Source organism: Lepisosteus oculatus, chromosome 1 (genome assembly GCF_040954835.1).
Source record: "Lepisosteus oculatus isolate fLepOcu1 chromosome 1, fLepOcu1.hap2, whole genome shotgun sequence".
Lineage (NCBI taxonomy): Eukaryota > Metazoa > Chordata > Actinopteri > Semionotiformes > Lepisosteidae > Lepisosteus > Lepisosteus oculatus.
This window is the reverse complement of record NC_090696.1, coordinates 76531959-76770454: the sequence shown is the minus strand read 5'-3', so window position 1 is coordinate 76770454 and position 238496 is coordinate 76531959. Positions and strand designations below refer to the sequence as shown.

At 42.7% G+C, this 238496-nt stretch overlaps 10 protein-coding genes and 1 long non-coding RNA gene across 37 annotated transcripts; 5 read left to right on the top strand and 6 right to left on the bottom strand.

Moving 5' to 3' along the window:
* Positions 1-576: 576 nt before the first annotated feature.
* cnot7 (CCR4-NOT transcription complex, subunit 7) lies at positions 577-15067 on the bottom strand. 6 transcript variants are annotated; one of them, XM_069193436.1, is made up of 7 exons: positions 14013-15063; positions 13376-13585; positions 7943-8136; positions 5107-5268; positions 4147-4291; positions 2696-2806; positions 577-2137 (listed from the first exon to the last, which is right to left on the bottom strand). In XM_069193436.1, exons 2-7 carry the CDS (start codon positions 13490-13492, stop codon positions 2006-2008), a joined length of 861 nt encoding a protein of 286 aa, XP_069049537.1. In that variant the 5' UTR covers positions 13493-13585; positions 14013-15063; the 3' UTR covers positions 577-2005. The 6 variants fall into 6 exon arrangements, with proteins under 6 accessions (XP_069049537.1, XP_015201217.1, XP_006630178.1 ...); XM_015345731.2 differs by having other exon boundaries at positions 14859-15063; XM_006630115.3 differs by having other exon boundaries at positions 14914-15063.
* Positions 15068-15101: 34 nt separating this feature from the next.
* On the top strand, positions 15102-23836 carry vps37a (VPS37A subunit of ESCRT-I). Its single transcript, XM_006630114.3, has 12 exons — positions 15102-15699; positions 16322-16396; positions 16626-16743; positions 17490-17590; positions 18852-19059; positions 20126-20196; positions 20550-20677; positions 20773-20831; positions 21388-21456; positions 22167-22310; positions 22560-22662; positions 23530-23836. Exons 1-11 carry the CDS (start codon positions 15590-15592, stop codon positions 22638-22640), a joined length of 1164 nt encoding a protein of 387 aa, XP_006630177.1. The 5' UTR covers positions 15102-15589; the 3' UTR covers positions 22641-22662; positions 23530-23836.
* An 803-nt stretch (positions 23837-24639) lies between these two features.
* LOC102684319 (myotubularin-related protein 7) lies at positions 24640-43183 on the bottom strand. The gene is made up of 14 exons (XM_006629980.3): positions 42936-43183; positions 41408-41530; positions 39350-39512; positions 38084-38241; positions 37303-37431; positions 34184-34318; positions 33350-33482; positions 30934-31043; positions 30332-30457; positions 29875-29924; positions 29189-29389; positions 28350-28484; positions 27940-28066; positions 24640-26769 (listed from the first exon to the last, which is right to left on the bottom strand). The coding sequence occupies exons 1-14, from the start codon at positions 42960-42962 to the stop codon at positions 26431-26433; spliced, it is 1956 nt and encodes a 651-aa protein (XP_006630043.3). The 5' UTR covers positions 42963-43183; the 3' UTR covers positions 24640-26430.
* A 6548-nt stretch (positions 43184-49731) lies between these two features.
* Positions 49732-90117, top strand: slc7a2 (solute carrier family 7 member 2). 4 transcript variants are annotated; one of them, XM_015345915.2, is made up of 12 exons: positions 49732-49878; positions 67503-67887; positions 70215-70370; positions 73311-73476; positions 74117-74253; positions 75237-75459; positions 77439-77578; positions 79625-79727; positions 82139-82350; positions 82942-83108; positions 84907-85015; positions 85643-90117. In XM_015345915.2, the coding sequence occupies exons 2-12, from the start codon at positions 67518-67520 to the stop codon at positions 85822-85824; spliced, it is 1965 nt and encodes a 654-aa protein (XP_015201401.2). In that variant the 5' UTR covers positions 49732-49878; positions 67503-67517; the 3' UTR covers positions 85825-90117. The 4 variants fall into 4 exon arrangements, with proteins under 4 accessions (XP_015201401.2, XP_006630176.2, XP_015201403.2 ...); XM_006630113.3 differs by lacking the exon at positions 77439-77578 and adding an exon at positions 78077-78213 and having other exon boundaries at positions 49733-49878; XM_015345917.2 differs by lacking the exon at positions 49732-49878 and adding an exon at positions 49924-49981.
* A 1876-nt stretch (positions 90118-91993) lies between these two features.
* On the top strand, positions 91994-99617 carry pdgfrl (platelet-derived growth factor receptor-like). Its single transcript, XM_006630112.3, has 6 exons — positions 91994-92257; positions 94092-94347; positions 95386-95537; positions 96174-96467; positions 97192-97328; positions 98402-99617. Exons 1-6 carry the CDS (start codon positions 92203-92205, stop codon positions 98588-98590), a joined length of 1083 nt encoding a protein of 360 aa, XP_006630175.1. The 5' UTR covers positions 91994-92202; the 3' UTR covers positions 98591-99617.
* A 132-nt stretch (positions 99618-99749) lies between these two features.
* On the bottom strand, positions 99750-171209 carry LOC102684121 (microtubule associated scaffold protein 1). 6 transcript variants are annotated; one of them, XM_015345668.2, is made up of 16 exons: positions 163239-163352; positions 161928-162021; positions 150738-153041; positions 146231-146435; positions 143006-143197; positions 139400-139549; positions 136818-136925; positions 123629-123846; positions 115853-115919; positions 110494-110708; positions 109261-109366; positions 108708-108781; positions 107388-107483; positions 105198-105314; positions 104524-104621; positions 99750-102974 (listed from the first exon to the last, which is right to left on the bottom strand). In XM_015345668.2, the coding sequence occupies exons 3-16, from the start codon at positions 152784-152786 to the stop codon at positions 102758-102760; spliced, it is 3912 nt and encodes a 1303-aa protein (XP_015201154.2). In that variant the 5' UTR covers positions 152787-153041; positions 161928-162021; positions 163239-163352; the 3' UTR covers positions 99750-102757. The 6 variants fall into 6 exon arrangements, with proteins under 6 accessions (XP_015201154.2, XP_015201156.2, XP_015201157.2 ...); XM_015345670.2 differs by lacking the exons at positions 161928-162021; positions 163239-163352 and adding an exon at positions 171147-171209; XM_015345671.2 differs by lacking the exons at positions 161928-162021; positions 163239-163352 and adding an exon at positions 171000-171018.
* LOC138241037 (uncharacterized) lies at positions 143145-162080 on the top strand. The gene is made up of 2 exons (XR_011190246.1): positions 143145-143224; positions 161455-162080. It is a non-coding gene; the product is annotated as an uncharacterized lncRNA (long non-coding RNA).
* Positions 171210-176049: 4840 nt separating the features above from the next.
* fgl1 (fibrinogen-like 1) lies at positions 176050-185096 on the bottom strand. The gene is given in 9 exon segments (XM_069193390.1): positions 176050-176453; positions 177023-177127; positions 177129-177202; positions 178731-178819; positions 180331-180428; positions 180652-180811; positions 182148-182313; positions 184015-184335; positions 184941-185096. Coding segments are annotated over 8 exon segments (912 nt in total). The 5' UTR covers positions 184075-184335; positions 184941-185096; the 3' UTR covers positions 176050-176293.
* Positions 185097-185870: 774 nt separating this feature from the next.
* Positions 185871-217632, top strand: pcm1 (pericentriolar material 1). 12 transcript variants are annotated; one of them, XM_069193370.1, is made up of 41 exons: positions 185871-186100; positions 188087-188214; positions 189628-189870; positions 190078-190347; positions 193592-193762; positions 194258-194374; positions 194782-194949; positions 195563-195740; positions 196915-197024; positions 197813-198026; positions 198505-198700; positions 199033-199224; positions 199375-199526; positions 199854-200086; positions 200897-201030; positions 201201-201330; positions 202317-202454; positions 203339-203511; positions 203822-204019; positions 204613-204838; positions 206026-206171; positions 206343-206524; positions 207161-207338; positions 207729-208081; positions 208608-208766; positions 209315-209371; positions 209798-209970; positions 210472-210603; positions 211353-211488; positions 211595-211729; positions 211855-211982; positions 212678-212812; positions 212955-213152; positions 213406-213459; positions 214217-214367; positions 214502-214722; positions 215119-215191; positions 215542-215774; positions 216228-216320; positions 216570-216693; positions 216879-217632. In XM_069193370.1, exons 2-41 carry the CDS (start codon positions 188110-188112, stop codon positions 216902-216904), a joined length of 6435 nt encoding a protein of 2144 aa, XP_069049471.1. In that variant the 5' UTR covers positions 185871-186100; positions 188087-188109; the 3' UTR covers positions 216905-217632. The 12 variants fall into 12 exon arrangements, with proteins under 12 accessions (XP_069049471.1, XP_069049462.1, XP_069049453.1 ...); XM_069193361.1 differs by having other exon boundaries at positions 195563-195842; positions 204616-204838; XM_069193352.1 differs by having other exon boundaries at positions 195563-195842.
* A 1078-nt stretch (positions 217633-218710) lies between these two features.
* On the bottom strand, positions 218711-226009 carry LOC102693609 (acid ceramidase). Of its 2 annotated transcripts, XM_069193346.1 has the most exons (15): positions 225864-226009; positions 225386-225432; positions 225028-225118; positions 224576-224662; positions 224171-224249; positions 223997-224071; positions 222593-222638; positions 221920-222064; positions 221534-221588; positions 221085-221166; positions 220611-220742; positions 220303-220426; positions 219533-219589; positions 219167-219286; positions 218711-219123 (listed from the first exon to the last, which is right to left on the bottom strand). In XM_069193346.1, exons 1-14 carry the CDS (start codon positions 225939-225941, stop codon positions 219197-219199), a joined length of 1188 nt encoding a protein of 395 aa, XP_069049447.1. In that variant the 5' UTR covers positions 225942-226009; the 3' UTR covers positions 218711-219123; positions 219167-219196. The 2 variants fall into 2 exon arrangements, with proteins under 2 accessions (XP_069049447.1, XP_069049445.1); XM_069193344.1 differs by having other exon boundaries at positions 218711-219286.
* Positions 226010-228453: 2444 nt separating this feature from the next.
* frg1 (FSHD region gene 1) lies at positions 228454-237452 on the bottom strand. Of its 2 annotated transcripts, XM_006629978.3 has the most exons (9): positions 237336-237452; positions 236046-236110; positions 235733-235855; positions 233169-233226; positions 232839-232953; positions 231430-231534; positions 230954-231045; positions 229297-229407; positions 228454-229043 (listed from the first exon to the last, which is right to left on the bottom strand). In XM_006629978.3, the coding sequence occupies exons 1-9, from the start codon at positions 237395-237397 to the stop codon at positions 229007-229009; spliced, it is 768 nt and encodes a 255-aa protein (XP_006630041.1). In that variant the 5' UTR covers positions 237398-237452; the 3' UTR covers positions 228454-229006. The 2 variants fall into 2 exon arrangements, with proteins under 2 accessions (XP_006630041.1, XP_015200841.2); XM_015345355.2 differs by lacking the exons at positions 235733-235855; positions 236046-236110; positions 237336-237452 and adding an exon at positions 233344-235701.
* Between the last annotated feature and the right edge of the window lie 1044 nt (positions 237453-238496).

The window sequence follows — 238496 nt, the reverse complement described above, 5'->3', positions numbered from 1 at the left end:
CCCCTGGAGCAGTTGGGATTAAGGGCCTTGCTCAGGGCAAAACGGAGTAGGATTCCTCTGCCAGCCGCGGGATTTGAACCGGCAACCTTCCAGTCACAGGCGCAGATCCTTAGCCCCAGAGCCACCGCTCCGCATCATATGTTATGATGGACCATATAATATAACTGACTAAATTTGTATACGGGGGGGTATTTTAATAGAACAACTCAGTTGAGGTACCTCGCTCAAGGGTGCAACAGTAAGTAATGTCTCACCTGGGATTTGAACGCACAAGCTTCCAGTTACCAGATCAGAATCCTCAAGGCTGCTCCACACTGCCATGCTGGTGGTCACAATCTGGACCCCTTCCCAGAACTGAAATGCCTGTTTTATGTGTATTACTGTACGATTTAGATTTTTTTATGACGGATGAATCTTTAGGAATCTGAGCATAAATGAAGTGCACTAGGTTAACATTTCCCAAACTAGATGCTTAAAGCGGAAATGAACATCCTCGCGTCTTTTAATCTAAGACCTTTCCAGGTGTAAAAAAGCATACAAGCAATGGAAAGCTACTTAAAAAACATTTCCCATATGTAAGAAAATTCAGAAGCCTTTATTTACAAAAGCCTTAAAAACAAACACCCTTTTATCTTGCATAATTTGTTTTTCTCCTCTTTAAAAGGGATCATTTACACGGCAGTAACAAAAAAAAAAAGAAGCAAAAATAATGTTATTTCTCATGGTTTCCAAGGTCCTCCATATCAGTATGAACTTTTTCTGGATATTCATGAAGTGTACTCATGCAATTCACATCTTCAGGCAACCTTAAGCTACTATGAAACAACAGCCTATTATCAGCGACTGTACAAATGCTGTTGATACACATCAGCATTTCTAAGCAACATAGATATATTGCAAAGCCATACTGGGAGAAAAACAGCACAAACCTCTGTGCTTCGGTTAACCAGCATTAAAGGTGAACAATAATCCCGAGGAAACGGTATGCGTGAGTTGGTTAAGATTTGCGATAAGAAGCACTGTTTCCTTAACAAGTAAAAGTATCAGCTTTTTTTTTTAGTAAAACACTACCAAACCTACATGTCACATTTTTTAAAAACGGAAAGAAATTCAGATGATACAGAATTTCACAGCCGCCCAATTATAATTTTATCTGTGACAAGCTTACATCGTGACCGAATTGAGTTCAAACAGTAAAACTGGTGCCAACTTAACGTGTGGGGTAAAATCAGTGAGACTGACCTCATCGATGATATGCAGCGGTGTCTTTGTGCGCGTGTCTCTGAACGATGGACTGTGCCAAAAATGAACCACACTCATAAGTTACTTATTAAAAGAGAAAGAGTGAGTGTCCAAGTGACTGCTGGCATCTTTGGTGTTGAAGCTGGTAAACAATCAACACCCTGATGTAATAGCACAAAAAGTAAAAAAAAAAAAGACATTTAAAATGCAGCTTTGTATTAAGGCTGAATTGTGTAAGAAACAGCTTTGAGAGTTTTTTTTTAACCTTAAAATAAAAAATGAAAGTGGGAAATGTAACTCAAGGACATCTCCATTTACTCCACATTAACAAACATGTTTTAATGTGGAATGCAGGGCAAACTATAGATCCTTGTATTAAATTTTCGTTATACAAGGATGAAATAACCAATGTCTGTTATTTTTATACATATATAAAATTAGTCATCTGGAGCAAATTCTAAAGTGCAAATTACTACGGTATAGATTTCTGAAATGAAGAATTTCTGAGGTTGCCATCACTGCAGGAAGCCTTTCCCCGACAATACGTCACAGTCTCTCACGAGAGCTGCGCCGAAGACCACCAACCTCTCCTCCGCTGCCAGCTCTTGAATTTCCCCACAAGCCAGCGGACTCGAGGATCGCACACATTGACAGAAGAAAGAACACCAAGCGACAGAATGAAGGCCTTGTTCGAACCCCTCGGGTGTGTAAAATCCAGGAACCGTCCCGCGCGGCTCTGGAGCTGGAGCGAGACGCAGGCGCGTCACGGCTGCTGTTTGTTGGCCTCTTCCTCGTAGGCGTTGCCCGTGCCGTTCTGAACGTAGGAGGAGCCCGAGCCGAGGCCGTACAAGTGGCCGCAGTACTTGGCGTCGTCGATGTGATCCTCAAAGAACATCTGGAACGGCGAAGAAAGAGACTCTTTTCAGAGCTGGTAGGGGGGAGGTGTGTGGTGGGAAAGGAGGGTGAAAAAAATGAGACCTATAAAACTGTTTTAAAGTTTTAAATATGGGACTAAGGTGCAAAAATACAGGCCCTTAGTCTCAGTTTAGTCAATGAGGAATTTACCCTGCTGGGCTCCTGGTACATCCGTCTGTCTGAGATGTGATGGTGGAGTGAGTGTACGAGCTATGTGTCTGGGATTTATCGACTGAATCAGACCATCTAGGACAGAAGTTCAGGAAAACCCCAGATTAAGAGCCACCGAAAAGAAAACCTCTTCTGATCCAGCTGCACTATCAAGCCGAATGGCTTTGTTTCCCGAACCTCACGCCAGCAGGGGACTTCAGCCCATCTACTCTCACTCGGTGTGTTAATAGCAATAACAGCTCCGGCTGCTAACACGCAGACGCGTGAACCTGCTTTTGCAAGCACACACGCACACTTTCCTGCACTCCAACTGAACTTTCGTGACAGCCGAAGAGACCAGAAGACGCGACCTGTTTTTCCCCCTCACCTCTCGCATTTTGAAGAAGGCCATGCCCGTCAGCAGGGAGTCCGAACCAGCCTGGTGCTGGGGACCGATTCTTTCCAGCTCCAGCTGTTCAGCTACTTCCTGCAGGCCTCCCTGCGAGAGTCCAAGAGACCAGGAGACTGTAACCACACCAGGCTGAATCCACCAGGGGCAGTGAATGCAATACCCAAATGAGGAAATATAAATGTATCCTGTGCAGATCTTTTCTCATTATCTGAACTGGCTGTAATTACTGTGTGCGCCTACTCTGTGGTAAAACCTTTTAAATCTGCGTCCTCCTCTGATGGCATTCCCTTTCTCCCACCGCCCCCCTCTGACATCTCTGTGTGGTAACTGGCCAAAATCAGTCATTCAAGAAAACGACAAAAGCGCGAACGCTGCATGGCTTTGTTCGCAGGACACACTTCAAGCGGTCATCACAAAGCCGCTTCCAGAAAATACGGGACTGTGGTATCATGGTCATTTTGGGCATGATCCCCTTCATCGTGTCATAGTGAAGCCTGAGCGGACCTAGCAGAAGATACTGTCGGGCTGTACACAAGGGTACAAACGTAGACTGCACCGGTTAAAAGAATATTAGAGAAAAGAAAGAATACTAGAAGAACGCTACTGGGTAAAGCTGAACGAGTGGACATTCCAATACACTTGTTGTACATGGCAAATAAAGAAATCTGGAAACTGGAATCAACCGAATAAATGAGCTAAATGACGACAGCTGGTATTAACTCTTTTTCATCGGGGCCAGACCAACCACACCCAGAGGAGTCGCTAAGGATTGCTAAACAACACAAAGCAGCACTCCAGAAACAGGAAGCAGCGGATGGTGGTGTGACACTGCAGCATCACCCCAGACAATGTTCCCCAAGAAATGTGAACATGACGTGGAGGAGACCAAGCCGGAGCTTCACGATCTTACAATGGATACAGGGAAATAATATCTTTGATGTTGAAACCAAACATCCGAGTAACTACCTCCTTCTACGTAAATCCAACACCTGGCAGCGCAACACCGACCGGACAGACCCTGAACTGCAAGCTGTAATATACGGGAGGTTTGCTCCCTGTACCCGCCTTAACATACGCAAAACCCAGAAATCCTCTGGGCCCTCCAAGTGCAGAGCACCATAGAGTAGAGGATTTTATTGCAAATGTATATGTACACTGGAATGCTTATTCGCGCCGATCTCGTGTGCCATACGCAGTACAACAGACAACACCACTCAATGTAGACGCTACATTACAAGCACAATAAATAATAACAACCGGAACAATTAATATATAGCACTGAAAGAAAAACATGGCAAACCATGCAGAAAGTGCATTAGTGCATCATGTCTGAGGCACTGAGGTTAGCAGTTAAGGATGTGCACTGTGGAAGGGTAGAAATGCACCCATAGACTAAAACATTTGCTTAGAAAAATCTAAAAAATCACCTTCAGATTTTTGCAGCTCTTCATGAGGTACTTAACATCATAAATGATTGGAAAAAACAAACGGAGAATCTCAAAGAAGTCCACTTCTTCTTCTGGCAGGTTGGCATTGGATAAAATTTTGATAAGGTATCCAAAGTCATAGCCACTGCAAATAACAAAAAATAAGAAATAATTCATAAAAGTCAGGAGACATAAAAAATAAATTAGGACTAAAACTTAATGCACAGTAATATAAAATATCTTCCTTTTGTGGCATCGTAGAAAAAAATAATTGTCACGTAAATAAATCATAAAAAGAAAACCAGCCTCCATTCATGATACAGACCATCGATGTTCAGTCTGATCTTACAAAACATTTTAATGAGATAGATCGTTGAGGTCCAGAATCATAAACTGAGTAGCAAAGGTTTGGTAATCAGATTGTACTGCATTTGCAGACTATTCTTCAGTACAAAACGGTCAGAAGACCTGCAACAATGGAAATCGATCATATGTCAATTGCTATCTTTTTTGGATCCTGACCCATTTTTGACCAATACTTTCTTTTCACAATCTGTAAAGAAAGAAAGACTCATGCCAGTTTAAGGTCCCGTACAGAAACGTGGAAAAATACACAATTTAGAACTGACAGTTGCAGAACACGTGATGCTTGGAGGCTTTAACATCAAGTCAGACGCCTTATTAGATAAGACCAGGATCAAACGCTCTTGTCCTGTTCCAGTTATAATGGGCTCTGTAGCCATGAAGAAGAAAGGCACTGAAAGACCTGTACAAAAAACGTTAAAAAATGAAAAAAAACTTCAGCAATTTAAAGCTTAAGAACGCTGGAGTGCCCTGTCAATTAAGCTGACCTGACATTGCAGTGACTTGGAAGCTGGTTCTGTTACAGCCTCTGTTCCCCAGCTCAGTTAAACACGAATATCTATAACCTGTGTGCAGCAGTACACTACACAAACTTACCTGTGGAAAGAAAGCCATTTCACTCCTTCACACAACACAACTCCAGAGGTCATAAGCAGTTCTGCAAAATACAGCGTTTCAATCCCCTCATCTTCATGCTTTTTAAACTGGATACCTGATGTTGTTAACAGTTCTATGGAGTCCTGCGCATACATGTCTTCCCTAGCAGAGGAAAAACAAAGCGTGGACAATTGAGACTGTTACAACGCACACATTTTAGAAATTACACAGGTTCTCACACTAAGCCTTTCAGAGATGTTAAGTTCTTTTAGTGATCATTTTCTAAGTCTGATATCACTAAGCTTCTGTAAAATTACAAAATGACAGAGGTGTAACTAAACCTTAAGTCTTTAAACTTCTAATTGCTCACTATCCTGATTTTGGCACACTGTAAAGGACAACAGGGTAAGAAAGCGGTCTTCTGTCTGCCTATAAAGAGAATGGCTGCTTTTCAGTTCAGGCTACAGGCTACTATACAGTTGACTTTACAAGACTCGTGGTTAATAATAATTAGAAGACAAAATAAAGTACAGCTCTGAATACTAGGAGAAAAGGAAGTTACTTCAGTAAAGATGATACAAAGCAAGGTATTTAATATAAAATATATTCACTGCAAACCTCTCCTTCACAAACCTTACAAGGACAGAGCTACAAACTTACAATCATCAGTATTTGTATTTCTGCATCAGGAGATCAGGTTTAAATGTTTCAAGCTCACAGTCATGAGCAAGTACAACTTTTGCCACTTTGACCTAATTGTAACGTAAATACAGCATCCCAAGGCAGAAGCGTCTCTGTGTGGGAGAAACACCGACCCTGAACTACCTGTCTCGAGATACACAACGTTGAGGAGGATACAGTTTTACGCATTAAGCATGAAATTCTTAAAAGGCAAGTACACAAGACCCAGGTCACTACCAGTACAAGTAATACATGAAGCAGTACTCAGGAGACAACACTGCATTCACACTGATTCAGAATGAAGAGGGTCAACCACCTGGTGAGGACTCCTCAGACTCACACTGACCTCTGGCACTGGATACGAGACTCACTGGTCAATTTCACTTCCTCGTGGTTTAGTTAAAACTTTATTTCCACTAGCTCATTTTTAAAAACTCTGCCAAGGAACACTCAAAGGTGGGTGCCAGTGTTTGCTTTTGCTTTAATAAATGCTGTGATTTGAAATCTAAGGGGGACACCTACTTGGACTGACTGGACTCGTCAGCTATGAAATAGACTTGCTGGCTAAAATACGAGGTTGTAAAGGACAACTGGAACAGCTAGAACAGTCTGAGAAGACTAAGCCACTGGGTTTAGGATTACAAACTGTCCCTACCCTCCTGATGGTGGGACAGCCTTCAGTTGAGGATGAGATGAGAGGAACAATGTGTGGTAAATAAACTGTATCAATCTGTTTCCACCGATTTCCCAAAGGACTGAGATCGCAGCCCGGCTGAGGTGCATATATACACGACTAGGGAGAAACAATATCAGTAACTCCCACCAATGAGATTACCTGGCTAAGTTCTTACATCAGAAGACCCCAACCTGCTTTTAGTCTCTTACGGGCGCAAAGGATAATGGGAATAAGCTGGAACTGGGCATCTCAAACTAAAAAAAGAAATTGAGACGAATATTAAAAAATCTAGAAAAAGAAATGCAGTTTTTTTTCCTCTTTTAAAAATGCCTTCTTAACATATCCCTCACCACAACATACTAATCTGTGTATTACCCACAGAACACAAGCATTTCATTGAAGGCTGTCTTAAAAAAGCTGAATTATTTGAACACATTTCGAACAATTATACTCATATATCATAACTATACAGGCAAATGATATCCCATCTGGGGAAACACCTGAACCTATTACTACACCTTTCAGTGAAATTATACTATTCATTAATTCCTAAACTGCTGACGAACACACAAAATTGCATCAGCCATTTTGAGTTGCTGAAGCGACTTTCAGTATTAAGATCATTAAGGCACAAACTGGAACTTGCTAGTTCTCAAAAAAAAAAAAAGAATTAACTCAGAACTCAACAACTATACAGAATATGCCTAATGTTATGTGCCCACTTGAAATGAAATATTCAGCTCTCACATATAGGATAGACTCATTCATTAATCCAAAAGTACAATTCATAAGTAATATAAATACATTTCTAACCTCTGAGAGTTCGCTATCCTCATCTGAGTGGGCATAAATTCCCCTTAATGAAACAATTATTCACAAAGGGTTTCAATCAGAAAGACTTGTGATATTGCTGTATGTGCAGCATCTTTTCACAAAACCATAAATGTGATTTGAAGTGGCTTCAATAGACCTCCTAGTTATAACAATAAATCTCTAATATCAATAAAGAATAGGTTAATAAGCTCAAAGAGCTCTGGTGAATCAGACACACTATCTGGAAGAACATAAAAAGTAATAAAACGTTGAGATTTCTCAACCCATGCACTTCCTTTTCTCCTAGCACTTGTGCCCCAGTTGATACAGTAAAAACTCTGGGCTAGCCAAAATAATTTAAACGTGTTAAATACCTGTTACAGTTGTAATTACAAAGGAACAACTAACAGCATTTCCATACATCATCCTTCAAAGTGGCCCAAAATCAGGATTTTAGCCAGATTTAATCTGTAACAGTGAATCCAGGTAACTATTCAACCTCTCTCCCCACCAAAAATAAATAAATAAACAAGCAAAAGAAAAACACAAAATTGTACCACCAGTTTGAATAATCATATTAACTGAAAAAAACAGAACTATTAAGCCTTAAAAGTAGCAGTCTTCACAACTAACATTGCAAAGGTGAAAGAACGTTTGTGCGCTTACGTAAGGTTAAACTTAAAATTGAACTGCCATGTCGATGTTCCTGGTGGGTATTCGCCTTGCTCATTCATGAAAGTCAGGCCTAGCTGGATGATCTTTAACAAATCTACATTACACCGCAGTAGCTGGTACTGGTAGTCTGCATTGCTTCTGAATTCTCCGATCGGCCTCGCCACTACGCCTGGAAACTCTGTGTCCTACAAAACAATGAAAAACAGCACATCTCCATGTAACTCATGTCTCATGAAAATGACAAAAAACAACATTTTTATGCACTGCTACTTGTGTGCAGACGCATTCACCTTATTTTCGCACGCAAAAGAAATCTTAAAACCGACAATGATGTGCTGCAGTGCCACTGGGTCACAGCTTGCTGTGTAACACATTCTGAAGAATGGGGGGGTCTGTCTCCCCAGTCCACAACATTTCAGCCAAACCCCGTTCTGCTCTTTTGGTTAAAAAGTAATTACCGCAAGAAATAAGAGTAAGGCTCGTTCACACATTCTGAGGAAACGAGCAGATCCCATTTCATTAACCTCGATTCCAACAGGAAAGACGGGTAGTTCTGTTACAGCGTACAGTATAAACCCAGCTAATGTTGGCAGTGCAGTTCACAATGCTGCTGTTAGCACATTGCAAGGAATTAACAACACAACATTACAGAAAAAGTCACTCACTGACTTGCTTTGTCTCTTACATTCATACAATTGCAGACAACTGCAGTCCTAATACAAGTGTTTAAACTAATGGGTAACTTTTATTTTGATGTAGTTCCCACACTGGAAATACTCCTGTTGGTGTTTATTCCTCATGGATCCAACTTTCCGTTTCCAGGTTGCTCCAGGAGTTCTCCCTCCAATTTTAAAATCGGAACCTTCCCCTACTGACTCACCCAGTGTAAGCGTTTTATTAATGTACCTTCTTATGCACTAAAGATTCAATGCTCAACATCCTGTAGATATTCTAAATACAACTTTATTTTTTAATCTAAAAAGAAAAAGCTCTTAATACATAACTTCTCTAATTTTTCTTAGTTTCCCCTCAGGATTTCACTTAATTTTCTGTAACTTCCTTTCCCTTACAACAATATTGACTTGAGACTGAAACTTCACATAACAGAAGAGCGTGCTGGTTACACATCATCATCATTAATAGTCAAATGACTGTCCTTTCAATACTCTACATTCAAGTATAGCAATTATAAGTTTTGTGAGTGTTTATACAGGAACCACGAGACAAAATACTTGAGATTTTAATATATATAGAATATATATTCTAGTCACAGGAATAAATCAGTTTATTCTCAAAACCTTTATATGCTGGCTTCTCAGCTGCAGCCACTCCAATCTACCACACAGTTGTCCTTCAACCAGTTTCATCATTAAATTGACAATCATCAGGATCAATACAGCAATTAAGGATCTGCTCATACCAAAGTACTGCAACGGATGAGACTGAAAGGGGTGCAAGCTGAGGAGCCCTTTATATGGCAGATGCTGTGAATCTTACTGCAAAAACTGTGAAAATCCTGTTTATATATTCAGGGATCTTGTGAAATCCCCAAATTCACGTTCTTACCTATAACATATGTACAGTGCAGTCCGTCAGTATTTGGACAGTGACATAATTTTTGCTGTTTTGGCTCTGTACTCCAGCACATGGGATTTGAAATGAAACAATGGCTATGAGGTTAAAGTGCAGAATGTCAGCTTTAATTCGAGGGTATTTACGTCTATATTAAGTGAACCTTATAGGAATCACAGCCCTTTTTATACATAGCCCCCCCATTTCAGGGGACCAAAAGTAATCGGATAATTGGCTGCTCAGTTGTTTCTTGGCCAGCTGTGTGTCACTGCATCGTTAGTTCATGCACGAGAGAGCTAACAAAAGGTCTTGTGTTGATTCTAGATGTGCATTTGCATCTGGAGTCTGTTGCTGTTGTCTCTCAACATGAGGACCAAAGACATGTCAGTGCCAGTAAAGCGGGCCATCATGAGGCAGAAAAATGATAATAAATCAATCAGAGACATAGCCAAAATATTAGGTGTGTCAAAATCAACTGTTTGGTACATTGTTAAGAAGCAAGAATGCACTGGTGAGCTTAAAAATAGCAAACAACCTGGCAGACCACGGAAGACCACAGTAGTGGATGACCGAAGAAGACTTTCAATCGTGAAGAAAAACCCCTTTTCGACCGTTGAACAGATCAGGAACACCCTCCAGGATGCAGGCATAGATGTGCCAAAGACTACCATAAAGAGTACACCAGCATAACCTCAGAGGGTTCACCACAGGATGCAAACCACTCGTAAGAAAGGCCAGTTTGCCAAAAAGTACATAAAAAAGCCACAAGTTTTGGGACAAAGCCTTATGGACAGATGAGACGAAGATGAACCTGTACCAGAGTGATGGAAAGAGAAAAGTATGGAGAGAAAATGGAACTGCTCAGGATCCAAAGCATACCGCCTCATCTGTGAAACATGGTGGAGGTAGTGTCCTGGATTGGACATGTGTGGCTGCCAGTGGACCTGGCTCACTTGTCTTTCTTGATGATGTGACTGCAGACGGCAGCAGCAGGATGAATTCTGAAGCGTAGAGAAGCATCTTATCTGGTCAGATACAACCAAATGCTTCAAACCTCACTGGACGGCGCTTCACCTTGCAGCAGGACAATGACCCCAAACATACACCAAAGCAACTATGGAGTTTTATAGGGCCAAAAAGTGGAATGTTCTTGACTGGCCAAGTCAATCACCTGAACTGAACCCCACTGAGCAAGCATTTCACTTACTGAAGACAAAGAAAGCATAAAGCCCCCAAAACTGAAAATGGCTGAATTACAGGCCTGGCAGAGCATCAGCAGGAAAGATGTCAGTCTGGTGATGTCTATGGGATGCAGACTCCAGGAAGTCATCAATTGCAAAGGATTTGCAACCAAGTACTAAACATGGCAATTTTATTTAAGATTACGTTAATGTGTCCAATTACTTTTGGTCCCCTGAAATGGGGGGACTATATATAAAAAGGGCTGTGATTCCTATAAGGTTCACCCAATATAGACGGAAATACCCTCGAATTAAAGCTGACATTCTGCACTTTAACCTCATAGTCATTGTTTCATTTCAAATCCAATGTGCTAGAGCACAGAGCCAAAACAAAAATTATATGTCTGTCCAAATACTTATGGACTACACTGCACAAAGACTGTACGGACGTGGAATTATCTGACTAAAATGAAAACCTACATGCACTGTTAAACATGACTCTGCTTCTCACCTATTTCTATCTATTCTATGTTTTATCTGCTTCTTATTTGTTTCAATCTATACTGTGTTCTATCAAAGTAATATTTGTTAATCTTCACATTATTAAAGGTTTTAAGCAAATTAGCTTTAAAGTGCAATTAAAAAAGATTCAAGGGGAAATATTTGCTGTAGAAAATCACTAGAATTACAATTTGCCTGCACACTTTTTTAAAAGATTTGGCTGCTGTGTGACCCATAGACTTTGATTCTTTATGTAATACAGTACACCATACACTGCTTCTCAGAGTTTATCTCATGTGACCGACTGCACAGGAAAATCAATTCTATACCAAAGCCTTCTGGTGTTATCTACAATTTTCTAATCTATTTTGATTAATGGAACTTCAGGCAATCCTCTTACTTCAGACATAATGGTTTATTTAAACTTAACAAATATCGTGGCTCTGGCCACTTGGAATACAATTCCACTGGTTATGGGTCTCCTATACTGATATTACAACACTGGTTTAAAAATTAAGGTTTGCAGAGAAAATATAATTTTACAAAAATACTTTGAAACATATAAAATAACAAGTTAATTTAAACAGAACTTTAAAAAGTAATAATCAAAGCATTAACTAGTACTTAAACAATTTACAGTGTTTAGTTTGTGTTTGTGTAAATCACTCGAAGAAAAGCTAGGTTTACATTATGTTTCAAATCATACGTCTGAATAGCACTGAATACTACTGTGTACTGTATTGTGCACCAAGTGTCAAATTAGCTATTTGATGTAAGCAAATGAGTTTAAGTGATTTTCAACGGCTTTCCGATTAGAAAAGTGTGTCCACTAAACACAGAACAGACTCAATGGAAGGTTTCACCAACGAGACGGTGTCTCAGATTCAGGCAGGCTGTGTACCGTGAACAATCCCAAGGGGGGTAGTGTCCATCGGATATTCCAAGCATTTGAAAAAGACTAAAAAGAAGGACTGTAATTCTCCCGGAAAGAATATCTCAATTGGTGTTTAACTCAGTGAAGCCTGATGGAGTCATCAATAACACATAGGAGAGGTCTATCAACAGTAACAATGTCCTCTCGTACATGGTACATTAAACAGTCCTTACCTGCACTGTAGGGCAGAATCAGATTGTGATGCTGCCTTCTGTGGAAACTCTGCACTCAATATTCCCATGACAATATGAAACACAAAGATACCCTTGCTATTAAGCAGGGTTTGCCATCTCTGCTCCTCAGGGTCCAGAATCCAGAGGGTTTTCAATCTCTTAAAAACGTTTAAGGCTGTGAAGAAGGTACAAATTGGTCTAGTTAAGCCTAAATTAGATTTAACACACCTTCCAGGTGTGGGGCTGTTTATAACTTCCAGACACGCAGAGCACCTGCTGGATTCTGGACTCTGGGGATTTGTAAACCCTGTTGCAAAGTATTGTTAAAATGCATCATATTGATGTACAGAAGCTTTGAGTCTCACTCCTTTCAATCAGCAAGAAAAATGTCACTCTAAATATTCACTATCAGAGTAACCAAACCGTTTTTACTTATGCCGTTTCTTACATGTGTATACAGCCATGTGCAGTTTTATCACAACACTTGGAAATTTCTCATTTATTTACTTTTGTAGAAATATTTTATTTTTTTTCCCCACACATGGTTCATTTTTTCAAAACCATTACATATTACATATTCTTAACTAAGTGCATGTTTTACCATCTATTGGAGTTGTGTCTGGATTCACCATCTTCTCAGATATTTAAACTTTACACCATTCTTCCCAGATGGAGCAGCACAGCGATCATACTGTAAAATGTATAGTTATCCACCTATCTTGTGAATATGGTCTCCAAACTTCAGAAACCACTTACATATTTACAAATGTATGACACTATTCTCACCTCATCTTGTAGTTTTTAAGAAAATTAGAAGATTTTTTAAAATTGTGTTTTAACCATTTAATTAGCTGCTTTTCACCGCCTCACAGATGCATACTTTATGTAACAGTCATTTCTGGTCCCCACTGCTCTCCAGCCATAGAGCTTCGGAGAAATGCTGGGAACACTGCCTAGCACAGATCACCACCTTGCTCTCTGACTGGTAAAAGCTTTGTCTTTCTGAAAATGAGCACTGCAGGACTGACAAATTTGAAGACAGCAATAATATTCATCAGCTTACCATTGCAATGTAGTTATATTTGCGTATCACTTGGCGGATTCTCTTCAGCTCCTCATCCAGGTTGGAAGCCCACACCTCACAGATTCTTTGGCTATGGTCTACAGTTGCTGCTGGCATAATGCCACTTTTAGATGCAAGGCATCGAACGCAACAAAACTTGCTGGTAGGGACAATTTCATAGAAATTTGGGTCCTGTTCCTTTTATTTGACCTAAAATTCAAACAAATGCAATGAGTACTGCAATGCCGGAAAGAACATTTGAGGTATAATTCATTTGACAAGTTTTAATTAATGATTGTAGACAACAAATGCACTCACAAATATTGGTCTCTGGCTCAAGGTTAATCTTCATGACCAGAGTCTATATAATACCTATCAGTAGTCTATGGTACCACTGAATTCTGCAAATCCTACTCTTTTGATTTCTGTTTTTAGAAAAAGAAAATGTCACACAAACAGCTATGAGTAATCAACAAGGCCTGCATAGACTATCTCTGAAACCCAAAGATGTAAAAGTACAAAGGTGAAGTAAAATATAATTAAGCAAAAAATACTTAGGGCTATAGGTACAGTTATTTGTAAGCATGTTTAATAAATATGTACTATTTGAATTGATTTGTTGAAAAAGTCCACTTACACAGGACTGATCATTCAGTAAAGTTGCCGACAAGGATGATAATCAGTTGGGTAGTGATCAATCAAAAAACACACGTCTGCTGGAGCTGTCTCTAATACTGAATTACCCACAGACGATAGCTGAAGCTGAACGGTAAGCATCAGTCCCCATCTTCCAAATCCCATCTCTTTTCAAGACGCATGAACGATGTCAATGTATTTTGCACCGTGACTCAACAGTGTCTGAACGATGCGGTTTGTGCTGCTTTCTTCCATGCTGTAACTTAGAAGGCAAGGACTCCAAAAATAAGATAAGCCCAGTATTTAACAGTTCTCCCCTAAGTATCACACTCACAGGCCTGTCAGTTTTTATAAATGTGGGGGTGGGAGGGGGGGGGGTAGAGTATCGCACTGCCCAAAAATAAGAAACTGCAGCTGCAGCTACAAAAATGAATCGCTCAAATGGAGACACGATGTTATTGCAACCTAATAATTCACGAACCCAAGCACCTTCCCAGTTATGTTCAGTCGTCAATTTTATTTCCAGTGTCTATGTGCGCTGTAAGTTACATGGCTTGAAGCTCACACGACGCGCAATCGCTAACACTCAACATCGCTACTGTACGTCTCTGGTAGTGTTGTTGACATGACGCCATGATCCCTGCTACCACAACGTGAACGGCTTTTCTACGTGAGCAGGCTCATAACAGAAACATATAGAATAAAGAAGGGGACGAGTCAGCTACACGTGATATATGTATGTTAAAAGACTCCTCTGAGCTTTGTGAAAGCCCTTATAAGTTGTACTCGCCCCGATGCGGGGCTCGTGTTAGCAGTTGCAAATTGGCTATTCTGAACTTGAACTTACCTCTTGTCACATCTAGTCACATGGAAGCTACATTTTTCCAATAATAAATAATTACCTTGATTAGAAAGGACCGGGGCTTGGAATCTAACTTTTTTTAACAGTTTTATTTTAAGAAAGACCGAAAACGACATACAGCCTCCACCTCCGAACTTCCCATCACAACCCCACACGCGAACCCGTGACGTCATCAACTTGCGCGTCCTGACCTTTCCACCCGGAGGCAGAGGGGTCGAAATGGTTTTGAGGCTTATTATTTCTTTTTAATTTTAGAAAATAATCATTTCAACGCCGGATAAAAAAAAAGAGAGGGGCGTATTTAAGGTGGCGCCAAACCGGTCTCTACTGTGTTGTCGAATATTTTAACAGCCCTTGCGGAAAACACGTGATGACGTATGGCACAGTCAACACAACCGCAGCACTGCCTGCAAGCTCGGGGCTAGTGTTCTTCCTAATTTTTGTTTTTTTGTAGCGTATGTGGTTTTCAGTGGGCTTTGCGCTGGGGTGACAGTGCGAAACTGAGAAACATGCTTTCGCAGGCGACGTAGATTGAGCGACCATCCTCGCGTTTAGACATGTTCAAGCTCAAGACGTGCGTTTAAGTCCGGTGCGGTTTGACTTTTTGTTGTTGTTGTTGTCGGGGCTTGCCGTCGCAGTCCCTGCCGTATCTCCAGTTTCGACTGTTGAGCGACTAAGTAGCCGTCGAGTTCAGCTCCTGCCCCGATTAAAGGAGGATGAACTGGATTTTCCCCTTGTCCAAGGGATCTGGACCGCTTCCACCTCTGAACAGTTTACAGCAGCAGAGGCAGAGGCAAATCGAGTCGCTCAAAGCTGCCCACTCCAAGTAAGTACTTCCATCTTTTCCCACACGTGTCTCGTCTTTTTCCTGCTGGCCCCAGATTAAAGTCTTGGACTGTTTGTGACCCTAAGAGGCAAAGCTAAAAAACAAAGGCACTTTACATGCCGGCTGATGTCTCAGGGCAGTAAGCGGTTGATGACGGTGCTAAAAAAACATTTACCGGTACTGGGCGATGGGATGAGTATGACGTTAATATGGAAATTCCCTGAACTCAGTAGTCTGGCTCGGCCGAATGCTCAAAAGTGGCACTTCTTCAAAGTCAGACCATTGCATGGTGAAAGGCCGGTCGTTACACGGATCCTGTGTAACTGGTCGAAAGGTGAATGAGGGGTGAAGGAATTGTGATTTGCCGCGGACTGACGTGGACATCTTTTGACTTTCGTTTCTCACGTGAAAGTGAAATTATGAAAAAACAAATGTTCGAAGAGGGGTTGGGGCACTTGAGAAACAGCCGAATAAAAATGAGTTAAAACCTCAAAATTCTAAACACGACACGCTGCGTTATTTTTTTATCTCCGTTTTTAACATTTAAAATAGCCTTCCTGTATGTTTAAAATATCCGTTGGTTATCTTCTGAACGTGAAGGTATATTCAATTCTCCCTACAGCCTAGCAGAGATCCAGAAAGATGTGGAATACAGAATACCCTTCACAGTCAACAACACAACTATCAGCCTTAACATGTAAGTACACAGGGCACCTCTGATGTGGCTGTACAGGGGATTTGTCTGGGGGGGTGGGTTCGTACCTTTCGGCAAACGGTTCTTCTAGAACTGCACAGCTTTCTTGAGATATCAGCTGTGAACATGGCGTTTCGTGGGAACATTGCCTCAGAGAAAGAGCTCATTTGCTGTAACTGTGGTCATTGTGTGTCTTTCCCACGTCAGCGTTGGCTAATGTGTATCTCTGCAGTTTGCTTCCACCCCAGTTTCCCCAAGAGAAGCCGACTGTCAGTGTTTTCCCCTGTGTGAGGCATCACCTGGTAGACAGCCAAAATGGCACAATCATAACCAGCCCCCTCATAACCAATGTAAGTACAGCGATAATTACTTCGATATCAGAGCTGCTGTGAATGCTGAGCCCTGCTTCACATGATTACAGCATGGCTTAATATGGAGTGTCTGCTTTGATCAGTCTGTTCTATTGCTTGTTATATTAAGGCCATGAGGAGTATATATGTGTTGTAGGCTTCTTGAGTTCACGCAGTAAAAAGGATAATTGGGGACAAGATAGAAAAACAAACTACTTTTATTTTCTTTTTAAAAACTCTATCGACTACAGTGTGTACGCACATATATGGGGACCAGCTTTAGGGTGGTAACCCGTTAACAGAAGACTACACACTCACTAAGCTACACAGGACACTTAAACTAATATAACACTGTTTACAGAAGCAGTGTCAGCTGCTGGTCATCTTGCTGACCCCCAGACTAACCCCCGGCTACAACTCCCAGCCTGCTTCGCGGTACCCTGAGTGCCTAGGTGCGCTTCCTCCTCACCACCGGGCGAGGGCGCTACAAGATATATATATTTTTTAACGGATAATCTACTTTTGTTTTCCAGTACATAGCCATTAGGTTTAGAAATAGATTTACGGTTTTCATGGAAGAGGCACACAGCTGATGTTGATAACACTCAGACTTGCCAGGTTGCAGGATTTTAATTTAGCGATTTGGTGAAAAGGAAACCTCAGGACTCAGCAACCCTGGCAAAACAGATCATACAGCAGCTCCAAGTGGACGTTGCTTGATTTTATTTTTCTGTTTTTTTTCTCAGTTTGGAATGCACTCAGATCTGGGTAAAGTCATACAGAGCCTCTTGGATGAGTTTTGGAAGAATCCGCCTGCCCTGGCATCTGGTTCTGCCAGTTTTCCCTTGTGAGTAATAAAGTGAAAAACAGTTTTCAATCTTATGATCTGTTATGATGCTGTCAAAGTGTTACTAGCTGTGCTGTCAGTGACATAGGGAGTGAAGGTTCTTTGAGGATGACATCAGTGCGGTGTTATTTTATCTTATTTTACCTTTGCGCTTTGAACGTGTTGCTGTTTTGTAACTGACTGAGCACAGTACACATTTTAAGGAAAACCTTTCCTTGAAAATTCCAAAATTACTGAAGCAGGTAAAGAGCTGAATAGTAGGTTATAAACTTTACAAAAAAACGTCAAAACAGGCAGAGTTGTTTATTAGAGACCAGATATTGTTCACAATATTTTCCTATTGCCAGCTCTGTTTCCATGCAGTTGCACCTCTGTAAATTATTAAAAGCAATTGTTCATTTTGTTTATATGTTTCTTAGACTTATCTCATTTGCATGGTGACTAAAGAGCTCTGGGTTTATTTCATAGTTGGATTTTTACCCATGAGGTGTGCTATGAAGCTCAGGCAGTTGTTCTGGAGGAGGCGTTAGAATAAATGCTAGTTTATCCAGGTTGGCTGATTAAAAGGTGCTATTTTTTAATGTTTTTGGTTATGGTTTATATTTTCTTATTCCCTCTGTGCTGGAATAAAGCATACATTTCATTTGTAATCTTGCATGTCTGCAGACTCTTGACATACAGTACGGTTTGTGGATAGGGCTGTACATCCTCTAATGGTCACATGTAATTTCTTTCACAAAACTTTCTTTACTTGCATTAATTCATCCAGACTTTACATCTTTAAAAATATTTGTAGTCTTTAATTAAAGTATTTATCTGTCAATAACCTTTCGAAATCGTATATCTTTGACGTGAATCTTAAATTAGATTAAATTAGTCTTGTGTTTCAGAAAATTAAAAATAAAAAAAGTTCTCATCTTCCCTTTAAGGTGTCAAAGATTAAAAACATTAATATTAATCAGCATGTATGAATGCACAAAGGAGTTATATGAAAAACCAGGTATATCTGCACTTTTAAAATGCACCACATTAAAATGGTCAGTTTTGTCACTTTAAGACAAAGAGTTTATGGCAAAATGATTTTTGTTTCCATGTTCGTTTCTTTTTTGCGTTCCGGGTTCAGTTCTAGGCGACCCAGTTCCTCGCTGGTGGGAGTGCAGGGTGTCTGGGAGCCGCCCCTGCATTCTCCCGCAGCGCAGGTGCTGGTGTTCCCAGTGCGCCGCTGTCGTAACGCAGCGCTCGTTTCTCTCCGTCGTTCCAGCCTCTACAACAAGCCCTCCGGAATGGCGCCCTACCCTCCCCAGGGCTTTCACTTCATGCCCGCGTTCCCTCCCCAGGACGCCCCTCGGGTGCCGGGCGCGGACTCTGTCCCCGCGCTGCCCCCAGCGTTCGGCACCCCCAGGCCCGCGGCGCCCGCCTACGGCCTCATCGCCGACCTGCCCCTGCCCGTCCCCACAGCCGACTCACAGGTGCGCAAAGAATATTATAATTATTATTATTATTAATTCATAGTTCCTGATGCTTACGTAGTGCTTTTCTGGACGCTCCACTTAACGAGCTTCACAGGTCATGGGGATCCCCTCCACCTCCACCACCTGGATGATATGACAGCATCCAGAGTGTGCCAGTCCACTCCCCACACACCAGCTCTGTCGGGAGGAGAGCAGAGTGATGAAGCCAGTTCAGAGATGGGGATTATTAGGAGGCCATGACTGGTAAAGGCCAGGGGGAAATTTGGCCAAGACACCAGGGGTAACACCCCTACTCTTTTCGAGAAATGCCCTGGGGTTTTTATTGACCACAGAGAGTCAGGACCTCAGTTTTCTGAAGGACTGCACCTTTTTAAAGTATATTGTGCCCGTCACTGTACTGGACCCACACAGGCCATGGAGTGAGCGATCCCCTGCTGGCCCCTCCAATACCTCTTCTAGCAGCTGCCTTAGCTTTCCCAGGAGGTCTCCCATCCAGGTGCTGGCCAGGCTCACTCCTGCTGAGCTCCAGTGGGGCTGCCAGCTGGGAGCTGCTGGGGCACGTAGCTGATGCCCGCAGGGCTCACGTTAGACCGCAGCCCGTGCCTCTCAGTCGTGACACTTCTCTCTTCCCTGTCCGTCCCGTACATGTGACATGCTCTGTGTTCCCCCGCCACATTGACTCTGAAAGTCACACATAAAGACCCATACTGCATTTGTAAGGTTATGTCTCTGGTTTGGCCAGGATGTAAGTTTGCCCGGCCCTAGACTGTGCACTTGAGAATTTATGATCTACCTCTGGAGAGCCTGCAGTTAATGTACTGGGACACAGGCATTCCTTCATGCGCAGGTCAGATCAGTGCAATGTCACCTTGTCTGTTTGGAGACTCTGCCACCTGTGATTTTAGCTGGTTTGGTTAAGCGCCCTATGTATTGGAACACAAATTTCTGAAATGTAGAGCAGCAGGTATTATTTTTCCCCCGGAGCGTAGATGTTACGACAATGTGTTTTTACCAGCTGTTGGTGAAAACACTTTTCCTGTTGGAATTATTTGCTGCATTTCAGGCAGGACTGAATGGCCACACTTACAAGATGCCTGAAATTCCTGAAACATTTCCAGAGTTGACCGAGTTGAGGTAAATCTTCAGTGTGGAATTGCAACTTGTTTGGAATCATCTCGAGTGGTTGGTTGTTTTCTTAGTCTTTAATTCTTTAGTGAGATGGAAAAAAAACAATAACAGCAAAAATTAAGCTTAATAATTGCTAGGCTTCCATACAAGTAGTTTAATTATTGGTTTGTAGATTTGCATGATTCCAGATGTAGTTTGTAACCACCCAGTTAAGTTTACAGAGAGAGAGTTATGGCATCAATCTGTTGGCAATATGTTTTTTCATGGAAGAGGATACCAGATTTGAGTACCGATGTGGCCAAAATGAATGCAGTTGAAGCTCGAATGAATGTTGTTTGTTTTTCCATTGTTCTGTGTAGCATAGCTCAGCTGAAAGACCTGAGCGATCAGGAGGACCTATTGCTGCAGCATTTCATACGCCTTCCCCAGCTGAAACAGGTCACTTCAGACAAGGACGATCTTGTCCAGAATATCATTGACATGGCAAGTACGTAGCATCACTGAGCCTGTGCAATGTCGCCGATGGCATGCACATGGCTGAGCTTTCTGATCTCAGAGTCCATTTATGTTTTCTTCATACAGAAAAGAATTTGCAGTTGGAGCCACAGTTGGAAGGGAAAAGGCAGGAAATGTTGTACAAAGTAAGTGTTCCACTAAATGATCATGTTTTGTGTCATGTGATGTTTTGTAAATTGACCTGCTTTTCTGTAGAAATGTTTGAAGGAACTTGTCACATCCAGAGGAAAAAGGGTGCTGGTTTGTTGCTTCACTGCTTGAAATGTAGCAAGAGAGACTGATCTAATGTTGCTCTTCTGTGTGTGTGGTGGCTTTGCTTGCAAAATGAGGGCGGTCCTGGAGGCTGGATTCTTCTGGGTGAAATATGTTGTTTAAATTGAACGTGGAAGGAACAGTGCAGGACAGATGTTTCTGAAGCCGATTTATACTAGTCTGTGTCATAGCACTTTCTTCCAGTTCCCAGTTTGACTTTATTATCAGGCTAAAATAGATCCATTTATCCAAGAAATATATTGGTCCTCATTTCTGTAACTGGGTGTTTTACTGAAGGGACCTGAGTGAAGTACCATGCTCCAGTGTACAAGGGCAGTGCCTCATGGCCTCCCAGCTGCAGTCCTGACCTCTGTGCCACAGAGTGTGGAGCTCTGGGTCCGCTGACTTCTGCTTGCCTCTTGTTTTCAGTATGAACTGTTGAACCAGCTGAAATCTGCCTTTGAGACAAAGATGCAGAGGCAACATGAACTGAGCGAGGTAAGGATCCTCTGACATTTCAGTGTGCGCACTTGTGTGAGCACCCCCTCCTGGTGGAGGGTTGAGGAGCTCTTCGTATTGTTCATTGCACTGTATTAAAGTCCTGCCCAGTTTGGGGCTTAAGGCTGGGAGGCGTGAATGTGCTGGGGTGCGCAGGTCTCTTATATGGACTAGACAGGGACCCTGGAATGAGTGGTTGTCTTTTGGGAGGTGGGAGAAAAGTCAAGCCAGTAACGCCTAAGGATGATGCTAGTAGGAGTTGCCTGTTTTTTTCTTTAATCGGATCACACAGACGCGCATTAATGTGTCACGTGGAGCAGATGTAACTTTCTGTTGGTCCGGAAACTTACCTGTTACCTTTTTGTTGTTTTGCACATTGCCTGTTGTTGTTTTTTTTTTTTTTTGCACATCGTCTGTTGTTGTTTTTTGCACACTGCCTGTTGTCTCTGTCTTTCTTTTGCTACACAATTGTATTGTCGTTGTTGTTGTTGTTGTTGTTTTTTCTCTTTGTACTACTTATGTCCGAGAGCTAGCTAAATAGCATTTCGTTATACCATATACCATGTATATGAGTGTAATGACAATAAACTTGAAACTTAGCGAGAGTATGGGAAAAGAAGGGAAGGTTTACGAAGCTCCCCGATCGATTCCGGGAGCTCCAGGCGTGGTTGTGCGGTTTAAAGGCTGGGCTTCACCCGTCTCGTCGGCAGAGCTGCAGCTTGAGCGCCCTGCAGGCCAGGCTGAAAGTCGCAGCTCACCAAGCGGAAGAGGAGTCGGAGGTCGTTGCCGAGGAGTTCCTTGAGGGCAAGACGGACATTGACGACTTCCTCACCAACTTCATGGAGAAACGGACTGTACGTAGCCGGACACAACGCCCTTTCCATTTGCTGTAGTTGTTCCATTGTTTTTAATGGACGGTTTGACACTTTGAGTCTTAAGTGAATTTTCTTATGGTTACCAAGTGGCTAAGCCTCGTTTTAAAGCTAATGAGTTTGCGGGGCAAACAGAAGTCGGACTCAGTCGGGGTCCGGCTTGCCGAGACTCTCTGTCGGACTACGTCTGTATACTATTATTTGATTCAAGCTTGTTCCTTTGGTCCACAGCTTTGTCACTGTAGAAGAGCCAAAGAGGAAAAGCTCCAGCAGTCAATAAACACCCACGGACAGTTTCATGCAGCACTTTAGGCTGTTTTTTTTCTTTTTCAAGGTAAACCGCTTATCATAAATACCAAACAAAAGCCCTCTGGCACTTGAAGGGTCACACACCTGTTTCCTGTATCCTTGTGTGGAAGGCTTGGAGTGCTGAGGTTTAAACTGCACTACTACTACTACTACATTTCAACTGCTTGTGTGTGCCTTTTGACTTTGTATGTATTATGAACCCCAAAACAATAAGGCAGATTCAAATCGTGCAGTGTTACCTTTCCTTGTAATTCTCGTCTGTTAGTCTGCAGGGTTCGGCGTTGATCGCTGTATTTTGTGTTCTCATTCAACTTCACTCTGGGAATGTAGGAAAGCCATCAACAGGATGCGTGTACTGTAGAATAATTCTTCAATATGGTTTGACGTTACAGTAAAAGGAGAATTCTGCTAGGTAGCAAAAAAAAATCTTTTACTTATTTTAAAAGTGTAGAAAATGATGAAAGTGACAATTTATGCAGGATCTGAAGATATTGAGAGATCGGTTTTAACAGTAGTGAGGAACACTATGCAAATACAGTTAAAGCTTTTTAAAGTGTTCGCTTTGGTAGTGGTTGTTTAATAATTTACATTATACTTTATTAATGCCTAACAATGCTTTAAATGGCAAAATATACACAATGTACACTGGACATTACTGTAGTAGACTCCATGAATTAGACTACATACCCATATATATATAAACTAAAGGAGTCTGATAACAAGCTGAATATACTTTACTTAATGTGTGTTTTAGCAGGAATTTACATAATTACTAAATTCTCAACGTGGAGACTTTATACTTTACTGACCAATGAAGAGATTAATTGACAACTCTAGTTTTAATCTAGTATTCAACTGTAGGAGTTCATGATGTCTTTTTTTTTTTTTTCAGGTCTTGACTTGTTGAACTACCAGCACAGCTCAGAGCAGGATGAAAAAGCACATCTTGTTTTCATAGAAATCCAGAACTGAAGATGCACCATGTTTTGTGTTATTAATTGTATCAGAACTAGAAAGAAATTGAACTAACCACACTGTCAAGCATTTTGCAGATCATAAAATTTACTTGAACTATGTTATTGCTGCCCTTGTACTTAAGAAAAATACTGTATTTAAATAATGTTAATAATAGACTTTATTATAATCAGATGTATTTTATGTTATTTAATTTGTTAAGTAATAAACCTTTAGATCATGCATTTCTTGCTCGTGCAGGCCTTTTTGTTGATGTCAGCAGTCCTCGCTGGAGCCGAGCCAGTTAACTCTTTTCCTCATGGTTTTGCTCGTGCTCTACAGCAGTTATTCTACAGGTACAGCAGAAAACTGTTTGGACGGCTGAGAGATGTGGTAAGCGGCCCACAGACCCAGGGATCTCTGGAGGAGCACGTGCGTATAAAGACCTGATGCAGATCATCTTTGTGGTCTGCAATTTCCCCGCCTTACAAATCCGCAATTTTAAGAGGATCAGCATCAGCTCACGTGACTGTAAAACAAAGTTGGGTGAAAAAGGAGATGAAGAGAGAGGAGGGAGCAAGTCTCAGTTACAACCCACTTTCTTCACCTGATGAGGCAACAATAAGGCATTTGGCCTTGCTGGATGTTGTCAGTCTGGTGGAGTGTACATACTCATACTCAAGGAGGTGTCAGAATGAAGTATCATTTAGACCAGGAAGGTCTGACTGCAGTCTTCAGTCTTCAGCAGCCCACTGTCCAGCTGAATGTAGAGGTCTTTTTAAATCACTGGCTTTTCAAGAACAAGAAAAGGTTTCAAATTTCTCCAGTTGAGCAAATGAGCACACTTAAGGGTCCCTGTGAAAGGCAAACCAAAAATCTTCTGGCCCTCCAGGACTGGAGCTGGGCAGTCCTGCTGTAGACCAATATCTGATCCTCCACTCAAGTCTGTTAGGTACTAACGCACTCACCCCCAGTTGTAACTGCAGATCTGTAACGAGTGAATTGCAAATGAAGCTTTTCTAAAAGAAATAAATGAGTGAAAATCAAGACATGCAACAGTTTATTTTATTTTGATTTGTGATAACTGGTACATCCCAACCAAAGGAAACTTTGATTCTACTTTTTTTTAATGAAATAAGAGTGTGGACGTTTTTCTTAGCAGTTAATTAAAAACGTTTCTCAGGTAAATGAGAGTTATACATTAATCCAAAGATGCCTACATCGTCTGCCAGACCTCTAATACTGTAAACTCAAGATCCATGAATCTAACCCAGGTCTAAATCAGTGATCACAAACAACCAGGGTAACGATTACTAACAGATAATATTTACACTTTGTACCGGATAGCAAGGACTTTGGCTCATAACCCATTTTTCTCATTGCAAGTGATTCTATTTTTAAAAAGGTCTTTATAAAGGTCACATTCAAAATTTCCAATTTCACAACCTGTAAAAGCATTATATTAGAAAGAATAAGACTTTCAAAATAATGTAAAATTTACATTCTACTAAACTTAAAAATACAAACTGTAAGTGGCTATATGCAGTCACATTTTCCAAGGAACAGATGAGTAGTACACAGGGGCATACATTATTCACAATTTATAAGATCAAGAATGACTGAAATTACTTTGGGGGTGAGCTGGATTTTAAACAAACCTTTTATTTGCTTTAATATTTGCACAATACAGTACATTATCAAAAGCATGTTTTACAGAAATAAAATGTTTCCACAATTCACAAATTAAAATGCATTTAAATATAACTTCAGAAGTTTCCTAGAGGAAATGTCATGAATTAATGATTAAAAACTCCTTATAAAAAGGTAGGCAGGTATAGCATTTTAAGAATAAATATCCAGACCTAAGCATAAAATTCCTAAGCAAAGGTCTAATAGTTCACAGTACACAACAAGAGATGATGAAGTGTTTATCTTTAGGCATTACCTACAGTACGTTTATTTATCATAAAAATAACATTTGCTTGGATTAAGAATCCCACTCTATGCCAATTCCTACAGGTATATGGTTAAAGCTTTTCTTTGAGACATATTCAAATTTGTTCTAGCTTTGTGATTTGTTAAGCACACCTGAGTTCTCACCTTGTTTATTCCAGTTAAAATTCCCCATATGTGGCTGAGCTTGCAATCCAAGATTCTTCAGACCACACATTCAACAAAAACACTGGATATTACAAGTGCTTTCGTTGTTTCCTGTTATTTTTGTCTCGCAAGGTTCTTGATTAATCCCTCGCTTGTCTCCTCAACTGCAACGGAGGCCCGCTTTGGAAACACACTGGCAAATCATGGTTGCATTTTCTCGCACCTTACCTTAAAAGCTTAAAAACGAGATTCCTATTGGCCCCCCCAAGTGAAAAACTGCCCATTTTCCAGATGTAGCCGCTTGAATCCTCATCGCCCCCTGTGGGGACTTGAGGATCCACAACTTACATTTAGTTAACCGTGTTCATAACTCAGGCAATGATGATGCTACAACCCGTTGCTCTCCCGGCCATTTACATGGGAAAACGAAAAAATATCCAAGCTTTTCAAATTTGAACACTTATCATAAATGCACCTGCACCTGATAAAAAAAACTGCTTAACTTACGCCTCACTGCGGTGCGTCACGCTGGCTGGAGATGGCTTCACACGGCATTGTCAGGTCAAAACCGCAGCTTCAGGTTTGGAAGAACCAGGGAAAAAAAATCATATTTACAGTTGCTGCATTACAGGGTTGGACAGGGGGATTCCATACTCTTAAAATTCACAATAAATGGGAAAACTCTCTGTACAGCAGCTGCCCAGTTCAGATCAAACCGGGCCCGCTGCGCCCTCCTCACTCAGGCGCTGGAGCAGGGGGCCTCGTCGGAGTCGGGGTCCCTCACGCTGTCCTCGCTGGGCAGGGAGTCCCCGCCGCTGGGGGAGCGGCAGCTCAGGTCGGCCACGCCCGACTCCTGGTCGCTGTTGGCCGACAGGTCGGGGTCCGAGCGCTTGAGGGCGCCCCCGGCGAGCGGCCGAGACGGGCTCCGCGAGGGGAACCCCCCCACGCCCCCGGTGTAGTCCTGCGGGGTGTTAGCCATGAGGTTGTCAGGCGGGGGGCCACCCCTTGCTGGACCCTCGTCCACCGGCTGGCCCGCTGCTCGGCTCTTCACCTGCTGCTTTTCCAGCTGTGCAATTTTCTAAAAATAAATCAGGAAGACCCATGGGTCACTACAGCGTTTACTAAGCGGGCAACCTCAGTGCACCAGCCTGCAGGACTATTCCTTGAAATGATCACTGCATGGTCACACAGAAAGGGACAGAAAACGACAGATGGACCGATCCTATGGCTCTGCACTTGTATGCTCCCAAGGTACTCTTAAGCAGAGTACTTCTCTCAGATTCCTTCACTCGATTGTCTCTTCAGATGAAAGTGTCTGTTAATAAGCTGAGGGCACAGTCTCACCTGAGGAAGACTTGTTTTTTGTTGCTAAAGCAGTTTTACTCACTCGTAAAGGTTCTGTGTACTGGGATGGTCCCCATTAGGGATGACGGTTCCCAGGTTTTGAGACCCCCACTCCAGCTGCTGAAGTTAGTCATTGTAATTATTTTTTAGTGCATTATAAAGATCCAATTAAACTATAATGTGGCTTTGACATGGACACCTCTTCAAGATTTTGTTTTTGTTGCCGGCAGTCATATCACCCTGCAGCTCACTACTGGCAGCCCACTGGAGCCCAGCAGTGTGAGCCTGGTCAGTACCTGGATGGGAGACTCCTGGGAAACACTGAGGCTGCTGCTGGAAGAGGTGTTAGTGGGGCCAGTAGAGGGTGCTCACCCTGCGGTCTGTGTGGGTCCTAATGACACAGTATAGTGACAGGGTGTTTATCAAAAAGAATAGGGGTGTTATCCCGGCATCCTGGCCAAATTTCCCCCTGACCTTTACCAATCATGGTCTCCTAATAACCCCCCTCTCTGAACTGGCCTCGTCACTCTGTCCTCCTCCACACTGAGAGCTGGTGTGTGGGGAGCGGACTGGTGCATCATCCAGGTGGGGCTGCACACTGCTGGTGGTGGAGGGGATCCCCATGACCTGTACAGCACTTTAAGTGGAGTGTCCAGAAAAGCTCTATCTGCGAGGTTCACCCGTTTATAAAGACCACTTTTTAGCTCTGAACTGCAATAATCGTTTTTAGAGAGGTGGGTGAATGAAGAAGCTCGACGGAGACACGGTAGATGCCGTTTCCATCAGAGCGGTCAAAACAGTGCCTCAGCAGGAAGAGCAGAGCTTCACCCCAGTCGCCCCACTCTGCCCTCTCCGCCACCTTCACCAAAGACATGACACCGCGAGCTGGAGTCCTCTCTCCTACCTCCTCGTGGAGCAGCAGCTCCTCCTCCAGCTGCTGCGTCTCCTCTTTCACAGCCATCAGGAAATCCAGCGCGGATTGTCGGGGGTGCATTCCCTTCTCAAAACGGTTGTACATCCCCCCCCAGAACCTGCCAAAGACATCAACAACACCCTCAAAACCGCCCTCGGCACTGCCCCTCGGACAGACTGGGAGGGAATGCACAGCAGAGGACCACAACCGCACTACATGAACAAAATATTTTTTTAAAAAATGCCTAAATTACAGCAGAATACTTTACATTGGATCATGGAATGCTACACATCTGGAAGGTTGTCGATGGAAAAGCGGATCTGGTAAATTTGCATTGTAAAATCCAATGTAAAGACTTCCTGAGCCAGAGGAGGCCGTTCTGCCCATTGAGCAGTACCCACTTGAAGCAGTAGGGAGAAGTATCTGGTCGCAGGACGCCCTGAGTCTGACTGTGGTCGGGTCTGTACAGGGGATTCATGTAATTTGCCCTGTTCTTCCACAGATGAGCCCAAAGAGAGTGTGTCCTCTCCCGGATTCTGCCAAGGAATGGAGAAAAGGAGTTATGTAAAGGCACTACATAAAATGAAGTTTGTTATTATTCTACTGGCTTCATAAAACAAACATATCCCGGTGAATATCACAATAATAAAGACAGTAAGGCGCAAGGAAAAAAGGAAAGATGAAGATCTACATCTGACAAAATTATTGGTTCAATTAGAGAGTATTTTTCACCTCTGTATATTATGCTGAATGAGATATATATATACAGTATCATTATGAAAAAATAGCATACTGATACTGGACTTCAGGAAATATCATATAACCCTTTTAAAATAAAACAGTGCGGCCAAAGTTGATGTCATGCTTGGACAGCGTTGGACCAAACATACGCTTTTCCAGCTCAGGGTGGCAGCGGGCAGGAACCTGACCCTGCGGTTAACTGGCACAAAACAGGGTTCCCAGGACACCAGTTCATCACAGTGTCACACCTACAGAAGACTTTCGTCTTCTTCTGCCGGTCTGAGACCAGCAGGGAGGCTGCTGACTGGGCAGTGGTCCAGAACCGAGGAGCAGACAACAAGATCTTGAGAAATCTTGCCACAGAAGAGCATATGCATTCAGGCTCAAATCTCGAGAGGTCTCTGGGACTCCGCCATTCCCCCGAAGCTCCACTACCTCTCTTGCCCCAGAACTGCCACACCTGCCAGCGGGGACCCGCCCACCCCCGTGCCCCACCCACCTCATGCCTCGCCTCTCCTTCTCACTGTTGCCCATGAAGTTGCCATACTGGCAGGAGTAGATGTGGCTGTGGACATGGACCAAGAGCCTCTCGTTGTACTCGAAGGCGCAGGGGAACCAGTCCAGGAGGTGCCAGACGCACTCGATGAACTGGTCGATGACAGGAGAAACCTCCTTGGGGTCCCCATCCAGATGGTTGTACCTACACGCGAGGAACGCGACGGGAAAGTCAACCAGCTCAGGACGGACAGAATATCCTTTTTTTCCCCAAAAGCATCTCAGTCATATTTCATTTCTACTTGCACTTCCGTCAAGGCTGAAGTGTACTGGACAAGCATGCACAGAGTATGGACTGCACCGCACCAAAAGCAATTCAGTCTTATTGGCTTGCAAAATCAATTTATTAACTAGATTTTCCTACCAGACTGAGCAGACAGTGTTGAAACACATTTAAACTGTACCCCTTAGAATAATTACTTAAATACTATGTGCAGATTTGAAACTTTTCGTTATCCTCAAACTTATACCTGTCTGTTTATTACCTTGAATACATTTTCTTATACAGAGAGGTAAAGACACTGAATTAATGTTATATAAACAAAGAAACTTTTGACATAAACTGTTAAAATATCTCAAAACGGGGTCCTGAGAAGAAACTAACAGAAAACAAGCAATCTTATGGCTCACCTGTGAGTACACTTGTGGCCAAACGATATCCAGTCTTTCTCAATAAGCACCTGAATACAAAGACAACAGGCAGCTTACAGCCAAACAGCAGCTCAGACCTATACAACAAATCCAGCATGTAATTGCATTCCAATAAGGTCTAGAGCCTCATTTTGTTCTTAAGAAGAATCCTGCTTTTTTGGAAGCTCACTATTAACAATAAAATTGCCAAATGAATGAAGCTCCAAAGGATTTAATAACTTGATGCGGCATCTTGGAACATAATCTCTGTACACATTCTAGTGCATCACAATCATACTGTACATATTTGAATAAATGTGTTTTCCAAAGTGTAATTTGAAATAAATATCAACTGAGCACTAAGCCAGATTTGGGACCGGTCAAAAAACCAGCGCAGCAGGTATCTACGGGCAGCGAGCCTGACAAGGACAAAGGGATCAGAGGCAGGGCTACACACCATGAAGCCCTTCATGGTCCTGTAGTAAGGGTCCAGGAGCAGACTGGCCACTGAGCACACCTGCGCGGTCCGGTCCCAGCCGTCCGAGCAGTGAACCAGAACGCTGACCGCCTCCTCGGCCACAGCCTGGGTTCACACAGACAACAGGGAGCGTTTTAGACTCAAATCACCTGCTACCCAGCCTGCGTTCTACAGTCATGCGAGAAAAAGGAACAAGGAAACCACCTAAAACTTAACTTCCATGTAACAGCATTTACAGTGATAGTCAGTACATCTTCAAATGTTTCATGCAAAATACCGGAAATACAAACTTTTTCTTGCACAGCATGTGATACATGCAGAACTTTGTATGGGGATATAAAACCATCCAGCTGGAAGACTGACACTGATCAAGAGTGCTTTTAAAATGGCATGGGTTAATATTAGGGACAACTGATCCTAACAGGAACACACTTGTCATTGGCTTTATTAAAATAAGAACGTGTACATGAATAAAATACTGCAGCATACTGAATAGAAAGAGGACAGGTCCACTGTACACTCCCGCAGAGTTTAAATTAAATTGTCTTTAAAAAAAAAAAGGACAAAACTGTCAGACTGACCTTTGCAATAAAGATCCCAGCATCCAGGATAGCCTTAATATGTTTCAGCCACCCAGAATTCTCAAGACCCCAGAGGAAATCGCCCATGGAAGGCGACTTGAACTCGCACGCTGCAGACAGCAGAATGAAACAGATTTCAGGGTTAAAACGCCACACAATAAGCTCACATGCACATAAAAATAAATAATGAAAATCACCAATAGGATTACAAATCACAAGGAATTTCAAAATATAAATTATTTCTACCATCGAAAGATGTTCCCCCCTCCCCATTTAAGAAGCATCAGGCCAGAGTATATTTCAATGTACTCTTTTGTACATTAACCAGTTGTATGCACTCCCCTATAACTGGTTGGTGAGTTGAGGCCTGTAGCCCAGACATCACCAGCTCAGCCCAGCACTACTTCACTAGCTGAGTGTGATCGTGATTTGGCTGGTGCTGTCTGACCATGCAACAACTCAAACTTGCAGTGCTTTCAGCGAGAACTCCACTGTTCCTTCTATAAATTCTAACTCTCCTATAAGGCACCTATAAAGGTGGGTTTCATTGTGTGTAAAACGGGGATTGACTCCGACACTCTTCAGTCTTTCCAAGACTGTATGACGTTTGAAGTGGTGACTAACAACTAGAAGGTGGTAAAAAATGAACTTGTATTTGAACAAAGAACAAACCTCACCACATATGTGACTAACAAACAGTGCATACTCAAGTAGTACAATTTTATTCTAGCTTGACTTGTACTGCATGTATAAAATTACAAGAAAATAAAAGTTGTTGAACTAGCAATATTTACATGAAAACAATTTTGGGATAAATTCTCCTTTTCTCCTAACTATACAGCTCAATCTGTGAAATACTATTGTAGTACATACAACAGAATACATGTAGTACATTGTGTCTGATTTAACACCCTCTGAAGAATGAGAAAACATCTAAACGGATAAAGATCTCTCCATGCCCATTGTTTCACATTTCACCTCCGACGGCCATAACCACTCTAATCTCTCCGTCTGTGTTCTCAAAGGCAGTTTTCCGAACTCATACATCAGAAAGACTAAAGAAACCAAAATTATCCTGCAGCTAGGATCACACCTTCCCTATTCTCTTAACAACAACTTTTCTTCTAAATTCTCTCTATTCATTGTAGGTTTAATTTCACACCTCTCTACACCTATCCTGACTTCACACCTCCTGATTGGCCTCTTTCTGTCCCCTGCTCCCGCCTCTCGCTCCTCCTCTCTCCCAGCCTTTGTTCTCCCACTACTTTACCTTTGCTTACTGTCCTGTCTTTCTCACACCTGAAGAAGGCTCCATGGCCGAAACACTGTTTTCTTTCTTCTTTTTTCACCATGGAATAAACCTATTACTTGTATCTAAACAGATATCTGCTCTTACTGAAAACAAATTTATTTATGGTCTCTTAAAACAGATATCCACTGTTAAAATTAATTTACTATAAGAAGAATGAAAATTAATATTTCAGGTCTTGACAATGTGTTTACTCTGCTGTGCGATATGAAGAATCAAATTTGAGGTTTTCCTGGACTGTACTTCACTGTATTAAAAAAGCCAGTATACCTCTAACAGATTCCAACAAGTACTTCACACGTTTTTACAAGCTCCTCATTTCAGGAAGATTCTTTAAATTTAAAGTACAATATTTCAAACAATTATCACAATTAAAAACAAATACCATAATCAACAATGCCAATTCAGGTCAAAGCAGTAGAACATTAAAATATAACAAATAACAAAAAACCTTTTTGCTCACACATCCCTGATCTTTGCTGGTGGATTCACACATGTCTAAGTAAACACTGAATCTTCTGCATCGTTTCTACCTTGCTGACATAAAAAAAAAACTTAAAGGGGCAACATCTGCCTCATCTGAAGACAACTCCGCACAGAGCCATGAACATCTGTATACTGTAGTTGTCCGACATGATGATTACAAACAGGCTGAATTTCAAGGAAAGGTCTAAAGGTCTAAGAGATAATCCAAGGATGTGAAGAAAAATCAGTTTATTGCATTGTTTCAGGCCAGCAGCTCCCCAATGCCTTGGACAGATTTCTGAACACACTAATTCTCACGCCCTCCGTTTCGCTTTATTGGGGAGTCACCAGACAGCTGCTCGCACTAATAGAAATAGCCTGGGAATGAGATCCAGATGGGATCTCGATTTGAGTTTTCAGCCATAAAACTTCACGATGTCACAGCGTAGCAGAGGAAGTGCCGCATACTGGCATTTAAGAAAGCAGCCTTCGGAACAAAAGTTTAATAAAATATTAATCGTCACTGGGAGCCAAAATAGGCATGCCTATGACGCGTTCGTTTGAGCAGAACAATGAAAGGCTGAGAGCAAGTTAAAACACAGAAGAATGATTTTCTCAGAGCAAGAAACCAAGAAAGATTACCCTCCAGCATTTTCTGCAAGCTGTTCCTCATGACATGAATGTTTTCTATACCGATAAACTGAAATTTGATGTTGGAATAGTTGTCTTCATTTTCATAGCCCTTTCCTGCAGCTCTGTTGGCCATTGCGTTAAGCTGAAAACAGAAAGAAATTATATTAATGGAGCTTTTTTTTTTTTAATTCTACTGAAGAGAACTGGTGTCCCAGCCTCTACAGCTATCATCAGTCACCCAGGTCTGCAAACTATTCACATTTCTCTCAACAAAGTCAACAGGAAGACCTAGGAGGGCTGTGAGGAGCTGTAGTTCCTGACCAGAGGGTTGCAGGTTCAAGCCCCATGTGAGAACAGTGCTACTCTACCCTCAAGCACAGCTCTGGCAAACCCAGCTGTATAAATGAGTATCAAAAAACGTAAGGCAAAAAATTAACTCTAACCACTGTAAACCGGTTAGATTAAAAGTGTCAGTGAGATAAATATATTTATTCAGTTTTAGAGATGAATGACTGGAACAAAATTCTTATAAATGCTTTTGTGAGTCTTGTAATGAATGCCATGGTGCCGGCCTCAATTGAAGGCCTTAATTTTATTCCCAAATCCACGATTCTCGGAATCAAAGGACGTGAAACCACACACACACATTTTACATGCTCTGGTTTAATTTCCAAAAACAAGCTTGCCAATCGACTGTTCAATAGGCCATGCTACTGCAGATGCCGAAATGCATATTGATTATCAGGCAATTTGCAAATAAAGACCCCATAACAATATTCCAGCATGGCATGCAAGGCGAAATGTGCATCGCCAACAGGGACGAGGCGCTCAGGAGGGACTGACCTTCGGTCTGGTGTCCACCACGTACATGAAGTCGCTGCCCGGGTTGGCCTTCAGGACGGCCTGCAGCAGCTGCTCGTCCTCCAGACAGCGTGCGCTGAAGCCCGCCAGGGGCTGGCTGCTTCTGCAGATGGAGGCCTGGGTTCGGAGACACGGGCGCAGTAGGGAAATCGCGCTGAGCGCAACGAGAAAAGAGGGTGACAAGCTCACCATGTCCCGCGTGTCACCGGATCTGACCCGCGGCGGGGACGCGCCCGTCGAGATTCGCCAACACCGTTTTACCAAAAAGAGTCAAATAATGAAAATTCGTCAGAGCGGAGATAGGACTATTTTTTCCCAGATCTCAGCCACCAGGTGGCAGGGTGCGCTCTCACGTGCCGGAGTAGAAACAAGACTGTAAAATCATTGTTTTCACTAAGGAGGATCTCCACAGTTAAAAGATTCTGAAAAACTCTGCAACATATAAAAAACTGCAATGACTTATTTTTAATATCTCTAAGTTAATTTTAATGATGAGTTCTCTGAAGTCACGGAACAAGGGCATTTCTGAACATTAAGTTCAGAAAACTCAGATGAGTGCTCGATACTCAAGTGTCTCTACAGAACTTTTTTTGTTTGCATTGTCTTCCTCACAATTTTCATCTTTCAACTTTTTCTGCCTTCCGTGTTGGGGGTAACTGGAAAAATGCAGCTGGTGAGATTTAAAGAGCGAGAGATATCCGGAGATATGAAGTTCTCTGCAAAGTGCTTACTGTCATTAAAGAGCTAAGCCTCAACTCTAGTAGTGCAAGGAAAGCTTACGAACATGGCTGTATTTTAGTAGTATATTACAGTAAGTAAAACACACGAAAAAAGTTTAAGAAAAAGTCTAATGAAAGCAATTCTTTAACAAAGTTTTAAAAAATATATACTTAATAGACTTTACATCAAGGGATTCCTTCATTTTAAAAATGCAGCAATTATAATTAAAGCACACTGGTTCGGATTTTGAGGGCCACAACAAATGATTACCAATTTCATGCACTGCCATTGAACTACATACGTCTGAACTAATAAAAAAAAAAGCTGTTGAAATACCAAATTATTACTGCTCCACTAATCATCAGACTACACACCTAGCTTTGCATTTTTGCCTTTACCATTAGTGGAGACATAAAAATACAAAGATATGTTGTTTTCCAAGACTTTCATTTATGCTGGATAAAAACAAAATGTCTTTTGGTTACTGAGGGGGAAAAAAAGGCCTTGCAAAATAAAAAAAAATAAAAAAATTATAGTAACAGAGAGAAAAAATAAGCAAATACATTTTCCCATTCTGTTTATGATATGATGATATCTTTCCCTTTAGGACTGACAGAGACTATTTTCTATACAGGACAAGAAACATGAGTAAGTGAAGGATTGGGAATAATATGTTAACAAATAAAATTTATTTTTAGGCGTAAATACAGAATATCTGATGACCTTTAGGACATTAACATCATGTTTCTTCCAACCACACTTCAGAATCACCTCTCAACACTCAAGTATTATTATGACACTTTTCATGGGAATTTGGCAGCAAGCCCCCCTAAGCGGAATTATATACATGTAGAGCTGTTTCACCTCGGTTTATCATTAATATGTAGTACAAAAAATATCCAAAACGAATAATTTATCATGTAAAACCCTTGATTCTGACAACCACTCCCTTGAAACCTCTAAAGAAGTCAAACACATTTCAAGCATCTGACATTCAAATGAAAGGACATGAACAATAAACATTATTAATCCGAGGGGAATTTCCAATTTTCCAGTCTCCATGAGAAGCTACGATTTTGCCAGCAAAACCTGGTCTTTTTCAATTCTACAGCACAAGATTTTCCAGCACACAGCTCGTGCTTTTGTACAATTTCCAGTACGAGGCTTTATCCTACTCCCTTATGAGTCTGATCGACCTGGTTCACCTTCACCTGTGCTTCTAGAAGACTCCTTTTTGATTGAGGACCTCCTATTAAAGAACGTTAATCTGCTGTTTCAATACAGATTACAATCCAGTAGATTAATGTCAAACACACTGCTTGGAACAATCATTTCCATTTCCCTGTGGGGAACTGTATTCGACACCGAGAACAGGAGTCACTTCTTTACACAAAGGGTGGTAGGAGTGTGGAATAAGATGCCCAGCTATGTTGTTGAAGCCAATAACCTGAGATTCTTGGAACAATTAGCTACTACCACAATGGGCTCGATGAATCCAATAGGCTCTTTTCGTCTGCATCCTCCATTATGTTCCTGTGCAATGAATATCTTCTGTGCGGGGTTAAGTCAAGAACATTGCATCAGAGTGCACATGCTTAGAAACAGCCTTTATCAGTCTGTAAATTGCTGAAGGGCATGCTAAGGTTCCAACCTTAGCTTACCACATTACAATACTTGGGAAGAGACTGGTGGATCTGAAGCAAGAGTCTGAAAGCCCACCACATTTTTTAAGTTGCAGAATGAATAAATACATGCTGGGCACCAACACAGAAGGTACAGAGAACAGACGGTCTAATTAACAAACCATGTGTTAACACCCGCAGTGTAGTTGGGTTGTGTGCTCTGTGCAACATCCCAGCACTTAATCAACACTGCGCCCGCTGTTCTCCGTGGGTTGATTCAAAATGTATCTATGCTGCTGCCTTTACAACTTCACCGGGTGAGACTGCGTTTCACTTTGGACTAAAGCAACTGCCAAATGAATAAATGTAAACGTAGATCCTGACATACTGGTTAATTACAACGTGCCAGATGAACGTGTAAAAAAAAATCAATCACTTTTTGAACCAGCTCAGAAAATTCTGAAGGCCTTAAGGATATTCAACCCACAAAAAGCGCATGAATTGGATGCGAAAGCCTCTTCATTCTTGTCTGGATTCTGACTGAAATTAAGACACGGGCTTAGTGGCTCAAGACACCACTAAGGTCTGTCACGGCTACTGAAGGACGCACTTCAGCCACGAATCCCCGTTACTCCAAAACCACCCGGCAAACGAAGAGGCCACAGTTTCCAAGTGAGAAACAAGACCGCAGCAGTGCGTCCTCAATTGCACACACGGATTTCAATAGCGGCGCGGGTCTGGAAGCAGGGGATAACTCACGGTGTTGTCCCGGCAGTAGTACGCCAGCGCTGGGAATCTCCCCCGGCTCCGGAACCGGGAGCTCCCCACTATGACGGCGGGAGTGGCCGACTTTGGTACATACAGCTCTGAGGGGTACGTGTCGCACACCTGAAGGGAAAAAAAAAAATACGCCTTCGTTTTCTCCATCGTTTTTCTTCCTGTTCTTCCCGGACAGCTCAGTCAATCGAGCACCAGATTTTCAAAGTCGACGGTTAACTATGGTGCGTCGCCGATGGCTCCGACGCGCACAACCCCCCTAAGTTCATGTCTACCCGAGAAGATAAAACAACATTTTTTCAAAACTGCGACACTCATTTTCTCACAGGCAAATATTCTCCAATAGCATCACAACGAAACCAAAAAGTGTGTTTCCACAGCTGTGGCACTGTTGTGTAATAAACCAATTAATTAATGAAACAGCACGGACCCCAATTAAAAGACACAGCACGTCAACATCATACATTTTTACCAGCAAAATCAGAACAAAACTCTCTAAACCGTATGGCACATGAAAAAGGACTAAAATTCAAACAGTGCATTTCAAATCCCCATCTGGCCGCTGAATATGTACGGTACATAAAAACAAAGATGTTCCCTGGTGACACAGCACACAAGATGCGGTCAATCGAATGAACTTGTTTTTTTACAGTAAAAACATAACAACAAAAGCCAAATCTTGCCACATATCAAACAGAAAGCCGAGATCGCGCCTGTTCCCCGTGTTGTGGACCTGGCACGCCACAGGCAGCGCAGCACTGACCCCGTAGTCGCGGTTCACACCGGTGGCCTGCCAGAGGGAATTCGGGACGCCCATGCGGGTGTATTCGGCCCTCAGGTCTATGAAACTCCACTCTTGCTCTCTCTCCTTTCTATCCACCTTAGGGTTGAACGAAAAGCAATATAACTCTTCATACTTCTCTGAAAGGAACAACAACAACAAAAAAAAAAAGAGTCAAGTTATTATGCGAACAAAGAAAACGGTTCACAGTCAAAGAAATCATCGAGGGCTCTTCTCTGGGGTCTTGGACACCGAACATACACTGCTCCCAAAACGCAGGTGAATGTGCAGCTCACATTACCAGAGAAATAACCCGGCCCAGATCTCTGCGAGTCACAGTTCGCACATTTGGAAGGGTGTGATGTCAAAACACTTTTCGGAGGACATCAGTACAGCTCTACTTCAATATCCAGGACCGTCCCTCTTCTGAAGGCGTCTATGGGAGACGCCAGGCAAGGGCGGAACAAGTTTGTGTCACTTACAATACTGAGTGTACTTGCCGGCATCTGCCACTTTTGCACGGTATATATTTGACCAACACTTGCTTTCCTGTGCTGAAGGTATGAATCCTTGCCTATTCTGATGTCGGTACCGATGTGTTGCTTCTTAGGCTCCAAGACACAATTCCCGGCCGGGCCTGACGCTGGTGATGCGATGCGCTCACTGGGATGTAGTCCTGGACGTCGGGAAAGTGCTGTGGAGTCGGTGACTGGTGACCGACCCAGGAGGGACTCAGTGGTGAGCTTCTACCTCTGGGGTCTCGAGGTTTATTTTTAGGTCTTTCAAGCATCTACGCTTTAAAGGGATGGGTGAAGGCCTCCAGTTAAGCCAGTAATGAGCTTGATAAGTGCGAGGCAGGACTGAAAACCTGCAGACACACCAGCCCCCTGAGCCCAGGACTGGTGAGCCCTGTTCTGGACTTGTCCCATTCTTGCACACCTACTTGGGGAACTTTTACGTACATTTCATGCAAAAAGCCCAGAGTGAAAATGCTGGGGCTACTCTAGCTTAGGTTGTCATGTGTTGGTGCCTTCGGCGTGTGCTCACTTGCATCCCCATTCCTTCATTCACTACTTTGAAATTCTGCTGTTAAGATCACAGCAACTCGCTTTTTTGTGAGTCACGCAGCAGTTTTACTCAAACCAAAAAAAATAGATCTCTGGTGAAATATTGTGGCAAGAGAGAGCATCACTTCAGAGAACGCGTCCTTCCCTTTGCCTTTTTGCCAGGGGCGTCGGTAGGCTTTACCTGGCCGCGACAGGCGCATTAAAGAGACGTACACGTCGTGGCAGTCCCTCTCCTGCGGCAGGATGAACTGGATGACCTGGAAGTTCTTGCAGCGGACGAGGAGGGGGCAGCCCGTTGCGGTTGTGGCCTGTTTCTCGATGGCACTCACCAGGCTGTGGAGCACCTACAGTACGAGCAGAGAATTGGAGCGATACATCCCACATCGAAGCCGAGGAGAACCGCACAGGAATGCGCACTACATTCATGTACGGGTGTTAATCCATTTCTAAATGTAAAACGTTTATTTGTGTATAACAGGTGATCGAAATATGACCATACTTAAATACCACCAATGGGACCTCAGATCATGGTGGTTTTTAAGAACTTCCACACAAACATGCTGTTGTCATCAAAGGCTTACCTGCCACAACAGAAATTTATAATTTCTCCAAAATATCTGAGAAGCAAATAAATATTAACGGAGTGACAGAAATCTGATCATAACCTATCTTTTGATTCATAACATGTTAGTAAAAAAAACTGAATCCTAACTACAGTCTTAACAGGGTTAGGCTGCTTGTTACAGTACAGTATATATGCATTATCAGTTAGTTTACTGTCTTTTGTTAAATGTAATTCTGCAACTCCTAAACTAAACATTTTTCCTAATAATCTGCACTCCATGCAGCAGTATACACAAGTGCTGTATACTGTTGTACTTTAATGTTATCTATAGTGGCATATTTACTCAAATATATTAATCTGGTCAGACAAGATTTCTCCTTTTTTCTGTGCACGTCTGTGTTGACTCTCTCTTGTGGTGCCGTTACAAGGCAGATAACCCATAATGAACTGCAATTTAACCGTTCTCTCGTTCAGTATCCCATTGAAATTTCAGCAATGAGTTTCTATCATACGCCGTGTTCACTGTTATCCAGTTAGTTTGCTCGGCTTGCAGTCCCGCAGTGTGTCATGTTATGTTTGCTGGAAGGCCTTTTTAAGTGGCTTCTTGATGTTAACTTTCTTTTCTTTTCCTACAAATGGACGGACACCACCCATCCTAAGTCATTTTTTTGTGTCCTTAAATGGTCCTTCCCCCATACTATGTTGGCTTCAATTACGCTGATATTAGCCATGCCCGAATGCAATCGACTCATTGGTTTTGTGCTCTATGGAATACCCGAATAAAATATTCATTATGTACATTTACCACTGCTCTTCAATCCATTACCCCCTCTTTGATGGTACAGGCCCTCCTTCAGTGCTCTATTATGGCCACAGCATTGTAAAAACTGGTCTGGATCGGTTTTAGTGTTGACGTAGCCTGCGGGGCCAGACCTGGGAGGAAGCTCGCTGTCTCTCTGGCACCAGCAGCTCCTTACAGACAGCTACTGTAGATGAGCCAACTATGCTAAAAGTCCCCCCTCCCGAAACGGGGGATTGAATTCAGTGCCGGGAAGCCGGCCGCTTGACGCAGGGGATTTGAAAGCTCTTAAGAAAGCGCGGGATCACTGCAACAGGCTTATTATGAGTTGTGAGCTACGTTACACTCCACCTCTCCCGACAACTAGTCCGCAGACTCAGCAGCTGATCCAGATCACCAAACCACTGCCGGGCATGGGGCCCGACCACAGCTTCAAACCAGGCACCGGTCCAGGCGAGTCGCACAGCTCAAACACACAAGGACGCAGTACATCAGGAGGCCCGGCGACACCGCCATAACAGACTCATTCTACACTATGCTCCTAACAGAACTGATTTCAGCAAGGACATTATGCCTTTGTCTTTCCTTCCAGCTGGATCTTCTGAATTGATTTGCCTTCTGCAGTGGGGAGCAGGGGTTTGGACTTGCCAGCGGGAAGGCTGTGAGCTCAAGTCTTAGGTGGGGCCCCTGTAGCCCTGAGCAAGGCGCTTCCTGTACGAATGTAGGCTGCTCTGGGCTAAAGCATCAGCTGAATAACGAGCAATTCACTGTAAACAACAACTCTAAGAAGCGCGCTGACATTTTCAGCGTTTCTCCAAGGCATCAGTCAGACGTCTGGCGCGCACTGCACTGTCAAAGTGAGCTCGAGTGCCTACCCAGGTCTCCCTGCGAGTCTCCGACACATTTTCCACAAAGATGACGTGAGTTGCGGTCAGGTAGAGTGTGCCCACCGCTGCTTTCCTGGAAGACACTCCGTCAATCAGACGGACGTTTTCAACCTGAAAAAAACCCAGGAGAAGACGAGTAGAAAATCCCAAATCCGTCTGAATCAGTTTGTTACTCCCACTGCAATCCGACGTCACCCCTCCAGTGCACAATTTTAATCAAAATACTGTATATATTCTGCAATTCCACAATTCAAAGCCTGACATTTGGCTTATGTTAACAATTTCAGAATAATATAAGCAAAAACATTTTTTTCCTTTCCAACAAAAATCTCAGAAGATTGTTCACTGCAGGCTTCTCAAGCAGTTTTATTACATTTTAAGAGCACAGAATAATAAAACAAAACAATACAGAAAATAGTGACTAAGAGAACACATTAATCAAATTAATAATTTCATTGTTAATTTAAACCTTTTTGACACACTGCCATGCTATACGCTTGTGGTAAATAAAAACCATTTTTGGACTATGGACAGTACATGACAGCACCATACACACAGCAGGTAATACTAATACCTCTTTATTAAGGGATGTTAGGAGAAACACAGAAGCGGTAAAGAATACCAAAACAAGTCAAAACGGAAAAATAAAACTATTCGTTTTTTGTTTTTTTTGTACGCATCGGGTACTGAACGTGATTTTAGTGAAGTGCCATCTTGCAACATCCCTTGTAATGTATTAATAAAATGGCTTCATCACACCCATTATTTAATCTCGCCTCCGTTGCTCTCCTTTATCAAAGTACTGTATGTGCGCTCTCTACAGTACATGAACATGCATGGCCCCAAGTTAAGCTTTGCCATGGAGCACAGTTGAAACGGCAGCGGACTGATACATCAGCTGCATCTTCCTCGCCGGTCGGCTGCTGATGCTGCTGAGCTCAGAAAGAGGAGGAGGAGGAGGAGGGAGGCTTCTGGGGGATCTAATTACTTTTACATTAACCTATCCCGAGTGAGGCCCTCACGGTGGAGGAGGAAAACATGACAAAATCCCAGGAAAGCAACCGACACGACGGGCCGCAACTCACCTGTATTAACGGCAAATTAAACCAAGACCCAACCGTGGGTACATTTTGACTTTAAAGACGCACATTCTAGCCATTTCCTTAAATTACTTAAATAAGGGCCATTACATTTCCCTTATTCATTATTCTGGTACAATACACAGAACTCAGTGTAGCATCTAGGCAATGAAGCGGTTATACAAGAGCACTGCAAACGCTGTTACAATATTCAATAACAAATGCTCAGCGATTCTTAGTCATTTCCATTCTGTCAAATACAAGCCAATACGTACTGTACTGCATGAATGGCCATGCCGCGTTATTGCACTTCAGCAAAATACACGAATTCTCTCTCGCACGCAAACGGGTGTGCACTGACAATTCATGATGAGCCACCACATCGATAATGATGATGGATCTTTTTTGCTGATCATCAGCACAAGAAAGTCCCTTACCTTCGGCGTTCTGATGTGCTCCATCATTACAAAAGGACCGTTCCCAGCACCTGCTAGTGCAGCGAAATTATTTTGGTCCCACACTCCTAAGTGTTCGCAGGGTTAGGTGCGTGTGTATGTCCATCTAATAAGTCCAATAAACATCTCACGTCACCCATACGTTTGTATGTTATTGAATTAAATCTGCCCCAGGTGCTACGGTCACGGTTTGTCTTCCTGCGGTTTGAGATTCACCCATCAGCCTCTAGGGCTTACCACGACAACATCACGGTCCTAAAGTCTGCCGATTAGTCTGGATAGTGCAGAAGCCTGGTTATCCCAGCCTGGCACCCTGTTCCTTCATATCCAGAAACACGAATAAAGGATAGTAAACGTTCATGAAACACGCACACATACAGTACATGCATACGTGCATAAAAAGCATTTTTATAATGGATCTTGTAAAATGCTCAGAATGATAAAGACAAGGAAGGTCACCTGGCTGAGCGACTGAACGACACTTGTGGTCAAGTACTACCAGATATTAGACGGATTAATAAAAAACAGTGCAAGCTATTTCTATGCACGTATGGTTAGTGAAAAGGAAGGATAATATAGAGAGAAGGTGCTCACTGTGCTGCATATTAGTGTATTGCTACAGCTGTGTCTCATGTTCAGGTAGGTAGCGAGCACTGGGCCTGAAACGACATGAGGTCAGTTAGACTGGACTCGGGTCAGAGCTGTGCTTGATCCTACAATGGCTCATCGTGAGCAGCCTCACATTACTTCGGATGCCCCGCGATGGCCCGATCTAAAGTGAAAACAAACAATTAAGCCTGTCTTGTTCTAAAAATATTAATTAGCGCCACATGTTGAAGTTAATGTCTTGAAAACTCAAAATCTTATAAGATAATTTAAAGGAAAAAGTGATAAAAACAAAGTGGGTTTGCAAGGGAGACAGTGGCTCTGAGGGCTGGTCTGTCTCTGTAATTTCCTGTGTTTTGCAGATGAGCAAAATGGTGTGAGAGTGACACAAATACACCATGGGCACTCCTTCGCGCCACACTGGACCGCAGAGTTCATCGGAGCCGTACCCTTCCTAAATGGAAAGAATCAATTATTCAGGGACCTGAAATTCCCAAGCGCTCTGGGTTGAGGAGTCAACGTCAGAGTCTGCAGGATGGTGGGCTTTCCTGGCCAGGAACACAGATGAGGGTCTCTATGGACTTATCCCCAAACGTGGTTGATTTCCATATTTGCTACTTGGTGCTATTGGAGGGTTTGACTTTGATTTCATCAAGGATGGGACTCCATCAACTCCAGCCCACAAGGGCCATTGATGCACTAGTTTTCAATCATTCTGTATTAGAAAAGTACAGATAGTTAAGGCCCATACTTCTCCATCCCTGTCCTACATACGGTTGTTACAGTTATAATCATTAAATTATGAAACAATAATTATTCCCACCTGTCTGTGCGTTACTCAGGTAATCCATGTACCAGATTCTCCTGACTGTGAAATGAGCTCATCCTCTTCGAGCTTCGCTAGTGTAACCAGATAGCACTGCTGTCTGGCGCAGAGTTCATTCCCTAAAAAGCTTGCGAGTTCCAAGATGGTTCTCATTTGGTGGCTTGTAGTCACCTGATCTCATCCAGCTACTGTTCGTCTCGAAGGGCCTTCAACAACACGGCTGGGTAGCTTGTTCCAGACTTCCACCACCATTGTATAAAGAAGTTCCTCCTGTCTTAATAGACCTGAATACTCTTATCCTTAGTTTCGTTCAATCACATTTTACAGTTGATTATGAAGAAGTCCACTGGCTAGACTTTGTCAGTTTCTTGAATATTTGAGTACTTGAATCAAGACCTCACATAGTCTTCCCTGTTCAAGACCAAAGAATTCAGTTCTTCTAACCTGTCAAGACGTCCAGAGACCATTAAGTCCTTAAGTCCTTAACCTTAAGCCCAGAAACCATTTCAATTATTTTTACAACACGATGAATAAATGTTCATTCAATGTTCATGTTGTAATGTACAACTGTAAATGTTCATTATAGAAAGATGTTTACAAATTTCGAAGTGAGCATGAAATCGTGAACTTTGTGAAAGTGCTGTAAGTCGCCATGTTGTCACACTCCCATGGGCTTTTCACAGGAGACAGCGAGAGTTCCCGAGAACTGTGACGTGATGCGGCCCTTCCTGCTCACTAGTCACTGTGAAGACTGATGCACTGTGATGTATGAGCAAACAAATAGGTAATGCAGCAGATATTTCACAGCAGAAATGTCCCAACGTGATCTGCATGCAGAGTTAACAAGTAGTATTTGTTGGCAAAACCATTTTGAAGTTGAGAGCAATATTTTTTATTGGATTAAAAGAGATGTGTCTACAATGTCGTAGGGCTGCTTTGTGTCACCAGTTCTGTTGCTTCGTTCTGAATCGCAGAACATGGATCTGTGCATACCTGGAAATCTTGTCTGTTTTGTGATGTGAATTGGAAGTTTTACAAGTTACTGTGAACGTTTTACTTTCATGGGGGTTGGAAATGCACAAATCGATGCTGATACTTTTTAACTCCGAAATATAAAAATAGCCTTGCAGTTCCCCTTTAAATCCCGATTATTCCTTTCTTCGACAAACCCAGACTCGTACACCTGTAGCATACGTATGTGGGGTGGTTCCTATACGTCTCGTAGGGCCTCGGAAAGCAGCAGAGCCTTGCCTGGGTGTTACCAGGATGGGAGGCCTCTCAGCAAAGCCAGGCTGACCAGTAGGTGGTGCCCTTCCCACAGGACCGGAATCCCTAAACCTGTTGTGTAGCAATGTGACTGGAAACAGTACCGTTGGAGGTGCTGTCCTGAGGATAAGATATTAAACTCCCAACAGCTCGTGGTCATGATACATCTCTTTCGTAAGAGCGAGGGTGTTAACCCCAGTGTGCTCTCTGACTTCCACTGCATAATCTAGCCTGCTGTTTTTCCCTTCTCTTACAGTATGTGGGGAGGGATCGGTGTTTTGTTTCTTCTGCAGTTTTGCTGCCGCGCCGCAAGGCTGCTGTTGGAGCTGCTCTTCAGTGGTGGGTGAAGTGGCTCCTCTCCTGTGGGTGAAGAACTTCGGGATCCAGTGTGCTGAGAAGCAAATCCAAGGGTTCCTGCTCATTTATCTTCTCCACCACCACCATCACTCTGCCTCTCTCAGACAACTGCTCTAGCGTCTCTCCTTCTTGGCCAGGCCCCACAACCGCTGCCTGGCACCAGGTGATGCCTTTCCCCCCTCTCTTTCTCTCTCCTGCCTCCTGCTGCCATTCCTCACCTGCAGCACCCCCCCCGTGGAGAGACCACCTCTCCCCCCAGCACCTACCTGCTCACACTCACCTGCCCAGACTGGACCTGAGTCTGTCCCGACACCCGCGCGGCTCTCGCTTACCGCCCGCTGCTGGAGCGTCTTCTTCCAACCTTCTGTTTTAACTCCAGTTGTCTTTCTCCCGCCAGATGTGACAATAATATCCCGCCACCCATGTCTTGCACTACTCATTCTGTACCTCACATGGTCCTGTGTTTCATACTTCAGGAGGTTCCAATGGAACAATAGCTTTGTTGTATTACTCTACCAAGGGTTGGGCTCTTACTGCTCTTCCGCTGAAGCATCTTTTCCTCATTTTCTTATATCTTTCTATTTTCTTTCATTTTTCTTGCTGTTTATTGAAATTATTTTCCTCTGGTGTTATTACCAGTTCTGTACCTGGTGCGGTATTCCTTATTTCACCAGGGTACGGTGGATTCGTTACTCTGCGCAACGCACTGTGTAACTGTGTAACACTGTGCGTTACTATTGCCTGGGTGATTGGAGAAATAATTATTTCATGCATGCCACTCTTATATATGAATTCCAGCTAAACAAAAAATGCATTTTTGGTTGGTAAAAGATTGTAATTAAAAAAAAAACTTTTGACACAGTACTGTACTCATTTTCACATTGTTTGAAACAGCAGAGGGCACACTTCAGCTTCTTTGTAATTTTCAGTTTTGCAATCCCCAGTTTTATCAACTGTTGCAATTAAAACTAATGACATGCCAATCTCCACAAGAGACAGTCAACCAGAAAAGGTTAAGTTCTGCATTTTAAGTGTAATATGTACAGTAACTGTGCTCAAAACCTGCAGCCCACTGAAACTCAGCAGGTGTGAGTCTGGCCAGTACCAGGAAGGGAGAGTCCTGGGAAAAACTAAGGTTGCTGCTGGAAGTGGTGTAAGTGGGGCCAGTAGGGGGTGCTCACCCTTAGGTCTGTGTGGGTTCTAATGCTCTAGTACAGTGATGGGAAAACTATACTGTAAGGAGGTGCTGTCCTTTAGATAAGACAGAACTCTCTGTGGTCATTAAAGATCCCAGGGTGTTTCTTGAAAAGAATACTATATAAGTGTAAGAATTATAATTATAAAATGAAATTGTGAAGCAATTCAAATAAGAATATGAATCAGATTCCTGAAGTTTCACAATTTGAAAAAGTTTATAATAGTTTGAATATTTTATAAAAATGCCAAGGCGTTCAATAAAGTCCTCACCTTAAACAATGAATGTAAAGCTGACAATTTAAACAAATATGTGTTAATGTTAACTACTGTAAATGTTCTTGTGATTTCACATATAAGACTATAAGGATTTGCATGGCTTCTGAATAAATGAGGAGATGGAATCTTTCCTAGAAAAAGACACTGTTCACACAAGCAGACTCAGATTTCTAAACTCACAGAACAGTGCGACCGGTTCCACCTCACTCCTCAAATGTCTCAAGAAATACAAGAAGGTGCCTCAAACACACAACCACGTCAAGCTACACAAACTAACAAAACACTGCATGAACATGATCAAAGGATTAATACGCTACAAAAGCCCAATTACCAAACTTCTAACTACCAAAGAGCCAGGTAGTCCACCTCCCATTAGAAACCTCTCTGATCTCCCTGTGTATCTAGTGGAACAGCAATGCTGTTAAACCAAAAGAAAAAGAAAACGATGAAAACAGGAATGAGTAATTGATCACAAACCAGAAGTAACAGCTACTTACAGCAGGGCTGTCCAGTCCTGGTCCTGGAGGACCAGTCTGTCTGATGGTTTTCACTCCAGCTCAGCTCTTAACGAGCTACACCTGCTGGTTACTGGCCCAATTTAACAGCTTCTTCTTTTCAAAAAGAGCTCTAGAAAACCTCCAATAAAGCCCCTCCAGAACCAGGACTGGACACCCCTAACCTACTGGATCCTGGTCTCTGATCATCAGGCCTATATGCAATTCAGAGAGCAGGCAGAAGTCCTCTTTACTGCCTCTAGTGCCCAGGGCCCTTATAATTACATTTGGCAGGGAACGCCTAATTGTGTTTTATGCATCTCTGATCAGACGAGTAGTGTATAATGGCCTGAGTGGAGTGGTGGCTCTGTGGATAAGGATCTGTACCCCTTCCTGGAAGGTTGCTGGTTCATATCCTGTGACCGGCAGAGGAATCCTACTCACTTGGGCCCCTGAGCAAGGCCCTTAACCCCAGCTGCTCAAGGGGTGCTGTATAAATGGCTGACCCTGTGCTCTGACCCTAAGCTTCTCTCTCTCCCTGCTTGTGTGTCTCATGGAGAGCAAGCTGCAGTATGTGTGAAGGCAAATTCCTAATGTAAGAAATTGTACTGTATATGGCCAATAAAGTGATCTGATCTTAAACTACTTGTTCTGACCTGAAGGGTAGAGAAAGGTGCGTGCTACAGTTTTTGTGATAATGCAAAGGAGCATTTGACCTATAAGAAGGACACCCTCTTCATCCGCCCCTGAGGCGCACCGCAGCCTGGGCGACTCGAGTTACAGCTGGTCTGCGCCAGAGGCCCTCAGATCACCAGCTCAGGGGGAGGCGTGGGAGAGACCGCCTAATAATACCCCTGCCCTTGAGAAGCGAGCGAGCCACCAGACTACCTGCTAGATATAAACCCCAATTATGTAATTGTTTGTCCAGGCTATTACGGAAACCCGCTTAATACGTCTTACCATAAACTGAGTACGAAACAGTTCCGAGCGTGAAAAGGTATAAGAACCAAACGTGTTTAGAACACATAACGTACAGTTCGGTCTGTCATTTGAAGTAAAATAAATCATTTTAAAGGCATTACGGTCTATTGCCGTTATGATGTTAATTGTAACAAAAAAAATGTAGTACCAGCAGAAATAACCACACACAAATATAATGCCAGATACTGCACTCATAAAGTTACTACAAATTCAGTGTTCTGGGGAGATTGTATTCTGATAAAATAACAAGTAATAGGTTTATTCCATGCTGAAAAAAAGAAGAAAGAGAACACAACGTTTCGGCCGTGGAGCCTTCTTCAGGTGTCAGGTGTCTTCTCCACGGCCGAAACGTTGTGTTCTCTTTCTTCTTTTTTTCAGCATGGAATAAACCTATTACTTGTTCCTTTGCAGCCTACGCATGCTGACGCAGCTACCCACCTGAACTTCTGATAAAATATATGTCTTACTCTTCGGGCGCATTACGAATCGTTTCCATTCTTTTAATCAATTACCTCTAGCTAAACTTTTTGCGGAATGTATGTTTTTTGTATTTAAATTTACATTGAATACCACACCATAGGAAAGTTTTGCTGCTGTCCGAGACTCAAAAAAAAAAGATGATTTTCAGGTTTAAAAAGGATCAGACATCGGGAAAGTTGCTTAAACTTGGCACAGCCATATGTAAAAGATAACCAGAGGCAGGTTCAGTTACTCCGAAACCTATCTCCTAGAGTTCAAACTAAATGTAGTGCAATACTGTACACGCCCATGCTTCTCAAACACTTATTGGTTTAAATGTCATGGATTGGGAAAAAGCCCTCTTTTTTAAAGGGATGGAACACGTGGTAATGTAGGAGGAATATTTCACCGCGCAGCAAATGAATGTTTTGAACAGACACTCCAACTTTGGATTCCGTACACGGTAAGAACTTTTTTTCTAACATAAAACACAGTCTTTTCTCTTCTCGCTTTTCAATGGCTCGACTCATGTTGCAGACGCATCGTGATCATTATTGTTATTTCAGGTTTGTACCGTTCCGCGATATACCACCCGTGTTCTAAAACATCATTCGAGTGCTTAGAATTAAAAACAAACAAACAAACACGGACATACCTGTTCTTTGCGTGACGAGACAAGATCAAAATTCCAGTGAAAATGTGTCACGTTTATTCCTGTGCTTCGCAAAGCGAAATGTTGAAACTCCTTATGTTTCGGAGGCTAACTGATGATCGCATATGTGTATCACTTTTATGCCCCTGTGTAGAAAATTATCTTCCATTGCTGTGCATAAACCCAGTTAAAAAAATGGACAGAAACTTTGAAGCCCTAGTATAATTCGTGTTCTAGTATTTGGAAGAATGTAACACAAATCTATTAAACAGATTTCTGTCAATTTGATATTAGTAATACCATATTCGTATTATGCGCAGAAAGGCGTTTAATGAAATTTATCTGGTCTGTTTAATTTAAGGGCTGTTCCTTTTCGCAGGCTGTGCACAGCCTTAAATGAACATTTTAAAGCTGTAGCCTCTGGTAAGACGTCTTACCTGTCTGCATGAATTTTCAAATGTTAAAAAGCATCGGTACTTCATTTTAAACATCTGCCAGCCTGTGTACGGCCGTTTTTGTTTTGCACAGGTAGAGACAGAGCAACGCTTGTTTCTTAGTTTTCTGATAAAACCAGTAACATTTGTTCATTAATGTGCTGATAATGTGTTGTAATAAAATCTACAACAGTTTGAATTGAAGACTCGGAAGTTGGAGTAGACACGTGCTTTCCTAGACACTTCCCAGGTGCTCTCTTGCTTATCGTTCACCTATATAGCAAAGAGAATAGTCTTATTACAAAACAGCTGATTTCCCATGCTTCTTAAGGGTTAGAATTATTTCAGAAAAACAACCGAATTATGGTCTTTCTTTGCCCAGCAATCTTTGGTCTGACCTGTCAAATCGAGCAAATGTTTTAGAACAGATGAAGATGTTCATTTAATTCCACACTATCTGTACATGAGGGGTGACCCAATGTCAGACAGTCAAAGGTGCTGTACAGTAGGTCCCCTGTCCATGGCATTTCTTAGAGAAGTTTAGTTAAAGATAAGAAACTATGACACTAACATACTGTATTTGTTGGCATGTTTTAAGCTGATCAGTGGTATAAATAGTTACAACACTTTCAAGCACTCTGGTGGCAATACTGTCTGCTTAGCTCTCAGGTCAACCCAGTGTTTGTGTGTGATAAAACACAGGAGCAAGTCTTGCTGACTGGGGTCTATGGAATCATAGTGGGTTAGAAAATCATATACTGTACAAGCAATAAAGGAAGAAAACCTTCAACATTTCCAGATCTAATTCCACTTCCGTTTCATGGTTGAGAGATTAATTAAACCTACTGTATATTTTACCCTTTTCTACAAATTGTAGATCAGTTTATGTTCCCTTAAAGTACAGGCTTAGGTAAGGGCATTAAAAAGCCATTGCATATCCTTTAAACCACAGGCTTTTTACCAAACAGTACTAAACAGGTGCCCTTTGGTTGCATTTGTATTTTATTGACTGTTTTGGTTGATTCCCTTGGATTGCAGACTTGCAGGTGATGTAAATCTCTGTGGACGTCCTGCACTTTGCTCAGAGATGTTAATCCTTGTTCGGTGACTTCAGTGTGAAGCCCTGGATATCTGTCCAGTAGTAGCAGTTGTCAGAACCTTATTACCTCCAAGGTTTGATCTCCAGGATGCAGTTCCATCGGAACATCGCACTGAAGATATTCCATCCATCCATCTTGTATCCAGTACAGGGTCACAGGGGCGGAGGAGCCCCTTCCTGGCAAGCAACAGCCACCAGGCAGGGTACAGCCTGGGCACAGGACGCACAAAGACACACTCACACCAGGGCCAATGTTCCCTGAAGACAATTAGCCTCCTAACAGGTTCTTAATGTTTCATTTGAAGAATTAAAAACACAAAACTATTGCTGCTCTTTCTAGGGCATCACAGGGAGTAGGTCTTGTGGCAAAGTCACTTGCTTTGTGTATTTAAATTGTGAAGTTCAGTGTGTTTCTATAAAAGGGAATGGAAAATATGAAGTTGTAGTTTTCATAAAGCACTCGGATATTGATTGTCAGCAATGGGAGTTTTTGTTAGTTTGGAGTACTTCCTTTTATGAATGACAAAATCCAGCCTTCTCCAGGAAAGTCATCTGCCAGAATAGTGTGATTATTCATTTGAATTCAATTTTGGGTACATTTTTCATTAGACTTGGGGAAGATATTTGGCCCAGCATGTGGATACATTTCCTCTAATTTTGATTAGATTTAACATTTTTTTTTGTTTTTTTTGGCTCACTGGATAACGTACCGTTAAATGGAGTCTATATGCAGGATTGAACGTAGAGTGCATTTTAAGATTTGTTGTCATATGGCAGTGCAAAATCAATCTTTATGTTTATCTTTCAAAGTCTTCTACACATAGTTTGGCAGGGTCGATAACCCTAAAAACATATCCTTTAAAAATCAATATATATCTTTTTTTATATTTCTAATGCGCTGAAGCCCAGCTGTGGGTTTATGTAAGTCAAACTCATACAATAAGAAGCCTTTTCCATGAACAGATTCGTAGTCCTCTTGGAATCCAACATGCAGGAGGCACCCAGCAGAAATAACCTGCGCTATCCTTTAGTTTTGTGTTTTTAGGGTGATACAGTACACCGTGTTTGTTTTCAGCACTCTCATGGAGCTGTTTGGACTGTGGATATATCAGAGGTACATCGTCAGAGAAAGTGTAAAAGGCCTGCCAGGCATCAGTGAGTAAATAATTTCTGCTTAGTTTAACTAAACATTTTTGTTCAGCAACAGATGGCCCCTCATTTGTTTTGAGAATCATCTGAAATGAGAGAAAAATAGGTATGAAAGATGTGCTGAGTCCGAGGCCTCAAACAGCGTGCTTGAAACAACAGCAGACTTCCTTTATCTCGTTTGACCATGCTCTTGACAGTTCAGAATAACAAATGCCAGGGGCCAGCCTGTTATTCAGTTTTGTAATCAGAGGCATTTATACAGGAGCGTTAAAACATGATAAAGTTGGAAATACGCTTTTAGTTTCTTTGTGGCAAACATTAACAAATAGATGTGTTTCATATTTGCTCAGCTCTCGTCAGTTCAGAGTAGTTTCTGGTCACTGAATCAGGAATACTCTTCCATATTTTATAGGTGGCGCTTTTCATATTCATCCCTTTGCTTTGCTAGAAGGGTTTGTATTAAGCCCTACCTTGGCAGACTTACCCCATTGGATTCAGATTAAGTAATCGTACGAATGTATGATGTGGTCCAAAGACATTCTCTATTGTGATCAACAAACTTTTCTGTAGCCACGGTGGTGTCCTCAGTGAGAACTCTTAAACAGTAAGACACAGCTACACTCTGAAAGAATAGTTTCAGTAAAAACCAACACAGCGGGGACCTGAAAATATCCAGGACTCATACACAAAACGAATCTTCTTCTCATACCTGCATTAACACCTTTTGTTCACGTTCTTTAAATGAGTCCTTCTAAATACAAGCAGCAGTTTTGTGTGTGAAACACGAACCCCAGCACCCGTATGCAGTTTGTCACACTACGGTGCCAAGATATGCCATTTTTTTTTCCAGTTGGTGACGTTGACATTTTTCCTCCCTTTTTTGTTTCCATCTTCCTTGTTTCCCACCCCTCCAGGACGCGCTAATGATCGCTGGTGCAGTCCACACACGGTGCACTTTCCTCAGGAGTCACGCGTTACGCACAGCTTGTTTTAATTGGGTGGGGATGTTCTAGCATGGCAGGCAGGCAACCTGCGGGGTTGTGGGTTCAAGCTCCTGCTGCAGACGTTGCTGTTCTAGCTTGAGGTTCTTTACCCCAGTTGCTCCAGTCCACCCAGCTGTGTAGGTGGGGACCAGCATTGCTGGGGGGATTAACCCCGTGTTGGTCAGCAATGTGCCGTCTAGTCTTCTTAACACTAGAGAAACCAGGATGAGTGCTGTCCGGGGAGCAGGAAGGGCTCTGGTATGTTACTTAACTTTTAATTTAATTTTATACATAAACCGTAGTTTATTTCATTGAGTATATATTGCACTTTAAATGAAAGTGACACAGTTACAGTGGACGTGCTTTTCTGACTGAGAACAGGAGGTTGGGGGTTTCAAACTACCCAGCCACGTCAGTGAAGCCGAATCTCTGGTGTCTTTCAAGAAGCAGCTGGAGGAGATTCTCAGCTCAACGCGCTACTATCTACCAAACAGGCAAGAAATGCAGGGCTGAAATGCCCATGAGAGGGGATCTGGAGTTAGAAGCTGTGACTTCAAGCTGAAAAGGTCAAGCTGACTGAGGACTGAAAAGCAATTCACCCTGTTTCTTAATTGCAGAGTTTTAGTGTTTTAACTGGGGAAACAGAACCCGTTCATCTTAAGTCCGACACAATTTCATGTAATCAAAAACTTCCTAAAAACAAAAGACCTACAGTATGACTAGGGTCTATATTCCACATGCTGCCCTTCTGATGTTATGTGACGTTGTGATGTAATGTTCTGTCATGTTATGAGCACTTGATCGATGGTCATCTGTCATCACTGCACCTCCCATAGTGTCGTGATAAGCAATGGGACAGGGCAGGATTCCAAGGACAGTGTATAAAATGTGCAAAATATTATGCATACAAATTGAATTCTAAAAAAATTGTGGACAGTCTCAAAAACGAATAAGAAATAAGAAATGCAATCTGTTTTTTAACACTTTATTTAATACAGTAGGACTGCACCTGCTGTTTTAAAAAGCTTTAAGATAAAACCTAGAAAAGACAGTGTTGTCATCAGCACAATCTTAAAGGGTAAACATTTTTTTCCTGCTTAATGTGCTGAACAGCATAAAAAGAAAGTTCACAGCGACGGCAGTATCTTGCCAATGTTACCCATGCGGGACATTTGGGTTAATAGTTGGGAGCTGTTTCAGAATTTGTTTACAATCACTGAGTGGTCAGAATTTGTTTGAGGACGTCCTTGAGTGAAACATCTGCATTCGCTGTCACTTGTTGATCGTATGAGTTTCTTCTGCTTGACAAAGCAGGCGTAACAGCCTCGATGCACCTGTAGACTCTGAGCACCTGCAATAATCCCACGCAATGTACATCATTTAGAAGCTTCACGTTATTCATATTTTACATCCGTTAAAAAATGAGAGAATATTATCTGTCACTTTTTTTGCAACTGTAGTTTTAAATAATTTCATATATATTTGCTTGTAAGCCCTAAATCAGCACAACGGAATTCTTCTGAAATACCGGTGAAGTGGGAACTACATTTAAAGCTGAGAACAGAAGGCACGTTTTTAGGGTTGTTTAGGGTTGGGACAAGCAGCCTATCCATGTTGTTGAAGTCAAAGCCCGGGCATCTGTCAAGAAACGGCTGGTTGAGATGCTCAGATTAGTTAGATCCTACTAATGAAATGATCTACACATATCCAATGGCCTCCTCTCATTTGTAACCTGGTTTATGTACCTAAAAGGTCAGGTCTGTCTCAAAATTTATTTTGCTTTATTTGTTGCACTTAATCTACTGAAAAATTGCTTTCATAAACTGAAGAATTCATGTTTATGATGTTCGGTTGAAATTGCATATTGACAGAATTGGGGTTTCTTGTAGTTTTGATATTTGACAATATTAATGTTGTTAAAGGTCATTTACATACTGCTTTCTGCCAGGGTATTTCATACGTAAACTAAAAAACAGCCAGAGGTTTTGAAGATTTTATTGTTTAAGGGTTGGAAATTACCTACTGTAGCTAAGCCCATAGGTGAATTACTACCAGGAAGCGTGAAGCATCACAATTTCATACCAATTCTTCTCTGTGAACAGATCTGAAGAGTAACTAAGTCATCGGCACATCAGCTTGTGGAGTTTCTGAAAGAATTCAAGTGCAAGTTAGACATGACATTGAACAAGTTTAACTCCCCAGTAGCCCTTGGCCACTATGATGATTTTCCTTTATGGATCACTGTTGTGCATCCATTGTGTTTCAGTGAACTTGAGACCTGTTAGCACCTAGGATTTTTTTAATCCTTTATTTAACCCGAAATTTCGATTGAGTGCCAATTCTCATTTGCAGTGACGAACAGGAGAGGACCCAGCAGACCATGGAGTGAAGCAGTTTGGGTGGAGGGTCCTTCTTGTTACGGGTTAGTAGTGAGGACTCTATGCAGAAAACCAGGGCAATCTCCAGAAGCGTAGTCGGTAGAAAAATCCGAGGTCCGAAAACCGAGGGTAGACAAGCCAGTGCAAAAGTACAAAACCAGAAGTGATGCCGTGAGGAAGCCGAGAGTCGAAACCAGAGCGAGAATCAAAGTACCAAAACCAAAACACCAGGAGACGTGGTCGAAAAACAAACAAGGATCAGGAAGCCAAAAAACCAAGTAGAAAGTAATTGCAAGAATAGGAGTAGCTCTAGCCAGGAAGAGCCCTAAGACTGAGCGCAGGGGAGACTGTGAAGCAGCACTCAATAAGCTGGGATGAATTGGCTAATTGGGGACTGTGTTGGAATTCAAGGTGGAATGCCGAGTCCTCCAGGGGCGTGGCGTAACACTTCTCAAGGGTACATCTGCATTTGCCCACCTTGTGGCCCAGAATCCTGGCCTCTGAAGAGATGATGATGATGATGATGATGAAGAGACTGGTGCGGAAACGCTCCCTGCAGAGCTGAGAACTCGCTGTTAATGAGGCGTGACTGTGCAGTCTGGGAGCCAGTCCTTCCTGCAAGATTTTTAATACCTTCACAATTTGCTTGCGGCTCCTCCGGCAAAGGCAGCGTGTTTGGACGGTAGGGTGAGTCTCGCAATCTAGATACCAAGGCTCAAGGCAGGCCTGTGCCATGGGGATTGAATAACAAGCCCACTTCCTGAGACTGGGCACTCCCGAGCTGGGACATCTTAAACAATCTTAAATAAGGAACAGAGTCATCTGGGGTAGCATTGCCTCCATGGATTGTTCCTTTCGTGGATTAAATGAAACATTCTGAATCCGATAATGAGAGTAAACAGTATTTGTCGTAAATCAAAAAGTTGCATGAGTTGTTATTTTTAATAAAATGAGCATTTGAAGGGATGATGAGCTGGCACCAAGGGTATAATAGGAAATAAAATGTTGTGTGGAGTGGGCTTATAAGTAAATGAAAAAAAAATATTAAGATTTAATTAATCCACATTGAACTTTTGAGCTTGTACCATTTCGGGAACTTGTACTTGAGGAGGGAGAGGGGGCTATCGTAAAAAGAAACATTTTCTGGATCTTCTGTCTGAGTGCTATTTATGCTCCTGTAATTTGCCTGCTTTCTTGGGAGTGTAAAATCCTGATTTTTGTCAGGTTAGAGATTAAACCAGCAAACAATCTGCAGCATACATCAAGAACGCCGTGATCGCCTGGCCTGTAATATTTTGTTAAAGCTTGTGCCTCAGAACCATCACCCGAACAACATGTGCACCACAGTTTCCGTGCAGTGCCAGGTGTACACGCAAGGGAAAGATCTTTTCCACGCCTCGTGGTTCGTTTCTTCTGAGACGTTGTGAATGTGCAAATGTGTTAAATTGTTAAAGCCACTACACTGCTGACGCAGTTATGGGTCACGTCCTCGTCGGGCCGAGGTGGGTCGAGTCTCTGCCCACTCCTGCTTGCCACAGACCGAAGGGCTTAGACTGGGTGTGTGACGTTAACAGAACCAGCGCCTCCAGCACTCTCTTCGGCCCGGACGGCTGGACAGACCAGCAGCTACACAATGATCCAAATAGGTACTGTGATACGCAGCCATCAGTCAATACCTATGTTGGACAACATTATTGTATGAATGATGCTGTATCAGTGATGAAGCCGAGCAGGATGTCAGTGGTGTGCTGGGGTTATGATGAAAATGGAGAAGGTCTAGCAGTGACGTAATTTGCTGCAGTGAAGTGCTGCGTTGTTCACTGCTGTTTCAGTAACTTGCCCAGTTCTTCAGCACAGTACAGCAGTACTTTATTTCGTCACCAATGAGTTCACTCCACTACACACTGAACTTGGATCACTAACTGAAGAGTGAATCAGCATGTGCCATTTCCCTGTCTTAAGACAGTGTTTCCTAAGGAGGTGTCCGGGGGCAAATGTGTTATTGCATGTGATAATATGAGTTTGTGGATTAGCTGCAATTGAACATTTCCCTCTTTGGAGGATGAACAGGTATTTATGTGTGTCCCTTGTCTTCCACAAAGATGGACAACTAGATTGCCTAAGTATGACAGCGATTATAGTTGGGATAAAGCTGAACATGTAATTTTCCCTGATTCACAGGATATTATTTTACAGTTTTATTTTGTCTTTGGAATCATGTATTTTTACAAATACTGGTCTTTAGATGTTGTATAGTTTGTTTAAAGTAGGTAAACAAAGGCTGTTTCACAATACATGGAGTTGTTCTTTATAGCAAATTGGCTCATGTTCTTGGAACTAATATGTCTGGATGTTAAATTTATACAAGCTTTGCTAAAGCTGATTGAAGTCTAGACTTCTAATCTAGGAAGGACCATAACTGCGATTGTTCTAAAGAGCTGCTTTTAAAGTGGCATTGAGTGTTATGGCTGCATTTAGGTTGTGTGATTTGCTTTTACAGTGTCTTGCTGATAATATCGCTGTTGAGCTCTGGTTTGTTTTGCACCATAAAGCATGAGAGATTTACTGGGGCTTCTTTGAAGCCAAGGATGCCTTTGATTATTTACCATGAATTGACTGGAGTTGACAAGCAGTTTTCTGAGTGTATTTACTGGAGTCAAAATTTAAAACAGTATATACATTATATATCATTCCAGGTAATCCAGTTTTCTAATACAGCAACTAAGAAGTGCATCCTACTGTATATTGTATAGAATGTTTCATCTTAGTGTTTGTTTTAAGGTCATCATTTTACATTTTCTGATTGATAGTCAAGAGGTGGAGTGCCCCAAAGTTTTAGATAGATAGATACTTTATTGATCCCATGACGGAAATTGCAGAATTGCAAATTTAAAACTAGAAGATGCATGTTAAAATATTCAAATGGTTGTCAGTGGGATTTTCGTGTTGCATAACTTGAAAGTTACTTAGTAACCTCAGTGTCTTTAGGTGTGTACCTTTAAAAATAGGTGTGTTTCCTATTACTGGGGTAAAATCCCTCTTTCTGCAGTTGAGCATGTAAGGGCTTCTCCGATCTTCTAATAGATAAGGAGTTTCACAAGAACCCTCAGGCTGTGTTGGTTTATGTTTCTCTTTTAATATCCTGTGCTTCATAGTGCTTTGCATGTATGTTCCAGGGATTTTGTCCTGATATTTCATAACAACATTTTACCAGTGTTATGGCTTGTATACATTAAGCCTTTGTAAGTATTTGTGATAAAAAGAGAGCTCCCTTTCAAAGAGCTCAGTCTGGTAACATGAGACCAGATCACATTTATGTTATTCAGTGACTGATTGGAATGAAGGAATTTTATCATTGCACTGGATGTTGAGGTATAAATCACAGTGCAGAGCCGAATGCCATTTTATTTTAAAATGTGGAATTGCTTCCCATTCATTATATGACCACCCAAACTGGAAATGCTAGTTGTCAAAGACAGGCTTGCTGCTCGAGAAGACTCCTGCACTCCTCCAGCGTGCCCAGACATCAGATCCATTCATCTCTCAACATGCTGCAATCTCCACACGCCTTACTGGCAGAGGTGAGAGTGACTTCTGCTCTGAGCGGCTTGTTATTTCCATCCCTGCTCTCCGCCAGAAAAGTCAGCTGGAGAGAAACTTGAGGGATGTTGGCTGTCTCAGACGGAGTTGTGAACAGGCTGCTTAATCACACCACAGCGACTGTGACGCAGGCGGCCGGCATTACAGGTTGCGAGAGCCGGCTTACCAGCGCGGTGACGTCACCGCCCTTCCCTGTGAATAGCAGGGGCCGCAGCGGTCGGGCTGAGGGGAGATCTCCCTTTAGCTCAGCCGGCTGGGTCCCTGTTGAGTGACTCCGGAGGCCCGGGTTCGAGTCCCCATTGGTGGGGGGGCTGACCTGAGGCGGCAGCGGCGAGGGCGCATACCCACGTGAGCCTGAGGGCGCTACTCAACATACCGCCCGGGAAGTGTGGTTGCTTACGCTTGCACTGGAGTGCATGAAGGGTGGCAGCTGCATCCCGGCGGCGCTGTTCTTCAATCCCTTGCGACTCCGCTCATGATACCGGCTCCCCAAACCCCGCCGGCTGTCGCCGTTGTCCGAGGACGCTGCGCCAGCCAAGCCAGGCAACAGTGGGTTCGCCTGAAGCTCCGGAAAGCTTGTAACTGGATGCAGAGATGAGCGGGGGAACTTGAAAGCCACAAGAATCGGTGGCTTCTGACCCATGACTGTGATGAGCTGAGATGCAGTGGTCCAGCTTTAGGGGCCCTGGGTACTGGCGCCATTTCTCCTCCGCGTACAGAGCAGTGGTGTGTGTGGGAGAGCGCGGAGCTGTGGTGTGCCTGTGTCTTCCCCAACCAGTGCGTCAAGCTTGCAGGTTCTCCAGACATCACAGGCTCACTCTTCTGCCAACAACAGGGAGGACCCTGGTCCGCGGTTCCCTGCCCTACCCAGGTCGTGCTCTGCTGATTTTGTGCCTTCCTGCTCAGTCCTTGTCAGCTAGTGTCATGGCCTAGACTCGACCTGGTGACACCTGGGCACCCATTGCTGGCTGTGAGCCACTTGAGAGCCAAGCGTGTTTCTGGACACACTGTTGTGTGTTGCAGTTATATTGTTACAGTATTTCGTACGCTTCAGTTACCCACATTGTTTCACAAAATCCCCCCCCCATGTTCTATAAGCACTTCCTCAAATTTCTTTTTCTTACTAATTAACTTTTCTCTTGAAGGTTCCCCCCTGACTTCACTGGTAGGCAGTGTGGGTCACTGCGTATATTTCTCGCTGTCTCAATCAGGCAAGACAAACACAGCTCTATCTGTTCATTCGGCTTCTTTGTTTAACTTAAGTAAAACTGCTGAGACCAGCTGCACATATTCTGTTGCTGTTTGTGAAGCTCCGTCGGCTCCAGCCGAGACCTCTCTGTCCTGTCAGCACATTTCCTACTAGTTTATTACAGACCTGAAATTTTAGGAATAACCTTTAAGTGTGCTTTGATGGTTTAGTAAAACATTCCCCTTTTGATTAATGATTTGACAAGCACCAACACAGAAGCACAAAATGAAAATGTTTTGGTTCGTTAAATTAAGGGAATAAACATGCTTAATAGCTCCAGCATTTATCCATTTAATTGCTAAATTCAGTTGCTTAAGTTGTGCAATATTACTAATGGTCATGCATAAAGTTTCAGTCTCTGAAGAGAAAACCTATGAGGATAATTTACTAGTAATAAAGCACTAGAATAGATAGCACAGAATTCATGCTTCTGTTTGATTTATTAAGCAGATTTATTAAGTTTTGAATTTGTCTTGTTCAATGAAACTACATTTCTTGTTCTGATTGTTTTTCTTGTTGTGGTTAATAATGTCTTGCACCCTTCAGAAAAGTCCCACATGTTGCACCTTTAAATAGGAAATTAATTTTTACATTCAGGGACACTGCCACATGATGTAATCTTCAGAAAATTAACATTAAAGCAGATTCTGTTTGTATAAGTTAGATGTTATCCCAGTGATCACTTGTGCATTCCAAAGCATTCCCCTTTGTCTGTTTCATGTCAGTTTTTCAGTTCTGCTTCCAGCTGAACTATGATTCAGGGTATAATTATACTGGTTTAGTACAGATGTCAGTGGGTTGAGCAAAAGGCTTGAATGCCACTATACTTGAGGAGAAAGCAGAAGTAAATACCTCTCTCTTATGCAGGCTGCAGAGCGGCCTGAGGCCATAGGACACAGGTTTGAACTATGTGGAAGTGCATCTAAAGCTGAGAACAGGAGGCTCTTCTTTACACAGAGGGTTGTGGGAGTATGGGACAAGCTACCCAGCCATTTTGCTGAAGTACCCAGCAAAAAAGAAAAACAGCTGGATGAGATCCTTGGATCAATTAACTGCAAACTAGCAAAGGGGCTGAATGACCGCCTCTCGTTTGCAACCTTCCTTCTGTTCAATCAGTTTAACAAATAAACAGACTCATGGAATATCGGAAACCCGTGGCGGTAAAGTAATCTGAAAGCCTATTAAGTAGCGCGAAAATATTGCAAAGCCATAATGGCCTTCCTTCTGTTACTGTGTCCTCTGTCCAAGTTCCAAACCAGACTTCGGTTCCCGGGACGGCTCCGCGTTTCACACGGACCTGCTGCCAAAATCCGCTGCACGTCTTTCTGCGCGTCGGCATTCGTCCTTTGAAGTGCACCGTCGCGACGCTGGGAGCCACTGCGTTTGTCAGGCCTCCGAAGGCTGCTGTCCAGCTTCATTCTTTCTTACACAGCGGCAGCCTGGGGTCCTGCCAAACGCATTTACCCAGAAGAAAAGCGTGTTGAAAACCATTTCAATGTGGAGTCTCATGCCTAAAACCTCTTCCCTACTGGGGGTAGTGCTGTTAGGAAGGGGCGAAGGCTTAAGGTATCAAAAATTGCTTAACTATAAGGAGAATCGGAATTGATACTCTTTAGCAATTTCGCAGCACCAGGAAGCCCCTTTTCTATCTAAAACGTGAAGGATATGGTGCCCCAGAGCAAGAATTTGGAACTTTGCTGTTCTCTCTATAACTTGTCTCCGTATTTGAGGGCTGGTCATAATAGAATTAAAAGCCACTGGGCATAAAATCAAATGTTTCTGTCAAAGTTGTGACTGTGAATCCCAGTGCTTGTTCTTGGTGTATGAAATGCAAAACTCAGTTCCTAGTTCACTGTAAAGCTTGCGGTAGCATCTTTTACTTCGACATTTTGCACTCCTAGGCCCCGTCTCGCAGTGATTTAAGAAGAAATTCACAAATATTCCAAAGTCACAGATGGCTTGGTTTCTGCATATTTCATTCCATGTTGTCCGAAGTGTTGTGTAACAATTGTAGCAATGGTATCAGAATTTGGGATTGTCAGTTTTGCCGGGTGTCCCTGGTGCCATCAGCTGCTTCTGCTGTTAGATTAACTTCAGTCTGGACCAGCTGTAGGAAGCTGTGAGTAGAGATGCAGTTTGTGAGCAGCCACTGGATTGCATTAATTTCTTGTCTTTAAACCAGGGCCTTCAGTCAAAGTAATTATTGAAACATAACTTCAACACCTCAAGGTTTTCATCAGAAGACAGGGTAGAGTGTATTCCTACTTGAAATACATTACCTGTATCTTGCCAGTAAAAAGCTTAAGACAGTTTATTTTTGTGTGTGAAGAATGCTACAGTTTAAGAAGTGCAGGGAGCAGACATGACTTTTTTTTATACTCCATCTTGCTTTGTCGTACAGTTTCAGTGACCAGCTGTGTGGAGACCAGAGAAGATTAAACAACCGTGATGCTATTTAATACACAAGGCTATATGTTTTTATTAGGAACAAGTAAAGGTTTATTCCCTGCTGAAAAGAAAGAAAAGAAACACAGCGTTTCAGCTGTGGAGCCTTCTTCGGGTGTGACACATGAAGAAGGCTCCGCAGTCGAAACGTTTCTTTTCTTCTCTTTTCAACGTGGAATAAACCTTGACTTTTTTCCGTGCAGCCTACACATATTGATGCAGCTACCTATGTGAACTATATTTTATTACCTTGTTTTCTAGTTTCTGTAATTTTTTTGAGTGTGTATTTTTTTTTTCAAATTGAAATATTAGGATTGTGAATGTTTTAAAAGTTCTGTACAATAGGACACCTCTACAGTACACCGAACCTAAGAAACTGACATAGAATATTGTGTACAACAATACATATCTTCTAATTATATGTCCAGTATATTGTTAAACTCTTGTTATAGATTTTATTATGTTACATACTGTACTGTTGAAAATGTATTTCAAGGGGAGTAATTTCCTCTTTTGTCTCATTTTATCGTTCTAGATCCAAACCATTAAGGTAATATGTTCCTTTACATATGCATTGATTATCAAAATATGTTGACAGACCCAATGAGCCCTAAACATTTAGTTTGTTTCCCCTAGCGTCATTTCAGAGAAACTGGTGACGGTGTTTTCTTGCTGTCAGAATGCATCGGATCAGCCCCTTGCCTCCCGTGCTCTGTTTGCATGATTCTCCTGCCTAATGGAATATTGTGCAATGTGAATCTGCTCACTTACTCCCTTCTCGGCTCCTCCACCCTCACTCTGCCAATCGGCTCTGGTGCTTTTAGCTGCACAAGATAAACAATAGTGCCTGCTCCAGTGTTTGTCAAAGCCAGTTGCCTAACCATTTGTCAGTGGTGAGCAAGCATTTAGCGTCTGGGGCTGTCTCATGTGCATCTGCGTTTGAGGTCCGCAGGCGACATTCGCCGGGCCCGGGTGTGATTGGCTGTCGCGTGAGGGGCCCACCGTGAGCGGAGAGCCGAGTCTTTCTGGCGCGGCACCGCCCCCCACCGGCGGGGTCCGCGGCGCGGGCAGTCAGAGGACGGCTCCCCGGCAGGGCCACAGCTGCGAAGGCATGCTGGTCACGGCCAGGTCCTGAGGCCAGCGGCAGAACATGATCAGAGAGCAGAGAGAGCTGGGAAGGCCAAGGGAGGCTTAAAAATAGCCCTCCTGGGGTGCAGAGTGTCAGGGGAAAGCATGTGAGTGGAAGACTAAGGAGTTGAACTTGAGCCATTTTTAGTTCGACTGCGTCCAGGACAGTCTGCACGGCCGTTGCTCTGTGCTGTGTGTTGGGCACGCTCTTCCACGTCAGTTCAGCCAGCGCCTGCCAGACGCTCTGATGGCTGACTAGCACGGCTACTTTGCAAAAAGGGAAAACGTGAACATATTTGCATTCAGGCATACAGTATATAATTTTCTGTGAACCAGCTGAATTGGTAAGTGCTGTCTGTTTTCTTACTTCTGCGTTAGAATGCACAGTTATTTGGAAACAGGTCATGTGTAATGTGTGTGCTGCAATCTTTCAATGTGTATAAAACAGATTACAAATGTATTTTTTGAAAAGCGTTGCATAGAATTCAAGTTACTAATTTACTATAAGATGCATCTGTAAAGGCCGTACTTGAGTGAGGAAAAAAATACTTATAACTTTCACAAACACTACATACAAAATCCTTTACAATTTTGCAGATGACATTTCTGGCACATAATTATTCATACTGCTTGATAATAAGACAGTTTTGGCTGAAAGTTTCAGTTTCCAGGTGGAGAGAAGTCAGGTGAAAATGATGAAAGAGACTAGTAAGGACTTGAGCAAAAAAGAATGTAACAGTGGCTCTGGAATGTGTATGTAAATTTTTATTTTTCCATGGTTTTTATGCCAATTATTTTATTGAGCTGAGTAGTTTTTATGAAAGAGGTGTGACAGTGTTTGTTAGCCTCATTACCAATCTAAGATGATCGGATTGATATGTATTTTACTCTGGAAAGACCTCCTTTCCTATTGCTGGCTAATTTACTTAATAGTAAAGTAAAACATTTCTAAAATTCACCATTGAAAACAATAGAAGAGTTTTTGCAGAAGATCGTAGACTTTTGTTTGAAGTCCCAGGATTGCCAGTTTCAGATATGCATTTAAAAGGTTTTGAACATCGAAGTTTAAAGCATGTTACTTGTTTAACATGTTTCTGAAAATCTTTGTACAAAAATTAAAGGAAATGTGCATTCCTGTAAACTACCATTCATGCTTAAGCTTTTTGTAGCTGGATGTGTGAAAGCAAAGCATTGAAAGGAAATTTCTTATACAAAATATAGGCCAACTACACCAATGTAGGGACTCTGACTTTCAAAATGAAATTTGTTTGGTGGTATTTGATTGTGAAATACTGTATAAGTTTTTACATGTTACAGTATTGGAATAATCAATTCTAATGAAATCAAGGTCCTGAATCTCCCTCTAACACACTTGTGCCAGTATCCAGAAACAGTTTGGCTTGAGTTTAATGCCTTTCTGAAGCGATTGAAGAATGTAGAAAAGCATCAGCCCCTGGGGAGAGAATCCCAAGGGCAGAGACAGTCCGAGTTGGCTTGAGGCAGCGAGTGATTGTGGGCCCGAGCCCAGGAAAGTTACAGGCAGGAGAAAGTGGCCTTTGGACTGGACCTGCCAAGTCCTCTCTGGGCCGGGAGCCTTTGAGAGCTGAGAACCGCTCATCTTCCACTGCCCTCTCGGACCATTCCTCCCGAAAATCTGTATTTAGCTCACATTGTTATGGTAATGAAGGCTTCTGTTGGAGACTTAATTGTATTTTTCCAGGGTTAATAATTAGACTCCACCTACAATACGTGAGCACAAGTACAGGAAAGATGTCGCTGTTCTTGAAATTTAATCAATATGCACGTTTCGCTTTGCTGAGTATAAATGAAGTGTGGGACAATTGCCAGAGTGATCTTTGTCGAAATTACACACTTCTGTGTGATAAAAGTCTGTCTTAGTGCATCTGGATACAGTCCGTGTTCTTTAATTCTGTCTGGTTACTTTTTTTCATTGCATAGTGTTTTTCAAATTATATACATAAAATGCACGAAGTCGAAAAGGACAGATAAAATCAGTTACCCCTTAAATATGACAGCAGTGTTAATGGTTTAGCCACACTGCCTACTCTTTGCAAGCTCTGAGGTTCAAGTGAAAGCTGTAGAAAAGCTGGAACACTTTCGCCTGTCTGAACAAAACGTGTACTTAAGCAGCCGTTTTGATATGTGATGTGTATTAACTGGGTGAATCTGAAGAATTGTGATTGACCAGGCTTGCGGACTGGAAGGAGGAATGAGGTTTCCTATTGAAATACCAGCCATGTGTTAGAGGTTAAAGCAGACAGTGGTTGTGAAGGTTTTACACTGCAGCCCAATTGCTTTCAGTGCTGCAGCTCCTCCCCTCCCTGTTAAAATAACAGCACTTAGAAAAACTTACGCCTACGGTGAGCTCATATCTGACTGAGGCCATCGCTATTGTCATATATATTGTGAAAAAAGAACCTGTTAGGTCACTTGCCATGTTACCTATAGAACTCTTTTTGCATGTTGTTGAAAATTTGTGAATCTAAATACTGGCAGGAAAATGATGTCTTTTGTATTGCAGAAGAACACAGTCCTTCCAGATGGAACGAAAGAACATTTAGAATGTAGATCAACCCGTAGAAGCTAAAGCACAATAAAAGGTTTCTAGCCTGTTGTCGAGGCTTTTCTTATTGAGCGTGCCTCCACAATGTGTCCTGCATGATCTGAACAATGCAGAGTTCTGAACGGCGGTGTTCAGTGACTCAACAGTTGTCGAGCCGCACATGTTTCCTTAGCACGTTAAGTTTTTACAATGTCGGCAAGTTACAGTATGTTTTCGGCTCAACGCTGCCTTTTCAGTCAGCGTTTGGTTGTTTTGTTGTCTGTCAGTCACTGACCATGACAGCAACTGGAATTTGCTCTGGAAAGGTGAACAGGGCCTCTGCTTCCCAGGCCTGGCCGTGACGGTGCCCGCCCTGTAACCGGAATCTGGGCGGTTTTCCTCCCCAGAGCCGTGCCGCGAAGATGTGTGGCCGCGTGCTGACGCTACTGCGGTGCCTGATGCGGAGGAAGGCGGTGAACGCGGACAGCCCGGAGGACTCGAAGCTGTGCCGCTGCCTGTCCACCCTGGACCTGGTCGCCCTGGGCGTGGGCAGCACGCTGGGGGCGGGGGTGTACGTGCTGGCCGGGGAGGTGGCCAAGGGAGACGCGGGGCCCAGCATCGTCCTGTCCTTCCTGATCGCCGCGCTGGCGTCGGTCATGGCGGGCCTGTGCTACGCTGAGTTCGGGGCCCGCGTGCCGAGGACCGGCTCCGCCTACCTCTACAGCTACGTCACGGTCGGAGAGCTGTGGGCCTTCATCACCGGCTGGAACCTCATCCTGTCCTATGTGATAGGTGAGCACAAGACCAGGGCCTCGCGACTCGACCGCTTCTTCAAAAACTGTTTGGCGTAGGCGGTGTAACGAACAGTTCTTTCCGGACCCTATGCGGACGACACAATCCGAAGAAGTGGGGAAACACTGGGGAAACGTCATGCAGGAATACGGGGCTGAAGACAGGGGGGCGTGTCCAAGGTGCGCTGGTGCACGGGGGAGGCGTGGCCGAGGCGAACAATCCCAGAGAGTAATCCTTAGAGGGTATCCAAAACACAAGGGTAAGTCCAAAACCAGGAGATCCATCAAAACTAGGAATTAAAACCAGAAACTGGGTCGGAACCGGCGGACAGGGAACGGGAACGGGAACAGAGATGAAAACCTTAACGGGACCAGGCACTTCCAGATCCCGGACTCGCACGGCACGATTAGATGCAGAGCCAGGATGAGCGTCAGCACCTGGCTTATAAGGCGGGCTGGGAATAGGAATCAGGTGCACAGAATAAAGTCTTAAGTGAAAGGGCTGGAGCACCCTTAAGGAGGGGGGACTATAATCGTGACAGGCGGCTGTTGAAACATCTTCACCGTCTTATTACTCCGAGAGCGTAGTTCAGCTGGGAGTTTAGGATGCCTTCATAGGTCATCACCAAGGGCTCTAGTCCTGCTCAGGAGAATTCTTCCCGAACTCTGTTACCAAATGGCTTTGTAAAAGTTATGCTCAGGAACATGTTGTTTTAAAAGCTGGTGATAAACATGTGAAACTTTCGTGAGAGGTCCTTTAAAGCGAGCCGCTTTTGTTCACCGGATCCTCTGTGGTCGTGAAAAAACAATGGGAAAATCATCGTTTCTGCATCGTGGCCTGAGTGTCACGAGGATTAAAAAAAAAGTGAATTTAAGAGAGTTCACACAGTGCATAAGCAGTCATCTGGGAAAAAGATAAATTTGGCCTTCCTGAGTGTATGGATTGAAAACAGCTGCCAGAGCAGCAAAGCATGATTTTAATCTCTTGTCTCTCTTGTCTAAAATCTTTCGAAAGATGGGGAAATCGGAAGGGTACTATAAATAAGAAAAACATTTTTTGGTTTCTTGTATTTGGTGCTTCTGCTGAATAAATACCCTTAATCGTCTGCTTTATTGTGATTAAATCACAGGGACATACAGCAGGATCCGCAGTAGGCTGTCACATGCAGCACGTTGCCCAGAATATCAAACAAGAAGCTGTACAAGCTTCAGTCATGAAGTCGTTTTTACTGTTGTAGTGATTTAAAGTTCTTCAGGAAGGGGATTATGCTGGGATTTAGGAGGGTTGCATGCCTTGCTTGTCCAAAAAAGGGCTATAAAAATAGACTTCTTGAGGATTGACTTTTACCCAATGGGAAAAAAGTACTATTTTATGCATATACAGTATATAAAAGCCTAATAATACTGTAAGCTCCCCTACAATGCTAATCAAGTTTTGAGTATAAAATACTGCTAAGCTCACACATGACCAAAATCAAAAAGTTGCTTCATTACATTGATATAGAGTGTAAATAATGCTTCAGAATATTTTTTGTTATTTGCACCTGTTAAAATTACGATTTCACTTTTACTTACTCTCACAAAAATGCGATCTATCGTTGCAGTTTTCCTTTCCTCACAATACCAACACGGGGGATGGGGTGGCCAAGACGCAACGTTTACTGATGATCGCATCCTTTTAATAATAATTAATTATAATAATTGCTTACACTTATATAGCGCTTTTCTGGACACTCCACTCAAAGCGCTTTACAGGTAATGGGGACCCCCTCCACCACCACCAATGTGCAGCATCCACCTGGATGATGCGACGGCAGCCATAGTGCGCCAGAACGCTCACCACACATCAGCTATCAGTGGGGAGGACAGCAGAGTAATGTAGCCAATTCATAGAGGGGGATTATTAGGAGGCCATGATTGGTAAGGGCCAATTGGAAATTTGGCCAGGAAGCCGGGGTTACACCCCTACTCTTTTCGAGAAACACCCTGGGATTTTTAATGACCACAGAGAGTCAGGACCTCGGTTTTACGTCTCATCCGAAGGATGGCACCTGTTTACAGTATAGTGTCCCCGTCACTATACTGGGGCATTAGGACCCACATGGACCACAGGGTGAGCGCCCCCCGCTGGCCCCACTAACACCTCTTCCAGCAGCAATCTTAGTTTTTCCCAGGAGGTCTCCCATCCAGGTACTGACCAGGCTCACACCTGCTGGGCTTCAGTGGGTTGCCAGTTGTGAGTTGCAGGGTGATATGGCTGCTTTTGCATTAATAGCAATAAGGGTGAGAAAACCATGTTAGAACGTAGCTTCTTTTTTTTTTCCACAGGAACCTCTAGCGTAGCGAGAGCTTGGAGTGGCACTTTTGACGAACTTCTAGGCAAACGTATTGGACAGTTCTTCAGTAGCTACTTCCACATGAACTCACCCGGCTTGGCTGAGTACCCAGACTTCTTTGCAGTCTGCCTCATACTGTTGCTCTCGGGTAAGAGAACGTTCTTTCCCGCTCAGTCGTTCCGCATCTGTCTTAAGAGAATATCGGTCTTTCCCATTGAGAGTTGCTCTGCATCGGCCTGAAGAGAACATTGTTCTTTTGCACTGACGGGCATTCTTTTTATTCTTTTTTCTTTTTTCCAGATGTTTGGTTTACCCTAATGAAAACAGTCCTAATCTCATAGCTATAAACAACGACAGATATTGTAAACCCTAATCTCTCGTTGCTTCTGTGCGGGATGCAGTCAAAGGGGTCTAGGCTCAAGAAAAGAGCGGAGATGTGACACAAGAAGAAAAAAGAATCTTAGCCGTTTTTTTGGGAAAGTGAGATAACGAACTGGTTGTCTCACGTGCTGGTAAAAATTAAAGTGAGCGACAGAGTCGTGCAACAGTTCTCCTTAATTTTTCAAAACCAAAAATAAGAAGCGTTTGGGAACATGCTGCTGTCAGGGCCCCGGGCCACTTCTGCAGCAGCGTCTTCACAGCCCAATCGTCTCAGATGGTTGGTCTGCAGGTCCGTCTCTCAGGACAGACAGCTGCCTCCTCTCAGCCAGTGATCAGTGCCTGTCACACTGGTTTATCTTCATAAAGGAATACACTTCTTTATTACGATTTAATAGTCAACAATAATCTATTTACTATTATTATTTGTGGTGAGTAATGCTTGCACACCTTGCCACAACAAGCAATAAGTATGAGCGCTCTTCAGGTTTAACGTTTAACATTTGACTTGTGCGAATTCGAGTGTGTGGAAAACTACCAGGAATTTAACAATTCAGATTTGCTTCGAGGTTTACAAATACATACAGTACAAGTGAGAGCTCCGATGGAATAGTAGTGTCTCCCTCCTCGCTCCCATTGTTTCTTGAGATGAGCTCTGGGCTACCGTGACTCCGAATCTGATAACCCAGTGGTTCTCAAACTTTTTGGACCAAGTACAAGTACCACCCCTAATCCAACCAAAGAATCCAAGTACCACCTACAAGTCATCATCTCATGGGAACCCCAGAAATTCTCAATGACCAACATGAGCGCGTGTTCACACACACTCACACATACATATAATAAATATTATAATATAAACTTTATTTGATATAGTGCCTTTAAAGGTGGCTTCTCAAACTGTTTTACAGAAAAAAAAACAGTAACAACAACAAATAAAAATAATAAAAAAGCACAATTTCAGTGGGAGGGGTGAGCCTATTTAGTCGAGCAAAGCAGATGTGAATTAATTTTTTGAGCCTTGATACAATTCACAACAGAGTCTAACAGATTTTAAATCGTCAGACATTTTCTTGACAGTAAAGGTCTCGTGGTGGATGTTGCAATGCGTCCATTCATTTCTGGAGCAACCTCTCTAATTCATGCAACTACACCAATATGTCAGCTTGTCATTGCTCTAGCACCGTCTGTACAAACTCTGACATGTTATCCAGTAGATGCCATTCTCTTCGATAAATTCATTCAGAAGCTGAAAAATGTGCACTCCTGTAGTTCCTGTTGGTAGCAGCTTACAGAATAGAAAGTCCTCATGGGACGTACCCTCAAACTTGTATCTAACGTAAACGAGCAAATTGGCCAAATCAACTACAGACTCAGAATACTTGTGTCCACTGAAGTATTAGCGCGCACTGTATCATAGTACGTAGGCTGCGTATTCGACACGTATTAAAATACGAAAAACCGTCCCGATTTTTCAGCGCACACACAAAACACTGAACATGTTAACCCAAATATGTCTCACAGTGATGCCACAGGGGTCCTCCGACAGTTATGCACCCCTGTGTGGATAAACCTGACCACGGCCAGGCTGGTGAAATAGGCTCAAACTCGGGACTTCCAGTCATTTTTTACCACAGAGGATCATCAAAAGAGATCAAAAATATTTTTGCCAAAAGGGCGGGTGGAAAACTAAACGGAGAGATAAGCCAGGAGGGTCACTGGCGTGTGTACCGAGACCTCTGAGATGCACTTAGAGTGAGCAGGTCTGTTTGAAGCACAGCCTCTGCAGCACTCATGACTAGACACGACACAGTTGAATCTGGCCTCTGCTTGACAGACTTCCCAAGGTGCAGTGCCCAAACGTTACTGCTAAGAGCTAAAACACTGGCTAAATCAGAAGACTGCTGCCTCAGAGACACTTGTAAGCCACATACAGTGTTGATCGATAAGTATTGCGTTGCTTAGAAATTCTCACTGCGTGGGAACCATAGAGACCCAGAGCTGGCTCAGGAGGAGCTGTTTATTTTAAGAACCAGTGAGGTGGTTTCATTCGGTATAGTGTTACACCTCGCCCCTTGTAGCTACAAGCAAGAACATACTTTCGCTCTGCAGCTGACAACCTGACGCCTTTTTTGCGAGGCTTTCTTGCAGGGGTGTGTGGCCGGGCCCTTCTGCATACCCCCCGTGACCCCTCAGCGATGTGGCCGGCAGGGACAGGCCACCGCTGCAGCCGCCCGCGATGTGCAGGATGCAGTTGTCTCCTCACGTGCCCACGCCAGAGCTCTGCCTGGGGGCTGGTAAAAAAAAAGAATCACGTGGCGAAGCTGCACGAAAGATGGGTTCTGAAATTATACATCAGTGGCCTGAAAATTCCATTATTCAAGGTTTCTCGGCCACGGCGACAACTGTTGAGGACGATGCTTACACACACCCGCGGAGCCCTTTGTGGGAAGAAGTGTTTCATGTTTTTGTGTCCCAGATTTTCCCTTAACATCTTCTGCTTGTGACCCTGGGTCCTTGTGTGGTTGCAGATCCCAGAAAAGCCTCAATTTGGCTTCAGTCAGTGCTCGCCAGGAATGTGAATATGTGAACCAAGTACCCCACGTTCTCTGTATTCTTCTCTGTCGGTGTTTGTACGAGTTCAGCTACCATGTGTCCAAACGCGTGATAAAGTCCGAGACTGTGTCCGACTCTGTGGGTTTTCTTTCAGGTCTTCTTTCTTTCGGAGTGAAGGAGTCCGCCTGGGTCAATAAAGTATTCACAGCTGTGAACGTGCTCGTACTTGTGTTTGTCATCATCTCGGGATTTGTGAAGGGCGACCCAGAGAACTGGAAGATAGCAGAAGGATACCTTATTAATGTCACTGCAGCGACACGGTATGATCCAAGCTCAGACAGCAGGGTATGGGAACATACGGGAAGTTGCAGGTGAGGTGGGCCATTTGGCCCACGTACAGGAGCTGGTTTGGCTAATTGATCCAGCTGTTCCTTGAAAGACGCCAGGGTATTCACTTTGACAACACGGTTGGGTAGCTTCTTCCATACTCCCACGGCCTCTTGCATAATGATGTACCTCCCTGTTGTTTCTTTTGCTTCTGTCCTCTGATTTGTCAGTGCTGGATCTGAAGAAGTCAACAGGCTTGAGTTTATCAGTTCCTTCAGTTCCTACAGTACCTGAGTCGTGTCCTCTCATAGTTTTTTCTGTTCAAGACTAAAAAGATTTTGTTTTTTTATCCTACTTGTGTCAGTTGTTCAGTTGTTCATAGTTCTGTTTTTTTATTTGCTGTCCAAACTGAGACACGGCCCATACTTAAAACTCTGGTTCAAAATGAAAGACATAAAAATGATGATTGAAAGTGGAATGCATGGTTTCTTTTTCCACATCTGAGTTGAAATTTAAGTTATGGAAATTGTCAGAGGCAGGTAAACAAATGTTTAAAGAAGTAGTTTGCTGCTTTTGATCAATTAAATACTGTTTTTAAAACCAGTGTCCCTTCTTGCTGTTTACATTTTGCAGAAACCAGTCTTTGGCAGACAACATCACCAGTGACTATGGTGTGGGTGGCTTCATGCCCTATGGACTTGGAGGGACATTGGCAGGAGCAGCTACTTGTTTTTATGCCTTTGTTGGTTTTGACTGCATTGCAACAACAGGTCAGACATGTTTTTGCTGACAAAGCTTTACATCTGGGATTGTTAATCCTGGTCCTGGAGAGGCCAGTCAACTCAGTTAGTCTTAATGGTCCCCCTTAATCAGGGATCTCTTTAACCCTGGTCCTGGAGATCCCCAACTCATTTAGTCTTATAGGCATCCTGTCCCTAATAGAGTTATTTATCAATTCAGCACATTTGTTAAATTCAGCGACCTCCTGTTTTTGAAGGCTGAAGGTCCCAAATGATGTGTAATTGCTATTTCCTTAGTCAGCCAAACATTTGTTTTTTTTATCACTCTATATACAAATGTTTTTGGTTTTGCTTTTTGTCTTAATATCATAGAATAGTTCATGCTGCAAAACATGACTTTTAATGACTAGTCATACAAAAAATTGTACAGGCTTTCATTTCAGTGCAACAGGTTTTGAAGTCATTTAAAAAAATCGGTTATGGAGGTGTGTCCTCCTTTTTAATGGACATTTAAATTGGAGAAAAAGGTCAGTTGTTTTGCCACCTGGGATCTGGGGGTCCTAAATGTGTCTGTCAGCGTCTTATCTCTGCTAGTGGCTGAAATACACACATAGTCCACTTCCAAAGAGCCGCAACTGCCCAACCCCATTCTGAATGAGTACAGAGCTGGGTTATGAATTTGCGTCAGGACGAGTGTATATTCTGCATTCGACCTGAATCGGGACACCCCAGAGAGAGGGAGAAAAAGTGTTTCATCCTGGCGGAAGTGCAGTACCACTATGCAGAAGAGCGTTTCAAGCCAAAGAACAGGAGGCACTTCTTTACGCAAAGGGTTGTGGGAGTCCGGAACAAGCCCCCCAGCCGTGCCGGTTCAGCCGATACCCTCGGATGCTCCGATCAATTAGCCTCTAACCACGGGACGGGCCCGACAGGCCCCAAGGGGCTCCATTCCTTTGTGACTTTCTAAGTTTCAGCTCCTCTCCTGTTCTGACGCATGCTTGTGCTCCTCTCAGGTGAAGAGGTGAAGAACCCTCAGAAGGCCATACCTATTGGCATCGTCGTCTCTCTGCTGGTGTGCTTCCTGGCCTACTTCGGCGTCTCGGCAGCTCTCACCCTTATGATGCCGTATTACCTCCTGGATGAGAAGAGCCCCCTGCCCGTAGCCTTCCAATACGTAGGCTGGGGTCCGGCTAAGTATGTTGTGGCCGTGGGGTCGCTTTGTGCCCTGTCGACGAGGTGAGCAAATGACCTTCATATCTGAGGTGCTGTCTGCACACAGATTCCCCGTGTGGCTCCTCAGTGCACGTTTTTAAGATATGAAAAAAAGAACCGCGTTTATCGGCACACGTCAGAATGAAAATGAACTGCGCGGTTGAACCCAGTCAGAGTCTGCTTAGCGCTGCTGTTACAGGCCCTTTATTTTGATTAAACCTCGAGCTTGACAGGTTGATATATATCACGAAAATACTTTCATTATTTGCCTATTGCTATTGGGAACTTTCTCATGTCCACAGTGATGATGCATGTTACTTTTCACAGGGCCCTTTCTCATGAAGTCTGCTAGTCTCAGAATCTGATTTTTTTGCTGGAAGTTTTCTTAACTTCGATTGCATTTGTTCTGCACTTATCCCTGCACTACACTGCAGCACAACCACTACAAAGAGGGAAACAGACTGTGCAGAGTACAATCTTGTTTGGACAAGGACGTGATAATGTGTAAATAGGACCCACTTCAGTTATATTCAGAAAAAAATGTTTGGCATGGTTATTATTACCTAAATATCCCTTCCAGATGTTGAAGTACTGTAGTATAGTGAAGTATTGAAGAGGATAGATAGGGTAAAATTAAAAATATTTTGACAATTTTATATATACTGTAGATATAGATACTAGTTTCCTACCACAACTACATAAGTGGTTCAGCCAGTTAGATGTTCTTCAGGAGTTTGCTGGGGTTTTTTATATACTCTTTGTTTTATGAAATTTAGTATTTTGTGTATGATAATAATCTGAAGAAAGAATATTGATATGAACATTTACAATATTGTTTTTAGATTTCCTTTATGCTTCTTAAACCCAGAAAATCAGTTCCATACACAACCAGTATTTTGAGTATGATGGTAATCTAAAAACATCAAAATATAAAAATTGACCATCGGTTCCTTTCTTCTTTAAACCCAACCAAATGTGGGGAAAAAATGTGAGGAATATTAATAACTGCTGTATTTGGCAATGTGAAGTTTGGTTCAAGTTCGCGTGTTTCTAATTTGAGCTGTGTTATTTTAGCCTCGGTTAAGGGTATAATTATTTATACGTGGGCCTGTGAAAGCTGTAACACTGGTGATAATGAAATGTCTGTCATGGATTGATTCCAAAGGCTGAGCTCTATGCATGTTGTCTTAAAACTTGCCAGTGTAATTTTCTTTCTCATGGTGTGGGATGCCTTTTATTGTAATTGTGGGATGCTTGGTTTCTTTGACAAGACGGTGATGGTGTGTTTTTGATGTGATATGACCGAGAGGTGTGTTGAGATTTCACACCTTGTCTTACTTTCTTTTTTGGGGCACATGTAGCCTTCAGAAGGCTTTTATTATATAGGCCAGCACTTTAAGTAGAACCCACAGTGCATCCATTTGAGCTATGATTTTATTCATACGAAACACCAGGCTTCCGTGTGCAAAGGCTTTAACTGTCATTCATTTAAATTCGGATGAACGAGACACTGAAAGTTAACACTGCAGCTTGGCCTGTTAGTCAGCTCAGCAGCAGTGTGGCGTGGTGTTTGGGGCTGTGTCCTCTGGAATGGAAATGTATGAAAATTCAGTTAAAGCACAAGATTGTGATGTGATTGTGATCTGTCTGAGCATGACCTGTGGTTACCCAACGGCAACATGATGGTTGTACTGTAGCGTATGAATCTTTAGGTCATTGAAAAGCATTTAACAGCAGGCTTTAGCAGGACCAACCACAGTACAACTAATGCCTCATTTCTAAAGCTCACAAAAATCAGTGTGAGGGGAGGCTGTTTATGAAGAACACTGTTTAAAAAAGGGAATTTAATTTGTTAAAAATTTAAGCTCGCTCCAAGGAATGTAGCCCAAAAAAGAAAGTAAATGGATTTAATTTAATTTTCCCATCCACCAGCTTTTTTGGATATGGACTTTTGGCCTGCTTCTAACATCAGCATCATGTGCATGTCTCTGCTCTTCACCCAGCCTGCTTGGCTCCATTTTCCCAATGCCTCGTGTAATCTATGCTATGGCCAAGGACGGGGTGCTTTTCACAGCGTTAGCCCGAATCAATCCTAAGACGAAGACCCCAGTTATTGCCACCATGACTTCTGGTGTAGTCGCAGGTGAGGACTCTCGCAAAGAGGTGCTTTGAAGAAAGACGCTGTGCAGATTACGGCTCGGTGGAGGGAACCGTGAACTAAAATAAATGGCCTGGTGCTGAAACAAACTGGCACGCTTATCGCAAGACCGGTATTGTAATCGAGCATATCATTTATTTTTTAAATTGCTCGTCATTAGTCTGTTAATTTCAGTTTCCTGGGCGCTCATGTCTTTAGACACACCTGATTTCCATTCTAATGGTGTTCCCAGTTACTTCATTGAACTCATTGACTGAATGAATGACCTTTTTCATTGCTTTCTGCGCCAAAGCAGCTGAAGGGCTTTTTTTGGGGGGCGTGTCGAGCATCCCGAGCGAGCAGGCCGAGGACTGGGAAGGCCCCGCCACGCCACTCCCCACGGCGCCGCCATTTCCCCGTAGCTTCACGTTTTCCGATCTGCACAGCGGGAGGGGCGTGTTTTGGCGGATGCGTGTGATTGAGATGTGGATTTCTCTGTTCTAGCCTGCTGGGGTCCATGTTCCCCCTGCCCCGTATTCTGTTCGCCATGGCTCGCGATGGCTTACTGTTCAAATTACTTGCCAAAGTGAGTAAGCGTCAGACCCCTGTTGCAGCCACCATGGCAGCAGGTGTCACTGCTGGTAAGAACCCCCTCAGCCCCCTACACTCTGTGTGTTTGCTTCTGCTTTGGAGGTGTCCGTGTGCTTGCCCGGACCTCACTGGGGACCCCCCCCTCCGTACACGCTGCATGCCGTTGTGGGAAGAGGTGAATTTACTTTTTCCGAAAATCTTCAGGGGGGGGGGGGTAGGGCATTTTTGTTTTCTGGCAAAGGAAGGTCACTGGCGATCGGCATTTCACCGTCGAGCAGATTGGAATGTGGAAAAAAACCAAGACGAAACGTGGTGTCCCCTTTTTGGCTGGGGCCCTCTTCTGATGGATGTAGCGGCTGCGATTCCGATCATGAAAAAGAGCCGTGTCACGGAAAAATTGTTCCCTGCGGCTGCCGAAATGCCTGTCTCTGGTGTTACCTGTTCGGGCAGCGGTGAATGCTGTTATTATTGATCTCCAACATTTCTCATTATTATTTCCAATTGCTTTTTCAAAACCTTGCCTACTGTGTCAGCCTCAGCGCAACAGTGCTACCCTCACGTCCCGAATAACGTTTCTGAGTTCCTGAGCGGGACTTTAAGATTTCGATGGCAGGGGTTTGCGGAGCGGATCTGACCACTGGCAGCTGCTGCGTGTTCGTCAGTGAGGGGACAGTCCTCTTCTGCGCTGTTCCCTCGCAACGGTGATTTTTCACAGCTTGTGAAATGTTGGATTTCAGTGGGCTCACGTCTCATCTGACTTTACTTATTGTCTGATTACGTACTTTGTGTTAATGGCTAATTACTTGTGATAAGTGACAGGTTTATTAACTGTCTTGTTATGTTGGGGATTAAGCTTTATGCCTTCAGAAGATTGGGATTATAAAGCACATGACTCATTTTTTCCATTAATCACTTTTAAATGCTCAATTTGAATTGAGCATTTAATCTACAAATTAAGAAAATACTCAAGTTTTAAAGGGGGAAATGTAGTTCATGAGCTAGTACAGTCAAATTTCAAGTAATTTAAATCTTTAAGAGGATTTATAGTTAAGAAGAAGACAAAATATCTATCAACAGCTGATTTGGTGGATAAATGTCACTAACATTTTCATTTGAACTATTTTAATTTTTTACAGTTGTACATGTTTTTAACTCAAAATACAATTGAGTGAAAATACCAGATGAAGAATATTTGACATTTTGTGGAGTTTCAGGTTGATTCTGTATTATTATTAATGAGACTGTGGGTGATGGGATTGTTAAAGATTCTGCTAATTGCTTAAAGTGTTTTTTCCCCTTCCTGTCGATCTGCTTAGAGGGAGTATGATCTCTCTATTTCTCGGTGTGTAAAAATGCCTGTTATTAAAACGCATTTCAGTGAAGCGTCGGGGCCGAACCTGACGCCGTGGTGGAGAAAGAGAGTCACTGACCTATCAGTCTGTGTGCTTGTGTGTCTGGCAGCGGTCATGGCCTTCCTGTTCGACCTCAAGGCCTTGGTTGACATGATGTCAATCGGCACTCTCCTGGCGTATTCCTTAGTGGCAGCCTGTGTCCTCATTCTCAGGTGAGCTGGGTTTCTCTGGTCCTGGCCAAAACCAGTCGAGAGTCCGGAACTGAACATCTAGGCGAACAGAACTCATGTCCAGAGGACAGACATGACTTGGAATGCATATAGAAGAAAACATTATTGAATTAGAGTTATGATTAAATCCTTTTGAATAAATGTGATGTGCGCGCCAGCTGAAATCTTGTGACGAGAGCAAAACATGTTGTTCATTTCACCCCGTTTCGCACTGGCAGAAGTTTCCAACACAACATTAACCCCTTCACAGAAAAACCCACTGGCTTGCAATCGACTGGTAAAATCAACTGGGTGTACGACTACAGCCAGTGTAGACCCTGATTTACTGTGGGTGCTCTGCCCTCACATCATCTCACAAAAAAGATGAGCAGTGCACTTGAGCTCAGTCTGCAAATTCGTTCCAAGTGGCTTTCAACCAGTGAGACATTCAGTGTCTTGTGCTGGCTTCCTGACAGTAAATCCTGTATAAACTACTGCAACATTTTCTACATTGATTCAACAGTGTCACCTGGCGGTTGCCTTCTATAACTGCAGCATGTTTCCAAGGATGCATTTGTCAGAAAGTTAAAAACGTGTATTGAGGCACCCTTAGGACATAATACACACTACATACTAAAATTATCTTAGTATGTAGCATAGGAAGCAAGAACAGTGCATATAGCAGCAGCCATATCACCCTGCAACTCACAACTGGCAACCCACTGAAGCTAAGCAGGTGTGAGCCAGGTCAGTACCTGGATGGGAGACCTCCTGGGAAAAACTAAGGTTGCTGCTGGAAGAGGTGCTAGTGGGGCCAGCAGAGGGCGCTCACCCTGCGGTCCTTGTGGGTCCTAATGCCCTTGTATAGTGACGGGGACACTATACTGTAAACAGGTGCCGTCCTCTGGATGAGACGTAAAACCGAGGTCCTGACTCTCTGTGGTCATTAAAAATCCCAGGAAACTCGAAAAGAGTAGGGGTGTAACCCTGGTGTCCTGGCCAAATTTCCAATTGGCCCTTACCAATCATGGCCTACTAATAATCCCCCTCTATGAATTGGCTACATTACTCTGCTCTCCTCCCCACTGAGAGCTGTTGTGTGGGGAGCGTTCTGGTGGACTATGGCTGCCGTCGCATCATCCAGGTGGGGCTGCACACTGGTGGTGGTGGAGGGGAGTCCCCATTACCTGTAAAGCGCTTTGAGTGGAGTGTCCAGAAAAGCACTATATAAGTGTAAGCAATTATTAATTATTATTATATAGCTACATCATAAAGTCTGTTTCTATACTGGTGGAGTTTGAAGTATGTCCACCACACAGCTTCATGGTAGGCAGATGAGACACTGCTTTCAAGGGTAACGGGTATCGTTACATTTTACACTACGTTTCAAATGTGGGATATAGATATGCTTTATCAAAGCGGCCAGTGAGAACATCCTTAGGATTATCCATATTATTAACAACTGTTTATGTTTTGTGGAAATGTGTTTAGAAATTTCTACATCCCCATGGGTTGGCTGTGTGTTAACCGTGATTTAATTTGCTTAAAATAGGACTTAAAAACGGTAATTGCATAGCGGAAGAGAATAAAGTGCAGTGACAGTCCTTTTATAGCCACGGGTGGGATCAGTTATTATATGATATCCTCAGAAACAGAATTACAGGCATGTAGTGAAGAGATGTTTCCATCGCCCGCCACATGAAAGAGAAGCGAAGCGACAGCACTTCTGTCACGACTCCTGCAGCGCCCCTCCCTCATGTCTCCAGCCCTCTACGAAGCGACACTCCCTCCAGCTGGGACAGGGCAGTGTCAGCGAGGGCGTTAGGTGCGCCGGGCTGGGCCCTATGGCGGCGCTGAGACTGAGGGGTTATTGCTACCGATTGGCGTCCACATCCCAAAGGCAAAGGGCAAAAGTCATAGTTGAGGCAGAAGAACTAGGTCGGGTAGCCGAAAGAGTCAGGTCGAGTGGATCCAAATCCGAGACGAGAAGGCGGAGCCAAAGCCGAAGCAGGAGCAGGGGGAAACAAGGTCGAGAGTTGAAGCAACGCACCAGAGAAAGCCCAGGGTCATTCCCACTCGTGAGAGGGTGTAAATAGGGAAGAATGTGAGGAATGACACTTGATTAATTAGTGGGTGTGTGTGGCGGTGTGAGGTGGTTCTAGGAATGCGGTTCGTGACAGGCAGGCACCTGGAACACACCCTTGAATGTGGACTTGAGTGCAAAGCGCTACCTGGTTGTAATGAGAATATGATACTGAGTTTGAGGAAGCAGTTTATAATAACAAACCTTATTTATATAGCGCTTTGAAAAGGGGAAGAGGATTTGGGCTTATTAATGCTCAACCCCACAGCATCACGACTGTTGTGCCGTCTTGAATGCGACTGCAGGGCAAGATCGCGGTTCTTCTCCGCAGGTACCAGCCCGACGCGGTGTACGAGAAGCCGAGGTTCAACCCGGAGAAAGAGGGTCTGACCACGGCGCAGGGGGACTCCGAGATCACCGAGTCCGGATCGCGTCTCGACATGCTGAAGGACGAGGGCTTCACGCTGCAGACGGTCCTGAACCCGTCTCACGTGCCCACCGCTCAGTCATCCACTGTGGTCGACATCGCCGTCAGTGTTATCGGTCAGTTCTGCTTTTCCTGCGAGTGCAGCAGGTCCACACCGCAGAAACACTCTCAAACCTTCCCTTGGTCCCGGCAACCTCTCAGATGAGCTGCTTCTTTTCTTCCACTTGCCATGATCATATTTATTTATCATTTACTTATATATATATATTTATATAGGATTACCTTTCCAAAACCTACCCACGCTCCACCCATGTCTCCTGGGTGCCCTTTCTAAACAAAGTCAGAAATTCACGTAACAGCAGGAGCGTAGAGCAGATAAATCGGTGGAATCTGTAATAGTGTGAGTATGAAAAACACAGATCTGTTGTGAGAAAGAAAATGTGTTATTTTTCTGGTTATTCGAGAACAAGAGCACTGATTTTCCCAGATGCGAACTTGCAGTAAGCCATAAGTGTATGTAAAACATACTGATTTGTGCCCTGGGAGTGCGAGATTGCACAGTATTTTACATGTAAGGAAGTGAGAGAGATCTCCCTGATTTACAGGACAGTATTAGAATGATCCTGAATGATATACTGTATAAAATGATCAGTTGTTCCTGGTTGTTGATCAGTTCCCGGTGATCTTTGTCCCCATTACTTGTGCAGCTGTTGTGGTCTGTGTGCTCAGCACACTCACCACATATAAAGGGCAGGCTGTTCTGGCCATGGAGTCCTGGATCCTGGGCCTGCTGGCTGTGTCCCTGATGGTGCTGATCGTCTGCGTCCTCGTCATTTGGAGGCAGCCTCAGACTCAGAAGAAGGTCTCTTTCATGGTGGGTGTGTGAAGCGCTTTGGGACTCTCAGTGCAATGAGTGGCCGTTTGTCACATGTTGAACCAGACGGGCCGCCTCAGGCCTACCTCTCCAAGGACAGCCAAGACATTTCTGCCAGAATAATTTATTTAACAGATTTCTGCACGATAGACTGCACAGACACCTAGTCTAAACCAACCCAACACCATGGGTCCCTGTTCTTAACACACTTTCTAAATTAAACCCATAAGAGAATGTGGCTCTCAGCCCTTCACCACTTAACTAATTGATTCACAAATCTGCAGAAACAACAGAGAGCTTGCTAATGTCAGGTCAGCTGACGGTGCTATCCTCCATATTGCTGACTTGCCACATAAGCGTTTACAGATCCCTAAATCTTACTTTGTGGGTTTTTTGAATGGATAGTTAAAGAAAATGACTCGGTAATTCAGAGCATGGTGATTGTCTGTTTGGCCCTGTGGTCTATCGTTAAGTGTTTCCTGTGTGCTTCCTGAAAAGGAGAAAATGAAATGCACTTCAAGAAAGGCATGATATGATCATAAACAGTATGTGTAGCTGATTCCCTGAGCTGGGGGATCTCTCCTTGATCACACACCAGGGTCTGACTGCAGTATTGCGGTATTGCCTTAACATGGTGAATGTGATCCAGTGTGTGCCGCTCTTCTGTAACATTAAAGGGCAACTGCAGCGCTATGTTTATATTTCGCAGTTCGAAAAAGAATCAGCATCGATGAGTGCATTTCGAAACACAATAAAAGCAAAACGTTCACAGTAACTTGTAAAACATCCAATTAACGTCACAAAGTAGATCAGATTTCCAGGTCTGCGCAGCGCCATGTTCTGTGATTCAGAACGAGGCAGCGAGACGTCTGGTGAGGACTGTAGAGGCTTTCATTCAGTAGAAATATTGCTCTCGACTTCAAGACAGTTTTGCCGATAAATTGAACTTGTTCATACTGGCTGCAGATCATGTTGGGAACTTTCTGAGGTGAAGTATCTACTGAACAACATGAGTCATCACAGTGACTACCGAGCGGGAAGGGCCGCGATTCATGGGAACTCGCTCTCCCGCCTGTGGCAGTTTGCGACAACATGGCAACATGGGGTAGTTTCACAAAGTGCACGATTTTGTGTTTAATTCGAAATCGATCAAACGTTTCTACACGAAATTGATCAAACGTTCCCAGGGCGTTTCTCGAAAAGAGTAGGGGTGTAACCCCGGCGTCCTGGCCAAATTTCCCATTGGCCCTAACCAATCATGGCCTCCTAATAATCCCCATCTATGAATTGGCTTCATTACTCTGCTCTCCTCCCCACTGAGAGCTGGTGTGTGGGGAGCGTTCTGGCGCACTATGGCTGCCGTCGCATCATCCAGGTGGGGCTGCACATTGGTGGTGGTGGAGGGGAGACCCCATTACCTGTAAAGCGCTTTGAGTGGAGTGTCCAGAAAAGCGCTATATAAGTGTAAGCAATTATTAATTAATTATTATTATTATTATTACACCATCAATGAATTTATTTTGATACCAAGATTACACAAGCAGTGATTTGAAATCTTGATATCAGCTAGTTATTTGAGACCGATTGTTAGGATCTGTTACAAATGACTCTTACCCCATCCGCAGTAGTTTTAGATCACTAAATCCAAATTGTCCATCTTATACTAGTCCTTTTTCAACAATTATTGTTATTGTGTTTTTTCAGAGTTTTATGTTTTGTGTTTTTTCCAGAGGTTATCAATGCAATAAATTACGGTTATGTTCCTGCTGTATATCACGGTGCAATATGTGTTTCCCAGGTGCCTCTGCTGCCATTTCTGCCTGTTGTCAGTATATTTGTCAACGTTTACCTCATGGTCCAGCTGAGTGGGGATACCTGGATTCGCTTTTCCATCTGGATGTGTGTTGGTAGGTTCTCTTTGATCTATCTGTAGCACATCGCCCTTGCAGCCGACCTCTTCTCGGATCACAATACAGCTCAATTCCCAGCTCTCCGGCTGCTCCAGTTACAGCCTCGAGTGCAGAAGACGGTCTGCGACGAGGAGGCCTGCCAAAGTGTTGAAAGCAGCAAGTGTTTCGCTCTGTGCTGCAGAGGAACTGCAGGGCTGCTGCCACATTTCTGAAGAGATTTACTCAGCAAAATTAGGAATAGAGCATGATACAGCCGTCAAAATAAACAAGCATGTGCCTGCGTTTAAACACGACGTATCAACTGAGTCACGGCTGGAGTGGTTTTCAGTTGCATGGTCTTGAAGAGAAATATCTGGAAAACTAGTTAAAGCTAAAAAAGTGCCCACAAAAGTTTTAATCAAGCATACCAATGCGTTTATCATTCACATATGTTTTATGTACAGTATGTCCTTTTTTCCTGTGTATGAGAAAACTTAGTTCTTATGTGACTATAACCTTTGTGTTGCCTAATTTTTCCTTTAAGGCAGTTAAAAGGCTGCAAAAAATAGTTCAGTTATCATGCATGTACTGCAACTTTCTGACAAGTGAAAATGGAATGGAATGATCCTATTCCAATATTCCCAGGCTTCGTGATCTACTTCGGCTATGGAGTGAGACACAGCGTGGAGCGCAAGCGTTCTGAAGAAGACGAGGACTCGGTTCCTTGCGAAACGCCGGAGGAGAAGAAGGCGGAGAAGGCAGATGATGAGGACCTTGTGGACGAAAGTGACCAGTTCATCCTGCGAGAAAAGACGAGCGCATGCTAAGTGTGGAGAGCCTGTTACTGACTGGCACGAATGTACCTCCTGTCTCTGCCAGGGCCTGAATTCCTCAGGCAGACATTTGTATTAGGAGGACAGTTTTTGTAGTGTTTTTCTAGTTTTTAACTAGAAAGGTCAATCCTTTCAGCTTTCTGCTTTGTAAATACGCCCCGCTGGGCTGTGAATTTGGGCCAAACCTCAAAGCAAAACAAGAGAAGCAAGTTGAGTGACCAAGGTTTTGTCTTAGCTGGGTTGAAATACTAAGGTTCCTGACCCCTATAAAACAAAACAGACACAAGTAAGACAAACTGCAGACTTTCAGAATAACTGCAGAGGGCTGGCTTTTTTCCTTTGTTAATTAACTTGATCAAAGTGGAATCTCGATGAAACGCTGATTCTCATCTGAAGCCACCGTTCTGACGGAGCCACTGAGTTGGTTTTTAATAGATATTTATTGATTTTGAAATGAGCATAAGCACAGTTTTTTTTTTCTCAGAGACCGCTCTGAAATAATGATGATTTAGCACTGGAACAGGTTGTAAAGTAACTTGTACAACAGTGTTGCTCGAGAACAACAATTCAACAGCAATTGGGGTGATGGTTGTCTTCGCATTTCCGTACTAACAGCTCACGCTGCTGAAACCTCTTAAAAGCGGTCCGTTTTGTCTTGACCTTCATGGACTTTAATTTCTTCAAGGTGTGAATGTGAAGTATAGGCATCCCCACTTGCTCTGTCTGTTCGAGCCACGGGTCCGAGCCAGGGTCTGTCTGAGCTGCGGGGGAGAAGGATGGGGTTTCCTGGCGTTCCTGGGCCGGGGGTCTCCCTCAGAGGTCTGTCCCCTGCAGCCACCCTCTTGCGGCCTGTCTGCCCTTCCTCCTCCTCTTGAGTGTGTCGAGCCATTGCTGCACAGTCTGCACGTCACAGAGACGTAAGGAAGCATCTGGCGATTCCAAGCCAAGTTGCCTGCAAACAGTGGAAGACACAAAAAATGCAGGAAAAAAAAGAAATCTCAAATGCATTACTCGAGGGTTTCTGCAGCAAAATATGTTTGGCGATAACCTCGTCATCATGGCTGTCAAATGCTTTTTTGAATTGTTTGAATATCGAATATCAGTTCCCTAATAACTCAGTTAATTCCTAACTGCTTCTTTGTTGAGAAGTCAACCTGGCTGCAGGGTTGGGCACCTCGGTCATAAACCTCTTGTGGTTCCAACCACACAGCAGTTCAACGAAGTCAACTTCGTACAACTGGCGCAGCTAGAACTGCCCTGAGCTAAATCTGTACCACCGGAGTGTCGCACTGTAGTATTCTACTTTCATTTTATTATCGGGTTATAATAACATTTGTCTTGGCTTCAGCCCATTGAATATCTTTACTGTGACTTAATACCAAAAAGACAGACTTCTGACCCAGTTTCATTTCACCGTTACTGAAATGTAACTGGTGGTTTGTTGTCTTGCTGAGGAGATGCAGGATTACATGTAAATGTGGCAGTTATTTTACAGTTTAGACTACATTTTATGTAGGTGTAAAATACAAGTTTGAAAAGGCAATACCATAATAAACCAACCTTAAGTGTTGTTATATAAAAGATAATCTTGCAGAGCAAATAGGCAGACGTTTTTGGCACTCTCTGCAGTGTCAATATGATCATGTCCTCCTTCAGCCCCCCCCCACAGATTCCCACCGATCATTGCCCTCCGTGATTACAGCTCATTTCAGTCTATGGAGGGAACAGACAATGAGAGTTACTTCTCTCTCCCCCGAGAACATTAACAGTTACAGAGAAGACAAGACAGTTTGACTCCTCTCACTCTTCTGGGGGCAGATTGGTCTGAGAATCTCACAACAGATCCCTTTCCTACGGATATCCATGGATAATTTTACGGTGTTTGACCATAGCTGTAAAGAACCTCTAACTATGAGCTGCTCCTTTGTCATAGGAACTTTAGTAACCACAAAGACCGTATGCTGTTTTCTTATATACAGTAGTATCAGGCTGGTTAGTGTGCAACTTGACACTTCTCTCAGCTTTTTGTTGGACAAAGTCTGATACCTTGGTCAGGCTTGGTATCTGTTGACACCCAACCAGTTATTTTTAGATTCTAAAGGCACAGCGTCTTTTGTAATCTTGTATATTTTTTAGACTGAATTTTGAAAATATTACAACTGTTTGCCTTTGTGTCTATGAAAGTCTCTCTTTCCGAGTGTACAGATGTTGTGTAAGTTTGAGTCTCCTGTATCAAATCAAGGTACGGTCAGCATAATTAGAATCATTATTATCGAGTCATGTTTCTCTTGTCTTTGGCAAAAGAAGGACTTAAAATAGCAGAGAGACCAGCGTGTTTGTTGAGTGAGAGGGAATTTGGCCGCAGATTGTTTGGAGTCACTAGAAAACCGTGTGCGCATTACTGCTTTTAAACAAAATTTGAAAGCTTGGGAGTGAGTATTTCATCCTTATCAGTGTTTCAGTGTTGTATAATCTGTACATACCCAAACAGTCAAAAGCTACTGTCACGTGATTAATTGTGCGATTGTGTGTAATCTACCATTGTTTTGAACTGTGTTCCCTTTGCTGGTGCTGTTTTGATGTAGCTGGTTTTGCTTTTATAGTGCAAATCCATCTGATTTTTTCCTGTCGCACACTGCTGATGGATTCAGTTGGAAAATAATACTGGTTGCTATCTGGGAAGGTGGTATAAAGTGGTTAAATATGGTTGTATGGTTAAGGCAGCTAGTTTTACAAATATTTCACAGTGTGAAAGTTTCTGTCATTTTTGGAAAAGGAATAATTGTTTAATAAACAGTTATTAAAGGCAAAATATGGGTATAGCAAAAAAGCGCTTTTGACTTTTAAATTGGCATGGACTAGAAAAGGGCATATTTTATTTTACAGTAATTTTTTCTTGTTTTTCCAACACAAGGGCGTGCTAACATCAAGTCAGAGTGTCTGTTTGTTTTGTTTATTCATAACAGCTTGACGGGACAGCAGTTCACTTGGGGACTGTGTTCGCCTCTTTTCCTTTGTGAAAAACACACCGCCTTCAATCTGTTTTTGATCCTGATGAGCACAAACTATTTTTAAATTAAACTTGTAGCATCTGAAGCTAAAATTACTGTGAAGATGTAGTTGTGCGAAGTTTTAAGAAAAGATAACCTTAACCCCTAGATTGAATGCAATGACAAAACCACATTTTACGAATTTATAGCTAACAACAAATTACAGATAATAAAGTAGCATTTGTTATAGAATATGTGAAAAAAAATTATTATAACATTTATTCATTATTAAAACTGAATTTGTAAAGAATGCATGAAAAGAATTACAAATTTTATTATAGGATATTCAGTCATGTTTATTAATAACACTAACAAAATATTCAGATCAGTCATTTTTTGTTAATATAAATATGCAGACAAACAGCATTTATTAATCTTTCATATTATTTTCAATCAGTCCTTGGAAACTTATTTTTATGGGTTTGTGACCTGCATTCTTTTGTCAGAGCGTCTCTAGAAACATGCTTGGAGTCTCAAATTCTGAGACTGAGATAAGACCTTTGCCGTTGATGTTCAAATCCTCTGTCTGCCTTTTCCAGAACTGCAGTATTTACATGCCTTCTGTTCGGTTACTGCTTCCCCGTGTTTCCTCATCATTGCTTCACATCTTTCATCCGGAATAAAACCTGCGGACGGATTAAAAATTAATCTGGCATTAACACAAAATGTTTAAATCTAAAATCTAAGGCTCCCCACAAAGGAAGTGTAACCTTTCAATCAGAGCCGTGTAGGAAACCTTGCAGGGCCCCTGAGAGAATATCTCTGTCACTGTTCCTCCTGGATACACAGCTGTGAGTGCAGGCAGACACACGGCGGTGCAGAATGTTCTTCGGGGCCACCTGGACCCCTGACTTCGTTCTGCTGTGATACAGTGTAAGAACCCTTTTGGCCCCTTCAGAATGTGTAGAAATACTGTCCGTTTCTGTACGTGTGTAACTAGCTCCATTTCTCTTAGATATCGAGTCATTCAAATGCTGCTGTCTTAAATGATTAGACTGTGTTTCAAAGTCGGGAAAGGTGATTGGGGGTCGTGCGATTTGCGACTGGGTTTTTGCTAACTTCAGTTTGAAGTAAATAAGTTGAATGTATTTTTCCACCCATTTTTTTTTTTTTGCAGTGGCCCAATGTACATTTTTTGTATTGCTGCTAACAGAATTAACATATGCTGTGGTCCTTTATATACTTTTACATGTTATCAGCTGAAGGTCCAGTGAAATTAAAAACCAATGAGAAATAACAGTATTATTTGAATCTTTATTTTTGTGACTGAGGACACATTAATAATTGATCAGTTGGCTTCATGTGAGAAATAATAGCATTAATTCTGAAGTCATCTGTTTTACGCTCTGGAGCTAGATTGCTGACTGGAGCCGTTTCTGTGTGGAGTTTGCATGTTGCATGTAAATGTTTCCTTCCTCCCCTCAAAGTTTCGCTGGCTTCAGTTTTTCATGACCTTCCCCCAGAACAAGCAACTTCATGATAATGGATGGAAATCAGTTTTAACTGAGACACAGACGTCTAAAGAGAATTGTTTCAAATGTCATAAATTTAAATGGTCAAACTAAAAAATACTAAAAAAAGAAACACTGAAATATTATTTGTAAGAAATCAAATGATTTTTGAATATGAATTGTGAGTGATACTTGTTTTTAGCCTAAAGTTATAAATAATTATTGTAAGTTTTATTGGAAAACATTTAATTATTTTGAACTGAGTAGGCTGGCCTACCCCGTGTGGATAACATAATAAATATAAAAATAATTAATAATAATAATTCCTTACAATTATATAGGGCTTTTCTGGACACTCCACTCAAAGCTCTTTACAGGTAATGGGGATCCCCTCCACCACCATTAGTGTGCAGCCCCACCTGGATGATGTGCCAGTACACTCCCCACACACCAGCTCTCAGTGGGGAAGAGAGCAGAGTGATGAAGCCAATTCATAGGTGGGGATTATTAGGAAGCCATGATTGGTAAAGGCCAGGAGAAAATTTGGCCATGATAACTGGGTAACACCCCTACTCTTCAAGAAACGCCCTGGGATTTGTAATGAGAGATTTGTAACAGAGAGTCAGGTTCACGGTTTATTTGTCTCATCCAAAGGACAGCGCCTTTTTACAGTACGGTGTCCTCTTCACTATACTGGAGCATTAGGTCCCACACAGACTGCAAGGTGAGTGCCCCCTACTGGTCCCACTAACACCTCTTACAGCAGGAACCTTAGCTTTTCCCAGTAGGTCTCCCATCCAGGTACTGACCAGACACACACCTGCTGAGCTTCAGTGGGCTGCCAGCTGTGAGTTGCAGGGTGATATGGCTGCTAGCAACATTTAGCCCTTCTGCAAGCTCCGTCCGATGACAGCCTTTCAGTGCTTTGGGATTGACTGAGTCTCCAGATTTAAAAGGCACAGGGTCAGCTCTTTTCACAATCTCCCTACACCTCTCCATCGTGTCCGGGAAAGGCTTTAGCGTCTGCAGGCACTGATCCATGAGGGGGAAATTACTTACCAGGTGATCTGTTCTTTACCCCAGGAGAAGAGATACTTGCAGCAAAGGAAGATCACTTTCTCATGAATCACAAATGATCCCTAGAATCCCCAGTTTGTGCATATGTACAATCTCAATCACGGCTTTTTAAAGGCTGAAAATTAGTGTTATTAAGCCACTCTGATAATATCTTAATAACTACATGTGTACTGGAAAACAGCATAGGAAAAACACGGAGCACTGTAAATGGTTCTGCAGTTATGGCACATCAGACCATCTAACTAGACATGTATCTCACGTATAGCTGCTTTTCACTGATGCTGTTTTGTGACAGACTCCTTTGTAACAAGGAATCTGCAAATCCAGTCAAAACATTCAAATTGATGACAAAAAAGAAACAATATTTTTATATACTTTCCCTTTTCAATTCATGAATAGAAGTTGGTACACATAACAAGAAGGAAACTTCTATTAAATTGTAGTGTCACAGAGTACGCAACGAATGTATTTTATGTCAATTTGTTAAATACATTTACCATTTAAATAAGGTCAATCTGCGCTGATTTCAATAGGTGGCAGCAGTGGGCAGCTGCTACACCCCGAAGGGAGTGAGCTGTAGGCTGAGATTTCAGACTTCTTCAGCTTTTCCTCGGGATGTTACACTTCGCTGCTGAGGGCTGCTGGGTTTGCTCCAGAGCTCTGCTCCACACTCTGGGCCCGGAAAGCTGCACCCTTTCTCTGCGATCCCTCGGTTCCTCTCCTGCCCTGCAGCCCCTCGTGCTCCTCCAGGACTGGAAGGCTCTTGCAGACGAGCACACCCCCACGGCCACAGGATGAAGGTTTGGATCATTATGACCCTGGTTCTCCTCTGTGAGGAGTTTCAAAATGGTGAGCATATAGATTTTTGTTGTTGTTGTTGTTAATAATGATGTTTTAAACAAAAAATCAGCTCTTTCCAAGCTTAGTTGGACTGTTTTGCAAACAGGACTTTTTAGGTGGCTTACTTAGTGTATGAACCCATCCTCAGTTACCTGAAGCTTACATTAATGTATGCATTTGCATTTCTTGTCCTGTTTCATTTATGGAGTAAGACAGAACTTGGAAATACAGTATATGCTTATTCTTTGATTATTTACTGAAGGGCCAGTAAAACAAAATGAATTATTTCAAATGTTTTTTCAAAAGATACATCACAGCACATAATAGGAGTTTTTAAGTTGTTGGAATCCTTTCGCTGGCCAGAACTAGTGCAGTTCTTTGTTTTCCCTGATCATACCTCTCAGCTGATGTGATGTGCAGTACAGAGCCAGTCTTGTGACTTCCCTTAATCTGCAACAGGTGCTTGGTTTCAACCTATTTTTTTAATCACGGAGGAGTACAGGCTTGTGAAGAGATATTTCCAAATGCATTCACGTGTATATTTAAATACATCTAGGCTCTAGAACAGTTAAAAATAAATTTGTCTTGGACTGCTGACAGACGGCGCTCAAAAATTAATGCTTTGCCCTTCTTAATCCATTCATCTTTCATTTCAAAATACACCTCCAACTGAGATGAAGGCTGAATTGAGTCCGGTTTTATACTTCATGTGCCAGTTCTAAAAATATTTCCTGCTATAATGTTTGTACAGCTGTGTGGAAGAAATGTTGTTTGAGGTATTTTCCAGATGGCCATTTGGTACAGCAACACTAAGATAATTTTCCTTGAGTAGTGCCCGTGCAACACAGACGGTGAGTTTACAGTAGCATCAGGAATAGAAATGATAGCCGCTGAAGAGCTGAATCCATAACATAACGAAGAGGAACACAGAACTGACAATCCCTCTGCTCACTAGACTGAAATACCAAAAGACAGGGCATGTTACTGACACATGTTACAGATCATGCCTCCTCATCGTTCTTCCTCACAACGAAAGGATATGACTCAAGGAGTGGGTAGACATGTCCCATAGCCAGCTGCGCAACTTTCCACCTCTTTCCCATCTGCAGTGTCTCCACAGTTTGCTTTAGTTTAGTAGCATTGGATATTAGTTCTTGCGCTCTTCTGGGCGGAGTTAAACGAAGACGATCACATTGATTGTTGGTTCCTCGAATTTGTTCGCTGGCTGTCTGGCTTTCTTGAAGATTATATGAGTAAGATAAGATAAGGAGAAGAACCACTAGAGTGTGCAAGTCTGTCATTTCACATCACTCTTGAAAAAAGATGGAGAATAATCAAGGAAGATCTTTCTGTTTAATGCAGAATGTCTCCTTGCTTCCTAACCATAAATTCAGATTTTTTTATCAATGCGTTTAAAAAAATAAGCCATTTACTAAGAATCTCCTCTAGTTCTTATATGAAATACATCTTGGGAACTGGAAAAATTCCCTCTCAGAAGTAACTGGATTTTGTGCTGTTTCATCTTTTTTTTTTTTTACTGGAGAGCCAGCTCGGTTTCATCAAAAGATCATAACAGAACTGGGCTGATCAGGCAGTTTACTGCGACGCATGCCATTGGATATTTCTCACCTTTAACTTTTAGGAAGTCCAGCCTTTGTGATAACTTTGTGGTGTATGAAATAAAGTGCATTTTGTACAGCCGCAGGGTCTGTAGGACAGCCCGCAGTTAAACCTTGACTTGCCTGTTAGCATGACGTCTGACTCATGGGAGACTTCCTCCTTTACCATGGCAGCGCTTTCCGGACTGGGAAAGCTCATTAACTCGTGAGACGCTCTGTTCCAGGCCTCAGCCAGCAGGGTAATCCCCGGAAAGAAGGAGGCAGGAGACAGAAGAACAGGTCTGGAAAGAGGAAGGAGAGCGAGTCCGCGGGCAAGGGCCAGTCCATCCTCACCCAGGTCCTGGATAAGGGGCGTTTCCTCAGGCTGGTCGACTCCTTGACGCTCAGCTCCGGGAAGGACCTTGAGCTGCGTTGCAAAGGCAGCCGGATCGGATGGGCGTATCCGACGTACCTGGACACCTTCAAGGACTCCAGGCTCAGGTACTGCTCCGCTGGGGAGAGGGAAAGTTGAATTATACCACTGCATGTACCTTATTTACGAGGGAACCGAAGATCAGGAATTTATTTTAAAAAAAATGGGAATGCTTTTGTTTTAATTAGGCTAAAAAACATTCTAATAACTCCTACATAAACATTACACGACATGATGTAACATGCATAATCCTCTACAGCTATATCTGGAAAAGACGTTACTGGCCTGTGGTTATTTTGTAACGAGACATGGTTTCAGCCGTGAGCTGAGAGCAGGCGTCTAGTTGGAAAGAAGGCAGGTGAGCACGACAGGGGACACCAGTAAGGTTCGGGTCAGGTTAGTTTTACGTAATGGTTGGGCTTCCACATTCAAGAACCTGAAGATGGGGGGGGTAAATATGTTGGTACCTTAGACATTGCATTGCTTACTGTACACATTTTCAGGTTTCATCTCCTGGAAATGAGATCATGAATGTCTTCAGTCACGTAGAGGGACTTCTCTGGCAGGCCCATCCAAATGCAGATTATTGCATAGACAACCAAGGGGCAGCACAGTTAAATGATGACATTAATTCTGACAGTTGTGAAAATGTACTGGTTTTGCCCCAGCTACTGATCAACGGGTGTCAGGATGGTTTCACATAGGCAGAGTCATTATTCTTATTCGCTCTGTCGTGTTTATTTTATTTTTTTAAAGCTGATTCCTCCTCTAACAGAAATAACTGCATCTGAAATGAACTGCGTTTGCACAAACCCATCCTGGACATATCGCAGCAGGTTTTACCAGCGGGAGACATTCCCACAATATATTCTTTACATGTTTAAAGAGTGTAAAATGTCCTTATGATCATTAACACGTCAGTCAATATTAGACAAAACAAGCTGACAGAAGAGGCCGTACCCAGTGAAGACAGGACCAGAAAGACATAAAAAGGCGTAAATATCAATGCCAATTATCAAAATGTATTTAATTCAGTCACATGTACTTGGGAAGGAGCTGCACTGTGTGTATGAACAAGCGTCTTCTTTCCTTCCGGGTGAAATCAGCATCAGGCAGCAGGACAAGTACAGCCAGCTGATCCTCACGTCCCCGGTAGCCGCGGACACTGGGGAGTTCAGCTGCTGGGCCCTGCTCTGTGATGGCGACGAGTGCACCAGGGACACGGACAGGACCTCCAGCGCGTACATCTACTTCACAGGTGAGCAGGCCAGACGCCAGCAGCGCAGAGCAGACAAACCGCTGCAAAGCCGCGAGACCTGGTTCCCAGAGAAAAGAGACGAATGCCCTGGCTCGGCTGTTTGGTTGGATCCTAATGGATGCGATAGAGGGGCGAATGGATTAGAGGTTATTTGGCGAAACTCTCCTGGCTGAGAGGATAGCAGCCTAAATGCAAGGGTGAGACTGACTGAACCCCCCCGTCACTGTCACAAGGAATGAGTCAGGGAGCAGCTGCAGGGGTGCAGATGGGTTGGCAGGAGAGCTGTGTGGTCTAGAAGGCAAGATAAATATCTACACAGATAAATACTGGATACATTGCAGATATCAGCAAGATTAGGATCCCAACGTCCTTCCTATCTTCTGTTCTTAACTCCATAACTCACAAAATTTTGCTAAATAGTCCCATTTTTTCAATGTTTTTTTGCTGTTACATTAGTGCTACGTTTAGCTTTGCTTCACAATCCCACGTGTTGCCTCTGTGTTGTGCCGGCTTAGGAAAATCAGCGCTCTGTGGGGGCTGTCCGAGGGTGACAGGCCATGCGCCCGGCCAACACAACTTACGGGTATAACCATTGCAGTTGGTCGTTGTTTCTCGCCATTTTTTCTCACCCCTCAGACAAGGATGAACTGTTCGTCCCATCGACAACCCATTTTGACATCATCTACCTTCGGCCTGACAAGCCCTCCGTCATCCCCTGTCGAGTTACCAGCCCTCTGGCCAAGGTGACGCTGCACAGAGAGGTGCCCCCAGGGGAGGTGTCTGTGGATGGGACCCAGATCTCCTACAACCCCAGGAAAGGCTTCATCATCCAGCAGCCCAGCCTGGAGGACACTGGCATATTCTACTGCAAGGCTGTCTCCCGCAGTACACCACAGATGTCAGTCAAGTACCAGCTGCTCTACGTAGAAGGTAAACTGTTCTGAAAGACTGGACCCACTCAGGTAGTCATCCTCTCTCAAAATGCATCCATTTACAATAGCTGCTCGACACAGGGTCACGATGAGCTGGAGCCGGACAAAGGCAGGACGCACTCTGGACGGGACGCCAGTCCATCGCAGGGCACACACATCCTCACACAGGGGAGAATTTAGACATGCCAATTAAACAACACAGCACACTTTTGGACTGCGTGCCCAGACACTGCACCACAGTTATCCTGCTAAATCAATGAAATGCCCATCTTTTCTAAGACCCTAAAAATGGAATACATTAGTGATGCAAAAAGAGCTATACAATCTTGAAATCAGGCATTAATTGTAAATATTTGTATTCTCTGCTTTCAGTAATGCATACTACAGTAATTGCCACAGTTTGAATATGTGAGCTGCAAACATGTCGTGAGCTCTACCTGTTGTAAAGGGTCAAGCAATCACTCATACATGCCTTAAAATAGTGAAGCCTACAGTCGGCCAATACCATTGCGTGTACGGCACATTGCCCTCTGCCGCTGAACAACTCTGCGTTAATAACTTGCCGACATAAAAAGGTGATTTTTTTTAAAACTTTGCCCGTATTTGTTTTACACCGCTTCCTAAACTGTAAAGCTTGGCTTTTGAAAAGCACCAAGTTCATCCCCGTCGACGTCGGCCTGACTGGGGTTTTTTTTTTAACGTCTTCCCTGCCTTGACTGCAGTTCCAAGCGGCCCCCCCTCCGTGACAATTGAAGCCTCCTCAACGACAGTGGGTGGGGGCGACAACATCAACGTCACCTGCACGGTTCTTGGGGATCCAGATGTGGACGTGGACTTTGTGTGGACCTTCCCCGGACAGGTGAGCTGTGCCCTCCGCTGCAGTTTCGGTCACGGGCAGGGGTGGGAGGGCTGGGGTCTATGAGGAGCAGCAGCAGCTACATGCTTGATAAAAACAGCCCGTACCTTTCTTCCCATGTCGGCCTCCATCCTACCCCCCCCACCACCACCACCGCCATAGTCCTCCGGCACTCAGACCTGCTTCCCTTCAGTGTCCTTTACACCAGAACGCTCAGCTCAGCCAAGCTCTAAACTTGCAGACTTAATGACCCCGAGCAGAGCAGCCTTCTGTGATAACAGTTCATCAACCGGACCAGTTTACCTAGGGAAACCTTTGTTTACTTCTACTTAATGACCAGCAGCATCCTGCCCATTTCCCTTTCACAGATAAGAGGAGACAAGTTAGGGAGAAAACTTAGTCCAGACATCTCTAACCTCAGTCACTTTCACCTGCAGCTGTAACAATGCAGGATGATGATGAATGATGAATGATGGATGCCTGCAACACACTGTTTTTTTGTTGCGTTTTGTTCACACATGGTATACCTCATTTATGTCTGTCTTGCAGCATAATTTAAAATCTCAAATTAAAATTATTGAGCTAGATGCACGTTTTTCATTAATCTTTAAGCAAATCCAACTAGTTTTTTAAGCTTTGTATTCAAAATGTTAACTCAAAACTGGCATTTGCTGTCCAGTTAGGTATTCCCGATGTACATACAGTACCTATTACTAGATTATTACACCCAGGAACGAGGTAGGAATGTGTAGGAACGACCACACTGTTGTTCTTTGTGATATGGAAAGGTAGTAAGACAGTGCTGGAATAAAACACCTTGCGTTCCTAAAACTGGAACTTGGCTATAGTTCCCTAAAATTTCACAACAGTTTAGGAAAGTTTAGAAGCCTGTACTATATGCCAGAGTACTCAAAAACTGTGAATAATCACAGAATTGATGAATACCTGCAATGTATCGGTGTGCTGGGTCAGTAAAATCCATTTTTCTATTTTGGTTAGAGTAGATAGTGTCACTCCTTGTATTGGTTGTCCTTCCTATACTATAGACTTGCATTTTGTTTATTCCCTAAATTTAGGATCAGAGACCTGTTAGCATTACAGAAGCCTGGAGACTGATAAACAGAGGCTCCGGACACACAACTCGCATTTCACAGAGTGTGATCGCTGTTGAAGATATCGAGACTATAGACTTTGGAGACTACATCTGCACAGCCAAAAATATTCATGGAGAGACCTCTGTGGCTGCCCAGGTAGCCTCTTATTAATAATATGATTGTGAGAAAAAGATGGCAACATAGTATTGGTTCCTCTTTGTATCACCATTGTTTTCCAGCATTACAATTCCTGCAATGTGGCGGCATTTGCGTTTGTTAATAATGTCACTCAAGCCGTCGAAGGGGTTCATTTTTCCCAAACAAAATCACAAGTGCAGCGTTCAATAAGTACTCCACTCCACTGTCAAGCTGTGGAAAAAAAAACTCAGAGGCTGTTGTCAAGAAGAGGGTTATTATTTGATTTGACTTCACTGCGGGGTTTTTGAAGAAAGGGAAATAAAAAGTAAGGTTATAAGATCTTTTTAAAAAATAAAACAAATGGGCCTTCTAGAGCAGTACATTTCAGCCCAGTAAATAAAGAACCTACAGTACTTTAAAAAAAATCTCCAATTACATACTTCCTGGCACAGCAAATTGCATGTGTTACTGTTTGACTTGTCATTTCAAAAACACGAAAAAAAGCTTTTGTGGAGTACCACCCACCCCCCCCCCCACATAAGGTACAGCAAAATGCTTGGAATCTGAATGCTTTTTACTGAGGAATTCCAACCAGCTGGGTGGAAATCGTTCTGATAATTCCAATTTAGAAAAAGAGAAAATTCACCCTGTAAGCTACCAACAGCCTACTGCTTTATTCGAGTCGTTTGGAATTTTCTGCTTGAAAAACTACCTTTGAGACCAGCTCTTGGAACACAAGAGTGAAATATGCACAACTGCACAAGCATTCCAGTTTCTGGCAGAAACATGAAAAATAGTTGATGGTTGAGCTGTGCTTGAAGTACGCCTGGTGCTAATTGACTCCTTATGTGGAATGCAGGCACAAGCCTGACTGTTTCGGATTCAACATACTGTATTTCTATTCTACTCCCAAAGCACAGAACCCACCCTGCCACTTCAGTTTGTCGGGACTGTACCGAAATGGTTCTGGTGAAAACAATTTACAGTATTTAATGTACAATATTTGACTATCACTTGGTTATTATAAAATACTCCTGAATAAAATATTAGAACATGAAAAGGTCTCTTTTTTTCCCCAAAGCTTGAACTGCTTTCAGACCCACTTGTACATGGATACATGCAGTACAAGTGGTGTTGCAGAGTGAAAGCTACAATGTGGCCTTATGGGTTTGATGTAATAAATACTGAGCGATGGTCACACAAGAAGGTATTTTAATGAGCTACTGATGACAGAAAACATTTGCACAAGAGCATAGGTCTGATTTTGAAAGGCTGTGTGGTAATCTGGGATTCCCATTGCAATGAAACTCTATAGGTGAGGAACTGTGGGAGCACTTTATGGTAACAATACTGGAAGAAAGCTAAGAAAGTCCTTTACAACCATTTGTACAAACTATTACAGGCAAACAATTGTTCAGAAATATTCATGAGACAGTTCCAGCTTCAAGTGCAGAGCAGCAGTCTAGGTGGAGAGAAGAAAAGTGAAAATGGTGAAACACCCTGAGTGACTCTAGAACTGAAGGGACTCTCCGCAGATGCACCTCAGTAACAGTGGTCCCGAGAGGTGTCAAATCCGGGTTTGCTACAGATTTTATTCACGTTGTTGTATCATGGGTATAATTCATGGAGGGGTTATGATGTTTAACAGCTTCATTCATGTTACTACATTCAAGTGATATTTTATTTTACAAAATTTAAAACGTGTACAGTATGAGTTTCACCTCTTGACTTGTTTGGGGAACTTCCCATCTAAACTTAGCTTTATAATATACACATTCCACATATAAATCCAGGACTTTTTTGTGAGCATGCAGCCCTAATCTCCATTAGTTCTTCACAAATGAGTCTTGCTTAGAAAAACTGCATCAGTCCACTTGGGAATCCAAATGCTGCACAAGCCCCTTTTCCTCTCAATTCGCAAATTAGAGCAAAAACGTAGAATGAACAGATTCACATCAAACAACAAGAAAATGCTTTTCTTGTTTTTAATAATTGTTTAGATTAACAAATTCAATGTTGTTAGCTTTTTTAATTTAAATATTACAGTTTCAAATTAACTTTGAAATCAAACCATAAAAAAATGAAATTCCGAATGATCTTTTAATACTTATAGTTATGACTTTTATTAATAATTGCATATTTTCAACAGTTCCTACTTTACACACCAACAAATTCAACATCCACACAGTTACCTTTCTGTCACCTATTCAGAAACCTTTCCTTTTTTTAAACCTGAACGCACGCGTTAAGGTAAGCTTTTCGATAAACTCTAGTGACATCATTGCAAATCGGGTTAAAATTTCGACAAGAACAAAAGAATTCTGAAAGCAAGCTTCTCCGGACACCCCTCAGTGAGTGTTCGCAGCTACAGTGAGGTGCTCCTGTGGTCTTCAAAACACACAAAGAATGTTTTTATTGGTCCCATGATCGGCAAAAATAATCCCTTTCATCTAGTGCGCTCAGAGACCGTTTTTAGATCCTGTGGTCATACAGCGCTCAGCAGACCCAGGGTTCACACGTCTAACACAGTGAAGGTGACACACATGGATTTTAATGTATACTGACCGGCAAAAGTGAGCCTTTGGCTTCATCTTCAGCAAGCTTTAACTGTGCCCGACCAGCTGGGGGACCCATATGGAGTAGCAACCCTCCAGAAATGGAAACAAAACTCAAGCTGATGTAACACTCGATGAGTTTCTATTGTTCGACACGATCGGTTAGGGAGATGCTGGGGTATGTACCCACAGTGTTCCCCGTCGGCCCCAATCCGATTCAGAAAATCCAATCCTTACCGTATCTACCCCCCCAAAAAAAAGCTAACATTCTGGAGTGAAATGCATACTGGTGGCACGAGATGGGGAAAATTCTGCACCTGAGGCTGCAAATTGCTCAGTTTTAGAACAGTGCTCAATCCTCAAGAGGTGGATATGGGATTATGAATTACTGAATTGAACTCTGGAGTGGCCCTTTTGAGTTAAAGCAACCATTAAAATAGTATTAATGGGATAATATGCCATTTCAATATGCTAATGTTTAAAGTCTAGGCAGTGCACTACAAGTTTAAGTCTTAGTTTATTTATGTGAAAATAATGCAACTACATGGAAATCCTAACTCTCGACAATATTTGCTTCACAAAGGAATGGGTTATGCAGCAATAAAGGTTAAAATGGCACCGTTCTTTACATCAGAGACAAACGCTACCTTTTGCCATTAAACTAATGCTACACTTGACAAGAAAGCCCGTCCTCACAATTTGTGCAAAATGTAAGAGCTCTCCAAATAAACTGCTGAACCCTGACTAAAGTGGCCTGAAAGCAACAAAATCATGCTGACGTGTATAAAAAGCAAAGCAGAAGTTAATACTGAAAGATTCAATTTTTGGTGTCACAAAAGGGAGACCTTTGGATGAAATCCTCTTTGTCTGCCATCACACGGGGAGGCAGGGACTTCGATTTGATACAGGTCTTTGCCGGAATTAAAAAGTCACTTTTTTAAAACAAAAAGCATTTTGTAATACGTGTATTTCTTAATAGGCATGGACTGCAATAAAACTTTTGTGGTCAGTATGCATTTAAATGTCACAATTCGGATACAAAACATAGCTAACAGTCATGGTCATATAGGTATACAACAAAACATAGCTATGCAAAAGGCTGGAAAGGAGAAATGTTTCAAACTGAAAATCTAACGTGTAACGTGGTTTTGCATTTTTATGTTAGAATGGAAATATATTTTATGGAAATCTTACAGTTCACATATTTCGGAAACTTGCTCATTTGTTGTAACTAAACTCACTGATGGCAGCCTTACACAATGTGTATCCAAAGTGCTAAAACCAATTTCACTCACACCGCACACCAACCTGCTCAGAAACGTCTCTTCTGTGAACACAAGGAAACTGAGTGACAAACACTGAGAAATTATCTACAGGCCCTGAGATTTCCCTTCCTCCCCCCCCCACATCAGACAAAAAGGCAAAAGAACAAGACTGCTCTTGCTCGTAAGTGCTTCTGTGCAACGTTGTCTTTATAAAGTCTTTATATCACTCTTCTTCTCAAGAATCAGCAGAAAGGATATCCATTTCGGATCTGTTCTTCTCCAGTTCACGGGTCATGATCACACATGGCTAATATAGCTTGTTTCTCATGAATAACACTGTCCACATGTTTCAGGGGCTCCCAGGAAGCCCGGCTGGGGCGTTATCTTGGCGACACGGGGGGGCTGGAAAAGGCGCCGGAGTTCCTGGGAGACTGGAACACCCCGGAGGGGGAGGAGGGCGACAGCCGGCGCGGACTGCTCAGGTCCCCGTTGTGCAGCTTCCAGAGCAGCTCCTCGTTCTCCATCGACAGCCGCTTGTTCACCTTCGACTCCTTCTCCAGGGACTCCTGCAGAACGGCCTGTTCCGTCGAGAGCTGCCTACGGACACGGAGAGAAGCGGCGCCGGCTGTATTAAATCGTCACTTTCATACTTGAAAACCGACTTCTTCGCCGCACGCTTGCCGCTGATGAGAGCTTCGATCTCATTTCGAGACATGCGGCACCACAGAGGGGGACTGAAACTGTCAGGTCGGCATTTGAAGGGGAAAACATGATTCTGAACCACAGAATTAACAGCAGAGCGGACGTCTTGAACACACAATTCTGCCATTTACCAGGCTTTGCACATGAAATACAGCACTGATCTACTGCATAAACTTGTCATTTAACAAATTCACCTTACCTGAAAACCAAAACCAGCTTGAGCTTCTTACTGGTTTGCTGTAGGTTATCTTGAGGGAATACACAATTATGCATTACCTCCGTCCCAGATGGAATAGTGGGAATTAATGAATGAAATATTTTCACTGATCACGATTCCACCCATTCAGAAATGCTTCAAAAACAAATAAACCTTATTTATAATCTTTCATTGCACAGCACAGACTTGGGGCTTTACTGTTTCCACTTTGTGCTTCTCCTTCTTGATTTTCACAAGGCTCGACACCACACAGGTTAAACCATCTCATCACCTATGCCCAGTCACCTCTCACTAATGAGCTGATTGAGCAAAGAGCCCTGCAGTGCAATCCATCAGCTCCTGCAGTTGGGATCAGGAATCCAACCTAATTGCTGTGGCTAAGGGACATGCTGTGGATGTGTGTGCTTACCCAGTTCACTCTGCTGTGGGCGGTAGCAGGTGGTTAGATATTAAGGAGATAATATGAGTATCTTTCATCTGCATGCCGTTGAAGTACTGAGAACAAACTTCTAATTTGGAAAGGGTGCACCATTAGTACACAGCTAGGAACCCATTTCCTGCATCTACAGGACCAGTAACAAATCATGCAGCTCATGCTGTGACCTGACCCCCACACACGCAATTCAGTACACTGCGTGTTAGAGGGCACAGTCGGCTGGTGACATTCTTTTTATCCTTGGCAAAGTGAAGCTGGCTAATGGAAAGATTTGCATTTATTTTTTTAATTTGCAAGCTTTTACATAACATTACCTAGAAGATATTTTTAAGAACTGTAATGGAACGCTACTACTGTGGATGTTCAAATGCGCATTAGCTTATTAAAATGCAACACATTGCCTAATTAGTGGTTTCATGTGCTAAGTGCACAGCTACAATACGGAACAGGTAAATGTCTGTTCTAGTACTGAATATTTGCTGTTGCAGGTGGTATTGCAATACTTGAAATACTGAGGCTGTGCTCATGATTTGCTTCAAAACTGCAGGCTGCAATGTTCACGCCCCAGGGACGAGCGGGAGGCTTTCAAGATGAAATCCAAAACACTTTTAAACTGCCTCAAGACTGGAGTTTCCTCTACCCACTTTCCCACTGCATCCCGGGTGCAGGTGTGCCGCGAGAGAATGAAAACCCCAGCTCCAGCCACGGCGGATTAAAAGAACCGTGTGCGGCGTCGGCTCTGCTCGCCGTCTACGACGGAGCCGTGAAGGACCAGGGAGCAAGGAGGTTACCTCGACAACGCTGCATGTTTATCCATCCTCGCTTTCAGGTCTTCGTTTTCTTGCTGGACCCTGTTCAACCCTTCCTCCAGTTTGATGTTTCGTTCCATCTAGGGGACAGAAGAAAGGTGACCTCTCACCCAGCTCTACAGCCACGGCCATAGGCGGCAGGAATGTACACGCTGACAAAAATGGACACCGAATATCCACAAAGCAGTTACCAGATCTTTAACCGTAGGGTCTTTCCCGGTGTGTCCAGTGGACGGAGAACACGCATGGAAACGATGTAACTTATGCACATTAGAACCCATAAAACCCATTCCCATGTGCTGAACACGTTAAGTCCTGGTTCATATGTTATTATTTTAGCTAACGTGACCCCAAATGACTTCTATACAGAGGTGAGGGGGAAAACGATGAGAAACCACAGTACGTACTCTGACAAACGGGTGCTCACATTAGATTTTTTTGACATATGAAATGTTTTCTTTGTTTTGTGGCATAGGGCTGTAAGTCTGAAGTGAGTCGGCCTCTAAAGAAAACTACTTCACATCAGGGAAATGGTATAACGACATAAAATGCAATTAATAACGTGCTGCGTTAAGAACACTCACTATGCCGTATTTTCTTAAAACAGAAGACCAAATCCCAAGCAATTTCCTCCGAGTTCTTAGAATTTAACTCACCAGTTTTTCCATTTGGATAAGCTTTTTATCCTGTTGGTGTAGCTGCTCAGTCTTGATATCCAAAACCACTTTCAGACTTTCCAGCTCCTGCTCCAAATACAGAGTGTGGGAGTCCCTCTGAAATGGAAAACAGGAGACCTCACAGATCTTTCAGCTCCGTGCTGCACTCAAGTCTCTCATCCCAGACACCAGCACTGCCTTGTCAAGGCTGGTGACACCGGGGATTAGGCAACAATAAGAACAGCCAAGTCTGACAGGCAAGAGGACCAAAAATATTGTGTTGCACTTGGTTTTCAAAACTAAGCATTCCAAAGGTTCCTGTAATTAAGAGGCAATTGCTTTATATGCTATTTATTAAACACCTGTTACACAAAACTTCTGATAGCATCCCATGAAACCAAATGCCTCAATGCAAGAAATGTTTCAAATTTACAGATAGGAAAAAAAAGTAGCTGATTTTTTCTGTAGTAATGAGACAACCAAGATTCACGTGATTTATTTTTAAGCATTATTCTGAGAATATGAAACATTTCTCTAAAAGATACTTAAAACTCTTTATGGACTATCTACGCTTTCAGATTAATACAGAATATTGTGGATGCCAGTGTGCTCGGCGTGACTGGGATCCGTAATTCAGGACTCAATAGTGATACAGAAGGGAGTTCCACTGGCAGTGCCCAGTGCCAGCCTGACCGCATGGCCTGACATGGATGCAGTCCTGGGCCTCACTGGCTGCCCTTCCTGACGTGCCGACGTCCCAGCAGGAACAGCACACGTCCTCCTGCTGCTCGTGCAACATTTCCTGAAAGACCCCAGTGTGGCAAAACGCCATGGATTCCCTGCCGGCTCGATCTGCACCCCACCGAGCACCTGGGGGACAAACTGGGACGGCTGGTGGCACCTACGGCTCGGAGACCGGCGAATGTGCTTATCCTGGCTCTGCGAGGGGACGGGGTCGAAGCACGCGACAGGGGCTGCTCATGCTCCTTGCCTGTGACTTTCACAGCAGACCCACTGCTGACGACAACTTAATACAGCACAAGGAATTCCCCTACAGCATTTCTGACACGTTCAACTGCTACGACAAACATGGAATACCATTTACTAGAAGCTGAAAGAAATATAAGAACAGAAGACAAACACAAAGAGGCCATTCGGGCCAGATAATCTGTTCGGTAGTTAGTAGCTCCTTGATCCCAGGATCTTATCCAGTCACTTCTCTTAAACAAGCCAGGGTATCGGCTTCAACAAAATGGCCGGGCTGCTGGTTCCAAACCCCTCAGGTTTGTTTCCTTTGATGCACAGAACAGAATTCAAACACCATGTCTTTAACAACAGCATTTACTATAAAATCCAGCAGAGGGCAGTATGCATCGTCGATGGATACCTCAACCTGTCAACAATACCTCAACTGACGACTCGACTGTTGGTTAGAAACGTGACCCACTGGCAGATGGACACCTGCTGAAAGCAGATTAACTTTAAAATAGGTGAATCTATGGCTTATCCCAAATTTCCAGTGGGCTGGTGGTAGACATGAACCAATAAATGTGCTCTGCTTGACAGGGTTAGCCCTAATCGAGCACTTCGTCTGAAGCCATCCACCAGGGAGATGTCGCCCAAGCGACGCCGGAACGACGTGGAGAAACTCCCGGGGAGTGAAAGCTGCCTGGACTACATCTTCCTGCACACGACCTGCTCCCTGGAGTCGGCATCGGTGTCCCCAGTGTGGGGCGGAGAGGTGGCTCTGTGGCTCAGGATCTGCGCCTGTGGCTGGAAGGTTGCCGGTTCAAATTCCGCGGCTGGCAGAGGAATCCTACTCCGTTGGGCCCCTGAGCAAGGCCCTTAAATCCCAACTGCTCCAGGGGCGCTGTGCAATGGCTGACCCTGCGCTCTGCCCCCAAGCTTCTCTCCCTGTCTGTGTGTCACATGGAGAGCAAGCTGGGGTCTGTGAAAAGATGAATTCCTAATGCAAGAAATTGTATAGGGCTAATAAAGTGATGTTATGTTATTCTACTGCAGAGGGTGGCCTGCACAAAGAGAACTGTATCAGTGCTATTTGTCTTTGAATGTGTGAGGGAGTAATCCGGCACACTGCAGTGCTCTTCTTTCGAGATCACAATTCGCAGAGAAAATAGTCCATCATAACTTACAACACCTAGAATCTCATACAGTCAATTTTACTGTTACCTGATTCTTGTCCATTAAAGCTCTCCTCCTTTCTTCTTCAGCTTTCAGCTTCTCATTTAAAGAGTCATTTGCAGCTGTTAATTCATGAATCTGCTCCTGAAACACAATCAGATATTTTTTGTCAGCCGTTCCCTTGTTACAAGGTACTGCAGCAGCCTGCACTAAGACAACACTACTAACAAGAAAAGCATCAACAGACTCTGCTTGGTGGAAATAAAGTGTGTGTGACTGATAAGACCTGAGCTCCCAAAGGGATCTGAACTTTTCAGCCTTTCTTGTAAAAGGACCCAATTTAATGGTAAAAGCTTCAGGCTTTAGATTCTTTGTGCTAACACTCCATTTCTCACCTGGGACAGTGAGAAATGTTCTGAGGATCACTGTGCCAAATAAACGAACCCTTACACCACCGCTGCTTAATGCTAAAACAGTGGATCTCGGCAGTGAAATGTTGATTTATGAGTCACTGCATTCTTCGCCATTATTTTCTTTTTCTCTTCCAAAAGAGAAATAAAAAATCACTGTTACCCTTGAGCGCTAGTCAGGAATTTACATATTTACATTATTCTCCAGAGACTTCCTTGATCAAAAACAATTGTATTAAAAATCCTTGAAACCTCTGTCTCCGTGCATATCTGAGATACAGATCAACTACAAGTTACACTAAAACCCGAAACTACAGCACGGCAAATCCTGCACTCCTTAAGGCATGAAAAAATGTTAGAAACAACAGGTTTTTCTCTTCTAACTCATTTGCTTGCTAGAAGCTAATCAACATGAGTCTGCAGGCTCTTTAAAGCAGCAAGCCAAGATATTGGCTTCAACAGTATAGCTGGGTAAATTGGTCTATATCCCTACAACTCTTTGTGTAAAGAGGTGCCTAATATTTTCTGCTGTCTTGTAATATCCAAATTGGAAATAGAAGGGTCTATGTTAGCATTTTTCATCGTAGCTGTAAACTGACTATAATTCAAGCATATATCCAACTCAATAGATTATGAGTTAATGAAGGAAGGGATTAGTTATGAAATTATAAACCAGGGGTGTGTGATTTTCTAACTAAAGGAATATTAAAAAACTGGAAGACTAATAATAAAATGTCAAGACCATGTTGCTCAGCTCAGGCCAGCTGTAAGGTTTTAAAGTAACAGTGATTTTCAGGAGGATACCATCTTGCAGCTACTGATGTTTTCTTTAGCAGTAGTCAAGTGGTGCCTTTGTCACGCAATACTTATAAAAGTTATATGTTATTGCAGGTTAGACATTCATTTTTGAGATCCATTTAACAGAACACAAAATAGTTTATAGTAAATGTCAGCTTACACATAGTGAGGATTCAGTATCTTGAAATGATTTGTTGAGAGATTGCTTTTCCAAGTCCTGAGATATCTTGAGGTCTGAAAAAATGCACAGAGATGTGAAACAAAATACAGAGATTTACGACAGCAAATAAAATGGAAACCGTTTTAAAAGTCATGCTACATTACAACATCATTCTGTAAGATGACTCCAGTTTAGCTCACATTTTTGAGTGTCTACAGTTACTGGACAAAGTTCAGTTGAATATTTTCCCAATACAACGCAACATGCTTAAGGCAGGCTGTAAATGGGTAAGAGGACAGCCACCATTTGAGAAAATAACTAAGTACTTCCCTTCCTTAGGGCTAGATGCATTTCTTTATAAGGGCAGGAATGCACAGGTATAACCTGTATCCTTCAAACAACATGTATACGTTATATGCAAGAAACTTTAAAAGGAAAATGGAGCAGTTGGTCACAATTGACAAACTCCACGTTTTGGTGTAATTTTTCCATTTAGAAATCAGCCTTTTCTTGACATTTTTATAATCACCAGACATTATGAAGGGGAACTTGCCTTCTATAGAGGTTTCATAATGCTGTTTCAGGAGCTCAATCTTCTCGGAGTGCCTGGTCTCCAGTTCTTTCCTCAAAGATTCATGCTTTGAGCCTAATTCATCAACCTAGAGAGGCAGGAGAACAGAAAAGAAAACTGTGCTGCATTTAACTTTTTGGGAACATGGTTTTGAAACTGCAGATCCCCGAGGGATAACATTAAAAAACATCTCCATTTCTAAAGCATATGGCTGCATGACAATATCACTGTACTATCATAAAACATGTTGTCCCTTTTCAGTAGCAAGATGGGATTTTGTGCAACCGGCATCATAAATCCAATGAGCAAGGGACACCAAACTACTTGAAATAAATCACTGTTTCATATCACATTAACATACTGGTCTCATTATACCATACCCCTGCCATCGCCGATTGACGAACTCAGGGTGTATTTCATCAGAATGGTATTCATTCGGTGAATCACACTTTAACCCAAATAAAATGACATCGCAATACACACAAGGGGAAAAGATATTGCAGAAATTTCTCTCGTGTTGGTCAATCCCTTCTCCACATGTACTCTGCACTTGGAACCCAGATTATATTTTTGGACATGTCAGGTAAATTAATGCCAAGAAAATTCAACGAGAGTCGTCTCCAGTCTTTGACACATTTAGTCTGCTGATTAACGAACTGCCCTTCCTCCAATACCTATTGACTGGATAAGAGAAGGTTGTTTAGCATGTTTGCTCCCAGGATTTTGAAAATATCCTCTCTGAAGAGCGCATCCAGTGCACACTCTCATCAGAGAAAAGGGAATGGCAGATGGTAGTTGAATCGGCTGCGGTAAAGGTCACTGGTGTCGTTTCAGGTCAGAAAACCAGGAGAGGTACACCCACGCCGACTGAAATTAAGTCTCAAATTGGGTCGCCCAATACTTTGTATTTATGGCAACTGAAGTGGTTCTCCTGCTGCTCAGCTCCTTTCTCGTTCCGCGTCTTACTCTGCTGCGCAGTGCATATAGCTTCAAGACTGCATTCGCCCCAGTCCTCCAAGGAGAGACCCGCTGACCGCACTCCCCCCCCTCCATTCACCTCAGACAGCCCCTTCGGGATCCCCGCAACCCCTTCCCTGCCCGAGGACGTCCCGCGCAGGCGTGTCCGCCGAGGGGCAGATCAGCGGGGACAGAGGGAATGCCTTCCGAAGACGACTTGAGCCCCAGTCACCCTCCGACCCCCGACACCCGACCCACCTGCTGCTGCATCTGCGCCTTGATCTTGTCGGCCTCCCGCTGGTAGGCCTCGTGCACCTTCTCCCACTCGGCCGCGTAGAAGCCCCGGAGGCGCTCCTCCAGCTCCGCCAGCTCGGCCCGGTGCTGCTCCTGCAGCCGCTGCAGCAGCGCCTCGTACGCCCCCCGGAGTTCATCCCGCTCCCTCTCGAGCCGCTCGCACGAGCTGGCGGTGCCGACTGCGCGGCGACAGGGGGGAAACGGGACAGCCGTCAGCCCCGCCGGGACCGCACCGCCGCCACGCGAGGACAGACGCGGGGCGGTCACTACGGAGGGGACCGGGATACAAAGACGGAAACCCACAGAGCTACCGCTCAGGAACGTGGATTCGAAACACGGACACAGTCCCCCAGCAAGGCAGATCCCATTACCGTATCCGACACGCAGGAAACGGATTCTGTTTCCAAGTGAATATCGCCACCTACTGGTCCACAAACCTCTTATATCGGCAACCTGGTCTGATCTATAACAGGGTAGGATGGGGGAGGGATTTTTCTACAGACTCTACTACCTTTACTTTTCTATTGCTTACATTTCACTGGATAAAAAAAAGAAAGTGGAACACTTGGAGATCACACAAGTTTTTAACGAGTTAAAAAACAGCTTCGTGTCCTATCCTTGTACATTGTGTTTTGCAAAAAATGCCGATTGTAAACAGAACAGTTTGCTTATTTCATAAACTTCTCCAGACTAGAAGTGTTTGCTAATGGGGAGCATTTGGCTTGAAAGTGACATATAGCAAGTGGCACCTGCTGACTACAGAAGGAAATATTTTTTAGTAAGTAAAAGGAAACCACTGTACTGCACTTTTTCAAAGCGTTTAACACTGAGTTGACATTTAACTGATCTAGTCAGCAGTCTATTTTTATTGTCCTCAAGACATGACAAGCCAAACTTTCTAAAAGATTGTAAGGTTTATTCCTGCCATGTTTCACGGTGAAACAGCTGTTTATTACCGATCTGAAGCTCAGACAAGAAAAACAATTAATTTAAATAAACACTCTGGCTCAGCAGTAAAATTCCAGACCATTCCCACATCAAACCTCAAATCCTAATTGATTTAAAATGATGATTTCTTCAATTGTTTAAATATCTTGTGTCCATACTTTGTTACAACAGATTTTCAGTGCAGTTTACAAAAATATATATAAAACAGTAATATAGGCTGAACACAGGAGCCTTTTTAGCGCTAGAAATGATTCCTCACTGTTGATAGTCGGAGCTTTATTTCTTTTTAAAAAAAAGACTGATCTGGTAAATTTTGCTAGCTTGATGTGCAGAAAACAGTTCTACACAGTTCTGTCACATCCACTTGTGTGTGCTTCCCTACTGACGCCCAGTTTAGCTTTGCTGTTGATTATCCATTAGTAAATATAACCTCACCCAGGACTCTCTCTAGCAGAAGTGACATGTTTAGCACCTGCCACTCTCACCTGCAACCTCAAACCTACAACTCGACATACAGTGTGTTCAGTAATACCACGAAGACAATCACAAGAGGTATGTTTTCTCTAAAGAAAGCTTATTCCTTTCCCCAGGCACAATAAACTGGAGATGCTGAAGGCAGGTGGGAGTAATTCCCTTTACAACTCACACAGTGGGCAACCGAATACATAGGAAAACGTGCTCATGAACTTCAACATGACCTAACAACAATCAACAATCAGATCATGATGTAACTTATATATACTAAGGCGATTCTTAAACTAGAAAAATGCTATCATATGCTGTAAACAAGCTAAATGCCATTACTATGGAATTTTATAAAGGTGACCATAGATATGAGACTTTTTCACCTGCAACAGAACATTCTCTCCTGGGATCTTTAACACAGTGTTCACGCGTGTAAGGAAATATAGGAACAGCTGATGATGATGCTGATATTCTGCAGCATGCACAGTGCAATGCATCCCATGAACATATATAAACATGGGTATAAGTTCTGCATATATCAAGCCAGATACTGTACATGCCAGAACTGGTACAACACATACTTAACTGTAAGGTGTAACTTTCACTGTGCATACAGTACTTTAATCAAAAACATCTTGTGATAAATCAATCAGAATAGAAGGGTTAGTAATTATCTCCATCCATGATGCACTAACTTTCTGTGCATCACTTTGCGTTAAATATGCTGTTTTACAGAAGGCAACACTACTTGTGTACTTGCAACAAAGAACGTTTTTTCCAATATTATATAGGGCTACAGAAAAGATTCTTGCATTTTTCCTAGATTTTCAAATCTTAGCAGAACAGCTCCAAGACCTCTGATTCCGTGAAATACCATGGACTGAATTTACAGCTGGGCGAGTTGAAAGTTTGAGGGCTGGTTTTACACCCCCAGGATCTATAAACTCTAGACTAGTCAGACAGCTGTTTATACCCGGTGAAGGTCATGACACCCTGGAGCTCAGGAAGGACGAGACCCGGGAAGAGATGCATGGCACACAATCGGGGACGATTCAGAGACAATTATATAGCCAGCTTTCCTCTGGCAGATGGGGGGTAACTGCAGAACCAGGCAGACATGGGCAGAAACTGCACTCGGAAGTCGCCCCAGCCTGAAATCAAACCCAGGACCACAAGAGCTGCGAGGCACAGTTTTAGGCAAACAAGCCCAGAACATTAGGCAGGGCGAGATTAGTGCTCAATCCACTGAATGGAAATTAGGGGATACAGTATACCACACTACTGGACACAAAGTGTCAAAGGTGTCCAGAAAAACAAAGACATTATGAAAGTGGAATGCCTGAGACTCCACAGGGAAAAGCCGGAAGAGCTTCTCAGATCAATAACCTAACCGATATAACTCATTAACCAGATAACCTTCTCCTCTCAGCTGGAGCTGTCCAGCTAACCCCACAGGGAAATGCACAGTTCCTGAGAGTCAGACGTTTTAATCTTTAATCTTAAAGAAAATGACTGAGGGAAACGGAAAAGTAACATGAATCTTCAAAAAAAAGAACATATAGGACTGCAACTTCAGACATTTCTTCAACTATTATCCACAATATGAATAGCACAGCAATCTCTAAAACCACCTAAAAGGTATCACGTACTGAGAATATCTTTCGTTATCTTGCGAGATGAATCAAAAACTAACAGTACAATAACTCCTAAGGAATATGCACAACAGATTTATCAATCTATTTTTAGTTGGGAAATTTCTCCATGATTCCCAATTGGGTATTGATATCAGCTATAAAACAGCCACCATTTCACAAGAAAAGCTTTGTTTCAAGAAACTTTGAGATACTACAACAATTACACACTAGTTAGTTAAATCAGTCCAGCTTGGGGCCACATTAAATTGCCACTGTTTGTGTAACTGCAGTATCTAAAATAGTAGAGCTTAAACAGGCCTAATACACGATGTATTTATCACATGATATGTAGTTTAAATTTGCTGAAAACAGGGTAATGAACAGAATTCCCCAACAGCTGCGCACTCTAAATAAAAAAGTGTCAGTATGTGAGAAACCAGGAACAAGGAGAGACAACACTGGATCTGAATGGGAAGTTTGATGGATCTATTTTCTAACTTAAATATAAAATTAAAGACAAACTGTCCTGAGGATGACAGGCAAGTGGGAGCATGTGGAGGAACTGAAAATATTCGGATACAAATATCAGCTTGGAAGTTCTGATTTTTTTTTTTTGATTCTGGAGTTTTTGATTCCAAAGAACTAAAACAGGTGTTATCAAAAATATAGGGTGTGTCACCTGTTATGTAAGATGCCGTTTTAAAAGTTATTTGCATTTAAGATGTTGGAATATTTCTCTGTGGCGTGGACGTGTCCTGCAGCAGATCTTGAATATAGGAGTAACTCATCTTACGGTTATTCACTACATCTTAAATGAAACAAAGAATGAGCCTTGAATGCATGACAGCAGGATAAAAACATTTTCATGCAATGGAGCAATTTTGAAGTGTTTTAAATTCCTCACTAAAAGGAGTTCAGCTTTCAGGCATATGTGAATCACAAGGATACACATCAAGTTGTGGCATGCACACCGACACATTCCACAGATATCTGTAAGAAAGGTTATGGGTCATTTCCAGGCTCATTAACCAGAGACACAAATACAAGATGTTTCCTAATGATAAACTGCAAAGCAACCGATACTATAAAGGATATTTTCAATGTGTTGCTTTGTTAAAGAACGTATCAGTATCTGCAAAGTATGTTAATCATATCAAACCGTGATGCTTAACACGGGTCACAGGCCTGATAATGTGGGGCTGTGACTGGGAGAGTTACTCAGAAGTAATGAAGCCTTGCAGAACAGAAAGCGTAGGCTTGGACAGGAGCCAACAGAACTCAACTGTCCACACTTTCAAGCAAACCAGATACCAGAAAAATAGACTCACGCTTAAGTCTGAAACTGGAGATGGGTTGGGGAAAAAGTGTTGTGCACAGAATAGCATCAGTGTGTTTCCATTTCAGTTACTGCAAGTCTCTGGCTTCAGCAGCAAGAGCAGGGTTCTCATAATTGTTTTTGTGCGTCAGAAGAAGGTGTTATTGAAACAAGGCACACAGATTAATTTGTGCAATGTCACATTTCCTCAGGCCACAGCAAGTTTAAAGTGTAAGGGTATAACCGTAGCTTTAAAACACGAGATGGTGAACTGGTGAATTTGGAGTCTAAAAGGCAATGGATATTATCTGTCATACAGTTTTAAAGCCTCAGTGAATCATGTATTTTTCCATATTCATCATAACTTGTTTATCTCATGAATTATAATACTGAATAAAGTTGTCCACCCCAATGACAACAGTTAAATGTCACAAGCTTCCCAATAAGAAGGAGAAAAAAAAGATATGAACTGATAAACTTCAGAGCCTGTTGCTATCGAAGCACAGGGCATTCACTGGTATGACATTCTTGTGCTGAGGCCCCACTGGGCTGAGACAGGGTAGTGGCAGGGTTTCTGAGAGCTAGGGTCAGGCTGACAGGTCCCAGGGGAATTCAATGCCAGAGTGATCTACCAGACCCGCAAAGCCAATAAAATCATCCAACAGCTCTCCAATACTCTTACATCGTTCACAGAAAAATGGCCTTCTGCACCAGTCAGAAGCAGGCACTGCCCCACATAGGAGAAAGGAGAATCCCGCCCCAAGAACTGTACAGCTAGCATTTAATCGATTACCAGACTTGTGACTGCTACATAAGCTAATTAGGCCTGGCCAGGATTTACCTTCTTTTCAGCCAAAGCCACATGACAGTTTTTAACTTCTGCAGAAGAAAAAACTACGCAGTCACCGTTACTGAAGGACGTTGTTTCCACACCTTTTAAATATTTTAAGATTTTCCTTACCCAGTTCTGACCTCAGGTTGACGAGCTCCTGTGATAACTCCTTACGCTGCTTCAGGGCTTCTTCGCGCTGTGAAAGGAAACACTTGTTACTAAGTAAATATTTTAGGGATTATATCTTTGACCAGATTTCTAGCTATACGGAACTACAGACGTTTGCCAGCACATCTCTTCAAAAAAAAAAACATTAAAGGTTTTACAGCCACACCTGTAAGACAGGAATACTATTGACACTGAACACAAAGAAACCTGGAAGCTGGGAGTTTAAAATTCCTGTTGAAATCATTATCAGCTTGCACAACGCTGTCCATGTTTATCTCTCTTCATGACAAATCCCGACATCTAAAACCCTGTAACAAATCTAAAATTTGGAGGAGATTCACTTAAAGGTTAAAAGTCTAACTGCAGCGTACTTTGGCAAACAATGTTGATTTACACTAGATCAGGATATTAAACACAGACGGACAGCTACACGCCTTCAGCCCTCACAACTGCACTGTGTTGCATTTTGTTTGGTTAACAGAAAATGGATTAAAATACTGCGGACTGCAGCAAGGAAATGACATTTGTTGTTGGGGTAATTGTACTGGGCACAGCCGTCTAAAAATACTCCGCATCGGACATCTGGTTCAGAGACACAAAATGTTCAGCAAATATGAAATGCACATATTCAAATATCTAAATAAAGGCAATATTACCTTGAAACATTTGCCATACAGAACCGCATTTTTTTTTTAAAAGCTGGAAGGTTTATAAAATCCTTTGTTGTTGCTCAGTGCCACAGCGATTTGGCATTTCCAGTCCAGCTGTGATGAGGACTGTGGCACTGCAGGTAAAGCACAGAAAACAATCCCCTCTCTCCAGAACAGCACTTCTCGCTAATAAAGCTGTTGGGAAACCAGCACTGCAGCACCTCAGCCAGATCCAGCCTTCTCTCAACGCAGAGAAGGGGAAAAAAAACACTAAGTCACCCTTAAAAACTCTCCCTTTCCTCCGGAGGCTGAGCACCAAGTTAAATAAAGTCAAGATCCTCCAATCCACAATGCACTCACGCAACATCACGGGACATTTAAACTGCTGCTGTTAAAAGGCTCAAGAATATTTCCCGACTGCCATTCGATTAAAAAAAAAAAGAGGGCAGAAAACACAAACCCACATAGATAAAGGCGAAACAAACGGAGCAGCCACTTAAGGTGAAAGAGTGCGAGCATCCAGCGCCTTGGTCCGAGCTTAAGCTGCAGTGCAAAACAAAGAGAAGAAGTTACCGTTTTCCCCGCACAGGCAGTATAAAGGCACGCTTTGCTGCCGGAGCAGCCCATGTCCCCGGCTCCACTGCGTGGAAACTACGGCACACGAGTGCAGGTGGAAACTCCACATCCAAAATGGGGGGGGGGTGGTAGGGGGGGGGGGGGACGGACGAAACTGGTCCGTCTACATTTAAGAGACTTGCAAAAGTAGCTCCATTGGCCCTTGACTCTCACTGCTGCTGCTGCGCTACCGCAGCCAGTTACCGTATTCTTTCTGAACGCAGGGCCAGCCTGCGATTGCTTCAAAAGCCACAGCCCTTCGCGTATGGAAAAACAGGGAGTCTTGTCTGACACTGAGCTGATCGATCACCACTTACCGAGGCGCTGCCGCGACGCCGGGGGAACACGCCCGGCCCTCCTCACAGATAATGGGAGCCTGGCTCTCATTTCTCTGCGGTGCAGCGCATACAAGTACATTTCTCTCTCTCTCCCAGCTCCACAGCGTGGGATGCTTTCCGTCGCTAGAAGCGTTTAAAGCTCTCCCCTACAGTCCTTCATATTCTTCATACTGTACGTGTTGGGTTTGGGCAGGCACCTCTACAGGGGTGATAGTCACCCCATCTGTTTTTAAGTCACCGCTGAGGCCGAAATAATCCAGGCACAAAAATCACACAAAAAAATTGAATGAAGGCCAATCTGTCCAGGCTTGCTTACGATCGAGAGACAACCGTGGAGGTCAAACCTGAAACGTTACCATCAATATGTTAATCCTATATACATGCAAAGTCTTTGGAATGGGTTTCGGTTCAGTCTAACAATTTAAGGGGTCAGTTCACTTTCTGCACCAAATATCCTCTTAAACGGACACGTACTTAAAATGTCTTGCGCTTTGTAAGTGGAGAGCACAGCTGCATTTAATTTTTTAAAAGACCCACGCTGACATGCAGCATACAGGCTTTGCGTCGACAAGAATGAACGACCGATCAGCTGTTTATCACGTCTGTTTGCACAGCATGACGCGATAACTGAATTAGGACTATCGATGAAGCCACTGTCCTCATGAAAGGGGTTAAAGAGTAGATCACCACCACACCCTGGAGGACGTGTCCGTAAAAAAAAAAAACAATCCGGCAGATCTTTCTTCAACTTGCTTCATGAATCACGTCACTCTCCTTTCCCGTCAAACTTAATTTCATTAGAAATATCCCCCTGTACTGCTTTTCCCTGGGCAGCCCCAGCTAAGATTTCCAGTATCACAAATCAATTTTTTTCCTGCTCTGGAAGTTTAAGTAGAGACAATATCATGAAGAGAAAACCCGGGTTTTCTCCAGGACTAAGATCAGCGAGACTGTAATGTTCCTAAACCACCCTGCGCTCCGCAATTGCAGGCAGGGTAAAAAAAAAACACTTCACCTTCAGTATTTCTGTCCCTGCAGCTCTGGACCTACAACTGCAAGGCTGCGAGTTCAAAACCCGAGTGGTGTTGTACCACTGAGGAACGTACGTCATCCAGACTACTTCAGGAAAAAAAGCTCAGCAGTATAAATAAGTACTATTGTAAATTACTACTACTAACAATAATAGCTGGCAATACTGTCTACACGGTAGCTTTGTCAATTGAAGTATTTGTAAAACGGCCTAAGGCAGTAAGAAACAGAACTGGCTTGAGCACTTACAACATGTGCTAAGGTAAATATTTCACTCAGCGCTAACAGGATCAGCCAAACAACTCGCAGGTAATGTGGAACTCTCCAGCTGCCCTGGACTTTCTTGAAAGCTATGGCATCAAGCAGGATAAACTGTAGAAAATGAGCACTTGGAGCGCTCTCTTGCAGTGAGCCCTTTTTCTAACAGTAGATACTACCTATTGAAATGTTAATCGATATCCGACGTGCTAGATTACAGTTGGTGCCTCAGTCTTGCACGTGAATACACTTCACATTTATTTTCCTCTGAATAAAACTAGAACATGACTTAATGGAGCTAGCAGTTTAAGTGTCTGCAGTGTTCTCGTTTTACTAAAATGCTGATCCTGGTTCGCGTCAAGTTACGATGGTAGTGATAAACATTTCAGTTGAATGTCCAAAGCCCTTCCTTATCTTTCAGGACTCTTATCAAGCCATTAAAGTCTTTGAACAAATGGCAAGTGAAGAGCAAGAAAGGGTATTTTGCATCTAAGCCTTAATCACACATGCAGACTAAAAGACCTGGATACAAACTGTGCCAACTACCCAAGAGCCATAAAACCTATACCTATGCATAGTACTCTCAACTCAAAGACCCTCAAGAGAGCTAGTACATTAATCAGCTCGCTGTGATGTAGCTGCAAGTACAGGTATTTGAGAACCTTAACTATCGGAGGGAAGACTTCTGTGTTAAGGCATGTAGAAATTCACCTGGGAAGTTTTAGCGAGAAGAGAAAAATAACTCACAATCAGACATTAGTGATTTATTGCAGCAGCCTAGAGGAGAACTGTTACAGCATACAAAAGACTTGTTAATGGGCAACTGTAGATGCGTCTCTTTCACCCCGATAGCAAGCCTGAGGTTGAAATTGGGCGAGTGAGCCTTATAATGGCGATTAGCAAAACACCCAGCAGAGCCAATTTTTTTTTTCAGTTAACACTTTTATTGAAGGTAAACAAATGCAGCAGTAATTTAGCACCTTGACAACTCCCTCCAACTATGTAAAATGAAAGGTTCAAGCATTCTGTTAAAACTGTTACATGTGCAATCTGGCAGATTTCCAGGTCCTCGAGGGGAGATGGAGATGGCAGGGGAGCTCTTTGGATGCATGAAACAGGTAGAACCAGCAGCTCTGACACTGTGTCACTACCTCAATGCTCACCCTATGGAAACTCCTCTCTCGGAAGGTATTAAAAACCGCACTGCTCGGGGCAATGACTGTAAACTCCAGGACTCGATTCACAATGGCTTTCAAGTCCGACAGTTGTTTATAACTGTTGCCGATTCTACAGTATTTATACTTTTGCATTCAGTCTTCACCAGTCTCGGTCTAAAGACAGGACTGAGGAGGTGAGTGAATTCATTAGCTAGCAGATTAAGATACCGTCACATAACACCTGTCAGCGTTTCAGACATGTTGTGAGATCTTTAAGGTCTCTGACAATCTGTTACACGAGCTTCTAAAATGAAACTAACTCGCATTTCAAAACAAATGATCTGTACATAGTGTAAAATTCTAAGCATGTAGTATTTCTCTTTGGAAAGGAGTTTAAGGGTGTAATCAATATTAACAAGATACTGTATAATTTAAAAACAGCATCATAAACATCACCTTTAAAAAATATATATTCTGCTAAAAACGCAATAAGGAAACACCTCTGTATAGTATGTACTGTGGTAGTACAAATGCCATTTAAGTATTTTATGGCATAATGGCTGTAATTTCAAAGTGAAAATATCACTTCTAATTTTGGCGTGCCAAGTTTCTTCAGGATAGTACGTTATACAAAGGAACAGGGAAAGGTTTATTCCTGCTGAAAAGAGAAGAAAAGAAACAATGTTTCAGCTGTGGAGCCTTCTTCAGGTGTGAGAAAGAGAAGAGAAGGCGGCTCCACAGCTGAAACGTTGTTTCTTTTCTTCTCTTTTCAGCAGGAATAAACCTGTACTTGTTCCTTTCCAGCCTACCCATGCGGAGGCAGCTGCCTACTTGAAGAATTTTATACAAGCACTATTACACAATTCTTCCCATGCTGCTAGATGATAAGAAGTCAGTTTAGACAAAACTAATATAGTCCTTACATGCTAACAGCCCCCAACAACACTCAGAACAGGTGGCTGCAAGTGGAAGAACTCCTCGCTTCATTTTTTCTTACCCTAAAAGAAACCAGGATTTTCACAGCAGCAGGCATGCCTGGCTGATAGTGGCCATAACTGAGCAACAACACAGTACACCCCAAAAGCAACAGATAACAGTGGATTTAAATTTAAATACAAGATTAGCTATTTACCCCTTGATGGCTGTTTTTAAGGCTTTGACACATCCTGAAAATGCCATTCACAGTACAGAAGTAACAACACGAGGATACAAAACGGGCTTTTAAGACTGCACCCTGTATTTAGAGACTTTAACTGTGCCACTGATTAAAGGACTCTTGGAGATCTGTCACTTTGGATGTAGCCATCTCAGTCAGAGATTTCCTCCCAGATCTTTAAAACACCACCTGTGTAAATGCACAAAGTCATGTCTTCTTCTCAGTTCGTCATTTATCTTGTTAATTTATATTTCTGGTCCAAGTACATTCTACATGATAAAATATATTTCATCAGGCTTAAAATTAAAGGCTAGCAATGTGTCTCCTGAGTGCAGAAGACTATACTTGTACTTTGAAGCCAGAAACATATAAGGTAAATGATTGTGCTGTTGTGTCTGCACTGCAAGCTGGGACTCTCTCGGTACACTGTTCCCCTCAGTGCTTTCTACAGTCCCTGTTTTTCACCACTTAATCAAGGACAATTCTATAGTTAGGCTACTCCAACATGACTAAGGGGTCAAAAATAGCACTGTGCCCTGAATCCCCTCCAACAACAGCACACACTATTGAAGGTTAACAGTCAAAACAGCAAGTAAGAGAACTGAATCAGAACAAACAACAGCGAGAGGAAACATTTCAGTACAATGCTTCATCTAAAAGATATCTAGACGTTAATATATACACAGAAAAAATGAATACAACTCAAAATATATTCAAGCATTTTACACAATACTACTAGGGGCTAACTTAAAAGCATTAAGAACTGAATAATGTTGCAACAACAGACAACAAAGATGTGAAACCTCTCAAACAAATTCAGTCATTTAAATCTATAACTTACATGAGACAAGTTCTGCATATCATATTTAAGCTATGGATACTGATGGTTTATATAAAAAAATCCAAACGGGATTTTTGTCCTTGATCGAATTCACTTAAGAATTTCAGCATTAAACCACTCATGAGTGATGAAATTCCCCAACCAAAAGGTGCTTATATTCAGAAAGTTGTTTTATAAATGGAGCAAAGTAATTATTTGGGATTAAATGGGAAAATGAGCTCTGGGCTATTCCACATGCGGGGGGAACTTTAAGTGCAGAGGCAAGATTTGTAGATTTCATTTAGGGGCAGAGCTGGATATTCACTGTGGTGAATGTAAACAGCTGGAAGGAACTGCAGACTACTTCGCAAGCTTTGCCTTAGAAATAACACTGGAGCATTTTTAAAGGGCAACTTCACTGCTTCTATACCCACACACTATATATTCCCAGCTCTGCTCGTCAACACGATTGACATCCTGGCACCAGCACAGGCGTGGTGCCTTCTCCACTACTGAACTGAAAACACCTGCAGTGACAGAAACAAAACAATGTGCGATGACAAACAAACATCAGCACATCAGTACAGAACACCACGACTAATATAGCACTACTACCACTGGACAGCAGGAAGCAAAAATGCTCTAGTGCATGTCAAATTAATTCAGAACGATTATAACACTCAGAAAACACGCGCTGCAATAATTCTCACGCCACCCAGTCGGTGCTTCTCATAATAAGTCAATTTCAGCCCAGCAACCCTTGTGAGGAGACACTTCCTCTTAAGAAGCACCACCCTTGAGTGGTAAATCGCCTGAATCTACAGTTTTACATCCATAAATTAAATCCAGTTTCACAGCCTGCAGCAGAAGGGCCTCAGTGACTCTGCGACAGCATGAAGTCAGCAAAATATACTCTTCACCCCTGGCAGATCGGCAGTTTCGCCGAGTAGAAAACAGACATATAGGATGTCTTGCATAATAGCGTTTTCGTCCTGCACGGACAAAAAAAAAGGCATGTGGGGAATGTGCAACTCTCCAGCCAAACATGATCTCATCTCCCTCTGCCGATCGGGCCTCACTCTTAAAGAAACACTGGCGGAGGGAGACTTGTGTTGTAGCAACAGCATAACAAAATGGCTGGACAGAGGCAGATGAAAGCAAGCAGCCCAGCCAGCAAGAACATCTGACTCGATGACACTCTCTGGGGAAACTCCGGTTCAAAGCAGCGCTTCAGCCATGACAGGTCATCATCCGAACACGCCGAGAGAGACAAGAAAAATCTGCTGTTCTCAGGCAGCGGCAGGGCAGTCGTAACCAGAGTTTCAACAACGTGCTTCATGAACATCAGCAGCGCTTTGAAAAACCTGGCCCTGTTATCTGCAACATGCTCTACTGAGGGAACAAAAAGCAAAACCCAAAAAGAGAGCAAGACTGTACATGAAATGTTTGTCAACTAGGTGAGCCTCTTCTTTTTCCCTCCCGCAGATAAGAGGGGTGAAAAGAAACAACTGTTTTCCAAGGTAGAAACACAAGTGTCAACAAAAATTAACTAGAAAACACTCCTCCGGCAACTGCAACAGAGCTGTCCAGACCGTGAAGCCAGCAGCCTGTGCGCAGGCTGCAACCACAAGCGACGCCTCACCCTGCGAGATCTGGTCTACAACCCGGGCGGAGAAAGAGAGAGAGAGAGAAACCCGGCGCGCCGCGTGCTCACCTGCGCCAGGACGTGCTGCACCACCAGCGCCACGGCCTCGAACCTGGAGTCGCTCGCGGCCAGCAGGGCCCTCAGGCGCTCGGCGCGCTCGCCGCTCCTCTCGCACTGCGTCCGGTAGTGCGCGACCCCCAGCGCCCGCGACTCCGCGGGCAGCGGGTCGGGCGGGCCGGCGGCCTGGGCGGGCCGGTCCCGGGGGCTCTTCTGCCGGGCCCGGTCCACTGCAAGAGAAGAGCCGGTTACGGGGGCCGCCTCGTCCAGCATCCCGCCCGCGGCCGCTGCGTCTGGGCTGGCGGGACCCGGGCTCCCGCCCGTCTAGCAGGGCATCGAGACCGGCTCCTGCATCAGCTGATCCTCCTAACTGTGTTACGACGCGCAACAGAGCAGCAGCCCGACCCCACTGGAAGCTCTGGCAAGATTTATTGAGCAATTACAAGCCATAAGGTAGCTTCATTTCCTAGCGCATAATGGAACCACGAATGAGATTATCTCCATTTGGACAGCGAATATCCCTCTCTGCAGACGCTGCTGTCAGTGCGCCTTATTTTAGCAGAGCCCCGTCACAGTGGTTTTGATTTACATCAGCCTTATAAATATAACACCGGGGGCATCATAACGGAATGGATTCGGCTAATAGGAGTGTTCTTACTCCTACTGGAGAGCAGAACCACAGCACTTTGATCCCGTTGACCTAACGGTAATTAATGAAGGGTTCACTTCAGCGTGTATTAATGATCCGTTTTGCCAATTTGAGCTTCGCATAGCGTTTGTGCCGTCGAAGCAACGTGCCGGTATCAAGCAGCTCAAACGGCAACATTCAGGCTGAGATAACTGAACAGATGAGATCTTCAAGTCAATAATAAAGAGGGTTCCCTCTCCTGCTGGGAAAACAGTGGGTGCAATCGCATACACTGGCATTCAAAACTGCTGGGTCACCCCAAAAAATCTGAATAGAAATACATCTAAGAGAGGAAAATTCAGCATATTATAGTTCATTACTAAAATACTGACATTTGCAGCAATTAGCCATTGCTTTAGTGCACACTTATTAAAAATTCTCTTGCTTCCTTATTAGCAATCAAGCTGCACATACTATATGCCTTCTGTAAGACAGCCTCTGCACGAAATCAAGGTCTGTTTCCCACTGGTCTTCAATGTCAAGGAGCATTTTTACGCTATTTGCAAACTGAACATGTTTATCTCATCCTGCAACAAATCAGTAGGATTAAGACCACTGAGCAAGACCAGAAGTTGATTTTTTTTCCTACAGATTAAAACAATTAAGACTTAATTGAGCAATGCATTTGACATCCCAGTTATGCTGAGAATCAGAAGTCGCATTCTGGGGAGGTATTACACATCACCGGGGAATGAAACTGAACAAAAGCCCACATTCACAACATTTCCAGTTTAAGCACTTTTAAAATAACCCCAAACCTTCATTTTATCTACTCCCCTTTTTACCGTGGGCAGTATGCACCATTTTCACTGCCTCTTGTTCTTCACACAAAATGCACCATGGTTTTCCCTCCCAGAGGTCTGTAACACCCCAAAGCTGTTTTATCTCTCTTTGCAGCCTGATGCCCATTTTAGCCACTTTCTCAGGAAAGGCTGGTTTGCTTGCAGCTCTTTAGGTCCGAGACCGTTTGTAAAGTTTCATCTTCAAGAAACTGATTTATCCAACTCCTTGGACTAAAAACTGTAATGAATTAAAGAGGAGTTTAGAAACGGATACTTGGACTTTCAAATAGTCTGTCTTTTAGGGCTTTAAGCCTTTTACTATGGCCACTTTTGTTTCCTGCCAGAATGTCCAATTCCCGATTCCGATTATGGGCTGCACTCCAACTGTTGAACTACTCTGCGTTCCAAAACGTTGAGCTACCCTGCAATTTCTCTTCGAGAACGGCATTCTTCTCGAGAGGTAATTATGGATACAGAGCTATCTTAAATCGACATTGTCAATGACTTCCGTTACATTCCTGCTTAGTACAAGCAGCGCGCCATGGAGAACTGTAACATGAAACCTCAGAGCTGCTCAGTGTAACAGAAGACAGCCGTCAGGAGTGAAGTACGTTTGTGAAGCCACAAACCATTCCATTGGCCACAGTCGCACAAACGCCCCAGGATGACAACGTGTAGGTGAAGGGTTTGTTTTTAAAAGCAATAGTGACCTTACAGGCACAGCTAAACTAAACCTAAATTATATTAATTTGAAAGAAAAACAGAGGTTTTGAAACGGATACACTGGTATGTTTAGGAGTTCAGACCCTGTGGAAATGGTGTGCGATACATTTGAACAAAATATGAGCACTACCAGCACAAACACATTCAGACACACAAAGAAGCTGACATCTCAACACATGTGGCGGCTAAGAGAGGATGTGCTCAGGAGGGAAAAAAAAAAGTGATCAACTGTTGCTTCATTCATCTGAGGTGTCCATGTGCTCTCGGACGAATCGATGACTTACAGCAATTCCTCCTATCCCGGCAGGAATTCATTCAAAGGGTGCAGGTGTCCCAGGGATTTTGATCACTAGCTCAAGTGTTTTCCCAATTACTAGATGTAAGAAAGAAGCTCGCTTCAACTTGAGCTTTGAGAAAGACCAAACAATCATACTACCAATTTAAAACCTCACATGAAAAACACCTCCTGCACCACAGAGCCCCATCGCAGAAACAATGGGATACTGTACTGCTTTGTTCCTCCCACCAAAGAAGTATCCCAAGCCCAGCCTGGCCAGAGGCACAAGCAGGTTCCCAAGTACAACTCTGCTAGGAAGGTAACAGGACAGTGCCAGTTTAAATGGCAATAGGGTATGAATACATAATCCCTGATTATGTTTTTCACTGTTTTTTTCTCAGTCAGATTCAGAAAACACTCCCCCCCCCAAAAGAAGGTAAGATGGCTAACTTCCCTCACACCTGAAGAAGACTCCACAACTGAAACGTTATTTTCTTTCTTCTCTTTTCAGCATGGAATAAACCTATTACTTGTTCCTCAACTTCAGAAAAATGGCACTTACAAACAAACCGAGGCTACAGTATAAACATTCCGTTTTGCATTGCTCAGAAGAAATCGCCCATTGATTTCCATGTGGATATTTAATTTTCTTTTTAGCTATGCAAAGCTCTCCCTTGGGAGAAAACTACTTTAAAGAATAAGCTTCAATTTACTAAAATGCGTCCTTGAAGTTCTTTGGTTCCACCCACAATGCAAACAGAATGAGCTGGCTTATCTATTTGTACTAGGCTATAGTGTGCTTTGGACAAAGATCATTAACCAGTGCTGTCATTGGTGCTACAACACACATATATTCGGACAGTCCAGAGCCAGTGCACCCATCCAAACATCCGCCTTAAAAGTTTACTATTTGCAGTGTTATGGAGAAAGGAATTATTTTATTCACAGTTGTAACTGCGATAGGACCAATAATTTGTTAATAAAAAGCAAAAAAAAAATCATTTCACATTAACATTATGTTACTGTATGCTGATGTAATATCTAATTTGTCGAGTGGTGATTGCATGGCCTGCACTGACCTCACTAAGTAAAATCGCAATGTTCATTATCTTTGCAATGTCCCCTATTCGCTTTCTTTTTACCTGATTACTTGAAATCTCATGTGATCTTGAAAAATCTTTTCAACTTGAAAAGTTTTCTCTAGATGTTATCAGTTTGCTGTGGATGTTTCATTTTTCTTGCTTCAAAGCATTCCTCTATTGGCCTCAAGGTAAGTGATGAAGGAGACCCCATCGTGGAATACTTGTGTGAACAAGGGAGAATGTGAAAGGTCAAGTCGAAACTCTCAAGCGCTTTCCTTCATTGTACAGTAGTTTAACTAATGCAACGGTCCTAGAAGATCCACATCGACATTGCTACAATAATTCAGACCTGCTCGATAACTATTTCGGTGAAACAAAAAAAATGTTCCTGACATTTTGAGATGCATTTAAGTATTACTTCAGATAAGTCAGAAGTGTTTTCCAAAACTCAAAATGCCCAAGTTCCTTGCTTAATTAAGACTTAAACTGGGTGCATGATATTGAATGCAGTCAAGAGTGGAATGTTATAATAATAAGAAAAAACAGCAAGAGGCTACAACAAAAGTCAGGCTAAGAGGAAATTGAATCTTTTTAGCCTTAAGTGGAGAACACTATGAGGGAACCGACTCCAGCATTCACAACCCTCAAAGGGATTGACAAACACAACTGTAACTGTTGAAACAAACAAGTGGAAACTACAGGGAAGTGCATTTAAAACCAAGAGGTCACGAACCATGAGAGCTCATCCCCATCTGAGGGAAAAAATCCGTTACAGCACTACGACTGGCAGCCTAACACTGTTTTCCTTTTGGGTCAGGCAGATGATTCAGCGTACACGCATTCAGTTCATTTCCTTAAAATCTTACTTGGATATGATTCATCTAAAAATATGGCTGAGTCATATCAAGGATTATTTCCAATTCGAACCAGCATGCTACAAGTAAGAGCTTATCCTTATGGTACCGATTTTGCTGAGGACCTGAAGTTTGACATTTTTGAATTTCTGTGTGTGAAGGGACTAATTCTGAAGTACACTAGAAATATAGCCTTGGTTAGAAAACCAAAACGGACTGAAATAGGTGCTCTGCACAGTATATAAAACAGCAGGCCTAAATTATGTGCCATTACTTAACACATCCAGAGACACGCAGCTGCTGAATGGATCCGGTTTACTCCATTAGCTGCGAGAGCTGCGATGGATTTTCATTTTCCAAGGATGGGCTCTGTTTCTGTGCCCTCTAGTGGAGCATTTGGAATTACAGGCTTGGCATTAGAAACTGTACTTGTTATTTCTCTCCCTCCTACTGCAGGAGAGGGAACTGTAACGGAAGGATTCAGAAAGCCTCCAGAACCGTCCCGATCCTGGTGTTCACCCAGAACACTACGGAGAGAGTAAACCTGACCTGGTGGTACTGTTAGAACCCGTTACCGGGAGAGTTACTAGCCAACAACTGTAGTGGAACAAAGGTGGGAATATTTAAAGCTCTGCAAGGTCCTGTTATATACTAGGTTGTGAGATGTGTTGCATGTTTACAGCTAGGACTCCTGAGCTGTGGAGGAGGAGTACATGGAAACGGGCTCTTTCCACCCCACGCTGCCCCCTCAGGCACACCAGCAGCCCAACAGAGACATGAAAGTCTGACATTTGGACCTGCAGGGCCAACATCACTGCTGGTTGTTTTATTGAACTTCACCAAAGATACAGAAGAGATTATGGAAGGTGGGGGGTGGGGCAAAAAAATGCATGTCCTACAGTCCTTCATTGGTTCAAGCAGCCCACAGAATGTGAGCAGGGGAGGTGCTGCATGCCTGAGCCCCCACTCGTTTTTAAAGCACGATGCAAGAGGCCGTCAAGTATTAGCCAACGGAGGAGCGTCGTGTCTTTTATTCTTTTGTGTCTGATGAACTTTGAGACATCTGTGGGGTCCAATAATTAGAAAAGGGCAAGGCAGCCTGCTTCCAGGTTAGCAGGAGGGCGTCCGGGCAGATCTCGTGAGGCCTCGCCCCGCTGACATATCTCGGAAACGACACCAGGCAATAACGTCAAGAGGTGAAGGAGGGGGGCCAGTTCATCATGAGGACTGAAACGGAGCATAAACCCCCAAGTTCACTCCATGTGCAAGAATAACTGCCAATGCAAAGAGGAATAACATGCACTTTATTACCAGATCCTTGTGTAGGCGTCATGAAACTCGTGTGGCGTCAGCTCTGAGAGGGATAGTCTGTAGGTCTCTATCCCTGAACGTGACCGTTCTCCAGGCGTAATACGATACCCCTCAGTGGATCGGGAAAGACAAAAAGAGACCCGTAAAGCAGGTGTGCACCACGCTACCCTAGAAACCAGTGCAGATGTCCTGGGGATTAATTACGCCCAGGCACTGCAATCATAATCATCATCCTTTTGCCTGGAGACTGTCTCAATTAATCACACCGAGTCAAGAACACAGATAACACAATACTGTTTCAGCTCAGAGAGGGCGTCTACGGCGTGTTCCACGTGTAGTGGAAGCATCCATAAATCATGAATGCTTCCCAAAATATATGGAATTTCATTATTCAGGAGACGCAGACTGTATAAGACTTTGTTGCTCTTTGTACGATCTCCCATGTACAATCCAGCTCCTGCAATTCACATTTACACAGCTTTAGCCGTGCACACACACACACGTGACTCATGTAATCATAAAACTGATTCATCTGGACACGTTGAAGAAAAATATTTATGTTTTTTTAAAGTTCTGGCACGAGGAAAAAGATCCACTACAAAAAAGGAATTAAAAAAGTCAGCTGATGCAGAATTAGATACTACACAGCTTGGTCATCTTTACCTCATTAATTATTTAAGGAATCTTGAAAAGGACAAATGTCTTTCTAATGGGCTTGCCTGTGTGAAGCATCTTCCGATAGCTATGGTGAAAGTCTAATTCTGTTACAAAACAGCACCAACGTACAGCGGTATTATGGCTCCAGTCAGTCCCTATGATACCTAAAACAGAAGGACAGCAAGACAAGCAACATTACGCCAATATAAATGATGTTTATGATATTTAGGAGGATGGATTTATATCAGCCACAGATTAAAATCAAATTTGTTTTTCTTCTGATCTCTTTCCATGGGTCTGCCGCTTGTACTGCATCTCAGCGAAGATCTTTAACTTGCAGCCGACTCCTGTACGCGGATGGCAGAACAATAAACTGAGCTGACAATAGCAGTCTTTCTGCTGTGGAGCTGGCAGGGAATGGCACCTCTGTCCCAAGGAGAGGAAGATTTGCGGGAGACAAGGACTCATTGCGATTACAGGGACATTCTTAGCACTATATTAAATTACTGGCATCCACTGAGTTAAAACGAAACTTTAAATTGAATGCAGCTCCTCAAGAGCAGCGTATTAGAGAAGCATTTTAAAGAAGCCATGAAAATCAAGTTTTTCCAGATATTTGAGAAAAATCGGGAAGCTTGGTCTAGCTGAATACAAATCGAAAACCTTCCATCAGTACGAGTCTCAGGCTCCAAGAATCACTTGGTTACCATGTTTTACCATGTTTGTGCTCCATGCCCTTCGTTTACCTTTTAGATACGTACTGTTAATGTAGAAATAAAACTGGGAAGTGGACTTAGAATAAAACACCACAGCACAAAAACCTGTACCAAACCATCCTTCACACTTAGCAAAGGTTATGCAGAATTGTTTACACAATAGGAATGCAAAGACCAAAGAGACCGTACATGATCATTTTATCTTTTATCTCAGTTATTGTAAAGCATATATTACATTAAATATTTTTGTTTATATGTAAAACAATGTATTGTTATATATATAAATATATACATTGTTCATATGTTGGGCTGACACTATACTCTTGCACAGCAAGATCAATGAAAATGGCGTGAACTGTCTATATTGAAAGTGATGATCCTGTTCTGTTTAAGAGACAGAGCATCTCCAGATACACTCGTTAACAAGAATTTCAATTCATACCTGCGCTTCACGTTCATAACATGGGGATATGCTCATTCTCGCTTTATAAAACTAAGGTGCAAAACTACCCAATTTTGCAGATAAGACTGTGGTGTTTAAGTAGAATGTGAACAATGTAAAACAAAAAAAAAATGGACTGTTTGGCACAGAAAAATATTAATCTTTTCCACCTTCCCTTTTGAATAAGGAAAAATGTAAATATGAAGAGAGCTTGAAATGACACTTCTTGCTGCGTTGGGTTTCAGATTATTTCCCCATGGATATCACATACTGTGCAGAATTCTCTAGCAAAAGAAAAACGGCAGGACAGTCCCATCCTGGTCTTGGAGGGCTGCGTGTCCACAGGGTACACTTACTGCACAGCACTTAAGGAGCTAAATCAGCTCATCACTGGCTGAACTGCTCCAATTCAGCCACTTTTCCCAGAAGGTGCTGCACCTTTACAGAGACCTACTGTAGCAATCCTGCAGAGACCCAGGTCCTTCAGCACCAGGGCCAGACACCCCAGGTGTCCAGTGAAACAATCCATTATCTTCATGTGAAAGAGCGTACATTTTAAATGTCTCTTTGCCTATAAGCAATACACAGACTGTGGCATAGAGACTCGTACAGACTCTAAATGAGGATTCAAGTTGAGCGCCAATAACTGCATCATTTTGCCTGTTGTTTGTGGTTTCTACTTGGAGAAGAAAAGAACACTGCAGGCTCTTGAAGAATTATGAAGTCAGGTTATTCAGCATCTCAGATTAACTGAAACCCCTCAATTAATTCTTGCTCTCATTTCCAAATGCATTACTCACTGCATATTCCCCATATCCTATCCATCTAAAGCCATCAAATATTGTCTGCATCTTTTAAATATTAATAGATTAAGGTAACTACACATATGGCTTGCTCATAGTTACACACAGGAACACCGCACTGTGTGTTTATCGATACCACTTCCCTTCTGATCTACTTATTCTGCAGCCGATTAGTTTTTTTGTAAAGATTTGATCGCAGCACTCCCTCATTAGGTGGAATTAGACTGTATTAAGATTTTATGCAATCTGCGTTTGGGGAGTATTTCAACAAAACAGTCAGCGCTGTGGGAATCAGCAGTCATCTGCAGGAAGTCCTTTTGATAGCAGCTAGAAACACAAGTACAATTCTGGATTAGATGAGGGATTCACTGGGATTATAATACCATGGAAACCAGAGTCCTTAGATCAGTTTTAATTCCTAAAAATGATACACTGACTGATAATACCACAGGAAAAGCACGTCTTAAAGTTTTCCTGCGCGTTAAAAAGAAATTTGCAGCTTAATCCAGATTTAAGTCAAGCAGGCAGTTTGCAGCATTATACTGTAAAGACCTGTCATTACCATGGTAACATCACCGAGCATGCCCTAAGCACGGTCACAGTATTTATTTTTACATTTCGGCACGCAGTCAAAGCGTCATGGAGCACTCAAGCAGGTTGAGGCCTCTAGTCCAGACATCACCAAGGCGAAAATCCGCCTCTGTCCTTCCGAGGTTCCTGTGGTGCTGTCTGCCCACGATACAGCCACCCTCATGACCATCTGCACTCTCCCCTTCCACCTCGGAGTCTGCCTTCAGAGATGCTCAGTTCAAGAAAACATTGGACGCTCGTGTGATACCAGTTAATGCCATTTATGCCCATGTTGTTACAGACTGGGGACTTACAGTAAACAAAATTTTAAAAAAATGAATCCATTCCAAACCGAGGAAATGGCCGTCTCTGTGGAAACAGCCTAATGGTTTTAAAATGTGGTCATTTATCATGATCATATACAGTACTCACGCTCTTTCAAAAGAAAAACAATTAGTCAGTAAGATGGCAGAAAGCACAAAAATGTGCCCCTCATCACTGAACCACCAAATATGGCTGGAAGTTTAAAGGACAGGAACTCGCTTGCCAGTACATTCTGGGGAATCTGAACAGCAATGCAAAACTACTAATCCATTCTCAGATATTTCACATCTGTTTCACCAGAATCTTTCACTGACCCAGATTGTGTTAACTCCGCGGTCTGCCCGCCACTCTGCATCACAAAACCCGAACAAAGAGCTTTTTATTTTTCTGCTTGTGTTAAAAGTACCACCGATGATTATTTTAGATAATTACAGATCTGAGCAGAAACAAACGGTGAAGTCCCCCAAATTCATTACCATAACCAATATGAATTCAGATAATCCCCTTAAATCTTTTACAGTGTTACTTCAAATCTCTTCTAAATTACTCCTACATGAACTTTTAATAAAGTCGCTGGTCCCTTTAGAGGAACATGGAATGCCTGATACTTCCAGTTCTCCCCCCCTTCCAGAAGTATGCATTCTTCTCATATTTTCGCTGCATCTCATCATAGGAGCACAATGCTTTTAGCCTGGAGATTCTGCTAAGAGAAACCGTTAGCTTTTTTTTCCCCCCTGGGTATGCATCCTCTCAAATTAACGCTCGGGAGAACGAGCAGCCTCACTTCAGCCTGGTGAACAGAGGCTCTGCTAACCTACATTCTATGCTCCAGAGAAGAAGCTCTCTAGCCCTTAAAGATGGAGCATGTAAAAAAAAACAGCTAACATGATACAGCAGCCCTTTAAAAACACAACTACACGCTGCCTACCTTAAGATTATTTTCACTGTATTTTGTGACGGAACTTTTTTTCCTCCCTCATGTATTTAAGCACATCTTAAAAGTATTAACGAGGCAATTACCCACACGGGCTTCAGGCTGTTTCAGTTTGCATGCCGGGAGGCAGAGAAGATGCCCGAGTGATGCGTGACAAACGGGTTACCATGCAGGACAAGCACAGAAAGAAAAGCGGGCATCCCAAGAGCCTCTCACACTCCTCTCACTCCCCTCTCGCCTCGCGAGCGGCACTGCCAGGCCGTGCACCCCGAGCGGCGCGACGGCGGATACCCGTACAGACCTGTCTGGAACACGATCGTGCTCTTCCTGCATCCCGGCAGGAGCTGCAGGTTCCGGAGGAGCCCCTTCGCCGTCAGCCGCACGTGGATATCGGACAGGGAAAATCTCGGAGACCATAACATTTCTCTCTCCTGCTGCCGACGGGCAATACCCGACCCCCCCTCTCCGAGAAGAAAAAGCACATAAACAGCCCCGAGGCGCTACCGCATGCCAGGAGTTTCGCGCACTAACACATTCCCGAGCGAGGTCCGGGCACGGCGCTGGGGAGCCCACGGAGAAATTAACAATGGCACTCCATCACAGCAGCCCCACGCCTCGGAATTGACCGCACACGTCCTGCCGTCAGCCCTCAGGTTTCAGCACCCTTCCCCTCCGGTTCGATTCACACACAGACAAAGCTGAAGTGCATCGCTGTGTTCATCAGGCTTAGCGTATTCAGTGAGAAGCAGTGATGCTGTGGGGAGGGGGGGGGGGGGTGGGAGGAGTGAGAATGGGGTCTGGAGTGGGTGGTCTTGGAGGCTGAACTGAATTTCTAATGCTCCCAGACTGAAACAGAAAAACCAACAAGCCAGCAGGCAGCAATAACCCGGCTCTACACTGACATGAGGGAAGGCAACTGGACCCCCATTCTGTAGCACAGCTGGCTGAATCGCATGCACTCACACAGCGTGCAAGAGGGCCTTTATCCCCAGAAAAACGGCCGACAGCTTCCAGAAACAGAATCCAACAACACACGACACCCTCAGTAGTACGCAGACATGAGCATTTCACAATATCACTCATGATCTAGAGTAAACGGCGAAGCTTTTAAGTGCTTATTAAAATTCAGTGGATTTAGAGTGATGATGTGCCTGTGGGATGGAACGGGATTTGAGCTTACACCGTCTCTGTAGATGCCGGGGAGATGCTGGCAAAAGCGTTTCAGTCAAATCTGCATCACCCTTCACACTGCAGCTGTGGAACCAGAAGTAATAAAAATGGGGCTGCTGACTGTGCCAAGAGCCCGTCCACAGCTTTCACACAAATGCCCAACTAAATGATTTATCTCCTATCCTGTGCCGCATAATAAGAAAACATTCCAGCGTTCATGCTTTGGACTGATGGCCTAAAAATCATGTACAGCACTATATTACAGCAGGTTAGCATTGTGCTACATTGACTGGCTGCCAAAATGTGTTTGAATAGAATCACATCACCTACAGTACATAGAGGAATAAGAACCGATTGAATTTTGAAAGCTGTTACCTGTGTTTCATTAAAAAAAGGCAAAAAAACACTTCAGTTCAAGAACATGAACAGAAAACTAATGCGCAGACTGCAAAACAGGAAATAACTGGAATATTTCATCAGTTTTATGGGTCTCTTAAAATATAAATGTGGTGTGTGGTGGTGACAATTCCTGAAAATGCCAAGTCTGAATAAAAAATGAAGTTTAGAGTTTAGCATTGCAGGTTTTCATTCCTAGGGACGGCTCGGTTATTTATCTGAACCCAGTCTTTGCCCACTTAATCAAGAGTGGCAGGCTTACCCACCGCAGGCTTACCCACGACGGGCCACAGGAAAGACGACCGTGTTCTGGCACACTCAAGCCCACCTATCTGAACTGGCCACCGGCACTCGGTCTCCGATGGACAACCAAACCGCCCACTGCATGGTGGGGCTCAACCAGCCACATCACAAGTTTCATCTACCTGCACCCCAGGTGTGCAGCCCATCTGCACAACACTGTCTCTGCTAGCATAGCAATCTTACATGCCCAACCATGCACTCTTTCAGAGGATCTCCTCTGCAGTGCTGCCCGATGCGAGACTGCCAATACAGTGGGATCAGACGAGGTCCACCCTGACTTTCTGAACATCCTCGTTAGGTTAAAAGCTGTTTGTGCCGCACTGTTTCACAAAAAGCAGGGAGGAATAGAGATTGCATTATGTCAAAAGCTGGATAATTCATGTTTAATTAATTCCAAATTCACTGCAACAGTATGCAAGAAAACGACATCACTGCCTGACGCTTCTAGTTTAAAATGCATGATGCTAATTCCCTTGTATGTCACAATTGTGACTGGTAGCTTAAACTATCCAGACACGAAGCGTGTTTGCTGAGTGGGTGTTTCTGAACAGACCAAGCTTTTCAGGAAAGTGCTGAGAAAACAGGGTTACAGCAGAGTTCCATCTGTCACGCGAAATTAGAAATTGTTTTCTTCTTAGTAATATTTCAAGTCTTTTAAAAAGTTTCCCTGACCTGCACCCATACCCTAGGAAACAATCCTTTCTGTGTTTTTCCCCTCCATACACTGGAATTATTTCACATAAAACCATTTGATTTTTTTACACATAAATGTAAAATAGTTGCCACTGGACCTTGAGCAGGGTGTGAGAGAATCACAGGACCTGCCATTGTAACCTGCTGTGTGACACGTTAATAAAGAGGACTTGCAAAACTCATGCAGTTTTTCCCCAGCACCAACAAAACTTTAATATCAGAAAGTGTGAGAAAAAAGGAACATACGTTTTTCTAACACCACTGTAACACTCTAAAGCTGGGCGGGACAGTTTTCTTTAAAATGATTTTTTTAACCCAGTTCAAGTGGAACAACAATTCTGTGAAAGAACATTCTACAAATTGACTTCTGTGGACAACAGAGCGAGACTACAGCCAGCCTAGACCCTCTCATTGCAATTATACAGGCAAACACAGTACTCCAACAGAGCCACTGGAATGGAGAAAGAGCACATTACCTGTGGGACGTACTTGTCTACTGGAAACACTGGAAGATGACTTGGGCGTTTGACTTGTCGAAGTGGCTCTTGGAGGGTTTTGAGCTTGAAAGGCTGAGGTCTTGCTTCCTGGAGAGAGGACAAGGAGCGACATTAACATGCTGATGAAGCCCTCATTACTGCTGTGAAATCCATGCATCTCCTCCTTCATATCAGTAAAATGCAGCCAGCCATCATCATTTCGGAAGCATCTCCAGTGAATTATGTACATGGAACCAAATTCATGGCTGTTCTACTATAGGAGCAAAGCCTACAGTATGCATGCATTTCACTTTACCCAACATCTGCACTGTTTAAAAAAACTCCTGACAGTATATTCTTATAATCCAGAAGACTATCTTACACGAAGACATTTAAGTACAATAAAAAACACTTCAAACAGCCACATGAACAGACGAATGGACTTTGAATTAATGACAAGAATCCCAGTCTGAAACGGGAAATTTGTACATGACACAGTACTGGAGTTAAACCAGAAAAAGCACTAGTTTCTGAAGTAGTGCCACAGCGCCCAGGCCTGCATTAGTACAGGCAGGGATGCCAGTGCAGTTTTAAAATGTGGGGTGAAGAGTGCAGCTCCTGGAAAAGCAGGTCACATGACGACAGCTTGGAAATCCTGCCCATCATCAAGCAGGCTTGAGGCAGTGTTGCTTCCCGATGGATTGACAGCATGTCAACACTAGACTGGGTAACTACTGGATTAGTTAATGTTTCATTTTAGCACAAAAGCTATTAATGTATAATGTGTAACATCCTCACTCACCACTTCCAATACTGTACACATAACTAAGAAAGCTAAAATGTTCCTCCATAGCTCCATAGTATGGCTTTTTGTAGCCAAGGACATGCATACAGTAGGACGCCAATGTTTTCACAGCAGGGTGAAAGTGAACTCCAACATTTGCTTGAAATCAAGTTGCCCTGAACACATGAAAGGGATAACTATTACATGTTATTACAGTAACTATGCCTAATCAATGACTTTTTCTACAATGTCTAGTGGCTTTCATTGGAGTAAAGTTGTTGCAATCTTAGCACACAGCAGATTGTCTCCCACCTACAAGAAAAGGCGGTTCATCTTCCCTGTGTGGGTTGAGACAATTTCAATGTGAAACTGCAGTTTTTGGAAGGAAAATGCACCCGTTATGCAAGTGAGATGAGGGCAGATAAATAGCTTGTGTGCAAAGGACAACAGATTTGCACCTCAGCAGTACCAGTTCTCCAACAACCTAGCTAACTTTCAACTTGCATCATGTTCCAGAGACTAACGTGGCACTCCAGTTTATATCCTGCTGAGAAAGCCCATGGCAGGCATAACTGGAAATTACTACTGAATAATTTGAGGGCAGAAAGACTGTACAACAGATACATTTCTTTGAACAGATTCACACTAGCTAACTAGAATAGTCTGACAAATTTGCATATTTAACCATAAACGTACAGACATCTTCAAAACGAGATCAGGCGAGCTTTAAGGGACCTTCTGGAGGGATTAGGGAAGCTTTCTTTGGCGTCTGTGCCACTTGCACAGCATCGCAGCATGTCTAATCATCCACAGCAGAAACGACCTCAACAGCTCAGTCATCTGCAGTGAATTACTCCGAGCTGTACCACGGATGTCAGCAAAATGCAAAACAACCTCTCTTGCCGTTTGAAAGTTGTGGATTCTGGGAAAGGGGAAAAACATCAACAACAACAAAAAAAAAAAACAGACCATTATACCACTACAGCTTCCGTAAAGACCCTCTGTCCTGTCTGCCAGACATTTCTTATGATGAATATCTGTTTTACTGTGACCACAGCGGGGGGGAAAAAAGAAAACAGGCGGGCAAAAGACTTTGAAAAGACCCAGAACTGCTCGGGCCAGGAGGATTAAGAAAAATTAAAATGTCATGCTGTTCTAGAAGTCTTTCGCGCACAGAAAAAAGCCTTGCCGAAACTCCCCCTCCTGCAAAAAAACACTCTCTGGTGCAAGGCAGGTGAGGCAAGACCCCCAGCACGTCTCGGCCTGTTACCAGTGGCGGCCCAGGAACCAGAGCAGTGCAGAACGAGCTCCAAACCGGCTCCACGCGCCCCTCGCGCCCGAGGCCGTGGCCAGAGGTGGTTACCAACAGCACGGCGACGGCTCGCGTTAAGGCACTCCAGCCCCGGCACGCAGTCGTTCATAAAGACGTGCAAGTGACGAAGCTGTAAAAGCCCGGCACCCAGCTCAGTGTCGCGGCGCAGCTCGTCGCCACCGGTTACCATCCCTGAGCACTTTACGTTGCTCGACACCTGCGCACGCCTGAGACAGCCGTGGGGCACGCTCAAGTGGTTGCCTGGTTAGGCGCACACGTAAAGCGCGTGATAACGTTACAGACAGTACTTCATTCGCTAGTGCCTTTTTTTTTTCTTTTTTTTTTTTAGTTTTCCCTCACGTGCGTTTCTTCCGTTAAGGCGGATTGTTCTAAGGTTTCGCGGCTCGTTTTGGCCACAGTCGAGACCCCTGTTCCCAGCTGCAGTACGGAGGCCTGTTCACGGGCGGCCCTTTCTCCGGGGCTTACCTGCTGCTGGGGTCCTGGTGGCAACCAAGGGGGTCCTGTGTCGTCCCCCGGGGGGTCTTCCTAAGGGGGTCCGCGCAGCACTGTGGGGCCCAGCCGACGTCGCAGACTGGGAAGGCTTGTGCTCCTGTTTGCAGCCGACGGGAGGCGCGGCTGGAACAGAGAACAGGCATCCAGTCACACCAATGACTTCCCTGCTGCATGAGGACTAGCAGAAGTCAGCGAGGACGGCGCCCTGCACGGGCAGCACGAACTCAACCAGCAGTTTCGGGTCATTTGAGATAGGTCATATAAGCCTACTGGCACGAGGGAAATTTAAATTCAAAAATGAAAACCCCCAAAACGGAACAGAGATTTGCTTAATACCAGATTTCATTAAAATATGGCATTTTAAAAGGAGGGATTTAACCGCCCGAAGATCCACAGCAGCAAAGCGCAAAGCTTATGGAATTAATATTCCGTACAACTCCAACAGAAACAAGGTGACTAAACATTCCGGATGACAGAGACAGGGAGGCTGTTAAATGTTAGTTCTATGCTAAAGAATAAACTAAAACATCAAATGCATCGTTCTGACAGAAGACAGACAAGCATTTCTCCCTTCTTATATTACTACCATTAAAACCTGGAAAAAAAAAAAATCTCTTAATCATTACTTTCTGTAAATTAAGGTTTAATCACATACTGCAAATTACGCAATTATTGCAAACTGCCCAGTAAGCTGCTATTTTAAGTGTAAAATTTCTATCATTGAAGAGAATGCTACATAACAGAACTGATTAAAAATAGCTGCTACTGAAGTTCATGTCTTCAATCGTTTCATCATCTACAGGGATGCTTTTTGCCTGCGAGACAACATGTGCTCCGATCCGTTATGAAGTTGCTCCCTTATTTATGCTGAAGAATCTAGAGCAGCAGCAGAAACCGTAATAATGAGGAACAAAAATCACTGCACTAGAGTGTTTGATTCAAAGCAGTAAGTAGGCTGTGGACATTCTATCAGACAGGCGCAGTTTACAGTGGCTTTGCACGTGATGAATGCCCTTCAAGAAATTACCTGGACCAAGTTAAATCTTTGGGACCAAGTGAAGGTTATCATTATTAACAACAGAGATCCTGTCACTTTATTTTGTTATTCAACTGCCAGGAACTCTAGTGTTCCTGGCTAACAAAGGAATGACACACAATCTACACAGTGCGATGAGCACGCCTATTAACAAGGTTATTTCACAGCAGGTTCCTGCACCTGCTTGGGCAACCAGGAAGGCATTAACCAAGACCGGTGGAGAAAATTAATCTATAGCACAGCTCCAAACTCCTCCTGGTGACATCACTGGGCAAAGCAGGAAGAGAAAGATACTAGCAGAGGCTCGATGCACTTCAGCCAGGTTTCGTCCCCTTCTTTTATCCTGCCTCCTGTTTAGTGAATTAGAGTGGAATAAATCTGACCTGCCAGGCATTAGTGTGACGCGGACTCACCAGTCAAGAGCAGCTCTGCCCCTCAGCCAGTAATACTGCACAGTGGGGAAGGCTGCTGTGTTCTATGGCCTGTCTGTGTACTGAACCTGTTCCGATACCATGAGTAAAAGCTCTAAGGTCAACCCTGCTAACCTGAAACAACGCTCCTCTTTAATTCAGATGCAGGAGCAGAAACAATAGATACAGCACCGATTAGTTATATCTTTTAAACAAACAGTTTTGGAATGCATCTTTAGAAACATGAACCAGAATTTACTTCCACCTCATTTAAAATGTGACAAAGGCACACCTTTTCACAGCAGAATTTGAAGTAAGAAAGGCAACCAGAGATTATTAGTTAAATAATATAATCTCTGCACAATTAAATGTTTTTATCATCACATAGAAATAGCACGTTGGATTGTGTTTATGAGTTTTTCAGCTTAGCAGGTTTTTAACATAACGCAGTTAGAAATCCTCCACATACCGTAGAGTCTGTTTACAATCGTTCAGATCCCAGCATGGGAAAAGCTAATGTGTTGCTCACATGTGCCCATGGAGCATGAATCTGTCATCAGGGTCCCTTTAAAAATCAAAACTCCATATATTAAAAAATTTGAATAATAAACAATTACTTCATTGTAAAATGGTTCAGGACACAGCTCAGACTGGGTCTAATCTAAAATAATCAGAGTATACAGGACATAAATGCATTTTCCATATTCGTCTTTCCATTTATTACAAAGCAGTTCAAGTCGGACCTGTCGGCCTTCAATCACCTTACAGTAGTAACGATTAACAGTATCAAGCTTCTGTGCAACATAGTTCTCCGTCCTTCAAACTTGACAGCAGAGAGTATTTATCCTTTAATTCAAAACCAAATTATATCCAGATTGATTTGTAATAACATTCATTTTGGAAACTCATTTAGATTTGCAGGTACCCAGAAATGGATTTGAGCAACATCGATGATTGCTCCGAGATAAAAAAAAATAAAAGGGAAAAAAGCAATATACGCAGAATTGTAAATTTATTGAGCAAAGCTGCATTGTGTTTATAAAGCAAAATGGAATGGAATGGAGTGTGTGGCTTCTTATTTCCACATTATATTTTTGAATATAGTTGTTCTGACCCATTGAATGAGAATTCCAAAATTTACAGGTAAAAGCTGGGGACCTGAAAATAAAATGGGAAAAATACGGCCTTAATCCGTTTACCTACAGGCCTCTTCATAAATCGGGGTCACCTTGTAACTCCTGCAGCAGAGCCGTTTTTAGTTTACATTTAAATTCCACAGCAGGTTGCTTGTAATACAGTAATACAGGATTACACAAGCAGAAGAAACTAAACAAGACAGCCTGTTTTGACATACCAGTAAAGCACAGCTTAAAAAAAATAAAGGTTTATAAGTGAGGTATTCATGCACTTAATGTAAAGTCATTCTGGAGTCTTATAAAAGATATTCAAGAACTATTTTTCAGGTTTAATGTGCAGCCTCTGGAAGACAGCATCACTACTGTGATACTGAAGCACTTGGGTTCATCAGAAACTCCTCTCTGACCGTCAGCTGTCATGCACTGCAACGTCACTCCTGCTACAACCAACAGCATGAGAGATGAATGTCACGAGCACTAAAACATAGTACAGCCAGTGTAAGATCTGCTGACTGCACAGAAAAAAATAAAAATGTAGTCATATGCGAGCAATATCGGACCGTAATAACCCAATTCTTTTTTGGACAAGCAGTGCAATGCTGTCATGCAAGAACGCGCTGCTCTCCCTATCGGAATAACAATCATTTAATTACTGGGAAACAATCCCATTTGTTTCACACTGCCAGACGGGATTGAGGCTTCCCTGCAAAACAAACATGGGAAATCCTTGCACACTCGCATGTCAGTCTAGCTGAAGACCAGCATAGATTATCTCACGAGCCGTTTATGAGTCATCGTGAAGTGTTGTTGAGGACGAGGCGAATCATTTAAGCATTTAACTTTCAACCTCGTCCCGTCAAGGCGCCACACAGCCGCAGGACGAGCTCGAGCGTGCTGGAGACGCCGCCGCTGCCGTGTTGCTCAGTTCCAGAGAGCGAAGGGAGACTAAGCCCCTGGGAGTCCGGGGCCGATCCGGACCGCACGACGGGCTGCTTACCCCTGCCGTTGCCCGTGGCAGTGTTGGGCTCACTGAGCGAGCTGGCTACCGAGGAGACGCTCGATGTCCTCCGCAGCGCCTGCGGCTTCACGGGCAGTTTGGACGCCGCTGCGGACCGAGCTGAACCGGAGCCCGGGTTCATGGGTTGTCTTGTAGCAGGCGTCCTGTCCGCCACCCGCATTTTCTGAGCACCTACAAATTCATATCGCAGAAGTGAAGGTCAGTTTATTTATGCCCATATTCCATTTGCCTGCTATTTTTATACCTCCTCCGCCCACTGGCTTGGGTGATTTTTGAGGGGGAGTGCTTCATTTTAAAGGTATGCAGAGAGGTACACGTTTTAATTCAAGATGACCTCACTCATAATTCCAAATCACGTCTATGGTCATGCCTGAACGCGCTCCATACTGCTGCAGAATTCAGACAACGCTTTTAAAAAAAAATACTGGAAAGACTACACACTCCAAAATCAAGGCTACACAACACATATACAGATATTCCACTTAAACTAGTGCATGGATACAAGAACAAAAGGCCCTAACAGGACAGCAAGTATTTTCATAATTCCTCATTTACTTCAATAACCTCAACATGTTGGGAACTAGAATGCTTGAGCTTAGCAGGAACTCTTTATATGTCTTGATTAAAATACCAAATGTTATATAAATGTGACTATGGAGTCAGTTTTCAGCTTTAGCACAAATAAAAGGTGGGAGTGTGCTCCTACAAAACTATAACCACTAGAATCAATAGAGCTGGGATTCAAGAGGCCAAGCAAAGCACAGTTTGAACTAGTGTATCTGAACAGGAACAATGTTACATACTCCTTGGCAGATTCACAGTTCTGCTATGCTTCTAATAATTTGTATTGCCAGGTAAATCAAACTTGGAGGCGATAAAACTACTTGAATTGCTACAAAGTCAGATTTGGAGTCAAAACAAAACCCCTAAAATGGATTATTTTATCAATTCAACGTGAGCTGGTTCCAGTCAGGCCTAAAGGCCTCCCTTGCTTTGTAAGCCTTTAACACAAAAGTCTGCGACCAGTAAAACTCCCCCCCCCCAATAAATTTATGACATTTAGGAAATGGCAAAACAGTGCAAAATATATTTTCCTAACTCAACCAAAAAGGTTGTGAATAGATATTACAGAACGGTTTTAACCTCACAGTAAAAAAAAAACAAAACAACAAACTGTGGTTTCCCTTTCCAAGCCTGAAGAGGGCTTTAACTTTGTAAAACATTCAAGCTGTTTCATCGAGGTGGAACGCTGGAGCCGTTACAGAAATACCACCTACAGAACATCCATCCGCTCCTGCCTGGGCATCAGTCAGCAGGGAAAACGACATTCTCAATAACTTGAAGTGGTGCAAGACTGCGTTAATAATACTGCAGCAACGTTCAGAGAGCACAGCAGCATTTGGACAATAATACACATCTACTGGTAACACTTCAGATGCAGATTCACCCAGACGGGAAGTTTGGTATTCTTTCCTCATGATTAAAAGCCACAAAATCGCCTGTTGTGCCCACTAAGTGAAACAACTCTATAGTACAGTATTTTTATTTTCAGGAGTCAAGATAGCCTTTGTCTGCCGAATTTCTGAAAGGATCTTCACAATATCCCTTTCCTCTCATTTGTTCCACTGCAGTTGGCTTCCCATCACAAGAAACCCCCCACACCCTAGTCACTCGCTTTTCCTTAACACTACTAAGAGCAGAGGCAACGGGGAAAAAAACTGTTTCTGCTCCTGTCCTGAGAGGAATACGGAGGTTACGCACATCTGTTTCCATGGCAACGGCCTCAAGGGGTTTACTGAGTCAATGACACGTGTGTCTCAGTCAGCATTGTTCAACGGGAACAGGAAAAGTGCTCTGTGTAGATTACTGGAGCCCGTTAACCACAGGCCACCAAATGGCACGTTTGGGTACTGCAGTTAATATTCCCCCCACAGCAAGACAGTTGTCAAAAAAGCACTCATTCTGTGAAGGCGGGGAACACTGGTGATTTATTTGTCAGGAGAAAGTTACAGAATTTGGAATCGAAAGGACCATGTAACCTTGCGTTTTGGGATTAAGCAGAGAGCGTGCCGCTTTTTACTACAACGCGATGTGATCAACACATCCTTATTCACTTAAGGAAAAGGGCAATTGTACCTCTGAAGCACAGAAAACGCTATTTTACTCAGTGTCCCCTTGTGCCATTTTTTAAACGAGACAAGACTTAGAAATAGTTCAAGTAGGTGTTTCCTTTTTTTCCAGCATGGAATAAACCCATTACCTGTTCCTTTGCAATACTTAGAAATGAGTTTTAGAGCAAAAAAATTTTCAAATACAAATGTGTCGATCTGGTCAGGAAATCTGTGTGTTTTCTCACTCTACACATCACTTTTGAAACCAAGCCTAACTTCTCCTGCAGAGTTCCTTCTGGGTTTAACTGCTTTTCCAATTCAACAAATGGGACAGGAACCTTAAGGCTCACTTTCATTTGATTTCCCGAAATAAGCAGAAAAGCAACGACCGTAGACTTTGCCAAACAAAGCTTTTCCCCTGGTAAAATAAAAGCGACAGCTCATGTCAAATGAGTAAGTTACCTTGTCAAATAAAACTCTAGTAGTTTTTACATTTTCTTTCAAATATATTACAGCCGAAAGACTCAAAACCTGAACCCAAAAATAAACGCAAAAGAAATTCAATTACAAGAGATCAACGTCTGATGACAGGCCCCCAATTACAAGGTTTAGACTTTAAGTACAATTCCATTAATACAGGGCAGCAGGCGCTTTAGATATTAGTCAGAGAAAAAGCGTTTCATACTAAAATTCAATTCACAGTGCTGACAGCACAGATTTGTTGTTGTTTTTTTTAGGATTTGCTTCTAGAAAATTAGCTCCACATTCCTACAACAAACTACACCTGCTGAGCAAAGGAGAACTTCTTTTTTTTTCAGAATTACTTTAAACTTTTAGCACTATAAAAACCAACAAATATCAGGTCAGAGACATCTTACACTGTACACGAAGCGTCAGACTGTTCATACCGCACTAAAGACCTCTGAAACAAAACTTGACTTTTTTTTTCTTCCCTGAACACCCAAGTGACCAGACAGCAGGTGTGCGGGGGTCCTGACGCAGAAGGCAGGCGCCGGTGTGCAAGTCAAGCTGCCGCTGCTGCTGTGTGGCAACACTGAAACGGCAGCGGCTCACATGTTGCGGTGGGTCTTACCAGGTGCTGACAGCGGTTTGGTCCTGGAGGGAGACGCGTTTCCCGGGGCACTGCCATCTCGGCCTGAAGCTCCCAGCTTCGGCTTCGATGCAGGAGGCGGCAGTCGGAGGTTCGCAGCTGGAGCCAGAGAAGACGGAGCGCCTCTCGGTTTACTAGGGTATGGCTTCTGTCCAAGTCTGGTCCTGCTGGCGTCTGGGGCCGCCGACTGTTCAGGAGAAAGGGGTCGTGAAAAGAACACGCTTTTCCTCACCGAGCCCCACGCTAGCAGGCAGAAGTCAGGGCTTCTAATGCTTACTGCGGTGTTGGCCATCTAAACTCAGGCGAGAGGCGCATTAAGCTCACGCAAGCTCGGCACTAAGTTGCTTTTGTACTACTTTCCCCTGGGACACTGGCAGCTCCAGCCCATTTTTTTCCCCTCTTCCATAAACACAGTGCACATGGAGAGTATCTGTGGGCGAAGGCACTTCAGTCTTCTTACTCATGCCTTCAATAGCTTGCTGAAAGTGGAAAGTTTTACAACACTTCGTCTCTCAAGCCACGGGTGGCACGCTGCGTACAGTATGTACTGCAAAGGGCCATTTCCAGCCATGCTTATTTTAAAAGAAAAAGCTTTTTTTAAGCGTACGGATACCAAACATATTTTGCAAAAGGTACACATTTTGATTCTTTGAAGTGAAAATACATCTTTTGAAACTATTTAACATCAGCATAACGCAACAAGCGACCTGCCAAATGCGAGAGTTCGCCTGCTTATTTTGGGACCTTACAGTACATACTGTAGAGCTCATACAGCTCATTGAAAAGGTCCTTACTTGTTGATCTCCAGTTAGCACCGCAGCATAGTTATTAATAATCGGGTGCCTGAGAAAGCTCACTTTCATACCAGTAAATATTTGGAGTTCACTGCAAGCATTATATTCGACAAACTTACTGAATGTCGCGGTCTGCGTCTCACTGTACATTACCACTAGTAGAATTACAATCGTCCACTGACACAAGACGCTCAAAAGGTACTTGCTCAAGGAAGACAGAAGGAATTGTATACCTTACGAGTAACTGAAATATTAATACCTGCTAATTCGTGCGTGGATATATTCTGCTTAGCTCCTACGGTAGGTTGTCTTCCATTAAAGCTTTGCAAAATAAAACAATCTTATTTTTTAAATTCATTCACCATAGACTTCATTACAAAAAAAAAGTTTTCAACACCTGCAGTGACCAGGTGCTTGTAAAAATAAAAAGCGTGCATCACCATTCGGACAGCAGGTTAAATACATAATGTAAAACTCGAATTTCTAACCAAACACAAATGCTAACAGCATTGTGAAACAATACAACAATCTAGCAAAAATAAAATACGTCTTGATTAAACAATTCTAGTTCTTGCTTCTACATGGTAAGTCTAGTTTAAGAACTGAGGCTCAAAAGATGAATTAAAAATTTCAGCAGTACGTTTGCAAATGCACAAAAAAAGTTTTGTCTCAGTCTTTCGGCATTAACTTTTTTCTTAAACAAACGGTCTTATGCTCACCGGAAAAAAAGCCTCGCTTTCAAGAACGGGTGAATAAAGGTTTTACATCACTTCAAAAAAAAAACCAACAATCAACAACTCTCCAATACATGAGGGTGGACCGACGTCTTCATCAAATACCAATTTCTATTTTGTCATCTGGAATTTCGCATGATCGGAAAAACAACAGAACGAAACACGTCACGTGGGAAAAATGACGGTATTTTATTTTGAGGTAGAAATGAAGCATTAAAGATGATGCCTTATGCACACACAAACCACGCATTTCCCCGACAGCAGTCTCTCAAACCCGCAGAATTAAAAAAAGACAATACTGGCACCCAGCCAGCCAAGTATTCCTTCCAGTCTTTCAACAGGACAGTGGAAGCACACCTCCCACCACCGGTGTAACACGAGTTTAGATGGGCGGCAATACTTTCTCAAAAACATTTGCACATGCAGTACACCTCTGGCAAAACAGATATGATGCAACACTTTGCAGGGAAAAAAACTGACAGAATCCAGAGGACGAATGCTGATGTGTCGGACTGCGTCTTACAGAGGACTGTCAAATGAAAATGTATTGTTTTGCCGGCTTCCTGTTTTATAACTTTATATTCCAAGGCTTTGCGTTCACTCCAAAAGGAACCAAATTTCAAGCTTCGCACAGCAAGTAAACCTTGAAGAATCCGAATCCTAAACCGAGTATCGAAATCGTGATTCCCCCTCCCACCCCCATAAAGGTCCAAGATGTTATTTTATCCCTCTGTGGTGCGGACTGCCTCCGGACCTGACCGCTCAGTCCACACCGCTGCGAGAGTGGACTCGGCACTGCCGTCTTGCTTGCGGTGGGGAAGCTCTGGGAATCGGGTTCACGTTCAACTGATTTCACTGCATCAATTCACTCCACACCCACTTTCTGGTGCACATGGGCCTCAAGTCCACAACATCGCCCACACTTCATGGAGTAGCTTGACACATGGGCAGAGTGTAGGACTGAGGTTCGGACTCGTTCTCGATGTAAGCTAGAGAGGCTGTACAATGGAAAACACTCCTTGGGTATCAAAGTCGGCTAGATTATCCGATTAAACTCTGGGGTTCCTTGATTTCTTAGAAACAGATTTTCCCCCACCTGCTTCGAGATGCTCTCACTCGCTGGGAAATAAGCGCCTGGAAATCAAGCTGGAGTCAGACAAACATTTGAATAGAACAACAATACAGCACACACTACACTGGCCCCCAGCTCCCCTGCAGCCCTGCACTGGGAAAAGCAGCTGGAAAGAGGATTTGTTGTATACGCTGGTAGGAAGAAAAAAGCTTTGCGATTCACTTCATTACTTGAAGAAAAAAAAAAGAAATGCTGAAACCAGCAAATTTTGACATATTTTGACAGCTTGTTCAGTGGGGTCCCGAGCCCTAGACAGCACGTTGCCCCAGCTCATCTCAGAAATGGGGCTCAAGTCTGGCAGGCCCCTGGCACAGCGCAGGAATTTACAGCATACTGGGATTGTGACGAGGCGAGAAAATCGGGGGAACCGCTCAAAAAAGGCCTGGCAGGTGATAACGGAATGAAATTTTACCTGAAGGCGGGAGGTAATAAGCAAATTCTTCCATCTTCTCCTCAGCCTGTCAAAACCAGATTTTAACTTTCATACTTTTAACGACGGACTACTTAAAAGTAATGTTGTGCTCCTACTATACAAGCACCTTTTTGGCTTGAGCCAATTCTTCCATTTCAACATGATGTTTCCGTTCAGTAGAAATGTTTTCACTAAACTCAGCAACGGGATAAGAAACAATAAACACGCTCTGCCGTCAGGCTGGGGGAGTGCATGGTTTCTGCTTTTGTTAAAGCAGTTATTAATTCACTAGCAGGCAGGGTATTTCGAGTATAATGATTAAACCTGGAAGCTACAATCGCAGATACATTGCGCCTTGTCTTTGACTTAAGTCATACTGTATATCAAGGTTTGTTTTGCTAAATGAATTTCTTTTAAAACAATATTCAACTTACCAAGTCATATGCACTGCATCACATGACCAATACGAGCGTTTGATTGCGGACCGAAACCGTGCAAAAATCTTGCCTGAGAACTTCAGCATCACCCCACCTTTGAGACTCAAAGACTGAACGGGATTGAGAATAAATCCATTACTGAAGCTGCCCTATGGATAAAAAGGCGAGACTGTATGCAGTGTAGGCATATAATATTCATGATGTATTCGAAACTAGTACTATAAATGCTTTACATATATTCATGTTTTCTTTTTTTATATCAATGTATTGACGGGATGCCATACAATGGCATTATAATCAAACAATCCTCCAGCCTCTAATGACTGATTGCACTGTATCCAAATGCTCAATACCGCGAGGCTGTGTAACACAAAAGCCATGGGGGAAAAAAAAAAGTTAAAGCTGATCCGACCACTACTCACAGCTCTCTCAACACGCCTCGCAGATGCTGGAAACGGATATTCGGGGCCAGCTCCATCAGGAAGCTTGTGTTACTTGTGCTCATTCTGCACACACTTTGAACCCAAGAACCGCGTGTCCTTCATGAGAGAAGCCGTTTCCTGTCCATTCTGCAGTGTAGCACTGCCATCAACATGTGCAAAACTAATTCAAACTAAAAAAAAAAACAACTCCCAAGAACTATTTACGTACAGATAAAACTCACAGGTTTCCTTTACATTCCTCATTGTTTTGGTGAAGTCTAATAAAAACTCACACCAGTATGCCCAAAAATAGTTTCTCAGAGCACACAATGACTTGCACAGATAACGAGCTACGCGACAGAAAGACTGACAATGAAAGACGGACTGCAGCAATATCATGCAGACATACTGTATGGTGAACATAAGCTGCACCATAACAACATGTCTATTCGGTGTCTTTATAATTATTGAAAATGATGTACACTCAAAATATTAATTGGTTTTGTTAAAAGCTGCTGCTAACAAACTAGATGATACTGGAGGAAAAAGAAAACCCACCGTACTTACTGCAGATCTCTCTCGTACGTCGTCCGGGGGCGATTCCGGCGAAATGCGATTCTGCGCTGCCTCGGGCACGACGGACGACAGCAAGCCGCATCCCGTGCGCTCCTTCCGAGGCGAAGATTTCGGCGAAGACGCAGCGGGTTTGTTCTGGCTGCCCTGCTTAGACGGGTGTTTGGCGGTGCCGCCGCCGACCGCAGGGTCAGAGGTCAGCGAGCTGGAGGAGTTGGCACAGCCGTCTCTGTCCGCCATCTTCTGGACACAGCTGGAGGACGTTTTCTGGACCCTAGTGGACATTTCGTTTGAAGCGCTAGCGGGTGGTCTGCCCGGACCAGCGGAGGGAAGAACCACCTTATTCCGACTTTTCCAAGATCCCGACCCAGAGTTCTTCTGTCCCGTTTGCGGCACGTCCCTGGGAGGGGAGAGAGAGGGAGGGCCTCTGCTGGCCACAGCGGGCCGCGGAGAAGCCTTTGCTCGTGCCGAACTTGAGGTCTTTGACAAAGTGACTGGTCTCGAAACAACTTTAGGCTTTATATTCTTAAAGTCGGGCTTAGGAAACTTCTTAATCTCGGCTTTGGCATTTTTGCTTGCCACCAGCGCAGACGGCTTTGTTCTTGTGGGCTCTTTTGGCGAGGGAGGCCGCTGCTGAACGATCCGATGAGCCGGGCTCCCGAGATCACCTTCGCGGATGTCCGACGGCTGCTCAGAAACGTCATTGTCGAACGAATGGACGCAGAAAGTTACATTCCGGGAATCCGGCTGAGGAGTAGAGGTCTGCACGCTGCAATTGCAATCCGAATCCTCAGAACTAATAACCAGAAACGTCTTGCTCTCCGCTGCCGAGTCTCCTTTGGGAGGAAGCAATATACTTTGCAACTGTTCAGGACCCTTCACCTCAACCGCACTCGCCCAAACTGAGCCACGATCTGCGGCATCAACACCCGTCTCTCCACAGGTCTCCTGTGCTGTGCAGTCTTGGCCAAATAAAGCATTCAAGCCTCTTACATCATTTGTTGACATACGTTCCACACGCGGCTCTCTCAAGTTCATACAGCTACTTGGACTGAAAGATGCATGAGAAACCCTTCCTTCAGTCCCTTCCATCTCACGTGGGAAACTGCTAAAACACTTTTCAAGGGGCAGACCATTGTCTGTGCTTAAAGATTCTCCAGTGCATTCCTTGACTGCTTCCACAGTGCAATTTCCAACGTCCATGCCGTCTCTGACCACACGTCTCCCCTCCAGAGAACCTCCACAAATGTCTGGCATCACGCTCGACAGCCTGCCCAAGTCAGCAGGGACACTGCAAGAGCTGCTCGACTCTTCCACCACAGACAGACTAGAAGGCTTGTCGGAGCCACTTGCATCGAAGCTGCTTCTCCTCACTAACAGCTCACCAGAACTCGGATCATCCAGGGAACTCTGTCCGGTTCCCACAGAGATGTTTTCCTCCTCGTTGGCACACCCTGGGTTTTCGGTTTCAGGAGCGTCCTCTAGCCATTCTTCATCAGTTTCAGAAATTCGTCGGCCCAAAGAGTAACCTGTGCACCTTATACACACGTCTACGTTGTACTTATTCTGGCCACTGCTATATTCCTGAAAGCCCGACGTCTCAAGGGCAAGATTATCATTCCATGTATCCAATTCCATCCCGAGATGGTTTTGGGGTGAATTTTCCATGGACTCCTGTGAAGACATGCTGCAGCCAGCAGATTCCGAATCAGGTAATTCCACTTTGTCACAAAGCCTTCCAGGTTTCTTTAGCACAGTGGAATTGAAGCCATCGCTCTGAAACACATTGCCATCAGCAAAGTCCTCTGCATGCGGCACCATGCTCAGGTCACACTCAATCATCTCAACATCAGGACTACCTGTACTCCCACTGCTCAAACTACTGATGCTTCTAAAGGAATCTGGAAGAGACTCTGTATTACAGAGGACCTTATTGCCATTTCGATCTCCTATCAGCAATGAGACTCTCTTGCTATTGCAGGCTTCAAGTCTAAATTCCATCTTCCTTTGCTCACCCACATTGTTAACACTCATTTTGCAATTTGCAGTTATATTTAAGGACTTACGAACCAAATTTGTCTTTCAACTTATAACAGATCCCAGCACATTCAGAGGGATAAGGCCGTCTTGCACACTTCAAAGATCACATTGAAGTTAACCAACGGGTTTGGCTTCTTGGTCACCATCTTCAACTTCATTGTAGCCGTGCCGTGCTCATCCAGGAAATACAAGATTCTAAAATTTCAACATTCTAGATTCATCCCAAATAATCAGCATCTGGATCCATCCCTGGAAAGTAAAATAGAGAAGTTGAAAATTAAATTGGAAAAAGATTAATAAACCCTAAAGTGAATATTTTATTAGGAGCATCTGTATTTTCACATTAAATCTTTAAGTAGAATACACACTGTATTTACTTAAATAAAGCTGTAGAGGTTGACAGTACTTATACCATGGTAAAGGGAGAGTGTATCCTGGAAAAGCACAGCATAAAACAGTAAAAGCAGCAGTAAAAATAAATTGTGATTGACTTTCCTATTGTAAAACCATAGGGAAAATCATGCGAGGTATATTAAAAAACATTTGGGAATCAAAATGTTCAAAGGGTTACTACGAGACAACTATGGTCCAGGGTAAAACACAATATTACATTTTCTAAACACCTTACTTTACATTTGTTGCGTCATGAATCTTCAAATTAGCGAGGTTCCCCTCCAACTGTTGAATATTTACAAACAGCCTGTATTAAAAATGTGACCACCTTTCAAGAACGGCACATTTGGAACAATCGAAACATTTTTGGTTTACAGGTTCGTTGCTCAGCAATTTAAAATCCAGAAATCCTTTGATGGTAGTGATGAATTGAGAAGTGTTGTAGTGTGACTTTGAAAATCCTGATTCACCCTAGCTTTCATGAATTAGAAATAACCATGTCCACTAAAATGATTTATTGTTCATCTGCTCATGAGCTTGAACACATGTCCCACCAGCACTATTGTGAGGCTGAAGAAAGGTTGGAAGTATCCAACTCAATTAATTCAGTACAAACAAAGGTCACATTCTCAACTCGCCAGCAATCACATAATATAACTGCAAAGACCAGTACAATCATATCACCAGGCGAATTCAACATGGTGTAAAAAATTGACAGGAGAAATTGTTATTAATATTTCACTTTTAAGAGTCCTGAGAGACAGTATTCCTAGGATTTTTTTCTGTTTCACTTCAATACCCTATGAATCTTAATATAATTCTATTAACTTCCTGGAGTGGGGAAAAAACACAAAACAAGGAAACTTCAGGAAAAGGGCATGGCTTGGATTTTTAAAAGATTTCACACAATTGAGAAAGTTAAGAAGAGCACTGGACTTCTTGGTCAGACCTCAGGACAGCACAACTACACGCACATACCTGTTCTAAAGATGAACTTCAATCTTGGTTTAGCCAAATAATGAAGAAAAAAGTTTAAGCCATAGGACCGCACAAAATTGAAAGCTACACCAAGGCAAAATGACAATTTACTGTAGGTTAGAGGTCTCCAACCACATTTCTGAAGAGTTCTACTCCAGTTAATCTTATAGTTCATCCTAAATTAAAGAGTTTTATTAATTGGGAACACGCGTAAGTTAGCGTATGGTATATTTCAGGTCCTTAATGCATTAAACATGACCTAATGTATAAGCAGACTTTAAATAAATCTGGCACCTGCGTAGTGTTAAGGGTTTCACATCAGGGCATATACTGCATTATATTTTTTAAAAATGCACAAAGGAAAAAAAAACATCCAAACACGTCCATTCAGGACCCAACACAACCCAACGATGTCAGTTCAAAGGACAAAAGTACATGAACACCTAGAAAAGTGCAGCACCAGTGGACGGCTCTTCTCAATAAAATGAGAATAAAACACACAAAACACACTATCGCCGAAGCATGTGCAGCAGAGCCTCGTACAATTGGAGACATCTTATAAGCCACCGACAAACAAATCCAAAGTCCACATGGAGATTTAAAATGTGAGCCCTGTATTACACGGCATAAATCAATGAAGAAAGTCTATTAAAAACAATCAATTCCCTTCTTTCTTTTCTACACTATTTCGCCCGTTTTCTCTTTTTTGGCGTTTTCTTGTACCCTGATCCAAGACAGCCCGAGAAGGTGAAACAATAAAACTTAGCTGAGGAGAAACCAGCCGGTTGTTTAGTCTCGTACTTTTCAGTAACGAGAAAGGCAGGACCTTCTCAAGTTCAGAACTCAGGCAGTTCCGACTTCACTGGGCTACTAGAATAATAAGGAACACAAAGGCCTTCTGTTCAAGATCACTGCACTCACACAGAAGCTCGAGCCAAAACCTCTCGGGCTTAACCACTGTACTGCCTTCCTCAGCCACACCAGCTCAGAACAGGTTCATCACATTTATGGCTGGAACACCAACAAAACCCTCAGCAAATACTTCGAGCAAGACGTTTGGAAGTAATTAAATCACAGTTGGCACAGTACCCAGAAAGTCATTTAAAAAGGCAAAAGCTACATTCTCCTCAAGTCTTTCACAAACAGATTTTAGATTTTTAGATATTTATTTGCTTTGTTGAAATCGTTTAAGCGGGATTTGAAAGTCTGGGATTCAAACGATTTTAAAAGGAGGTTTAGTTTTATTTCCCCCCAGCCTCTCTTCTTGAGTCTACAGTCCTGCCCAGATTCGGCATTAAAGTCACTTTTCACACACAGAGCCAGGACTAACTGTTATTGGCGAGATGATATAAACCAAGGTAGTAAATATAATGAATTAAAGAAAGCTTTCTAAATATATTAAGTAATGTAGATTTAGAACATTTTCTTTATTTAGGAAATTAGGACTGTATCAACACAATGGAGCCCCTCTCCGGTTTCTTTAGCAGCATGTCACCAATACCTCGACACACAGGTCACGCTTGCCTCTGCAATAATGAGGCTAACTGTGTCATGATACTGTATTGAATTTTTAATGCCTGAAGGAGATGAGAAGTCAGCAGTCTGTGATATATCCATTACCGACAATGGGACCACAACCGTTTAAAAACCGCATCTTCTAAATCAATAAGGAGGAGCCTTATGACCTGGTTACAATTAACAGTTTCATATTTATTTCTATTTAGGGCAGGGAAACAACGGAGGAAAACTGTCTAGCAATGCATTCTGCCCTCTATAACCTCCCCTGTATACTGTGTATCTCCGTTTTGGCATTTTAAGATCAGTATTATAGAACAAACAGCAGTGTTATAACTGCAAGCATAACTGAATGTTGATGCTATAAAGAAAAACTACCACCTTATACAGTTTAAAAAGGTTAGGTCTTTGAATATGCATAGTCTCTACAAAACTGACGTAAAAGTACTCCCTAGAAATCCCTATTAAATTGAATATGCAGTGCAGATATGGATATTAAATATTTTTGAGATATGACAGATAGTTGAGCACAGTGGGTTTGTACATTAAAAGCACCGAACAGCCACTTTGAGCTGTACTGCCATTAGAATTTGAGAAGAAATATTGTATCTTTAGGGTTTTTCGTAGAAAGAGTAAAGCAACCAGGTTGGGGAATTCCACAAACAAGGATTTCTTGAGCTAAGTAAAGGTTTATTCCTTCCGAAAAGAGAAGAGAAACAATGTTTCGGCTGTGGAGCCTTCTTCGGGTGTGCTCCACAGACCGTGTTTCTCTTCTCTTTTCTGTATGGAGTAAACCTTTACGCGCTCCTCTGCAGCCCATGCATGCCGACACAGCTTCCCACTTGAACTACTTTCTTGATTTAAGAACTTTCACCTCGTAAGCGCTGGTGGAAAATAAAAACTTTCCGTATAATTAAAATGGCCTCAGATCACATTATTAGACAGGCGGGAAAACTGAAACATTAAAATCCACACAAAACCAAAAATAAGTTGGTGACATCACTTTTGCCAGATACTGTGGCTGACAAAAAACAGGTTAAAAAAAAACTGCTATTGCATCAATCCATCATGGTGCACTCCTTCCATTAATATCCTGCTGCTCGTGAGGAAAGAACACAATCGATAACCTTTGGTTTAATGCATTTCAATTGACTATTATGTGCTCTGTTTATGGTTTGTCTTACTAGCCATTAGAAACACTCTCAGTCATTTACTTACATTCCCAGCACTGAGATGCATTGACTGCCATTTTGACAACCTTGCGAGGTGAACCCATCCTATAGTATTAAAAGCTCAGGACAAAACTGTTTGAGCAGTCATAAGCCCTCGTCCACAAATTAATCCGCCCCCCCAGACACACACACACACACACACACACACCTTCACAAGCTCCCTATTAAACCCAAGACTTTGAGGCAATGACATAAAAAATATTCAGGCAGGGATGAAAGAATGCACATCCGGGGTCAGACTTCTCAGTGCCTGATTGACATCCTCAGGTTGCCTGCCATGTCCAAACACCAGAGCTGCACAGTCTATTGATAAACACTGACCAATACCACAACACCAAAAGCCTCAAGAACCACATTCTAGGAGATGACTCATTTAAATATCTTGGTGAATAGAAAGGAAACTATGGGCTCTCCATCACACATTTCCCTTTCTGACCCCCCCATTCTGGTTTTCCGTGTTCCTGATCTCCCGATCGATCAGCACATCTCTCTGGGAATTGTCTGCCGATTTCTCCCCAACGTACAGAGCATTCGTTTTCCACAGGAGCCACGCCTGCGTTGCTGAAGTGCATACCCAGATGGATACGCATACCCAGCCTGGCACGCTTCGACTACGGCGTTACACTTTGTAGGAAAGCACCACACTCTCAAGATGCATCGGTTACAAAATGTTTTGCTGACAAGGAGTGACAGAAATGCACATGGAAAACAAATTGAACCTAAAAACCAAGAGCTGCTTTTCCAAAATCAAATGTCTGTCTGCTCGCATTAAAAATCACCATGTTCTTTTCCCCGGGGGCTCAGTAATTCAAACCAATTCTAAATAGTCAGAAAATAAAGAAGTGCATGCTTTACTGCACTCCTGTCAGATGCAATGAGAGAGAGGACCCCATGTATGTTGCTGTAGGACAAGAACATAATCAATTAGGACTGTTTTTTTGCTTTCAAATTTGAATGAGCATTCACAAAAGTCAGTTTTTAAGGGTAAACTGTAACTCAGGAATTCTTTAAAAAGCAGCAAAATGTTGTTTAGGGATGCTGATACATCTGCACAGCATTTAAAATTGATTTGGAAATGGTTCTTTTAATTTATAGAAATGAGGAACACTTCAAAGTATGCATGTCCCATGCTGGCCATTCTGTACCCTAACCTTCAGGATTGAATCCATCAAGCTGGAATGTAGAATTCCAAAGAACTTCAGAACGGAGAATGTCGGTGATTATGGTCCGTTGCATAATTGTGATCATATACACAAACGAAACAGCAGTTACGCTATATTTTTAACCCAATCCTTAAAGTCCTAGGTATTTTTATAACAGTAGACCCCACCCCCTGGCGGTTGCAGAGACTTGTCTCTGACACAAGAATCCAATTTCAGCAGAGAGATTGCTGCCCCCGGATTAATCTCCTGTAATTTCAGGATCACTTGAACTCCGTAGAGTCTTGTTTAAAGTCCCTCGAGGCAAACCTGCTCGAGTAAGAGGAAGGAAGGAATGCTTATTTCTTCCTCAACATGGAACCCTAAAATAATAAGGCAAGCATTTAAATGTAGGAAAAACAAAAAAGCCATTTCTAAACAGCACTTACTAGTGCGGTTGCCCCATCAGGGTGTGAAACGTTCATTTAATGAGCTAGAAATGTGAGAAAACTGAAGCGATGAAAAGCTGAAGACAGAAACATCTGTTTAGATATTAAGCAGCTTGTATTGTTCCTGCTACCTGTGGGAAGCACAGCAAGAAGTTGGATGATGATTAAATTGCACACAGTAAGCTGCAACTTGGATCTGTGAGCTCCAGGGATCCTGTGTGAGGGTGTAAACAGCAGCACTGTTACAGCTGAAGTATAACAGTGCCGTTTGCAGCTGATTTCAGACCGCAGTTCGGCTGCTCCTCCATCTTTGCTCACCCTTTAGAGAGGCAACAGAAGCAAACCGGCCGCGTCGATCTGTTGGGAAAGCCGATCGTGCACCCGTCCAAGTGTCTGCTCCTAGCAGCCAGCCAGGCTGGAAGTTTGTGTGTCTTTGGACTGCTGTGTTCAAACTTGTTTGGAGAACCACAGCTGGCCCTGCTTTGAGAACCGCAGATCGTCAACCTTGATTAAGGTGACCCATTCCACCCCCCACCCCCCCTCCCAAGGGTCGGCATTTTAAGTTTTGCTCTCTTCTTTCTTGACCGAGCAAAATGAATTTCTCATTTTTCTTCTGCACTCGAACCGGTGCCGAGCAACACTGAGCAGCCCTTCAACACAGAAATATGACAGCATCTTGATAGCGGGACAAACCGAAGTCACGACACCACCTGAACATTCCCCGTGTCTTTAGGAAGCGGGATGCTACAGGATTTAATGGCAACTACATCCAATATTTATCCAGCAACCCTGCCCTTATAAAACAAAAATAGATCTGCAGGAAAAATACAACTTATTTTGCATCACATGGGATTTTTCCTTCAAAAACATATTAGACTCATTAGTCTTTCCAATGGATCTTATGAGCCACCATGCACACTTAAGCATCAATTAATTCAGATCTATTGAGATACCTACATCAATACTTTTGCCGAAGGGCATTTAGAGAAAAGCTTTATTTTTTCTGCTTAAAATAGAACTGCTTTTGCCAACGAGGTAAATTATCCATAACAATGATTCATTCACAGCCTGCCTCAACATGCTTAGGATGTATTTTTTTTTTTAATTCTAACTCATTTATATGAACTGTTTTAGATCACCAATCTTTCAAGAAAATGAAACCTACTGGACTGGAGAGAAGTTAAAAATGGTGTAAGACGTACTGTAACTGAGGAAGCTGACGATTTGACACAAATTTAGCACCCAGCCTCAAGCAACTGTTCTAAAATTGTATTTACCCACAGTACATAACCAGGGAAGGTGAGACCAAGATCTATTTTTAACCTGGTAGAGTTTAAGAAAAAAATAAAGCAGTTGGATTAAAATCTAATGGCATTATCTAAAAATCAATGCTCTATGCTCTATAATATTGGGTCAGCTACTATGCAAGTTTTGAAGTGTTCACGATGTGCAAGTGTAGAGTTTCTAGCTACTCTTGATTGGTTAAAGTTACTCCTAATACAATTTCACTTATTCATTCATGTGTAAGCGGAGACAATCCCAGAAGATTAAGATGTTAAGTATTAACTTCGGTCCTCGCCTTGTATAGGTGTGGAGTATGATGGTTCTTGCTGTGTAAATATTCTAGGTTAGACTGTTCTAATAGCTTGACTATTAGAACAGTTTAACTAGCTCTAATAGCAGTTTCAGGCTAAACTAGCTCAAACACACAGAAATACAAGTTTGTTCTAAAGAAATGTATGTTTTGGAAATTTCCTGACTATAATTTACAACCAAAGAACACATACTTCAATACTGCATGGACTATAACAATGCAATCAATACACTCGAACCGTACATACAGTAGTCAATCATTACCAAAGACAACAGGATTAGATTCACATCCTTGGTAACAAATGTGTATTTGTATTTGTTTAAAAAGTTTAACAATATTTCATCTTCTGCTACCTTACAGAGAATGGAAGGTTACTCTGGGAAAAGCCAGAATGCTTAGTCATTTACAGTCATGCAAATGTCTGCAATAAAGTTTGAAGAAATAGATCCACCCCAAACTAACACTTAACATAAAAACACAGACCTTGAACTCTGAGCTTGTATTACCCACAGTAAGTGGCTATAAAAATGAAATCTGAGCTGTATAATCTCAGAATCATTAGCACATTGTTTGGTTTTAGAAACATTTGCTTGTCATAGTACTCTGCTTAATTCTCATCCATAAACAAAAAAACTCTAAAAACTAGACTGCATAACTTGAGTTGATTAAACGACTAATACACCACAACTGTGCAGTTACAAAATAATACATTTAAATGGGTACTTCAGTAAGCAGAAAATGAATGAAGATGTGTTCAGCTGTAAAACCCATACAGTAAAACAATCATTTAAATGACAGTCAAATGGTGTTCATTTATCCGAGACCGATCTTTTTCCAGGAAAAGAGCACCAAACCGTGGCCAAGAACAAGTTTTAAAATTTTTGGCACACAGAAAATGTGCTGTAAAGAGCCCTTCCCCTGCGAGATTTTCGCAGAGACAATGCAGAGACCACGTCAGTCAGACCTCGACTTCATACACCGATCAGGCCTCTGCAGTTCATCTCAGAAGTTTTCTTGGAAAATTCTACAGCGGAGCTTTTCATGAAAATGGGCTGCGGGTGTAACTTACCGCGCTGTGTGCCTGGTACACAGAGGACGTCTGTTGGTCTGAACTGTCCGCCCCATATAGAGCTACCGTACAGTATAAGCACTGCTCACTTTCCTGCCAGCACGTCTGCTCCCTGTATGCAGCCCATTACTGCTTTGCACAGCACTAAGCAGACTAAACCACGCGTGCACCAAGAAAAAAAAATCAAAACAGCAGCCTGGACACAAATTCCTCTCCAGAGAGGCTGCTCTCTTCACCCAGCCAGACTCAGCCGTGCGGCGGTAATAAGCTTTGCAACTTTTCTTTTTTTGCAGGCAGGCAGGCAGGCAGGAATTCGTCTTCTCCCTACGAACACCCTGCCAAGAGCTCATCCCGCATTTCTCCTGCGCACCTCCGAGCTGCCAGCTCCCCTGTCAGAAGTGCACGGATATTTGCCCCGAGTTCAAGGTCCGGATCGGGAGTTTATTTCCACGCAGCGCTCAAGTGCCAAGTTTACTTGGGAGAACAACCGGTTACCTTATCCATGTGAGGCTCACTAGGAGGGGGAGTGTCTAGAGTTGTCAGACTAAATCAGCATTCACAGTTGCTTAGCAGCCGAAGTTCCTTTCCTAAGCCAATGTTTTTAGCGAGACTCTGGCAGGCACTGAAAATGAGTGAAAGCAAAAAAAAGGAGGCAGACCAGCAGGATCAACATAATCTCACATTTCTGCCGTACCAAAACACAGGTTATGCATTTTTCCTCCCCAATACCGTATATTTCACATGAAGATTAAAAATCCAATCCTACCACATGATGGTTCAGCTAGCCCCCTCTCAGAAATCCCCATGCACAACTGCTTTCATATGATAAATTCAGCGAGGCTGCCCTCCTCTGTAGACTTCTGTATCCCCAAAAACAACAACAACAAAAAAAAAGATAAAACCGTCAAAGTAAAGTTTTCCACATCTTAGCAGATAAACAATGGCATTACATTAAACAGCCCAGATAATGACAGCACCAGAAAATACAAACAAGCTGTGTTTCTAAAGATTAAACTAGTCTGGTGTGCAAATTACATTACTTTTGAACGGCCGCCTCTCGTCTGTAACCGTTCTTATCCAAACAAGGTATGTGGAAAAGAAACATCATACTGGCAATCAAAGGAGAAAGGCCAATTTATTAAACCTTCCAGTTTTTACATGATGCAGGAATACACCGCTCTCAGACTCTAACTGATCTTCAAAACCTAACTCAAAATTCTTTAAGCTAGTTAGAAATGTATCTGTAAAATAATAAAGCATTTTATAACTTCATCGTGCCAGCTTGGATCAGATACTTTAGCAATTCACATTCAAACCCCACTATCCATTTCTTCTATGATTTTAGAGTATGCCAATGTTTTGTCTAAAGCACTTCTGCACGACATTCAACATTATAACCAATGAGAGTTTTGTAGCCCATTTGCAACACATCTATCACTATGGCAGATGAACAGTGCCATATGAAATGAACCTTTCGCTAGCCTCAAAGGGACTTCCGATGAGAACTGCAAACACAGAACAGCCCTGACACAGATTGAAAAAGTTCAGTTTTTACCTTCATTATTTAAAAAAAAAAACCTAGAACATGTAACACGGGGTCATTGTTAAAAGTGTGCTGCATTCCACTGGGAGGTCTAATCCATTTTAAGAAACACAGGGCCCATCCAAATTCAAAAAGACTGGGCAGGACTCCCACAACCTTTCTACGTCTGCAATTAAACTTTCATCAGGCTCTGCATGGTTCACAAAGCCGAGCAACTCGACACTACAGCACTGGTGTTTCCTTAATTGGCGTTAATTAAATAACCCCATTCCTTAATGTACAGTTCATACTCCATCTGCAGTAGATCACCTATCAAGGAACACTTTGAAAAGATGTTTTCTCAATCCTATAAAACTATCACACTATGGACATGCCACAGAAGGAGTTTCACAGATTTTTAGTACGCATTCACGTGCTTGTCAAACACACGGGACAATGAAATAAGATGAAGAAACTCTTATTAAAACTTCCCTATTAAGGAAAAGAAGAACTGGATATTTTAATAAAGGAACAAACACATCCAAAATTCCCTACTTTTCAGGGAGGGTGAGGATCCGATTCCTTGTATCCTCCTCAGGCTGATCGTCCAAGAGGTCGAGAGTCAAACCACAGGATGTCGATGCAAAACCTGAATCTTTACAGGCAGAAACAAATAAATCAGAGGGGCGGTCAGGAAAGGAACGAAAAGGAGTTTGAAGAAATAGTGAGATGAAGAGAGCCCGTTAGAAACCGTGGTGATTGAAATCAAGGGCTGTCCTTAACCACCTTGACGCCTGGTGATGAGAGAGGAGAATTAGACATCATCCCATATATACACTCCAGCATATATATGACATCACTCTCTCTGAGCAACCGGACGACCCTTCCATAAGGAGGAGGGAGATTGATAATGAGCGCGTGCCGATTGGGCCCAGGCGTCGAGGCGATTTTACCAGCAGAAACTCAGTGACAGGCCTGGTGGAAAAATAAAGAAAGGAAAAAATCAAACTCCTTGTTCATCAAGTAAACATCTCCTTCCTACGATATGTTGGAGCAAGTCCTCAGGTGGAACAGCCAGTCAGGGGCTCCTTTCCTCTTTCCTGAGGACTTACAGTTTCATGCTGACAATACTGAAGGATATCGGCGTGTGTGACGCAGAATTACAGAGGTTACTCTTTGTGCATAAGACCCGATCTACAGGCGATGGTGGCGTTGGCAGCTTTCATGGTCGGGTCAGGAGCGCCGAGTCCCCGGCAGAACCCGGAGCCTGACCGCGTGGCACCACACGGATCAGGTCCCCGGGACCTGACTGGCTACCCTCCCTGGGAGCTCATCCTGCCATGACAGCACACGATACACAAGCAGCACGAGGGCAACGGCCCCAACCGCCAGACCCAAATCCCACAAGCCGGGGTGGGGTGTGGCTCACCCTAGCGAACGGCCACATGCTGGTCTAGGCTCCAGGAGAGGACTGGGACACCATCTACAGCCCAGAGCCCAGCAAGCCTCACAGATGTATGGCTTCCCGTGGTGGCCACACACACTACCTAGTCTTGTGGCTTTCACCGTCACCCCTCTCCCATGACACCAGCATGAATTTACCTATATAATGTTTTCTCAATAAAACCTCAGAATCTCATAAACTGCTGTGGTTACATGTGAAACGTTTCTTTAGATTCTCATTGGAAATGAGAACTTTTACAGCTGCATTACCATGGAAACAATGGTCTCACTGTAAAACATAGCAGATGTCTTCTGACAATGACGGATCCTCAGCAGCAGAGACTGTATACTTGTCTATTTGGCATCTTACACTTTCCTAACATAACCTTTGGGTTTTGAGCTTCTCCACAGTGGAACATCCAGGTCCAAAAACGTACCACGCAGAATAAATTTTTTGCACTCTTTCCTTCACCTCAAAACAAGATGAATAATGGCGAGACTCACAAAAAATACAAGCCAAGTCACCATATAACTATTACACATTTTCCACACGTACGTGCCACTAACTTGAAAACTGAACACGGCTCCATATGACCCAGCCCTAACAGACACATTTTCCACATATAAATAATGTTTCACTTTAAAACACAAAGTACAATAAAAATGACTGATAGTGCCTTCTAATAATCTGACTTTTTTAAATCTACCAGTTTAAAATAAAATTGGTTCTGCCCATTAAATACACTGTAAAATTCTTCCTGAAGATGGCCGATTCTTCCTTGAGTGATACAATGCCAGTTACAGCTGTGCAGTATGTCCAGCATGCCTTTAAACTCAAAGCTCTCTAGCCTTTTGTTGTGGATGTTTGCAGAAACCCCACACCTCTGTGTTTCCAGCACAGGGGAAGGAAAGTCAGCAGTCTCCACTGCCAGGCGACGAACAGGGCAACTGATGTCCGAGGCAAAGAACGATGGTTTCCGATTCCTGCCACCACAGTGACAGCACAGCTCAGCAGAGGACCGTCTGCGGCAATGTGTCAGGAACACAAGGCACAGTAGCACAAAGTAACTGCTTCATGTCAGCCTGTGGGAGAAGTTTGAAATACGAGCCGGGGTCGGCTGAAACGTTATCCTTGCAGACCTTTTCAAACATTGTCAGGTGTGAAAGTGCATACTGGGTTCTGGTAAAAATAAATCTGCTCTTCACAAGGTTAGTGTAAAATAATTCCTTTAGAAAACAGAAAAGATAAAACTCTTAATACTGGTGCGAGATTTATTCATATTGTAGGTGTGACGAAAAACAAGCACAAAGGGGTTTAGTTGAAAACGTACTTTTTTGATTCTGGATTTCTCATTTGTCATCCCTACATTCATCATCTTTATACCGAAAAATGTTCTGAAGCACCTGGAGAGACAAAGCTATATGGCAGCAAAAACTGAACCCTGCACCTTGATCTGTGGCAAAGAAGTATTTTGTCACCTGTTAAATGCAAGCACAAAACTCAAGCTTGAAGATGAAACTTCTAGTGTGCTACTAGATATAGATAAAACAAATTCCTTTAGGGGTTAGGTTTTCATTCAGAGTTTCTCATGAATGGACACTGAAGAAATGCATCTTTTACCGAGTTACTCTTCTTAGGGTCTGAGGAATCAAACAGTAATGCAACAGGGCACAGAAATAATTCGTCTGCATGAACCCAGCTTATCTGTTGTACCTAATTTGTCTCCAGATCAGCTTTCTTACGAGGTCTCGCTTATCCCATGAGCTGCCCATCTCTCAATACCAGCACCCGGTCTGCACATTACGCCTGACACACACATATCAGATAGCCCTTTGGGACGTCACACCGAGTCAGCTACAAATAGAACCGAGGGCCAAAGAGTAGTATGACTTCAGAAGAAAATAATCTTTTACTAGATGGGAGAATTTATAATCGCACCTGCCCAGTTGAAATCAGGTTGACTAGCAGAATGGCTTGGGCTCCTTCAAAAGCAGAGGAAGAGGGAATAGGTCTTTCTCATCACAAGGGCTTAACCTCCATTTGCTCAGGTTCTGCAGAGCGGGATATATATATATACACACACATGGAGGGCAGTAGCTCCATGGGAACAATAAATGCCATTTACACCAATGTACTGTCTACTTTCAAATGGCTACTCAATTTCAACAACTCTGATCCTTAAGAGCAGCACAGCCATCCAGGACAACAGTCCATCACAGGAGAACAGGACAGGACCACACCCTGGACAGGACACCAGTCCATCACAGGACAACAGGACAGGACCACACCCCGGACAGCACAACACCAGCTTGAGATGGCATCATCTAAAGCAGTTTTTGCAAATCCTGACAGCCGTATTTGGCTTGTTGCCATTTTCCTACTGCTTGGTAAATATTTAAGCAGAGAAGAATATACAAGGTCTGGCATGAATGAATGCCTCTTAGTCAACTTGATGAGCAATAAAAACTGGCAAAGAGTTATGGGTAAAGAGCATAGTACATGCTCAAAAGCAAGAGAGGGAGATCCATATTTCGCTTGGTCACACATCAATACCCTAAATACACTGAAAAGAAATCTACAATCTTGAATTGTTGTCTATAGTACAGGCATAACCTATGTAAGAACCGTGCAAACTACTAATTGTTTAAAAAAAGTAGAAAACTGAGATAGGTACAAACCTGCTTAAGTGCAATGCCATGGTGTGAGCAGTGTTAAAGGCCACAGTGGCCTTTCAGCATGGAGAGCGCTCTGATCTGCGGTCACACGTCCCTGAAACTTCTGCTATTGTTCCAGCAGAGATGCTTCCTCCTCTTCCTCCTCCTCCTCCTCCTCTCTCTCTCACCCACACGGCAGTAAAGGAACAAACCTCCTCAGCTCAACTGCACTTTTCTTCCCATTACAGAACATCTTTACTGTTTAATTACACCCAGCATTCCAGCATAACCACTGCGCCGCCAAGAAAAATTAAGGAAAGGAAAACCGAGTCAACAAATGCCGCCGCAGACCTGTGCAAACCCACCAAAGCCGTGCTTACTGAAAACGCCACCCGTGCTCACAGCCACACCTCAGACACCTCATTTTCAACAGAACGCTGGCTTTCCAACTGGGCAAGCATTAACGTGCTGGAAATCAGGAGGTTTTTCTTTTTTTTAGAGCCAGGATCAGCATCGCATCTCCCCCACCTCGCTCCCACAGATGCCGATGGGGACAGACGGGGGAGCTGTACGCCCCCTTCCAACTCGCCCCAGGAAAAGCCCCACGTCAGCCTGCTGCTCCCAGATCTTCCGCAATTCCCCGACACAAACATATCCAAACCACACAGCTTTCCTCAAAAGGAAGCTTTTACTCGGAATAACCAGAATGGTCTATTTTATCTACTGCTGCACGCTCTTACAAAAACTCACTTAACCAGATGCAGTAAAAGTGGTGAAACCCACCATTTCATTTCCTCACAAAGCCCTTGACAGAGTCTGAACTGCGACAAACCTCCACTTGTGAATCATGCCAAGAACAATGAGCAGTACGAGCCAAATAATTTTTTAAAGACTTAAAATTCATAAAAATAGAATCACAAAACTACAAGGTAGAACCATTTTTTTCCAAGCAGACCCAAGGTCTCGGGAGAACAACACATCCAGCCGCGCAAAACTACCTGTTAACCTTGAAGAACAAGTCAAACATAGGAAAACCACAAATATCTTTCATAAAATGGTAACAGAATCCCAGTTATAACTCTTCAAAAGACTTGAAATTAATTACATTTTCTGTGAATGGCCTTTGAGACTTTATTGTAGAAGACACAAAGGATGCACTGTGCTTTATGTGCCCTAAAGCTAGGATTAACCTTCAGGAACACTGTACAGCCAAAAGCCAGTATCTTTTCCCGTGGAGTACCTCTCACTGTCCAGACGAAACACCCTGCCTCTTTCCAGACACCTCTGATGCTATCTGTTGTAGAATGGAAACGTTTAGTAACACTGTTGCATTTAAAATAAACAAGTTTTCAAACACCACTTCCAGCAGCACCCTGTTAGTATACAGTAAAAATATACACTGACAACAACCCAAAGTGGACAGTACAGACACCCCAAACTATTATTAAATTGAAAAGGTTTTGATTTAAAAGTTAAAATTTACAGTGATCCGAGGTCTTAAAAGCTCACCAAATACCATTTCAAAAGACACTGCAGGCGGTCTCCGACTGCGACTGTGCTCACCATTGTAAGAGCTTCTGCTGGTCCACAGATGTGAAACAAAACATTTACTGTATACACACGCAGGCCAATCAAATACAGGAGGAAGACCCTGGTTAAGATCTTTAACCGAAAAGACCTGCGTACTTGATCATATTGTGACAACTTAAGGTTAATAAGAATCAAAAGCTCAAACTCTGAGAATCGCGGGGCGTGAGTACATGATAATAATTACATTATTATAGCACTTTTCATCCCAAAGGGCTTTACATACTGTATCAGAGGGGAGCTCCTACCTGAAGCGTTTTACACACCTGGTAACACCACACAAATCACCTGGGGATGTTAGATAGAACTTTACAAACTTGTTTAAGAGGAAGCTTTAAAAAATGTTCAGAGTGAATTTATGTTGGGCACCAGAGTTAACACCACCTACTCTAGGCCCCGGGATCTTGAACGATTGAGGCAATCCCATCTGAATGACGGGTGTCGAGATGTATTTAGCGTCCACCACGCCGCTCTGCATTCTTTTCGCGGGATGTACAATCTACACCTTCGTCCACAAGATTCATGCAGGGTCATGAGACAGCAGCTCCTCGGATAACGTTTGCAACACTTGCTCTTCACAGAGCATCAAAGAAGTCTGAAACAGTCAAAGTACATGAAATGGAACAGGCAACAGTCAAAGCTTTCACAAGTATCCTCATACTGAATTCAGCTTAAACTCAAACATAAGCATTCCAACAGTTCAGGTGGATAGATGGCCATGATCACACTAATCTCTCCGTCTGTGTTCTCAAAGACGGTTTTCCGAACTCATACATCAGAAAGACCACCAAAATTAAAATTCTAGGATTAAAAAGCTAGGACCACACCTTCCCTATTCTCTTAACAACAACTTTTCTTCTAAATTCTCTCTATTCATTGCAGGTTTAATTTCACACCTCTCTACACCTCTCCTGACTTCACACCTCCTGATTGGCCTCTTTCTGTCCCCTGCTCCCGCCTCTCGCTCCTCCTCTCTCCCAGCCTTTGTTCTCCCGCTACTTTACCTTTGCCTACTGCCCTGTCTTTCTCACACCTGAAGAAGGCTCCACGGCCAAAACGTTGTGTTTTCTTTCTTCTCTTTCCAGCATGGAATAAACCTATTACTTGTTCATAAGCATTACAAGCCAGCCAGGCAGGTACGTACTGTACATCAAATTCAAAGCAATCTAAAAAATTAGATGGACCCCGGGGTCAGAGGTCAGACTGAAATCTGCAGGCAGTGGCAATGTCCTGAACAGGTGAGATTGATCATGAGACAACTCCAGAAATCTTCAGTCTCGATGCCTCGTCTTTTAAAGGCAGAGAAAGCAGAATTCCATCCCCAGAAACGTATTCTCACATGTTTCAGTTGAAGTCTAACGGCCAATTAACGTCGAATAAACAGCAATTACCACCTGAATCAAAAAGCAGACAAAACATTCGCCGTTTCCAGGGCAGGTGTGCACTTGTCCTCCATTACTGCTACAAGATCTGAAAACGATTTTCCCGGTACAGACGATCAGTGTTGAGCTGCTCTCTGCTGATCTGTGAAAACTCCTTGTACACAAACTCATTATGTTTTTTTTACACTTCCAACGAACATCGGCTACATATACTTAGAAGGAAGTAATTCCTCTGAAATGCAGCTTGATATGGTACTACCCAAAATAGCCTTTCACAGATGTGAATCTAACCTTTGGTAATCATTGTGAGGTTATACCGCACATTTCCTGAAATCCCTCTAATGACTATTAGCGACGCAAGGGTCCTGCTTCAGACTTTGTATTGAGTTGCAGCTGTTGCTATTTTTAGCCATCTGAGTAAAAAACAAAAGTGCGCAGACTGCAAACAAGCTCATACAAAAGTACTGTAGGACTTACTGATGCCCACAGCCTTTATCATCAACGTGCATTGCCGAGGTCCGGATGAACTTGACTTGGTCGAAGAATCGGGTTTCGTGTGGGCCTACCTGCTATTTAATACCGATTTAATTGCGCACCGGATTTAGTAAATTCCAATGCTTCGGTACTTCGGTTTGAAAGCGGCAATTGAAGAGGTAATAAGGGGTAAGAACGTCTTTAATGTCGCAATCTGTCTTGCTGTAAAAGGGAACTATACGAGATACAGACCAGCGACTCTGGATATTTCCAATCGGAGGAAAAAAAACACGGAGAGCCGCATAACGTGTAGGAGTCGCACACGGGCAAAAACTACTACAAATCTCATGAACACGTTAGACATTTGGAATAATTATTTAACTTTTTTACGTTTAGGCTGATTTAATCGTTTGTGCACAATTAAAATCCCCTGCGTTCTAACTCGGCGACTTATTGGTAAATTTACAATATATTCAGTGAACTGTTCAGGAACGATCAGAGTGTTCCGATATTTCCCCCACCTTTGGATTTTTAACAACAAAGGCATATAATTATACGCGTTGCATGCGAATACTTGTTGTATTAACAACAAAAAACAAGAATTCTCGTTATTGTTCCATATTGGCGTTTCAACGCAACGTAGTATCACCTATCTCTCAAATGAACGACAGTATTTATTTAACACGACAGGTAAAGAAAACGACATGTGGTCACGCTCTCAAAACTCAAAATATTTTTAAAAATAAAGCCGGTGTAAACGTCTGTAGCGAATTACCGATATCGATATCTCGTTGTGGTAAACGAACACCAGTCTTTCAGTTCGCACTGCAGCTAAACTATCACCTAGACACGAAAGCCGACTTGCTGAAGTGCACAACTCCTCCGCTACTTGTGACACCTGAGCGCAAGCTACAGTACTTACTTCCCACAGAAAGCACCTCGTCCCCGCACACCTGCCGGACCGCCGGCCTCCCTGCCTCACCTGTGCGAGCTCGGTGACGTAGCCTGCCGGCGGTGCGCTCCCCGAGTTTTTAATTGGACCGACCTGGAGCCTGCAGTTGGCGGAGAAATCACCTGTGGAGTTCTCACACGGGAAGAGCGCAAAAAAAAAAACCCTTCATCAAACGCGACCACTCGTGTGTGTGCGAGAGGGAAATGTGTCGATGTGTACATTGTGTACATTCGATATGAACCGAGCCTGTGCGTTGTCTTTCCTTTTAGATATACTTGATGCTGAACTGTGAAAGATGTAAAAAAAAAAAGATTTGTACCTCTGAAAGATCATGTCTCCTTAAACCTTTGATTCCCTAGCCTTTTAAATAAGCTGCTTTCTAAGCCGTCGATACCTTCTTGGTTTAAAGATAGATTAGCTGTATTTGCATTGTACTTCTGATTTCTGGAACAAAATTCGTTGTATTACAACTATGAATCGCTTAAATGATGCACCGTTCGTGCCTGGGACAAACATATTTTATTTTTCCCACTCAAGACGTAAATTAAGAAAAAAAAACACCATATTACAAGCTCACACCAGTACTTTACGATAAAAGCCATCACATCTGATGGATGAATTGCTGTACTAGGAAATACCGAACAAAAAAAAAACTTCGTCGGGAAGTACGGCCCCCTTGTCAGATAAAATGTTTTTTATATATATATACCGAGACATGTGCTTCAATACATGCGCGCTTCTGCCCCTCCAGAGACAGACAGCGTCGCAAGGAATTTCTAAAGAAACGGCATTTTCTCCCTCCTACATCCTACGGTTGCTTTTGTGTGTGGAGCGGGAACGACAAAGAACGGAATACATTCGAGCACAATGGAAGTCTTTCATCTGCTGTTGAAGCTACTTGAATTGTAAAGGGGGAGAAAGTTGGAGCACACATCAGCTCAATGTGCTCGCATTCTCGGGCAAAGTGAGAATCCTGCACAGATCAGCTGAGCAGTCCCCTAGCGCCGTAACCTGCGATTGACAGCGCACTGAGGGACCCGAGATCTTGCTTTTAACGAAATATCAATTCAGATCTTAAAAATAGTTGTGCTCGCCCTTATTGCCGATAAAACTCAATTCTACCGATGCACTGAGGAATATTAAATGAAAGGTTTCCAAACACATAAGACATGGCAAAACGTATTGTTATTTTTTTTTTGGTATAGAGGTTCAGAATGAGCAGAAGCAACATCACACAAGACATGAGCTTGGATATTACGCCACGCGTGTGTGTAATATTAGACCCAGGATGGTCTAATATTTTCAGATAAGGAAATGGAAAAGATTACATCAGACCAGGATATCTGACTGCGGAGTCAGGTTATCCGTTTACGAAAAACAATTAAAAAAGGGCACGTACTGATATAGATATCTTTCCTTTCTGGACCAAGTCAAAAATGTTTCCTATCATCTCAGCTAAAAGCAAATAAGACTTCAACAGCCACAGCAGCAGGTTAGTTTGTTTTCATTGAGTTTGTCTTTTACTGCTTCAATGTATAAACATTATATATAAAAATACTATTGGAGCTGTAAATGAGATTTGTTTTTAAAATATGAAAATATGGAGGTGTTTCAAGAAAATGATTCCCTCTTTCATACCAGAAAGCATTTTAGAGACTTTTTGGTCTTTTCGAGCGTTTCAAGTGATGTCCAGAATCAACTCTGGTGTCCTCTCTCATGGTCTGCTAACGGGCAGGGCAATGTTTTTGGAAAGTGAACATGAGTAAAATGAAGCAGGCGTAACTGTTTGCCCTGAAAAAATTAAAAATGCCGTCTTTGAGATAGAGAGCTGACCATTTATGAGTTGATTTGTTTTCTCCTTAAAGCGGTTTCTAAGTACACAGGACCTTGCGCTGGACTGGTAGTCCATGCACCATATATAAAAAAAAGATGACTTCTTATCTGTATGTCTGCGATGGATAACCAGTGCATGCCTGAACTAGTCCTGGCGGCAATTAACAAACAAAAAAATAATCTGTTGCAAACGTTACCCTTTGAACGGCACAAGTACTGTACAAGCAGCTAGGAAGCTGAGGAGTGCTGCTGCAGGCCATGTTCTGTACTGTAGGTATAAAACAGTGTGGGGAACACAGGGCAGCGATGAAGGGGGCAGGGTGGACCCTGCCTCGCTAGGATGGGTTTTGGCTGCCCTATGAAAGCAGTTAGAAATTGGATAGATAGATGAAATTTAGGAAGCTTAGCAAATACATGTTTACAACCTGTCAGGTAAAAGCCTTTACTGTGATAAAGAAAACCGTGCTGTTTAAATGTCATTGATGGCAAATAAGAGTTGAATCTGTGATGCTTCCCCTCTTATGCTGAGAATCGAATTTTCCATTATACAGATTTTTTTGTTCCCGTACAGGGAACTGTCAGTATGAATGATAATACTGGACATGGTATACTGTGCTATTCTTGGAATATGAAGAAAAATGTTGTCCTCCCTGTTGAAATACACACAACCTTTTAGAGAAGTTTGTGGTAAGACTCTTTATTTTTAGGACTGAGGGTCCGACCCTCAGTGAGGGTCTGTTATACAGGGTCATGACATGAGGCTCATGTTATACAGTGGTGTCTGGAGTAAAGGAAGGTAGAGGGCAGCGTTCAGAGCCTGGTGATCTTTTATACAGTATCAAAGGTAGAACTGGGTGCAACACAATACTGAGAGCTTCATGTGGAGTGGCTCTGTCATCACAAAATGCAATTCTGTTTCTTATGTTTCAAATTCACCAGAATCATAAATCAAGACACAACGCATGGTGCAAATTCTGTATCTCACTGCCTTGTTATAGGAGATTTCTAACTATGTTGAGTGATTTAGGTAATGTTGAGAAACAAACATGAATGAATTTCACAGTGAATTGATATAGACTATAGTAATACGTCGTGGACAGTGTGCAAAATAGGCATATAAAGTTATTCTGTTCATAGAATGCTAGACTCAACCAATTAATGCTAACTCAACCCATGGTTTTGTGCAAAAATCGAATGCAATTTTTGATACTCCTTCTTATTTTGTTTTGTAATGATTTTGATTGTGCTCATTATAGTGGGATCTTAGCTCAGCCTAGGCACAAAGTTAGATTTCAGTTTGCACCAGACTGGCCCGTGTCATCTTCTGTGCTTTGTCCAGAGCAGGGGCCGCAGGCACAGCTGTCTCTCCTGGGCTGTGTTCACGGCCTCACAGGAGCTTCCCAGCTCAAACTGCCCCTTACCTCTTCAGAGAGTGACGCCGAGTTCCACTGCCTTACGCCAGATGTCCTGGCCTCCTGTTGCAGGAGAATCCGAGGATATCGAAGTTCCTGGCGGATTATTCCGCCAAACAGGGCTCAAGGACTGAAAGAACCCCAGCTATGGACAATCTGTGTCTTGTTCAAGGCAAACAGTGACAATCATTTTACATATTTTTTTTAACATGAGATGCAATTTTCCCCAGCTGGAAGAAAGGTTTTCTTTTGAGTAGAAGATCAAAGATACTTTTCAAGATCTTTCCAAATAAAGAAAAAGCAACAAAACAGTTATTGCTAAACTCAAAGTGTCAAGAGAAACTGGTCCACCAGCACTATCTACAGCAGTAAACTGGTTTTCCATATAACTCTACAATCCCAGCACTGAATAAGCCCAACAGTGCTTATCCTGGGACAAGATCATGCCCCAGTGTAGCGATGTGATTGTCTTATAAGTGAATATTGTCAGCTTGCTAATGGAACCAGTTAACCAAGTTCTCCAAGGCTGTCAGGTGCTCCTGCAATAAAGAGACCCAGAAAACCTACAGACGTGCTGGCCCTTCACACACGGTGTTGGACCACTGCCTTTTCGGTCATCAACCCTGAATATTATTTCATAATAAGACAACTTAACCTACACTTGCCAAAACTGATCAATTAGATCAATACAGATACTGGAGCACTCAGTCTGCGATCCTCCAGGACCAGAGACACATCCATTCATTACAACCATTACAAGGAAGACTAAAATATTTATGATTTAAATTAGATTTTTGTTTTAGACAAGAAAAAAAAAGTTTTCAGATTCACAGCTGAAAATTCCCTTACAGTGCATACTGTCTCAGCTCAGCTGTAATTTCCTTAGGGACAAGAATGGTTTTCCTTCAGTGTTTACAGCCACTTGCTTGGTGTTTTGTGTTTGACTTTGAGGTGGTTGGGCTTGGTATTCTGAAGTGCACTTGGGAGAATTCCTGAAGCTACGGTAAAACAAATCACCAGGGTTAAATCTGAGGTGGTGGGCTAACAGTTTTTCCCCTGAATGTGTGAAATTAAGGGTTGAAGAATGCTGAAGTGAAGATTATGTCCTGCAGCTACAGGATTTTTCTGGAGATCACAGTCATGTTTAGATCTGTAGAAAGATTGTGCACAGACTGCAACAGGATTAAAAGAGCTCCGCCTAGAAGACCAGCAGATTCCAAATTCTCTCTCTAATTTGGTACAAACTGTTTCATTTGAAATCCTCTGCCTACTAATACCTACAGTTCTTACACTGAATGTAAAGAATGAGAATTACGGTAACCTGATATTTTCTGCTTTTTACAAAAGCAAAAATTCAGAAACCTTACCAGGAATAATAATTAGGGGGCATTTATTCACACAGAGATCTGCGGGATTCTGGAACAAATTTCCCAGTCATTTTGTTGAAGTCAGTACCCTGGCTTCTTTCAAGAAAGGGCTGACTGTGAACCTTGGAGCTACTAACTACCAAAAAGAAGTCCTCCTCTCTTTTTCTTGTGCTCTTAAGTGTCTTTTAATGACAGATGGATATTATCTCATTATCTCAGATGTTATGCTTGTTAAAAAAAAATGATTCAATCAGGCATCTATGAATGCTTTAAGCTTTATTAGAAATGTACAAAAAATTGCTAAATATAACCAGGATAATCAAATAGAGCAAAACACCTTAGAAAACATTAGTATACTGTACTACCGATGAAAGGGCTTTAAATAACACTGCCCTAAAATCTAGGAAGCACAGGAAGAAATAAGGCTGCAAAATACTTTTAAGACGTTTAAAATAATACTGTATTGGCTTGCAGCTGGCTTTAGGAAGTTGTATTTTCTACATATTTACACCTCATTGGGTTCAAACTCAGCAGGCCTGATCTTCATTACAACAGATCTGATAGAGTACCACCATCCATGCCATGTGTACCAGATAATCCCGTTGTCGGAGACTGCAGTGTAGGGCCCCTTGTAGTAGTGGCCATTCAGGTTGACAGAGTGACATCTGGAGGAAACATGTGGAACAGCACGTCAGTAAAAGGCTGGTCAAGCCCACAGTTACTGGTACGCGCAAGCGTAACAAACCTAATAGTAGATTAAAAAAAACAAAAACGTTTTTCTTTTAAATCCTAAACCATACAACTGGGTCAATGTTGTATTCCACAAAAACACCACCAAATCTAAAACATCAAAACATCCTTAACAGAATGTTGCTTACCATGCATGTTAGAGGAATATATCCAATAAATACATATCCAACACTTTAATTGAAACTAACTTCGAAGGCAGCAAGGTTTAAAATGGAACAATAATATCAGCCATAGTTTCATTATATACTGTAGCTGCGTGAAAAAAAAATATCGAAAGCCATTCTCCGTCTTCACCGCGGGTGATCTTGGGGTTTCCTGGTTATGTAATTGCTGAACTGTATTCCGTGTACTCATGCCTGAAGCGGGATACTGCATTCCCAGTTTAACTTTGATCATATTAGTATTTGCTTTATGTACTTAGTGACAATAAGCAGTCATGCAACAGAACTCCCACAGCTGCCGTCTACTGCACAGTGCCAAATACCTGTTGAACCACCAGCCAGCCGTGTCCTCCTGAGCGCAGCTGCCCTCGTAGCGGTCGTTGTCCCTGTCGTAGGTGCTGAAGTTCATCCCGTTGTGACCCGCCCACCTCGGGGTGGTACCTGCCCGACAGCGAGTCCCCCGCCGTCCCGGAGTATTCCCCGAAACTGAGCCGGTACAAGCTCTGAGGGAACAGCCGCGCACAACCAACAAGCTTCGCAGAGCACAATTCTGGACGACTCGCTTTATGGCAACAAAATCGTGCTGAGGCTTATCGGCGACAGCGGACCGACAGCTTCGGAACACCGCTGTTCGCCACTGCACGGGACATGCTGGTGTCTGGATATAAATATCCTGTGATCCCTTTCCTCACCGTACTTCAGGTTATTGGTTTCTGAAGCATGAACACGAACAGGGTGCTGAGCCATCTCAGTAACCTAGGTGCCTTTTCCCAGTCCGAGCATGTCAAATAGCATTTAATACACACAATGTCACTTTCATGAAACAAACGCATCCGTTGCTGTTGTTCAGGTGGTAGAAGCTGATTGAGAGGTGGAACTGTGTTTAGAAATATCACCTGGTTAAAAGTCATTGACTAAAACCAGTGGTGCTACTTTACTGTACTGGGAAATCTTCATACTGTATAAAAATTGTATGTAATACCCTCCGAACGCAGAGCCACATACAAGGGGAAAGAAAAACCCTGATGTACTTCATCGCACCATGACAGGTCTTATCACAACTGCCTGTCATCTGTTTGCAGAGTTGCTCTGCTTCGTGTGTCACTTTCTCCCGCAGTCAGAGTGCAGATGTTTCATCCATGCTTTTCCAGCCCTGCTCTCAGCGATGGAGTGACCTGGGAGTTGAAGAGCTGACTCTGAGAAGTCATCCTGATTTGAAGAGCTGATTGTGGGCAGTACGCAAACCTGTAAGGCTTTTCTCCTCCTGTGCTCATTTATTCTGGGTTTACCTAGATAAGCCACTGAGAACATATCCTTATTTATTGAAAACACAGCCTCTACTGGAGCGACATGAATGAAGGGCCTTGCTCTGGGGAACAACAGCCACTGCCCAGCTGAAACTGGACCCACAGCCCTCTGGTCCAGAGCCCTGACCACTGTCCCTTGCTGTAGTGGCCACAGCAGCTTTCTAGCAGGACTAACAGATGTTTGAACCAAAGACAAAACAAAACGGAAGAGTCCTTCATGAGAGACACCTCCCACGTCTCTGGTATCCCATTACATGAAAAGCAGACATTGTCCCTCACTCCTATAATAACTTTCTGGCATGTGACAGATATTCTGTATGTTTGCAACTTAAAATATTTTGTCTTCCCATACAGAACATTACATATTTTTCCAGGAATATACTGTATGTAGCGTTTTCAAGATCCCCCCCCCCCAAGATATTAAATAGCCATACAACAGGGTTCGTGTTTGTAAAGTGTCTGTCCTGTGAGCAAGCATTTTTCACTTTGTCATCTTACTACACTACAATAAATACATAACTAGGCTCACTGATAGAAAAGCCATTAGTGCTGTGAACCCTTTGTTTCAGCATTTGTCCTAAATTTTCACTCTCTGCTGAATCCTACTGGGTTTTAGCTACCAACCTATTCCAATCATCTCCCTGCTCCAGTTTCTCCCTGCTCCAGAAATGATCTTTTTGATCTATAATGAGGTTAAATAGTAGAGAAGTATCATTTTCCATACCTGTTCATCTCCGACTTTAAAATTCCTATAGATGGCAAACCTCTGGTCACCTTCAAAGTCGATCATGTTAATTCTCAGATTGTAGTTTCCTAGGAGACAAGCACGCGATGGTGTCTTACTGCTGTGCATTTAAAAAAGAAGCTGAGGGAATGTAAAAAACAGAACCTGCATACTCATATCATGGCACGCTTTTCCTTCAGGTGGGAATAGGACACAGTGTTCGGACAGGCAGTGTGGACAAGACAACTGTAAGCACAATGAACTTCTTATTGTGGCAGAAAAAAAACAAACACGTACTATATCACAGTTTCAAAGAACCCAAGCAGGTCCAATAATCGAGTGCATTGCTCCGGTAGCTGAAACCTCATCCCCTGTGGGGACAATACCAGCGCTCAATATCCTCAAGGGCATCAACAATGTCAGCCCAGAAAGAGCAGAGAACCCAAACCAGAGGGCCGAAGAGTCCACTGGGTGGAAGCACATTCACAGGCAAGAATAGGAGGTTATGAACAACGATGTGTCTCGTTTTAGCTTGGCATCAGTGTGAATCTGCGTCTTGCAGTGGAGGCATGTGGGTTGATGTCAGACGGAGGAGGAATAAGCTCGTTCAGATCTGCGCCCCGGGCAGCTGCTGGGGTGAAGAAGGCACCCACTCTACAAAACGCCTGGCCTTTCACAACACGCGACGTCATCCGGCAGCAGGAGACATGCAGGGAACCAGGCCAGAGTCACCTTTGGCCCAGATGAACATTTACACGTGGTCTTAACCAGCACTGGGACAATGATCGCCCGAGAGAGAAACACTGCGAAATCGCGGAGAGACGGTGTGAGACTAGAGGTTCCACTCCCAAGCAACTCGTGCGCAAGCTGTTCTGAAAGCAAAAGAGCAAGTTATGAAACTGGTCTTGTCTTTAATGTATAACTCTGCCCGCATCCCACCCTGATCGGACACTCACTTCTTCCCCGGTTAGAATCACGGCGAACTGGAATCTACCCTCATAGCACAGGCTGGAGATGGGACCTGTGGTCACACACAGTAGTTGCTAAATTTTGCTCTTTTGTTCTTGATGTTGAAGACACACACAGACAATCTCCAGGACACATATCCTCTTTGAAACAAGAGGGGTCAAATTCTCAGAACAACAAGTTACCAACAAGTAGGGCCCATTCTCTCAGAAAGTGCAGTTTTGTATTCGTGTAACAATCATATAAAGTTATCTTTTTTTATAAGCTTTAATAATTGTAATGGAATTTTCTTTTAAATTCTAAAAATTTTCCTTAACAACTGGGAAAAACTGTTAAAAGACTTTTAGTTGAAACCAATATTAATGACCTGTATGGTCGCAGGAAATAATTAGCATGTCTGATGACAGACATCGACAATCTTTAATCCCCAGATGTTGCAAATCCAGCTAAGGAAATCGTTTACTAACAGAACCGAAGGGGTGAATTAGGTGTGCACCTGTGGTTACTGTAGATTAACGGGGTAACTTTAATGTTACCTCAGCGCTCTATCGATTAAAAACGATGCACTGTTAGAACGTCTTCTTAGGAATTATTGAAATGAACTGCTGTGTATAATAATTTACCTTGCACTCACCTTGGGAGGTTAAGGAATGCAGTTTGTCGTTTCCTAACCAGAATTCTCCATCTGCAGAAAGCGTGTTTCCAAAGCCTTCTTTATAGTCTTTCCAGGGTCTAGGTTAAAACACAGCCAGCACAAAACCCGGAATCAATCTTAAATCTGTCTGCCTACAGTATGTGGAAAACAACATCGAAAAGACTATTTCTTATTTTCCGCTCTTTTGTAATCGCGATCCTCTCGCCCTGGTGTGAGATGTGCGTGTTTGTGTTGAGGAGCGGGGAGGTCCCAAGCACAGTTTGATGGCGAAGGGTAGCTCAAGCTCAGGGTGTTCCCAACCTGTTGAAGGACTCGCTGCCGTCGGTGCGTCTCTGGACCACAGCCCAGCCGCCTCCCTCGCTCATGTCGCAGTAGACCAGGAAGTCGGACGGAGACCGAAGGGGTTTAATCCGGTAGAACCCACTCCTCCTGTTCCCGGCGTTGAAGACCTGGGCACAGTCTGAGCACGGGTTTTAAATAAAACACATTTAATTTTAAAAAAAAAATTATTGTTTTTTCATTGGTTTATGAAGTCGTGAACACCTGAAGAAGGCTCCCGACACCTGAAGAAGGCTCCACGGCCGAAACGTTGTGTTCTCTTCTTTTTTTCAGCATGGAATAAACCTAATACTTGTTCCTTTGCAGCCTACGCATGCTGACGCAGCTACCCACCTTCATTGGTTTATTACAAGCTATAATAATTAAGGGATACAGGAGGCGTAGAGTAAAGGAGCCCCTATTGCTGGGACATTGAAGAATTTTACAAAACAGCACACGCAGAACATTGTCGGACTGAAAAGGTTTGTTATGTGCAGGTGCGTGCAATTGTTAAGAGACGGTTTATGGCATATCAGATCTGTTAAAGCGGCTAATTAATCACCTTTAAAAATAAATATAACGTATAATGAATGTTTCACACATATCAGAAAATCAGGCGACTGAATTAATTTACAGCCACTGGTAATTACATTTTAACCTAGATAGCCATAGTGGTGTAATAGGCGGCTAATTCTTCGAATAAGATGAAAAGGCATATTTTTAAAAATGATCAAACCTAACACTGTTTCAATACACGCATCTTCAGGTGCGAAGATTCGCACACATGTCTGTGCTTACTAAAACCACAGGCTAAATGCGGCCAGACATGTGAAAATATCGATTTAAACCATGCCTTGACAACTCGTAAGTTATCGCAGGTGACGATAACTTCTATTATACAAAACAATATCAAAAAGATGCATTTATAATTCGTACGCATACGCAGTCATATCCGTACTGATGTTTACAAAGATGGAATAAGATCTTTTTGTTCAGTAGAGCAGATCTTCTGAGTGATTAAATAATTCCAATTTCAGCACTTCAGTTATTTCCTAACATGGAAACCACACCTAATATGCCATTATTCGGTGATTAGACCTTTCCTGAAGTGCGGTGGCGACTACTCCAGCTAAGCTGACGCGAGAATCACACCAGTTTCTTGGAGAACAGCGCAAAATCAAACAAAACCACCATTAGTGGTGGTGGAGGGGAGTCCCCATTACCTGTAAAGCGCTCTGAGTGGAGTGTCCAGAAAAGCGCTATATAAGTGTAAGCAATTATTATAATTATAATTATAATTATTATTATTAAGACAAAACAACAACACGCAGCCACGTCTTTCCAGTGGTTGCGCCCTTATCTGTCTAAAACAGACAGGAGTGTTCTGGTTTTCTCCAGAAGAACGATACTGAGATCCGGGTAGCGGATGGCGGATATCTCTGCTCCCCGCCGCGGCGTGGAGGAGCCGAGCCCCAGACCTGCGAAGCCCGCCTGTCCCGCTGGGTTCGGGCTCTGCTCGGCCGCCCTGTGCTGCCGCTGGCCGCGGAGCTGCTCCACCTGCAGCTGCTGCTGCCCGATCCGCTGCTCCAGGGCCCGCACCTGGGCTCTCAGCCTCCGCCGCTGGCCGGGGCAGTCCTCGGGAGCCTGGGGGCGCAGCGAGGGAAGAGACAGGACAGACAGCACCGGCTGAAACCCGGCCTCTCCCCCCCCGGCCATTGCGAGGCGCCAGCGCTGGGAGGGGGAGGGTCGGAGTATTTATGAGGCGAGACTTATTACTTAACTGATCTAAGCATCATCAAAGACCCCACACACCCCAGCTACAGACTGTATGACCCTCTACCGTGTGGAAAACGGTACCGGAGCATTTGGGCCCGGACTACCAGACTCAGAGACAGTTTATACCCCCGCACTATCAAACTGTTAAACTCCCAGCCTCTCTCACCTATGACCTGAACTCACAGTGCCTTCTTTCTTACCAAAAACTCAAACACACATTGAAATCTACCTCTACCTCACATGTCAAAAGGCTCACTCCCCATCATTTTCTATCCTTTTATTTCGATCTGTTGATGCATGTTTTTGCACATCTGATGTCGTTTTGCACACTGCCTGTTGTCTCTTTCTTTTCTTATACAATTGTATTGTTGTTTTTTTGTACTACTTATCGTGTGAGAGCTGGCTAAATAGCATTTCGTTACACCATATACCTGTAGATGAGTATAATGACAATTAAACTTGAACTTATTACTGAACTGCGATTGTATTTTGAAGTTGTGGACCCGCGGCGACAGCACAAACATGCCCAGAATCAAAAGTCTCGCCCTGCTAGCGCTACAAATAACGGCGAGCACGGCGACACCGATCATAATAATAAAATAAATATTAGTCACTTTTAAAACAGACTTCAGCTACACTGTAATGTGTTCCAATGCAAAGGGAAATGGGTAAAAAGTGTGTGATTTATTAGAACATTTTGTGCAAGCAGAAACCTTTTCCTGCTTCGGTTTCGGCTTGTGTGACTGCCTGTGCTAACCACATGTTATTGTTTGCGCGTAACAGCCTTCTTTTATGTAACTTTTTTTTTTTTCTCCGTGAGACGCTTCTTTTATTCCACAGCAAGCGACCTGCCCCGGGAAACCGGAAGCCTGTGGATGGGCTCAGTGAGGGCCCTCTGCCCGCTGGGAACACAAGGTTTCAAAAGCGCTCCACCTGGTGGCTACTGTCGGTCATTGCACGCAGTTTCCTTATTGTGAAGCGTTTAAAATAACCCTGTACTAAAACCACCATCCAAACGCACGTTGGGAACACTGGGTATTTTGACCTAAGCAATATTGTACACACCTGTGTCTATGGAATGGCACATATGACCTATTATTACTTATATACGTTATTGTAAGACAGTCCAAGAGCAAGTCATGACAGGACACCGAGAGTATGCATGGAAAAGGGTTTTGAAGGGAGCGCTGAAGGTGAAACACGGTCTTCTAACTTTTCAGCAACTATATAATTAAGTAAATGAAAAACGAAAATAAAAGAGCAGATGAAAAGGTTGTGGTAAAATGTAAGAGATCTTTATGGCATTATGAATAGAGAGCTCATTTCCTAAGATGCTCTTGGACAGAACTACATTCAGACACAATATTGAAGGGAACAAGCAGGTACAAAGTCTGTTTAAAAACTGAATGGCAAGCATAAAATATAAAGTAAAAAAATATTCAAAAAAAAACAGACTTAGACAAAGCCAAATCCGAGGTTTATGTACCCAAAATCTCTGAAAATGAAAAAAAACTGACTACTGATGATAGTCTGGAGGATAATTTATACTTTTTAATGTCTGTTACTTACCGACACACATAAATTCCCAAAGAAAACCATTCCCAACGCAAAGGGCCAAAATATTTTCATTTCTGCCCCCTTCCAGTTCTTCTTGAAATTCTGCAATTCTCGGTCGTGGTGGTTTCACGAAACTGTCTTGCTGGAGCTGCTTTGAAGACGAGATGTTCCTCTCTGCAGCTGCCCGGCTCTTCTCTCTGGCTGGAGAACAGCTGGGCTTCTCCCCCGAGTCCAGAACGCTCCGACCCCCCCACTCCAGCAGTGTGGATACGAGGGTGAGTCAGGGGGGAGGAATGCTGGGACTGTCGGGATAAACACCATCGCACTGCCACTCTTTAGGAAATCAAGCAAAACACAAGTGTAACATGAAAATAGTGTACAACTCTACTCCCGAAAAGCTCTCAGAAAATGTTGCTATGAACTGAAGTTACTGTGTAGCGTACACAGTCTACTCCAGTAAACAATATACAGTATGTTACTTAGGAAAATAAATCTTTACACAGTAGCATGTTGTGTCACTGTTTTTTTATGGTTAAATTAAGCCACAGCCTTGAGGAAACACTAGGTTGTTATTGAACCATATATATTCAAGCTAGCCTTTTCTTGACCCTACATCCCATGACATCCAAAGACATCCTATTCGCTGTTTTGAGGGACACTGCTAAGACACTCACTGCCCCTGAAGAGCTCCAGGTAGATACAGCACAGCTCTGTCACAGGGCTGACAGTAAAAGCACCACTTCAAGAATGCAGCAGAACAAGCCACTACCAACCAGGGTGAAGCACACTTCTTTCTGAATTCAAGTCTCGGTCAAGCAAGTATAGGTATTGCAGAACAACTGTTTGTTAAAGGAGAATTAAAGAAAACACCCGAAAGACGTTAAAACACTTCAACAAGTAGATCGACTGGAGATCTTTTCTGGCTTCAGCACTCTTACTGCAAGTCATGTTTAAAAAACGTCACACTACGCAATCACAAGAAAGACACTCTGGACTCCGGCACCAGGAGGCTGTGCTGGTCAATAGGGATCACATAAGTGTCTCCTGTGTGCTTGTGACCTCTGTGATGGACTTGTTCCAAGGCCAGCGACCTTCCGTGAGCCCTGTGCGTGTCCGTTCAACGGGCTTTCAACTCCTACTGCGTCCCGCCTGCCCGAAACAAAGTCTCTGGGGTGCAGGGCGTACAAAAACAAGTCCAGATTTACAATATTGTGAAATTTGTCAAGGCTGGGGGAAAAAATCTCCATGCAAAATTAAATATGTCGATAAATCAGGGAGAGGGGCGCTAAGCAGGGGAGCTGTTGTATCGTCCCTTGGTCATTTTTTTGTTTTGTTTTTTAGGTACCACCCTCTCGATTAGCATAACGAGAAACGGATAACGCCGGGGTGAAAGCCAAAGAGGAAAGAAAAATAGCCTAAATTAGACTTTTACGCAAGGAGGTCGCCGCGGCGATAGTCCGAGGTGGGGTGAAAGTTTGGTGCATGTCATACCGGGACAGCAAAGAGAGGAGCTGGAGGGCTAACTGGGATTAAAGAGCGCGGCAGCGGTCTTTGTAGTGCATCGAGCCCGGCTCGCGGTGCCAGCAGCTCCCACCGTCCTCCTGCGCTCTTCCCGGCACGTTCCAGCCCGCAGCGCCTAGCAACGTGACCCCGCACAACCCCTCGTCACCTTCCGAGCAAGCAAATAGGCCCGGCCACCCGTTCACAGATACCTTGGTAGCGTCAGGATTGCCGTTGTGTGTGTGTGTGTTTTTATCACTTGAACGCCTCATGAGGTGTTTACTGGAGCTCTCTGAAGGCGCAGTGAATAACCGGCCCCGAGTCTCCCGTGTTGGCCAACTGGTCGCTATTGGTAACGGTGTATCCCTGCGCTTGCTCGCTTCAAACAGAAGAAAACATGGCGGCCGAGCCAGTGCGACTGCTGGCCTGGAGGCGCCGGGAGCTGCTATTGTAAATCGGCTCAGTCGAGGCGGGTTTTAAAACGAGCGTTAGTGCCCCCCCCACCACGGAAGGATAGAAAAGGAGCCCCCCCCCCCCGCCTTCCGCGTCGTGGATTAGATGGTTTCAGGTCCGGACGAAGGTATCAGGAGTCCGTGAGGTAATGCGTCCTGACGGGACTCTGGCTCGGCTTGTGTTGTGTTGTTGAGGAATGAAAGTGGGGGAAACGGCGAGGCAGCGGTGCGCAAAGGCTTTGTGATACAAGGACCGTGTGCGCTTGTGTAGCAGCGCCGTGCAGGCTTGCTCCTGCGGGAATGTGGGAGAAGGATTGGACCGGGGCTCTGGCGGTGGCTGGCACCGGGCTGCCCGGGGGGCTCGGCGCGTCTCTGCGGGCTTGCGGTCCTCCTCGGCTCTCGGTGCGCTGAGCCAGCCCTGGCTCCTGGCTTTAACTGGGATAGGGTGACAGCTGCCCAGCCCCGGCACGTCGGGCTGCTGCTGTTTGAGAAGAGACCCCGAACACCCGTAGACGCGCCGGGCCTGCGGGACCAGACCGGACCGGACCGGGCTGGACCGCCCCGGGAGGGAGCTCCCAGTGACGGACACAACACGGGCCGCCGCTTGGGTCCGTGTGGCAGCCCCCCCCGTGTCCCAGCCCGGCGGTTGTGGCGCTGCAGCTGCCGTTTCGCCCTTAGAGGTCTCCGGCCTGTCTCTCTGCTGCCCGCCGGGTCTCCACGGCAACCGGCCCCCGCCGCCGATATCGCAACACAACGAGCCCGCGGCCCAGCTGCCCGCCGGGCAAACGGAGGCAAAACCGGGGGGTTTGGGGTTTGGGGGACCTAAGGGTCATTTTAAATCGCTTGTTAAAACACTCCAGCGGTCCGCGAGTCGGAAAGAAACGGTCTCTGCGAGTTCACCACCTCCCCGGCGCTGAAAGCGGGCCCGGACCGCCGCGCTGGCCGGGACGCGGCTTCGGGGCGCTTGGTGGCGGGCAGGGGAGGGGCGGGCCGGGCCGGGGGGTGTGCAGGTGGGAGAGGGAGGGGGGCGGCGCTTCTGCGGTTTTTGCCGGTAAAAGTAGCGGGTCTTTTCGGCGCGGAGCTTTCTCCTCCTCCTCCTCTTCCTCCTCCTCTCCCTGAGCAAACTGTCGTTGCTCAGTGCGCCCCCGGCCTGGAGAGAGCAGCGCCTCTGGTAGCAGGTGTCCCCCAGAAACCTGGCCTGAGCGCCTCGCCGTCACCCGGGTGCCGCAGGTAGGCTGGACTGGTCGGATGTGTTACCTGGGCTGAAGCGGGGATGCGGTCCTACCGCTTCTTCCTGCTCTTCTGGGGGGGACGACTTAGTGGGCTGTTTTCTGTGCATTTCCCTTGGCAGCGCAACCTGAGTATGGCGTAGGCGAGGGCGGAGGGGTTAAACCCCCCCCCAAAAAAATCTAAGTTTCACTTTTTGAATTCCGTCAAAGTTCTGAATCGTTCAAAATCGGCTGCAAGCAGGTAGCTGTCTTGACAGGTGAACCGCCTGGCTTTTGACTCGGCCGGTATGGGATCCGTTTCGTGGGGCCGAATGCGTGCGGTCTCGGCGGATTTCACTTGCGTGGGCTGGACTTGCAATCCGTGTGTTCTGGCGTCGTTCCCACGCAGAGCTGGCTTAGCCCCGTGTTCATCCATTCAAACCCCCCCCCCCCCTTCATTTGAGGCGCGTTGCTTTGCAGGAGGTGTGCTTTTCACCCGTCCTTCTGGCTTGAAACGCTGGCTGTTACTGTGCATTATGTATACTGTATAGAATCACCTGTTGTGTAGCTGTTGTGTTCAGGGCAGTCTGTTACCAGAGGGTTTAGTCGTCGTCAGGAGGTTTGATACGGTTGAGTTTTTTTTTTTTACAGGTGGGAACTGCGTTGTTATCATGATCGTTTTTTTTTTCCTTCTGGCATTTGGACCAGCCGGCTGGGTGAAGGGATTTCGGGGATATAAAGCACTTGCACCTACGAAGTTGTAGGATGTGTCCAGCAGCCGTCTGAAATACCTGTAACGGAGAAGTTTGTCGACGCCTGGCGCTCAGCTTGCGCGTCGGAGGTGAACCCCCCGCCCAGTGGCTGCGGGCTGTTGGGACTCTCCTGCTGGGGGCTAATGGGCTGGGGTTCTTGTGTGCTGCGCAGGTGGCCATTGGAGCGAGAGAGACATGGCGACAGGAGGGGTCCCCTTTGACGACGACGGCGTCGATGACCAGGAGCTGCCCAACTGGAGCATCAGTAACGGGAGCCTGGATGACCGGCTGAACAATATGGTAAGCCTGAATAATGCATTTTCGCCAGATGATTTATTTATCACGCGCCTGACTTGGCCGTGGAAACCGCGGCCTGAGCTGACCCGTGTCGTCATGAAGGTTTTTCCTTTCAGCACAGTTGTACAGAGTACTGGTGTTCTCATTTGGTGGTTCATTCGGTCCCTTTTGACGTGTGTGTGTGTGTGAGGAACAAGAAGGTCAGGTGTGTAGTTTAGGCTGTGATGTATTGCTTATGTTGAAAGGACATTTCAGTTAAATGGTTTAGAATCCTGCTTTTAAGCCTGTTTAAGACTGATGTGTGACACAAGCTGTAGGTGTTTTGCTTTGCTGGATAGTAAATGTTAACGTAAAATAACTATTAACAGTGCCCAGACAGTTTACCTTCATTCATGTTACTTTGCTTTCTTTTAAGAATGTGCTGCACCTGCTATATATACACCTGCAAAGGCTTCACCTCGTCTAAGTGGAAGTGTTTGGTTACATTTCATAATTTATTAGTTCCTGTAATGTCTGTGTTATTGGAACTATTTTGGCATTCTCTAGGGTTCACCACCACATTTACTGCCATATAAATAACTCTCTGCCACCTTTGGTAATTATGGGGAAAAAAAAACATTTAAAATATTGTTACCTATGCAGTTTACTTTTGTTCCTAACTGGAGTTGCTGATTTGGTTCATTGATTGGTGTTGCTGAGTAAATCTTCTAATTGAATTAATAATGTATTATGTGCTATGCAGAGTTAATGGTTGTTACAAATTAAGGTATTGCTTTCCAATATCCAATTTTATGATGGTTATTCCAGGATCATGTTTAATACTTCTGTAAATAAGAATTAGATTTGTTTTTTGTACATGTTTGTCTAGTCCATTGATTAAAAGGGCAAAACAAGTGAATGAAAGGTAGGAAAGTAGCATTTTGTTTTCTCTAATTCTACCTGACCATAAAACTGCTCCAGCAGGAGCCTTGTATTCAGACATTTGTAGCACAGCAGAAGTACTTCATAGTTTGCCTTTTTTTAGACCTTGCATATATGTTCTTTATATTGATAAAAACAGTTAATAATCAAACTTTGTTCTGTTATCTAGAAGCTGAGACTAATGACGTTGAATACTTTTTAACGGTTAAAATATAACCACTGTAGCGACTCTTAAATGGTCTTGACTGACAAGGCTGCAGCCTCGCGGGCTGTTGCAGAACACAACTCTCATGAGCCGTAATGAATTTATTTCAGGCCCTAGATAATGTTTTACAGAGCTTGTGCTATTTGTATGTGTCGTACAAGTGGAGGCAGTCAGCCCACAATGGAGGTCTACGTGTGAAAGGTGAAGATGCGTGTTGCTGCTCTTGATTAGGATGGCTCTGTTTGGCCTGTTACTTGCATCTTTATTTCAAACAAATGTTTTCCTTATAGGATTGGGGCGTGCAGCAGAAGAAAGCCAACAGGTCTTCGGAGAAGAACAAGAAGAAGTTGGGTGTTGCTGAAAGCCGGTTAACCAACGACATCTCGCCAGAGTCTACTCCTGGCGCTAGTCGGAGACGGGCAAGAACGCCCCACTCCTTCTCCCATGTGAAGTACGCCACCCAGATGTCTGTTCCTGAGCAAGCAGAGCTAGAGAGACTCAAGCAAAGGATCAATTTCACGGATTTGGATGAGGTGGGTGAAGCCGAATCGGAGGATTGGTAACTGTAAGAGGCGGAAATCCATTGTTCGCTTTTGATATTAGTAAAAGCGCTCGTTTACATCATGACATAATGTCCTGGTAAGGCAGCTTTGAAAGACTTGAACAATTTAAGTTGATTCAGATTTTTTTTTTGTGTGTAGCTCTGTAGTAGTATTCTAACGGCGAGCTCTCGTTTCCAGAGGAGCATTGGGAGTGACTCGCAAGGCCGAGCCACAGCTGCAAACAACCAAAGGCAAGTCGCCGAGAACAAAAAAGCGTTCAACTTCTTGCCCCTGCACGTCAACACTAACAAAAGCAAGGAAGTCCCTGCCTCTGCTGGCAAAGACGGGAAAAGGCAGTCCCCAGGCAAAGACCCGTCTGCATCGGTTCTGAGCAAAGATCCGTTTCAGGGGGACCAGGGATCTCAAGCGGAAGATGGCAGGGGAGAGCCTGGAATGGACAGTAGTCAGGTAGGTTTTATCGTACTGGATTTTTAGTGTTTCTGTAAAAATGTTTTTTACATGAACAAAAAGACTAAAGAGGAACTTGGCACCTTATTGAACTTTTTCATTTTATAGAAGTTCAGATGGGTACCCAGGCAAAAAGCTTCAGTTTTTTAAATCAAAATACTGTTGTATTCAAAATGGCGGTTATGACGGATTTCTAAAGTTTTTGAGGAACCGAGTTCATTAAGTACGTCATTGCTCAGAGATGTCAGCGTGCTTGTATGTTTAAAGTTTATTTAAGCCTTTAAATCATATAGCCTATATATTAATTTAAACCTATATCCTATAGAACATCTATAGGATGTAATGCATATGGAGGGGAATGTGACAAGAAAGGCTGTGTAGATTTAGATTTACTTTTACTTTAGATTTACTTTAGATTTAGATTTACTTGCAAATTGAGTCCCTTATTCACATGACAGGCAGAGTTAAAAAATAAAATGTAATCAAAATCTCGTTCTGCTCACTTTAAGGTGCGTGTTGTAGGTGTGCTATTCTTTATAAAGATTTGCTTAAAATTCGTGTCCTAGTCTTGTTGCCCACAAATTGCAAATTAAAAATGGGTGTCTTTTAAAAAGGGGAATTGACTACTGGTTTTGGAATTTGGCCAGTGTAAATCGAAAGTTTTGATGCCCTAGGCTTTGTGCTTTATATATTTTCCTGTGGTTATGGGCAGAACAGACCTTTAATTTGGTAGGGAGTGGTTCAATGCAGTTTTAAGGTCTCATTGTGTGACCAGCCTTTGTTGGTGGTAACAAGATCTGGGAAGAAAACAATTGCTTGCTGTTGTAAAAGCTGTGTCTGTTACCACGCTCAATGTTGCTGTTCCTAAAGAAGTGATATTCTAGCAAAAAGGTGCTATACACAATCCAAGCTGGTTTTGTGTTCATGTAAACAAACACTGACCACAGATAAATTTTATTGGTGCTCAGAGGAATATTTGCATATGATGGAAAATTAAAAGTAACTGCTTCAGCTTCTTTTACTTGGGTTGTTTCATATGCTTCGAGCTGTGCTATATTCATAACTGTCACAATATGCCCATCTTAAGATAGACTAATGACTCCCTTCATGTTAAAATTGTTTTTGAATTGTCCACATTCATAAGGACAAGTCTGCATTTGTGAAGTTAAAAACCAAGTTGGAGAGGCCAGTGGTATCTTTTCCTGCTAACATTTAGAAACAAACGTTTATGCTCTGCTTCGATGTAACAGCCATAGTATATGCCTAACTGGTAACGTTGTAGTACTGCTGCGAGTTTCTGCATACCTGTTTTTTGGTACTTGATTGTTAACTTCTGACTGTGTGATCAGGACTGTTGACCGGTCGGTTTGTAACAAGTACTGATAGGAGCGCTTAGTGTTCTGTAGTACTAACCTCTTGTTTATTAAATATAGATGTGGTCAGCCCCTCACAAACATAATAGTGAAGCCCTGGAACAAAAAATGGAGTGGCCAGTTTCTTGAATTTAACATAAACTACATGTCTACTGGAATAGAGAAGGACCTGATTCACGAATTCTCGCTATTTAAATCTGCCTAAAATACTGCTTCAAGCTGAGCCATGAAACATGGTGACAAGTTTACAAATAGAAAACAAAGTGCAGTCATGGGCAATTAAAAAGGAAGCTTCTTCACGCAAAGCTTCAGATGTCTGGCTGCTGTGCTGTGCTGGTGGAGCTGGCGCTGCAGGCAGGATGTGATTCTAGTGTCACTGAGCATTTTGCAGACAAAATGGGATCTGCATTTGTGCTTAAATGTGACTCGTGTACATGCTTATGTAGACTGACTAACATGAATACATTGGGGAATGTCTCTGTGGTTCGAATCATCCACATCTTGTCAAGCAACAATTATTGCCCACTGTTGACGTCTTTTAAAAAAGACTTAAGAGGAATCAGCTGATGTTTGCTGTTCAACAGTATCTTAGAGTACTATTACTTTGGGGTAAGTATGTATTAGTCTATGCCTTGTCAATATTGCAGAGTAAATGCCTAGATCTGTGGTGACCAACTCTGGGCCTCAGTTCTGTGGGGCTTTTAGGAACACGGAAAAGTTTCTTCTTGTCCAGTTAAGCAAATATGAAGTTCAGGTAGATGACTAAGGGCACAGGTGGAAAGAAGCTCTTCTGATCCTCTGTGACTGGAATTGTGCACTTGTGGCCTAGATTGTATCCATGCTGTAACTTCTCATTTTGAAAATATAAAAAGGCAAGTTATTGTAGAAAAAAAGGATCATACTTAGCGATCAGCATTCAATGGAAAAGGGGGAAAAAAAGTTTAGTAACATTGAACACTGCAGTGCCCAGTGATTCCGTTGTAAAGCCACCTTTATTTGACTTTTCACTGTGAAATTCTTAACTTGCTCCTAATGCAGGAAATGACATGTTTGCAGGAAGCTACTTGGATTTTAAAGCAGTTATGACTTTCCTGTGCTTGTTTCTTCAATAAGATTTGAAGTTTTGTTTTGAAAGGTATATGCCAGTTTTTGGAGGTGGAGTGGAGGATGCTAAATTTACAAATACAAATGAAGCACAGAGCTGGTGAAATCTTGCGAACTATGCAAGTTACTTTTTGTAATCTAGCTGACACTGAACTAAAAATTTCAAACATTAAGTATCGTGTGCTATTATAGTCCAAGATATTGAAATGTTTAGTGGAATCCGTATATTGAATCCTGACATTGTTGTGCTAGATCTGCATCTGTATATCTACTCTATTTGTTATTGTGCTTGGTATGGGTGTGGTTATCTTGCAGAGAACTTGGTTTGTTTCTGGTGAAGCAGGCAATACGTCTGCTACCTGTACTGATGTAGCCAAGGTGCCTTCATAATGGGTGAGGAAAACCCAGTCAGTCTTCAGGAGGTTTTTGAGGTTCATGAAAATGTGACAAAATTATTTCCTGTAGTACCACTTTCACAGATTTTCATTAAGAAAAAGGTCGTTAGATTGTGAGAATCTTTTTCATCTGCATTTAGCACACACTAGCACAGGAGTTCATGCTAAGCAAAGTTTTTAAAGCTTGCGGCATTTATCTGTATATAGTTCTCAACCTTTCACTTACATCTGAATTAAATCGGTTTTGCAGGTAATCTTTTAAGTACTAAAACTGGGGGAGAAACTGCAATAACTTGAAACAGTTCTTATGTTTACCATTTTGAATTTGTTTCATAAGTTCAGTAATGCTACATATTTCCTTGCTTTTTACAGGTTGTCAGCAAGCTTGTTCAAATTAGGGAATATATTGCTAAGGCCAGCTCCATGCGAGATGACCTTGTGGAAAAAAATGAAATACCAGCAAATGTTGAGCGTTTATCGCATCTAATAGATCACCTAAAGCAACAGGAGAAATCCTACTTGAGATTTCTACAAAAGATATTGGTTAGTATAACGAGAGTGCTTTTCTTTTCCATCTTGCAAAAGAGAAATCTGGAGTTTTGTTATTTTTCCCCCGTTATAAATGCTTCGGAAAAGCTTTATGAACATAGTATGTCATTTCATTATGGCAAATAAGTTTCTTGTATGGCATTGAATAGCCCTCCTGAAATGTTATGATAAATTATATAATTCTCAAATCACTGTCAGTAAGTGATTAGTATTTCCGTTTAACTCCAAAGTAGTTATAATTGCTGGGGGTGTAATTTCAGTGTTTGCTCATGACTTAAGTCAATATAGTGTAGTTTCATAGAAATTTATTCCACAATGAACAGTTGTGGATGCTGTTGTCATCCAAGTCTGTTCTCCTCAAAAATGAACTTTCTGTGCCAAAACTGATCAAATGCCCCTTTTGCAAACTTATGCGTTCGGATTTTATCAGCTCTGCCTTTTGATGAAGTTGCGTTTATAGAAACTTAAATCTCGAACCCAACATTACAGGCGAGAGAGAATGACGAAGAGGACATTTGTACCATTGATTCAGCAGTGGGATCAGGCTCTGTGGCCGAGAGTACGTCTCTGAATATAGAACTTCATTCTGAGGCTTCGGATGCCACAGTAAGTTATTTAGATGTAATCAGCAGATAGAAATTAAGCGGTTGTGTAGCGCTTAAGCACTTTCATGGAGAATATTTTGACTTTAATTTTTTCAATGTTATCGACTTGTATCGCTGCTTATAAAAAATGTAAACTAAAGGTCTTTATTGTTACACAATTCTTGGATCCCGTTTTTTGTCCTTCAGCCATTTTAGTGGAGCTAGTAAAGAGTGGACCTAAATATCTTGTTAATCTGCATTTTAGGATCGAATTGTAAAACCGGTGCTCTGGTGTGGTGTGCCACGGTCCAGATGAAAAGTCATTTAATATTTTTTAACTGCATTTAACTCATTGATGGCAGTTAAAGTATTTTAGTGACACTTGTAACATTACCTTCATGATCTAACCATGATTGAACTATTGCAAAGGAGATCTCTCAAATACTGAAATATCGACCCCGCATTGAGGACAATCTAGGGAGTTCTGCCACACCAGTCCAGGTTTCAGACTTTGATGTTACTGCAACACGAAAAAGAGAGAGAGCTGCTCTGAATGGCAGTTGGCCTGATAGGATTAATAGCCGTCATCTTGGAAAGGTACCTCAACAATTGCCTTTGATATTGTAACAATTTCTTTCCCCTCTTGGTTGCTTCTTATTTCACATCTTCGTTTACTCTGGGCTTCAGCTAAGCGGATTACTGGTTTACACTGCTTTTTTGGGGGAGGGAGTTTTTAAGTGGAGAAAGTGTGATTTACATCAGCTTGCCGCTCATAGTGCTGCAGTTGCCTTAAATTTATTATAACGTTGGCATATTGGAGGATGACTTGTTCATATCGCATCCAAGGGTATACCTGTAACCACCTAGACATTTTTTTTAAAAAGGAAGTATTAACCTCGCTGAGCTGTTGCTTTTGCTTACTGATAGAAAACTGTTTGTGAAAAGTAAATTTACTTTTTATGTACTTTTGAATTGTTTAAAAGTTTTTTTTTTCCAAATGCTCGTGCCTTATGCAGTAAAAAGTAGGATTTATGCATACAATTCACAGCAGTCCATGAATCTACGTAACTGGATACTTGCCCGTCTTCTGTGATGCATAGACAGTGGCTTTTGGATATTTGGGCGTTGTGATGAATTTATTTGGTTGATAGCTCTATACAGGATGACTTAAGGTTTGCTAATATGTGCTCTTGACCCCCCTTGCTTGTAGGGTCGAGATCCTCACGGCGAAGCGAAGGAGGAGCTGGAGAACCTCCGGCGGCAGCACGACCTCCTGAAGAAGATGCTCCAGCAGCAGGAGCAGCTGAGGGCGCTGCAGGGGAGGCAGGCCGCCCTGCTGGCCATGCAGCACAATGCCGAGCAGGCCGGCGCCGGCGTGGACGATGCCGGTATGAGGCAGCGGCACCCTGTGCCTTCTCCGTCCATTCAAAGGGCTTCCCCTGCGTCCTGTCTGAATCGCGCCGGAGAGTGCCCTCCACCTGACCGCAAGGGTTAGTGCTGAAGGAGCGCCAGTGGCGGGGGAGACTGGTCGGCCGGCGTAGCTTGTAGACTTGTGTGCTCTTGTGAAAGGGGCAAACACCCAGTCGGTATCCTTGCGGTCTTGTGCCCTTCATGTGCGCATCCCCGCTTAGCTCAGGTCTGCAAGGGCTCAGGGTGTCCCGTTTGTAAACTTGTTTCACAAGGACGCTCAGGGCCCCCCCAGAGCTCATAATATTTTAACTTGTTTTATGTAAAGATAGTTTCATTAGTCTGCTTTAGATTCATATATTCTAGGTACAAAGTATTCACATAAGGCTAGTATTTCGTAACCCCATTTTGACTGATCAATGCACTAGGTAAAAAAATATATCTAAGTAACAGTATTGGTGTTATTGCCACGTTTTCCTTGGTTTACTTTGCCGTTTTGAGTTGTGCGCTGAACATGTCATATCACTACTGTGGAGGGACAGATAAGGGGACGTTCAGTTTCATCCAACGGAGAGTGGAGAATGAACAGTTCTTTAAAATGATTCTCTGCTGGGGTGCTGGAAAAGAAGTGCGGAAACAGTAACAGAAACCTTTTATACTGTGAGCGGTAACCAGGGAGTGAGGTCATATGAGGGTGTCCCATTACCCTTTTTATAGCGGTGTGCCTTCGCATCCCCGCACACCGTAAAGTAGACGGTTGCGCCGGGTCACAGGAAGTGTGGACGTGGAGGAGGGGGTCAGGGCTTAGTGGGGCATTTGGGATACGGCCTCGGTGTTTGTCAAACGGTACTCCTTTATCAGTGCTGTCTTTTAGAGCACAGTTTAGTGAACACATTCTTCCTATTCAGTAGTGAGGATTACAGGTGAGTTAATAGTTTATTTTAGATCTATTTATATCCTGATTGTTGGTATAAATCATTTTAAATAGCAGCATTTTTAGAAAACGTCCGTTTTCCCAAATATATTCATTTTTAGAGGACTTGACCTTGCAGAAATACTGAACATTTTTATGTGGTTCAGTGTGAAGTGAACATTTTTTAACCAACAATGTATTCCTCAACAGTAACAGGAATGTCTTTTCCTTTTCTATTCTAGTTGTAACTGAAACAACTGGGAGTGTCTCTGGACTGAGTATCACCTCTGAGCTCAATGATGAGTTAAATGATTTAATTCAGCGGTTCCACAATCAGCTCCATGACTCTCAGGTAGATCACGCTTTTAAGAGCAAGTACTAAGCATAATGTAGCAAGAGACATGGAAGATCGCTGCTATTGCCACTGCTTCTAAATCAGGTTGAATATACTCACTTTCTGTAAATGGATCTGTGCTTCATTTCTAAAGATGTCACAAGCAATAACTGTAATACAAATAAGAACCACACTGTTTTATTTGCAAGAAAAAATGTTTTTAGTAATGCATTTTACTTGTATACACAGATATTTTGTATAGAAAAAAGGCCAACCTTAGGACAATAAAAGAAGTGTACTTGACTGTTTTCTAAAGCTGTAGAGCTGTTCAATATTGCTCTTGCATTCTGCTTGTCTTTGTGATACAAGCAGTAGAAACATAATTACTCACTTGCTGTAAGAATGTCCCTGTCAGCATTCCAAGTCATTGTGGTGCTATCACTCTTTCAGACATTGAAGCACACTGAATTGTAGAAAATGTAGAAGTACGTAATTGGTTTTGTCAATCAACTGATATTGGACCAAAAATGGTTAGACACTGCTAAAACTCCACACAAAGATGAAGTCTGAGTAAATGTGGAATTGGCTGTTTAAACATACTCATGGACTTTGTGACTGCAAAAGCAGTCTTTGAACAAAGGGGGAGGGGAAGAAGTATATTTTAACTTTCTAGGATCCTTCATGGGTCTTTTTTTTACTTAACCAAAGTTCTAAATAAGTGATTTCCTTTGTACCAGTTGACCCAAGTTTGTTAATGTCAGCAGAATATTGAAGACCTGTTTACAAAGCACAATTGATTTTTACAGGCAAAAGCAGTCCCAGATAACAGAAGACAAGCAGAAAGCCTTTCCCTCAGCAGGGAGGTTTCTCGAAGTAGAAACGCCCCAGCATCGGAGCCCCCCTCTGCAGGAAACGCTAAACTCGTCAAGCTTAAAGAGCTGCAAGACAAAAAGCACACCATGGACAAGATCTTGCAAGAGCTGCATTCGCTGAGAGACCAGACCCTGAATAACAAATCCTGTACGTGAGGTCTAGTCTGATCTAAAAATGCATTTCAAATAGGGTGTAGTTGATCAATGTGTGATATTTGGGGCGCAGCGGTGGCTCTGTGGCTCAGGATCTGTGCCTGTGGCTGGAAGGTTGCCGGTTCAAATCCCGCAGCCGGCAGGAGAATCCTACTCCGTTGGGCTCCTGAGCAAGGCCCTTAACCCCAGCTGCTCCAGGGGCGCTGTGCAATGGCAGACCCTGCACTCTGACCCCAGGCTCTCTCTGTGTGTCTGTGTCTCATGGAGAGCAAGCTGGGGTATGCGAAAAGACAAATTCCTAATGCAAGAAATTGTATAGGGTTAATAAAATTATATTTTTTTAAGAAGCATGATTTTCAAGATCCTAAATGCATGATCCTTTGAAAATTAGTGTGCTAATGTGATGCCACTCCTTTCCATGTGTTAATGGACGTCCTGTTATGATTGTGCGAACATCCCTGTCCCCCTTTTAGTTCCAGCTCCGTCCGTTCCCTCTCAGAGGAGTTCGGACCGGCGCGGCGTGGTCTCGGCCCCGGCGGCCCCTCCGGGGAGGTCCGCAGCGGTCAACGTGGAGGCCAACAGCCTCTCCTCGACTGCTCGGCTGGACTCGGTGGCTTCCCCGAACGAGAGTGAGGGAGAAGACAACGTGAACCCCACTGACAAGCTGAGGTAGCCCACAGCATTGTGTCCCACCACCCCCCCACCCCCAAAGATACAAGAGTCGTTTTAAAGATGAGAATTGGAGTTCATGAAGGGATTGCTCCAAACCTTCAGAATGAGATTTTATTAATTTTGAGAAATAGCCATATAATCCGAACTCTTAACTTGTGAGTTCTTTAACCATAGCTAAGATTACACAAGTAAAAAAATAAAAGCAGACATTTATGACATTCACTCATAAAATAACTTGTTGGTTGATATTGAGTAACATTGTGCGGATTTGTGCTCCTTTTCAATAAACTCGGTTTTTCGTTTTTAATTGTTGAATTGTTTTTCTTAAGGAAACTGAAAGAGGTTCATAAGAGACTGAATGAGCTGCGTGAGTTGGTCCATTACTATGAGCAGACCTCTGATATGATGGTGGACACCGTAAATGAAAACATTAAAGATGATGATGAGAAAACTGAAGGTTCCTTATTTGAATCTCTTTTTGATTCTGACCATGAGAATCCAGAGCCAATTACCAATATAAGGTGAGTGCCAACAGTATATAATTAAAACATATCATCCCTCTCTAAAGACAGTTATTTAAATATCAGGCTGCTATTTTGTCTGTTGTGCTTAAGTAATGGTAACATTAAAGCAAAAGTGGTAGTCTTATGCTGTTGTCTGTGTTTTTATAGGAACCCGCAAAGAGCTGGAAATTGGTTGGACATGAATAGTTTGACCAATGCTCATAGTACAAATAATAGAGATGGAAGATTGAATACTGACTGCGAGATCAACAACAGATCAGCAACAAATCTGAGAAGTTTAAACATCCCGTCTGTGATAGGTACTTCAAGTGAATAAAATTGACTTCTGAAACATTTTTAACAACCTATTACTGCTTTTTAATATTTCTTCATAGGTGATCTACTGTACACAATGCAGAAGTAAACTTCAAAATGCTTTTCCCTCTTCCCTTACTGAATTCAAGGTCAAGACTATTTTTGAAATGTAATTTTAGTTATGCTAAAAATTCTGGCTATAAAAAATGTGAATGTGAGAATTGTTAAATGTAATGTCAGAATTATTCTGGGGGAGATTGTTGCATGAAAAGTCCTTATGCAAGTGCATTTTCTCCAGAATTTTCATTGGCTGTATTCTTGTTCTGGGGCAGAATGCCAGTACAATCGAGATCGGCCATACAATGAAGTCAAGGATACGAAAGATGAGGAGTGGCTTGATGATGAAGATGATGGCCGGGAGAGGGAGGGCACTGAGGTCTCTGGGTCTAGCCGAAGAAGCAGCCTGGAGGAGGAGGAGGATCCCGAGTTTGTCCAGAAGATCCACAGACTTCACACAGCTAAACAAAAGCTCAGACACCTGCAGGAGCTTGTTGCAATGGTGCAGGTGGGGGGGGGAAGATTTTCAAATTGTCAAGCATCCAAGACTGACTGTACTGTATGTCAATCTGTGGTACGAGCTTAAGGCTGTTTTGGGAAACGATGCTTGACTGCATCTACTGTTATACTGTACCTCTTTCTTGGTTATGAAAAAGTGACACTTCTTTCACTTTTACCTTCAATTTACTGTTCATTTACATGGAGTTCTGGGGAAACTGGTGATGGCAAAAGTGAAGACCAAACTGTTTTCATATTGACCTGTATTTTCACCAGCTTTGTCCAGATAAGTGGTGGATGCAGGGACAGCCAGCAGTTTATTACCTTTCCCCCCCCCCACTCGACTCTTAAGGGTCAGGAATGGAGAACTGGCACAACAAGTTGTGGTTGGTAGAGTCCCTTTCCCAAAAGCAGAGTTTTCCTTTGAATAGAGGACTTTAACTCTCACCTGAGGTGGTTGTAATATTGCGAAGCTTTTTGTTTCCTGAAAGCTGTTTGACACACTGCAGGTCAGTGCCTGGCGGAGTTAGCATTGCTTGAAGGAGTGATGTGGCTTTCTTGGACAAACATACAAGTTCCGAGGTGCCGCAATGTAGAGCAAGCTAGGGAGAACATGACTCAAGCCCTGGTAGTGGTCAGCCAGCCATTTTATCTTTTGAAGGTTTTTTACTTTTTTATAGCTAGGTTATCATTTACATAGTATGCGGGCATTTTAAGTTCTAGTTTGTGGAAATGTTGTATTTCCAAATTGCTGGTCAGTTTCTTGAAGAATCGCCAAGTGTGGATCTTAGTTTCTAATTTTATTTTTTTCCCCCCCCAGAGTGACGATACTGATGGAACCACTGCTAACGCATCAAGCGTGACTGAAGATGATGGCCTGAACCAGCAACCAAATAACACAAGAACTAATGCTTCTAAGCTGAAAAAAGACATTGCTCTGAAAGAAAAGGCCAGGTACTTCCATTGTTTGTATTTTATCACTTTTAGAACAGCCTTGCGTATTGTGAAAACATCAGCAGTTTTTCTTTGGTTAGCCCGTTTCTGCATGTTCAGGCGTGTTAATTTAGCAGTTGAAAGGCGAAAGGGAAAATGTTGCTGTATTTCAATTTTTCTCTTCTGGGCAGGGAGAAATTCTATGAAGCTAAACTTAAGCAGCAGCAGAAGGAACTCAAACAGCTGCAAGATGAGAGACAGCGGTTGATGGAAATTCAAGAGAAGATCCAAGACCTACAGTGGGCATGTCCTGACTTGCAGGTATGTACTGTTCACAAAATTGAAAGTGCAGGGCAGTCCATGTACTAACTGGTATCTAGAAGCATCGGCTGTACTTATTCTCCACCACAAAACGGCAGCACTGCCTCATGAGCTTGTAGCACCAGTTACTGCTGCAGGGTCACAGTGTGTCCAAAGTAAGGTCTATTACTTAGAATAGCTATTGCCCACTCTAAGGTGATTACTATGTACAGGCCTTTTGTGTAGATTTCAGAAGTCGCTTGTTCATTGAAACTTGTGAGCTGGTTAAGATGTAGTACAAACTTTTTAAAGGGTAAGGAAACATCTGGGTTATAACTGGGAACTAAGATCCATTCAGAAAAAGCAAGTTGTAGTTATTTTTAGAAAGTAGATGTTGCTTATGTTTCTTGGTTTGACTAAGCTGAGGGCAGAGGTGGTTACATAACTTGGTAACTAAGTTAAATTGCCATCCTTTTACTTCTAAATATTCTTTAATAAGTACCACTTTCCAGTTCTTGAGTGCCAGTGTCTGGTATCCCCCCCACCATCAGACCAGGGCTTGTTCAGCATTGCAAAAATGAAATCACTCACAGGATTATTATTTGTCCCCCGAAACTATGGAATTAAATCAGAAGTATGGTAACCTTACCCCACTTAGTTCCACCTGTTTGCAAAAGGAGCTCCAGAATTCTCGAGCTGAACACCATTATAACCAGTCAAGTGGTTAAGATGAAATGCAGTGTGAGTAATGCAGAGATTTTAAGTGGTTCTACGGGGATGCTGAAATGGTTGTAGTGGTGCAACTTGGAAGTTAGAAACACCTTTTAACTAGTTAATTGTTCTACGCTTCTTGAACTGCACAGTTGTAGAGATCCATAATTTGTCTTAAGGGTAGTCTTCCTTAAGTCGCTGCCAGATATATTTAAATTGGAATAATGTAGTATGATCCTTCATTTTTGCAAACCATAAAGTTATGAAATTGATTATAGTGCACTTGCTTGTTCCAGTTATCCGTATCAAGCACAATGAGTCAACCCACATCCAAAAGACTTCCTGCTGCAGCTTCAACCCCTGCTGTTAATACCAACGGCGCCGTTTTAAAATCAACAGTGGAGCCTGGATCAGTCTCTGCCCCTGATAATGAGGTATAACTGCTTAAAATTCATGATGGATGAACTATAAGTTCTCAGTAGACCTGAGAACTGCACAGTATACATTGTGGTTTTGTCAATGACAGTAGATTAACTTTGAAGTTTTTTAATATTCATCTGTTGCTTATTAGAAAATCTTTTAAAAGGGAACTGCAGTGCTATTTTTGTATTTTGGGGTTAGAATCAGTATTGAGTGCATTTCAAACTGCAATAAAAGTAAAATGTACACAGTAACTTGTAAAACCTCCAGTTTACACCAGAAATAGACCAGAAATAGACATCTTGTGACGTGTGCAGCTTTACAACATTGTAAACAAGCTTTCTTGCGAATACATCTCTTTAAATCCAATAGAAATACAGGTAGTCCTCACCTTGCAACGCATGTGACTTGCGACCACTCACACTTAAGACGGCCATCCCCTTAATCGTATTACTGTACAGTACTGTCTTATTTTCGGGTCCCGGCCTTTGGTCGTAACGCGTCTAACATTGATGACATCATCAGCCTGCGCGACACCGTGCTGCCACACGTTATTGTTTGGGTTGTTAGCTAGCAAGCAAAAAAAGGTGTTCTGGTGGTCCCTGTAGGAAAAAGCAAAGGACAGTGGATTTAGAAATGAAAGTGAACATAATAGTGCAACATGAAAATGGAAAATCGGTATCGACAATCACATGAGACTTTGGCCTTTCTCATTCGACTGTCCACAATATTAAAGGACAGGGAAAGAATTTGTGAAACGGTGAAAGGATCAGCATCTATGAAACATGACTAAAGAGTAAAATTAGTGAGAAAATATAACGATTACACAATGTAGCATTGATGCCTGTTTAGTCTGTACACATCCGTATGGTTAACGACTAACTTGCAAATGCTTCAGCTTTGGTCCGAGATGCGTCGACATCAGATCCTGAGAGAGGAGCTGCGACAAAGAAGAAAACAACTTGAGTTGTTAATGGCTGAGCATCAGAGACGGAAAGTATTGAATGACAGCGCTTCCAAAAATGGTGATGCACAGATGCAGGATCCACAGCACCCAAGCAGAAATGACAGGTCTGTGATAAAAATGGTGTAAAACGGTTTGCTACTGATGAAAACCTCTTCAACATTTGCATCTTATGTGATGACTCCCCCAGTCATACTAAGTTTAGATAAGGCAGTCATTTGAAGCTGTTTTTGTCTTGACCACCCTGTTTCTCCAGAGCCGTTTGTAGTGGTTGGTTGTTCTTATCCGTAAAATCAAATGTTTAAATCATGGCACATATGAATTCACAAGGATTTAGATGGTGAAACGCTTTCTAAGAAGTTCCTTTTAAATGTGCCTAGTGTATAAGAGATTGGAATTCTTTTAATTCTCTTCAAGGACAATGGCGACATGGGGCGGCTCTACACAGTGTGCACTTGATGAGGATGAAGATGGCTACCCCTCTGAAGAGACAGCCCAAGAAGAAGAAGAGGAGGAGGAGGAAGAGGAGGAGGGACAGTCCAGTTCATGTGAGGATGCGGCTCCTTATTCTTGCAGGAACACCAGGCATCGCGGCACAAGAAAAGAGAGAGAGAGGTTTGTTCTATTACATTTTGAATACTGTTTAATTATTCACTTCTATGTTTCGTGTTTGTATTCAACTTTCTAAATGCTTTGCCTGCTTTTGGAAAGTGACTTTTGAATTCTGCAAGGCCGTAATTAATATGCGGCTTGCAACAGCCTGGATTGTTTAAAACTCTTGTTCAGTAACTAATCTCACATATTTACTTTGAATTACCATTTAATGTAATAGAGATGGTTTCGGGGAAAGCTGTACGTGTATTCAGTATAACTAATCTTAAGAATAAACAAAACTATTGGACAATACTAAAACTTTACCTATAAACATCTCCTTAAATCATCAGTGGTTGAAGACTTTTAGACCCTTCAGGTCTGTAATTTATACAATTGCACAGTACACTGGAGCCTTAAAGGATCGGAGCCGTCTTAAAGTGCAACAGCACTGATCTGAGATTTTCTTGCTCCCTCAAAGTTCTTTCGGTGTGCACTGACTACAATAAATGCTTGTGCGTGATTTTACTGGAGCCGCAGGGGTGAGGAAACTGTCCTTGAATGGTTGTCCCTTATAACGTATCTGTTCGTTCAAAAATATTCGTTTTCGATAAAAGCAGCTGGAAGAGCTCTCGCCCGCTTTCCACGGATGGCAATGCGCGCCCGTCTCCCAGTTCAAGGCAACAGCAGAACATCAGCATGCGACGCCAGGAGAATCTTCGGTGGGCGTCTGAGCTGTCTTTTGTGGAGGAAAAACAACACTGGCAGGAGCAAATAAGCCAACTGAAGAAACAGCTTGACTTCAGCACTACCATGTGCCAGACTTTAATGCAAGACCAGCAGGTTGGAGACCGTTTCTTGTACATAAATGCATAAGAACATTAGTGCCTACAGTGTGCAAGGTTCTTATCCTGCGCCCTTAATAATGCTCTCCTTGTATATTGTCGGTTTTTCCTCTTGAAATGCTTTTGTTCCATTATGCAGCTTTCTATGTACGGTTATCACAAAAGGAAAGCTGTTTGCAGTGTTTTATCTTTGCTGATTTTCTGTGGCAAGTGCAGAAATTTTTTGGGAGTTGCAGAGGGAGTGTTTTTCAGTTGTAAGAGTGAAGCTAATGTCCTTCTGCCCAACTCATTTTGTGTGGCTGTTTGGGAAGAGGAAATCTGATGAACCCTTTCATCACAAAACGGTTTTTGTTCAATATGATAAAGTAGTACATCTTCAACTAATTTCATGTTGAATTATAACAGGGGTTGGCAAACTTTTTAGAGCAAGGGCCACTCAAAAATTGTTTAGTAACCTTGCTTGGCCACCTGAGTGAAATCCTCTATCTAGCCGGTTTAAACTCAGTGACTGGAATAGGTTGTTTCTCCGGGCACATCTCCTCCACGACCTCTTGCACACACTGCTGGATGAATTCACTGCCTGTCAGGGGTTTGCCAGCTGCTGTGAGAAGCTGTGATACTCGATAACTAGCTCGGGTAGCCGCAACATATTCTTTGAATTTTCTCTTGAACAGTTTTTGCTGCACCTGAAGCGACTTTTTCAACTGATATAATTTAGTGTATTCTGAAAATGTAACCTGATGTTTATCCCGTAATGCCTTTTTTTGGTATATTCTTTAATCACGGCGATTGTTTCCAGACGGATAACACGCATTATCTTTTCTTTCCAAGGGACACAAAAGTACTCTTCTGACCATTTGTTGTTGAATCTGCATCAATCTTTCTCTTTTTTTTTTTGAGATGGCAGGAGCATCCTAGTTAGCCTCTTGTCAGTTATAACTTGCAACCTTTCAAAGAATCTTTCAAACAAGATAGCATACACTAGACGTCATTTGCGTGACTGAGCCAATCACAGTAGGCAACAAAAATCCACATGAATTTACAGTAAGAATCAGTTGTAGCACAGGCGTATGTAACCTAGGCTAAAGCCGACGTCTGATAGGATAAAAGTAAAATGCATCGTATTGGTGTCGTATCTGTGATGTAGATATTGATTTGTGTTGTGATTTGTTCTTGTTTTGACAGACACTTTCATACATGCTTCAGACTCTCCTCACCAGCCCCTACGGCGTGTTGCCAAACAATGTTGGATCTCCTCAGGTGCACCTGATCATGCACCAGCTGAATCAGTGCTATGCTCAGCTGGCCTGGCAACAGAACAACGTTCAGCGGTATGGAGTGATCTCAACATTTATCTTAGAAATGATTTTTTAAACCAGTTTGAAACTTTTTAAGGTGATCACCATTTGTTTTCTTAAATGGTGTTCTAGGATTTAGTTTAGGTTGAAGTTTTCTTGCATTTGAGTAGGTTTTAATTCATTCTTTTAAATCTTTCCTTTCAGGCTGAAGAAAATGTTAAATGACCTGTTAAACCAGGAAAATTCACAGCAACCAGAGCAAACTGCTAACCGTGACCCCGGTGTCTGCTCTGCATCTCCAAATCTTTTCTCTCCTTTCAATTTACACCCCCATTTAAGTTCACTGAACATGCCTGGGCTTGCAAACTTCGTTCCAGTCACTGCTGGTATGTATCTTTCTGGCTTTGTCACTGTAATTGAGGTCTGCTTGCACAATAGTCACTAGAGCTACTCTGTTTATGGTCATATGTTCCTATGGAAACATTTCCTGCTTATATTTTCATTTTACACACAACTGCAATACAATAAAGCACTTTAATATGCCTGATTTAGTGTATTGTATAATTTTCTCCCATGTTTTATGTATTACAATGTATTTCCATTCCTCAAGAATTTATTCATATTAATGTTTTAAAATTCTGGATCGTTTTCTTGAATTCGTACTTTACACATTTAAGGCAAAATGAAGTTTGCAGAAGTAAATTTTCTTTCAATCCTTTTTGACAGTTGCAACGAATAGTGTTTAAAAATGATTTGTCCACTTGTGGAGTAAGTCTAACGCCTATTTAAACCTTTCTGTGAAAATGCTGAAGTCAGACATCTAGTCAACTGTTTCTCGTAAATCGTTTATAATGCGTTTAGAAAGACTTTCTATTAAAATATTTCCATTTACCTGAATATTTGTGGAAGAAAATCCTACACATAAGGATAAAATTAGTTTTCTATCTTAATTTTGATGATGCTGCTGCATAAATTCTTGCAACACAAAAGAAATGGTTAGATGTGACTTCTTTCCTCTTCAGGGTTTAGCTTCAATCCTGTGTTTCCGCCAGTCTTTGGAGAATTTCCTCAGAGCTCTGCTCCGCAGGCCGGCACTGAACAGCCACAAACCGTGGATCACAACACTTCAGTGAAAACTGAGTATATGGCCTTTCCACAGCCGTTCGAAAGCTCTTCTCTGAATGGGGTGGAAAGGAAAAGGTATTCTGTTTATGCTTATATTTAGATCTAATAGCGTTTCAATTGAAATCTTTTTCTTTTTGTCTGTGAGCTATTTCTTATTAGGTGTAGAGCAGTTTTTCTGGCAGCTCACAATTACATCTAGTCTTATTTTGTTTAAGAGCTGTAACCAGCTGTAGTTCAGAGCATGCTTGCGGAAAGTGAGTTTCCGGGCTCATCCTCCTTTGTGCAACTGGATGTTAAATTGTAAAGTCGAGTTACTGTTACTGACAGGATTCTAATGATTCATTAATCATGATGCTCTTGGAGTTTGACCTCCAAGGCTGAGTTAAAATTTAATCACTGTAATTGGTAATTGCAGCAAAACTCCGGTGTTCATGACATTTCATGCTTTGCTTTTACCAATAACAGGAATTCGAAGGAGGGCGAAGGTGATCGACAAGGTGCTTTCTGGCATGGTGGCGCTCATAATGAAAAAGCTGACGGGCCTTCCTCTGTCGTCGTGGACAAGACCACTCAAAGCCAGAGGACGGGAAAAGCACAGCCGGTCAGAAACGGCAGAAGCAGGCAGTTTGATGAAGAGTCTTTAGAAAGCCTCAGCAGTATGCCTGATCCCATAGATCCCACTACTGTGACTAAGACCTTTAAATCAAGAAAAGCTGCTGCCCAGGCAAGTCTTGCTTCAAAAGATAAAACACCCAAATCAAAGAACAAGAGAAAGAGAAGTAATGGACAGAGCAAACCCTTTGGAGGGGGTAACATGGGTATGTACGTTTGTCCAAATGTGATAATTTAACCAATTCTTCAGCAGACCTATATAAGGGATCAGTACACAGTTGGCAATCCGTTCCTTAGCTATTAGTTATTTCTGCTGAGAGTTCAGACTTGCAGATCAGCATTGCTTTGTTGGCCACTATGTCGCAACATACATGCATTGGAACATAGTTTGAATTTTTGGTATCTATACTCGGTCCAGAATGTATCGGAACGGACTGGTGTCCGAATTAAATTGAAACTTCAGTCCAACATTTAGTTAATTTCAAAGCTATTTAGTGATCGCACATTTAGGTGTTCTCAAGAAGCCTGTGTTATACTGGCAGTTGAGTAGAAGATCCTTTTGTGAAGTTTGACGAGAAATTGACTCCTTCAGAGTGCTAGAGTTATCAAGTGATAGAAGTAAAGAGAAATATTGCTTCTAGTTGTCATTGTAACTTTAATACCTCTGTAACGGGTACTTTTAATAATGGCTGTGAAAGGAAACATAAAGCTGTTTTTGGGCTTTTGCTTCAGGACAGGAAAGCGACAGTGTCTCTAGTGCTAACGAATACAACAGGGTGAGAAGTCCTCACTCCAAGCAAAAAGAAGAATCTGAGAAGGTCCTCGACAAACGAACACCGGATCAGCTGGACACTAAACTAACATGCAGCAAGTCCAATGACCTCTCTTCTGGTGAGCTTGAACTTTAGCAGACTTTTTCTTAGAGCGATGTAAGCATGAATCTGTTAGTAAAAAAAAAAATACACGTTCTACTTAATCTTAAAGGTCTCGGTTGTTGGGTTCTGCAGCATAGAACAAGGCAGTTTAGGTTTGGCCCTCAAGTGGAGAGTTCTAGTAGTTGCTGGTTTAAAGAAGTGCCGTGTAGCTGTCTTTAAACAAGAATGCTTTGATAAAGCTTTGTCTTTATTCATAAACTAGACACTTCATGTCCTGAGCCCAAATCTGCATTATCCTCTATACGTGAACGACCCTTTTGCACAACTGCAGTAAACTCCCATCAGGTTTAGTTGAAATAGCTCCACCCAAATTTCAAAATGTTAAAACTTAGAGGAAATTCTGTGATGTATTGGAAGGCTTATTTAATGTGGGGCTTTATAATGTAAATTGGACTGGGTGAACATGTGAGTGTTTGGTTGGTGTTTTTCCTTGGTTTGTTTCTTTTCTGTTTTCGTCCCTCATCTTTTCTGTCTGTGCACATTTTGTATTGCTTTTACCCACAGCAAATGTTTGGAGAGCTTCCTTCCACTCTAACAGAAATGCATGCACTGAAGCACCAGGTAATAAAATTGTCAGTCCTGCATGTTTAACTCTACGGTTTGGCAAAATGTGCTTTTGTGTCTCCAATTTTCAAAAGTTTTTTTTGTTTATGTCAGTGTTTAGAAGTTGTGTAGGCCTAACCCTTCTCACCTTGCTATGTTTCACAAGCATGAAAATCAGCCAGATCTCTCTGGATATGCATAATCAAGATAACTTTTCTAAAGACATTTATGACACCTTGATGTTTTCAGTGATATTTTTGATTATGGAGAGTTTGCACCCAATCCAGTTTCACCTATTTTAAGTTGCCGTAAGATGGGGTGGAAGGGAATGTAAAAATGATCTGAACGTAATTCCTTCGTTGATTTTTAAATTCAATTATCACTTTTTGGTGTGGGGGGGATGTTTTAAAGACTTTGAGGTAAGAATGTTTTCTTTATTTACAGATACTAGTAGCGACTTTTCCCTGTTTGAAACCTTGCGAGAGACGATATATTCTGAAGTGGCCACGTTAATTTCACAGAATGAATCTAGGCCACACTTCCTCATTGAACTTTTCCATGAACTTCAGATGCTCAACACTGATTATTTGCGGCAGAGAGCACTTTATGCCTTACAGGTAATTCTGCTGTAAAGCCGATGTACTTGAGTCAGACCTAAATTGAGTGACCAGTTGAATTATGCACGGTTATATCTTTGTCTCCTGGTTTAGTCAGTTGCTAGAAGGTGGAAGCTGATGTTGAAAGCCTTTTCTCAAAGTGGTGTTTAAATCCAACTCACAAATTGTTATGGCATTTTATTTGTATTCACAATATTTTTGTTGTTCTTAAGTTTTAAGTGTAATATTTTAGTCGAGCCACACCAGAATAATTGTGACTTTCTTTTATTGCAATAATTACAACATTTTTAGGGAAAGTAAATACTCATGGCTCCATTCTTGCAAAGAGTGTACCTTATGTTTCCTTCTGACTTGGTGTCAGTAAAAGGATGTTGATCTCATATCCTTATTTTTGTGAATAACCCATACCCACAAAAAGGCATTTACTGAGCTTTTTCAGATAGTCATTAATGGGTTTTTGGAACATTTTAAGCTTATTTTAAGATCTTTCTACAACTACAGGACATTGTGACCAGGCACCTGACAGAGAAGAAAGACACTAATGAGGAGCAGGCAGCATCTCTGAGCTCAGCTGCCTGGGCAGCATCAAATTCAGAACTTACTCCCAGTGAAAGTCTCGCTACGAGCGATGGAGTAAGTCATTTGTTTTACTCTGTTCTTGTAATCAGGGTACCTTGTAATTTGTTTAAATTCGTGCTTTCCAGTTGTGGCTCAGATAGCAAATCGTGTTTTAGTAAATTATGTGCCCTAGTCTAAAAGAAAATGCATTATCAAAAACATGGGATATCAACAGCATTTCCCTTTTTAAAAACTTCTGTTTTATGCATTTCTAACGTAAAACATTACACCAGCATGTACTGGTTTAAGGGCAGTAGCCATATTGAAATGTGTAAAGTAAAAAAAAAAGATGCTGCCATGTGATCTACATACAATTCCTAACCCTTATCCTAACTCTGATAAAGGTAAAGGGTCTGTGTCATAACATCGCCATTGTTATCAATTACTTATAGTTTTTCACTTCAGATGTGTAGTAGTGGCACCATTAGTATCTTAACCACTCGTCCATTTTTTTACACAATGTGTAAAATACCCAGAGATGTAATTTGGTTGACTACTGTAATGGTTTGTTGATGGTGTCATTTGATTTTATCTGGTTATCACCACATTTTAATGGGTTTGTAATGATGCTTGTCAGTACTAACGATTCTGAAGCGAATTACGCCTGAATGCTCAAAAGATTTAAAGGGAAAGAATAGTACTTAGTACTGTCAGAGCCTGTAGTAACTAAATAAAAAAAAAGAGAAATTATATTGGCATTCTTATAAAAGAGTATAGTTTTGTGCATGCTTTCAGAGTATTTATCTTGCATTAATGTTTTTTAGGACGTTTCTGAGAAGAATACTGAAAACAAACTTAATCTGAACAGGAAACATAATGGTGGCGATACTGAATTTATGGATAATGAAAGTACCCTGTCTACCTCTTCAAACCTTGAGCCATTTGCAAATGATGATCTAGGTAACGTCATCGGTTCCTTCAGTATACTTGATCATCTGCTAATGCGTAACCCCTTGGTGCAGAGCCTAACTGGTTGTTTCACATGTGCATGCTTCTTTTGGTGCAGGGAACACTGTGATTCATTTAGATAAAGCGCTGGCTAGGATAAGGGAATATGAGCGCATGAAGCTCAGAGCTGAATATAACGAAAATGCTGCTGACTCTTCTGCTGTTGAACAAGGTGTGGCTGACGGCTTAGAAGGTACTTTGTACTAAAGGCTTTGCTTTTATCTGCCATGCTTTCAATTCAATTCTGACTTTTGAAGTATTCATATATGCATTTTTAAATTCCTAATTTTAAGTTTTATTTTAATATTCCATTTGAAGGTGCTTCTGCAACCCCTCCTGGCCTAACGGGGCACATCTCTTCAGATATCCCTTGCCCGCGAATTGATACACAGCAGCTGGACAGGCAGATTAAGGCCATCATGAGAGAAGTCATACCCTTCCTTAAGGTGAGACCTAAGATGAGGTGTAGCTGGCTAGTACGTTTGGGCTAATTTAAAAAACTTTGTTCCAGTTTTGAAGTTATGACATCAAGTTGATTTGAAACTAAACAATCTGAAGATACTTCCTTAGGGCACAGTGAGAAAAGGCATTGCCACTCCAATAAAACTGAAGAAAGTTTAATGTAATATATAGATGATAAAAAAAACTTATATGGTGAGCTGTTGTATCTTGTGATTGGAGTTTAAATGGGTTGATGTTTTATGCTTTTGGCTTATATATGTTATTCTTTAGAATCTGATGAGGAATTAACTGCTTAAAAAATTAACATTACCAAATATTGGGCTATTTATCAGGGTGATATTTGTAAGAATATACCTGTATAGTTTGAAATAATGCATTTTGTGGTATTTCTGATGTTTGCACTGAAATTCCAGATAGAGAAGTTTTCAGATTTACCCATCAGTTGTATAGTCAAAAATGGTAACTAAGACTGTCAAATGCAGTCTGAAAATCTCAAGAATATGACTCGAGGTAGCTGAACAATTTGCTTTTCTTTTGCCCATTTTGCCTGATGTTTTTGAGTGTGGATAGAGAGTGGATTTTTAGACTTAAATTAAGCAAACTACTTTGATCAGGACATTTCTACATTGTTCCTAAATTGTTACACACCTTGATAATGTATTACCATACTTTGTTTTAGGAACATATGGACGATATATGCTCTTCACAGCTTCTGATATCAATTAGGCGTATGGTCCTTACATTGACACAGCAGAATGATGAGAGCAAGGAATTCGTCAGGTTTTTCCATAAACAGCTTGGAGGTATCTTGCAGGTTTGTAGCGTTTTCTTCAGTATTTTAAATGTATTTTGTATTGAGAATATGCCTTAATTAACATGGTTTTGGGGCTGTTGCTAGGTGCTATGTAATGTGTTGTTGATTTCAAACGACTAATTTTGAAACTTTTCTTTTTCAGGATTCATTGTCAAAATTTGCTGGTAGAACACTGAAGGAATGTGGAGAGGATCTGCTTGTGGAAATTTCTGAAATCCTCTTTAATGAACTGGCTTTCTTCAGGCTGATGCAAGATCTGGATAACACCAGTACTACAGTAAAACAGAAAGAGAGAAAGAAAAGTGACACTACTTCTTCAAAACAAACACTTAAGCCAGAGGTGGTGTTTTCTTATACATCTAGACGAGCTGTGTGTGTGCAAATCAGAGAAGTCATTACTAGTTGTAGCAATGTAGTTTTACTGCGTAAATACAAATAGCATTTGAAATTGTTAATGCTAAGGAACTGTAGTTCATTTCTCCATAATTTTATACAGTAAGCTTTAAAAAGATAAGAGAGACTGATCAGTTAGATGTGTTCTTTTTCAGCTTTGTTTTTTCTTGACTAATATAAAGTTTGGAATCTTTTTTCAGGAAAGGAAAACAGCTGGTAGTGAGCAGTCATTGTCAGGAGATTTACTTGATCGGGTAAGTGCTGTGTTTTAAATGAAACAATGTGGGTTTGCCACAATCTTTAAAAAAAGGTAGGACTTAAGTTTTCCAATTAAATACTTTGCTGCTTTAATTTAGTTACAGTGCAGTCCATAAGTATTTGGACAGTGAAACAATTTTTGCTGTTTTGGCTCTGAACTCCAGCACATGGGATTTGAAATGAAACAATGACTATGAGGTTAAAGTGCAGAATGTCAGCTTTAATTCGAGGGTATTTCCGTCTATATTAGGTGAACCTTATAGGAATCGCAGGAATCACCCTTTTTATACATAGCCCCCCCATTTCAGGGGACCAAAAGTAATTGGACACAATCTTAATTTTGTATGTTTGCAAATCCTTTGCAATTGATGACTTCCTGAAGTCTGCGTCCCATGGACATCACCAGACTGACATCTTTCCTGCTGATGCTCTGCCAGGCCTGTAATTCAGCCATTTTCAGTTCCTCCTTGTTTTGGGGGCTTTATGCTTTCTTTGTCTTCAGTAAGTGAAATGCTTGCTCAGTGGGGTTCAGTTCAGGTGATTGACTTGGCCAGTCGAGAACATTCCACTTTTTGGCCCTATAAAACTCCATAGTTGCTTTGGTGTACGTTTGGGGTCATTGTCCTGCTGCAAGGTGAAGCGCCGTCCAGTGAGGTTTGAAGCATTTGGTTGTATCAGTCCCATTTCTCACATATACATAGTTTAGGCAAGCATGTGCCAGTTTACCGATATTGACCATTTTTTCACTTGTAGGATAAAGTCGACCCTCAGCAAGGTCTTGATGTGGATGAGCCTGAAATAAAAGAAACCAATCAAGTTGAAGTGAAGGAGAGCATGAGCTGTGATGGATCTGACCGAGAGGATGAGGATGATGAAGACAGTGGGAGATTGCCCTTGTCTATAAGTTAGTATGCTGACTTGTCATGTCACGTGTGTGTGATGTTTAAGTCGTTATTTACAAGTAATGAAGTCATTATTTTAAATGCAAGTGAAGAAATGAAGCTTTTCTCCTCCTTATAAGAGCCTTTGTTTTTATAGTTGGATTGCATTTCAGATTAGATGATTTCCACAATGCACTGGCTGTATTGCTATTCTTGCTTTTAAAAGGCCTGTCAAAAGCAGAGACCCAGGCTTTGACTAACTATGGCAGTGGTGAGGATGAGAACGAAGATGAAGAGCTTGAGGAGTTTGAAGCTGGCCCTGTTGATGTTCAGACCTCTCTTCAGGCTAGCAGTGACGCTGGCTGTGAACATGAGCAGGTAATCTTTTAAGCACCAGCATGTATCCTGAGCTGGCTGGATTGGACGTGAATCGTATCATATGGTATATAGGTGAATAGGAAAGCCATTAGATAAACATTTGGCTTTGTTTGACAGTTCCTGTTGTCTGCGCACAAACCTTGTTAATACCCTTGTCCTGCTTTCCCTCCTTTTGCTGGTGTGCAGATTAGTACAAAACTAGGTTTTAAGTTTACACAATTATGACTGAATAGAAGATTGTTTATTCATGTTATATATGAATAATGTTTAATATGAGTGCTGGAGCCTTCCTGTTTTCTTTGAGGCTATGACCCTAGATTTCATGGAGGGTCACCTTGTAAACTATACATTTTCAGTATATGCTGAATTGAAAAATGAGTCTAACTGTTTTTTCAGGTTACAAATGTGATTTCCTGGAATGCAAGTCAAGAAGTCAAGTCTGGTCAAGTGTCTGTTGAAAGCCCTGAAGGTAAGTTCTCGCAGCAGATCCTGCAGTCATTTTATAAGAGGCATTACCTATTGTTAAAATTGTTTAAATTCAACTTTAAAAATGGAACTAGCATAAAAGATTCAATAGCATCATGCCAAGCATTTTCTTTTTCAAAACCTGTTTTCAAGAGACACTTCATATTTTTAAAACGAGATCTTTGCAAAAAGAAACTTAAGATTGAATAACTTTTTTGGTTAAGTAATATCTTTAACACTAGCATGTACAAAGTCAAGGTCCTCATGAGAGCTTGGGACCCAGTTCTGGAGACGCGGGGCTGGAATGTGTAAGCGGGAAATGGTATCCCGGCATTTTATTCGTCTCCCATAAAGATAAGTCCGAAGCCTTGAAGTTGGCCGATTCGAGAGAGGCAAAAGAAGAAGCTGCTCCTTTTGGCTGTGCTGCGAACACTAAAGATGAATCGGTCCCTCCGCCGCCCAGGAATGAGGGAACTACTGCAGATACAGGAGAAGCTCAGCTGGAATCTGGATCAACTACTTTAACACCAGAGAGCTCCTTGGCATGCAGCCCTGATACCGACTCTCCCGTCTTGATTAATGACTATGTGAGTGACAGATACACTTCCGTCTAGAAATTGTAAGCAGTAAGCTGTGATTTATATTAATACCAACTAATATGGGGGCGGGAAATAGAGGTAATCTGAAAGTGGAGTCAAATTGACAGACCTACAAACAATGCATCTGTATTTCTATATATCTGGGTTTCTGGACCAGTACTGCTGATCCATGTTAAATTCATGCTGTGTCACTAACTCCCTTCTCATTTTTTATAATGAAACTGCAGTAAACTGCAGTTGTCGCATCCTGTCAGTCCAGTCCAGACTGAGTTGATCTCAATCTTGTAAGTTCTCATATTAAGGTCTTGAATTGCTTTCTTTTACATTAGGAAAATCGGGAGGAAAAAGCTTTTTTTTTAATAGAACTAGTACTTTTTACCTTGAGTTTCAATAATCACTTAGGTGAGACATTTCATGAAGTATTTTCATTCCATCTCTTAGGAAGCTGGGTCTGGAAATTTAAGTCAAAAATCTGATGAAGATGATTTTGTGAAAGTTGAAGATCTGCCATTGCAGCTTTCAGTGTTGTGTGAGGTACGTATTGTCTTTGCTAATTCCAACAATGATGTGCATAACATAAAAATATGTATAGGGGTTGTTGTGGATTGTCTTTGAGTTACACCAAGTAGTTTGAGACCTGTCATTGTTAGGCTGTTTGTCTGATTTAGAAGCTGGTTACTACTGTAAATAATTTTTTAGACTTCCCTATTCTTAGTTTGTAATGTAAACATGTTTCAGTGTTCTGTTCCAAGTACTTCATGAGGTTTATTTTTATCTGCGTAGGATGAACTCCAAAAAAGAATTGCAGAAGAACAAGAGAGTAACAGCTTGTCATCGGAGATCATTCAGGGAGGTGGGGATGGACTTGTAGAGCTTGTTGGAAACGCACAGACTTTAAAAGAACCCGGTAATTCTTCAGTATTTGTTAAATTTACATAATTACACAGTGCATGCTTCTATGCATTTGTCTTTTGTTTGAGAGGCATTTTTAATTAAAGCTTGCCAGTTACGAACATGAGAACTACATAAAGGACTGTTTTACACTCTAGTTCTGTTGCCATGTCTCTTAATGTTTTTTCCTCCCTTTTTTAGAAACCATTGGAGCCCAAAGTGCATGATGGTTCTTCTCCTTAATGTATAGTTTTAAGCAACTACTGTACATGTAAGTTAGCACTATGTACACATTTTATTCCACATTTGATTAAACTGTAATAACCTGTAAATTATACAATTTTTGGACACTGCCTTTTAGAGTAGCTGTGGTGTTTGAGCACTGCAAATGTTGCAGACTTAGATATGCAAAGTACTTACTGCACTGTTTTCTTTCATTATTGACCTTTAGGCATGTTGTAATGTTTAATTGTTTTCTGAGGTTTTAAAATGTTTACTATGCAGTAATAAATTAAATTGAAGTTTTTCAAATTTCTAAACTTCTTGACTTAAGATTTATTCTTCTCCCTGTAAAGCTGTTAATAAATTGAGTTTCAAAACATTTGAATAAATTGACAGTTAAATCTGAAATTCTCAAGTCACATCTTAACTGTTTTTTATTCTGTTTTTATCTTGTGTTAAAGAATGTTGGCACCCATTACAAAATACAAAATAAACATAAGCCCCTTTCACCTGCTGTTTCTTTAACTGTTAAGGTAGGTTCCCATAAATCTGCTTGTCAGTTTCTTTTTTTAAATAATAGCTCACTACTGGACCTTTTGATCTGAGTTTGGCTAGCACTTAGATTGTTAGAAATCTAAAAGTACTTTGAATTGTTTTTTTTTTATTGTTCTGGATGTAGATTTACAAAATGTGATTACCATCTTACAAATAAACAGTGTTAATCAAAACTGAAGATGGTTGCTGTCTGAGTTTGTAATGAGGATGAGATTAAAAAAAGGTACAAGGATGCCGATAACTGAAGGTATACTGGTACATCATCCTGCTGATCTTCCATTTTAGTCTGAACATGGAATTCTTGCATTTAATACAATACATCAATCTCTTGAGTCAATGTCCCAAGACCTGTATCTTACAGATGATTTGAGCACTGTGTAAACAGTTTGTGTTTTGGAATGCTTTCAAGTGTTAAAGCAGCTCTGCAGTATCATCGGAGTACATTTGACTGTTCCATCTTTATTCTGGAATGTCTTGTACTGAAATTGAAGTAAAGGGATTTAAATTAAAATGAGTAAACTTATTTAAACTGTTCAGAGCTGTGTGCTCCCTCAGTGTTTTTCTCTTGCAGTTGGCAATTTAAACATTTAAAACCTAGCCATAGGACTAAGCAACATGGCAGTTCAGTCAAGGGTTCACTTTTTAACAGTGACTTCTCAGGGTTTACTGGGTGGCTACAAAATGGTCCAGTACTCATGCTGGCCTGGGCAATGACTACCTGGAACTGTTCCTGTATCAGCAGGAGACTAATTTGTTTTCAAGCTTCTCCCCTAAAACTAGTTTTCCTCTTCCCTTAAGATTTTTCACTTCCACTTAACATTTCAAAAGTTTCTCCTTGCTGCCAGGGCCCTTCTGTTTTCTCACATGAACGTCTTTTGGGTATGGAAAAATGTAAGCACCTTTTTAAGAGAAACGATGTTCACTGTTTGAGCACAATGGGTGTGTTTGGATTTGTCTCAACCAATTTTATGCATACTAAATTAATCATTATATAGACCTGAGCAGTGGAAATGTCGAAGTTCTCATGATTTCTTGAAATGTCCCATTTATGTTATGCAGGTGCTTCACATCTCCTCAGAGTGGTTTGCCGATTGTCTTTAAAATGTTCAGTTCCCCTGTGGCTTTGAGGAAGATGAGACCAGTCTTACTCATTGTTCCTCTTGCATGTATGACCATATGTTCATTGTAATAAGCAATCTGGACAATCCCCATAGACCTCAAAACAATCAGGGGACCACAAAGTACAGTATTCCATGATGGTTAAAAAACTGTTTAATTCAATTAAGTTCTCAAATTTAATTCAAATGAGCACTCTGAAAATATACTCTATCATTTCCCATCCCACAGTAAGTCATTAAACAAGAAATGGCTCTCTTTTACAGATGAATATTAGAACGCAATTTGCAGTGATATTACAGATAAGTTGCTGGGTGTTAATGAGAAATTATTTTTAATGGATTTAAATACTACACTGTAAAATATACAGATCACATTTTTAAAAAGCAGACTAACTTCCCACTAAAAGTCTTAAAGTTTCTGAAATGACAGATATGCTGTATTTTTCTTTTTAATAACATTCCAAAGTTAAGATTAGCAATGATCATTACAATATTAAGCTCTACAGAGTGATGTAGGTCTTGTTTGTGCATCTTCAAAAGATTAGTAGCAGGTCTTCAGTGAGTGAGAATCATGCTCTCTCACTGAAGTAGCAGGTCTTCAGTGAGAGAGAATCATGCTGGATTTTACCAGGGCATACAGGGATCTGGGCATTCGCGGATATAAGACTCCAGCTTGCCTTTGGAAACATCCATAAGAGTGGTGTATGTAGTCAGCTAAAAAACAACACAAATACATTTTTAGATGTACTTGTTGAGAAGTACCAACCACAAAATAAAATGGCTTCACATTTCAATTAATACTTTAAGGAGTACATTTTAGATTGCAGTTCTTCATTTATACCATATAGTGTATATATATAAAACAAATTGCTCATCATAAAATGTGACGTCCTGAACAAGATTACAGAAATAAGCTACTGTAACAGAAAATGAATACTGTATGATTTCTGAAGGTGTTACCTTGTTGAGGACTGGTTTTGTTGACAGGACATTGTAAATGGTTGCTGGTGCAATTTTCTGGAAGAAAAAGCAATCTTAAAACTTTATTACAAAAATATGGATTGGATAATGTGAAGCAATATAAAGAGTGCAAGAATCTTTCTACTTGGTAAACATCACTTTCATTAACTTCTTATCCAATTCAGGGGAACAGTGTCCTGGAGCCTATCACAGGAAATACTGGACACAGGACAGGATACCCAGATAAACTAAAGATCAACATTGAAGTAAAATAGGGTTTTGGGAAAATTGTCACGCACACTGACCTGTTCTATAAGTGTAACTACATAGTAATTTGAAAAGTGGAAATGTGTATCATAAGGAAAATTACAATAAATATAACTTGGCAGCTGGTGTATTGGCCTAAGATTAATGGTACTTTGAAGGCCAAATTTTGAGTTCCACTGTAAACAAAAACATTTGTCAAAGCCATGAATGTTTGTTCGGTCACAGGGAGCTGGAGCCTATCCTACCAAGCACCAGGTGCCACACAGGGTCCATCATGGACCAGATGCCAGTCCATCACAGGGCAGACAGACACTCACGCCAAGGTCAATTTTCCCAGAAGCCAACTAAACTAGAAATATTTGGACTATGGCTGGAATGAGACCACAATTTCTGCTTATACACAGGATATTACAGGATACCCTCTGTTAAACAAAAACTTTTTTCAAACAATATTCACAGAGCAGGACCAACACTGTGAGACTGAAGAAGACGCGTGTACTCACAGCTTGTGTCGTCTGATTCATACACTTCATGGCTGGAGTCCTGCGGTCGTCCAGAAAGAGCGGCTCTTTCCAGTGATCGTAGTTTGTCTCCAACACGTACCACCTGCCCCTTTCAAGGTCAATCCTTCCGGCAGACAGGACACAGCAAGTTACGGTTGTGTTGGGAGGACAGGAAAGGACACACTACAGCTGTGTTTGGCGGACAGGAAACGGCGTTTTACAGCTGTGCGTGGCAGACAGCAACCAGAGCATATTGCTGTGTTTTGTTGGGAACACACTTCTGCAACATTTTAGCCCAGTATACTTACTCCCAAATGTCCAAACTAGCCCGTCTTGATCTCGTTATAACGCAGCCTTGTCCAGACCTGTTCCCTCCGAGGATGAAGTAAGCCGGAGCTAGCATTTTGGTTTTTGACAGCTGGTTCTTGGCATCATCATAGCTTTATCAGAAACAAAAAATGTTTTAAACCTGACTACCTCTTTACAAACATTTACTTGAAAGAAGCTAGTATAACAGTGTAATACTGCAACAGAGAGACAATACTGAAAAAGTACCAATAGTTAGGACTTTTAGTGGCAAATCTGCCTTTACGGTACACTGGCAATACTACATTGCCAGCTTTTGGCAAATGCTGGGTCTTTAGAAAATGAGTGCAGCTGAACAGTTAAAAACAAACATATTGAAAGTCAGAAAAAAAAGTATAAAGGCCCAAACGAATAAACAGGAGTATATTTACATTTCTGCAGAATGCAGGAGCAATCGAATGAATGAGTCCGGTTACCTTGTGGCGTTTTCCAGCACTGATCTCGTGAGGAAGCTCATCCACACGCCATCTCTCCTGCCAAGGATCCACTCCAGAATGCCTGCAGAGAGAGCAGGATTCTGCTCAGATACAGTCACTGCATTCACGGGCCCGAGTTAAGAAGGAAATCATGCCAGCTGCTGCCAAAACACTTCAGATTCATTGGCGTATTTCGTCACCAGCCAATTTGGGTCTAGTGAAATTTTAAAAAGTCCACTCATAACTGATATTGTAGCCATTTCTTGGCTAAATACTTATGTAGGTTGGATATTTTAAGTTACAAAGGAGAAAAAGGAGATGAACAATTCTATTCCTAGGAGCGCAAATGACAGTATATTGCCGTGTTTTTCTATAGTTTCATTAGGGACCCTCATTCAAAGTTGCCTAAAATAAAGGATGAAGTTTAAACAGGCAAAGTATCTGCTTACCAATAAAGCCTCCATCAAGGCTGAAGCGCTCATTCATGGTAAGTGTGAACGTGTTCTGAAGAAAGGAAACCACACATCAACAACATTAATGGTTCGGTAAGGAAAATAAAAGCAGCATTCACTATTCAACACTGAATAACATCAATGCAACGAAGGACAACACCGCCTACTGCCTGAAATCAGTGTGTCAAAGCGATGCATTTCCCTAACTGAACACAACCTCCATAGAGTTACTGCAGCGGTACTCCTGTTGATCCCTCTACCTGTTCTGTGACTTGGAAACATTTTTAAACTGGTGAGTGAAACTTTCGACTCCTGTGCCTCTTCATGCATTTTGAAATTTCAGAGACCCATTTTAATGTCATTCATAAAAAAGGGATCCTTACTGGTTTGATTCCTGTGAGCATGCCAACGTATCCAGCAAAATTGGTTGATTTGAAAATGGTTTTCTTGTTCCTCTGGAAGTCCAGATTCACCACGAGTGGCCTTAGTCTTTCAGTTACTGCCCAGGACTTATTCTTCATGTCCCATCTGCAGTCAGAAAGAACATACTTTTGCCTTACAGACAACATCCAGCAGATGGTTGCTGGGATATTTGCAAGTTCACTCTGAAATCAGTTTGCTAGACTGTACATACACTGATGAAATTGTATATTGTAAATATTAATTCCTCTTAAACTATACTTCTGAAACGATAAACCAACTGATAAGAGATTCTTGGATATCTAACTTTATAAAAAATGCAAACTATGATACTGGATCTATACATAGTCACAGGTCAGGCCTCCCCGTTGGAGAATTCATCCTCCTACAGTACTCTCGCCCTGCCAAAAGAGAGGTTAATACTCTTTCTACTCAAAACCCTAACAGTTCAGGTCTGGGTACGGAGTTCAACTAAAACCTACGCTGTAATGCTAGCAAAACTGACGTTAAATTTACAATGACAGCAGCTGTATCACTGATATGAAACGACTTTAATCTCATTGTCCCCATCATAACCTGAAGCTTTGCTAATATACGATGGGACCGAGTTGTGCGACAAATGCTGATTGCACTTACCCAAGAAATAATCCAAAATCTAAATTCCTTCCATGATACAAATTGCCTAAAGAGAAAACCACAATCAGGACAATGATTGCATTATCGGTGCTTCATGGAGAGAACAGAGATGTTATTAGTGACCAAAAGGAGTGAGCTGTTCTTAATACCCTTCTGTCTGAGATCACATTAATATACTGGGTCTGCAGTGCTGCCTCTGGAAGTGGCTCACCCATCTTAATGTAACTAATGATGGCTGCAACAGAATGAGTTCTGAAGTTAACAGGAACATTGTGTTTGCTTATGGGTGAATAGGTTGCACACTTCATGCAGTTATTGCCTCAAAGAGATGTGCAGCCACATACTGAAGTGGTGAAATATACTCTGAAATTTACTTCGAGGGAATGTGTCATAATACTTATGGTCACTTGAAATAACAGGGTTGGACAGAATTATTCTGTTCTAATACGATCGATTTATGCATTGAATTAACCTAAAATAAAACACTCATCATTCATATTAATCTCATTATCAAAAATAAAAATTGCTTGACAATTAATTAATAATTTTTGACTTTGCTGTCCCAATACTTCTGGGAGGTATATAGCCTTAGCCAAAAAAGGGAACCGACAATCAGCTGTGTTTCCACCGCAAATGCAAAAAAAAGATACTTTAAGTATGCAGGGCTGACAAATTGTGTATGTACAGCCAAGCGTTCCAAAGGATTTATGCAACCTGTTCAATGTGAAGACAAACCTGAATCCCGGCATGTTAACGTTACCTGCCTGACCGCTTCGGCAGGTTTCTGCTTCTGTCCGAGCCGAGCTCAGCGCTCTCCCTTTAACTCTGAACACTGCTCATGGGCTTTCCCAGCCCTGACGCCAGCTTCATCAAACCCAGCGGCCGACACCGAGGCTTACCGCTAAGCACTCAAACCCGTGTTCAAACCCCAGTTCAACCCGACTCCCGGAATTCCTCATCTCATCTGTTCATAGACGTAAAGCAGCAGGAGGGGGGAAGGCCTTTTTAAAGCCTGTGGGATGCCTCCATCACATTAAAACATTTTAAGTGCGCAAGTCTGCAAAAGACTAGTAGATCGAATTTGTGTGGTACTTTACCAATGAAACTGGCACAAGACAAGCTACACTTGCACAAAATGTGCCATCATGTCTTGTCATTTTAAACTATGCAGACGTTCAGCTAACAGCCTCCATGGGAAAGGAGTTAATGTGTCTGTTAGTGAGGACAGGCTTCTCTCACACCAGCACAAGCTGAAATAAGTCAGGAGAACAGCTGCAAACGAGAGGAGGCCATTGAGGCCTCTAGCCCACTGAGTAGCCTGACTGCTGTGCTGTAACCTGCTGCTTTTCTGTTAACTGTGATGATGAGGCAACATGTGCTCCTGCACGGTCTGGAGTCTCTTACCTGAGGTGTCTTCTGCTATTAGTGATGTGCATGCGGTAAACACCTCATAGAAAACATTGAAAAGTATGACCTCTCCTGGGAAAAAAAACAAAAAAACAATTGAAAACAGAATAGATTTAGAATAGGCTGACATTCTGCTGGATTCATTCAAATAGATGCAAAATTCAGCTCTACCTAAGGGAAGACCTGAGGCATCTGCGATCCCCTTCATCTCCTCATTGAAAGGGGAGGGGAGTGTATCCAGTATAAGAGGCTGCAAAAGAGAAGTCTTCTCAGAAGTGTGCGGAACAAACCACTTCACCCAAACTCAGCCGGCAGGATGAAGCAAAGTTAGTTCAGCTTTATTTCAACGAGTCGACCAGAGGTTTCACATTTGTACATGATATTGCAGATGAGTCATTCAGCCCAGAAGTGTGACTAGTGTTACCAACAACAGCCAGATAATCCTCCAACTAGACACTTCTGCCTTCCACCTCCAGGCACACCGAGCTGACCTGACTTGATGTCCAACTTTCTATCCTCAAGCGCATCAAACAACACAGAAGACTGTAATGTTGTATTGTATCTGTACATGCTTACCAAATCCTTATCCACGAGTTCAATGAGTTTTCCACTCGGAACAAAGGCATTAGCGAAGTCCTTAATCACCTGGATCATCGCACCCAGCTGGAGCAACAAAACAAGTTAGAATTGAGAAAACGCAGTGCTTTAGCCCTAATTAACATTTCAACTTTATGCGTTGGTTAGGCCACTTCGAGCACAATCTGATTAAGGAGAATGAACTCAAAGCAAAGCAACGTTTGTTTAGAAAAGATTTCATTAAAAGGAAATGAACTGTTGTTTTCTACAGAAAAAAAAACAATACAGATAACACGGGGTAAAATGTTTTCTAACCTCCATCATGACTTTGCTTTCAATGTAATTAAAGAAAAAAAAACGAATTCACAGAAGAGTTCAAATACATGGATGAAAGGGTGAAAAGGGTTTCGTCTAGTGAAATGTAACTAAAACAGATTAACTGCAGACTTTACCTCAGTTTTTTTGTCGCTGATCACCTGGGTCCATCTTTGCCGCGGTGGTAAATCCAGATTTACAGTGTACCAAGTGACGTTACCTCTAAACCTGAAACAATCATCGCAGACAGCACGGTTATTCTATCGCTGAAGTAACGACGTGCCTTACTGCAAAACAGCCCGATGATGGCATAACCTCTCTCAGGGAAGATTTTGAAATCTATATGAGACAGACGATGCTGTTCACAAAGAAACCAATTTCACGACGCCTTTACGATAACCAAGGAGTCCGCCTGTTCTATGCAGCATGCTATTTGACGATAACTACACTGTAGCATGGATCACCGTGTAATAAAAACGAAGCACTAGGACTTACGTCGGGCCGTTTGGAGGATACATGCCGTTCCTGCAATCTTCGGTGTACTGCAGAAAAGAAAAGGGAGATGGAACACGGATACATCATTGACGTCTTTACTGGTCTTTGGACATCTTTTAACTGTAAATGCTGTGAAAACTGACCGTCGCAGGCTTCTGTAATCTCGTGAGTGGAATTTCGTAACGCGAATCACAAGACACCGGTAAACGACAGCGAGTAACTAGCTCACAATTAAAAAGGCCAGGTGTGCGTGTGGTCACCGTGAAGCCGATGAGCTTTATTCGTCTTTTTATATCAATAGTAAGATGTACACAGGAACGAAACGGCATTCTATCATCGGTGAAGCTCGGGGACTTTCACATCCTGCCCGGATCGGATCAGATCAGATCAGATCAGATGAGACGGGAGGCGAGATCGGAAAGGTACCTTTAAAGGGCCACTAGATCTCCCCTAAATCTCAGTCCTCCTGTCCACTTACCGGGGGCACAAATTGCGTCGATACAAAAGCGCCCAGGAGGGCCAGGAAGAGCCCACGGAGAAGCCCCAGAGACCCCATGTCCGATACAGCCTCTGCCCAGCTCAGCTCAGCTCAGCTGCTGCTGTTGCCCAGGGCGCTGAGACCAGGAAGTGCCCTGCCTCCTCGTGACAGGCGTCGCAGGCTGTACCAAGTCGGCGGAGGGGGGGTACCAGAATCTCACCCGCTGGGGATTCGCCTAGATCCGCACCCTGGTGCACAATTTTAAGTATCTGAAGTCTTGTGATGTTATGCACAGAGGCCACGCACGAGTTAACCCACGACGTTTCGTGGGTTAAAAAAAAAACACTTTTCCCCATTCCACGTATCCCCCCGCCCGCAGACGGATAAACAGGTGCACGTGTGCTGTGTTTTCCTGATGAGGAAGTGAAGAGCTGTTGTCTGCAAGCTGGGTGCTGATCTGATAGTTATGAAATCAAGGGCGTGAGAACGGGCGAATCTGATTTAAAAAAAAAAAACAACTGTTTTTTTTTCTCGATTGTCCGATATATTGATTCGGTTTGAGTTCCCCGAGTTTCATGATCGCTGATCTACAACACAAAACATAGCTGAGATGTTGCCTACTGCAGCTAGTAACTCCAGTTAGCTCAGGTGCCCTCTTCTGGGAAGAGGGAATATCTGCCGCTACAAGTGCCCGATTGAGAGATGCTCGGGCCGCTTCGTTTGAATTGAACGTTTTAACGATCAGTCCACTGAAGCTCAGCAGGGGTGAGCCTGGCCAGTACCTGGATAAGAGACTCCTGGGAAAGCTGAGGCAGCTGCTGGAAGAGGTATTAGTGGGGCCAGCAAGGGGCGCTCACCCTGCGGTCTGTGTGGGTCCTAAAGCCCCAGTATAGTGACGGGGACACTCTACTGTAAAAAAAGGCGACGTCCTTCGGATGAGACGTAAAACCGAGGTCCTGATTCTCAGTGGTCATTAAAAATCACAGGGCGTTTCTCGAAAAGAGTAGGGGTGTAACCCCGGTGTCCTGGCCAAATTTCCCCCTGCCCTTAACAGTGGTCTCCTAATAAACCCCATCGCTGAACTGGCTTCATCACTCAGTTCTCCTCCCCACTGAGAGCTGGTGTTTGGGCAGCGGACTGGCGCAGGTAGAGGCTTTCGGGTTGATCTGCGTCCCCATCCTCAGCTGTGGTCACGCAGGGTCCGGGCAGTGACTGACAGGATGAGATCGCAGGTACGAGCGGCGGCCTGCGGACTCTCGGGGTCCTGGACTGAGTCAAGTCACTGCTAGGTCGGATCGAGCAGACGTTCAGTGAAAACGATTTCATTTTTGTGTTCTGATTTGTATAACGGCAAAACATATACTGAATAAAAAAGAGCACCACACAATCCTGAGGCAAACGTTCACCGTGAACGGGGGAAACATAGGCTGGCACTTATGTTTTATAAATGCCCCATCTATGCTTACTGCACAGTGTTGATCATTAAATGATATCATTAAGGTGGTCAAGTTAACTCAAGACACAATATGCCAAATATGCCTACAATCCCGCAGTTATTTACACCCCTAAATCAATGCAATTTGAGCCTGAGCCGGCGGATAGGGCAGCCTGGGGAGAACCTGGACTGGACGAGTCTACCGCAGGACAAACAGAGCAAGTCTCTGGACTGTGGAGCACCGGCAGGAAACCCGGGAAGACTGGGGGAGAGCATGCACAGTCCAGACGAAACGTGCCCCAGGGCAGAACGGAAGCGGAGATCCAAGACCCGCGAGAGAGCAGTGCTGACCTCCACACTACTTGTCTGCAACACAAACGGAGTGATTTCTAGTTTGAAACTCGATTGTGGCATACAGAAGCTGCCTTCCACCAGGCACACATAAATATAAAGCTGAATAGACAAGGTAGGAAAAGAATGAAAAGCCGGACAGACTTTACCTTCCAGAAAAAATAGTGGCTGCCATGCAATGCATAAAAAGCAAATGCAAAGCTACTGAAAGCAAATGCTTATCTCCTGTCAGACACCTGTGAGGCTTAAAATGCACTTCTTCATGGTTAATTTATTTTTTTTTAAATCCTTACCATGACAAAAGTTTGAATTCGTTACAGCACTTATTAAATTGCTGTAACAGTAAAGCAATTTGCTGCTCTACGCTTGAAAAGGGGGTAACAGTGCGGTTAAATGGGACGCGAGGGCGGAGGAGCGAAAGTTCAAACAAATGTCAGCGAGAGACGCGTTGATGTGCTGTGGATCTAGCGACCTGCAGCAGAGACGGTCTTACTGTAAGCTGCAGGAGGCAGAGATAGATGGTTTTACTTCCAGAATAGACACTGGCTCATTAAACTCAAGCTAATCATCACTTCCAGACATTTAAAACCATGCCATTAAATTAGTTTTAGACTGCAGGTTACTTATAGAGCAAAGAGAAAGAGAAATCGACGTGTGATGGTGCGCTCCTGTTTCTCCTGAGCACTGCATTAATAAGGTATATTATTACCTTTTGTGGTCGAGACCCTGATTTAGAATAAGTGCTTAGAAAATGCATGAATTACCATTTGTAAAATAAAAAGCTGGGTTCTAGAAGCCGACCTGTAAGACATATAGTGATCGCTTTTTATTTCCACTAGTTAAAATTTTCACCACGCACAGAAAACAGAAAATCATTTCTGACACTACATTTTGTACTGGCTGTTTTAAGCTTGTTAATTATTTCTACAAATACCTTCAACAGTTAAAAATGCTTTTAATACATTTCTTTAAAACAAGTAATTATTAAATATGTAATATGTGCTAGATTTTGAATTTAATAAGATTAGTTTAAATTATTATACTTAACATATCCATGACACGCAAGGTGACAAATATGATGCTTTTTTTCTTTAACATTACATAAAAATATAATTGAAAATACTTGAACATATCCAGCCAATATAATACTAAATAAATATTTAAATAATACACATCTCTCAGATATCTGAACATTTTCTTTTAATAACTTAAAAACTAAAAACAAAACACAGAAAATAACCCTTTTCTTATAAAACATTAAATTTAATTTTAAATTTTCATCAGAGTGAACTTCAAATTGTTAACAAAATTACAACACTCAATGTAAAAAAGAAAAAAAGATCTGTTTCTTCTATCTTCATTTGCAGTATCTGTCTGCCTTCATCTTGGCTCTCCTGTAACAGACAGAAGGATGTTTGGTTATTACACGGGCATCAAGATTTTAACAATTAGAAACAAAGTTTGTGTTAAGAGCCAAAAGACAGTTTTGTTTTCTGGATAATTTCCTTCAGTTTAAGACCTGTTTTGATATAAACTGAACAAAATTGTACTGAAAATTAGGAGAGTTTAATATTAAGATTGCACAGTTCTATAGCTGCCGGACTGACTGTTGCATTCAGAGGAAAAAAGATGTTTTAATCTTCATACCGATCTAATAAAGTTTCATGAAAATTTCCTTCCTCTCTGGCTTTCTTCAGCGAACTGCTGTCATCACTGTTGACCCTCAGCTTGCGATCTTGGAAGCTCTGGAACTTCTTTCTGAAAACAAGTTTGATCCATGTATTTTTAAAACAAACCATTTAGAAAGATTAAATAATGCAAATTCATCAACGAAGGGTCCAACATTAAATACACCTGACCACACAGACTTCGAAGGTAGCCAAAGCAATCCTTTAGAAGTCAAAAGCAAAAAAAAAAAACATATTCAATAAGTATTTCCCTTCAATGCAAACAAGATGAATGAAACGTGGGGAAAAACTGAATTTGTTGTTCTACTCTTTGTTGGGACTCTTTTAGCAGGAAGGCAAGAAAAAAACAGTTTCCATACTTATTTCTGCTTCTGCCCGACACCTTGAAAAGTGAGGGAAGCGTTACAGGTTTTCTTAGAAGAAAACAATGGCACGCAGAAAGCTTCATCTTTACTGTCTGGCAATTAATGATCCATAAACAGTGGACTGCAGTGGCATTTCATCTTGCGCCTTGCAGTTAAGCTTCAATGGCCCATCAATCCACCGTTACGATATAGATTTATGTGCTCCTCAGTCCATCATCTACATATACAAGCCATGATTTAGGATGTCAGATCCTTGCAGGTGTGAAATGGCTGCAGTTTAGAAAATTGAGAAAATCAATGACCTCTCAGCTCCCTAATGGCATGTCGTTCTTCACTGGTGACAGATGCACTTGATATTAAAATTAAGCCTGATCCTGATTTTGCTATCAGGCTTCTGGGCTCCTGCTCTCATCGCACTCTGGTTTCTGGTAAGCATGACGTATTCAGGCAGAGGAAGCTTTCTTATTATATTCACTGTAGATTCTCATCATTTCTCAGGGACTTGACTGACACTTATTGATATAGAATCTATCACATATATAAGACAACTCAATACCCAGTTTAAGAAAATAGAGAGCAGTTCAGATCTGAATCTAACGGGAATGCATTTGCATGGAACCTACAAACATTGACCTTGTCTGCCAACAGCTTCACTGGAATACAATTCATTAAAAACTAATTTAATGAGATATAATCCATATAACCGTGACCCTCACCAGGAAAAGAGGAGTGAAAATGGATGGACGGACATTCCATATAAGATTGATGTAGAGATTTGCCATTGGCTATACTAACTTGAAGCTGGGTCTTAATATATTGTGGAAGCTAAGTACCTGGTCAGTACTTGACTGGGAGATACCTTAAAAAAAATCAGCTCCGTTTTAGAAGACGGACCCTTAAAAATACTGCCCTTGTAGGTCCTGCCTTGGAGCGCTGGACATTATAAGTACTGTCGCGGATGGAGCAGTAGGCTGCACTTTTCCGTTTTGGAAATCCAAAGCCAATGTCCCAACATGGGCAACAGGAGGACACTTTGACAAAGTCTGAATAGGAAATTTAGCAAGGGACCCAGATTTAATCACTCCTGCTCTAGGAGGTTAATTAAGCTTAGTAATCTGAACTTCTCTACAGTATCTGCAGTGCAGCAGCCTCCTGCACCTAAAGCACACTGTGATTCTGAGGAAGTGAATCCATACATCAATGAAAGGCACATTTTATGTCCTTAAATGCTGATTAAAATGAAATACATACACGTAATTGATCTCACAGTGCTTGACATTTCCTCTGTCTTCATCTGCAATGTCTTCTTTCTTTGTGGTTTCCCGTTCTGCACACGATCGGAACTTAAAGAAAGAAATGAGTTTTTAGAGCAATTTGCAAACTTCAAAGTTCAAGGCTAGCAAGGGAAAAAAGTATCGTAAGAATGCTGCAGACCTTAAATCTTGAGTTGACCTTTAAAGCCTTTTTAAGTCCCACTTTACAACACAAGTGGCCAGGGATACTAGCGGAAGTCAAGAGGCAGAGCATTTAGTATAGGGAAGAGTAAGCCCTGCTTCCCACGAAGAGTGGAACAAAGCTCCCGGCCAAGCAGACAATTATCGGCTCTTCCCCAAAAAAGCTGAATAAGATCCTGTGTTTAAACTTTAATTATCAAACAGCTACTGGAGTAAATGGGCTGAACCGACCCCCTCATATTTGCAACCTCTCTCTTATTCTTATGTTCTTACCTTGATCATCTCACCTTCTCCTGCGGCCTTGTTTTTCGCTACTATATCGCCTTCGTCATTGTAAGAAACAAAACAGCTATTCGCAGCCATCAGTGCCATTTTTCCCTGTAATAAAACACGGAAGCACAAGAAAAGCATCTACTACCGCTCACTGAGCAAACAAGCACAGACACTCATTAAGGGCAACATCACCGTCACGTCAAGACACATTTCCGAGGCTCGATCAGTGGAGAGACGTATAAGCAAAGCGGCAGAAAACATCAATAAACACCGGAGCAGTGGCATTTCGTGCTTAGTGACTGATGACAGCGTGGATGCAAATGACACACTGAGGTTTGTCAACAACTAAAGGTGCCTCTCCTGTAGTTTGAAAACGGAAGGGATTTGTAAAGATCGTCGAGGACTTTGGGATCAAAATGCCCCCCCCCCAATGGTCAATCTTCATTATATTAATCATGATGAAAGTCTTTGTTCCAAGATTTCAAAGTCAGAGCTTAATAATAGGATGACAACAGTGGTGAAGACAGTGAACTGATCTGCCTTGACGCACAGGCAGTTTCAAGCACTGCTTCAAGTGCTAATAGTCAGATTCTGTGCGCGCTTGACTCCAGTGGCTGCCTGGCAAAGATGAATACTTATACCGTGGGTCTTCACATCCTGCGGCCAGCATCCTGCAGGTGCGTCACACCTGGAACCACTGGGCTTTTCTGCTTGAATCTCACACCCTTTGGACTGCAATTTGGGTTGAGGAGTTGTTCTCAACTGCACCACTGCAACCTTATAGCGCCGTTGGACGCGGCTGCTGAGAATCAGTCGAAAATACTGCTACCGTTGAATTGCTACTGCTACTGCTTTCTAAATGCGGGTCAATTTCATAGTTGCAACCCTGTTCCTGTATTTAAGAATTGCGAAGCAATGTGTTGTGTCATTTTCGACGTTATGTCATCTGTCACGTGAGGAAAACCCGCAAGTAAGCATTTCATTGTACTCAGGTAAGTCTGACAACAAACCTGAACTTGAGTTGGATGCAACAGCACCCAGGGAGGCATACTGCCAGTTTATGACACCCTGAAAGTATTCAGAGGGCACTGCAGTTACGTCTACGACAATCAATGTCTTTTTGAACACCGCTGTCGCAGCCCTGTGAAAATGCACAGCACGCAAGAAAGTGCTGGGTAACATTCAGACAGAGGAAGCTTTCTTATACTCGGTTTGGATCCTCTTCATCACCTGGGGACTTGACTAGCACTTACTGATATAGAATCTGAATCTAACAGGCATGCATTTGCATGGGACCTACAAACATTTGCCTCGTCTGCCAACAGCTTCATTGGGATACGTTTCATTCAGAAAAAGTGGGATAACATGTGGGAGAACGAAAAGAAAGGAAGCTGTGGGGAACGACTCACATCCTGAAAGACGGGTTCCCACTGTTCCCGAGATCCGATGGCATCGGAGCGGCCCACGACAAGCCCCTCCGAGTTGATCCCCAGGTACTTGCCGTAACCCGATTTTAGGGCGATCCTCACGGAGAACAAAGACACAAAGAATAAAAACTCGGGCAACGACGGGCAAACCAGTGATTCCGGCACGTGACATTCTTCCGAGGAAACAGTCATGGAAAAAAAAAAACGGAACCCTTATCATCACCTTAACAGACGGCAATGGCAGAGCTAGAGGAAGTGAAAACAATCTGTAGGAAAACATAAATAAAACGTTCTCCTCATGTTTAAACTCACCTGGAATCCGACAGCTTGATGGCTGTGAACTGCTCAGGCGGGTGAGGACCCTCATCCTCTGCAAAAGAAAACGGACGCCTTAGAAATCTGGGCTAAAAATGCTGAGAAGGTCCTGACTCCGTCCACTGCCAGTACATCCCTGCGTGGGAAGGCCGAAACCTTAAACCGTACTTACCTGAGAGTGTGATGATGAATGATGCAATGTCCATGCAAGAAGTCGGGTCCGGTTTCCAAGTAAAACAGAAAATAAAGTTTTCAGTGTATCTGCATAAATACACGCACATTCGGTGAATCGTGGTAATACTTCAGATTTTAAAAGTGATATCATCACCACAGCAACAAAATTCCCCGCTGGTTGGCTGTCACTGAAAAGTGCTGATCGCAACTTGTCATCCTCTCTAACCACCCTGGAGAACTAATGAGCAGTGAGCATTTTAAAATGCATAAGCAGCGATTATTTCTCTAATTACATGCCTGTGTGACATTATGTGTTTATGATTAGTTAATTGATAAGCACCTAACAAGGTACTGGAAAACATCTCTGCGAATGCAGGGAGGCAGTGAAAGGACACGTTTACGAGCCAGCTTGTCTTGTAAATGCCCATGGCCTGTCTTAGCGCTGCTATATTTCTGTAGCTTGGACTTTCATTGGTCTTTGTGTCTTCATCAATCACCTACTGTGTCAGTGCAGGAGGCAAGGGGTTAAAAGCAGAACCGTCAGCCATGTGAACTATGACTGGCCGGGGAAGGAGAGAACAAAGCAGCACTGCAGGTGGACACCAGAAGCAAGCAGTCCCAGGTGTCGACACATTAGTCAGAGAAAGGCAGTTATGTGGCCTCTACAACAGCTGCAGTAATTAAAGTTGACTTTTTCTCTATCCCTGTGTTTTGGGAGTTGTCTTCCTCTCTATTCCTTCCTACTTATTTTAATAAACTATTTATTTGTTATTTGTTACACCATTACTATTTTGGAAATAAAGGCTGGTCCAACTTTACTGCAAAATTTTAAACCTGACAGGTACACAGGGCTGAATAATGCAGAAAGCACTGCTGACCTACAGTGCTTATTTTATTCCTCAAATGACCATATCAAAATCAGAATTTGCACATCTGCCACTTTTAACAGTGACAGATACATTTAAGACTTCAAGCCATTGTGCATTTCAGACGGTAACAGGCCTGCATTTGTTTTATGCCTCTGTAAGATTGTGATGCATTGAAATTCTGAAATAATAGAGAAAGAGATTAAGTATATTTGCATAAATACTATTATAATGCTGTAATATAAAATATTCTAGAAATAAGCTGTTAACAGCTCATGCTGAAACTAGGCATATTCTATGTGAATTCACACTGGCTGCAAAACAGTTTATTTTTCCTATTACTATTGCATGAATTCTGATTGCAAATTGATTATATACAAAACTTAATGCATTCTATGTTTAAGTTAACCTTTTTTGTAATGGTGTTCTTCCCAATACACAAACCAATTATACTGCCTGCTTAGAGAATACAGCAAACTGCTTAACTCAGCAAACTCATCATGGGGAACAGTAAGGAATCATGTATGAGCCCAGGTTTCTCAGAGTCAATAGAGCTGAAAATTGTGTGGCATTCTGCAATACCTTCTATAACTTTACAGTTCATAACATTCTGCAAATTAGTGAATGTAAACCACAGGCCAGGATATGACAGAAATACCACTCCAAAGAGACCTCCTATTTATTCAAAAGAAACAATTACTGCCATCCCATTTTCTTGCTCAATCTGAGAAAGAGAACCTGTCAACAAGGTGTCTTATTTGAGAAATTGCAGAATTAATATTCTTTGACAGACGAACAGGAGCAATGTACATTTTATTGAGTTCCAAAGAATGGAAAAAAAAGAGGTAATATTAAAAAACGATCCTGGGTTAGATTAATTCAGCAGCTTCTACACACACAAACGTGCTCTAAGAGAAAAGCTCATATCTCTTGTACTGACTTATGGGATGCAACGAGCACATTGGTATTGTTTCTGCAGCTTAATGAGGGTAGGAAAGAAAATGGCAAGACAGGTACAGAAGACACTTATACACCGTCTTACATTCTATAGACATCATTAAAAAAAACACAGCTCAGTCTTCAAAGGGATACACAGGCAAAACACTAAATTTCACACATTCAAATCTGTAACTAACACTTGGGAGTTGAATAAACACACTGTAGGGTCCCAAGTTAAGCATGATTGTTTCATATTCATGTTTCAGATTGTTGTGGACCTTAAAGTTAAACGTTAGAAAAAAGAATAATAAATATGTCTAAAAAGCCCTTATATTCTTTGACAGCTGCAAAGAAATATTTGTTTATCAGGTTTCAGCCTGAAAGTGTTAAAAGGGAAAGAAGGCACAGCACTTCATCTGTTTTTGTACTGAATTTGTTCCCCGTCATATAATTATATAGTAGCTGTATCTAAAACAGTGCTGACCAATGAAGTCATTCAGGCTCCACTTCTATCATACGCTTAAATTGATGTTAATTTATAAAGACATAAAAACTTTCTGAACTAAGAAGGTTTTTCTGTACCTTTATGTGGTGCGCCGAGAGTAAACAGCCCGGTATCTAAGGCATGGATGTAGGCGTTCTTGTCCATCTCAATGGCCACTGATCCTGTGATCTCTCCGAAGTTACTGATGGCCCACCAGCCTCCTGCAAACAAAGAGTTTGAAATACATCAGAGGTTAGAGTAATGGCTTTTGAAGATGCTGAATAGGGAAGTCTTAAAATAATTAATTTCTTATGTGATATATTTACGAGATCTAACTACCACCCTGAAAGATACAGAAATAGTTATTATACTGTTTATCTACAAACATGCTGTCATTACAACCAGTCTTACCAACAATGTCATCTTTTTCCTTCTCATCCTCTCGCTTTCTCTTCTTGTCTTTGTGTTTCTTCTTGCTGCAGTTGAAACAAACGCACAATTACTGTACAAATGTCATAAACAGAAAAACTACACGCCCACGGCAGGCTGCCCAATGCCTTCCCTCAGTATCGTTCACAGCAAACGAATATTTCATTTAGTTTACGAAAACCTTACACTTTGATTACTGAAACAACTATTTCAACTTTTAGTACATTAAAAAAAAACATAAGCATAAAATTAAACTATTGAGATGTGCAGTCTGCATCTAGCAAATAATTCACCTCAAGTGAGAATGCATGCACACGATTTGTACTCCTGTATTTGGGAGTGAGGAGACTCTTTTATTTTTTTATTTACCATTCCACAATTCACTTTAATGACACTCTATATGGACCAAAAAAAGACCCCACACCCCCCAAAAATGTTGCTAATGTACTACATTTATAGAAAGACGCCATTTAGTTTCCAAAAACAGTTCTTATTTCCACCGTGGGGATGATTCAACATCATGTCAGTGAGGGATTACGATGCCTACGAGAGCATTTTCTCAAAACTTTGTTCTCACACCGAGAGTAACAAAAAGGGATGTACTGAATAATGAACGATTTAAAAATAATAATGAAAACAGTGGCACAGTACCACGAATCTGCTTCTACCGTGTCTGCTGTTTTGTGTGCCATACTCTCATCGCCCGAATAAGATGAACAAAAGGTACACGAGGCGCAAAGACCGAAATGCATTTTAATCCCATTCAAACATCTTCCATAAGGCGCAAAAAATATTAATTTGGGAAGTTTAGACACATTGGTGCCACTGACAATCGTGCACCGAAGGATCAATTTGCAGACAGAGTTGTTCGAATGAAGGGAAGCCAATTGGAAAGTCCGGGGTTTGAGCTGGCTTGTTGACATACAAAATCAAGAAGTCGTGGCATAAAATAAAGTTTATTATTATTATTATTAACTGAAGAGCTACGATCCCACACCGGGAATAGTTCGTTACAGCGAACAGCCGGAGCGGGTCAGCAAAAACAAGGGTTTGTCCACATTTCATAACGCTGGATTCACTGCCGCACGCCTACAGACTGCAGACGAGGAGCACTCCTTGGACTGAAAATACGAGGGATCATCTCATCAATGTAAGAAGCAAGAGGCCTACGTAGCAAAACATCAACCAAATAATTTAGAAGCACGCTTTCCAGGTAAGACTCCAGTCTCCCCTGCAAATAGTGTGACTTCACCGTATGGCTCTCCAGCTCACCTTTTATCCTTAACGCCTTTCAGGACCAATTTGGTAGATTTTACACGCGAATACTCTGCCATGTTTGCAAACACATTAAAAAAAAAACAAACCAGATGGACGTTACGGGTGCCGAATAGGGACAAACTAGTTTCTGGGCGGCTGAACCCTCTGGTTAGTCAAATGCGCAAGACCGCCCCCAAGTGTTTGGAGGTCGCCATGAGGCAAAGAATTACTCGCCAGGTTTCGCAGTGCACTGAGACTGTGATCGATTTCAAAAGCAAGCATTTGCTTTGCTTTGTGGAGTTTCAAGTGCTTCAAGTGCTCTGTTTGTTTTACGGGACTAACGTCCGTAGAAAACAGCAAAGGTGTGTATTTCAACACACATTTCTGCGGACAAGAAGGGCACTGCAGAGCTATCACAAGGATAACAGCCGTGTTTGTGACGCTCAAGAACACCTGAAAAGCAAATAATTACGTTCTTATTCTGAACAGAGTTCCCCGAGGGCTTCACTAAGCAAACACTCCTGGTAGTGAATATATGGTGAGCATGCATGTTTTTAGAAATAAAAAGTCTACGTAGTTTGGATGTTGAGTAAATCTTTTGGTATCTTTTTTCAGGTGCCCTGCTCTAGACCTGAGCTCCACTGACCATGTCAGGGACGAGCTCGGACAACAGGTGGTACATGGGCCTCTGCAAACGTGCGTGTTGTAGGGCTTCCAGCAACAACCACACACACACTGCTAGCTTGTGGCTTTCATTTTTCTTGTGGTAAATGTTATTACTGGTTTACTTTGCAATAAGTTAAAAACAATAATCTCGCTTGGGATTTGATCCCACAGCCTTGAAGTTACAAGTCTGAAACACCAATGACTGATCCACCTTAAAAAGCCAAATTAATTCCCTTACAGTAGCAAGCAGAAATAGTGCACCTGCTGTAAAAAAAGATGGACGTTTTCTGGATGCAGACTGGAAAACCACATATCTTTTGTGGTTTAGGGAAGCCAGGAGGTCTCCTGGTAAAGAGACCCCAGAGCTAACAATAGTATTAATAGTTCAGGTGGGTAGCTGCGTCAGCATGCGTAGGCTGCAAAGGAACAAGTAAGAGGTTTATTCCATGCTGAAAAAAAGAGAAGAAAGAGAACACAACGTTTCGGCCGTGGAGCCTTCTTCAGGTGTTA

Excerpts from the sequence above, each read along its gene's own strand:
- cnot7 (XM_069193436.1), bottom strand. The coding sequence starts at position 13,492 with ATGCCAGCAGCAACTGTAGACCATAGCCAAAGAATCTGTGAGGTGTGG. Across the intron at positions 5,269-7,942 it reads AATTTTAAGTTTAACCTTAC|GGAAGACATGTATGCGCAGG; the intron begins GTAAGCGCACAA and ends TTCCTCTGCTAG. Across the intron at positions 4,292-5,106 it reads AAATGGCTTTCTTTCCACAG|TGGCTATGACTTTGGATACC; the intron begins GTAAGTTTGTGT and ends TGTTATTTGCAG.
- vps37a (XM_006630114.3), top strand. The coding sequence starts at position 15,590 with ATGAACTGGATTTTCCCCTTGTCCAAGGGATCTGGACCGCTTCCACCT. Across the intron at positions 15,700-16,321 it reads CTCAAAGCTGCCCACTCCAA|CCTAGCAGAGATCCAGAAAG; the intron begins GTAAGTACTTCC and ends TTCTCCCTACAG. Across the intron at positions 20,197-20,549 it reads CCAGAGTTGACCGAGTTGAG|CATAGCTCAGCTGAAAGACC; the intron begins GTAAATCTTCAG and ends TGTTCTGTGTAG.
- LOC102684319 (XM_006629980.3), bottom strand. The coding sequence starts at position 42,962 with ATGATGGAGCACATCAGAACGCCGAAG. Across the intron at positions 37,432-38,083 it reads GTGTGAACCGCGACTACGGG|GTGTGCGACACGTACCCCTC; the intron begins GTCAGTGCTGCG and ends TTTTCCCTTCAG. Across the intron at positions 28,485-29,188 it reads AAGGAGAGGCGAGGCATGAG|AATCCGGGAGAGGACACACT; the intron begins GTGGGTGGGGCA and ends ATTCCTTGGCAG.
- slc7a2 (XM_015345915.2), top strand. The coding sequence starts at position 67,518 with ATGTGTGGCCGCGTGCTGACGCTACTGCGGTGCCTGATGCGGAGGAAG. Across the intron at positions 82,351-82,941 it reads CATCGCCGTCAGTGTTATCG|CTGTTGTGGTCTGTGTGCTC; the intron begins GTCAGTTCTGCT and ends TTACTTGTGCAG. Across the intron at positions 85,016-85,642 it reads TTCCATCTGGATGTGTGTTG|GCTTCGTGATCTACTTCGGC; the intron begins GTAGGTTCTCTT and ends CAATATTCCCAG.
- pdgfrl (XM_006630112.3), top strand. The coding sequence starts at position 92,203 with ATGAAGGTTTGGATCATTATGACCCTGGTTCTCCTCTGTGAGGAGTTT. Across the intron at positions 95,538-96,173 it reads CGCGTACATCTACTTCACAG|ACAAGGATGAACTGTTCGTC; the intron begins GTGAGCAGGCCA and ends CTCACCCCTCAG. Across the intron at positions 96,468-97,191 it reads CCAGCTGCTCTACGTAGAAG|TTCCAAGCGGCCCCCCCTCC; the intron begins GTAAACTGTTCT and ends CCTTGACTGCAG.
- LOC102684121 (XM_015345670.2), bottom strand. The coding sequence starts at position 152,786 with ATGAGTGTTAACAATGTGGGTGAGCAAAGGAAGATGGAATTTAGACTT. Across the intron at positions 146,436-150,737 it reads AGAGATCTGCAGTAAGTACG|TCGGCGGCCCCAGACGCCAG; the intron begins GTGGGTTTTCTT and ends TCTCCTGAACAG. Across the intron at positions 105,315-107,387 it reads CTTTAATGGACAAGAATCAG|AGGGACTCCCACACTCTGTA; the intron begins GTAACAGTAAAA and ends TTTCCATTTCAG.
- pcm1 (XM_069193352.1), top strand. The coding sequence starts at position 188,110 with ATGGCGACAGGAGGGGTCCCCTTTGACGACGACGGCGTCGATGACCAG. Across the intron at positions 188,215-189,627 it reads ATGACCGGCTGAACAATATG|GATTGGGGCGTGCAGCAGAA; the intron begins GTAAGCCTGAAT and ends TTTTCCTTATAG. Across the intron at positions 206,172-206,342 it reads CAACAGAACAACGTTCAGCG|GCTGAAGAAAATGTTAAATG; the intron begins GTATGGAGTGAT and ends CTTTCCTTTCAG.
- LOC102693609 (XM_069193344.1), bottom strand. The coding sequence starts at position 225,941 with ATGGGGTCTCTGGGGCTTCTCCGTGGGCTCTTCCTGGCCCTCCTGGGC. Across the intron at positions 224,250-224,575 it reads AACTCGTGGATAAGGATTTG|CCTCTTATACTGGATACACT; the intron begins GTAAGCATGTAC and ends TCTCTTTTGCAG. Across the intron at positions 220,427-220,610 it reads GCTAGTTTGGACATTTGGGA|GATTGACCTTGAAAGGGGCA; the intron begins GTAAGTATACTG and ends GTCTGCCGGAAG.
- frg1 (XM_006629978.3), bottom strand. The coding sequence starts at position 237,397 with ATGGCAGAGTATTCGCGTGTAAAATCTACCAAATTGGTCCTGAAAGGC. Across the intron at positions 235,856-236,045 it reads GGAAAAAGATGACATTGTTG|GAGGCTGGTGGGCCATCAGT; the intron begins GTAAGACTGGTT and ends CTTTGTTTGCAG. Across the intron at positions 232,954-233,168 it reads ATCAAGCTGTCGGATTCCAG|GATCGCCCTAAAATCGGGTT; the intron begins GTGAGTTTAAAC and ends GTTCTCCGTGAG.